Genomic DNA, 228557 nt, shown 5'->3' on the forward strand with positions numbered 1-228557 from the left:
GATATTAATTCGATCTTTTTTAGCAGGACGATGAAAATCTACAAATCATTAAAAAGTAAAAGATTTTCCTTACGTATTACAGTTAAAATATCTTTTTAATCGTTAAGATTTCATTAATTCTGGTATCTATTTTATCATAATAAGACCAAACGTATAAGTTATCGTAAAAGGTGAGCTCAGTTAAACTACTGTGTGGGGTAAGGAATCCAGTATTGTCAACGCATCCTATAAATACCACCTACTATTACTATTCGACTATTAACAGCTGTCAGCAATGATTAAAATAAATAGTGGCTATTTAAATCAAACTTCTTCCTTAAACGTTTGAAAGCATTGTAGATTACATCAAAAATAACAAACCAAACAATAAGAAATGTTTACTGCATCAGGTTTATTAAAACAGCTATTCTTGTACAATGCATAAAAGTTAAAATAAGTCTATAACCTGAAGTAAATAATAAACTGGATTTAAATTATTTAAAAACGTATTTAAACATGATATTAAATAACTTCATTATCTAGTAACAATTGTAACAGTAGCAGCAGTTTTGTTTAAATGACTAATTTGAACGCATTTAAACGCTTCAGTTATTTTTAAACAAGGTGCAAAATGCGTTTTCGTTTATCAATAAAATGTGACCATAAAAGTCTTTAAATTAATTTTAACTACTATTCATGCAGCAATCTAATTTTAAACTATTATTAGGCTAGAAACACTTTACTCACCAACATGCTGAATTTTAAGAAGTAGTATAAGATAGAAAAGTAGTTTGTAGTGTCCTGCCGGTATTGCGGTATCCTAACTCAATGATTAGGATACCTTCCCGACAATCGCAGAGTTCTCTAAAGCCTCAATTAAAATTTTTAACTACTGTTATTTGATATTTATAGCCACCAATCAGAACATAAAAATTAAGCTCCCTGCACACTGAGACATTAGTGGCTTATCCCTCCACTGTCCTCGTGTGTGGGGTACTTACTCTTCAACGTCCAGTTAGCTACTGGTGGCCACCAAACTCAAGCAGGTTTGAGTTTAGTGGTCGCCAGCGGGCCAGTAACAAGATCACGTGACCTAGTGGCGGCCATTATTGAACGTGTCTTAAAAGGTACAGGCCGCCAGTAGAGCGCTAGACTCTGTTGAGAGTGAGGCACTACTTTTGGGTTTTACTTTACTTTTTCGTATTTTGTGATTTACTAATTACTTTCGTTGTGAAATGTGTTCAAAATCTGAAGAAGCGAAGACAAAACCAACTGCTAGTGTAGATTGTAATGAGGACAATATCGGTACATTTTTAGAAACTTACATAAACTATGAAGTACTATGGAATGTTTGTCATTCTGATTATGCCAACAAAGCGAAGAGGGAGGGTTCAATGATAAAGTTAAAGGGTGAATTAATAGGACTATGGGTTGCAGTTCCCGACTTGAGTTTTTTGAGAGCCCCTATAAAAGCTATAAAGGCCACAAACAAAGGTGAACTCCTGAAAGTGAGTGAATAAAAAAACAAGCAAAGATGCTTGTTGCACTTGAGGCAAAACGCATGAGGCACTGACGACATCTATGTACTGAAACTACTATGGTTCACTTTCTTGAGAGAGAGAGACAGTCATCACGAGGAAGTCAACATTGAATTTGATAAGTTTGGTTTTTAATCCTTGAGTATGTTAGGTCGAAACTGTGTTCCAACGTAAGTAGGTATTCAATTACCTTTCTAGAGGTAAGGTCTTATAACTTTTTTTAGATGCCAAAATAGAAACAGAATTAGAAGTTGCACTTAACATATTTATAAACATAAGGAGAAAAGGGATAATAACTACTTCAAAAGAAAACACTCACCTGAATACCTGATTTAATAAGATACTAGACTATATCAAAAGACAACGAACCCATTGTGTTTTAAAACATTTTGCAGTCTTGTTGGTGTTATCAACTATTAACATTTTAAATTAATTTTGTGATTCACTGAACAATAACACTACTAAGATTTTAAGAACATTTTATTTTTAAGGAGTTCGTCAATAATAAGGTGGTGGTTAAGTACATTTGCTGTCCCACTGATTACATGCCATTAGCCTTCATCTGCCAAGACACTCACCCTTCTCCGCTAAAGTACTCAACCAGTTACTTCCTTGTTTCTGAAGTGCTTTTCAAATATGTTTTTGTCGACCAAGCCCCTCTCAATGAGAGTAGTTCTTTCCCAGTGAACGCCACTGGCCAAAGTGAAAAACTGCTGTGTCAGTGTCTTCATGGTCTACATCCTCTTTCAAAGTGCCTTGCTGGTGATGTTGTTCACAACCAGTTGCGGAGAACACATGTACATTGTACAGTCAGATCTACAATTTCTAAATCAACTTCAATTTCTTTTCCAAAGATTCTAAATTTTGCTGCCATTACACCAAACCACCACCACCCACTCTGCATGCACACAATAAACAATAGTTGAATATACGTTCCAATAATGTCAAAGGGCTTCAGTAAGTTTGGTGACAAAGGAAGCACATTCTCACCCAAAATAAAGTAATAATTAGGAAAATTTAGCTTACTATTGTTTAAGGCTGATTTATGCAAGGCCAACCGGAATACACTTGCGTCATTGGCTCTTCCATGAGTTCCCACATCTGTATAAAGAAATTTATATTCAGCATCTACTAATGACAAGAGTACAACTCTATAACCTCCTTAGTAGTTGTAAAACTCAGAGCAACTCTCAGGCAAATGTTTTATGGTGACATGTTTTCCGTCAATTGCATCACAACATAAAGGAAAATTCCATTTTGTTTCAAAATTTTTTTTGTATTTCCACCCATTCCTCTGATGTTTGCGAAACCTAAAAAAGAAATTTAGTTACAAAATAAAATTTGCAAGTGCGTACAAACTCTTTTACACAAACGTGGAGAGTTGTGAGTTTGTTAAATTATTGGTGTTCTTTTAATTTCAGGTTACGTCAGCCACCAATGCTAAATATAATGGGATGGATGAAGAAATTGACGAATCTAAAATTCAAACTGTTGAAAATGAACAGAATGTCAACAAGTGGATTGAAGAGGACTTATTACAACCCCTAGTTGTGCCTACTTTTCAAACACCTAATAAAAAAAAAAATGGTGTGTAAGCAAGTTATCGAAAGTTGAGGGTGTGACTGAAAAATTACAAAAATAACTGAGAGTCACCCGTCAATTTCAAACAAAGTCCAGCCCAATGAGGTTGACATATTTGGAAAATATATTGCAGCTCAGTTGAAGGATCTTCCCATGAGGAACCGACTTACTTGCCAGGACAAAATTCAATCTATGTTAACAAAAGAGAGATCGAAATTGTTGGAATCTCCACGACTTACACCTTCTCTGATGTTACCTAGAAACTCATCCTATACCGGTGATTCTGATGATGACGCTAGTATTCAAAATGAATTTATAGCTGAAGGAGATTTAGTTTACAGAAATTTACATTCAAATAACATTACATGACAAACGAATTTTGTTTTGTATAATTATAATTAATATTACAGTTAATAATAAATTGTATTAAAGAAAATTGTAATTTTTTGTTCATCACCTCTTTTATGGTTAGCATAGTTATTGGGAGTGACAATCCCTAAAAAAAATGCACATTTCTGCACTTATTTACTTTTAACTCACCAGTATTACCAAGAAATTGCTACTCTTTTTATAAATGTTTATTAAATGATACAAAAGACAGGTCTTGATTTTTCTACAACCCTACATTATAAATTAACAAGTTATTAGGCAATAAATTGTGAGATCTTACCTTCATATATTCTTGTAAAGCTGTAGTTATCACTGTAGGTACTTTTGGTATAAAACTAGAAATGGTGTTGTCTGGTATTTGAAACATCACTGCTAGAGTTTGGCAACCTCTAGTTTCAGACAGGCAAGAGATTTGTTTCTCATTAGCGTATCTGTTTTTGATATTTTATGTTCAATTAAATTAAACAGTTCGTTAAATTGCCCCACACTCATTCTCATAATTCTCTTATATTCCAAAGGATCTTACTCAGCAAGTTCCCAAAGAATTATAGATGAAGCTCCCAGCTGATATCTATGACACACCCAGTCTTTAATCCAGCATGACCTATTTTCGGTTAATATTTCTTGAAGCTCTTCACTTAAACAATTTACATTACCACTTACAGCCTCATCAACAGCTTCCTTGTACTCTTCATCAACCTCCTCCATGTTCTTGTACATCTTCTAACAATGTTGCACTCACCACATCCACACAAACTGGCTACTGACTGCCACTAGAACATTTAAAATGGAAGCCATTACTGTCCTCGTGTAATCCTACTGTTCGGTCATTTCACTGGCTGCCACTACTGTTTGTAGGGGGCTTCAGAAAAGAGAAGTAAAACAGCACATTTCTACTATGTTTTTTTGTTTAGAAGAAGTTTTAACAATGTAAATGTTTTCAAAAATACTTTAATGGAATTAATTCTCAATACATTAAATTATCATCTGTAAAATTATTCTGCAGGCAATATTACTCAATTGCAGTAATGATCAATTAGCTTCATAAATTATTATGTTAGATATGGAGCACAACATTAAAACTCTTATTACATTAAAGTTTTACATTTTTTATATTGTAAATTAGGCAAATAAGAAAATGTAACAAGTATCAGTTGTTTATAATAAAGTTAGAAGTAACCACTACTGTCCTCTGGCCGAAAATCAATGTCACCTTCCAACAACCATTTTTATCACATATCCCAGATTAGTTTCTGAAAATTATCAGTCAAATGTTGAAATCATTATTGAAAGATTCATAATGACCTGAATTTATTTAGATTCTTGACCTAAATGATTAATTTCACCGCGAGAATATGACAAGCTTCTATCCTACTGGAAAAACGCGAGGAAATAATCATTCATTTGTCAATTTATCATTTTCCCCATGAATGCTTGTAGGAAAGAAAATTTAAATTATCTAAACGAGTCTGATCATCTATTCTTAGGATTTTATTTTTGTCAATAATCCACTGTTTGCATCTTATTTTTTGTTACTGCATCAGTAGGAAGAAACACGGAGCAAGTCACATTAAAACCATTCCTCGTAAGAAGTTAGAGTTAACCATGCAACTTTGCGACGACTAGTCTTACTATTACGACTCTACTTAAAATGTAATTAGCGGGCGTGTAAATTTATACAAAAATTGTAGTTAAATCTGTTATTAAATAACCAAAAATTACCGTTATTACCAAACTTCTGAAGAAAGCATATCTCGGACGAAATATTTTTGACTCGAATAAGTTTACTTTATTATATTTTGAGTAAAAATATTCCATATTTCATCAAAACTAGATGTAAGTGTAATTATCAAACTCTAAAATATGCTATTTAGTTTTATTAAGTAATTCTCTGAAACGAATTTTTGTAACACGAGTCGATTTTTTGTAGTTTTAAGATGATTTATAATCAAGATAGCGACTCACTTTTCTGTCAGTTATCTTGTCTCTACTGCTGTCACTTCACTTTTATTGTGCGCCAGATATGTAATAAAATGTAATAATGTACAGTATATTATAAAAATGCTAATTAATTTCCTTTTTGAGTTAGGCGGATTTTCGATGCATCCATCTTTTTCAGAGCTAAATTAACGAAACAATACTTATATCATCTTTTTTTAACACATTTTAAGTTTGTGTGGAAATTAATTACCTTAAAAATTGAACATGGAAATTGGATTTTTTATCTTCTGATAATTTGGCAGTTCTTCGTCAGTAGCGCACATCTTTAAGTAGTTGGAATATTGTTTAACATATTAACTTGATCATATTATGTTTTTGTAAACTTTAGTATTTTGTAACTTTTTACATTAAAGAGTATTTTGTAATTTTACGTGCTCTATGTAAAATCTGTATGTTCTAGTCACATTATCTTTGAATAAAAGTTGCGTTTTTAAAAATTATTTTTATTAAAAAAAATTAAAAAATCTCATTTCAGTTTTTCAATTATGTATTTTGTTGCAATAAAACAAAAATCAAAGCTCAGAGTTCAAAGCTAATTCTGATCAAGATTTCACACGGTTTTCCTTCATTGTTTAAAATAAATGCTTGTTCAGTTGTTTAGTCGTACGTGCAATATCATCGCTATGATTTCCTTTGTAGTCGAAAATGATGAATTGATGTAAATAAAATGTTTCTTTAAGTTTCAATTATTTTATTTATTTTGTTAAGGCAGAACAGTTAAAAGTGAAAAACGCCTCGAGTTCAAAGAGTTAAACGTTTACGTAGCACACGTGGACTAAGAACTATAAATGAATTGCAGTGTGGTATAGTAGAGAAAGTTTGAGTTCTCACAAGACTCTCTGAAAACGTTTGAGGTTAGGAAACATTGTTTCAGAAACGTGGAAGTATTAATCGATCGTAAAGAGTATAATTTATATAAAAATGGATTCGTTTAGTTCTTATAAACGAAAGTCCGATATTTTAAGTGACAATGACGATGACGGAGACAATTATAACTCCCCTGTTAAAAGTCCTGAATCTGATGATAGTTATCATTGTAGTAAAAGAAGAAAGGTTGATTTAAATAGTTTATTATTCGAGGAAGGTTATGAAGGAACAAAAGAAGATTTAGAAAAATTACCAAAAAGACAAAAAAAGAGACTCCTACGAAAATTAGTATGGCAAAGAAAAAAACCAATAAGAAGGTTGGTTATGATGTAGTCTTACTTTTTTCATTTATGTAACTGTACTAGTGTGTATTTAATTTATTAGAATGTTAAGAAATAAATAAAATCTTTACATAGAGTATATTTAAATTGAAGTGTAACTTTGTTTTTAAATTTTAATGCCAATGTTTGGGTCCAAATTTTCATTGTGCAAATTTTTCCTGTGTGTATCATAGTAGTAGATTAAGAATCAAGATAGCAACTTGCTTTTCTCAGCGAGTTATCCTGTTCCTACTGTTGTTACTTCACTTTTATTGTAGGCTGTAAATGTAATAAAACATACTGGTGTACAGTATAAAGCATCAGTATAATATAAAAACAATTGCTTACATTTAAAAACCTTTTATTGCTTACATGCATTTATGTTTCTTATATACCACCTACCACATTATCTTTAACAGCTAGTTTATAATGAAACCTTACATTTAAAAAATTTCCTTGACCTCTTATCAAAATAATTATCTTAATCTGATTTTGAATGTCATTTTTACTGACTATATTAAACACCATTTACTGGTTCTACAGTGGTAAATAATCATATTAAATAAAGTTTTCACTGGTTTTTGAGAATTGTGTAACTTTCAATTAAGAAATATCCATATATATCTTAAAATTCACTCGGATTGTAGGTAAAAGATTTTGTTAATACATTTATTTGTATTTTTTATTTTAATTACATAGAAAAATATAAAAAAGCAAGTTTTTCATTGGATATAAAATAGTTTATATAAATTACCAATTAAAAGAAATATTAAAATTTTATCATATTATTTTAGAATTAATTATTTAAAAATTTTAATTAGACATTCTGCAAGATATTTCTTATTCAAGTAAAGTGGATTTCTTAGTCTGTTTTTGATTTGTAAATTTTATGTAGTTTATTGTAGTTGTCTTATGCAGCTTATTAAAAATTCTACATCTATAGTAAACTGGATTTACTTGTATCCATTCATCTCATTATCCATTAGTATCATTAAAGTTGGTATTAATTTCAACCAGCTTCACTTGTATTTTGGTAAGGAAGATTATTTTTTTTTAATGCTTACCATATTTTTAGTTAAATACAAATTTGTGTAACGTATATTTTATATTGTAAACCATCAATCATTTTAAATTTCTTGAAAGAAATCCTTTGCCCCCTGTTAAAAATAATTTATATTACTTTTTTTTTGAAATAGTATTGAATATTTTATTAATCAGGTGGTTTGACCTAATTTACACTAAATCTAGATAATACCAATTTGTTCTGACATAAAATGGATAGAAAACATCTTAATGTAGTAGGTTTTTAAATGTCTAAAGAATGAAAAAATAAGTATAATCTTTCACATACTTTTGCAATGTCGGTTTAGTTATTATAGTGTGCTTATTTTTTAGCAAAGATAATTTTCTACGTATTTTTCTCAATAAACTATTTGTTCAAATCATTCTTTTGGCTAACCCCAAAACTAATATTATAAAATATTTAAACATTTTTTTTAAATATTACATTTTATATTGTTTTACTCTAAAAATGAATGTTTATGCATATCATAATTATATCCACATCTAGTATTTTTATATCGTTTTGCAAAGTAATTGCAATTTATGGCAAAAATAACAAATATCACTTTTTGATTTGTGGAAACTAAATAAAGTATCTGGTATGATTGAATATTTTGTTGTTAAACTTTGACTAGTTTTTTCTAAAACATATTTTTTGAATAACTGAATAAAGTGTTTATGTCAGTCAGGATTATCAAAATAGAACATTTTAGATTTATTTAAAGAATAATGACTGTTACTGTGAGGCAATGATTCTTCTAAATGTTGTTTAAAAAGATTCTAAATATTTTCTTCAATTTTATGGGAGCCTGTTTGTGTGTTTTCCTCTAGAATCTGTTAAAACTCTTATCTTTCTTTATTTTGTTTCTCTGATGACTCTTAGCTTGCTTTGAAAGAGATATGAAAAAACACAACAAACAGTATAAGACTGTTTATCATTGGATCATATTTCCAATTAAATTGTTATACTCATTGTTTACTGTTCGGTAATCTTCCTTTTGGTATGCATGATTTTAAGCAACCGACTATAAAATTATCTTGCACATTCTTGTCTCCAAATTACCAGAATACATTAAAAATATGTTTGTCACACACATTTATACAATCTTTTACAATTATTTTTACAGGATTTATTAACTTAATTTTTTTATATGGGTTGTGTTTGCCTGTAACCCAAATAAATAATTTATCGTGATCTTTTTTTATTTTAGTATCCTTTCGTTTCCATAAATTTTGTAACCTCGCTTTCCTAGAACATTTGTTATTTCTTGTAATTACCATGCTGTTATAAACTTAGTCTGTTTGGGAGAATTTGATATTTCATAATCATGTTTATTAATATTTTCCATTTTGTATATACACATACACAATAAAATAACAATATAAACATTTTTTAATCAAAAACTTCACGTTCACTAATCTACAATAATTATTTCCAACGAGTTTATACACTTAAGTCACACTGCACTGCTTTATGAAAGAAGGGCAATATTACATCTCATTACAAACAGGTATAACTTTGGAACGGAGAGAGATTTTTAAATGATCTTTTTTTCACCAGTAGCAGCAGTTAGATCTGTAGTTTAAAAACTTTTAATGAGAAAGGGCAATTTTACCATTTTTCAATTAACTTGAAGTTTATTAAACTTACAAAAGTGTAATGCGAGTAGGTTAAAAATTCCATTTTTAATTTAAAAGAAAAAATGCAGAATCAATAATGTAGTGTTTCTAGTTTAATATCCAATAGGGAAAAGAAAAGTTGTCTATGAAATATACTATTTAAAAACACTTTAATTTGTTTTAGAAATATTGAAAAAGAGAAAAAAAAATTAAAGGACCTTATTAACAGAATGAACGGGATACAAATTATTAGTAGGAAACAGAAAAAGAATAATTCAATGGCAAACAGTAATTGCAAGGTAACCCTAGTCATTGATTTATCTTTTGATGACTTGATGAGCGATAAGGTAAGTTAATTTTCTTTATAATGCAATTCTCATTTTTATTAGTTACTCTATTTTAGTCTGCTTATAGAATATACAAAGTGCTATCCAGTAATTCCTGAAATTGAAATGCGTTACTAAAAAAAAAATCGTACAGAATTGTGCCGCTTGAAGTCTCTTAGACTATAGTGTCTATTCCTGTCAGAAGCTGGTACACGTACATTTACAGAAGTCGGCAGAGGCATTCAGTTAATATACAATCAACATATGATGATTTATAGTGTACCACAATTTTTTTTTTTTACTATTTATTTTATTTATAATATACATATATGTATATATTTTTCTTTTTACAAAAAAAAGAAAATTTGTACTTGCTCATTTAATATTAAAATTGGCACTCAATGTTTTATTAGAGACATTTACTGAAATAATTCACAACAACCAAATAAAATAATTAAAAAAAAAAAATTTTGGCCAATAAAAGTGCCAGATGCAAACTGTAAAAAACTTCTTTCTGGTACAAATATAATCAGAAATTAGATGAACCTGTAATTTCCCTTTTCTTCATTTATGATAATTCCCAGATAAATAATTTTTGTTTCTAACATGTTTTTACTACTAAAACAGTTTGGTAAACATACAAAGAAAATTATCATAAATAATTATATGGTTGCAAAAGAGCATAGAAAAATTGCATATCACAATGATAGATTGACATATTCAGTCTAAGAAAGAACTTAATTTTAGATTTTGAGTAGAAGATTGCTATGAGATCAGTGACATGTGTTTTTTGAAACCTATAAGCCAGCTACCAAAATCTGATCCCGACTGCTACCTTTTTACTGTACACTGGTATCTCATCTGTTGTTACTCTTGAGAAACCGGTTTAAGTTTATCATTAATTATTATGAAAAGCTGCATTTGTCAACATTAAGCATTTTTATGAATTAATAATGTTTGTGGTGTTGTGCGACTGCAAAACATATGTATTTATATATGGTACCAAAATAATAGTTTCATTATTTACCAGTAGATTTTGATACAAGCAGTATAATTAATCTTATTTCAGTGATCAAGATAATAAAAGCTGATTCTTGAACTTAAAGATCTAATGATGTATTCTGTTGATTACTATATTAAGAAAAAAAGAAGAAAATCAAGCATGATTTCACCAATCCCAAAAATCAGAAACATCCTTCCAAAATCTAATAAAAATAAAGAAAAGAAACCACTCAAACCTGAAGGAGGATAAAAAGAAACACTGAAGTAAATAGAAAAAGAATTCAGTGAAACTTTTTAGGAAACGCACCCATAGGAATAAAGACAATGCAGAAATCGTAACCAAATATTTTAAAAAATTCCTAAATTGTAATGAACTGACAGAACTCATAAACTTCAATACCAATACCACCAGAAAACATCAATCCTCCCACAATAAAAGAAGTTTACCAAGCACTAAGTGAGATAAAGAATTAGCGAGAGATTAGACTTTTGTAGAGATATAGAAATATGCAGAAGATCAGCAAAAATTGCCCTTCATCAACAGTTTGTCAACATCTGGATCAAACAGATCATGAGTCTTAAGCTAATAATAGATAACAGAAAAAGAAACAGAGTCATTGTGATAATATTTGTAGATTTAAGAAATCCTATGACTGCATTCACAGAGAATCGCTACTAAAAATTCTAAGACACCTCGGACTACATTCCAAATTAAAAAAAACATGATAAGCTGACACTCACAAACACAAAGTCAAAGGTAAAATTCAGAGGTGATCTCTCTGAGCCATTTGAGATCAAAACAGGACTGCGCCGATGCGATATTATTCAACTGCGTTCTAGAAATGGTAATAAGAGAACGGCTCAAAAAATTACAGAATGCAGACGGATCAGAGAAATAAGAAAGGATAATTTTCAATAGAAAGGTCATGAAGATTGGAACATATGAAAAGGTACTGGGAGGACCATAAGGCTTAATCAGTCAAAAATACTTGGATAATGACTAACTAAAGTGATCCTGTATGGTCATCAAAGATAATAATAAAAAAATTGAAGAGAAACCTGTTGTGAAAGTACTCAACAGCTAGAAAAGCAAAGGAAAAAAACCTTTAAGGTTGCAATTTTTAAAAGTGTTGAATTAAAAATTAATATTATTATACGTGCCACATATTCAGGTTATTATCGTTCAGCGAGATCGCAGTTTATTTTTGTCAATGAAACTCTGTTGCAAGGTAAGTTGTTAACCCCATTCATTAGTTTTTCATTGATTTCAAAGGATGTGACTGAATGATAAGTGTAGTTTATAATTTTTTTATTTTTATTGACTGTTTACTGAAATGGAATATTTTAAGATTACACCGATAATCATTTTCTGCTTTATTGTAAAGTCTTGTTTCTTCATTTCCCTTTTGCGTATAATCCATGAATTCACAATAAGGTTCAGATCGGGTGAGTTTCCTGGCAAGTCTAACAAATGGATATTATTGTCACTTGAACATTTTCCCTCTTTTCAAGAATGTATTTTCGCTTTCTAAAAGAGACAGAACTCTGTTTTTAAAAAATCATATATTTTTCTGTATTTCATCATCATTTAAGTAAGAACATTACCGTTATTGGATGTTTCTCTGAATGAATGATATGTCTGTGAGAAACAGATTCTTCATGTGACTTTTGAACAAATTATGAACCTTTTAATTTTCCTAATGTAATGCGGTTTCAGAAAAAATCATATTCACCCGATCTTCAAAAGTATAATTTATATATGTCTTATTAGATGATGATTGTCTTTTTCTTCGTATTTTCTCTGTGGAGCTGCTTTTTCAGTGGAAATTTTGCTTTCCAACCGCATTCAAGTAACCATCGCCTAGTTAAATCATGAATTTCAACACTGAAGCCAGTTATTTCGTAAAGATTCCTAAAGATCATGATTTGAGTTCTGCGGGTTGACTTTATATAACTTAGCCGGCGAGAAATAATCTCTTAGTAGTCTTTCTTTTTTGCCCTACTCTTCCTTTCTTTGTCATTAAACAAAATAAATTTTTAGGAGGATGATAGAATCTACAGCTTTTAAATGCACCCCGCATAATGTTGCAATCTTATGTTGTGATATTAAAACATGTTAATGGAAAGTTAGGATTTAATTCTTTTTTTTGTGACATTTATCAAAAAAAATAAAATAAAATAATCGCAATAAAAATTACAGACTAAAAAAATTAAATAAATACAATTGTGATGTTTTTAAAACTTTATCAAATAATAGTTTTGTTTTTCTCCAGGATATGAATAAGTGTATGAAACAAATAAACCGATGTTATTGCGCCAATAGAAGTGTTAACAATCCTTTACAGTTCCACGTTACAAATTTAGATGGTGTTGCTAAAAAAGTTATTTCTAAAAATGATGGTTACAAAAATTGGGATGTAAGTAAATATATTACTAGTAATAACCTGTATTGTTGGTTTTAAAAAATATTTAAACTTTTTTACCGACCAAATTTGACACAGTCTTGCATTCACTGGTCAATTTAAAATCACAAACGCATCGGAATTCACATTTATGTGGAATTTAAACACAGTTTATCAGAAGGTAATGTTTTTTTGGTCGTTTAATAACTTGTTTTGAAAGTTAGATTCATAATTTTGAACTGGAATCCCAGTGTTGGAAAATCCCTGAGTTCACCCATCAGGAAAAAATTCAAAACCTATTCATTATTTGGTGAAGTGATGTTAACACTATTTTAGTAGTATAAGCCCAATTTATTGTGATTATTTGGAAGAAAAATATATAATAAACAGTGATTACTGTTGTGAAGTGCAAGAAAATAAAGTGAAACCTGCAATAAGCATGAAATGTGTTGGTTCTTTCTCAACAGGTACACTTCTGCACGATAACATCTTTCCCCATAGTGCTCAAAAAATATAGAAAGCTATTCAAAAGTCAGTTCATGAGATGTCAGTCAATCCTGTACCATCAGTTTTTTTTGTTGGTTCTCAGAGTTTTTACATGGTACCAATTTTGGCACCATGATGAGCGGTTCAAGAATACGATATAAGAATGGCTTAGATTCCAAGATAAAATCTCTTCTAGAATTCATAGAAAAATAAGTTCCTAATAATAGCCGGGGATTCTGTTGAAACATAGCATTTGTTTTATTGTCATTTAATAAATAATTTTTGTGTTAATGTCTTTTTAATTATTGAATGACTACAAATAACAAATAAAAAAATGAATTCTTCTTTTTCTTATTTTTTTTATGCCCTTTATGCTGGAAAATTCCCGTGTAAATTTTTAATTAATAATTTTAGTTATTCATCGCATTTAAAGTTTGCTAATGATTAGTTTTTTTTAACATTTTTAAAATGCTTAACTTGACCGGATTTTGAATTCATTCTTTCACTTAAAAGTCAGAGGCTACTACCCTTCCTCAGGTTGGTTTAATGTAAAATCTAAAACAAATTACATAAAAATTAAGTCTGTGAAAGTCTGAAATGCTACTGAAAATGTTAAAAAGAAAGTTGTAAGCAAGTTAGTAAAAAGTAAGTTGTTAACAACATTTTATAATAAAATTTGGTTCAGTTTGTCGTTAATGTTTATATTCTTAATTGAAAAATGTTAATGGTACAAAATTGTGTAGTCTTTTTCACTTTGGGTTACTTATGCTGTGATCTGAGAACTCTTATAAATACAAGAAGTATCCAAAAATAAACAGAATTTGTATCCGGTGTGCAGTCTAGATGTAGTTATGAATTCTGCCACTAGATGTAGCAAGCTTATAGTATTCTGAGAGTCTGCCTTTTGGCATCGACATGTTGTTTGTTATACATTCCAAGTTTGCTTTTCTTGTTGCTTGTTAAGGTGTTCTGTGATTTTTACGATGGACGATCATAAAGATCAGAGAGTCTGCTTTAAATTTTCCTCTTCCAGGAGGAAGTGACTGCTGAAACATTGGTGATACTTCAAAATGTTTTTAAAGAGAAAGCTTTTGTATAAAACATAGGCCTATAAGTGGTTTATGCCATTTGATGAAATATGCCATTTGAAGACTGACCAAGATCTGGGCGACCTTGAACAATTAGAAATTATAATAATTTTGAAAAAGTTTGTAATGCAATTTACGAAGATTATCATTGGACTGTTGAAGAGATTCTATTGTATATTTGGAGCTCTTGCCGATGGATTTTAACATAAAACACATTGCTGCAAAATTTGTGTCCTGGCTGTTCAGTGAAGATCAGAAAACCAGTTGTGTTGATTTGAAGGACTAACCTTGAAGTAATTCATACTATCTTTCTAAAGTTGTGGCAGGTCTTGTCAACTTTTAGCACCAACTGTGTCAGCATAAGTTGGTACTACGGTTACAACTGGGAAATAAAAGAGCAATCAGTTCAATTGTAAATGAATAGTTAATTGAAAAAAAAATAGTCTTCATAGTTTACTCAGACTATTCCACTAAAAAATTAAACTTTTTCTGTAAAAATTCAAAACCATAAAATAAAAGAAGTTCAGTATATAAGATACCTTGGAATAACTATAGATTTGCATTTAAAATAGAATGAATGTATAGAAAACTTAACCGAGAAGACATATTCATTTTTGCAATACTCGGACACTGCTTTTCTTGTAGTACAGACTATTTAATTGTGTAGCAAGGTATGGTGTAATAGCTTGCGGAGCCGGTGTATGATAATGCATTAGACTTGCTATCTAAATTTTCCTAACAAAATTTTGAAAAAATAACAAATAATGGAAGGAATACTATTGAAGAATCTGTTTCAATAAAGCAAACCTATACTGAAAATGCGCGTTAATATTTCACTGTGAAAAACTAAAAAATAAATTTCTGACATCAAATAGTACCAGTAAAAAACAAATCTCTGAACTTGCTTAATATTAGATTGAAGATTGGGGAAAAAATCATGTAGTGTTGTTACACTAAATTTTAATAGACAAATTACATTACATTACTTACACAGTATTTTCAGTCAAATCTGCATTACTGAAGAATAAGATAAAAAATTGGATTAATTGTAATAAATCAATAACGATACATTTTAAGTAAATAATGAAAAAACAAAGTACTTAGTAATTAGAAAATACGATTTTTATTTCATTTGCTTGTATGGCCTCATTGGACCACCTTAGTCAATCTTTGTTTGGTCATTTTTTTGAAGAGCTCACTGTTTTGCTCTTTAGAATTTCCCATTCATTCTCATCTTTCAGAGTTATATCCAGTTCCTCCATATCCTCTTATTTCTTTAATCCACCCCACCCTTTGCTTCTGATTCCAAAGTCTGAAATTCTTCTTGTTAATCTGGTTTTTGTTGTTCTCATGAAAGTCTTAACTCACAGAAGAACTGACTGCTTCTATTTATAGAGGCATTAAAGTTACATTTGAGTACCTGAATAAATTGAAAATCAAGCTGATAGTAATCACAGAGTTCACTAAAAAAGCACAAGTTCGATCAAATGTGAAGACAGCATTGAAATGCTTTTTTGATATGAACAGGATTATTCTTGGAGAATTTTGTTTTTCTGGATAAGTGGTGAATCAGCATTTTTACCTTGACATGCTGCAAAAATTACATGGAGTGTGCAACAAATGCCCAGCAATATGAAACCTAGAGAGAGGCTAGGTTTCTGTACTGTGACAATGCAATGCTGCCCTCTATGTCAAAACAGTTTTTTATTGAAAAATAAAATCGCCATTGTCATTCACAATCCCTACTAGCCCAATCTTGCTCTGTGTGGTCTTTTTCTTGTTCCCATTTATAAAAAAAGAACTCAAAGGAAAGTTTCTAGCGATGGGAAAACCATCGGAACAAGTGCATTCACTCATACGTTCATGAGTGTAAATTACACCATCTCTATCAGATTGAGAAGTTTCTGAACTATCCTTGTACTCTGAAATATTAATTTTTTTTTTAGTAATGATAAAATTGGTTTAATATTATTTTTGAAAATTAATTTTCAGGTAAATTTTCATGAAGATAGTTATTTAAATGTGTTTAATAAAGAAGACTTAGTATATTTAACAAGCGATTCTGATAATGTTATTGGAGAATTAGACGCGACAAAAGTGTATATTATTGGTGGAATAGTTGATCATAATTCTCATAAGGTTTGTATAACTTTATTGTCCTACAAAATTTGATTAGAGCGTAATTAATACCTTTTCTTTTAACTTTTTTAAATTATTGAAAGGGTTAGTATCACCAAAATTAAAAAAAAATGAATGTTCCAAAACAGTTTTATCTGAAATAGATATTTATTTTTTTTTGATAAATACAGAGTCATAAATGGCTATTAATTATGTAAAATTTTACAAATGACAGCAATAACAAAGAAAAGAAATATCAGTAATGACTGTAAAGGGACGTTAATGTAATAGTAAAGAATCATTCAGAATATAAAATTATAATCAAAAACTTACAAAATTAAAAAAAAATATATAAAACAATAAAAAATGTATTAAAATTTTTTTTTAAAAACCACTTTTAAATTAAATGTACTAAAAAGTAGAAAATAATTAGGACAGTATCTCAAAATGGATTTGACAACAAGCTTTGATGGTGAGATGTAAGATTATGTGAAATTCATAACTTCAAATTAAAAATTTGGGGTCATAACACCCCACTATTTAGTCCATTTATCACGCGTATGAAAAAATTGTCAAAAACATAATAAAAAAACATGGTATTTAAGGTACCAAATGATTTAAAGATGAAAAATTTAACGGGTCGAATTTCTATCTGCAAATCATTTCTAAAATAGAACAAAATCATATCATTTTCTAAAATGACTCATTACAGGCAGTGAAAAATGGATCGCTAGACAATGTACAAAAAGATTGTGACCGAAACGATGGCAAAGCCAGGATTGACCCCAAGAAAGTGATGTGTGCCAGTGGCGGGAACAGAAAGGAATTGTTCACTACGAGTTGCTGCTGCCCGATTAAATTATTGATTTTTATTGTTCGATATAAACCGACCAGAATCGATCTTTAGGAAAGATATCTTTCTTCATGACAGTGACAGACCTCACACATTTTTGATGATCCATCAAAAATTAAGAGGGCAAAGCCAAGAAGTTTTGATTCATCCACCATGTAACCTTGACCTTGCACCATCAGTCCATCATGACGTCTCTCAAGTGTTGAAACCCTCATGCAGTCTGTGAGACCATGAGGTCTCACAGACTGGGTATCATAGGGTACCCATATTGATAAGTGTATGATATTCTCACATGGGTATCATAGGCCTAAAGAGGTTCATGAAAATGGGTCGAATGTGGTCGCTACCGTCATGAGGTCCTCTTGATGTTGATTTCAAAAGAGGTCTGTGAAAATAACTTATCACAGTTTTTGTCCAGAAAACACAAAGTTCTACAGCGACAGGATTTTTGATTTTATCTCAAAAATGGTAAAAAAGTAGTTAATCATTCAGAGCAGCTTACATTTGGTTTAATAAACCATTTAAAATATTAAAAAAATTTATTTTATTTTTGCATTAAAATACAAAGAAAATTCCTCTGCAACCCTTTACTTTATTAAGCGTTAATGAAATAAGTGAATATTATTATAATTTTTTTGTTTACATTATTTTTCATGTTTTCCTTTTCTAAATAAAACTTACATTATTGAATATCGAAGTAGAAATTTCATTATCGAACAACTTTAGGATTAAGGTTTAAAATTTTAAAATCATTTTTGTTTTCTAACATAAGAATATTAGATGATTATCTCATCCCTGAAATTTAGTTTGCGGAAGGGGTTTAAGGTTCATGTTATGTTTATCTTTCTTGAGGTAAATTTTTATCTTATCCTCGATATAAAGGAGATATGCAACCTGACTTGGAGGTTTTAATGATTTAGATGTTAAGCTAAATTTAATCGATTACCAAAAAGTGATTTTAATATACTATATTAGTCCTTAGGATCTACTGATGATAGTTGTTTAAAAGTCGAAATAACTTTATAGTTTCAGATTGTATAAACGTTTTGAAAGTAGTTTTTGAATTGTTTTAATTTTTTTTTTTTAAATATAATTCATGAATATCTTAGATTAATTATTATAGTGCATGTAAAATCTAAAAACAGGTCCTCTCTACAAGCTGTCTCTACTTGCCTCCTCTATCTTACCCTTATAACATGTCATGCGGAACCTTGCTACTGGTTGCTACAACAGTAAGACCTTCAAATGATATCGCTTTTGTTTGTTATTATTTTTATTTATTTTTTTCTTGTTTATTCTACCTTATTAATTTATTTTTGCTGTTTAATTATTATTTATGTCATGTGTTATTTATTTATTCTATTGTATTAATTTATCTATTTGAGCTACTGTATAATTACTTTGTATGAAATAATTTTATGTTTTACATTTATAAAATATAGTATGAATTAATGTTTTAATTACATTAATTTTACATTTATTATAGTGTGACTGTAATATCTTCTTAGTATTCATAGTTTTTTATTTATAATAAATTTAATAATGATATTACTTTTACTCGCATTTCTTTAAGTTTTTTTTGTACAATTTAATGTTTTTATTTTGTAATTTTGTAGCCTTACAAAGCTCAAAAGAATATTAGTTATCTGTGCGTACGTGCCGTTTAGAAATAATTTTTGTAAATAACTACGCCAAATCAAAGAAAATCATAGCATTATAGCCTATAATAAATAAAAATCGTTTCATGTACTTTTGTATTAAGTCATTGTTTCCATTTATTTATAGCAAAACCTTACTTTAACATAATTGAAAAAAAAAACATACTGTCAAGAAATAAATAAATTACTTCATATACATTTTGAACAAAATATTAGGCGTAAATAATTTTATTTGTAATAACAAATTGCCAGAACACATTTCGTTACCATAATAGTAATGTCATAATCTGATACGGTGCAAGTTATTGCAAATTAATCGATCTGACTTTTGGAATACACTTAGTTTGGCTGCTGGTGTAATGTTAGTCGCTGAGTAATGTTAAGAGCAGTAGAGGGGATGCCACAATACACTACTGATCCGCCTTCACATATTACATACACTGTAATAACATTATTATTATATTCTCTTGCTTTACCTTAATATATTTTTATAAGACATTTAACAAAAAAAAAAAAAAAAATAGTGAAAATGCTTTAAACTTTATATAAAATTTAGAGGCGATTCATTGATTTTTACTTCCTTGTACAAAGTTGATGAAGTACTGTGATCACAAAAAATTTTGGTTTTCAGATTTCAACGAAAATATCCATTGTGACCGTCCCTGAATCCTGTTGACTAGTTTCACCGTGATGTCTGTACTTACGTACATATGTACGTACTCGCACAACTCAAAAACGATTAGCTGTAGGATGTTGAAATTTTGGATTTAGGTCTGTTGTAATATCTTGTTGTTGGTGATAAACCGTTTGAATTGTATCATATCACGGATCATACAGAAAAGTCGAACATTCATATCTAGTTTTGATCTGCTTCTATGATTTCAAAATATTTAGGATCTTTGGTTGTAAACAATCACTGTGTGATAAGTAATAAAAGAATATTAGAATTTGGAAGATTAATCACAAATTAGTAGTCAAACTGTTGTAAATTATATGTTTTAAAAACAATTTTGTTATATAAATATGTTAAAAGTTTTTATTCTATTGTTTTTTCTATTTCAAATAAATAAATATTCTTTATTCGTTGCAGAATCTTTGTTACCGAATTGCTTGTGATCAAGGTATAGCACATGGTCGTTTACCATTAGAAAAATATCTTGAAATGAAAACAAGGCGTGTTCTTGCTATAAATCATGGTATGTATTAATAATGGTTATTTAATTAATAATTTACTATTTTTATCCCGATAAACTACTGTCCATATTCCACGAGGTATATCAGAATTATAAAATTAAAAAAATATTTATTTTCTACAAAATTATTTCAAATTTACTCGATTTCTTCTAATTACCAGAAATCTTATTATACTAAAATCATCTAAAGTATGTTAATCACAAAAACATATTTTACTTTAAGATGAGGAAAGGTATTCGTATTTGAAATTCAGTGAATTATATAAAAGGCTTCTTTGTTTCTCCCTTTAGCCTCCACAACCACTGTAAGAATACATTAATCTTATCCGAGGGAAGGTTTTAAGGTGTAGGTCAAGGCCCTAGCCCCTCCCTTGGAGGGTATCGAGCTTCTATGTCAAGAACGAGGAAAACGTTGGAGGAAACAGAGCTTTTTACATTTTAATTGTTATTTATCAGCCTTGCAACCATGAGGATAAAAAACAGCAGGATCCAGGAAGCGCAGCTGCTCTACTGGATGCAAATCATAACAGATTTTGATGAAACTCGGAAGGGTGATGTGAATAGAGCCTATTGTGAATAGATTTTCAAGGTAATCTGTTCCCTGCAACCAGATTTACAGCTAAAAGATGGGGTTTTTGAGTACATATTCAGCTTTTTTCATTCTACCGATTGCAGTCTTTTTCCGATTTTGATGAAACTTGGTAGGATGATTTAAAGTAGAAATACCTAGTAGAAATACCACCCTTTTGATTTTCACAGTTCAAAGGAACTAGAGGCAAAAAACTGGATTTTTGGGTACGTTTTCAAGGTTAACTAAAACAGAAATCCACCCTTTTGACGCATTTACTGTGTCAGAATTTTTTTCTTTTGTAAAGTATCCAAAGTAATAAATAAAAGATTTATTTTTTATCTAGAAAGAGGGGAACGTAAATTGGAAATTGTTTCAAGCGAAGTAATAGCCGAGTATCGTGCTAATAATCAGTCATGTAAATTATTATATTATTTATCTAGGTATATTCATTCAAGTTTTGTGAAAACAGATTAAATCTTACTAAAACAGAAAAGGATTATAAAGATAATTAATAGAAATCAAATGCAAGTTAACAAAGTTCTTTTGGTTCACAAAGTTTTCTATTCTATACAACAATATCAATCTTAACTGATTGTAACCGAAATTAAATGGCAACATGACCTGTATTCACAAGTCTGCATACAAATTTTTATGAAAATCAGTAAATCCATTCTAAAAATCAAAAGATTAGATTTATTAACCCCCATACTTGAATGAAATCTGCCTGATACATAATCAAAGTGACATACTGATGAAGTGGAATCATTTAATTAGTACAAGAACATGTCTGAATCCATAAGTGATAAAAAATAATTTTTTCTCCCCACTCCTGTATTGGGGGTATGAATAAGATCAAACATCATCAGAATGTATTGGAGCATTAAGCAGGATTAAGTACCAAGGAGGATTAAATTATATGAAAAAATTTACATACTCTAAGTAAAATGTTAAGATATGAGACAGACTAAAAGAATCGAATTCCCTTTTTGACCTATATCTTGTCAAATTTCATCCAAACCGGTCAATACAGTTTATAGATATCAACCAAAAAACAGGCAAACATATTTACATAAATCCTTGTGGAAAATTTTAGTTGTAAAATATATATTTTGGTTAGAGAGATCATGAAACTTTGAGATTTGTAAATAGTATACTGCATATCCATACAGTATAATCATATAGCTGGAAAGTAAATAATCAATTAACGATCTATTTTTTGTTTTATTTAAATATATAATTTTTTATTAAATTTAATAATCTTTTTTATCAATTGTGTGTTTTCTTTTCTTTTTTTTCTTTTTTTTTCAGTGTTTGAAATAATGTTATTTGTGGCTGGAGGTATGTCATGGAAAGAGGCATTTTTAAAAGTTATACCTCTACGAAAAGGTGCTTTACCAAAACCATGTGATATTAATTCAGACGATAAAAAAGAACAAAAAAAAAAATAACTTTTTTATTGTAAATACGTATAAATTAAAAGTTTAATTGTATTCTTGGAGTAATTGTTAATAAAATTGTATCTATTAAAAACGTATTGTATCTTTTCCTTTTATTTTTTAAGAATTGTTTACAGTCAGTCTAATTTAAATGTGCATAATAATTGCCATAATAGAATTATAGCAACAATTATTTATTATTAAAGAAGTATCGATTTAAACATGAGGAAATATTGTAAAATATCTGCTTTGGAAAGACATATACTAATACATTTAGGTCAGGGAAAAAGTTTCTTCGTGTTCTCCCAGTAGATGACTTTTAGAATCTCATAACAGCGGTAATATTAATCAAATATCTATTGACGCTTGCTTGCTTTTGAAAGTTGACATCATCATCGAGTATTTTTAGAAAGGTTATATTTATTTATTATAGAATAAATATGTATTACATTATCTCAGAAACAGTATAACAGAAGACCAGGGTAAGGAATTACTTCCAATTAAAACTAAAAGGAATACTTTTCTTAGACTACAGGTCCTTTTAATGGTCTGTTATTTTTAGTACAGACAATGGCACCTCCAATAGCTGTTGGTTTGACAAGAAGGGTTGCTGGAATTTGCCGTTGAAATATTTCAACGGTTAAGGAATGAATTGAATACAATAAATTGTATTTAAAAGAAATTTTTTAGTTTGTTAGTCCCTCAGTATCCTGATCAAGCCACAAAATACATAAGAAAATACATGTGAAAATTCATAAAAAATTTGATACATATTGAAATTTTATTAATTAGAGTTGAGCTGCTAAAGGTTTTGTGATGATTATGGACATTACGCGGTATCAGTGCTTGTGGCATAAAGTTGATTCAAGAGTTTTCAATCTGGATCGTGATTGACATCGTGGAAAAAATTGAACAAGTTGTCGCATTAGCAACTGTGATATAACTGAACATCAACCGCAAAATAGTTTTAAACCGTTTAAAGAAGGCTAGATTAAAAAAATTATTTGGGTGTGATGCAGCAGCTTAACAAACACAGGTACTGTTACTGTATGTGCGATGTGACTGGCTGCACCTGCCTACAGTTATTTGACTGAAAAACATAAAATAGAAGATGAGAACCCAAATAGTACGGCCACCTTATAGTGGTGTTTATCGAGTAACATTAAGAACCAGGCTAAATACATTTTTATCAGTGCAAAGGTCAGGTAAGCAGCTATAACTACTATTTTCAAGATAGAGGCCAACTATTTTGAAACTCACATTCTTCAGATCGCTAAAAGTATCAGGTCCTGGGCTGACCAAACAGCTGTTCTGAGAAATTACGATACATTGATAGTTTTTATAAATTGTACAGACTTTAATATTTTTTTGTCATTATTATTCTCATAAGCTTGAGTTCAATGAACATGTGGGGGCCGAGGCTAGATAGGAAGAATGAACGAAGCGAGCCCTGCCCGACTTATAAATGTATATGGAATGTATCACAAAGTTCTTCAGGGACTTTCATAGCCTATTTTATTTGTAGAAATAATGGTAAAACTTCATATAAACATATTCCTAAAAGGCTTCGTTTGCAAGTTATGGCTAGTGAAAGTGCTCGAATTTCAGCTACTCGGCTAGCTTACTAAAATGAGGTTGTACTGAAATTTTTAGTAAGTTAAGTTTCAAAATTAGTATAAGTATCTTATGGTTTTTGACTGCAAAAACTGAATAAAATAGGTCCAAGAATTTTATCTGCTGTGGTTTCTGAGAAATGCGGGGTAAAAATCTTGTTTTTATGTTTGATGTACAGTAACTTTTGTTAAATTGGTAATAAATACTTCAAAAACATTTTAAAAAACTACTAGAAAATTTAATTCTGAATAAAATAGTGCGAGATAAGTTGAGTAAAACAAAGAAAAGTTAGAAAAATTTGAATTTTACTTAGAAACATACATTACTGTATTTGTCAGAAAAGTACTTATTTAATGTAAACAAAAACTAAATTTATTTTTGGTGATGTGAAAAATTTGTAAAAACAAAATTTATTGTTAAAAATTACTGTTAAAAATCTGGAAATTACACTACTGTAAAAGAAAAATAAGTAAATAAAAATTATTTAGATAATAATTTTTTTTATTAATGACGGAGATATAATAAATTATTTTAAAAATTATTATTTCTAAATTGGCAATAAAATAACAGCTGATCAACAAGCGCAATACTGCATTAGTATTTAAATCTGTCTGTAAGGTTCATATATCAAGTACTGTGAACTGTGCCATCGTTATCGAAGGTTTGCTGTGAGTTTTAGTTTGAACATATCAGTTTGCAATTGAAGTAATTTCTTTCCTGGGCGCTCAATGAATCGTTATCATCGCCAGACACAATATTTTTATTTTACATAAATATTAAAAATTAACATCGGTATAAACAGCTGAAACATTCTACAGAAAATTCATATGATTAAATATAGACAGCCCTAAGAAATCGTAAAACATAAGATAACATCATTACATTATTCCCTAGCATATTTCACATGTTTGCCCCTATATTAAACTTAAAGGCCATATAAAAACATTTGACGGTCAACATGTTCCCTCAACCGGGAAAAGCAGATGCACTTTGTTTATTTCTGGGGAAAACGTGAATCCAGTCGATTTACACCACGATTATAAACGAGTTGTGTTTTGGAGCAGCCTCTCACCAGTAACTAACATTCTACATGATATGTAAATAGAAAAATCGTCTACAAATAAAGAACACATAACGGGTTTTCGCATGCAGCTTGTTATACTATTTATGGCTACGGCAAAGTAACACTTAGGACACTCCCATGTGTTACAAGTTTTCTAGTGTGAAAATATCGTCATTCCAATTCAATATCGAAAGAATTGAGTACCGAGGAAACCCCTGATAAACGCAAAGAGATTTCCTTGTATACCCCATACATGAAGTGTATTAAGGATTTCTATCCACGCTGTCATACGCATTTTGCAAATCAAAAAATACAGCAACCAGGCGTTGGCGAAATAAAAAGGCGTTTTGAATAACAGTTTCCAGAGTAACTAGGTGATCAATACACGATCTACCTTAGTGAAAACCGCATTGTTGTGGGGCAATTAGAGCGTTTAACATACCACTCTAGATGACAGTTTACCATTCGTTCTATAACCTTGCACAGGGTACTACTAGTCAAGGAGATAGGATGATAACTTGTACGGCATGATTTATCTATACCAGGTTTCAGTATGGGAATCGCCAGTGCTTCTGATCCAAGAATCTGGAAACACGTGATCAGAGAATATTCTGTTGTAGATACACAAAAGATGTCTTAGTACAGTATCTTGGATTGAGCCTGATATCATTTCCAAAGGAAGTGTCACAAAAATTATTCAAGGCATACCTTAGATCATTATAAGAAAAGAGTATGTTTAATTCATCCTGTGAGTCTTCAATCACAAATGGAATATTTTCTACCGGCAACTTAAATCTCATAAACTCAGGACAATACGATGATGTAAGTGAAACTGCCCTACAGGACCTTCCAAATGTGTTTGCCACATCAATGGCAATGGTAACAATAATTCCGCCGCTTTATCCAATCGGTTGCGGCGACTACCAACCCGCACGTGGCCCGAATTCTTCATACAACAGATGATGGTGATGTGTGAGAAATGGATTCGACATAATTCAGCCACGATTTTCGTTTAGCACATCCCAACCCCATAGAGGATGATACCCATCTTGTGACATTACCGGTCGCCACACCACCCGTTCCGATCCGAGCCCTGGGGGGGCTTTACCGGAGGTCGTCTTTAGACCATCTAACTGATTACATCTCACGGTCATCAGCTAGGTCTCGGTTGGGATGCCACCGATGTGAATGCCTCAGCGGACATTTACATCAGTAAAATACAAATCAAATTTTGTCTTCACGTAAGCCTCAAACAGACATCTTCACATCCAACCTAACATAATTCTCTCAAACTAACTAACCCAGACCGCGGACCTCGCGCCTAATCTAAATTTGACAACACCATTAGTGACTGTGAATGCTTCAGAAAACGAACTGGTTGTAAGTCAAATGAGTGCTACACTCATACCGATCAAAATTATGTTTTACGCAACATAGAAATTCAGACCTAAACCCAATAAGTCGACCAAATTAGGTCACTTAACAAGAGGAATATAACCTCAATCCGGTCCGCGCAGGAGCCGGGGACAAACCCCGCACTCCAACCCGGTTCCATCATAGAGTCTCGCGCGGTATTACAAAGTCACAATCAGGGACCGCTACCGGCGGGACGAAGCCACGCCCCCGGTCGCACGAGCTTCCATACCTCAGCAGCGCGGCCACTTCCACCAGTGGGAGCTCCAAATCGAATCAAACGATAGTAACGTAACCGTGGCGATGCGACTACCAAATCCAATGCCTAGGCCTGAACCCTAGTCACCCGGGTTTGTACAATGATCAAATACCTCGATTAAACGCCCTCTGCAGACCTACACACCGCAAGGGCGCGAAGGAAACGAGCCACTGTAGACTACTTCTCGCGGATCATCCAGTTAATTCGGAGATACAGAAAGGAATGTATTCTTTCAAGTTCTGTAACAGCTCGTGAACGTTCGACCTCGTATCGGGGACAGACGTAGAGGACGTGATTCACTGTATCATCTGTCTCACAATCCGGGCATCGACTCTAATCCACCAAACAAAATCTAGCCAAACTCGCCCGAAAGGCACCATGCCCGGAGAGAAACTGTGTGATATACCGATCGGGGGAGACCCATCTAATCGCACCTAAATCAGACACTATAAGAAATATACCATGCGTGTAGCGACCTGTGGGGGATTTGTCCCACCTGACGCAAGGCCCCGGTCTTCAATCCCTTGCTTTCGTTCTGACGTCAACAGATTGTTTGCCTTGGAAATATAGCGTTCCCTAGGATCAGTAGTCAAGATATCTATCGGTTTGACTCCAGCTATAGCACAGACTGCCATCCACAAGACTATTCTATAACCGCCTATCACAGCCAGCAAGAGGTCACTGGGCTAGCAGCAAAGTCCGCGTAATACCTAAGAGCCAAGGGTGAGCCCAGACTGGTGCAGCATAATAGCCTCACTGACCCCTTTGTAAAAGATATGCATAGTACGGCAATTCAACTCCAATCGGGATGAATGACTCTACCGGTTCCATAAAAAGCATCAGGGGCCTTTTTTGCTACATATTGTAATGTTCCTTGAACCGAAATTTCTCACCAAGGATAACACCCAGCTACTTTTGAGCCGTAACGTACCAAACGGGGAGACCGCCATCCGAACCCGAATTCGTCGGGAAGCAGACAATCGGCCCTTAAGCGACATGATTGTGGTTTTCTCTGGGCTATTTTCGTTTAGCACACAGAAACACTCGACGGCAAACGGCCCTCGCGTCGCGGAAGGCGCAGAGCAATTCAGTCGCAGGTCTTCGATTGAAATTACGTTAAGTCCTGCGCCGATCCTTTAGTGCACGCCTACAGTCTTCATCCCACCAAGGAACAGCAGGCTGCCTTGGCTTTCCAGATGTTAAAGGGATTGTTTGCATGGCATTTCTCCCGCCACCACCCCATTCGGTCTCCCTAAAGCATAAGACCGAATGTCTGTCCCACAAACGACTACTGAGCCTCGAAACATTAAGCGACCAGTCCTAACTAGCTCCTGGAGCTAACCTAATTGCGTAAGCGAACTAAGCGTGTTGCCACACACCACTCGCTTTGTGTCCCACCGCTCACTTGTCATATATTACTAAAAAAAAAAAAAAAATGGGTAGGGAACCCCGTCAACTAATAAAATATATATGACACTCAATAAATTAATTTACATCGTCAAGACAGCAATTCGCTGCTACGCCTAGGTTACTGAATGCCAGCAAGTACCTGTCTACCATATTAACGCGCTTGGAGCTTTATTGGCTGGTGGTCAGCTATCACTTTCGGGTAGCTTCCCTCAGCAGCACGGTAGGAGTCATTTTTCCCCGAAAAACTACTGCCGATTGAGCAACGTAACGGCATCAAGGAACACCCACACGGTCCGACAATGAGGCTCCCGCCACATTGACTCGCCGCTTGTGAGCGGCCAAGTTTCCCCTTGACCTCCAAGTTTCAGGGTGGTCGTGGAGTACCGTTCTTACTGACATGCATCCATCGCGAGGCTGTAAAGCCTCCTATGCAGCCGGGAGATAGGCAACTGTTCGAAATTTAGAACCGGTGCATACAGATCACCACTCCGCCCCGGTACAGGCCCAGCCTCATTGTCTCCCAAATGCCTCGGCCTCCTGCTTTTTCGCAACTTCCACATTGCTGCCTGAACTTTCACCATTAAATCGATTGGGACAGCCTTCCCCGATACAATGGTAGCCTTGTAGAAGGTTGTTTTAAAAACACCAGTGTACACAATTAAGGCTCTCTGCTGGGCACTCCTTAAATTTTGAACAAGTGTCCTATTCATATTCAACCTTGCGCCCCATCGGGCGCCTTGTAAAGGGTCATGCTTTCAGAGACACCTCGGTACACAATTTACATTTGACGGCCTGACAACCCACAGTCTTTCCAAGAAATCCTCCTAAGTTTGTGCATCACTGAGACGGCGTCCACTACTACTTGCTTAATGTGGTTGCTAAACGGCAACTATGTTAATAGTTGAGTAGTAATGAATTCAATCCTTTTCATTTAGGGATTCATTCATCCCTTTCAAGGGATGAATTCATTCGTGCTATCTAGAATTTGGTGCGTAAACAAGGCAAGTTGGTGCATCGCGATATTGCTCTTCTCGTAATGGCCAAAGGCCAATCCTTTTATCCCTGAATCATTGTACCCGATCCAGTTTGCTTTCTGAACCAATCATCCGCTTGGCTAACTCTGAGGCAAATCATTATTACCGACTGAAATTACAACCACTCTACGATCACTTTCAAAGAAGTTTTTGGAAATGCACTGGGTAAAAGGTGAAAATAAGAATGTTGAACATAAAGATACATCGCCGCATGAAAATGTACCTGATGAAGATACATCAATGTGAAGATATAAACGTCTACGATCCATTGTTCAATAAACAGAGATCTAGGTTCTGCCTCAGCTGATGTTGAGCCCCATGAATAGCGATAGATATTGAAATCACCAGTTATTTGGCAGGGTAATGGAATCTGTGAAAACAGACTGAATAGATCGTATTCATTCTTGATTTCAGAATTTAGAGTTAGGTATAAGCTGCAGATATTTATTTTGAATGGCGCCAATATCTTAACTGAGACTGCAGGGTTGTTTAGTCGCTAGCAGAATATGGGTGGTTACTACATTTTCCTTCATGAAAAACATTACACCTTCACACTCTGTCCCCTCAGTTTGATGGTGCATCTTCCACAGATATATCCACAAAAGGACATATTATCATGAGGATGGGAGGCTAATCTCCTGCAGAAGCAGTATTAAAGGATTTTCTCCTTTATTAGAATTTCTATATCCTCACAGGGTGAACAAGGATCACAAACATTCCACTGAATATTTTTAGCCATAAAAAATACTTTTTCCTGTTACACATAACTATAAATGCAGTTTACTTATGAAATGCTTACCGGTTTTTCTCTTGAATTTTATGACTTTTACGAACTGCTCTGCTTCTTCAGGCACTTCATCAGCCACCACATCCTCATAGAAACATTGAGATGGTGGAGGGGATGTGGAAGCCTGGGAGGACGGAGATACTGTTTCAGGCAATGATGTTTTAATACATCCCTGCACTTGGTTGTTTGCTGCTTTATTGGTGGAGCAGGAACTTTACGTGTTGGTGTGGATTTAGATAATCCACAATCAGGTTTTCCGGTAGAAGTTACCTTCTTGCCAGTACTCAATGCTGTAATAGAGCCTAGAGCCATGAGGGACTTGACTTGTGTTGTAGAGTATATTATGTTTTGGTTGCATGTGTGCTTGTGGTGGGGATTGAGCAGTGTGGGTCACTCGGCTTCAAGTCGAGCTGCCGAGGAGATGTGTATGTCCAGTGTTCAGTTGACATTATAATTCATACAGTATAATACCGTGTTATTCATGTCATTTTTACACAATAAAAATAAAGCATTATTTAATGGATTCAATTGAACTGTATTTGGGAGCAGTTCATTCCCTAACAACTTGTTCTGACAAAGCTTCTTCCAATTTACTCAGTTCTTTACACGATGCGCATTCTTTCTCTCTTCATACAGTGTTTGAGATAGACTGTACAAAACTAACACCAGGTTGCACAAGTGTCCACCTGGTTAGGGATTTCTGTATTCCCAAAGAGCCACTGGGAAAGACACTTTCTGCTCGGTACAGATCTTCAATTTAGCATTTTCTTCCTTGTAAAGGGAGCATTCCCGAGAATGCCAAATGTGCACCTTTGCAGTTTACACATTTTGCTTCTTTAATGCATGTCCTGTATGACTTTTTTTTATATTTTTATTTCACATCCCGTACGGCTGCACCATGCACAAACTTGTTCCTTTTGGCAACCAATTTTGGTGTGAACAAAACCCTGACACGAGTTTGGTATATGCGGTTGGAAAGAAAGGTCACCAACCTTTATTCGATGAGGAACCGTAGGAGCAGAAAAGGTTAGAATGTTAGAAATCTTACATTCAAGCGCCATTTTGCTTTCTATGAAAGTAATGAGTCTTTGGTGCTTGAATGTATGGTCACGTTTTCACTGGCGTTTCGATACATTAAATGATTTCTCAAAAAAGAATGTTTCTCAAAAATGGTGTGTCCTAGGCCAAATCTGATGTGATTTTGAAAGGTTTAACCATAAAGGTACTTTGTGACCTCCCGAAAAGATAGTTCCATCACCATACGTCTAGGTGCCACTGTTCTCAAAATACGCCCTTTTTTCAGAAAATTTTCATTTTTCATAGGGAACCAGTGTTTTCTTAGTGAAGCCACTCTTTCATCATGAAATTTAACTGAAAAACACCATGATTAATTGTAAATTTATTTTTTTTTCATCAATCAATCATCATTACTAGCTTCCTCCGAACTTAATTGAATCTCATCATTTGATAACTCCTTCCTTCCATCGCAATCTTCAACATACATTCTCTTTTCGACCAGTGTCCTAGCAGATTCATTTTTTCTTCACAAATAACAACACAATAAGTGTAACTGATATCCCTATCGAGTCAAAAGGACCTCCTTTATTCCTTATGATATAAAAATATCCTAGAAAAAAAAACTGGTTAATTTAATTTTATATTAATTATTACAAAATATACTATATACACTACCACCACAATAAGAAAAAAATTAACAAATGAATTTACAAAATTTCGACAGAATCTAAAAGAAATTATTAAAATATAATTCAATTTTTAATTATTTTTATTTACCAAATTTCACAAAAACATTACAGAAACAAAACTTAAATTAACTTAATATTTATAATTATTATTACTTCATATCTACCCCATTTTACATACATATATAAACCTACAAAAAATAAATTTATATAGAATATAATACAAATAATTTATAATACAAAAACAAATGAGAAAATACTAATTATTTAATTAAAAAGAAAAAGATATAGTTAAATATTTAAAAAAAAAAGTTTTATAATTAAGTTTCAACCAAAATATGTAGATCAGTTCTAGATATTAATAAATTTTACAAATCAATAAAATAATTTGATTGGATTATTTTAATTAAAAGAAAAAAATAATATATATATATATATATATATATATATATATATATATATATTAAAACTGATTTACAGCTAACATACAATACCAGTTTCATAAATAAAATTAGAATTTTTTCTAAAATTTTAAAGTTTTTTGTAAAATTAATGGTGGGCGTTAAGTTGATGGAGCATCCAGATATATAATAATAATAATAATAATAATAATAATAATAACAATAATCTTTAAAAATGAAGTAATCTATCTGTCCCAGTGATGATGAAGTGAAAGCATAGAGTTGCACTAGTTCCTAAGTGATAGTGAATTGTATCATAGATTCTTCCTTTTTAACAGGATTAGTACTAATAAGTCTAGAGGTAGATTTCATGAAATTGGTCCTCTAGTTTGTGTTGAAAATTTGGCCAACAATCTTCCTAGTAAAATACACAAATGATGGAAAACGAAGGAATGAAGACTGGAAGTGAGGGACTAAAACTAGGATATCCTTAAAAAAATGAAATTAGGATTTAGTTTATGAACACAAGCAAACTAGCAATATTTGGAAGATGTGAAAATCTGTCAAGATACTACAGAAATATAAAATAGATATAGTGGTACCATAAAAAACAATGATTAAATATCAGAATAAACTTTGCTTTTTTTAAGTATCTAAATATCTTTGCAAGGACAATATTTTAATTGTTTAACTTGTACTTAAAATGAAATATTAAAGAAATGAAAATCAAAATATGTCACAAAATAAAGATAAATTAAGATTATTTATATAATCTTTAATCTCCTGGTGACCAAACTGTAGCATCTGATAAATATATAATGAGGATTTATATATAATGAGAAAACTAATGGAGACTTATAGGAAATGGGATCTGACTTAAAAAATGTAATAAGTATTTACCGATAAGGCATGAAATTTATGAATAGAGAAAAACAAAGAATGCGACAAAAGAATATTAAATAAGCAAGGTGATATCCAAAGAAAAATCAGGAATATGATTATACAAGGAAGAAAAGTTATCCTCAGACATTAAATTCTACTTTGTAGTCTAAGGAGATTTGAAACGAGACTAAAAAGATTAGAAATTACATTCAGAATAGCGGGTCATGCATGGTGCAGCAAGACAGAAGCTTTTATTTTTAGAAATAAATAAAACATAATCTTAGCTACCTGAGTAAATTTCTTGACAATCAGTCCGATCTCTAACTCGCAGAAGAGAGCTTGAATTGAAGGAGATATAAAGAGGGAAAGGAGAGCGCAAGACTTTGGAAAGTCAAGGCTTAGAGGGTGGACTCATGTGAAAAAGAACCTCAATTATTTGGGACCAGAAAAACAAAAAGGGATGAACAAGGCTCTTTTATAACATCAAAAATGACTTGGATTTACACGGTGCAGCAGTTAAACGGTAGATATATATCAAAATTTAACTTTACAATAAATAGTTCTTAAAATGTAATCTAACTGAATAAAAAAAACATTAAGCTAGTTGTTCAAGAATGCTGCATAACTGATTGTGAACAACGAAGTACTTTTCTCAAGAATAAGTATGCAATGAAGAAGCTAAAAAAAAATTAATTAAAATGGAATAGTTCAAATAGTAACTTGAATTTATCCAAATAAACTTTTCAAACTAGAAAAAATAATTTTTATAAAAATATATGCAGATTGTAAATCTCTTTTTAGTAGAAGCCAAGCGGCTAAGGATAAACTAAGTATGTTATGAGTCATGAAACATTAAATGTTTATCGCAAGTAAAATCAAATCGGAAGTTTTTGCAGTAATTTGTTTTTTTATTGGAGAAAGGTTAATTCTATTGAACTCATTAACAGTCATGAATTGTATGATGACATTGGATTTTTATATTATGTTATTGGAAAATAATGTCTGTTATTTGAGAACGAATAGACAAAATACAACAAAAATTGTCACCAAGAGGAAAGCCATCAACACTCTTGATGATTGGGTACAATATTATCTCTATAAATAACAAGACCCTCTAAGCATCATGAGACCTTGCCGATGGTGAGGGCTCAGTGATATACAGTAGCTGAACCAAAGGTGCAACCATGTCAGTGACATATCTGTTGAGAATCAAAATAAAGAATGATTCCTGAAAGAGGGCAGCAGCTCTTTCAGTAGTAAACTGAAAAACTTAAACAGCCACATCAACATCACTCAATCTTCTGAGTACTGCACAGCTGAAAGCAAGAATTGGAGAAGGCAAGTTAGGAAATATTTTGGGTGAATATGGGATGGGTAAAACGGATAAAAGAATAATGAAGGAAAGAACAGATAGAATAATTTTGTTATTCAGGAAGTAGAATTAATAATGATGGACGAAGCAGTAGCGATATAAAATGCAGAATAGCACAGGCGAAATGAGCTTTTAGTCAGAAATATAACTTGCTTACATCAAAAATTAAATTAAATGTTAGGAAAAAATTTTTGAAAGTATATGTTAGGAGGCAGCTTTATATGGAAGTGAAACTTGATCGAAGTACCTGAGAAGAAAAGATAAGAAGCTTTTGAAATGCGATGCTATAGGAGAATGTTAAAAATCAGATGGGTAGATAAAGTGACAAATTAAGAGGTGTTGCGGTAAATTGATGAGAAAGAAGCATTTGCTAAAATATAGTTAAAAGAATTGACAAACTTATAGGTGACATTTTAAGACGTCCTTGAATAGTCACTTTGATATTAGGGGAACAGGTAGATGGGAAAAAATGTGCAGGCAGGCAACATTTGGAATATGTAAAATAGATTGTTAGGGATGTAAAATGTAGGGAGTATAGAGAAATGAAACGACTAGCGCTAGATAGGGAATTTTGGAGAGCTGCATCAAACCAGTCAAATGACTGAAGACAAAAAAAAATAACATTGAGTTATGAAAATAAATAATTTCTATGGATATAATTAACAGAAATTGAATTTCATATGGAAGTGCTTCCTACAATATCTGTGGTCGCCAAAAAATGCGCATTCATCATATCCCTATTTATTGCTAAATCAATTTTGAAATATCTTCTTGTTTTTATATTACTATCACAGAGGACAGTACTATGAACAGTCATCACACTTAGAAATGTATACTGCATTTTTATAGGACCAGATGATGCTTACAAGAGATGGAATGGAAAATATCAAAGTTCGCCTAAACTGTTGTTTCTCAGAAAAAAATGAACCGCAGTTTCATTTCGATACTAACTGTTTTTTTTTCACTCAATAGTAATAATACTGCATAGCAAATAGCAAACACATTGAATTACCAAACAGAGCTATCAACTCACTCTAATGAACATTAATAAAAACAGATTTAAGTGAATAAACTGTTTGGCATTTTGTGAGAACAGGTCATTTGCCCAGAAAATTGTTATTTTATGAATATTTAATGTCATAAGGTAACACTGCTAAAGCTGAACAGTTAAAAAACCAAATAAAACTGTCAAATATTGTGATAAAATGATGGTATTCAACGGTATCAATTGAAATATCCTGAAGTCTGCAGCCAATGCGTTGAGAAAAATATTAAAGTGAAACTGTAGTTCTGAAACACAAAATCAAAGCAGTAATGAAAAAATGAGTCATGAACATTAACAGATTAAAACTTCCTTCAAATTTTACCTAAATAACTTGGATTTTTATGAAATTACACGTAAAACTTTACTGTGATAACGCCCACCGTAGAATTTAACTGATCATTTATAATTTCAGAAGAGCGACTTAAAAATAATGATTATTTTTAATTTAAATTAGAAACATCATAATACAATAAACTACAATAAAATTAAAACAAAAAACAAGATGAATATAATAAAAAATATTGTTAAAAATTAGGTTTTTAAACCATTTACATTAATTAAATTATTCCTATTATTCATTAATCCTATCATTGGTTTTACTTGTAACTACAATAATGCACAAAGGATTTAATTAATTATAAAGGAAATTGATTAAATCGATTGTAAAGGATCAAAATCAATAATTAGCACCGATATATATTAAAATATTAAAAATAATAATCTACATAATAATAATCTGTTGTAAAATAATATAAATAGAGAAGAAAGAATTTTTTTTATACATATAATTGAGTCACAACAAGGTTTTAAGAAAAAAATAAGGAATTTAAAGAACTAAAAACTGTAATAAAATGGAAGTATATAAAATGGAGTAGTAATACGAAAGATTAAATGGTTTTTTCTTCTTATAAATAATCTTATTATTTAGAATGGATTGGAAGTTTTAAAAATAATTTTTTGTTGTTATATTAACTTTTTTGTTAGTTATGCATCATAGCCACTCAAAGTAACCTGTATCCTGCAAAAGTTGTTTCAAAGCCAACGTGCAGTTATGAGTTATCACTAATATAAATCTTTCATTTTTATATAAACAACTTAACAGAAAAAGATTTTACATATTTTGCAAAACATTGTTTATATATTATGCATTATTTCCCACGTAAAGTAGCACATCAGTTAATTTGTTTCTTTACGTTACATTGTTAGCAAAAAGTTTAACGATTTAAACCAACAGCATTCTAAAAATATGTTATCAGTACATAAAAAAGAAACTTTTCTAATACTGGGTGTTTGTTTTAAAACGCAACCGGGCAAAATACTTTTTAGAAGAGTTAAGATAATAATTTGAGTGAAGAAGTTGCAGTACTACTTACTGTTTTATAATCAGTTGATGTAATTTTCAATTTCTTTTTTGTGAACAGTTAATTGTTTTTGGTTACCTGTGTTTTTTGTTAAGAAGAAATGGTTTTGAACAACAAGGAAAGGATTTTTATTGTGGAAAATTATCTAACTAAATCTTTTGTTTTGAACCAAGAAGCTTTTCAATTGCAGTTCCTGAGTAAGAATGTACCAAATAAATTTTCAATTCATCGTTTGATGAAGATATATAGTGAGACCGGTTCTGTTTGTAATCAGAAACATAGCCGGAAATGTTCAGTACTTAATGATGAAAAATCGGAAGATATTAGGATAAGCTTTTTAAACTTGACTTTAAAGCTATACGAAATTCATGTATCACATGAATTACACCCGGTTGATTATGCTGCTAAGGTCTACTACTGTCAACGGTTTAATCAGTTTGTTTGAGAGACCGTTGGATAATATATTTTTAACAGGTGAGGTTTGTTTTTATATGAGTGGGTACGTAGTCAGAATGATCGCTACTGGAGCTTCAACAATCCTTACATCGATCGTTCACCAACCACAAAACCCACAGAAAATTGACATGTGATGTGCAATTTCCTTTCTTTCCCCTGCAGATTGCAGGAGAATTTGTAGTTGTAAATTTCCTTTACATCTAACGTTTCATAATAGTTATCAACTGGATGAAAAATTGGAAATAGATATACACGTGATATGTACATAAATACAATTAAATTATTTTTAATTTCTCTTAAGCAGTAGTACCTTGACCAGCAAGGAAAAAACTGCTATTAAGAAAAAGATTTTTATTTTAACACGCATTTACCTTTAATAAGCAACATCGTAAGCGATAAATTATATTAATTTATACCAAATATCTGTTTGCTATACACCGGTATATAAACCACAAACAACTTTAAGAAAGTCCATTTTTATCGACATCTTTCTTAACTTTTGAAGGTAACATACATTTAAAGCAACAATTTATATATATACATATGCACGGATTGATAATATACAGCGAGTGAAAAATTACACAAGCCTGATTTCATTAATTCACTAAAGTGGGAAATTTGCTTAATGGTTGGCACTAAAATGAATCGGTTGCTAATACTTGACCTTATATATTAGCAATAATTTAAACAAAAAAATCAAGTATTTCTCCCTATTTCGTCTGTCAATGATAGGAATCCTATAAAATGACGCTCATGCGTTTTACATTATCTCAACATGCAAGATATTGTAAATTGCAATAATTTTTAAAGTATCAGGAAAACTGTACTGTATATTTTTTCTTGATCAAACATATCAGATAAGTCAACAATTTTACACACAATCACTTGTTTTAGAAAAACCGGAAGCGCATAGAAACAAAAACAATCCAGCTGGCCAACAGTTTTAAATGATGAATTTTTAGAATTTGTTCATACATCCTTTGAATAATCAGCTTGAAGGTCAGTAAGAAGGCTATTTCAGCAGATCGGACTGTCACAAAGCCAGAAAGAAATTAAAATTACATTTGTCCTGTATTCATGTCACGTAGGTATCACAAGAACTTGACCGAGGGAAATTATTGGAAACGATTTGTGCATTTTGTTTGCAATAATTAATCTTTTATAACATTCTCTTTAGCAAAGAGGCGTGGTTTATCTAAGTGGCTTTATAAACAACCAGAACCACTGATATTGGAGTGCAGAGAACCCTCATGTTTGCTAAAAGATTACATTACATTTGGAAAAAATCCGAATTTGGTGCATAATTTCTCCCAAGAGAATAGTGTTCAATATTTTTTTATGGAATTGGTAACATCTGAATTCTATTAGCAGATTATAACCAATTTCATAGTATTGTTAGAAGAACGCAATTGCCGATTGCAGCGAGATAAGCAAAACAACCCACATGGTGAATGACAGCTGCTACATGAGCTCTTAGGAATAAAGTCATTTTCTGTGGTTTAAGACCACCTAGGTCTTCAGATTTATCCGATTAAAATTTACCAGTTTTATTTTTGAGAGGGATATTATTTTTAAAAAAAGTCTTAAAAAATAATCAACCGATCGACTTAAATGGAACATTAAAGTTGAATTATCCTGTATCAACATGCAACCGTTAAAAAAGTGGCCGATAACTTGAAGAAATGGGTTGATGCCTATGTAACTGCACAGAGTTAATTTTGTTGAATATTTATTAAAACACAACTGTAAATTATGAAATTATTTAATTTTTTTTTGATAAAATTTAACAATATTTTTTTCATATATTTGGTTCCGCATACATTTTTTCCCACACAGTTTATTAAACTTTTCGCTCACCTTGTATTTAACAGTTTTCATAAAAACGGCAACTAAATGTCGCTACTGCCATTATGAGTTAGTGACCGCTGATCGGCTGTAACTGCCTTATGGTAACATTTTCTTTGTAGTCTTACAATTCATTAATTTTTATTTAAATATACATCATACGTAAAATTAATTTAAAGATAAATGATTGTATTTTATACTTTTATTTATTTTTTTAAACACAACTATACTTCAGATAGCAAAATTATACGATAATTTTATCACAGTTTAATAAATACCACATCGAGTACATTTTATACTAATTATACAATAATGAGGTTTTATGTTAGAACAATGCTTTAAATAATTTAATTTATTGGCTTTTATTTTCATATCACCAGATAAAATACAAATGTGTACATCATATATGCACACACACGCATATAAAATACATATCTACTTGAGAAAAAATCAAGGAAGAAAAATATTTTAAAAATATAGATAAATATAATTCTGAATTGAAATGTTAACTCCGTTAACAAGGGGAAATTAATAAATTTGTAACTATAAGCTGTCACTTTATTCCTAAATAATATTCCATTACACGTAAAAATGTGAAATGGAATTTTTTTTTATTTTTCAATGGCCTCAAACAAAATTCAACACCATGATAAAAATAAAATCACTGTTTTTGCACTTTTTAAGCCAATTTAAATTTTATTGAAATAACGGTTATATTTAATTTCAAATCTCTCTCGAAGGATGGGGTTATGCCTCTATAACTGTTACTTTAAATCAAAAGAATATACTTAACATAGAGGCAAGCCATAAAACTATTAAAACAAGGGAATTAATACTGAAAATTTGTCAAAGCAAGATATTCTGTTTCGTTCTAATAACTTATTACTTGTTAAAAAAGTTTGATATATTTTGTTATTAAAATATTTGAACAATCTGAAATACATGAAAACTGTTCAGCATTCATACATAACTTGCAGAAAGATGTACACGATTAATAAATCTAATAATAATTATAGAAATCGGTTAAGAGATTATTTAATGAAATACACAGCTTTCTACTTTCTTTTCACTATAAACAAATATTTAACTACGCTTTAAGAGTTTGGTTAACTGAACATATTTTAAAATAAATTATGAACAGTTTGCACAAAATTGAAATTCCATGAGTGCAACACGTAGCTTTTCAGCAATTTTTTTGTTCTTATCTTAATTTTATCTCAAAGACATCATAGATATAACCAAAGTGCTTGATACATGTGTATGTATATGCGTGCGTGTGTGTTCTTATGCACGCATGAGAGTTTTATTTTACTCTAGCTATGTTCTACATCTACTAGTGACCGATTCCAAGAAAGAAAGATAACTCATTAATTAAAAATTGATTAATTCACGACTTTGCTTTTTATTATTTAATCTTTTGTTCAGTTAATTCTTCTTTTGTCGACTTAATGTTTTTGTAAATTCTTGGGAAATGTAATTATTAAAATTATTCTGCCGTTAAGACCCCAATCTGGCAAAATTACAAATTGTAAAAATGAAACAAATAAAAATAGCACACTGAATCCTAGATAAGGCAGTAAACATACTTTATTATAAAACATAAAATTAAATTCTTTTTTCATATAAATATAGATCACAATGTACATGAATGATAAAACACCAAACCTAGAAGTAACATCAGCACTAGTAAATATCATTCACATTTAAAACAAATATCACCCATTTTTTTTTTTTACACTATTATGCATAGTGATATTATTTATACCGGGTGGGCCATATAAAACCGGTTTCAGCCATCTGACACATACCACCAGTCACAAGATGGTTATGGATACTTCCAACAAGACAAAGCGACTTGCCGCACTTCTGATCGGTCGGTCTATTGTTCGAATCCAGCGAGATTTCACGAAGGATAGAACAATCAGTAAGGACTTTGGGCACCCTGATCTCCAAATATCGCTATGCGATATTTTACCTTTGGGTCTATCTGAAAGGGATATCTACAAAAAGAACCCACGGGCATTGGAAGGGTTGAAAGACAACATACAACAAGAGATTGCCAAGATTTCAATCGGAGAATTGCAGAAAGTTTTTCTGAACATGATTCACTGCATTTTGAACAGGCAGCTGGTGGAGAGGATTTTGATCAGAGACTTTAAACTTAGATCGCACAGATTTCTTTTTTCAAAAGCACTGAAATTGAGAATCAATAAAGTTAAGTAATTTAATATTACTTTTTCCTTTTTATCATTAAATTTTTATATCCTGGGGCCGGTTTTATTTGGCCCATCCTGTAAATATAAAGAACAAACACTAAAATAAGAAAAAAATAAATAAATAATTAGAAAACAAATTCTAAAATAGAATAAAATACAAGGAAAGTTAAATACAGAAAAACAAAAGATAAAAATCATGTAATAATGAAATAAAAGAGAAAAGTGAATCAAAAAAAGTAATAAAATAAAAAGAATTGGGTACATAATGGAGAAATTAACAAACTTATATAATTCGTAAAATAATAATTTCCAGATAATAATTTTCTAATCGAGAAAAAAAATTTCAAAAAAATATTGAATTAAGATATAAATAATTATAATAAAAAGGGTGAATACAGAAAAATTTCACAAATAGCTTGTTGAAATAGTAATAGACAATAAACTGACTTCTTAATTGACCGATATTGCATTTAATTTCTCTCATTTTATATGATTTCATGTAATCACTCCTTCTTAAAAAGAAATCAATTTTAGAGTCATTTCCAGATAATTTTTTTGTAAATAATCTGAAAATAACAATGTATTAAAAAAAAATCAAATATGATTACAAACACCCTTGAAAATAAAATGAACCGGCATTTATGACAGTCTTAAAAATGATTCCACACAGACTGAAACAAAATACAGAAAAAATTAAAAAGTTAAAGCATTTTTAATATTGGGATAAAATAGTTGAATATAATAATAATAATAATGAAAAATTATACTTGTACAGTAAAAAAAAAAAGTATTAGCTTAAACATTTTACCGTAAGTTGTACTCTGCCTTCAAAAAAATTGTTAAAATTAAAGCGCAACAAAGTAATTTTACGTAAGAAAAGTTTGTACCTATCAGAATCCCTAACTTATATTAAAGAAACTGAAACTAAACATTTGAAAACTTAATGAAAAGTTCTCTAAAAAAATTTTAATGGAAAATATTAAAAAATTTTAATGAAAATTAAATCCGACAAAGGACTATTGAAATTTTGGAAACGTTTTACGCTTACCTAATTGGAAATTAAATCGGAATGAATTCTAAAAAGATTAATAATAATGATTTTTGAAAGATAACTTAAATAAAAGAAAAAAAACTGGAAACAATAGATTAAAGTTAAAAAAAATATATAACTGAATCAATACTGAAAAAATTTTGAAGATAGATATCAAATAGAAAAATTATTAAAGAGGTTTCAAGAGAAAAAAACAATTCTCCAAAAAAATAAGAAATTGACAAGGAAAACAATAAAGAGGCAGAGAACAGAAGAATAATGGGCAAACAGAAAAGTTAAAACCCAGAAAAAAGTTAATAATCATTCTTAGATGATGTCCATATGAGAAAAAAAAATTAAAAATATTTGTTTACACCGATCAATTTGTTTTTCCTTTCCTATTACCATCCCTGAAACGAATATATAAGTAAACATCTAATAATAAGTGAGGTAGCACCTTTGGTTCCTTAACCGTGTAATACGACTACAAACACCGTTATCCCCAAGGCAAACTTGAAGATCTTACCTCATGACTGTACAAAAAACCAAACTATTTTCTAGACTCCCTGATTGGGTAAAGTTAGTGGCTTCTATTCCTTATAAAATCAATTGATATGGACCGCATAAAAATTAAAATATTAAAATGTTTTTTCTTTCAGGAAATTTTAAATCAATAATTTAATGGATAACTTATCAACTTCCACATCGGAATAAACCTTTCATCCAAACGTCCTGGGTTCAAATCCAAATTTTTCAAAGTACACTACAAAATGTTTGTTTTATATTCCCACGAACAAGCAGTAATAAGTGATTTATCGACTTAATTAGTTTAAATACTAACACTAGTTTTAAGATTAATGAATCAAGAATCGATATGAATCTAAATTCAAAATTAGGTAACTGGTTTTACATATACAGTCTGTAAAAAAGTTTCCAGGAGAGAGGCTATAAATATGAATTAGTGGCAGAATCTCACAGGCACTTGTTGAGAGAAATCTTGTGAACATAACCCAAGTTTACTTGCCGGGTTAGTGGGTTCATGTTACATATCCGTTTTTGAGAAGATTGTTTTGAGCCTATTGTCAGATTTTAAAAAAATGTAATAATGTTAATAAACTTTTGTTCTTTGCTTAGAAAAAGTGCTACAGGAAAGTTTGAAATGATAAAATAAGCACACGGCAATGAAGCTATGTCTTGTAAACATGTGTTCAAGCAGTTTGCTCATTTTCGTGGTGGTCAGATGTCATTAGAAGACAATTTTAAACAGGGGATAGCCAGTACCTAGTATAGATGAAGGCACGTGCATGAATCATTGAATGCAGTCTAGAATGCTTGAATTACTTAAGCTCTCGATCAAAATTTCCTGAAACATTCACTGGACCAAATTCGTCGCTTATTACTTCAGTTTTATAAAATCAAGATTCCCGCCTCATGATGATGTGGCAGCTCACACATCCATCTTTGTATGGATTTTGCCTAAACAACATGTGTCAGTGCCATACTTGCCAGATTATTTTCTATTTCCTAACACTAAGATATCTATTAAGGGGGAGCGGTACACGAAGATATATACCATAAAAGAAAGCACGTTACAAGCATTCTAAAAGTGATTCCAGAAGATTTTTGATGACGCTTGTAACCGATCTAAATATTGTATCGTGTTGAAAGAACACTATGTAGAAGCTTATATTTAAAAAAATTTCTTTCTGATTTTTTTTTGAGATTGTTTTCACAGCTTGTTTTGGAATTTTTTGTGCAGGGTATTAATATGTGTAAAAAAGAAAACATGAAATACAGGCAATTGAAATAAAATTTTAAAGATGCGTGTGGTAGGACAAACAGAACAGATCAAGTTAAAACGAAAAAGAGGCGACAAACTAAGAGGAAATTTGGCGTTTTGATTATACAGACTACAAAACATTGAATTTCAAAGCAATTTAAGATGATTGATGATTTACTAAGGATGAACATTTGTAATTGTATTATATTTAGTTAAACTTCATAATTAATAAGATAATTTTATTTTGAGAACCCAACAGCCAAGTTCCGGAACTATTAATACATTGTAGGTACTTTTCTATTAATTGTCCCCTACCTTAAAAAATTCTACATGAGACTCTTTTTGATAAATTAATTTATCTATATTTTTGTGTTAGTGTTATTATAAAAAATTTGAATAATTTAAATATATAATACCACTGTAATATATAATTATTTAGGGGATTGATAAAAAACACGCCTTTCATATAGTGAATATAATGTGTTTATAAAATAACAATGTTATCAGTTTAATCGGAAAAAAATGAGAAAACCTTCTTTATATAATGGCATATGTAATTATAAATGGTTTTACAGTTAATCAACTGAAAATTTTGACGATCCGATAACTAATTAATATATACTAACACTTTCAAGATTGTGGAGGTCTATCAAATCTTAAATAAATATAAAAACACCACAACAAATACTGGCTATTTCTATTGCAACATCCCTTTCTTCTGAAGGCAACAATTTGAACAAATTTTATATGATATTAGCAATTACTGACCTTATTAAAATGGAAGTTTGTAACTTTTAATCATTAGAAAGTGTTACAATTTAAATATGAAACGATTCCACAGTGGCAAAAGAAGTATTACGCTAAAAGGTACTGAATTTTAACCTAAATTAAATCCAAGAAGCTGATGTTGAATTCACTATCTTTTATAAATCTTTTTTGTTTTAAAACGATAATCACCATAAAAGAATAAACACCATGATTGAAATTAAAAACTGGATATACAGATAAAAACCAAGAGATTGATTGATAAATTAATGTACACAAATAAAAACTTTTATAAAAATAATCAAACAGAAAGGTTGTTAACAAAACAAAAATATAATAAAATAAGAGAACTGCAATTAACCGATCAAAAGATAATAAAAATTAATTACGGTTTCGTAATAAAATACCTTGACTATTAAATCAAAACTAACAAACGTGAAAATTATAACTGGAAATTATTATGATTTAAAAACAATAATTATAATTTTAAACCATTATAAATAATACCATAAAATTAATATAATACAATATTTTATAATAATAATAATACCAAAACAAAAATACTTACAAATGTATATAAATAAAATGAGAATTATATTTTAACAAATAATTCCTCTATCGTGTACAATTTCTACAACGGGAGAATTAGCAACGCTATTTCGTCGACTGTGCTGTTGACAACAACATTGTGATCCGCATTGTGAACACGATAAACACGTAACAACTTGATATGATCGTCTCGCTGACTGTTGCGATTCATGATTACAACAATGATTTTCATCGTTTTCACTATTATCACCATTTTCTATATCGTTATTTAATACTGTTGTAGACTGCGTAAGTTCAAGTATCGGTTTAACTGGTGATAATGATAACCATGAATGCGATAAACATTCACGTACCGAAAGACGTGATCTAAAAAAAACAAACAAAAAACACATGATCAAAAATATTGAGACAAAAACTAAAATTAAGTTTTTTAAATGCGGCACAGCTGGTGTATAATATTATTTACATATAAATAAATTAAATTCAACCTTACCGACTTAACAACTGCAACTTTCTTACATAACAGATATGACTAACTTTACTTTACACTATGACGACCAGTTGCTATGATTTTAACATTTTATAAATTTACATTCTACGTAATTTAATTTTAACGATCTGAAATTGAAGAATAACTTTTCCTGAGTATGATCGAATGACAGAAAGTGCTAGAAAAGAGAACGCAGATAAATTGTTGGTTAGGCTGAATTTCAGTTATTGATATATAAATTTTAAAAAAATTATGATTTATTCATTAAATCTTTATTAATACTAATCAATCACCTTATGATAACTTAAAAAAAAAATAACAAATTTTTTTTTCACTGGTGCTTATAAATATTTTGACAAGTGTGGTTAGAATCATTAAACCAAATTATATCTTATTCAGTTAGGTTACAGAGTTCAAGTAAATAAACTGCGCGTACAAGGGTTCAGCCAGCTGATTCGCAAGCATCTCTTGTAAATCTTGATGCATATAAAAACAACTTCACGATGTTAATATTCAGAAACCATGCGCTATTATATCTTAAATTTAAATAAATTAAGACATTTTAGTTGAGTTTTTTAAGAATTATGAAACTGTGAATTGTCCACAAACAGTAAAATTTCACTAATATCTTTAATTAAATTTCTATGATAATAAACAAATAATAAATTCAATTCAGTTTTCGTCATCTGATTGTGAAAAATCTGTAGTGCTGTCAGTATTAAGAGGTACAATTCTGTTTTCTACTATATTATCCAATTCCCAATAATTTGGTTCAATAGTATCCATTAAATGTTTTATACGGTTTTTCCATTCCTGATGGCCTATTTTATCTATGGCTTTTAAGCAAAAATTTGTAACATCAGATATTTTAAAAGCAGCATTTTCTGACGCTACGTTACTTTTGATTTGTACCCAAATTAACTCAACAGGGTTAAGCACACAATGATAGGGAGAGGTAATCAAAGCACAGTTTTGCCAATGGATCTTGTTAACTCATCGATTTTATACGCATTAAATTTACTTTTAATACGTGAAACCGTTTGCAATAATTGGACTTTAAGTTCATCCTCTTCAAAAATCACTCTTTTTGAACTAAGTCATATTTTGACATCATTCTTTTATCAAGACAGGGCTGGAATTATTTTATTTTTACACAGATGATATGGGGTGTTGTCTAAGACAATAACCAAATTATATTCCAGAGTAAGTAACACATCATAAAACATTTCTCAATAAACAAAATTCTTGTATTTTTTATGAATCGTGTTTTTATCAAAATCATCAACTTTTTCTTAATTCATCCACAGGGGTTTAGTTTTTTTGGGAAACTATAATTCATTAATAGATTCATACTCGCATCACATTGTACATGGAAGCAGCACAACTTTAACGTGGCTTATGTTAGTGGCTTATTAACGACATACAAAATCAACGCTATTGGATTACTCTGTAATTTGCTTTTGTAAGCGTTTAAAATGATTTGGTTTTCTGCGTGACTTATGGGCTTTTTTTGAAGGGGATATCAGTAATCATGCACTAATATCAGTTGAATCAGTATCAGACATGGTGGCAAACTAATGGTATAACTCAAGATGTACAGAGACAAATCTAGGAATACACTACACTCATGTTCCAGTAAACTTAAAAAAACTGCATTATTTTATCTTTAAATAACAAGAGTAAATAAGTAACAGAAACACAAAAATTGAATACAAGAACAAAAGAGTGATCATATGAAAAGATTTTAATAGAACTGAGAAGACATAATATTATATAAACTTTTGATTACGTCGACTAATATATGACAAATTAATTATAAGATGATTATATATGTATGAGTAATGATTATAATGTATTTAGATTTGGCCACATTCTGAATCGGTACTGATGCAAGGGACATGACTCAGCAGAATCATGATGAAATCACTCACACAAAGATAACGTCTGTTTATTCTTCGCTTTATAAGCAAACTGAATACAAGTATAGGAAGGTACTGTTTGGTGCCTTCAACTATTATTGCTATGAGTGCCTTTCATGAACAGAGTTAAAATTGCAAGAATTAAAGAATTACAAGTGAAATTACAGAATTTTTTTACAAACTATAAAATTTTTACCAAAACACAGAAACTGATTCAAGACACTTACAAGGATTCTTTGAGCTGCACAAAATGTTATACGTGGTTCAGGCATTTTGAAAGCGGTTAAGAATCTTCTGAAGGTAATGCTCACGTCCAAAAATGCCATCAACATTAATGAGCATGTTTCACGTAGGCCAAGTGAATGATTTTATGAGACAAAATTATTTAACAGAGTATGATTTAGGAGAGTATCCAATGGATACATGTCACAAAATATAAGCAGAAAAATTAGGAATGCATCGTGTTAACATCAAGTTCATTTTGAAACTCTTGACACAAGAGCAGGAAGACAATCGTATAGCGATTTGATAGGAACATTTGAATCATCTAAATGATGACGATAAAACATTTTTGTCAAGGATAACTAGTGACATGAACGATCGGGTACGCTTTTTTTTTTTTTTTTTTTTTTTTTTGTCTTCAGTCACTTGACTGGTTTGATGCAGCTCTCCAAGATTCCCTATCTAGTGCTAGTCGTTTCATTTCAGTATACCCTCTACATCCTACATCCCTAACAATTTGTTTTACATATTCCAAACGTGGCCTGCCTACACAATTTTTCCCTTCTACCTGTCCTTCCAAAATTAAAGCGACTATTCCAGGATGCGTTAGTATGTGGCCTATAAGTCTGTCTCTTCTTTTAACTATATTTTTCCAAATGCTTCTTTCTTCATCTATTTGCCGCAATACCTCCTCATTTGTCACTTTATCCACCCATCTGATTTTTAACATTCTCCTATAGCACCACATTTCAAAAGCTTCTAACCTTTTCTTCTCAGATACTCCGATTGTCCAAGTTTCACTTCCATATAAAGCGACACTCCAAACATACACTTTCAAAAATCTTTTCCTGACATTTAAATTAATTTTTGATGTAAACAACTTATATTTCTTACTGAAGGCTCGTTTAGCTTGTGCTATTCGGCATTTTATATCGCTCCTGCTTCGTCCATCTTTAGTAATTCTACTTCCCAAATAACAAAATTCTTCTACCTCCATAATCTTTTCTCCTCCTATTTTCACATTCAGTGGTCCATCTTTGTTATTTCTACTACATTTCATTACTTTTGTTTTGTTCTTGTTTATTTTCATGCGATAGTTCTTGCGTAGGACTTCATCTATGCCGTTCATTGTTTCTTCTAAATCCTTTTTATTCTCGGCTAGAATTACTATATCATCAGCAAATCGTAGCATCTTTATCTTTTCACCTTGTACTGTTACTCCGAATCTAAATTGTTCATTAACATCATTAACTGCTAGTTCCATGTAAAGATTAAAAAGTAACGGAGATAGAGAACATCCTTGTCGGACTCCCTTTCTTATTATGGCTTCTTTCTTATGTTCTTCAATTGCTACTGTTGCTGTTTGGTTCCTGTACATGTTAGCAATTGTTCTTCTATCTCTGTATTTGAACCCTAATTTTTTTAAAATGCTGAACATTTTATTCCAGTCTACGTTATCGAATGCCTTTTCTAGGTCTATAAACGCCAAGTATGTTGGTTTGTTTTTCTTTAATCTTCCTTCTACTATTAATCTGAGGCCTAAAATTGCTTCCCGTGTCCCTATACTTTTCCTGAAACCAAATTGGTCTTCTCCTAACACTTCCTCCACTGTCCTCTCAATTCTTCTGTATAGAATTCTAGTTAAGATTTTTGATGCATGACTAGTTAAACTAATTGTTCTGTATTCTTCACATTTATCTGCTCCTGATTTCTTTGGTATCATTACTATAACACTTTTTTTGAAATCTGACGGAAATTCCCCTTTTTCATAAATATTACACACCAGTTTGTATAATCTATCAATCGCCTCCTCCCCTGCACTGCACAGTAATTCTACAGGTATTCCGTCTATTCCAGGAGCCTTCCTGCCATTTAAATCTTTTAATGCTCTCTTAAATTCAGATCTCAGTATTGTTTCTCCCATTTCATCCTCCTCAACTTCCTCTTCTTCCTCTATAAAACCATTTTCTAATTCATTTCCTCCGTATAACTCTTCAATATATTCCACCCATCTATCGACTTTACCTTTCGTATTATATATAGGTGTACCATCTTTGTTTAACACATTATTAGATTTTAATTTATGTACCCCAAAATTTTCCTTAACTTTCCTGTATGCTCCGTCTATTTTACCAATGTTCATTTCTCTTTCCACTTCTGAACACTTTTCTTTAATCCACTCTTCTTTCGCCAGTTTGCACTTCCTGTTTATAGCATTTCTTAATTGCCGATAGTTCCTTTTACTTTCTTCATCACTAGCATTCTTATATTTTCTACGTTCATCCATCAGCTGCAATATATCGTCTGAAACCCAAGGTTTTCTACCAGTTCTCTTTATTCCGCCTAAGTTCGCTTCTGCTGATTTAAGAATTTCCTTTTTAACATTCTCCCATTCTTCTTCTACATTTTCTATCTTATCTTTTTTACTCAGACCTCTAGCGATGTCCTCCTCAAAAATCTTCTTTACCTCCTCTTCCTCAAGCTTCTCTAAATTCCACCGATTCATCTGACACCTTTTCTTCAGGTTTTTAAACCCCAATCTACATTTCATTATCACCAAATTATGGTCGCTATCAATGTCTGCTCCAGGGTAAGTTTTGCAGTCAACGAGTTGATTTCTAAATCTTTGCTTAACCATGATATAATCTATCTGATACCTTCCAGTATCGCCTGGCTTTTTCCAAGTGTATATTCTTCTATTATGATTTTTAAATTGGGTGTTGGCAATTACTAAATTATATTTCGTGCAAAACTCTATAAGTCGGTCCCCTCTTTCATTCCTTTTGCCCAGCCCGTATTCACCCACTATATTTCCTTCCTTGCCTTTTCCAATGCTTGCATTCCAATCTCCAACTATTATTAAATTTTCATCTCCTTTTACGTGTTTAATTGCTTCATCAATCTCTTCGTATACACATTCTACCTCATCATCATCATGGGCGCTTGTAGGCATATAGACGTTAACAATCGTTGTCGGTTTAGGTTTTGAATTTATCCTTATTACAATGACTCTATCGCTATGCGTCTTGAAATACTCCACTCTCCTCCCTATTTTCTTGTTCATCACGAAACCTACTCCTGCCTGCCCATTATTTGACGCTGAGTTAATTACTCTAAAGTCACCCGACCAAAAGTCGCCTTCCTCTTCCCACCGAACCTCACTATTGTTGTTCCGCACATTTGTTGACAATTAAAAAATAACAATATTTTCAAAATTGCATCCCCACCCCAAAAAGCGCTGCTGTAGTCATCTGCTGTGTTGTGATGTCAAAGGTGGGCAGTGGAATTAAATAAATGATAAAAAAATAAGTGTAAAGAAGTAATTAGATTTGGCTGGGTCTCTAACTAAATCGTCCGATCGAATATAATAAATGAAAAAATTTAGCCGCATGAAGGGAAAGTCCAACTGTGTCATCAGTTTTTTTTTTTACTCCTTTCAACACCTTTATAGAAGTTACTTCATTCTAGTTATAAGCAATACTAAATAAAACTTACTATAAAAAATAATAAAAAGAAAAATCTAGTAAACTGGCTAAGCAATTTGAATTTGAATTTTATTCTGAAAACATAAATTTGTCTAATAACTTACAAAAACAGAAATCTATCCTATTTCTTGCGGAAATAAAATGAAAAAATGTGGATGCTGAAAGGATAAGCATAGAGGAAAACAATATAACAAAACATAAATTTAAAAATTTAATAAAAAAAACACCAAATAAAGATAATTACCCAGGATCTGTGCGTAATGTAGACTGAATAAAATGTTTGGCAGTGTCGGAAACATCATTAAATAGTTCATCAGGAAATGATAAATTACACTGTGATATATTACAAAATGTCTCTTGTTTATTATCACCAGCAAACGGTGAATAACCGCTGAGTAATACATAAGCTAATACGCCAACCGACCATATATCGGTCGCTAATGAAATCGGTTCATAACTTAGAATCTCTGGAGCTGTAACAAAAATACACAGAAAAATATTAAAGATGTAAATAGGAAAAAAATTTAAGAATAAAATAAAATAAAAAACTAATTTCTATGAAAACTTAAATAAAGATATAAAACAGATACAAATGAACTCTATTTTCATTCTCAAATTAAGATAAAAAATGTTATGAGGCCATTTCTGTTAGAAATAAAGGAAAGTGTATCATTTTAAAATAAAAATAGAAACTGATGCAGTTAATATTTTCTCTGAAAAAATATTTCTACTCCATTTCACCAAGATTTTGCAGTTTTTATAAAAAATTAAATTTCATTAAAAATTTATCTCATTTATACAAGCGATTAACTTTTAATGACAAAAGTCCTTTTTTACTTTCCCATAGCGCTAGAAAGGAAAGTATTGTAATCGGTTCAATTTGAGCATTTGCGGTTTTCACCAGAACTTTATGTTTTGACACCTAAGGAACCCAAAAACCAGATGGAAATTTTCTGGATGTTCATATGTAGGTGTGTGTTCGGTGTCGACACTAAATCACTTTGAGCACTGATGCCGTTAAATTTTCAACTTAAAAGGTCAAGGGGATGAGGCTGTAGAGCAAGGTCACCCTCAGTATCTTGAGATTTTGTCTAATTAATAATGTCTTACTTTTTCTTAGGTACATAAGTTAACAATTAAAACAATAATAATATTTGCAAATTTTTTTTTTAAATTGCCCTCCTATCCCAAAAAATGCTCTAAATAAACTAGTGGTTAAGCAGATATACTGCATCATTAGTATCCTTTTCACCACAAGGAGCGCTAGTGTAGCACTGACATACAGCTGACCAGTACAATTAAACAAATGAATAATATTTAAAGTGTAAAAAAGTATTTAAAGTGGCCGCTAATACCGCCACACTCGCACGAATGAAATACAGTGCGCACGTGTGCTTTAGTTAGAATCAATGAAATAAATAAACAAAAAATATTAATAAATTATATATTTAAATAAAATTATAAATATTTTAAATTGTGTGTGTAAGTCAAACATTAGAAAAAAGCCGCAAGATGGGAAAGTCCTACAATGTGTGTTGTCGGGTTTTTTTTTTAATCAAAATTATAAGCAAAAATGTATTTTAGTGATCGGGGAAGAAAAATATTAATCTATTACAAATTAGCTGTGATAAATAAAACCGCAGTAAATACCAAGAAGCAAAATAGATATCAATTCAAAATGATTTTGGTAAAAAATACAGAATTAAGAGAAAAATACTCCTCTAGCTCTAAAATTAAAAAAAAAAAAAAAAACTAATGCAATCGTTTCTAATGCAAACGGTTATTTTTTGCTTTTTTAGTCAAAATAAACGTCACTCCAGATAACTAGTAATTTGAGGCCCAAACATAGCTGTGTCACACTTATTTGTGAAATGAAGATAGCTTGTTACATTCATGCCAAGATAAGTTATATTATAAATTGAATTAAAATCAAACAACAAAATTGTGGATGAACAGTATCAAGCGATCATTAATATAAAAATTTAACAAGTTTGACTAGGCCTTGTTCTATCAACCTCAAACAGTAACTCCCACACACTACATACTGCATCACTCCAACACATATATGTTGTGATATAAAATTACAAGAAAGTATGTTAAAATGGTTGAAGAAGGAAACATTAATTAATAATGGTAAAGAAAACTGCAAAATGAAACACCGATAAAATATGAAATTAAGTAAAGATCAGTCATTCAAGACATAGCAAACAGCACAATTCACTTTGCAAACTATTGTAGTGAATGTGTATTGTCTCTGCTTTTCATTTGGAATTTTTATAGGTATGATTTTTATATGTATATATATATATATATATATATATATATATATATATATATATATACACACAGACACGAGGTGCGACAATAAAGTAATGAGACTGATTTTTCTTTGCAAGATGTGGCAACCCTGCAGCTTGCATAGGCACACCATCTTTGACCTTGGTCTATAAGCTACTTCTAGTCCAAGCAGCACATTGATGCAACTGCTCAGTCATGAGTTGTGCTGTAATAAGTGAACAGGTGCTTGTGTCTCTCATCACAGAAATGAAACCGCAAAATATTGCGCAACGGTATGCCATTTATTTTTGCGTTAAATTGGGTGAAAATGCGACGACAACTTACGGTAAGCTTCAGAAGGCTTTTGGAGAGGAGGTTATGTCAAGAGCTCAAGTTTTTCGGTGGCATAAAATTTTTAGTGAAGGCAGAACGAATGTTGAAGATGAAGACCGCAGTGGACGACCATCAACCTCACGGACAGATGTCAACTTGACCAGGGTGCGTGAAATCGTACGATCTGATCGAAGATTATCCGTGAAAATGATTGCAGAAGAACTCAACATCGATCGAGAAACAGTTCGTCTAATATTATCTGAAGATCTTGGTATGAGAAAGATTTGTGCAAAAATGGTTCCCAAAAATCTCACACAACAACAGCGAGAAACACGGAAAAATGTGGCAGCTGATCTGTTAGAGCAAACGGAAATCAATCCAGATTTGTTGAGCCGTGTTATCACTGGTGATGAAGGTTGGTTTTTTCAATACGATCCAGAGACAAAACGCCAAAGTTAGCAATGGTGCTCAAAGGGATCACCCAGACCAAAAAAAGCTTGCATGCTTGCAAGTCAAAAGTGAAATGCACGCTTTGTGCTTCTTCGATTCCAAGGGAACTGTTCATAAAGAGTGGGTGCCTCCTGGACAAACAGTTAACCGATATTTCTACAAAGAAATTTTAGAAAGACTTCGTAAATGAGTTCTTTGTGTCCATGCCAACATTGCTGATAATTGGATTCTGCATCACGATAATGCACCATCCCATACTGCTCTGTCAGTACAGCAATTTTTAACCTGAAAACAAATTTCAGTACTACCACAGCCACCTTATTCACCAGATATCGCTCTGTGCGACTTTCTTCTATTTCCAAGAGTCAAAATGGCGGTCAAGGGACACCACTTTCAAACAACACAAGATGTCCAAAAAGCTGTGACTAGGGTCTTGGAGGATATTACAGAAGATGAGTTCCAGAAATGTTACCATCAATGGCAGAAGCGCTGGAATAAGTGTGTGCAATCAGAGGGAACTACTTTGAAGGAGACAACACTAAACATGACTAAAACAGTAAGCAACATTTTTTTTCATATCAGTCTCATTACTTTATTGTCGCACCTCGTATATATTATTATTATTAACAAATACACATTTAAATCCACCAGATACAGTTCAATAAAAGAGAAGAACACTAAACTACCTGTCTGTAGCACTTTCAGACCATTAATTCCATAATCAGCAGACCAATTTTTATAAAATAAACATAATTATAAATAGAATCTGAGGCTAAAATATAATATAATCATTTTTTTAAAACACATAGTTAAAATTTTTAAATCATTAGAATGTATACCATTGTCATGTTTTGTGTTTCCTACATCCACCTTGTTAGATAATGAAAAGTATTCAATCGCTAAGAGTACAAAATTATTCAACTGTTATATCAGATCTATCAATTTACCAAATGCTTTTAAAGAAAACTAGGGGCAGTGACCCTGGCTGCTTTGGAGCTAGCATTTGAGCATTTTTCTCAAAATCAGTGAACCAATATTCGCTCGTATCTTGAGGAAAACCTTTGGATGAGACCTCATTTGGTGGGAGTGTTTTAAGCTATTGCCAGTTCCACTATATCAATTACGTGTTCAGTTATTGCAATTTTCATGTTTTCAGCCTTTTCTTACCATTTTATAATATAAGGAGAAAAAAACTATAATTTTAATTGTATATTTTATCTATAATTACGTGTATTTTATAAAAATTGGTCTGCTGATGATGGAGTTAAAGCTCTGAAAGTGCTATAAACCAAGAGGTTTGTTCATAAATTTAGAATATTTAACTCTTTTGGCAAGAGACAATTAACGTAAATACAGCCAATAAAAAGTAAATAAAAACTTTTAAAAATATTTTTTCATTAAAGCAAAACATACGAAAAATAGACAGAAAATTATATTATTCTTTCTGTACCAAATAAAAATTCTTTTTAAAACCAAAACGCTAATTACTGAAAATAAAAAAACTAGTTTCTAACATAGATTTTACATTGTTTGTAGTGTAGCATTATTTATGATAAAATTCTGAGACAGTTTTTTTCAATGAAAACCTTACAGTAGACGCATATGTTCTTCCCTTGAAAAATAATTTTTCGGCTCTTTTGGAGGATGTACCTTTACAAAATAGATCGCAAATGATTTTCCAGCATGATGGTGCAATGTCACATTTTTCTTTAGTAGCTAGAAATCATTTTAATGCTAATTTCTTAAACTGGATTGGACATGGTGAACCGATCGATCGGCCTCCACGACCACCTGACTTAACGCCACTACATTAATTAATTTTATCAGAATTAAATTCTTTACAAATTTTTGTAACTAAATCTTCCGCATTTATTAGTCATTTAACAATGCTACTGTACTACAAACCTAAAAAAAAACTTGTTTTTTGACACTGAATTTTGTGTTTTACATCAGATACCTTAAAAACTAATTCGGTTACATTTCTGGGACCTGTTTTATCCTATTTCCCAGCTCAAATCAAATAAGAAACCGCCAAACTGATTGCTTAATTTGGGTCCCAAAAATGTACAATAGGGCTTCTTTTTATTAGAAGAGCTGAAATCTGGGATAAATCTTTCGCTAACCGTAAGTAGAAAACAAAGCATTTCCAATTGTTTATATGAACTTTTTTAATTATTTTCACAACTAGAACATACTCTGAAAGTTTCTCCATTTTTTTGTGGGACACCTGTATACAGATTGTTTCTAAAATAGTGGGCTGTTTATACTTTTTCGGATTCTTCTAGTAAAACTAAACAAAAAATATCCTTAGGAAAAATGGCTATATCTCCTTTGTTCTTCCCCTGTTCGCCATTTTATGATTTTTATATAAAAATTTATATCTCAAGTTCAGATAGAAGAATCACATTAATATTTCATAAGCGTCTTTGTAATAAAGTTTTAAAATTAGCAAAAAATCACGACTTAAATGACATTTTATATTTTTAAATCGGTTAAAAAATAGCCAGGTATGGAAGAAAATTGGTGTTGTAATTTTGTGTGTTTTCATGTCCTCCACTTTATGTTCAATTCGATTAAATATTAATTGTTTTTATTTATTTTTAATTATAATATTGTAAATTAGTATTAAATTAAATAATACTTTTCTCACAATGAAATTTAACATTACATAATAATAAAATTGATATTAATTTTTACTTTTGAATAATTCTACACAGCAACTATTACTGCTGATCATGTTAACAATGTAAAAATGAAGCTTCTTTCAACAGGAATGGTGTTGAAAATTATCACAACCAGCGTTTCTGGAGCGACAAGAATCCTCATGGTAACTTCCAAAGTAGCCAACAAAGATTTTTCCTGAACATACGGGCAGGTATTAATGACTGTTTTTTGGGATTTGTCATTCTACCAAATCATTTAAATGGAGAAAATTATCGTGCTCATTTGCCGAAAATCTTCCACATTCTTGTGTAATCTCTAATGGTGGATACTTTGAACATCTCTTACAACTTTTAACAAATGTTAACTGTTTATTTTAAAAAAAATATATACCTAATGTTCTACAACAATTAACATAAGATTTCACAGGTAGTTTAATCTTTTTAATTATTAGGTCTATTATTGCGAAAAATTATTACTTAATTTGATACTAATTCACAATATTAGAATTAACAATAAATAAAATCAATTAATATTTAATCGAATTCAATGTAAAGTGGAGGACATGAAAGCAGATACAAAATTACAATATCAATTTTCTGCCATAACTCGGCTATTTTTTAACCGATTTAAAAAAATAAAATGTCATTTTTTTCAAAATAAAAGGTTTAATATTTTAGAAAAACAAACATTTTGATAAAACTTATATTTATGGAAATATAACAGATTAAAAAATAAACATGACTGCTATTTTGTAATCTAAGGTATTTTAGTCCTGATTTTTTGCTAATTTGAAAACTTTATTACAAAGTTGCTAACAAAATATTAATGTGATGCCTCTATCCAAACTTGAGATATAAATTTTTATATAAAAATAACAAAATGGTGGGTAGGGGAAGAACGAAGGAGAAATAGCAATTTTTTTTTTTTTTTTTTTGTTTAGTTTTACAAGTAGAAACTGAATAAGTATAGCCAGCCCACCATTTTAGAAACACTATGTACATATATATATATACATATATACACACGCACACACACCAGTCATTTGGGAAGTTCTCAGCCTGATAAAGAAAACACAAGATTTTCCAGAAATTATTTAAAAACTATTTATATAGTCATCTTACATTTAGACCTAATGACTTTCTGACTTTTTCCCCTCTGGCTACTGAGGGATTCATTCTCAAAAGAGTACTACTTCAGAAGTTAAATTCAGTGGAACATTGAAGTAAGTGAATATGTAAATAAAGAATTATGTAATTTCTGAGAAAAATTTTAAGATGAAGAACCCAACCCATAGTGTCCATTTACAGTATCTGATCGCAGGATACGATAGGACACTTTCTCATCACAGGTGAATCGATTATGAGGATGTTCACTGCATGTATAACAATAATAATGTTTACCAAGAAACATAAAAAAACATGACTAATATAAAAAAAATCCCTTTCGGCATGCCGGAAAGTGAAGGTAGATTTCACTGGTGCTAAGTAGGGGATAAAAAAGATTTCCACCTTAAAGTTAAGAAAAAACTTCAAATTTACTCAATACGACAATGGTAGCATGTGAAAAAAAGTTTCACATGTTTAGCATACGATAAGCCTCATCTTCTTATAATTCCAGGAACATTTTGGTCATCCCTTGCTGTAAGGGTTGCTCATATCAAAAACTGTTTCAGACAAAAGTTTTATGTAATGTTTAGAGGACTAACTACCATTTTAAACCGATTCAATACTGTGCCTATTAAGGCACGTATGATTTTTTTTGACTTCAAAACCCCATTTTTTCCACTCCAATGGCCAATGGTTGGTCATATCAAAAATCTTAACTTAGATAAGTTTTAGATCCTTATCCAAAGAATAGTAGGAACATTTAAACAAATTTGATATTTTACTTAATAAGAAAGTTATAGCGATGTTTTGTTTTTCGAAAAAGTCCCCCCATTTCCACCCCCATCGTTCGATTTTGCCCATTAACAAACTCGACTGAGATTTTGGGTCGTTATATTTTATGTACCAATTTGAAATTGATTGGTGTAATATTACGGCAATTATCGTGTCCACAAGAAAGTGAAATATATATATATATAAACTTTGAACTGACTGTGGTTTTGGGGTCTGGAGGATGTGAAACATGAAGATATGTCAAAATCTACTGGAAGTCGAATCATGGTACCCATTACACAATAGGTAGCTTTCTTATCAAATCTACCTAATTATGTATTGTACTGTAGTTTACTCCAAATGATGACACAGTTTTTGTTTAAGAAAAAAGGTGCAACATAATTACATATATTTGAAAAAGAAAATGATAAAAACAATTTCCATTGTAACTCATAACCGGTTCAGTTAATTAACATTAATACTTTCATAAAAGAAAAAAATCTGTGAGTAAAAACCAATTAATTGTAGACTTACCAACATAATCAGGTGTACCCAAAATTTCCCTGACTTCAACACCATCCTGTATAACTCTAGATATACCAAAATCACATAATGTTATATCCATGACAGGATATTCTGTAGTAAGTAATAAATTCTGAGGCTGTAAAAAAAAACAAAAAAAATATATAAAAGATTGAGAAATATTTAATTTTTATTAAATAAAAGTTAAATAACAGATGTATCATACGAATTTAAGATTTTTTATTTGATCTATACATGGAATAATGAGGGGAAAACAATAAAAGCAACTATCAATTTACCGTCTGTGGACATGAAGAACTGGTTGGAGAAAAATTATAATAATAACAGAGTAAATTATTACAGGTGTTTTAGTAGTCATATATGAAAGGTTATCGCTAAAGTAAAGACAGTTTCATTATAAAAAAAATTATTCTGTAAACCTTATAAATACTTTTCAATTCTCTTAAACTACATATACCTTGTACTACTTCTCTATATAATCGCCACATGAATTAAGACATTTATTATAGCAATACACCAGCTTGAATATACCCTCGTCCTATTCTTCTGTCGCTAATCCATTTAGTCACTGATTAACAGCATTTTTTTAAGTTCATCGTCACCTGCGAATCGCTTACCACTCTAAAATTTTTTTAATTTCCTAAACAAATGGTAATCAGAAAGAGCTAAGTCCAAATATATGGCGGGTGATCGTAAATTTCCCATCCAAATGTTCTCAGTAATTCACGTGTTGGATCTGCATTATTGTGCAGAAGGATGATGCCATTGGTCAGCCGCCCACATTGCCAATTTTGAATGGTGCACTGTAACTTACGTAGAGTTTTGCAGTAGGCTTCTGCATTTATAGTTGTTCCACATGTTAATCCACCAGGTTGTTCTAGTGGTGAACGCGTCTTCCCAAATCAGCTGATTTGGAATTCGAGAGTTCCAGCATTCAAGTCCTAGTAGTCAGTTATTTTTTCACAGATTTGAATACTAGATCATGGATACCGGTGTTCATTGGTGGTTGGGTTTCAATTAACCACACATTTCAGGAACGGTCAAACTGAGACCGCACAAAACTACACTTCATTTACACTCATTACATATCATCCTCATTCATCCTCTGAAGTATTATCTGAACGGTAATTACCGGTGGCTAAACAGGAAAAAAAGAAAGTTGTTCCACGTGGCACGAAATTGATCTGCAGTATGCCAAACCGATCCCAAAGGACTGTGGCCATCAATTTGTGTTCAAATGGCTGCGGCTTGACCTGTGTCAGTCTGGTTGGTGATTGAGGATGGTGCCATTCACTTGACTGGCATCTTCTCTGTGGTGTGTAATTCAAAATCCATGTTTCATGGCCGGAAACAATCATATTGAGGAACTCATCATCTTTTTCTGTGTAGCGCATCAAAAATTCCAAAGCAGATCCCGCTCAGATTTTTTTGTAACGTTCCATTAAGACCTGCAAGACCTTTCTGAAGCCTAAACGGTCATGAAAAATGCAATCAACAACAGCTCCTGAAACATCAGGAAAAAGAAGTGGCAGGTCAGAAATCGTTGAGCGACGATCTTTTCTCATTTCATCATTGACGCGTTTCAACAAGTCCTCTGTGATTATCGAAGATCCTCCCCAAAGATTTTCATTGTACACATTAATTCTGTTATTTCCAAACCTTTATAACCAATTTTGGACATTTCTTTCATTCATTACATTATCACCATACACAGCAACCAACTGCCTATGAATTTCAGCCATCTTAATGTTTTGATGGTTTAAAAAAACATATGACTCCACTTATTTCACAGTCGGCAGCAATATCAATTTTCCTATTCATTTTATAATGCAATAACTCACAGGTAATCAATAATACTAAAGGTGACAACTTACAGTGTGTGCATTACTTGCATGGTCATGAACGACACAAGTTTGTCAACCTTAAGGAGAGAAATTTCCCAGCGATAGAGATATTCCTAGTACAATTTTAAATGAAAATAAAACTGAAAAAAGCAGAATTCAATTTTCCTTTAATTTTTTAAATTGGTGCCAATTAAAACAGGAGATAACAAATCATATCTGTTCTGCACATTGAATGCCTGATTGGCTTTCATAAAAAATTAAAAAATTTATGTCATTTTGAAATTAAAATAATTAAAAAAAAAAAATAAATAAATAAATTTATACCATTAATTAAATTTACTACACAACTTGTTCTAATTTCTAATCAAATAACATTTATATCAGATCACGTTATTTTAATATTTGTAAACAAATTCTTTCTAATATGCGTGATATTAATATTAACGCATCTAAGTAAGAAAAGATAATAAAAAATTAACAGAGTTTAAATTCAAATAAAGAAGAAAAATAAACACCTACTTATGTGTGTATACAAGACACTACTACTCCAGTCTCTGCCTTTTGTCAGAAAGGTTCTGGGTTCCAATAATGGTCGGGTTCAACACTTTTCAAATGCTACAATTAATCTCATAAAAAAAAAGTTAACTCTAATTGTATGTAAGCCTGTAATCATTACTATAAACACGTGCATTTGTATATAAAAATACACGGTATAAATAAATCCAAAACTTTTACAAAACATATGGGAATCGTGAACTCTATATTTTAAAAAAGAAAAACAGAATACATAATGTAAATGCCATTGTAAAGCAAAAATAAGTATAACAATTATACTGTATTAAAGTTATACATTATGTTTCCATATGGAGGGGAGATTAATAGGTAAGGAGGAATTCCTTTTTTTAATGATTTCGTTAAAATTATTGACTTATTTTTTTTTATTCAACTTCATAGATTGGTGTTTCAGCCGTAAGACTTTTTCTTCAGCTATTAGAAAGTGCAGGTCAATCCTAAGTCGGTCAAAAGACCTCTACCGGTTACCAAGGATGCACTTCAGGTCTCGGCATTCTAGTATGATGAACCTAACGGGTTAAAAATCGTCCCACAGAGTCGATAATTGATAAGACAAGATCAAACACAAGAAAACGGGGCGACATAGACTTAGCAATGATGAATAAAAATAATAAATTGTCATAAAATAAACAGTGTTTTTATTTTAAAAAAATTGCACTGAATCTCAGTATGTAAGCTTTTCTTTATAATCAATAATAAGGCAAAAAAACAATAAATGACACTGGACCTAACCTTACAAGTAGCTCTCAAATCGTGAGTCACTCGCTTAGGCCTGATTCCACAATTATCAGCCTACCAATGAATGCGATTATTCACATTTCTCGTTACCATACCTGATGTGTATAGAACATTACAGCTCGCTTTGGTAAATCACAAGTTATTTTTTTACCGCCTAAATATCACTGTCAGCCATTTCACCTAATGACATTTCCAGCTGTCCACAGCCAGAGGACATACAAATCATTTCTTCTTATTTCTCAACGGGCTCCATCAACAGCAACACATTTTTATAGGGAGGGGGGTAAACCTGGTCTGTGACCTGTTGTAGACTTTGAGCATGACCGGATCTGTAAACAATTTTGTCTCCGACCGACTCACCATCTGAGTCAGACTTGTACACAGTTAACCACAAAGACTTGACAAAGCTTTGAACATACTTTACACACAATGTAGGGGCACTGATGTGGTCTTTAGAAGCAAATGACAAAGATTCGAAAAGTTGGGATGAAATAAATCAAATAAGTTGGAATAAAGCTGATTCTAACTCCTAAAGTGTAATCTTCTAGCCTGCTTTAAAAAAAAGGTTCACTACTACTCAAGAGTTCAAACCTCAATTAGTTGATACAATGTTTGTTTTTGATGCGATCTTAACATTTCGAGGGGACTAACCATTATCCATGGTACGCGACATAATTTTGTAAATAAAGGTGGTCATACAGCCAAAATGTTATTCCTGAATTTAATCCCTCACAAAAGATGGGCTCAATGTGGGTCAAAGAACCGTATTTCAATATATCCAACATATTTAAGTTATCGTTTTGCACTCGACTGGCTCCAAACATCTCAAGGACAATTTTTTCAAGCAGATAATTTATACGGCAATAAAATATGAATTACATTAAAGTAATAAAAACATATATTAATTATGTTTTATAAAATGAAAAGTATAATTAACATCGTAAATAAAATTAAGTTCAGAAGAAAAAAAACATTCAAACATGACTTTGCAAAATGTCGTAAATAAACAATTAAAAAAATAATCTTAATGAATGAATAATAAATCAGTATACCATAAATTGAAATAAAATTTGATAACATTTTACTGTATTGTATAAAGCAAATCAACAGAAAGTTTTCACAGCATAACAATGTACCAAAAATAAAAATTAAAAAAATCGAAGGGTATTTATAAAATATAAATTGAAACTAAAATTAGTAAATTTTATTTAGGTAAAATTATGGATTTAAAAAACACATTTTCAAAGATATAAATGTCACTTAAACATATGTAACCTTATTTAAATCATATTAATTATGAGGTTGGAGAAAATGTTTCTTCATATTAAACTAATAGATGGCTTTAGGATCACATAACTGAAAAAAAAAAGAATCACGTAACTGGTAATATTAATCACAACTGGCAAAACGCTTGCATGCTTTTGAAAGATGATATATCACACAGTACGTTTAGAAAGATTACAATATGTTAGCACATTTATTTAAATATATTATGTCTTGAAAACGAGTGAAAAAAAATTAAAAATTTTATACGTTTTGAAATTTTATTATAAGTATGTGGCGACTCAGGCTGCTACAAAAATTGCTGAGATTTATGGAGTAATGCAATATCAGTAAGCGTAGCACAAACTGGTTTGAGCATTTTCAATCTGAAAATGTTGATCTCAACGATGGTTTGCACTTCCGTGGTCTCGGTTAGTTAGTTTGAGTGAATCCAGTTAAGTTGGATGTGAAGATCGGAAGGCAAAATTTGATTTGTATTTTATTGATGCAAATGTCTACCGAGGTATTTACATTGGTGGCATCCTGACTGAGGCCTGCCTGATGACTATGAGATGTAATCAGTTAAGAGGGTCTCAAGACGACCTCCGGTAAACCCTCTCAGGGCTTGGAACGGAGGGGGTGGGGTGGCGACCAGTAACATCACAAGGTGGATGTCTTCTTCCTACGGGGTTGGGATGATGTCAATCATGCACCTCACTCTGATCGGGAAATGACTGAATAATTTGATAAAATCATGGAAAAAAATACAGCAAGACTGGAACAATAGTAGTAATGATATCAGTAATGAACTAAATATTGACAATAAAACAGTTTTAAACAGTTTGAAGAAGACCAGATATAAAAAAAGACGGTTGGTTTCATGTAACAATGAAAAATTTAATGTATTGAATTTCCATCTGCAAATTGATGCTAAAATGGAATGAAATCGAACAATTTTGGAAACGGCTCGTTATGGATGATGTAAAATGGATCTTGTACGGCAATAATATATAGAAAAAATCATGGTCATAGCAAGGTGTGAAGTTCTGCAAAATGGTGGGAAAACTAGGTTTAATGCATAGAAAAATGGTGCTATCTGTATGCGGTAAGATCAGAAAGTAATTCTACATTACGTGGTGCTGTCGCTCAATCAAACAATTCTAACCTCTATTGTCAACAATTGGGAGCGGTATGCTTAGCAAATGGGATATAGAGACCAGAATTGATCAATAGGAAAGGTATGTTCTTCCAGCATGACACCAGACCCCATATCTCCTCTGGTGATCTATAGAAAATTACGAGAGCTTGGTCTGGAAGTTTGAATGCATCCACTCCATAGCCCTGTTTCAGTTTCTACACAACTCTCCTAATGGTATAAAGTAGGTCTTCAAATAACCTATGAAAATTACAGTTTTTCCCCCAGAAAAACACAGAAGTTCTACGATCACAGAATTATGATTTTACCTACGAAGTAGCAAAAGGTGGTTGATCAAAACGGCAGATATTTGATTTAATAAACTTCTTTGAAATATAAAAAAATCTTATTTTACTTTTGCATTAAAATATGAAGAAGACTCTTCCTCAACCAATTATAATATGAAAAAGAATTAATGTTAAATGAACAGGTTGATTTTTTGGATGAACTATGGAGTACTACTGTTGCTATGTACAATAAATATAATTTTTAATTATAAGACAGTATAATAACTATAATAATAATAATAATAATAATGCGCATTATGCAGACTCCATGGAGGTGGAGTGGTAGTATCTCTACCTTTCACCTAGAAGATTCTATTTTGAATCCCGGTTAGGCTTGGAATTTTTCTTTACACTACAAAATCCATTTTTCAACTATAATTTGGCATAAGACTGTTGTTGCTTTAAAAATAAATGTTTTATGCTGCGTCATTTAATGTTAATTAGTTTAAATTCATGTTCAATAAAGTTATGGTTCCAAATGCAAATAGTATTAAATTTTAAATATTCAACAGGTAGCAACAGGGTTCTGTGCAAGATGATTACCTACCTAAATCTATTCTAATCATATGTAGTGTTTCGCCAGATTTATCATCCTCTTCTATCTTTTCATAGTTTTTCTTAACCTTTATTCCTCCTTCTGCTACTAGAAGTAGCAGATAGTTTTACTTTAAACCTTCTAGTAGCTGACAGATCAACCGTTTTTTTATCAGTGCTCAATAGAAAAGAAACCCTTTCTGCTAATGTAACCACCTAACAACTCTTGTTTCCCAATCTGGGGTTTAACAAAAAGTTAAACTAATGCCTGAGAGAGTTGCCTACTGGGTAAAAGGTAGGTCTCTGACCGCAACATAAAGTTAGTACAATTACACTCTAGTACAAATTATAAAGAATAAGGTAAATAATTACCTTAACATCAAGATGTGCAATATTTAAATCGTGTAAAAATAATAAACCCTCCAATATTTGTCTCATAACTGATACTACTTCTTGTTCAACTAAACCATCATGTATATCAACGATTCTTTGTAATTCTCCACCAGCAGCACTAAAACAAAATACAAAAAACAAAATTAATATAATTAAAAAACCATATTCTATTATAAAAAAAAATAAATAAATAAATACAAGGGTACGATAAAAGAAAAAAAACAAAATTTTTTTAAAATTCTAAGCGCTGTCTTTTCAACTGAATTCATCTTCTCACAGGATGACAGCACCAGCTATAATGTATATCAATATTTTAAACCATATAAAATGCACAGTTAAAATTTGACAGTCAAATAATTATGTTGTGTTTTATTACAAGAACCGATTTATTTTACATTTTGCGTTAAAAATGGAATAAAGTGCAATGAAATGGAGATGTTAGAGAAATTTTTTGGTGAAGATGTTATGTCGACACCAAGCGTTTATGAATGGTACAAATGATTTCAAGAAGGCTGTGAAGATATGTATAAGTTTGTTCTAATACATCAACAATCGATTAAAATATTGACAAAATAAAAGACATTGCGATCAATAATCATTGAATTATAAAGATGCTGAAGAGATAGCTCATGCGAAACAATTATTTTAACAGACCTTTCGGGTATGATACACCAGTAGCAGCAAAATCTCTTTTAAAACTGTTGAATTTTCAACAAAAGCAACAACGCAGAACAATTGTTAGGTAACATTACTGATGATTAAGAATATTCAAACATGTCATAACAAGTGACAAAATATAGGGACGGTGATATCAAAAAAAAAAGGTCCCGTCATACTGACAAAAGCTTCCTGAAGAACCAGACCTGAAAACAGTTCACTCAATCGAACGTTAATGTTTACTGTTTCTTTGCAATTACAATGACATCGTTCATTACGAATTCTTACCGTAAGGCTGTACCGGTCAAGAATCAGTGTTATTTAGCAATTTTATGCTGTTGCAATCTGAAGAAGACAACCCACAAATGTAGACGCAAGCAATTCTTGGATCTTGTGCCATAATAATCCTCCGCCTCATATTTCACTAGTAATTCATGATTATTTAGCCAAAAATAACACCATACTGTAGCCTCTGTATTCTCCAGATAAAGCATGCTACAAGTTATTCTTGATCCTGCTGATTAATTAAAAGGATATTGATTTGAAATAAATTTAAGGCTGTACCAAAAAAATGCTTCAAATGAATATTATGAGAATCGGAAGAAATGCATAAGTGTTTGTATCTCTGTGGGACTATTTTGAAGGGTACTATACCAGCACGGAAGAATAAATTCTTTTTGATAAAAATTAAAATTCTTACTAATTTTGATCACACCTCTAATGATAATTAGAAATAACAGTAGTACATCTTCAATTATAACTAAAGATGTTAATTATAATCCAATAAAAAATTGAATTGAAATATATACGTATTACTCGTAAATATAACAGCTAAATCTTTCATATGGTGAGTAGTCTCAATTGATTTATTTATGATTGATAATCTATTCTCTATTCTCAATTCACAATTTTTTTTGTGAAAAAAAATATTAAGTATAATTTTATTTGTGATTTAAGTAAACAACTAAGGTATAAGGAGCATCAATCGCTAATACTTTCACTGAAGAGAAAAAGAATTGCTTTCAGTACGGCATAAAGCTTATATAAGAAGTACTCCAAAATAAACTGATATTTTAAATGTGCCGCCATTTTTTTCACGGTAAAGCCAGAGTAAAGATTTTTATATGCTGCTACCAGTAAACACTGCGGTTGAATTACGGAAAAGTACACAGTTGAACGCATAAAAATGTTAACAATTAACAACATGAGTTTTCAAAGAAAATTATCTTTAGCGATGAGGCGCATTTTCTTCCTTAACGCTTTGTCAATAAACAAAATTGTCAAATTTGGAGATCAGAAATCCAAGAAAGATTGAAAAACTTCCTACGTATCATCAACAGATCACAGTTTGGTGCAAATTTTGGGCCGGGGGGTTAATTGAACCTTACTTCTTCGAAAATGAAAACGTAGATGCGGTTAACATCAACGGATGAATCAATCGATTTCATGAAATTGATTTCAAAATTTTTATGGCCTAAAATTAATGATACAGATGTAGAAGACATGCAGTTTCATTAAAACAATACAACACGCCACACTGTTAATGAAACTATGCATTTATTGCAAGAAAAATTTGACGGTTGTGTTATCTCGCAGCAAAGCGATGAGAACCGGCTACCAAGATCATGTGACTTGATACCGTTGGACTTTTTTCATTGGGATTATCCTAAAGATAAAGTGTACGTCAATAAACTACAAAAAACTGAGGACCTCAAAGAAGAAGAAATTTGACAACATTGCCGACAGTTCCCGGCAATTACCTCAACATGTTTTGGAAAATCTTGTCAAAACATTGAACACATCCAACCAAGGTCGGGGCCCTCGTTTGTCAGATGTTTTGTATCACACGTAACTTCCACATCGCTACTTTCTAATAAAGAAACAGCTATTATCAATTATCAAATAAAAAATGTATTTTATTAAAAAATTAAAACATCAGCTCACTTTGACACACCTATATTTAACATAGTTTTGACAAGCAGCTATACAAAAAAGATTTAGATATGAAGAAGCTAATACAAAAAAATTCTACTAACTACTTTTCCTATTAATCTGACACGAGATGATTGATTTTTGTGATTAAATTTTAGATTGGTCATCAATTTACACAACTCACAGACATATTTAACATTTTTTAATGTACAGTGGAACTGCAAATTACCCAAAATTACAATCTTAATTTTGGGTAATTAAAATAAAAATATAATCTTTTTTTAAATTGAGTATTTCAGTTCAATATTGGTGAAATAATGACTGTTAAATTAATAGATCAGTCTTTTTTTTGGGGGGAGGTGAGGGAAGGGAGAATGAATGCGTGTCACAGGAGGTGGCCATTTAATAGACAGGAAATTAGATCAGTCTTATGGAAGACTATTATCACTTATAGTATACCACCAACTTCCCACAAAGGGTTAGTTAATGTTCTCATGTAGAAAGAATGGGCAGAACCAGTTTAATAGTTTTTAATCATCTTTATTGTATAAACTAGAAAACAAGATCTAACTCGATAACGTTTTTTTAGAAAAATGTTACTTGGAATTTAAAACTTGATGGTCATTTCTATTGTTCATCTTCAGTAGACACTGAGGAAAATGTATACATAAGAAAATAAATAAACCTATTAAATAAATAAATAAATGAAAAAACAAGAAAAATGAAAAAGAATTTTCTTTGATACTATATCCTAACTGGAGGTTGCAATAATTGTCTGATACCTCCCCCTATTCTGAACTAGCAAACACTAAACCACCACTGAAGATCTTTAAGTCACGAGAACCTTTTCCAAGAATCTTTTGCCTTTTTTAACCTTTCCCTTCAATTATCAAAGAGAAAAATTTGACCAAAATATGCTGCCGTTCTCTTTTTCATATTAATTAATACTTCTTATGTCTTGTTCATTCTTCGAAGAACCACTGTATTTGGTACTCTTATCTACTTCAAAATACGCTTGTAGGGTTGCGATTGAAAGGAATCTAATCTTGTCATTTTTTTAGCTTTTAACATTCACGCTTTAATTAAGAGACATAACAGTTAAGAGTTCTTAAAGAAAGTTCTCGATGGCATACGACTGCGGGCTGAAACGATACACAGTTGCTCATAACTTGCAGGTGAAAAGAAGTATAAAAGTACATTTTATTTGCTGTAAAAACTTGCTTTTATTTTTCAACACAGTCACCATTTACGGCTACACATTTCTCCCTACAGCGAACCGGTTTTCTCATTCTGTCAATGAAAAATGCTAGTGTTATTTGAACGATTCATAACCTCATCGTGTCCTTCAGTTCACCATTCACGATGAAACAAATACCCTTTAATAACCCTCTTTAATTACATAAAGAACGGAAAAAAGCAAGGCGCCAAATCCGGCGAGAATGGAGGGGTAGAACAGGGTCAAATTTCAAATTCACAAGTCTTGGAAATTGCAAAATAACTTAGCTGAGAATTATCGTGCTGCAGAAATATTGGCTCTACGGACTGCTAACACGACACACATATTTCCTTTTTCTTTTAATGACTATCGCATAGAATTTACAGTTGACCCGGTTTGTAGGTAATAAGTCATCACACGCGTGTATTTGGAATCGCAGAACAATATAAATTGAATCTTTTTTACAGAGAATTTTTGACGCACAAAATTCTATCGTCTACCTACTCACAGCGCATCGATCAACAGTTTCATCGGTATAAAATGGCTTTTATATGATGATGAATGCTGCTAGTTTTCACTTTTTTCTGTTAAATCACTGCACGAGTATAACAAAGCAGATATACTCAACTCCATAAATTGGTGACCTACAGAAAATGAGAGCGCATGGATCATCGAGTTTAGGAATGTTGGTAACAGAAGAATGAAACTACAAGGTGGTAGCGCCTGTCACTTTGTATGACATTTTGTTCTACTATTACGTTCCAATGTGCAGAAAACCACTAACGACATCTTTGAATATCTTCCGTGCAGCTAGTTCTTTAGGATCAGTTTGCCGTCAAATATATTTTCACAAATTAATTTTCAAAATTAATAAATTAAATAATTGCCAGATGAATATTCCCTCTTTTAATACGGCTTCACTTAATCGTGAAAAAACGTCGGCTAAATATATAAAGCCATCTCCATTTTTATCTAATGCTTTTACAAAATTCTTCATCGGGCATAGTCTTATGCGTAGAGGCGGTAAAATAATACAATCTGTTTCGACAAGGAGACTATCGACATTTTCCTTTTCCGGGGTAAACCGATTTCTTTTTGGCCGGTCTTTAATAGCGTAGCATTTATTTGTAGCCTGACTATCCTGCAAACACAAGAAACACATATATTTTGTAAAGCCGCTCTGGAAACCGAGAAGCCCTATCGCTTTCAGGTCGGCGATGAATCGTCATGAGGGTTCATCGTACTTACTAGCTTTTAAATTTTTTGGCATACTTTCATTACTACAGCGTGTGCCACAGGTATAGAAGAAAACTTATTCGAGTTATGCAACAACACTGCCTTTAAGCTTCTTTTTGATCGGTCTATAAACACCGATCGTGAAAAACATATTCAATACCCGGTTCAGACATCGCCCCTAACATCACATCAGGAACAAATTAAACAATATTTTCTAAAGTATTTCAGAAAAATTTTCATTTCCATTTCTACGAGAGGTTATGTCCTAACTAAAGACCGTTTCATTATAAAAAGATTTATTCTGAAAACTTTATAAATATTTTTTTTTATTTATCTTACACTACTTCTATATATAATCGTCACACGAATTAAGACATTTATCGTAGCGATACACCAGCTTCACTATACCCTCGTCATATTCTTGTGCCGCCAAAAAAAAAAAAAAATGAACGGGGGCCGCTATATCGGAAAAATGAAATTTTCAAACGAGACAATAGGATATTTTTTACGCATTCCAAAACCTAAAAAAAATTTCTATTTAAAGTTCTTTATAGCGTTTCCAGTTAATAAATATACCGACGGTGGATATTTATTAAGAATTCGGTACAGTAAAGCATTTTATTCTGCGATTTCAGTTATAAAAGAAAACGTACAAAAATAAAACGGTAAAGGATAAAGAATTGATCGGCGGCGAAACAGCATAGAATAAAAAAAATTGAGAAGAGCATCGAATCAGTCAAACGAGCAAAAATAGTTGTTCACAGAGACAATTAATTTACATATCTGTCCCGATCTTTATTTTAGGCGAAGCGCAAGTAAAGTAACCGTACGGTAAAAAACAGGAATTTCTTTTTGTCTCTGAGAGTAATGATGTTTCCTACAAACATCCTTACAACCGTCTCTAATGTGAACGGTAAAAGGATTTGTTTGAAAACACGAATACCGTTTTGAATTTCAATCCGTCTGGGGTACCGATACGTATAGAATACTCCCCTTAATAAAGAGAGCAAAGGAAATCCACATATTACTCGTTTGTTTAGTCAGCTTCGTGTGGTTTATCGAATATTCTTAATAATGATTATTTCATTTTCATGAAATAATGAAAATTATACCTAACGCACGCGCTCGCGCGCGCACACACACACACAAAGGCAGCATTTCTACTTACTTCCAGAAGGTTTGAGAATCCCAACCAGGTTTGGCATTTCTTAACACGGTAAAAATCCATTTTCATTATAAGAAAGAGAGAATCTCTCTCTCAATGTAAATATATATATATTGTGTGTGTGTGTGTGTGTGTGTGTGCGCGCGCGTGTGTATGTGTGTGGTAGTTTTTATGTTTCCTTACAGTAATAATCACATTTAAAAAAAAAATATTATCAATTTATTAGCTACATAAATAGAGAAAATTCATAAAACTAAAAAAAACCCAACATTAGTTATTTAATTATGTAAACATCATAAATAATAATAATATTAATTACAAGAATTTACAGTTTAAGAATTTACACGTTTTAATATCATATAAAAATATACATATGTTTTATATAAACTACAGTAAATACCAATATAAAATAAAATTTTCTGTACAATACAGACATTAACAATTAATTATGTATTACTTGTTAAAATGTAAAAATCATAAACACAGATGTGTTGTTCTGTCTGGGGCGTCCGATATAATATAGGCACTGCTAATAGTACAACAGAGGGGACAGTGTACCGAAACCAGATGTCGTACGTAGCAAGAAGCCGGTCACCGAACTTTCAATTCATCCACACCGTTCGCATCGACTGAATTTTCTAAACTTTGACGAGTAATACTAGAAATAGTCGAAATAAAACTCGTATAATTACAATTAAACGTAACTTCCTATATTAATTAATCGGTTTTTTAATCTTAATTTTTTTTTACACTAACAATCAGATTGTTCTTCTACGTTACCAAATTTACTGAAATTTTTATGTCGCATTACCGTTAGACGAAATTTGAAATATTTATCAAATTAAAACTTCTGCATCCATAAATCACATTTTACCCCGATTATTAATACCAGAGTCGATTGAAATTAATGTATTAAATATTTACGGAAGGAATTGTTTTCTGACATTTGTTGCGCAAATATTTTTTATAAAAAAAAAGAATAAAAATAAAAACCCTCGGGGTAGCGCAAACCCTCGTGAATCTTTGGAGCGCGTTCACGATAGCCCTAAAGGTAAACGGTTTTGTGTCCTAAGCAAACGAAGATTTTACGGGCCGTTCTTTCGGGAGGCGACCGTTAACGGTGGACGTTTCAAAATTTTCCGATTCCTCGGTCAAACGATGATGACCAGGACGACCACCTCGCTATTGCCTAGAAGTCCGAGATCTTCTAAATACTCGATCGGGTTTACGTACCGGTTTTGCCCGCCGATCTCGTCGACCTAAGACTTGGAATTAACATCGCAGCCGCAGAGGTACCGCCCGACTTTCCGGCTAGTCTGCGATGAAATCGACTTCAGACGGGATGTACGTCGCGTAACAAACGGAAGCCGTATCTAATCGAAGTGAATGTCGGGTAACAAATTTGATGCGTTTTTCTATGAGAGGAGACTTCAATCGAACGTGTAAATTATCGCAATAGATTTTTTAATACGTTTTTAAAATTATAAACTCCTTTTTGAATCGCTCGGTATAACGGTCTAGAAAGTATTCAATTTATAATATCTTAAGATGCAAAAGAAAGTGTTCTAACTGTTGCATTATATATATATATATATATATATATAGCTGCAGGGCGTCCCTACGGCACGCTTCTGCAGCTAGGCCCTGCGGGCGGCGTCTCGGAATGGGATTATTAGATGTCCAAAATTGATTACCTCTTGTGTAAAAATTGTTCTTTTCAATGATGAAAATTGATATAACGAAAGTTAAATAAGAAATTTAACTCTATAAAATGATACTAACGAATCGGGATTTTCCGCTAGCGATCGGTACATTCCGGTGCCTAAATTTTTGGTTGTAGTTCATTATCTTATGAAGAAACACATAAATAAATAAAAAATATGTAAAAAAAAATTTAAAACACCATTAAATTAAAGGCACTAAAATGTAAAAGATTATTTTAGGACGGATCTCAGAAGGGATTTGAGAACAAGCTTTGATGGTGATATGCACGAGTAAGATTATGTGAAAGTCAAAGCTTCAAATTAAGAGATACCGTTCTAAAATGATCTTTTACCTTTTAGTGCGTTTAATTATAAAGTGTGGTTTTGAACTTTTTTTACCTATTTGTTATTTTCTACGTAGGTGCATTTAATAAAAAAAAGGTAGGTTTTAAAAAAATATTATGTATTTTCTATTTTGTACTTTTTAGTTTTCATAAGTTTTATACTTTACAGCTGCGCTAGCGCACAGGTTTGAGCGAATTTAGCGAAAGATCGATTCGATATGTTTTACGGTGGGTGAGTGCAATCAAAACGTAAGGCTAAACGATTTAATTTCCGGATAACCAAGATCCGGTCGATGAAGAGTGTACCCGATGCGTTAAACAGTTAGCGCTCGACCTGCTGATACATACGCCGTTTGAATTGTTAAAATCGGACGAGCGGTTGCCGGGATATTATCGTGGCACCCCATCATACTCCTTCCCAATTTCCAAACGGCGCCACGGGGGTACTTGAAAATATTATCATCCGACCAGTACCGCTGGGATAGGATGCGGTTATCAATCAATTATGGGGGTCGAAAAAACTTTTCAGAGCGCTAGGACCGACCGTTTTCGAGATATTTGCGATTTTCGTGTGAAAATTCGTATCCGGTTAAAAAGTACTAAGTTTTCCAAAACTTCGATAGATATATAATGATATAACAAGTATACACCTGATATGTACTAACGAATCGCGATTTTCCGCTAGCGATCAATACATTCCGGTGCTAAGGTAAGGGGGACACATACAAATGCCGTTTAGTAGGGGTAGGATATATATATATATATATATATATATATATATATATATATATTACAGCTAATAATCTTGCCTATACAACAAAACATATACTTACAGTTCTAATACTATAGCCATTTCAGTCGGCGTTTCATAAACTTCATGTAATCTAACAATTTTAGGACACTGGCTAACCGATGCCAAATGTAAAACAGCAATTTCATGTAATATATCTTGTCGTTGATCCATAGACCTTCTCCGTTTACGAATAAATTTCGCCGCATACGACACACCGGTCACTTTATGTCTACATCTACGAACGGCTGCAAATTTACCCCTGCAAAAAAACAAAACAAATTTGTACATCATCGATACACTTTCTTCAAATTTCATGAAAACTTTTTAAAATATTTTAAATGTCGCTAAAAATGTTTAACGTAAGAGTAATTATTTTTCATCATTTTTAATATAAAAACGGGAGAATATCTCAAACTTTCGAAAGAAAGTTTGAAATATTTAAAGACTATGGAATCAATGAATGGAGATATTGAGTTCTGTTGGAAGGTGCGCAGCAGTCAAACTGAACAAAAAAATAGATTCGCAACTCAAATTGTGTGTTTGAGTCAAAGATCTCATCGTATTAAATCTTACATCTAAAACTATATAAATATCACACAACATCTCAAGCGGGAGGAAGTGTTGGCGCTAAGCTTTTTTTTCACCGATGGGTTGGGGGGGGGGGGGGACTGACTACTCAAATACTTACATATGATAACGTAGGCAATCCAGAATAGTAAAAATAAATGTACCGTCAAAAAATTTGTTACGTATTCTATGAAACCAAATTGTTATATGGCTTCTGGAACATTCTAGGAAACATTCCTTATATTTTTCATAGATATCTGGTTAGGAAATTTTTCCAGCAAAAATTCGAACGACGTTCCAAGAAAAAGGTACGATATAATTTTTAATGAAATCGCATGAAGTAACAATCTATTTATCTAATCTCAAAGCGACTAGAAGTTTAAGTGCAATTTGTAGCGCATGAAAAATGCTAAATTTGGCCGGGATCAAACCCAAAAACTTCCGGATGAACGGTACGGACGCTACCGCGCCACCACGGAGGTCGGTGTAGCGGTAATAATCGCAACCACCAAAAAAAAAATTTCATTGTAAAAGTGTTAGCGAATCGAATCTCTTCGTGACAAAAACATTATGAATTCAAACAAATGGCGAATAGTACAAACCCCCAAAAAAAATTTACAGTGTAAAGGTATTCCTAAAAAACCAATTGTCTGTCCCAAAAACAAAAATATTGATATTTAAATTACCAAGGTACACCTCATCACGGGATGTTTCAATTACAAAATAATGTTACTCTAAATAGATGTTGCTATTAACGACTGAGTAACTAGTTTGTTTTTTTCATGTTTTTTCAAAACCGGTTGTGCGTTATATATTGAGACAGCTTTGTTATATATATATATATATATAAAAGTCTTATAGTCATGACAGCAAAGAAACCAGGAGCAGATACATGTGAAGAATACAGAACAATTAGCTTAACTAGTCGTGCATCAAAAATCTAACTAGAATTCTGTACAGAAGAATCGAGAGGAGAGTGGAAGAAATGTTAGGAGAAGACCGATTTGGTTTCAGGAAAAGTATAGGGACAAGGGAACCAATTTTAGAGCTCACATTAATAGTAGAAGGAAGATTAAAGAAAAACAAACCGACGTACTTGGCATTTATAAACCTAGAAAAGGCATTCGATAACGTACACTGGAATAAAATGTACAGCATTTTAAAAAAATTAGGGTTCAAATACAGAGACAGAAGAACAATTGTTAACATTTACAGGAACCAAACAGCAAAAGTAATAATTGAAGAACGTAAGAAAAAAGCCGTGATAAAAAGGGAGTCCGACAAGGATATTCCCTATCCCCGTTACTTTTTAATCTTTACATACAACTAGCAATTACTGATGTTAAAGAACAATTTAGATCAGGAGTAACCATACAAGGTGAAAAGATAAAGATGCTACGATTTTGTGATGTATAGCAATTCTAGCCGTGAGTAAATAAGATTTAGAAGAAACAATGAACGGCACGGATGATGTCCTACGCAAGAACTACCGCATGAAATAAACAAGAACAAAACGAAAGTAATGAAATTTAGTAGAAATAACGAAGATGGACCGCTGAATGTAATAACAGGAAGAGAAAAGATTATGGAGGTAGAAGAATTTTGTTATTTGGGAAGTAGAATTACTAAAGATGGACGAAGAACGAGCGAAATGAAATGCCGAATAGCACAGGCGAAACGAGCCTTCATTCAGAAATATAATTTGTTTACAACAAAAATTAATTTAAACAACAGGAAAAGATTTTTGAAAGTATATGTTTGGAGCGTACCTTTATATGAAAGTAAAACTTGGACGATCGGAATTAGAAACTTTTGAAAATGCGGTGCTACAGTAGAATGTTAAAAATCGGACTGTTGGATAAAGTGACAAATGAAGAGGTGTTGCGACAAATCGACGAAGGAAGAAGGATTTGGAAAAACATAGTTAAAAGAAGAGACAGACTTATAGGCCACATATTAAGGCATCCTGGAATAGTCGCTTTAATATTAGAGGGACAGGTAGAAGAAAAAAATTGGGCAGGCAGGCAACGTTTGTAATATGTAAAACAAACTGATAGGGATGTAGGATGTATGGGGTATAGCGAAATGAAACGACTAGCACTAGGTAGGGAATCTTGGAGAGCTGCATCAAACCAGTCAAATGACTGAAGAAAAAAAAAAAATATATATATATATATTTAGATAGAGTGGAGGGGCGAGAGGGTGAGAGGGCGAGGGGGAGAGAGAGAATTTTTAAAAAATAATTGTATGTAACGTAACAATTTATAAGTGATGAAGCCATGAAAATTTGACTATATCTAGTCATGCAGGGAAAAATCGAGGGCAGAAAGTCACGCGGAAAATCGCCAAAAAGATAGCTGAACCAAATTGAAGAAGCGGGTGGAGTAAAGCCAACGTTGATTCAAATGGCAGAGGACCTACCTGTCATTTGAATCGGGTCACCGGCTCTCAAACATGAGAGGAAGAATCACTAATGATGAAACACGAAAAAAAAGCAGGAAGGAAACTTTTTTAACAGCGGTGTTACAACGGAAGTTTGAAAATTAGAAGGTGCAATTAAAACTTAAAATAAAGGGACAAAGAGGAACAGGAATATAAAAATAAATTAGCTCGACCGACCACATATTATTACTAAGTAATTCGATAACAGAGGGAAGAAATAACGAAAACTGCAGAGGAAAACAACCGTCGAAATACATACAGTAGATAACAAAGAATGCATTTGATATAATAGAATTCTTGATATTACAAAGGAAATGCTAGTAAAGTAACGAAAAGTAATAAAATTACTGTTGACTTTAAAATCTAACGTGGACACCACATGACTTCCTTGTACAACTATTAAATTACACACACGTTTAAAAAAATGAAAAGTACATAAAATTTTATTTCATTAATAACTTATTGAATTTTAATTTATCATAAAACATTTTTTACAATCAGAGGTTAATAATTATTAAAAAATCAAACAAGGACTTCATATTTACAATTAACATTATTACAATTGGTATACATTAACAGTAAATAATTAACTTTTAACATCGATTTGCGTATATGTTAACGATGAATTACGAGGTGTGTGAGAAAAGTAATGAGATTGACTTTTTACGTACAACGTTTTTATCTTTTTCAAATAATTATATTATCCCCTTCAAAGTAATTCCCTTGGGTAGCTATACGCCGGCGGAGTCGTCCTTCCCACTTCTGGTAGCAGCGCTGGAAGGCTCCAAACGGTAGTGCTTTAAACCGGTCGCTCACAATCTTTTGAATGTTCTCCAGAGTTCCAAAATTACGTCCTTTTAAGAGAAGTTTCAATTTCGGGAAAAGGAAAAAGTCACAAGGATTCAAATCGGGTGAATAGGGGGGTTGAAGAACCGTAGGAATGCGTTTTGAGGTCAAAAATTCCCTGATGGAAATGGCCGTGTGACACGGGGCATTGTCACGATGAAGCAACCGGTTGTCTGCAACGTCTGGTCTCACGCGAATCAGTATTTTCCTGAGCCTTTCAAGGACACCTTTGTAAAACACTTGGTTGACAGTTTGTCCTGGAGGAACAAATTCTTTGTACACGATACTTCTACTGTCAAAAAAGCAACACGTCTCTTCGATTGTCCTTTTGTTCCGTTGTGAAGTTTTTCGGCACCGATTTCGCATGTCTAAATCGTCTGTCAAAATTTGATGTACGGTGAAAGCGTTTAAATTTAACCGTTCACTCGTCATCCTTATTGTTAAACGACGGTCTGATCTCTCAAGAACCCTCACACGCTCAACGTTTTTGTCAGATTTTGAAGTCAAAGGTCTCCCTGAGCGAGGTTGATCGACGCGTTCTCGGCCTTCTAAAAATGATTTGTGCCGGCGAAAACTTGCGCTCTTGATAAGCAATGTTCCCCGTAGGCCTGTTTCAACTCGCGGATTGCCCAAGTTTAACATAAAACTTGATCGCACAACGTCGCTCTAAATTCCGATGCTCCATTTTCGTAACGCACAACAAAAACACAACTTCACTGATGGCGCTGTCAAAAATAACCTGTTGGCTGAACGGAGTTGAAACTCGTACTGAGCATGTGGAAGGGATGAACAAACCGGTCTAGCACAGACCGGTAGATACAGCGTTGCCAGGTCGCTCGCATTTACCGATCTCATTACTTTTCTTACACGCCTCGTATATAGGACGATGGAGAGCGACGAAATAGAACTTTACTCGACGAGAGAAGAAGACCAAGGAAAGAATAAAAAGATTAAGGGAGGCTGATGAATATAAAGAGAGAAAATTTGAGAACTAGATAACGTATACACAGATTAAGATGAGAAGAATTATATCAAACCAAAGAGCGATTAAATTACAGCAATATCGGAGAAGTGATGAAGTAAAAGATACATTTTTTTGCAATTAATTAAAGTCGGGTATGCATGCCTCTCGGTGTAAATCTTGTTCTTGCGAGGATATATTTTTCAGTTACTCTGTAGTTAACTTTAATGTAGATAAAATTAAAAAGATAAATAATAACCGGTAATTTAATAATTAAAGGTACAAACAGTCGGTAAGAGGTCATATGATACTGTCAGAACATTACGTCGGTAATTCTGTGATGACTTTTGATTAAAATTGTTTTTACAACCTCAAAATCTCATTTTACGATGGCGAGTCCTCTTGAAGTTTAAAATTAGTGGAACAGAACAGGCGTGCAGCGATATGTATTTTACTTTTCGAAGGTAAAAGACCGGTCAATATTTATTCTCATACGATCAAATATTACAAACAAAGCTTTACGACTCGCAGAAATTTTTATAAGCGGTTAGAAAAATGGCCTGGACGACCGATTGAAGTTTCAACTCCAGCGCTTGAAACTCGCGCAGATTCGATTTTTCTAAAAGATGACAATTAATAAACAGTAAATACTATTGCGATATTCTTATCGAAAAAGTGAAACTAGCGGTGTTGAACTTCACTCCATCGGATTTTCCACTTTTCCCGTCCACTCAAGGAGGGGTTACTTAGTCAAACGTTTGACGATGTCAAAGTAAAATGCGGTAAACTGACTCGGACATCTCGATAAAGATTTCTTTGCAGCAGCATAAATACGTCGATTCAGATATGGAATAAACGTATTAATGTTGCTGTTGATTGTATTGAAAAAAAAAAAACAAAAAAAAAACGTTCGCACAGACGAAATACACCGTTTCAGCCGCAGAGCGTTTTGTATCTCTGCCGACCTCCGCGGCCGAGTGGATAGAGTTTCGGCATTTCGTGCGAAGGTCTCGGTTTCGAATCCGGGTCAGGCACGGCATCTTTTTATACGCTACCGATCTCCACCGTAGCTGTTGATGTCCGCTCTTTCATAATAAAATCTTTTAATGAAATAAATACAACGCATTTAATTTTAAGCGAAAAATACAACAGATCAATAGTAAGTATATTACGTTACAAAGAAACCTTAAAACGTTCTCTTATATAAAATACCGACGTTATTACGCCTACACACCTTCGCGTCTTAAAGGACTTACATAGTTGTAAACAATAAGGTTCACGGTCGATACATAAAGAATTTGTAAAGCGGCTTAAATTTTAAATACCATTAATATGAGATATTTTACCTTCGTTTATTTTTTTAAGTCCGAAGAACGAATAAACGGATGTTAATTTAAAATTACACGATGAAGATATAAATACACGCAGTGTAATTTCACAGTAACGCAAAGTATTCTTTTTACTATTGCGATCGCGAAAAATTTCGGTATTTGGATTTCAACGGAAATATCCGCTTTGATTAGTTTCAGCGTGACGTCTGTACGTACGTATGTATAACTCAAAAACGATTGCCCGTAGCGCGTTGACGTTTTGGATTTAGAGCTGTTGTAACGTGCAGTTCTGCCTTTTTGATTACAATCGACGTGACCGAAAATGTAGAAAAATTCCCGATTTTGGATTTTTTCTTAAGCGCAATAATAAGCCAATAATAAGAAAAAAAAGAAAATACCTGAGTTTGAACCGTAGCGATTTTTTAATAAACTAATAATTCTGTAAACAACAGATCTCGTTTATTAATTTGCAACGAAACAAAAATGAAAACACGATGTGAACACCGCAAATTTTTAAAAATTGTAACCGACTGTGGTAGGACTTTAAATAACGGTTTACAAGATATAAAACAAAATTAGAAATAGAGATGTAAAAGAAAAGAATTAAAGAAAGATAAACTAGGTCGGTGGGCCAGATTGAAGGTAAAAACTGCAGAGGAAGACAAAGATTGGAATATATAATACCAGATAATTAAGGATGAACCATGTACTTAAAATCTCTCTCTCTCTGTGTGCGCGCGCGCGTAGCAATTGGAAATAAACACACATTTTTTTAACGTTAATTATGAAGCGATTTATTAAAATTTTAACTTATCGTAAAAGAAATTAGATCAGAAGATAAAATCATTATTTTTTTTTTTGTTCGGTAACGTAAATTATTTACATAGTACTCGGATCATTTTATACAATGTATTCAATTCACGTACAGAAATTTATTACAGCCGATTAAAATAATAAAAGTCTAAAAGAAAAAATATTACAATATTAAGTGCGGTAATAATATATATTTTTTTAAACGATGCGCATGAAAAAGAAATATTTCAATAGCACGGTGTGCGTACGTGTGTCTATATGTAAGCGGACTAGATTGTGCAAAGCTTTGCTAAATTATTCAAGGTCAAGAAGGCGGTGACAATTCTATTATAATAATAATATGCATATATAGTATATACATACTTATAGATACGTTTTACATTATAAAGAAGCATAATAAATAAACCACAACACGTTGTGTGTGTGTGTGTATGTGTGCGCGCGCGCGACAGCAATACAATAACAATCATCAAAATAATATCATATCGCATACCGATCTCTTCAACTCTATTAACAAACTAAACTGTACGTTACCATCGCTTGATATTCATTTTGAACAAACCGAAAAAAACAAAAATTTTAATCTAAAAAAGATAAAAACCGCTCATAAACAATTTTCTTCTGGTCTTACTAACTCTAGCGATATTGTAATAATACCGAGGATATTAACTTGCGGAAAATTAGGTAGCTAGAACGAAAAAAAAGTTTTTCCCCGATTTTAAAGGGGCTACTCGGTTTAAAAAAATCTCGTGAGGCTCTGACGGGGCGCACGACAATTTCGAAGTCGAGAGTTCTAAGGTTTAAGTCCTAGTAAAGGCGGTTACTTTTATACGGATTTGAATACTAGAACGTGGATGCCGGTGTTCTTTGGTACTTAGGTTTCAATTAACCGCACATCTTAGAAACGGTCGATCCGAGATTGTACAAGAATACGTTTCACTTAGGCTCGTACATATCATCCTCTGAAAGAATACCTAACGGTATTTCCGGAGGCTAAACAGGAAAAAAAGACCTTTTCGTTACTCTATAAATTTCAGTTCTGGTACTCGTAAATTTCCGTGTGTTTTTAAAGACGTTTCGCGTCAAAAATGACCCGCATCTTAATCGGAAAACTAAATTTGCAAACGGTTAAAATCGGATCGGCGGGCTCTTAATTTACAACGTAAAGCGATAGAATAAATATTAAGAAAATAAAACTGACGTTTAAAAATTAAAATTACGAATTTTTTTAAACGTCAGATTTAACATTTAAAAACCCTGCGGATGCAAATTGGATGTTTAAAATTTAAAAGGCGCCGTCGCGTGTCGTTTATACTTGTCTAACTCTCCAAGTATTTTACGCATCGCTTGGCTTGCGATACGAGTTCCTACTTCTTTGTTTTGTGTTGTAACTAAAGACAGTACGGTTGTTTTAAAATTAAATCCGATGGTATGTGCTAAATGTAGTACAGGACACAGGCACTACTACTGTCGCATAAAATATTAAAATAAACCTACATGAAACATATGGAGACGTTACGCTAAATATACTCGATATCTCCGGGTTTATACGATTTTTATTTACTTATTATAACTTACAATATATATATATATATATATATGTATGTGTGTGCGTGTGCGCGCGCGCGCTTTAAAATTAGAAATTTAAAAACGCACAAGATTTAAACAAAAATTGAACGGAAGACCGAATAATTTAAATCGTTGAATTTTCTGAACAGAAAATAACAGTTAAATAATTTTTAACAACGCCGATTAATTATCAATAATTTTTTTACTCTGATATATTCTGGTCGCAGGTGGTACTAGAGTTCAATTACCAGCGCTGTTTGATGACATGTAAACGTGAAATATTTCCTTTCTATATCTCATGTGTTGCGATGCGGTGTATATACCGGGCGATTCAAAAAGGGCCTTAAAAATTAAAACGCGTATAAAAATTTATTTAGATAACTTACAGATTCGGTTGAGGTTTCATTTCATAACAAAACACACAGTTTTGAGTCGCGTAGTTCATCAGTACCGAATTCGGCCACCGGTGTTGTTAAAAACGGATACATTTACCGGTGCGGAATACGCTCGCTGTGTGTTTTGGTTTAAAGATTTGCGATCGGCAACTTCCAGTTCAATTTAATTTTCGTAGAGAGTACGGTAGAGAGCCTCCTAGTTGGCGTAAAATTTACTCTTGGCACAAAATCTTTGTCGAGACAGGTTTCCGTAAACATAAAAAAATCACCAACGCGTTCCTGAAACCGATTTGGAATAACAGAGTAAGTTCTGCGCGTAGTCCAAAGAAATTAACTCGTCGAGCGTCCCGTGAAACATTCACAAACCGGTATCCCACGAACGACTGTTTGGCGCGGATCCCGTGAACGATTGCACTTGCAGCCGTACAAACTAACCGTAGTTCAACGCATTACAAATGACCACAAAGTTGCTCGGCTGCAGTTTTCTGTAGAAACGACGGTATAAATTCAGACTATACAATTTTAAACGAAGTGTAATTTTTAGCGATCAGTCGACGTTTCACATCAGCGGCAAGGCGAACACCCAAAATACGGGGTAGCGAAAACCCTCGTGAAACTAAAAGGTAAATGTTTTTTGCGACAAGCAAACAAAGACTACGACCTGTCCTTCTTCCGGGAGGCAAACCTTTATCCGGGCATTGTTTTCAAATTTTCTAATTCCTCACTTAGACGACGACGACCAAGATGGACGCATTACTATCAGCAAGCCGGGACACCTCCTCACTACAGACTGTAAGTCCGAGATTTTTTTGATACTCGATTCGCAGGTCGGGGAATCGGCTGTGAAGGACCGATCGATCGCATCGCCATCTCGCTCTCCAGATTTGACCCTGCTAGATTTTTCATTAAAATACGACGATGCCGTACGAAGGCGAAATACACCGATGGAAATGTCTGCCGAGGCGTTTGCATCGGTAAACCGACGACTGTGTCGCGAAGTTGGTGCCGGAACGTAAGGGGGTGATGCGGCGATCGGGATCGTCACAAAGCGGGGCGGGTGTCTTCCCCTATGGAGAGTCAGGATGAGATAAAATTAAGAAAGACTTACACAAAAAAGGGTTAAAATTCCCACTGCGAAATCGGGAATTTATCAAGAATATATTAAAAAGACGACTCAAGAAAGAGGGTTTTATACCAAGAAGAAGCTTCAGTAAAAAAGAAAGTGTAATAACAGAAGAGTTCGCAAAAAAAGGCACGCGAGAGACTTAATAAGTACCGCCAGTAAATAAAGAAGAGGGACACTAAAAAATGCTTTTAGAAGCGGTCTATAGTTGGCTGAAATGAAAAAAAAAAAAAATATATATATATATAAACTACACTAAAAACCGATAAAGTTAAACTGGACGAACGTAGAATAACAACCATTGCTCGTTATACATGTGTATGTGTGTGCTAGTGTTAGTACGTGTATAACATTCCTTGAAGTTCACGTTGCTTAATTCTTTATCTACAATTAGCCTTAAGGCTTTAAGGTTAGACACAACTTAACGAAGTAACTGTTTTTAACTTAATTAAGTCATTCTTAGATCGGCGATGTGTTCCTCTTCTCTTCTCCGTTCTTTTTATAATTAGAATTTTGTTAAAGGTATTTGTCATTTGACATTCACGCCTCTTTTGATTCTATTTTAACAGTTTTAAATTAAGATTACTTTACAAATATACACACCAATATATATATATATATAGTAACAAAAATTTAATTTTAGTGGATTGCTGAACCTTTTAAATGTTTCTTTGTTGTAGATTGAAGAATAATACAAAAAGGGTGTTAAAAACACCTAAAAAAGATTATCTAAAAAACTTTTAATACGTTATTTTTTTGTAAAAAAAAAAAAAAAAAAATCAATCAAACGGAATATTTGAATTTAAATTTTAATTTTCCCGTCTACACATCGCTGGAGCAGAGCTACAGCTCTACAAGAAAAAGGTCCGATTTGGGCATACGCGGTTTTCACCGGATCTTGACGTTTTCACATCTAAGAAACCCAAAACATCGAATGGAAATTTTCCGGATGTTAATGTTCATATTTAACGTCGACCTCTAAATCACCTCATATTTTCCGGATCGATTTTTACAAAACTCACGTCAAATTACTTCTATGTATGGAGCATTGTCGCCGTTAAATTTTCAACTTAAAAAGGTCAAAGGGGTGGGAGGCTGTAGAGCAAGGTTTCTACCTCAGTTTCCCGAGATTTCACCTAATAAAGGTCATATTTTTGTTTGTTAACAATTAAAAAATAACAGAATTTGCACCAAAAAAAACTTTTGCAAAATCGCATCCCCATCCTAAAAATGCTGTTGTAGCGGTAGCGGACGTCACAGATGAGCGGTAGAAATAAATAAATGTATAATATTTAGCGTGAGAAAATTAACTCGATCTCGATGGTCCGATCGACTCGTATAACCTAGTGCGTTAAGCCTCGTGGCCACATCGGTCTGCCTACCGCATTAGCGAAATTTGTTCCGCGCATGTTGTGAAATTACATTAGTTTAGTTAGTACCGCCGCATTCGCGCACGCTTTAGTTAGAATCATTGAATAAATAAACGACAAATATTTTTAATTAAATCGTGTATGTTAGCCGTGCATCAGAAATAACCCACGGTTTCCAACGCGTCGGAAAGTCGTACGACTGTGTTGTCGGCTTATTACTTCCTCGTACGAAAATAAAAGTGCGATCGCGAAAAATTTCGATCTTCAGATTTCAATGGAAATATCCATTTTGACCGTCCCCAATCAATTTTGACTATTTTCGGCGTGATGTCTGTGCGTACGTACGTATGTATCTCGCATAATTCAAAAACAATTAGCCGTAGGATGTTGAAATTTTGGATTTAGGATTGTTGTAACATTTAGTTGTGCACCTACATCTTTGATTCCGATCGACTGGATCGGAAAAGTGTCCAAAAAAGCCAAAAATCAAAAGAAAATTTGGATTTTAGACTTTTTCTTAACTGCAGTAATAAGCCCTCATCGAGAGGTTTTCAACGATATATCATAAGCGGTACTTATTTTGGTTCCAAATTACAGCCGAATAAAATTTTAATTAATGAAATATTTGGATCTTATAAGGGGAAGGGACATCGGTTCGAATCTGATTTCATCTCCTTTTATTTTTTAATTTACTATATCGATTTATTAAGAACTATTAACCTCCGATCGTAAAAAAAGGTTTACGATAAATAATTCAATAAAAATAATAAAAAAAAAAAAAAAATGAAAAAATATCAGAAGTTACTAGCGAAATAAAATGTTGTCTTTTTATTTAAAAAAAAAATGCGTATATGTAATTTAATAGGCGTACAAGGAAGTCATATGGTGTCCACCTAAAATTTTTCATTAGCAATCTACAAATAAAAGCCAAAAAAATAATAGTATTTTACTCAAAACCTTTTATTTGCCTGAGTAATTAATTCCGCACGCAAGCCAGAGGCTTGTCCACGGGAATGCGATAACGAAATTTTGTAGCGTATAAAAAATGCCGTGCCTGACCGGGATACGAACCCGGGACCTCCGGATGAAAAGCCGAGACGCTACCAGTCGCGCCACGGAGATCGGAGATTTGGTTACCTGAAACTGAAATAAATCAGATTTTACCATTTTATTTTCTAAGCGTGTGTAGCAGTTAGCTGTAAAGTATACTATTAAGGGAAAGTACAAACTTTTGCACATCGGGGGTTTTTTTTTATAGATTTCGACGTTTTACAAATACACAATTTTTAATAATAAAAAAAATCCCGGGCATTTATTTTTATTTTTTAAATAATAAAAATAAAAATATATATGTGTCATCTTGTGCCTTAAAATTATCCTGCAACTCAAATATGCTAAATGTTAACACCTTTCGTGCGATACATAATTTTGAAGGCCTCTTTAAGACGAGAAAAACGGTTTAAATAAAACGTCGTTATGAAGTCTGCAACCAAAGTGGCGGCGAATTAAAGTGTCGATTTGGAAAAACTTAATTTAATAATTTAAGGAACCGTATCGCAAATAAATAAATTTATGAAAATTCGATTAAACGGATTTCATGGAATACATTTATTTGAAAAAGAAATGTATTTGTCATAAAGTTTGCTTATCGAATTACATTTAATTTTAATAAACGATCGAAATGTTCCCTTTCTGTTGTTTGATAATAAAAAGACTATACCGCATTATTCAATAATTCCATAGCGATATTTTGTGCCGATACTCGAATTCTGTTTAGCAAACTACTAGCTGTAGGGCGTGCCGTAAGCACGCCATCGCAGCTAGGCCTTCCGGACGGGTTCCTTGGCGGGCGGCGTCTAGAAACGGGATTATTAGGTGTTAAAATATTTTCTTTTCGAAGATGATAATTGATATAGCCAAAGTTAAATTAGAAATTTAACTCTAGAAATTGATACTGACGAATCGGGATTTTCCGCTACTGATCGGTAAATTTCGGCGCCTACCTTTTGATTATAGTTCATTATTTTATAAAGAAAGTCGGTTTCAAATTAGCCGAAAAAATTTGCCAATTTTTTCGTACGCGTAACGAACGGTCTAAACAGTGGAGTGTCTGTGACTTTCACATAACCTTACGTAACACAATCAAATTTTGTTGTCAAATCCATTCTGAGTGCGTTTGATTTAATAGTGTTAAAAAAAAATTTTACAAAATTTTTATTTTCTACTTTTAGTACATTTAATATAAGAGCGATTTTTAAAATGTTTTTTTTTTATATATCTTTTATTTTCCTACTTTTTAGTCTTCATAAGTTAATACTTTACAGCTGCGCTAGCGCACAGGTTTGAGGAGATTTAGCGAAATATAGATCGGTACGTTTTACGGTAGATGAGTGCAGTCAAAACGTAGGGGTGGTAAACGATTTAATTTCCGGATGACCAAGATCCGGTCGATCGAGAAATTACCCGATGCGTTAAACAGTTAGCGCTCGACCTGCTGATACATAAGCCGTATCGGCCGGCTTATGTATCAAGTCTTTGATCGTAGTTGTTTTCATTAAGTTCTTGCCCCGGACGAATTTTGAATTTTCACATTTTCGACACGCTGAAATTTAGCTAACGCTGTTCTACTCGAGGAATGAGGATTCTTGCATAATCTCTAACGATTTGTTAGTATTTGTTGCAGATTTAGGCCTCCAGAGTTTTATCTTTCTTCCCTGTTTCTTTAAATCGTTTGATAGTTTTAGACGCTGTAGCTTTTGAAATAGGTTTACGATTATTAAATGTCGCATCAAACCGTTCACAGACTTAGCTCTGTCCCGAAAGTTAAAAGTAACCTCTCCTGTTGATTAAGTGACATGTTGGTAGCGCAGAAAAAGTAAATTACAATACACAGTAAAAAACAATAAAAACAGAGTCGGCAGCACAGTAAAAAATAATTACAAAAAAATCAGATGCGGACACCACTTACTTGAATTTAAATTTTATCGACCTTTCTCTTTATCTTTATCATTATCGTTATACTCGTTTAACTTCCTTAAATACTTTTATTTCAAATATTTTAAAAATAAAATAATTAAGTAAATTTTAATATAAATATTGTAATGCAAATATTATCAAAAATTTCTTTTAACTGCAAGTCTAAAGTTTATATTTGATATTAGCGGATTTCTATTCCGTTTATAAAATCTTAATTTGTCGGTTAACCCAAAACTTTCTTTTAATTTCAAAGTCTGAAGTTTATATTTGACGCTAACAGATTTCTTTTGTATTTATAAAATCTTAATTTGTTGTAAACATAATATTACCGTCTGTTTCCTGCGGCTGAATTTGGGATTTTAACCTAGTAGAAATTTTTAAAAGAACGTTATTGCATTTTTGTTAAAATTCTACAGTAATTTAAAGGTTGATGTTTCAGAGGGCATATCGGCAAATCGATCGATTTATTTTGGTAATAATTTTGGTTTTTTAAATTTTTTTGTAGCGGTTGGCTTCATCCCCGGGTGTGTTCGTACAAAGCGATTTTTGTTATTCGGAAATGTTAAGGGTTTGCGAAGAAAATGTTCTTTTAAGCGAGTAAAAAACACTAGAAAAAAATCTTTAGAACAATTCTTTGTTAACTATATTAGCGTTTTTTCCAAGGCTGTATTAACACGTTTTAAGTACGCGGTCGGGACCTGCATCGTAATGAGGGTCTTTATGATATCGCTGTTTCGCCTGTCAAAAGCCTAATCTTTTCGACTATCGATCTATCAGAAGCGGGGATTGTTTAACGTAACGCGAAAAATTTCGGTTTTCAGATTTCAACGGAAACATACATTTTGACTAGTTTCGGTGTGACGTCTGTACGTATTTCGCATAACTCAAAAAACGATTAGCTATAGGATGACGTTTTGGATTTAGGATTTTTTAACATCTACTTGCGCACACCCCCTTTTGATTGCAATCGACTGGACCAAAAGCGTCTAAAAAAGCCCAAAATCCTAAAAAATAGGATTTTGACTTTTTTTTAACCGCGGTAATAAACGTTATTGAAAGCTTTCCAACGATATGTCGTAAGCGGTACTTATTTTCATTGTTTTCAAAGTTATAGCCAAATAATATTTTAATAAATGAAATATTCCTATCTTGCAAGGGGAAGGCGCATCGGTTCGAATCGGACTTCATCTCCTTTTTATTTTTTAATTTTTAAAAAATGTAAATGTATTGATTTATTAATAATTTATTAACCTCCGATTGAAAGAATATATGAAAAAAATCAAAAGCTATTAATGAAATAGAATTTTATGTACTTTTCATTTTAATTAAAAAATTATTACAGAGGTTAATAATTGTTAATAAATCAAAATATTTAAATTTAAAAAATATATATATGTATATGAAGTCGGATTCGAACCGATGTGTGCACGGTTACGAATGCGTCACGTTCTCACTTACACAACATAACTGCTTGAGCGACGTGAAACAAAATTAATACATAAAATCACGATACGGACACCACAAAAAAAAACGCGATTCAATGCGGTGTCCGCCACAATGCGATCGTGTAACTGCCCACTTTATTAAAGAATCGTAGGATCGTATTTCACTTTCAAATGAAATAAGTTTCAATGAAGTGCAGCATTAAATGTGTACATGTAATTTAATAAGCGTACAACGAAGTCGTGTAGTGTCCGCATCAGATTTTTTATTTTGATTAAACCGATTTATTTATCGTAATTTTTTTTTTACAATCGGAGGTTTATCATATACGATACGGTTAATTATTAATATATCAATATATTATTTAAGTTAAAAAAATAAAAAAGGAGATGAAGTCCGATTCGAACCGATGCGCCTTCCCCTTGCAAGATCGGAATATTTCATTTATTAAAATATTATTTGGCTATAACTTTGAAAACAATGAAAATAAGTACCGCTTACGACATATCGTTGGAAAGCTCTCGACGAGGGCTTATACTGCAGTTAAAAAAGTACAAAACCCAAATCGGACGCTTTTGGCCAAGTCGATCGGAATTAAAAGGCGAGGTACACAACTAGATGTTAAAACTGTCGTAAATCCAAAATTTCAACAACATACGGCTAATTGTTTTTGAGTTATGCGAGTTACATACGTAAGTACATATGTCACGCCGAAACTAGTCAAAATGGATTCAAGGATGGTCAAATTTATATTTCCGTTGAAATCTGAAGAACGAAATTTTTCGCGATTATATTTTCCCTTTTAACTTACTTGTACGAAGTAAAATACAAAGTAAAGGTAATAAGCATATAAGTAAAAAATTCTCTATTCATAAGTGGGGCAAAACGGCAAGATTCTTTCAAATATATATATATATATATAACGGTTTATTCACGAAGGATTTCACAAGTTTAAAAGCGTATAAAAATTTATTGAGATAACTTACAGATTCGGATGAGTTCTCATTTCTTAGTGAAGCACATAAAGTGTGTCACCCGATACGGGTTCAATTTGTAATGCGACATACATCCCACCTAAAGTCGATTTCACTCCAAATCGTAGTCAGCGAGTCGCGCGTTACTTCTGCAGCCGCGGCGTTAATTCAAAGGGTCAGGTGAACAAGATCGGCAGGCATAGGCGGTACACTAACCTGATATTTAATCAAACCTCACAAGAGAAAATCTAGCGGGCTGAAATTTGGAGAGCGAAGTGACGGTACGATTGGTCCTTAACCACCGATCCGCCGACCTAGGAAGCCGAGTATCAAGAAAATCTCGGAATTCAAGGCGGTAATGAGGTAGCGCTTCGTCTTGCCGATAAGTTTTGGTCATCGTCTAACCGAGAAATAGGATAATTTTGAAGCGCGTTTACGGTCGTTTCCTGAAAGAAGAACGAGCCGTAGTCTTTGCTTAGGGTACAAAAAACATCGACCTTAGATCTATAGCGAATGCGATGCAAAGTCTCTTGTGAGTTTTCGCTTCCCCATATTCGGCAGTTACGGGTGTGCACCTGGTCGCTGATGCGAAAGGTTGACTCAAAACGTATCGTAGTCTGCGATTCTATCCGTCTTTTCCGCACAAAACTGCAGCCGACAAACTTCGTCGCCGTCTGTAACGCGTGCGATTAATTTGTACGGCTTCAAGCGCATTCGTTTACGTAATACGCGCCAAACTTTCGTTTGTGGAATGCCTAATCTCTCGTGAAGCACGTCGTGTCGATATCTCCCGACTACGCGCAAAGCTTTCTACGAGTCGTTCAACAGCAGCTTTCAGAAAAGCGCGGGTGCCTCTGATGATTTTATACGTTTAACAGAACAATCCGTATAACGGTTTGGTGCCGGAGTAAATTGTACGTCTATTCTCGGGTTGGCTTCATACTCTCTACGAAAATTACGTTGAACTGCAATCGTCGACTGCAAATCGTGAAACTAAAACACGCGGCGAGTACGTTCCGCACCGGTAAATGTATCCATTTTTAACAACACTGTCGACAGCGCCGGTGGCCGAATTCGGTACTAATGAGCTACGAGAGCAAAACTTGATGTGCATTTATGAAATGAGACCTCAACCGAATCTATACGTTATCTAAATAAATTTTTATACGCATATATATATATATATATATATATATATATATATATATATATATACACGTGCGTATATTAACGCGTCATTCTATTTCCTCAATTAACTTTAAAACTTCATTGATCAATAATAGCGTAAAGTTCTTTTAATGAATTAAATCTCTTTTTAACAACAAATATGATGATTTTTTTATTACAAATTTATTTATTTTTTCTTTCTCTCGCTCAAACAATTGTAAATTAGGTCACATATTTTGATATGACCTGTCAAATATACATTAATAAACATACATTAAAATATATCTAAGCTTCTCCTTCCTTAATCGTTCATCCTTTGTTTTATATATACACATATATTTATTTTTTATTGCTATTAAATTTGCTACTTAATTCTTTAAACCTAGTATTCGTTTCATTACGCAATATATATATATATATATATATATATATATATATATATATATATATATCAAATAAATCACTATAATTTTAAGACAACGGAATTTGAATTAAAAGTATTAATTCAATCTTAAATAACATTATACAATTTTTCGTCATTAGTTAAATTTTTTTAAAAAAAAGGGGTGAAGAACTGAGTAACTCAGAGACGGAGAGGGAGAGAGAGAGAGAGAGAGAGAGACAGAGAGAAGCTCCTTATATATAACTTTTTAACCTACTAAACTCGATTTAAAGCACGTATAAATGAAAAAACCCTAACAACATTTTTCATTATTTTATCCGAATTTTATTTTTTTTAATTACAATTTTTTCAGTGTAAAACTCAAAATATGTTAGTAATTAAAAATACATTATTACGGTAAGTAGTACTTAAATTAAAAAAATAAACGTCGTATTAAATAAATACGACTCGACCCTAAAGAATAACAAACGCATCTGACTTACTGACCGAAGCGTTTACAGGGCCTTTCTTTAATAGCGATGACAAAATTATCGTTTAAAAATACGTAACGCATCATGTTACAAAGTGTTTTTAAGGCGAGGAAAAAATGTAAAACTGCGCGACAATATAGAAGCGAAAATACTTATACAGTGTTGAAACACTCAGGTTAGTAATTATTAATAAATCGATATATATAAATTAAAAAAAATGGACATGAAGTCCGATTCGAACCGATCTGCCTTCCCCTATGATCCAGATATTTCATTAATTAAATCTTTATTTGGCTATTAGTCTGGAACCGACGAAAATAGGTACCGGTTACGAAATATCGTTGAAAAGATCTCGACGAGGGCTTATTATCGCAGTTAAGAAAAGTCCAAAATCCAAATTTTTGGTTTTTGGGCTTTTTTGACATCGGTTCAGTTGACTGCAATCGAAAGGGGAGGTGCACAACTAGATGTTACAATAGTTCTAAATCCAAAATTTCAACGTTCTACGGCTAATCATTTTTGACTTGTGTAAGATACATACGTACGTAGAGACGTCATACCGAAACTATTCTGGATTCAGAGATGGTCAAAATGGATATTTCTGTTAAAATCTGAAAATCGAAATTTTTCGCAATCACAATTCTTCGTAAAAGGTAGTAAAAAGTTTCGCAATTTAAAATTTTTAATGCTGAAAACGTACTTTCTTAAAAAAAAAAATACTTTTTGGGCATACCCCTGAAGGGGTGACTCCCAAATTAAAAAAAAAAAAAAATTTAATTTTTAATTTTTGGTTTTCATTTTTTTAAATTAATTTTATAACGAATATTTTAATCGTTAAAAAGTCCCGTGACGCTAAGCCCCCAAAATTTCAAAAAAAGTCTAAAACATATTTTTCGAAATTTTGTTACTAATATTAAAAATGTTGGTTATCGTTTTATTTATTGAACATTTTGGCTTCAAAAGTTTTAATTAAACATTTTAAATTTTATATTTACAAAAAGGAGAGATAAATATTAAAAGTTAAAGAACACAACTGCCAAGAAAATAATTCCTGACAAACATTGCTGTTTAATAAAGTATAATTACCGATACAGGATAATTAAACAGCGTGCGGGTGACAATTTTCTATATAGTATAATGTTTTGAACAAAAGATCTCAATGAGGGTTTATTACTGCGGTTAAAAAAACTTCAAACTCCAAATTTTTTGGGTTTTGGGCTTTTTTGAACGCTTTTGGTTCAGTCGATTGCAATGAAAAGGAGAGGTACACATTTAGACGTTACAACAGTAATAAATAAAAAATTTCAACATCCTACGGCTAATCGTTTTTGAGATACGAGAGATACACGCGTACGTACAGACGTCAACCCGAAACTAGTCAAAAGGTATATTTCTTTTAAGATCTGAAAACCGAAATTTTTCGCGATCACAATACTAACTTTATTTCGTACAAGGAAATAAAAACAGTAGAAATTCCTACAAATGGGGGTATTAAATTTTTAACAAATTTTAAAAAAGGGGAGCGGGATATTTTCTCCGGTTTTTAATTTTTGAATTTTGATATAGGGGTCGTAGAAAGTAAGCTTTAATATGATTACATTATTTAAAATTTCAAAGCTTTAAGTCGCCCGGATTTTAGGAATGAAGATATTCAACATTATTTGTAAACAGTTTTTGTTTCGTATCTCGAAAATTCGTTAACGAAAACAATTTAAATTTAACGAAAATTTTATCTGTAAATAATCCAGCATAGGGCAGATTTTCGACCTATAATAATATAAATATTGTATATTTATATAAATATTAAACGTTTTCAATTCCTTATCGAATTCAATACGTATGTGAACACTATTTGTTTCAGATTTTGATTTCGGATGTTGTTTAAACATCGTTAGAGCATTACAAAAATACACGAATCGCCGCGATCCATCGTCGGGTCGCATCAAAAATGGCTGCCAAAATTGAAATTTTAACGATGAATGCTATCGCAGTCGGTTAAAACACACTAATATAAGGTTTAATAAAACGAATAAAATATATCAATTTTTTGAATCGAGTACAAAATTACAAAACGGTGGGAAAACTAACTTTTTGGTAAATTAAAAAAAATGCCATAAAATCTCCAAAACACCGGATATATAATTTATATTAACTTACACGGTTTCATAGTTCATTAACGGTTTTATTTTCATTAATTTTAGTTTACTCTGCGTGTTTATGCCGATCGGGTTTTAACGACGAGCGATTCTGTCGTGAAACATAAACCGAGGAAACCCTTAAGTAACGCGTAAAGAAAAAAATGAGCGACGAATTTATAACCTTGAAAATGTAATCGGAAACATCGGGTAACGCGATAGAGGTTAGCGAAATCGTCGTTTTTAATATCAAAGAAACAGAAAATTGACGGTAAACAACTTAGTCCTAACTTGAAACGTCGAACGATTTTTCTAAAATCGCTATCGAAAAAAATTCGTTTTATTTCAATAACGAGTTTCCTAGCTTAAATAAAATATTAAATGTCGTGAATACCGATTCTGAACCGCCCGAATTTTTTTTGAAGAATCTTATATAGCGTTTAAAATCGACGAATCTTAATTTGTCCAGAAAAAATACGAGGGTCGGTCGATAATTAAACAGAAAAACATTTTTAGCGAAGTTAACACGCTTAACTCAGGCGGTTGAAAAAAGTGTTAGTCGGCTGTTCGATTAATATAACGTAAACATAACCTCTTAAGTCTTAGTTACGATGGCGTATCCGCTCGAAGAAATTACTTTTGTAGAACGACGTTTTGCGATCAGATTTTTCGGAAAGTGTACGACAGTCAGAAATATTCTTTCGGATTAATAAACAACACGACAGTAGTCGCATGAACGGTGCGAAGTTTTACGCGCGGGTGGAAAACTTTAAAAGCAGGACTGACGAGCAACGCTCGTCCTTCCGGTAACAGCGTCGACATCGGTGTTAAGATTCTCGTATCGATTCGCTTATCCAAGAAGACCGATGACGGTTAAAAAATGTCGATTAAGTGTTGACACATCCCAACCCCGTAGGGGAAGACGCCCCACGCCCGCCTTGTGATGCTTTCGGTCAACACTCCCCCGCCCCCTCACCACCTCCGTTCCTAAAAAGTATTGGCACAACTCATTCCATCATTCGAAACAAACTGAACTACCGTAAGACTTGTGCAAGGTGGGTTCCCGGAAAGTTTACCGTTTATAACAAAGCCGACAGATTTCGCATTTCCGTACCGAACTCGTAAATCATTTCAACAACGAAGGTGACGCATTTTCGGACAGGATTTTAACCCGCGATGAAACTTGGATATATCATTTTGACCCGGAGTCCAAGCGTCAAAGCGTGAAGTGAAAACGACCGAATCGACGGACCACCGTATTAGATTCAAGACGCAACCGTCGATAGGTAACGTCATGTTAACCGTTTTTTGAAGGGCCCGTATTCCGATTTTCTGTGTTTATTTGGAGGAGGCGCTATCAACAGCATATACTACTCGGCCGTGATCGACGACAAAGTCAAGCGCTTTGAAGAGGAAATGTCCGGGACGGCAGAAGAAAGGCGTCCTTCTTCTTCGCCCGACCTCATACGGCACAACCGACGTTGGAAAAAATCGGCAAAGCGGGCTGGAAATTCCTATCTCATCGTCCTTACAGCCCTGCCTTGCACCTTCGGATTTTTATCTGTTTGGTCCGACGAAATAAGCTTTGCGCGACAACAAACGGGTAAAGAAAAAAATACAAAACCTGCCTCGAGATCAAGGTAAAGAATTTGTAAGCGAGGGAATAAGAAGACTCGTAAAAAGATGGGAAAAGTGCAGAAACATCGGCGGGTATTACGTGGAAAAGCAAACAAAAAAAATTATATTTCTTTAATAAACCGTTTTTGCCGTACAGCTATTTGTCTGTTTAATTATTAAACGACCCTCGTAATTCTTTATCGATCGAACGCGTAGGTATTATTTCACGGCGTAGGGAATGTTTAAGAGAAATTAAGCGATTTCGTGAACAGGGTAAGACGATTTATTATCTAGATGAAAGTCGGGTTAATGAGAGACCCGGACGGGAAAAGGTACGGGTGAATAACGAAAAACGATTTGCGTAAACGGTAAGCCGTTTATATAGTAACGCGCGTAGGAAGTGAAAATGGGGCTTTTAACGGCGGTGTATGGTTATTCGAATCCAGATCTTCCCGAGAGTATAACGATAAAATATGAACGGTGGCAATTTTATTTAGCGGTTTAAAAAATCGTCAACATTATTGCCGAAGGCTGTTTCATAGTAATCGATATAATACGCCGTACCGTTTCCTAAAGCTGAAAAAATGACAAACGCTTAGACCCGAATATCGGAAACCGCCGAACGATTAAAATCTGCGTACACCGAAGACATAAAATTAGAAAAATCACTTAAAGAGAAAATATATTCGTTATAAAGTACACTAAATAGAAAAATTGTTTCGTGTTGCGTCTTCCTCCGTACCGTTGCGATTTTAATCCGACAGAATGAATCGATATTCGCATTAAGTCCAGGGCTACACCGGAAGTAATAACAAAAATTCAAGTTAAATAAAGAAAAAAATCTATCGACAGAAGCTGTTAAAAGAGTAGATGCAAATATCTGGAAAAATTGTACTCTACTACTCTACTATTAGAAAAGAAAAAAAAGCTAACGACACAGTCGTTTCTGATGCACGGCTTACACGCACGTACACGACAACTTAATTTAAAATATTTATCGTTTTATTTAAATATAAATTTTGTTCGTTTATTTCTTCAACGATTCCGACTAAAGCGCGCGCGCATACCGTATTTAATTCGCGCGGGTGCGGCAGAAGTCGCGGCAGCGGTCGGAACTAACTAAACTAATGTAATTTTACAATTTACATAAAACAAATTTGGCTTGTACGGTCGGCAGAACGGTGTAGCCGCAAGGCTTAACGCACCAGATCCGAGGAGCGGGCGACCGAGTTAATTTTTTACACTTAAAATATTATTAATTTATTTAATTCTGCCGCTCACCTGTGACGTCACAATATAGCGGCAGTTAAGAGTATTTTTTGCGGCGGGGGTGCGATTTTGCAAAAATGTTTTTTGCAGATATTATTTTTTAAACGTTAATAAATGCGCCTAACAAAAATACGATCTTAATTAGACGAAATCTCGAGATACTGAGGGTGACCTGGCTCTACAGCCTCACCCCCTTGATTTTTTAAGTTCAAAAATTTAACGGCATCAACGCCCCATTTAAAGAAGTAATCTGAACGAGTTTGATCAAAATCGGTCCGGTAGTTCTGGAGATATAAGGCGATTTAGAGGGCGACACCGAACACGCACATCCACATACCGGCATTAACATCCGGAAAATTTTCATCCGGTTTTTTTGGGTTCGTTAGGTGTGAAAACGTAAAGATCCGGTTAAAACCGCGTACGTCCAAATCGGTTCGATTACAATTTTCCCTTTCAGAGCTACAGCTCTATCTAGAAGGGGAAGTAAAAGCACAGAAAGCGGATAGCGTGTGAAAATATTATTTAAGGTATTGCGATCGATTTGGGAAACGACGATAACAATTCAACAGACAGCAACTTATCGGATATTGAAGAAATGTATTTTTCTGTTATACTTGAAATTTCAATATAGCGGTAACGTACTTTCATTAAAAAAATTTTTTTTTAAGATTGTATATTACTTCATCACAATTTTCTAATTTTTTTTATTACAAGTTACTTTTATCTCATTTTTATATTAGAAGTAAAGACAAGTGTTTTTCTCTCGGATGGATTGCGCTAAATTAAATGGAATTAGAATCGTCATACTTTTACGTTTTAGTTTGCTGCAACAAATTAAAGTTTCATTCCTGAATTTTTTCATAAAAGAGAAAACGCCGCTTTTTTATTAAAACTGCCCACTTATGAAATTAAACACACTAAACCGCGTTACAATTTTGAAAATACTAGTTTAATTATACAAAATTAACATATATAACAAACAAAACATAAATTCAATAAATCTATAAGGAAAAAAATTAATAATAATAATAATAATAAAGCGGTGCGACATATTTCAAAAATTATTATAAAGATTACAACACATTAACTTATTTTATACCGAGTATTTACATAACGTAATTAGATTTTTTATTGCAAGTAAAATAAATTTAAATTTACGCACAGTGATATATATATATATATATATATATATATATTCTTCACGACCACAAGGTCGCACAATAACTTTATTAAAATTGCGTGTGTTACACACATACACAAAACATAACAAAATCCTGTCTTCCCACATTGAATATAAAAATCAGTAGACAAGAGCGCGCGTTTACACAAACACACACACAAAACGACATGAGTCATACAATATATAATGTAATAGTTATATTTCAAATAAAAACACAAAATAAAGTCGACAAACAAGTTTTTTTTTATTCTATTAATCTAACTAAATAGCCTAAGAAGGAGAGGATACGTTCTCCTTCCCCTCCCATTCGAATACTCTCTTCTGTTAAAAAGGAATTTATAATTTTAAAAATATATATATATACTCATATTATTATGACAACATAAATTTAAGACAAGTTGTTTCGTTAACACTAAAAATAAAATTACCCCGAACCACCGTATATGTAATAATTTTATAAATAGTATAAGTTAAGGAAACGATTCATAAATATCAGGAAATCCCTTACAGTAGTCAGAATTATCGTATTATAATAATAACATAGACAAATCTCTGTTCTCTACATTATTCTAGATTTAAAACGTATATATCGTATAACAATTTCGCTCTAAAGAGATTTTTTAACGTTTAACATTTTTGTCGTATATGTGATACAGAAAAATGAATGGCAATTTTCTCCCGGGACTTTCATAACCTATTCTACTCCTAAAAATAATGAAAAAAGTTTAGTATCATCAAATACGCGACACGGTTTTCTTAGACGGACGAGTAGCTATCGATGAAGCGGCGCATCGTCTGCAAATTAGTCACGGTTCTGCTTACGAAATCGTCCGCAACAGACTTTGGTTTCGTAAAGTCTGTACAAGACGGGTCCCGAAACGAATCGCACAGTCGCATGAACAAACGCGCTTGGACATCTGCCAAAAACGTTTGGATCGCTACGGCAACGAACGGGACATCTTCTTACACAGAATCGTCACCGGTGACGAAATAGAGATCCACGATTACGAGCCGGAGAGTATAGAATGGAAACAACCAAATTCGCCCTGCAAAAAATAGTTCAAGACCCGACCGTCCGCAGGACAACTGACGCTTACGGTTTTTCGGGACTCACAAGGCCCGGTACTGGAATATTATGAGGAAAGGGGCACGACAATAAACGGTGCGCGTTACAGCGAGATGCTTCCTGCCGAGCTGAAGTCTGCGATTCGAAGCAAACGCCGAGGACTGCTGTCGAAAGGAGTTGTGTTGTCGCACGACAACACCCGTCCACATACTGCTGCCCGCGCTGCTGAAACGCTCCAGAAACTCGACTTTGAAGTACCGGCTCGTCCTCCGTATAGTCCTGATCTTGCCCCTTCTCATTACCGCTTGTTTGGCCCACTCAAAGAGGCATTAAGGGGCCGTCGATTTACCTCGGACGAAACGGGGAAAGAAGCGGTGCATTCCTTGCTCGCGGCTCGACCGAAAACCTTCTTTTACGAGGGCATCAGGAAGCTTGTGCGACGATGGACCGAGCGCGTTGAAATGCAAGCGGACTATGTTGAAAAATGATGTACATATAAGTTCGCTATTTGTTTTGCGATAAAATTTAAAACTACACTGCGGATAACAATCGACTTACCCTCGTACATTTGTCAGAAAAATACTTATTTAACGTAAACAAATACATTTTTGGTGATGTGAAAAATTTACAAAATTTAAATTTACTGTTAAAAAATTAAACAAAACTGGAAATTACACGAGGTAAAATAAATAAAAATTACTTACATATTTCATTTATTAATGACAGAAATACAACAAATTTGAAAAATTATTATTTCGAAGTCGGGAATAAAATAATAACTGATCAACAACGCGCTATACTATATTAGTGTTAAAATTATTCTGCATGATATATTACGTACATCAGGTATGTGAACTGTGCTGTCGTTAGCGAAGATTTTTTTATGATATTAGTTAAATTTAATCGGTTTGCCAGTGAAATAATCGGTTTACCATTACACGCATACATTTTGGTGCGTGTGTGTGTGTGTAATGGTAATGCTATAGCTGCTGCAGCAGAATATTAAATATGTTTTTCGAATCGCACGTTTCCCAATCCGAAAAACAATTAGCGAGAATTTTCGCAATCGTCGGGAAACAGGTTTACTACCTAGTATTCGTACAGGTACGAACGATCTGTTACTGATGAAATTATTATCGATGTCCAGGCGTCAGTACACGACGTCTTTCTAAGCGGATCAGTTTTACATTCGATTGCTAGCACGACATTAAACAAAAAAAGTTTTATACGTATCATAAACAACCGGTTCAACGTCTACATCCACGAAAAAAGTTTGTTCAAAACTAAATTTTATGCCAGTTTTTTTTAAAAGTTTTATGAATTTACTAGCAGACCCAGCAATGCTTCGATATTGCTAGATTTGATATATATATATATATATATATATATATATATATATATTGTATATATAAACAAACCAACATACTTGGCATTTATAGACCTAGAAAAGGCATTCGATAACGTAGACTGGAATAAAATGTTCAGCGTTTAAAAAAAAATAGGGTTCAAATACAGAGATAAAAGAACGATTGCTGACATGTACAGGAACCCAACAGCAACAGTAATAATTGAAGAACAAAAGAAAGAAGCCGTAATAAAAAGGGAGTCCGCCACGTATATTCCCTATCCCCGTTACTTTTTAATCTTTACATAGAACTAGCGGTTAATGATGCTAAAGAACAATTTACATCCGGAATAACAGTACATGGTGAAAAGATAAAGGTGCTACGATTTGCTGATGATATAGTAATTCTAGCCGAGGGTAAAAAGGATTTAGAAGAAACAATGAACGGCATAGATGAAGTCCTAAACAAGAACTACCGCGTGAAAATAAAGAACAATAAAACCAAAGTAATGAAATGTAGCAGAAATAACGAAGATGAACCACTGAATGTAATAATAGAAAGAGAAAAGATTACGGAGGTAGAAGAATTTTGTTATTTGGCAACTAGAATTACTAAAGGTGGACGAAGGAGGAGCGATATAAAATGCCTAATAGCACAGGCGAAACGAGCCTTCATTCAGAAATATAATTTGTTTACATCGCAAATTAATTTAAACGTCAGGAAAAGATTTTTGAAAGTATATGTTTGGAGCGTAGCTATATATGGAAGTGATACTCGAACGATCGGAGTTCCCGAGAAGAAAAGATTAGAAGCTTTTGAAAATGCGGTGCTACAGTAGAATGTTAAAAATCGGACTGTTGGATAAAGTGACAAATGAAGAGGTATTGTGGCAAATTTATGAAGAAAGAAGCGTTTGGAAAAATATAGTTAAAAGAAGAGACAGACTTATAGGCCACATACTAAGGCATCCTAGAATAGTCGCTTTAATATTGGAGGGAAAAGAAGGAAAAAATTGTGCAGGCAGGCGATGTTTGGAATAAGTAAAACAAATTGTTAGAGATAAGATATGGGGGGTATACCGAAATGAAACGACTGGCACCGGATAGGGAATCTTGGAGAGCTGCATCAAACCAGTCAAATGACTGAAGACAAAAAAAAAATACATACGGTCCAAAAGTCGAAGTACAGCATATTATTTCAGAAATTGTAGAGAAAATGAGACAATCGGATACATCGTATGAGGCCCCACCTTTGAAGCACAACACAACAATGGCCGCCATTTTGAATCGCCGTCTATTTATTTAAACGGGAAGAGGATCATGTGACATATCAAAACAGATTGAAATTTTACCAGGAATTCATTTCTCCGGTCTCTCCATCGGTAGCCTCCACACGACATCGCGCAAGCGTTTAAAGATGTATCCGTACAGAATTCGTGTCGTTCACGAGTTGTTAACTGCAGACGCTGAAAAACGCGAAGCTTTATGCGAGCGGTTCACGTCATCTGTAACAGACGGGGAACTCCACGATCGGTTTCGGACTGACGAGTCACAGTTTCACCTTGACGGATACGTGGATGCATTCACCCATTTGGCGTACGGAAAATCTACACGGTGTATAATGTCACGTAGGCGAATATTCACGACGTTCATTCATTGGCGCAGTGAACAGCGAGCGCTACATACAGATGGTGCAACAATTTCTAAACACTATATCTGGAGACCGGCTAGGTACACGCGGTTTCAGCAGGACTAATAATAATATATTTAATATTATTATATTATTTCAAAACAAATACAAGTTCAGTCTCTGGATGAAGGAACTAGACCGATTTATTCTAGAGCGGAGCCGGCTTTTAAAGCGTGGAAGGAACCGAGTGCAGCTGTCCGAAGAACTTTTTAAAAATTAAGGTTCTTCTTTATATAAAATTTTAATTCCTCGTTTAAATACCCTGTCTGTTAACATTCCCTTACCCGCTTCACCGTTTACAGTAGCAAAATTAAACGACATCGATGATCCGTAATCAAACGTCCCGGTAGGCTTCAACAAAATTTCATAAAAATAAAGATTTTTCGACGCGGATTTGTTGTTCGTTTTGTACTTAGTGACGAGTCGACGTTTCATCTTAGCGGAAAAGTTACCGCACATAAAATCCGTATCTGAAGATCTGAAAATCACCAAAAACTCTTATAGTCAAAAGGGACTTTAAAAATTTTTTTTTTTCAATACCCGACCGTAAGATTACGAACCGTCCTTTTTCATTCAAGCGAGCGTAACAGTGGTTGCTTATTCGGGCACGACTCTTCCGTCGACTGTAGAGAGGAGTAAATAATTTTATTCAACAAGCTGGTGCGCGTCATAACCGGCGTAACCCTATAGGGGATCGGTCGGCACGGACCTGATGACAGAACTTGTTTGCGGAAGACTCAAAGGTCCCTCGATTTTACCCCGTGTGATTTTTGGTTTTAGATTTGTCCGGGCAGGATCGAAGCGGCTGTCGTTTCCATTACACCAGACGTGCCGGGTAAATACGGAACGAAGTATTCTATCGGGCGAACGTGCGCCACGTGACAAAAGGTGCTCGTATTGAATACTTGTACGGAAAACCTGTAAGAATTACTCGGAAGTTAAATTACCTTTAACGACTGCGACGTTCATTTTTGTACGATCAATATATTATATTTCCATTCAAAAAAATTAGGTCATTACAATGCGAAGGTGTAGACCTATAAAAAAAGTACTATACGGCAGCAAAAGATTTCCGATGTTCAGTAATGTACTTTAGGCAGGTCCCTTGCACCGCATCACCCTTTATTCTCAAAGAAATAGTCAGATTCTAATAGTTCCTGTTCCCTTTTAAGTAATCTATAACGTACGATATGTACATTTTCATCGATTTTCTTTGAATTAAATTCTCTACGAGTTTTGATAATAAAATTAACGGATTTATTAGCAATTTAACAAAATTATTGTACTTTCGTCACCCATTTTTTTTTTTACGGTCGATTATCAAGAAAACTACGAGAGATATAGTTCTGAGACCAGTTTTATTCCATTTTTCGATTCAAAAAACATAAACGATCAGATTTACCCGTTACATAATGCCTCATTTCACCTGGAAACCTGAAATCCGAGCGAAAGTTTTCGCTAGCCGTAACTCAATAATAACGCGTTTTCGGAGATATAAACTTTTTTCCTTATTTGAAGCTCTAGAATCGATTTTAAAGTTATTTCCCTTTCCTCCTGAATCACTGTGTGTACATTTCCTTAAAAAAAATAAAATAAAAATAATTACCGCAAAGTTATTTAAAGATCCATTCGGCTATTTAAAATTTAAAGTACCAAGTAAGATATATTAAAAACACATGACAAATTAGTCGAGAAAGACCTTGCATTCCTTCCTTAATAAATTAAAATATAATAGTATAAGTATAAAAAGATCTTGTAAAAATTATATATATATATATGTAGAAATTTAAAAAGAATTGCCAGTAGAATAAATATAAACACATGGGCATGCATAAAAGATGTGTCACAAAGTTACTGGGAACTTAAATTAGGGCCACTCTAATCAACAAAAACAGGTGTGTAACTGCTCACCATCCTCGCACGCGCGCGAACACGCACACACACTCTCTCACTCTCTCTCTCTTACATTATATAATAATAATGTAACCGAGTACAATTATAGACGCTTCCTATTTCAGGAATCAAACTGAAAATGGTAAAGAGTTAAAACCGTATACCGAGAATACACACGACCAGAAGACTTATTATTAAATAAAAGAGAAAAAAGCCGCCTTCCCGCTCTTACGTCTTCCCCTCTCTGTAAAAACCCCTTCGCCCCAACTATCGCCGTCAACCTATCCGATTCGGCCGCAGTATTATTACTTAACGCAAGAGCATCTAAAGAATTCGCCAGTGTCGCGGTCATATATCGCACGAGACACGGTCGGCGCCGTGTACCTCTAAAGGAATGCCGCGCTACCTCGATCTTGTACTCTTAACTCGACCCTTCTCTTTCTCTTGTCAAATTACTCTCTCTTGCGACTCGACGAGAATAACCTACACTTCCACCCGAATCGTTTACAGACCGTACAACATACGCACGCACGCGTATATTATTTTTTAATGAATGAAAAATTTTAACGATCGTCGAGGCGTAACTTGAAAATAATTAAAACGTACTCCCGATTAACCGGAAAATTAATTTAAATGATTTTTAATTTATACGGAAAGGGGCCGATGCGTGTACAGTAACAAGAATTTTTAACGCGACTGAAAATATACGTAACGATCCTAATACAACGGCGACCGAGAGATTTTAAATCGAACGGATATTTTTTAATATTTAAATGAGTATTGTTTCGATTTAAAATTAAAATGCGTTATTTTTCTGCCGCGTTTCGGTCTGTCATATATTTTTAAAGTGAAATTTCTTACGTTCAGTCGATGGAATTTATACAGAATAAAATTCATTACAGAATTACAGAAATTTTTTTTCTACCGGCAATCTAGTTATTGTAGAGCAAACCTAAAAAAAATGTGTTCTACGACACTAATTTTTGGTGCTTTAAGATAATTTTCTTAAAAATTACGAGACACTCGTACAAATCGGAGACCAATCTATTATATCTTTCACGTCAAAAACCGTAAGAATCCATCAAATTTACCGGTTAATTTAAATTTCAATAATTTCAGTACCGCTTTATTTTACAGGCGGAACAATCACGGCGAAAAAAACGTATTTAATAAAAAAAATTAAAAGAATCGTAGCGACAAAAAAACAAATATGTTTTTAAAAAACGGGGAATAAATTTTAAGAAAAGATTTTTAAAAATACTAATATATAATTAAAGCTTAACAAAACTTTCCTGTAAATCTAACACCCCCTTCGATAAACGCTTAAAATAAGAAAAACAAAAATTCCAAAAAACCTTTCTCCATTTTACATCCGGGGTTAATAATTTTTTAAAACTATAGACATTTCTTACGTGCAGTAAAAACTTTCAAAAAATATTTAAACCGAAGGGCGATAGAGCCAAACAACTCAAAATATATATTTCTAGTTTAAGAGGTGGAGGTTGATTTAAATAAAATGGATTACTTATACGCGCATCGTAAATAAAAAAATTACTTTAATCAAGTCTTCTCTTAAATGCGCCTGAAGGAGATCAAAAACCGGTTTTTCCCCCAACCCCTTTAACAGAATTAAAAAAAAATCATTTAATATAATCAATTACCCCCCCCTAATTTTAGTAATTTTGAGTCAAGTTTGAAGAAAATCGGTTCAGTTTATTTTGAAATATACGGCCAAAAGCATACGTACGCAAATACGTGTTTTTTTTGTCTATATGAACCAGTTAGACCCCAAAACGGAAAGATTTGCAAAAACCCGATAACCCAATTTCCCCTTTAATACGAGTATATCTATTCTAGCTATATTAGCTCGGGAAGTAAGAGAAAAGAAAGGTTTTTGTTTCCACCTTTATAGGGTGGGGAAGGGTTTCAATACGGTTACACACTACGATAAATTAAACTAGTTACCTAAGTAGCAACCCACCGGTCGGTCTAGCGGTGAACGCGTCTTCCCAAATCGGCCGATTTGGAAGTCGAGAGTTCCGGCGTTCGAGTCCTAGTAAAGTCGGTTATTTTTATAAGGATTTGAATACTAGATCGTGGATACCGGTGTTCTTTGGCGGTCGGGTTTCAATTAACCACACATCTCATTAACGGTCGAATTGAGGCTGTACAAGATTACACTTCATTTTTACATTCATACGTATTATCCTCTGAAGTATTATCTGATATTTCCGAAGAAAAAGTGAAAACCGCAATTTTTCGCGATCGCAATACCATTCCCTAGAGAAATTGACCCCGCAATTTTAACAACGAATTGTCTCATATGCACGAGTCTGTAGAAAGTTTTATTGAAATCGGCTGATCCAATCAGAAGTTATTAAGCTTCAAACACTTAAACACACGTAAAACTAATCCTTTTTTTTTGGTTCCTGCATCATGAAACATCGAGAAATTAAAAAAAGTAAACCATATCTATTTTTTTACACGAGTGCCCAAAAAGAAGTGTAATGTATTTAAGGTATATGTATGTAAGTTCCACGTAGCTGCCGAACGGCTGAACCGATTTACATGTATGATCCCACGTTGGAATCCTTACGTTACCGGGAGTGTCGCAGGATAAGTTAGTTATAGGATTTATTATATATATATATACATACTAACTGCAGGACGTGCCTATGGAACACCTCCGCAGCTAGGCCCTACGGGCGGATTACTCTGGCGGAAGGCGTCTCTGAATGAAATTATTAGGTGCCCAAAACCAATTACCTCTTGTGATGAAAACTGATATAACGAAAGTTAAATTAGAAAACTAATGTAGATATTGATAACAACGAATCGTGATTCTCCGCTAGCGATCGTACATTCCGGCGCTTACTTTTTGGTTATAGTTCATTATTTTACGAAGAAAAACAATCATATAAATACGTAAAAAATATTTTTAATCGTTACTCTTAAATCAAACGCATTAAGAGGTACAAATTATTTTTAGGACTATCTCAGAATGAATTTGACAACAACCTTTCAGTGGTACGTAAGATTACGTGAAAGTCATAGCTTCAAATTAAAAATTTGTCGTTTCTGCTAATTTTTCATATGAAAAAATTACATATCACCATCAAAGTTTGTTGTCAAATACATTCTGAGACACCGTCCTAAAATTATTATTTACATTTTAGTGCGTTTAAAAAAAGAGCGGTTTTAAAAAAAAATTTTATATATTTTTTATTTTCTACTGTTTAGTCTTCGTAAGTTTATACTTTACAGCTGCGTTAGCGCACATATTTCAGCGTGTTTAGCGAAAGATCGAATCGGTACGTTTTACGGCGGGCGAGTGCAATCAAAACGTAGGACTAAACGATCTAATTTTCAGATAACCAAGATCCGGTCGATCGAGAGTGTGCCCGATGCGTTAAACACTTAACGCTCGACCTGCTGATACATACGCCGTTTGAATTTTGAAAATCGGACGAGCGGTCGCCGGGATATTACGGTGCCACCCCGTCGCACCCGTCCCCAATTTCCGACCGGCGCCCGAAGGCGCTTGAAAATATTATCAATCGACGGAAGCGGATGCGATATCAACCAGGGGGGTCAAAAAATTTCAGAGCGCTATGACGGAACGTTTTCGAGATATTTGCGATTTTCGTCCGAAAATCCGGATCCGGTTAAAAAGTACTTAATTTTCCCAAATCTTCGATAGATATGTAATAATATAACAAGTATACGCCTGATATGTGCTAACGAATCGCGATTTTCCGCAAGCGATCGGTACATTCCGGTGCTAAGGGGGACGCATTAGGGTAGGATATATATGTTTAAATAAAACATTATACGCGTACTATATAGAATATTGTAAACGGTACGCTCTTTAAATATCCTATATTAAAGAGCAAAGTGTTTTTTGGGCAGTCGTGTAATTTTTAATATTTATCACTTGTTGACACATTAACATCCTTTCCTTCTTGCAGTATAGCTGCAGGAAAGTAAAACGGTAAACCGTTTCTGGACAAAAGTTCGTAGAAAAGTTTTGCTTCAAATGATTTTATTTACACTAAGAATGCGCAACGTGATACAGGAAAAATTTCCCAAATTACTCTACGTTTAATAAATAATGTTCTGTTAGAAAGTGAAATTGTTTATTTGAAAAAAAAAGAAGAAATACACACTCATATATAGGAATTATTTATAAAATATAACTTTAATTTGTTTGAATATGTGTGTGTGTGTGTGTGTGTGTGTGCACGCGAGTGTGGGAGAACGACCGTACGATGCGTAAGAGAGAAAGCTTTATATATATATATATATATATAATACGATTCTGTTTTGATATTAGGTGCTGATTAGTGAAAAGGAAAACTCGACTAGCGATGTGAATTGTGTGAAAGCGAAAACAAAATTTTCTTTTTCTTCTTCTCTCTATAAACGATGTAATGATGACAAAGATGACATTAAGGATGTATAATTGTGTCCCAACATATCATGTCATTATCACCTACCTACTACAATGTCTCACAATAATGAATACAAAAAATATATACTCATATATATATATATACTTTCCAAATCTAATAAAGCCAATTATATTTTATATTACAGTCTAATTTTTCCTTTATTTCCTTTGGTAAATAATATTATTCTTTTTTTATTTATAAACTTCTAACATAGAGGACGATTTATTTATAAATCAAACTAAAAATAAACAAAGTACATTTACTACGTATATATATATATATATATATATATATATATATATATATATATATATATATATACACGTTACGGTAAAGCCCCGAATACCGGTAAATCTTAGGTTTTACCGATAAATTGTAATATTTGCCAAGTCCTTGGTAAAAGTCCGAAAAAATCTTGAAAACACATTTAATTCGGACTTTTACCAAATCGTTTTGGTCGTTGTTGACGTTTACCGTAGACTGTTGGTAAAAGTTGACAATTCTGTAATGAAATCGCTCAAAAGAAACTCGACTTTGAAGCACTCGGTATAGTCCTGATCTTGCCCCTTCGGACTACCGCTTGTTTGGTCCTCACAAAGAGGCATTTGGTCCTCACGAAACGGCGAAAGAAGCGGTGCATTCCTTGCTCGCAGCTCGACCGAAAACCTTCTTTTACGAGGGCATAGGATGCTTGCGCGACGATGGACCGAGCGCGTTGAAATTCAAAGGGACTATGTTGAAAAACGATGTACGTCTAAGTTTCCTATTTGTATTAGGATAAAATTTATAACTACATTGCGGTTAATAACCGACTTACCCTCGTATATTAAAAACCTACATACCGTATTAAAATTTGATTTTTTTAATATATTTGGTTAAAAAAATATATTTTGTAATAAACAGATCTTCGTTTACGCGATAATGGTTTTTTTTTAGTAATATCAAATTTCAAAAAGAAAATATATTAATTCGTAAATTATTATAAACAAAATACTCGTACACGATACAAAGATTTAAAAAGCAAGTGAAAAAAAAATAGCCGCAATCAAAAAATAAATAAATAAAAACATATTATACACATAAATGGAAGTTGTTATTAAACAGATAAAAAAAATAAATAATAATAGTAATAACAATATAAAACAAATGTAGGATGTACTCGAACGGCGTCGCCAAACGAAATTAGTGAATCTGACTTTCCATATCGTAGAACCCTCCTCCGTCGCTCCTCCAATCTTAAAACATATTTTCTTTTATTATACGTGAAATAAAATATACGGTAAAATTATTTAAAACGGGTGGATTTTTTTCTTTTTATTATTTCCGGTAATTTATTTATTATTATTTTTCTTTCTTTTATTAATTCTCTTTCCTGCGGTTTCTACTGACATTTGAATATTAATGAAATAAATATATAAAAATGTAATAACAATAAAGGAAACGAGTTTATTTCGACTGCATTTTTTATTTTTTACATGTTATCTATTAAACTTTATGGACCCTCTTACAAAACAAAAAATAAATATAAATTATACGTTATATTAAATCCGTTAAATAAAATGTTATATATAAATATAGAGCGAGTTAAATGTAAGGAGACCCCTTAACAACTTGTAAAACCGTTCCAGATATAATACACAACTTACAGGATAAGATGTCGGTGAAATACTTTACCTTCTGACGAGAAATAACATTTCACCTTTCGGACCTTCTTGGTCCAGCTACCTCCCCGTCTTGGGAGGTGGCCCGGGGATGGTAACTGAAATGTTTTAGATGATAATCTACTTTTGTGTGATAAATCATTAAAAAAAAAATTATTAATAAAATGTTGGTACGATGTCTGTATTCAAAATAGCGCGGCATAAAGTTTGGATATTGAAAATTACCAACTTTAGTAAATTCAAATAGTAAAATAAAATTAAAATGAATTAAACTGAATTAAATTAAAATCTATTTTTAAAAAAATATATTTTTAACACAAAAAATTGATTTTGTTCCAATTTAATGAACGAATAAATAAATAAATAAAAATATTGTCATCTAATCGTGTTCATCAGTCGACCGTTGACGGTCTCTTACCGTCGTTGCAAAAATCAACCCCCAAGATATGGATGATTTACAAAATAGATTTCTAGAATCGGCACAAAATATAGCTAGGGAATCGTCGAATAATGCGGCGTCGTCCTTTTACGACAGATCTACAAAGCAGGAGGACGTTTCAAACATTTATCAAAATTAAACGTAAATAAACAAACATTACGCTTGATAAACAACTTTTCTAAAAATAAATTTATTTGCCGTAACAGTTCATTAAATTATAAATATAATTTTTTTCAAAATCCAAAATTTATCCCGCCGCCATTTTGTATACAGATATCGTACCAACGCTTTATTATTTTTTTTAATTAAAGATACCTTTAAAATGACGTATTACACAAAGAGCGTTACCGTTTAAAATATTTTTGTTACAACCCGTGGGCCGATAAGAGGTTGAAATTTTATTTCGCGTCAAAAAGTAATCGGCCGATTACTTATCCTGAAAGTTACAGTATTCTATTTGGAACGGTTTTAAAGTTGTCGAGGGGTTTCCGTACTTTTGACTCGCTCTGTATATAGGTACATATGCGTTACATATCCTACCCTAATAAACGGCATTTGTATGCGTGTCTCCCTTAGCTCAACACCGGAATGTACCGATCAGCGAAAACTCCCGATTCGTTAGTACATGTCTCGTGGTGGTCAGGTGTATACTTGTTATATTACTATATATCGATGTACCGTATATACAGCATCTTTCATGTTTAAGGACGCCTTAGAAAAATTGTTTATGTCAGTTTGTCTTTAAACTTATGAACCGCATACAAATCTTATATGTCTGTGAGAAACGGCTTTAAAAAATACACCTTTCGGTGAAAACCGCAAGCTTCTAAGTTAGATGCTTGCGGATTTTTACGGAGTCATTTAAATATTTTTAACGAGCTAAAATTAGCCCGTTTTTTTTAATAAAGAAATGACTATTTCTCGTAAAATATGTAGCCTGGGCTAACGAGTGTGATATCATTTTAAAGCTGTGTTTTAGAGTTTTTCAATAGAGTAATAAGAAACATTTATTTGTCGAGTTAAAAGGGCTCAAGCGATTTTAAAATTTCATGTAATTTTTGTTTTTAAGAGAGTAATGTTCAAAAATGTACAAATCACTTTAAAGCGTCAGGTACACCGACTTAGAGTGTCAGGCGTATCAACGGTAATTAAAAATGTCAAGTTGGCACTATTATCAGCTGTTTCCCACCAAAACGGTCATGAAATAGCATTTGTTTCTTTCAGGTTAGGTTTTTATTAACAACGGGTAAGAAAAGCGTTAGCGTAGAAGTAAAACGGCACCTCTGAAGAATTATCTAAACGGTAGTTACCGGAGGCTAAACAGGAAAAAGAAAGAAAGAGAAGTAAAACGGCAAGTAATCGGTCTCTGGAAAGCAAATAAAACATTTTGGAACTTTTGGACCGGCCTGCTCGTAGTCTTGACCTAAATCCGACTGAGAATTTATGGAATCGGACGGCACTGCAACATGCTAAAAGAAAACCTAAAAATAAGGCCGAGTTACGACTTCAAATCGCAAGTCTGTGGCAACAGGTGACGAAATAAAAAGTCTGGAATCGATGCCCGATAGAGTAGCAGCATGCCTAAAATCGTATGGAGGACGTTCAAAAAACGATGTAGCATTATCTTTGTTATTTTTATTTTTAATTTTTACTTGTATAAAATAAAGATTTTGTCGTAAAATACTGATTTTTCGGTTATTTTTAACTTGTCCTTAAACTTATGAAAGATACCGTATATACATATGTTTCAGAAAATTTGCTACTTTAATCGGATCCGAATTTTCGGACGAAATTCGCAAATATCTCGAAAACGGTCAGTCCTACCGCTCTGAAAAAAATCTTTCACCCCCGCTGGTCGACACTGCAGTTGCTGCCAGTGGTACCCGTCGAACTATAATATTTTCAAACGCCCTCGGAGCGCCGTTCGGAAATTGTGGAGGGGGTGCGATGAGGACCACCGTAATATCTCGTATTTTCACGATTCAAACGGCGTACGTATCAGAAAGTACCTTCTGATACATACGCTCTTCATACACGGGTACGCTGTTGATCGACCGGATCTGGGTTATCCGAAAATTAAGTGGTTTAACCCTATGTTTTGATTGCCCTCACCCACCGTAAAACGTACCGATCCGATGTTTCGCTAAATACGCTCAAACCTGTGCGCTAGCGCAGCCGTAAAGTATAAACTTACGAAGACTAAAAAGTAGAAAATAAAATATTTAAAAAAATTTTTTATAAAGCACCATTCTTAAATTAAAGGCGCTAAAAGGTAAAAAATAATTTTAGGATGGTATCTCAAAATGAATTTGACAACAAGCTTCGATGGTGATATCTAAGATTATGTGAAAGTCATAGCTACAAATTAAAAATATGATGTTTTTGCTAATCTTTTAATACGCGCGATGAACGGCCCAAAAAGTAAGGTACCGCGGCACCCCACTCTTTAGTCCGTAGCGGTTCGGTTTTAAGTTGCACACCTGTAATTAAAGTTTTGAGATTACAAGATAGAACAGAGAACGGCACAAAACCAGTCAAATGAACGACGACTCAAGATTTTTTATACGTATATACGTTACAGAACAAAGAACGATTATGCGGCAATAATAATTGACGAAGAAGGAAATATATATATATAAGAAGATTAAGTAAGATAATTGCAAAATCGCTTGCAATGCAACATTATAAATAGTACTAGTAACAATAATAAAGGTTGGTAGGTAGTGTACCAGTTTGAATCATGTTTTTCATTAATATAAATAATAATAAGTAATAAATTTAAAACACTGTAAATTTCACTTGGTGACATTTCCTTAGTTTTCATTTCTATACTCCATTATGAATTTATAATATAACGTACAATGTATAAGGAATACACTTTTTAATGGATATTTATAATTTTTTTTTTTTTTTTTTTTTTTAAATAAATAAAAAGTACAAAAGTAAAATAATAATCAACCATTATTATAATAAAAAACAAAAGAATCTAAACTTTTTGTTAAAAAGTATTTAATATAAAATTTAAAAAAAAATATATATATATATATAAAATTATATATAAAAAAGTGAATGAAAATAAAAGTTTAATTCTTCGATAAATCTTTAATAATTAAATGTCCGTAGTCTACTGAGGTAATAATATTCTTGTTGGTTTTTAATCTTTAAATGGACTCTGGACATTTAAAATTTAAAGACCAGTAAGAATATTATTACCTCAATATCCACACAGTGTTATTTAAAAATTAAATGACCATCTAGAAAAGAGTTTCTCGCTACGTTGATTATTTAACAAATCTCTTTTATTATATTTCGTTAAATATAAATAACCTTTTTTAAGTTTGATTTTTTTTTTTTTTTAAATTACCTTAAATAAATTTAATTTACTTTCTTAATTTAAAACTGAATTCAAAAATAAGAGATTACAAAAAATGAAAGGGCCGTTTTTGTTAGAAAACGATGATCGACTGTAAAACAAAAATAAATTTTTCCTTTTAAAAAATTATTTGTACCGTTAAACATATAATCACCAGGACGCCCACGCGTCCCTGAAGCTGCTGCGAAACAACTAAGAGTTAACGCGCGATCCGAAAAATCAACTCGACGCGCCTCACGCGAGACCGGCATTCCACAGACAACTGTTGGTGCGTATTAAACGATTGCGCCTGAAGTCGCACAAACTAGCCGCGGTTCAACGCGTTACACATGACGACAAAATCGCTCGGCTGCAGTTTTGTGTGGAAACGACGGATAAAATTGCAAACGAAGATACATTTTTAGCGACGAGTAAAAATTTCACACGGCGGCAAGGTGAACGCCCTTCACTGTCGAACGTGGAGTAGCCAAAACCCTCATGAAACCAAAAAAACAGCGACCGCGTTTCGCACCAGAAAATGTATCCGTTTTTAACAACACTAGTGGCCGAATTCAGTTCAGTACTAATGAACTACCCGAGTCAAAACTTATGTTTTTTTTTTTATAAAACGGGATCTCAACAGAATCTATAAGTTATCTAAATAAATTTTTATACAATTACAAAGTAGTCAAGTGCTTCTTGAATCGTCCGGTTTCAACAAACAATATGAATTTTCGATTAATTTCATCGATCGATCGATCGTTCAACTGAAATGCAAACCGAGCAATATGAAATAATTAAATCCGATACCGTTTACGCACGGGAATGTTTAAATAGAAATCGGTAAGAAGAAATTAAACTTAAAAATCTGATGCGGACACCACATGACTGGCGCCTATTAAAATTACACATACGCATTTTTCAAAGTACATAAATTTTATTCCGCTTCTGATTTAACTTCTGATTTTTTTTATTATTACTGAATTATTATTTATCGTAAAACGTTTTTACAATCAGAGGATAATAATTATTAATAAATCAATATATTTTAATTGAAAAAAAAGGAGATGAAGTCTGTTTCGAACCGATGTGTTTTCCCCTTGTAAGATCCAAATATTTCATTAATTAAAATTTCATTCGGCTATAACTCTGGAACAGATGAAAGTAACTATCGCTTATAATATATCGTTGAAAAGGTGAGAGCTCGTTACTGCAGTTAAGGAAAAGTCCAAAATCCAAAAATTTGGATTTCGGGCTGTTTTTAGATACTTTTGGTCGTCTATTGCGATCAAAAAGGGAGGCGCATAACTAAATGTTACAACAGTCCTAAATCCAAAATTTCAACATCGTAAGGCTAATCGTCTTTGAGTTATGCGAGATACATACGTAAGTACAGATGTCACGCCGAATCAAAACGGATTCAGAGACGGTCAAATTTGATACTTCCGTTGAAATCTGAAAACCGAAATTTTTCACCATCACAATACTTCGTAAAAGGAAGTAAACGACGAAATAATAACTTCATCGAGCAGCAAAACGTTTCAAAAGTTTCCAACGTACAAATATTCATCGGATGTACAAAGCAAAATATTCAAGAGATCAAAAAAGATTTTTTTCGTACCTACGAAAACAAAATCTTTGAAGTGGAAATCCAATGGAAAGTTTTAGAAAAAAACAATTTATTAAACAAAAAAGCTGTAAAAAAACAAAGAATTGAAAGCTTATCGTCGGAAGAAAAAAGGAAACGGAGAGTGAAGTGACGAATATTAGAAAAAGATAAAACAACAGAAAAAACGAAATAATGGTATTTTAATGCTTAATGCGGTATATAGTGGAATAGTGGAAAAAAAAAATTGTTTCTTACTCAACATCAATAACACAGACGGACGCCACCTTATAACACAGCTACCGATGGATAATAATGACATTTGCAACGTGAAAAAAAAAAACCATGTATCTGTCCAGCACTCGAACCTGGAACTTCTTAAATGAAAAGTAAAAATTATAAAACTCCGTCACAAAGATTAGCTATTAATAATAATAAAGGATTTTTATTATAATTCTTTCACATTAAAAAACAAAACAATTTTTAATTAATTAATTAATTAACTTATACATTATAATAAAGAAAAAGAAATTACATATATATACAAAATTAAGACATGAATAAGCTTTCGGTCAAGGATGTATTATTGTGTCTTTATTTAGTGAAACGAATCTGAACATTACGATCTAATACACGAGTAAAACAATAAAATTGTTATACACGCTCTCCATTACATATTCACACACACACACACACACACACACACACACACACACACACACACACACAGAGAGAGAGAGAGGGGGGGGGGAGGGAGAAATTAAAAAATATATATATAAAAGAAACACAGCAACAAACGACCAGAAGAAAAAGCTTTTATTACCTAACGTGTTTCCCTTTAAAATTTAAAACCACGTCCTCTTCAATCCCTCCCCTCTCGCTGTATCTCTTATTACCCCACAAACGTTCTCAATCTAATTACTTAAGCGGTGAAAGGAGTCGCAACATGACTTAAGAGCTGTATGTAAATAATAATACAGCAGAACCTGGACTAATGTACTTCAGGCGCAATAATCGGCAATTAGTACAGTCGGGTTCTCACAGTACTAGTATTATCGTTATAAAAAATGCCGATATATTTCGGTCGACGTATTATTTTTATTTTTTTCTTAATACGTTATACCGTGGGAAATAATAACAAATAAATACTATAAAAAATAACTTCCGAACTTTGGTCTTTACCGATTTAAAAAATTTAACTGCGCAAATGTAATATTATCGATATAAACAAATGTCGTTAAACGTTTTGACAACTGTATATCGCTTTCATTTAACAACACGCCGTAAATGAGCGGATAAACACGTACAGATTCCACGAATAAAACCGTTGGGCATGTCCCGTAATATTTTTATATCGATTAATTAGAAACTTAAGCGACGCTAATATTTTTATAAATCTCGATCGTTTTACGATTAAAAATAATCCCGTCTCCTTAAGACAATAACAGCGTGACAAATTTCCTTTCATACAAAACGCGTTTTGCTTTCCAGGAAAGCCGTAACGTCAGCAACTTCAGCTACCAAAGGAAATTATATACAGAGCGTCTCCCATTTAAAACGCAACCCGCCGATAATCCTTCTGCAGTATTAGAAGCGATGTCAAACTCTCTTATTTTTTACTAAAATGGACTTGTCCATCGCACCGACGCAGTAGACTGCTATTAATAGACGTAAGAAAGCGATCTTAACGCTAGGCACATCGTTAGAGACCACATGGTGTTTTCACAAGACGTACTTCAGCACGCGATCGGTGGTTGCGCTGCAAGAATCTTTTTGCCGAAAGTACCTTGATAAATCAGCGCTAACAAGATATCGGTTTTGAAGTCAGCGGCTAAATTTAGAGAGACAGGCTCTTTTAATAACAAACAACGTAAAAACTATTTCAGCATTCAGGGTTACTTAGATGAGGTGATTTAATTTTTAAATTAAGGTCGGCATCCCTACAAAATTTTATCCTTTTTTTGTTACTCTTATTAAATGAATTTTTCTAACGCTCTACTGTTCGTCACTTTAGTATCAGCCATCAGGAACTCAACATGTATTTAACAGTCGCGTGTAATTCTTCTTTTACCCGTTTAGCCTCCGGTAATTACCGTTCATATAATACTTCAGAGGACGATAGATGTATGAGGGTAAATGAAATGAACTGTATTCTTGTACAGTCTCGGTTCGACCTTTCCTGAGATGTGTGGTTATTTGAAACCCGACCGCCAAAGAACACCGGTATCCACGATCTACTATTCAAATCGGTGTAAAAATAACCGACTTTACTAGGACTTCAACGCTGGAACTGTCGACTTGCACGAAGTAAAGGAACTATTGTGATCAGGAAAAATTAGGGTTTTCAGATTTCAACGGAAATATAAATTTGACTATCCTGAATCCATTTTGACTAATTTCGGTGCGACGTCTGTACGTACGTATGTATCTCGCATAACTCCAAAACGGTTAGCCGTAGATTGTTGAAATTTTGGATTTAGAACTGTTTTAACATCTAGGTGTGCACCTCCACTTTTGATTGCAATCGAACGGACCAAAAGGGTCCAAAAAGAAGACTAAAATCAAAACAAATTGGATTTTGGATTTTTACTTAACTGCAATAATAAACCCTCATCGACAGGTTTTCAACGATATTCATAAGTAGTACTTAGCTTCATCGATTCCACAGTTATAGCCAAATAAAATTTTAAGTAATGAAATATTTGGATGTTTCAAAGGGAAGGCAGATCGGTTCGAATGAAACTTTATCTCCTTTCCTTTTTTTTACTTTAAATACGAGGGGTGTGAGAAAAGTAATGAGATTGGTAACACTGCGAGCGATCTGGAAACGCTGTGTCTACCGGTCTGCGCTAGACCGGTTTGTTCATCCCTTCCGCATGGTCAGTAAGAACTTAAACTCCGTTCAGCCAACACATTATTTTTGACAGCGCCATCAGTGAAGTTGTGTGTTAAGAAAATGGAGCATCGGAATTTACAGCGACGTTCTGCTATCAAGTATTGCGTTAAACATGGGTAATCCGCGAGTGTGACCTTTGAAAAGTTGAAACAGGCCTACGGGGAACATCGCTTATCAAGAGCAGAACTTTTCCGCCGGCACAAATAATTTTTGGAAGGCCGAGAACAAGCTGAAAATCATCCTCGCTCAGGGAAACCTTCGACTTCAAAATCTGACGATAACGTTGAGCGTCTGAGGGTTCTGTGAGATCAGACCGTCGTTTACCGATAAGGATGATGAGTGAACGGTTAAATTTAAACGGTTTCGCCGTACATAAACTTTTGACAGACGATTTGGACATGCGAAAGGTTTGTGCGAAATCGGTGCCGAAAAACCTTACATCGGAACAGAAGGACGATCGAAAAAACGTGCGCGTTGATCTTCTTGAGAGGATCGACAACGATCAAGAATTCTTCAATCGTGTGATCGCAGGTGATGAATCCTGGATATTTGAATACGATCCTGAAACAAAGCGACAAAGCGAAGAGCGGTACATTCCGTCATCTCCTCGGCCGCAAAAAATGTCGAATGAGCAAATAAAAGATCAAAACCTTGCCGATTTGCTTTTTTGACGGTAGGGGTATCGTGCGTAAAGAATTTGTTCCTCCAGGACAAACTGTCGACCAAGTGTTTTACAAAGGTGTCCTTGAAAGGCTCAAGAAAAGAGTGATTCGCGTGAGACCACACATTGCAGAGAAGCGGATGTTTCATCATGACGATGACCCGTGTTACACGACCCTTTCTGTCACGGAAATTTTGACCTCAAAACGCATTCCTACGGTTCTTCAACCACCCTATTCACCTGATTTGAGTCCTTCTGACTTTTCCCTTTTCCCGAAATTGAAACGCGTCTTAAAAGGACGTCATTTTGGAACTCTGGAGAACATTCAAAAGCCCTACTAGTTGAAGTCTTCCAGCGCTGCTACCAGTAGTGGGAACAACGACTCCTCCGGTGTATAACTGCCCAAGGGAATTACTTTGAAGGAAATAAATATTGTTGTTCGCGCTTCCGCGAATCTGGTAATTCGTTAGCTGAGAAGCTAAGTTACCGAAGGTGGTCGTGGTTGGAAGAGGCCGTAGGAAGGCGAAGTAGGTTGTGCGAATACGCTGATGGAAATGTCTGCCGAAGCATTTGCATCGGTGGCATCCTGACTGACGCCAAACCGACGATTATGATATGTTATCGGGTTTAGGGAGTGTAAAAGACGACCTCCGGTAAAGCCCATTATGGCCACGAACGGAAACGGTGTGAATCGTCGCAAGGCGGAGTGTCAGGATCGTGAACAAAATAACATCTCATTTATTGAAATCGATCGATAAACTTATTAATGCCGAACGAAAAAATTATGCGTGAAAAGGCACAAAATTGTCAAAGTGTAAAATTTCCAGTTCGCACGGCTATCGACAATCGGCTAAGGCGATACTCGATTTTACATTTTATTCGTTTTACAGATTTTTTTATTGAAGGGTAAAATTTGATTAAAATGTCTCGTTATAAGCGAATGCAAAGGCTTATTAGTTTTTTGGATTTTTTATAATTGTTCTGGTTTTTGAACGACTTGTCGAGCAAGTGATCGATCGGAACACAAATGTTTTTACTAAATTTTGAATTTTTTAAAATAATTTTACTCAAACATTTTCGTAAATAAAGCAATAATATTTAAAACAGCATTTCGTTTTTGAAATAAACATCTGTCAAGATTCAAGCCGGAAAAATTTATTCCGGCTTTTTTGATAACCGATAAAATTTACGTATTACAAAATTGATTGTTACTTTTTTCAGTGGCGGCTCGCGTATAGGCACTGTGGAACTACAGCACCCCTATTTCAATTTGATATTATCGATAACATTTAATATAACGTTTCCTTTTTACTGTAATTCTTTCTTTATACTTGTACAACGTATAATCCTTAAGCTTAATGTCAGTAGACATCCTCCGGTTTATGAGATATACAAAATTCTTTGTACAGAATTGTGCGCTTCAAGTTACTTGTTCGTTCCCTTTTTTAGTTTAGTCGGCGGTAGGAATATGAAAACGGTTTGTTTGTTTTTTCAGTAGCGATCAGAAGATGGGGAAAAGCAAGAGCTCTTCGATCGTCAAATCTGTTCAAAAACACACTGGAAGGGTGAAAGTGAAGATAATTAGTAAAAACTAATTACGTATTTGTTTCTGTGTACATAGAAATTTAAATTAAGCGCCGTTGGACTATAGTGTTTTTAAGCGGACATTTTATTAAGTTATTATCTAATAATACTAAAAAATATTATCTGCATTGACATTTTATTATTTATTCGGTTAAACCGAATACGGTTTTTAAGCGCAACGCGGTTAAAAACCGTGTACCGTATTCTTGAATGCGATAAAGTGTAGAATTAGATTATTATCTTGCTTCCGGCTATTCTCTATTTGATTCACTTTATGTCGGTTCTTTTATTTTACAGAAAACTTTAACCGTGGCCTTGAGAAAAAAAGATTTTCTGGAGTAGCAACCTCACTAATTTTAGCTACCAGTCGCCACTGAAGATGGTGTAACCTATAACGCTTAAAAAAATAATTAAGAAATATTGTTTTTGAACTGAAATTCTACTTTAATAAAAAAAAGCCGGCAGTTTCGTAACTTCTACGGCTTCGCTGGAAAATTTATATATTTACCTGGAAAGTTTGGCGATTCAATCTAAAGACCTTGAGATTTAGCTTTAACCTTAAAAAAAAGAATTTTTTAATACGCTAGAAACAATTTTGAATATTTATAAGATTACTTTACTTTTTACAAGAGTAAAGCGACAAATAATTGTAATAACAACACTAACGTAATCGACGCTGTTGTATTTTTATATCGAGATATTATGCGCATGTGTACACCAGTGCGTATATCAATAAACGCATAAAAAAAATTGCATAATATCACCGGAACAAGATAACAGTTTTGTTACGAGGGCAAGCTTTCCTCTGACAACAATAAATCGCCTTATTCATTTAAATATGCCAGATAACATTAATATAGGTCATTTACTTTAGCTATTAACTTGACCTTGAGCGGTATATAAATAATTTTATATAAAATAAATATTATTATAATATCGGTTAAAATATTTTTAGTATATAATGTAAATTAGTAAATCTACTTATTTTACAATTATCGATCGCCTTTGAAATATTCATAATTATTTAACCTATCGAATACAACCGGTCGGATTAATTCTTATATCGAACGATCTTTAAAATGTAATACGTATTGCAAAAAGGATGTAATGTTTTCGTTCGTATAAAAAAAATACATAACTTCCACCGATTATAAAATAATTTTCTGTGCGTCTGGGTGCGCGCACAAGTTTGTGTTATAGGTCATAATATACCAAGCATGATTCCTGTATGCTGTAATACATAACTGCATTCTTCCATAACATTATTTAAAAATAACATATATGTACGATGACATTAAACGTTAATCGAGTTGATATACTAATAATAATTTCGTAATCTATATAATAATGTTATATCGATTATTTCTTCACGTCGATATAAAAACATTTATTAAAAAAAATATTGTACGTAATTATTTTTATACGGATAATTATATTTAATCATCCATATTTAAGATATACATATACATATATATATACGTTTATTATATTTACATATAATACACTTTCACTAATATTACAAATTTAATATCGATCGATTTAAAAAAAAAAGAATTATTTCAAACTGAAATCGTACGGATGGAATGTACGATTTTAACATTTAAAGTCTCAAAATTAAAAAAGTAGTTGTTAAATAAAAAAATAAAATTCAATCATTTAACAGACAAGTTTACTTTACGATGAGTTTTTCATAAATTTAAAACATTTAAAAATTAATAAGATGAAAACAGACATGGAAAAAACAACTATAATATTAATTTTCAGTTTGTGTTCTCTTTTTATAGATTGTTTATTAAAATCATGATACACCCGCTAACATACAGAAAAAAATTAAAGAATTTTGTGTGTCGTTAAACAAAACAAAAAATCAATTATTCTTTAAATTTTTACTTATCTGAATCAGTAAATTAAAAAAAAAAACAAAAAACCGCACGATCTATTGCACCACCCTACTGACAGTTTCGCTCCGAAACTTTACTACCTAGCAAGAAAATTAAACGAAACAAACAAGTAAATAACGAAGTAAACAATTACGTAAAAAAAACTATTTTACAGTCTTAATAAAATTTTCAGGTAGACCCCGTTGGCCCTCGATTTCTTACTCTCTTGATCAATAATAAAAATAAAATAGCATCAATATTAAAACAAGTATACGACTGTCTGTCTTTGCCCAAAAAAGGGGGGAATTATAAACGATCTAAATAGTACGTTCTACATTTTGAACCCGTCAAACCTTCGACGGCATAAAATCGGAGAGGATGCGATTCAAAATTTGATAACTACTGAACCGATCGATCCTATGTTTGAAATACAAATTAAAAGTACGACCGATTCTTGATTTCTTAATATTCAACCGCAAAATCCTCTAGGCTAAAAAATTACTGGGCCGATCGATTTAATATCGCGTATAAAATACGTTCAGATAAATAAATTTCCATTATTAAATTTATCGTAATTAAGATGCGAAATATTTTTAAAAAGGTACGGTAAAGAATAAATACGAATTAAAATAAGCAACTACAGTTTTCACGCCGATTACGTGTTAAATAAACAAAAAAATCTCACGTGGACACCACATGACTTCCTTGTACGCCTATTTAATTGCATATACAATTTTGTTTACAATCGGAGGTTAATAATTATTAATAAATCAATTATTTAATCGATATTTAATTAAAAAAAAAAAAAAAATTAAAAAAAAGGAGATGCAGTTTGATTAGAATAGATGTTCCTTCCCCTTGTAAGATCCAAATATTTCATAAATTACAATTTTATTTGGCTATTATTCCGGAACCGATGAAAATAAGTACCGTTTATGATAAATCGTTGAAAACCTCTCGACGAGAGCTTATTACTGCGGAAGTCCAAAATCCATTTTTTTTGGATTTTGGGCTTTTTTGGTTCATTCGATTTTAATCAAAAGGGGAGGTGAACAACTAGATGTTACAACAGTCCTAAATCCAAAATTTCAACAATGTACGGCTGATCGTTTTTGAGTTATACGAGATACATACGTACGTACTTACAGAGGTCACGCTGAAACCGGTAAAAATGGATATTTCCGTTGAAATTTGAAAAGTGAAATCTCTCGCGATCGCAATACTTCCTTTACTTCGTACAAGAAAGAAAAAAATAACATTTTCTTCATTTGAAGAAAATGCCACACGAAACGATTTCAAAACTTTGTCACGGACAATAAAGACGATTGCTTCGCGGGGAAGAATTAACACGACCGGTGGGATCATAATCGATTTTTAGGCCGTACCGGTATGACGGTCGTAAAGGTTTTTATGTTGTTCTACCGCGACGGAAACCGGTAACGAGAAGTTTAACATATTAATTCAACTGTACGACTTGAAACGGTTGGAAATGGAATTAAAAATCGTCTATTATCATAATAAATCGCTACGCGAACAAGTGTAAAGTAAAAAAAAAAAGTACTGCTAGGCGGTATATTTATTTTTAGCGGGTAAATGTTTTACTGTTACATATAATCTTATATGTATCAAAACGGTCGCTAGAACTTACCGCGTGCGGTAGCCGCAAGCAACAGATACTTTTACAAATTATAATTTTCAGGGTATTTAAATACTTAAATACAGGCGGGATGTTCCAAGTCGATCCAGGGCTTCTTATTATAGGTAGTTTATAAACTGTTCGTACATCCATTTTTATATTACGTGCGATATCCATAAAAGATTACAAAAATACGACCGGTTCCTTAAGATAAACCTTTTTTTAATTTTCCGATTATCCGGATTCGGACTAGCAAAGTTCTATCCGGATAATCGACGTTTCACTGTATAGGTTTACTCATAATAATAAGGAATGCGGCTACCTTGAGGTGAGAGGAGGGGAGAAATAAAATTGAATCGTACAACCAGTCGATCGATTAACGGCTAATTAATACGGAGATCATAAAAATTAGGAATTACTACAAATACATAATAAAAGCACGACCTTGAATTATACATACGTGCGTTAACCAAACAACTTGAAAATAAAATTTAAAAAACTAACAGAGAGAGAGAGAGAAAGAAAGAGAGAAAACACCGTCAAAATTAAACAAAAATAAATAAATCGATCTATCAATTTCTGTAAAATTAGCCTAAGTTAAAATAATAATAATATACATATATATATATAAAACGCCTTCATACCACAATACAATACAAATAACACGATTTAATTTTATTAAATGCACAAATGCGTTCGTATTATAACCTCCAAAACAAACCGTAAACAGGTCTTTTATGACGTGTACATAAAACAACAGGTGAATTTATTTAACAATCTAATTCATTATTTCTATTATATAAACGCGTATATATTAAACAAACGGCAAACAATGCGTTCCTTACTACTGAGAAAAATAAATTGTCGCACGAAAAACAACTAAAACAAAAAATCGTTAAGATAAAAACTCAAAAATATTTTACGAGATAATTCGAAATTATTATTACTATTACAATAGCGTTTATCACGAAGTTCTCCCTGGACTTTTGCAACCGATTCTGCTCGTCAAAACAATTAAAAAAGTTAATATAAACGTAAACATAAAACGCTTCGTTTACGAGTTAATTAAGGAGCAGAATTTTGCGATTTTGTTATGTATTTTAACCTGACAAATCGGATAAAATAGGTCGTTTTATTTTTTATGTTTGACGTAAAATAATATTGTTAAACGAGTAATAAACACGTAAAACTTTAAAAAAAAAGCCTATAATATAATATTCTATTATATATTATATTTAATATCGCCGTTTAAGCGTTTACATATGTAAAGCATCCGAGGTACTAATCGGTTACTTTCTCTGAACGTAATGGTGTTCACTACACGGCCAAAAGAAGTTTGTTCGATTAGAGTTTCAATACGCTTGACGTACAAATACGGATATGCAAACCCCATCACGGAATGAGTATATATTCATATACATCGCATTTTATAATTAGCATTTATTATTATTATTATTTTTTTATTATATTTTATAAATACGAATAGTAATAAATAAATAAACCACCTGTTTAAGGATAATAAAAATTGAATTCCGTTTTTATTTTTAAACAAGAACTGTTCAATTCTAGTTTCTATCACAACCGGAACGCAAAATATAACGGAACTACAAACGTAAAAACTCACCCTAAATCTAGTTTAACCCTTCTTTTTTTTTTTAGAGATAGTTTTTAGAAGAAAGAAAGAAAACCGGAGAGAGCTGTGTTTCAAAACAGGAATTTTAAGTTTTCGTTAAAAAAAAAAACAAACGCATTCAGGAAATAAAAAGAAGTTTAGAAAATACAAATTTAGTCGAATTTACTCCTTTTACGAACGTTACAAAAGAAATCGTCGAATCTTAAAATAGATTTTTAACACTTTAAATTGGCCTATTTGTAATTGTTTTTCTAGGCAAAGTAAAAAAAAAAAACAAAATATTATTTCTTTCTAGTACTCACACAAATACATACTACAATCAATCTAGTATGATTTAATTGTTATTAAAACCTTGGTGGATTTACACTTAATTTTATAAGGTCAAAATCATCAAAATTATTATTTTACGTGCGGGTTTATATTCAAAAATATAAAGGAAATAATTTTATTATTAAAGATAGGAATAAATTTTTTTTATTTTAAATAACAAGGATTTAAATATCCCAGAGAAATAATTCAAATTAATAAAACTTTTGATTATCAATTCGCTTTGATAGAGATCAGAGAGTAGGAACAAAACACGAATTCAGGGGGGGAAATTTTCCTGTCGATCAGACCGGATGGAAAAATTCCCCCTAAGCGTGCCTCGGTTAACATATACTACAAGTCGAGAGGAGCCTACTTCGATACCGTTCCGATATTTCTTTATAAACCAAAATTTATCTTTTTTTCATTATCTTGGCTGTAAATCGTTAAATACTGACTAATTTTACAAAAAAAAATTCATTCCTCAGCGGAAAATTCTCAGAAAAAAATTCATTCATCTACACAAATAAGTGTATGGAAACACTCCGATCAATTAAAAAATAAAAAGTAGCGCTCTACGTACTGCATATGCGGTAGCCGGTGGCACCGTTTCGATACGCGCGCGCGTTAAACAAATGTAACTTCTGATCTACGATAGAAAATGCAAAAAATCAAAATTGCATCGATAAATTATACCTAAAGGAATAACTTCTGGTAAATTTAAAAGAATTTTCTGCATTTAGGAATAACATATTATAGTACAATACAGTCAGATTGAAGTATTTTCAAATTTATTTATCAAAGCCCTGCAAATAAAAACCGAATTCAAAAAATCCCCCAAAAAACTACGCGAATACATTCTTAAGGTGATTATTCGCAAAATATTATTTTTTAAATACTAACAAATAAATAAAAAGACTAACAAGTAAAACAGAAGAGAAAACAAAAAATCGAAAGAATGAATAATTATTGGAAGACCGGTAAAGAGATCGCCCAGAAGAAAAGAAAAATGTATACTAAATGTTAGTTTGTGTCGTTAGTCAGCCAAGTCATAAAAAAGAAGATATTTCCAAAAATAAGTCGATCTAACCCAGTTTTTCCCTTGCGTATTACGAATGTATTATTTAAGAAACAATTTGAAATAAAAATCTATTGAAATTTAAACAAAAATAAATCCCTGTAAAATTTATTTAAAAAAACGGAAGTTTTAATAAAATCTGATAACCCGTAAACAACTTTTTAACGGTTCAACTTCCAAGAGGGCGCATAAATAGAAAAAGTAAATTGTCACAAGTCATTTCAAAGGGCATTAAAAAAACAAACATTTTGACGTAAAAAAACTTCAGGCTACGACAAGTTTCACCAAAAAAATTACGGGCATCTGGTGTTTGACTTGGCTTCCGCGACGGGTCGAGGGGGTACCGGTCTCGTGCCGAAAAACAGATCGTTTTAAAGTACGAGCGACCGATAAATTTAATTTTTCTAGAATTTGAATTCGAATAATCGACTCTGAAGGAGAGAAAGCCCAAAAGCAACATTAACTCGATCGCGTATTGTTTACGGCATCGACGGAGGATAAAGAATGAATTTTTGTAGCGTATGCAAAACGCCATATGCCTGACCGGGGTTCGAACCCTGGATCTCCGTATGAAAGGCGGAGAGGCTACCGCTCCGCCGCGGAGATTGGCGATAACCAAGTACAACCTCCGTAGCGGAGTGGTAGCGTCTCGGCCTATCATCCGGCGGTCCCGGGTTCGAATCCCGATAAGGCATTTTTCATACGCTAAAAATCTCCACTCGTAGAATAAAATGATCAACGCAGTCGATGCTTGTCGTCTCAAAAATAAATTTTTTTTTTCATATTTCCCGCCAAATTTGAAAGTTTTTAAAGTAATCGATCAACAAATAATAATGAACGTTTATCAAAATCACAGCGGTTTAAAAATTATTTAAAAAAACCGAATCCAATTAAAAATAGGAAAAAGGTTTATATAAACATAGGCCCGAAAACAGTTCGTCAACGACTCACGGCTAGCGAAAAATTTCGCCCGGATTTCGGTCCCCCCGGGAAAATGTTTTCGCTTCTTAATTAACGTCGTAAAAATTTCGGTTAGATCTTATTTCACAGGGGTAGCTGAAATCCGAGCGAAATCTTTCGCCAGCCGTAACTCGCAAACGAAGCATTTTAGAACGTAAGTTTACGTGAAATTTTTCCATTATTTTCACGAGCGTATAACGTTATGAAAATCCCGGAGGACTTCGAGATACGCCTGTAAAAAGAAACCGTTGTGAGAAATTTTAAATCGAATCGGTCCCTGCAAGCTAAATTTGGAGACAAGAAAGCGAAAAAAAACAGACCGACAAACAGCGTACGTACACTTTTCTGAAAATGTTCGGCGGTAAAACCGAGTTGATGCTGTAACGATAAACCCCGGAAATTAAAAACAGCGCTAAATAAATTATTTGGGTTTCAATTAACAGAAATGTACGAAGACAAGTATAAGACAAAGATAAGACTAAATGATAATAAAGAATACGCACAATATTCTCCAGTATATATAAAGTAATTACAAAATATAATAATAAATATTAAAACAAACACGTAAATAACAGATAATTAAACACGATTAATTATTTATTTAAGCTGTTAAATAATAAATATAAAACGTAAAAGAAAAAAATATCGAAGCGAGTAATAACAGCAGAGGATACATCAAAAACAGGAAGGTTGTTTGAGCGAGTCGATAATGAAAAAAGAAATAATAAAATAAATTAAAAATTAAACGGGTGACTGGGATGGAAGGCGAGATAAATTTAAAAGAACAGTTAAGTAAGAAGCCTATACTATAGGGTTTTTAATTTTTAAATAACCGATCACCGTCGGTGTGAAGTTTTTTAACATACGCAGAAGAATATTTAAATTTATATATCTCACCGGATCAAAATTAATTACGAATATGTATTTGAAAATAATATTAAAAACAATCTCGTAAATTTATTTTTACTTTTTTTTTTAATTTTAATTTTAAACTATTAAATCAGACGACACATCTAAATATAACAAATTAATAAAATTTACATATTAATTAATAAAAAAATTAATTTAATTCGTAAATTAAATGAAATATAAAGCGGGCGTCTCATGAAGAAATACCAAGATTTATTACTTCTAAAAATGAAAATAAAGAAAAACGTTTATATAATACCGGTCCGGAAACTCTTCGTTTTGAGTTATAGCTCGCGAAATATATCGTCCGGATTTCTACTTCGAAGGGTAAAACGAAGCCGAACTAAAATAAACCTGTACTTCATCTTTAATAATTTTTCGATCGCTTACGTTTGAAAATCGCTTTACGGAAGCTCATATCGCCTTACCGAATACCACGGCGGAGCGGTAGCGTCTCGGCCTTTCATCTAGAGGTATCGGGTTCGAATCGCGATCGCACAAAAAAACCCGTTTAAAATAATTTCCGTTTTGATATTCCCACGCGCACGCTGTCGGTTTGTGTGGTGAATTAGTTCATCGACCGAAAACAAAGTATTCTTAATAAATTTCTTTAAAAAAAATTCGCCGCTTCTTAGAAGACGATTCAAGAAATAATAACTGGACGACAAAATGTTTTTAAATATTTTTCCCGAGCGAAAAACGCTTTCGCGATCATCGCCCGGGACGATATATTTGTTGTGAATAAATAAATGTTAAAAACTTGACGATTAAAAATTAATCCTACCCTACCGAACGGCATTTGTGCGTGTCAGTGCATCAGTCCCCCTTATCTTTTAGCAACGGAATGTACCGATCGCTAGCGGAAAATCCCGATTCGTTAATACAGGCGTATATACCGGTTATATTATTATACATATCGAATTTTTGGGTAAATTTAGTAGTTTTTATTCGAATTTGAATTTTCGGACGAAAATCGCAAATATCTCGAAAACGGTCGGTCCTAGCGCTCTGAAAACATTTTTCGACCCCCATCCGCTCCCAGTCCGTACCCGACGGATGATAATATTATCAAGCGCCCCCGGGGCGCCGTTCGGAAATTGGGGAAAGGGTGCGATGGGTGCCGCCGTAACATCTCGGCAACCGTTGCGCCGATTTTCACGATTCAAACGGCGTATGTATCGGCAGATCGAGCGGTAACTGTTTAACGCATCGAGTACACTCTTGATCGACCGGATTTTGGTTATCCGGAAATTAAATCGTTGTCCTATGATTTGACTGCACTCGCCCACCGTAAAACGTACCGATCCGATCATTCGCTAAATACGCTCAAACCTGCGTAGCGGTAAAGTATAAACTTACGATTACTAAAAAGCAAAAAATAAAAAATATGTGAAAAAATGTTTTAAAACACCGCTCTTTAATTAAACGCAATAAATTGTAAAAAAATAATTTTACTACGGCATCTCAGAATGGATTTGACGGTGATATGTAAGATTATGTGAAACTCATAGCTTCAAATTAAAAATTAAATGTTTTTGCCACTTTTTTTCATATGTGTGATGAATGGCCTAAAGAGGGGGTACTGCAGCTCCCCACTCTTTGGCCCATTCTCTTTTTGTGATTTCCAATAATTTTTTTTAATAAATGACTAGTGATAGTTATTCTGGGGTTTTTTACTGATTTTCCGCAGGTTTTATGGGTTTCTTTTTTCCTTTTTTTATAAACTTTTTTTATGTAAAAACCGACACACATAACCGATGTAAAAACCCGACACACATAAAAATTTTTGACCGACCTACAGACGCAACAGAATATATATTAAAAAAATTGGGCTAATTACTTATTTCCAGTTCGTCCACATATTCTACCGGACAAATCGGGCTGTTTTTTTTTTTTTTTTCCAGCTCAAAACCATCCACACACATATGTCATCAAGCGTCACCGGACCCCTAATCTTGAGTCTCTCCTCAGAAATCCTTATTTATTCCTTAATCGAGGAATCTCTGAAGTTATATTGCTCGGAGGAAAAACACTTTGAAAGTCTGTTAATGCTTGATGCCTTATATACTAGCCGTTACGAGCAGAATAATAAAAAAAAAATCAGCCAGATCTGACCGGTAGAACATCTGGACGGACTGGAAATAAATTTTACGAGTACGCATTTTACCTGAGGTAGGAAAAAGAATAAAACAAGAGAATCGGTGGGTGGGAGGTGTTGAAAATGGAATAGTGTTTAACAATTTAAAAAAAAAACAATTTTATAATAATAACGCTGTGGATCAGCAAGGGACCACTACTAAAAAGTACTTTCTTTTATAAAGGCACACCGTTGTTAATTTGTGTAATCTCAGGACGATGTCACGCCGGTTACAAAATTAATTATTAATATGTTGAAAACATAACAGATTTTCTTCTTCCGACGGAATTTATCACAATACCAATTGTTATCGTATAACATAAAACTCAGAACGTAGCTGACGTAAAAGTACAACCGTTTTTATATTTATGACGCAATTTAAACTGCTGTTATTTGACGCAGTTACTACTAAACACATTTTTAATTTTTTTTTTGTACATTTTTCGAAGAAAATTACGGTATTACTTTCGATCGCACGGGTTGATCGGGGGTTGAAATTCAATTTTCTTTGAGTTTTGGGGTATGAGAAGTACGAAAATACCGTTCATTTAAAATGTAATTTCCTTATAAACAGTGTCCCACAAAGAAACTTTCAGTACATGTTCTGCTGGTGGAAATAATGAAAAAGGTTCGTATAAACATATATCCGGAAACGCTTTTTTTCGAGTTACGGCTAGCGAAAGATTTCGCCCGAATTTCAGAGTAACGGTTGTGGTTTCTTAAGTAATTTTGGGTGGGAAATACGATAAAATAAGTCTCACAACTGTAACTCCAGTAGTTTTTAAGATATCCGACGTAAAAATACAGAATTCGGTGTCGAAACACAAGTCTTTTTAGGTTTGTATACAATAGCTGTGTTAAATTGTGTGTTAAATGCGAAAGATTTACTGATGAAACTTGTAGCGAATTTAATTCTGAGAAGATTAATGTCAATAAAGCAGATAAAAGTAAATAAATAGTATTATTCTTTCTTTATTAATAAACATTATTTTTAATACGACAAAATAAAATACACGAAGCGATAAACGGTAACAGAATAACGAACCTTTTATAGTAATCGTTCGAAATTTCCTCTTTCACAATGCACACAGCACGAGTTCATAATACGAACTAACTTCTCTTACGCGTAAAAACTACATTTAAATACTTCCTTTCTAAGTAGCTGCCTTCGACTTAAAAAAAATTTTCACGTTTCACTAAAATCATAATTTCCTTTTCAAAAAATTCCGCCGCCGTCGACTTAAACCGGACAGAAACGCCATTTTTCAATCCATCGGAAAACCTTTGTGATGAAAATCACTGCTTAAGCTGAAGAAAGAAAAAAATAATCGCTGGGAGTTAAGTTTGGGCTACAGGATGGACGACTGAAGATTTTCCAACGAAATTTTTTCCGATCGCCTCGCCTCACTTCTTGATTTGTCATGAGCGGCCGGGCATCGTCGTACAAAAAAAAAAAATACCATTCTACGTCGTTTGTTTTCTGTAACCGTTTAAGATTTTTTAATGTTCCGCAATACGTATCGGCATTTAAAATTGTTCTACGATCGCTAAATTTGACAAGCAAGACACTTTTTTCGTCCGAAAAAAACAGTAGCCGTATCGATAAGATTTACAGAAAAAGTTCGTAGTCGGTATTCCAATTTCCCCCTCCCGATTCGAATTTTACGACGGTTAACCTAAACTTTCGCCGTGACCCTGAACATTTTTTCAAAATATAACGTTTGAAAATTTTCAAAATCAATTTTATCCTATTTCGACTTTTCGAATCGCATACGGGCGAGTTAATACGACCGGAAACCGGCGATAACTGCGAAGTTTTAGACCCGAGGACTGTTTTAAATAGCTTTTTAATTTGACCTTGAGCGCTAAAATAATTTCAATACCGGCACATGCGTTGGAACTGCACTGCATCCTCCGACAACTAGAGTTCTCAAGAAGCGTATTACCGGCGGGCCGGAAGGCTTTAGCACCGAAAGGATTTCAAGGGAAGGACTGAAGGGGAATCTCGCCGGGACAATGAAGTACACGCTCGGCTTGTCTTCCGAGGTCAACCCCGGTGAATAGTCAACCTTTCTTTTTCCTGTTTATCCTCCGGTAACTCTACCTTTCAGATAATACTTCTGAGGATGATATGCACGAGTGTATATGAAGTGTAGTCTTGTACATTCTCAGTTCGACCGTTCCTGAGACGTGCGGTTAATTGAAACCCGACCGCCAAAGAACATCGATATCCACGATCTAGTATTCAAATCCGTGTAAAAATAACCGCCTTTACTAGGACTTGAACGTTGGAACTCTCGACTTCCAAATCGGCTGATTGGAAAGACGCTTTCACCGCTAGACCGACCCGGTGGGTTACGATTTAGTATTCAAATCCGAATAAAAGTAACCGGGTTTACTAGGATTTGAGCCTTAGAACTCTCGACTTCGAAATAGACTGATTTGCGACGGCGAATTTACCAGTAGACCGACTCGATGCGTTGGTAAATACTCAACCGGTCAAAAGGATCGGAACGCAATAATTAATTCCGTAGGTAAATAACACAAAATAATTATACGCCCGATAAAAAGAGACATAGCAGCAAGTGACTTTTGTCCAAGTCCTGCGATTAGTAGGCAAATACATAAATCTCCCTCTATACTTGTAGTTACAAAGTGTAGAACACTAGACACGGCAGTTGGCGAGGGGCAAAGTTCCAGCTCACGTATTGTACGCAAGTGTCATTCGCTCACGTCGCGTCGCTTATAAAGGCGGCAAATACAAAAAGGACCTTACATAAAAAACACGGCTATTATGTTTTTTTTTTTATTACAAGGGATCACGAAACGTTAAATCTGCAAAACCCCGAATGTAAAATATTACCAGATTAGTTTACTTTGCCTAATGTATATTGTACTGTGTAACTACACAGTATAACTAAGGTACAATTAATATTAAACAGGAAGCGTTATACGGAGTCTTGGCATTTAGTATTTCCTTAAGTGACCCCATATCAATGTAAACACCTGTACAACACACACACACACACACACACACACACACACACACGAGTAAAAAAATAACTGAACACACGTTAAACGGTGTACTCTGCTATGTTATTAAAAATAATATCTAAAACAGGTATAATACCGCCTAAAGGAAAAAAAGAAAAAATCTAGGTTACTAAACTTCTCTTAAGCTATCATTTAGGACTACCTAACCTAACTTAATCTAATCTCCACTAACATTCTACTACTGCTTGTACAAGTAACTCTACAAGAATGTTGTTTTTACATAATAACAATTACTTTTCTACATTTATTATTAATTATTTATCTTAATTAAATTCTGCTTATTTTGCCGCGGTTAAATTATAACTTTTTATAAATAAGAATATAAAAAATAAAAACAGATTTTAATATGGAGTATTCGTGAAATAAAATATAGCCTTTTCGGGCCAAATTTGTACAAACGTTTGTTCGCAAGCTCCTCTAAAACTACTAGAACAAATATTTTGAAATTTTCCAAGCGGCTCATGTTTGGAAAATTCTATATCTAAGAGGTCTTTAAGTAAAGTAATAAGACCGGTTCAGAAAAATATTTATTTACAATCCAATTATACATCGATTCTATCGCCTTCGAAATAGTTTCCTCGGGAAGCCACGCAACGCTTCAAACGGGTTTTCCGCTCTTCATAGCAGTGTTGAAAATAAGAAACCGGAATAAACTTCATTGTCGGTTACATTTTTTTAAAAATGTTTTCTACTGTTCCAAAATGATGTCCTTTGAGGTAACCGTTTTAAAGTCGGGAACAGGAAAAAGTCGCAGGGATTCAACTCGGATGAATAAGACGGTTGAGGAAAAAAAAACTCAGTAACTGAGAGTGCAGTGTGACAAGGTGCACTGTCATGATATAGCATCCACCTTTAACGTCCGGTCTCACGCGGGCAACTCCTTTCCGCAGTCTTTCAAGAATTTCTCGGTAAACATAGATTTACAGTCTGTCCTGTAGGAAAAAACTCCTTATGGACAATGCCGTTACTATCGAAGGAACAAATTAGCGTGGTTTTGATTTGCTCATTTTTGGGACGTGGTGAGTTTGAAGCGTGCCACTCCTTGCTCTGACGTTTTGTTTCTGGGTCGCACTCAAACATCCAAGATTCATCACCAGTAACAAATTTTTTTTAAAAAATCTGTTTCAATTCGCCCTAGAATATCGCGGCTCGGTACACTTCCGCCATGTTGTTTTTCTGTTCAACAGTAAAATTTTTCGGGACCAATTTTGCACAAACAATTTTCATGTCCGATTCGTTTATCAAAATTTGATGGTCTGCGGTACGGTAAAAATCAATCGCTCTGTAATCATTCTGACAGTTGATCGCCGGTCATACCGCATCGAGTCTTTGATTCGGTCAACATTGTCGTCGCTATTTGACGTTACCGGTCTTCCAGAGCGTGGATCGTCCGTAACAGATTCCCGGCCTTCTGAAAACGCTTTAAACCACCTAAAACCTTGGGCTCGTGACAGAGCGTTATCGACATACGCCCTTTTCAATTTTGGAAAAGTTTCAGTAGGATTCTCACCGGCTTTAACACAAAACCTGATCGCACAACGTCGCTCATAATTAGTATCCCTCAATTTGTAACGCACAACAAAGACTCGTTTCACGAAAAGTTTATTTACGTTTCACGCGGCAACAATAGATTAAAAATATTAATACCTAATATAAATCGGCTTTTCATATAACCGTAGGTTTAGTAGTAACTATAGCGTTGCCACTTTGGCGCCAAAAAAAAAAACTAGTCTCATTACTTTATTTACAGACCTTGTATGCTCTTCAGAGGATGCGTAATTCAATTGTAGTATTTTTTAAGTAAAATGTTTTTTACCTGGTTTCATCCTGTGCAAGCATAACCTCTATTTCTTGGAAATCCGGTAGATGTCGCCTATCTTTGTATTCCCTTCTGATTCCGCAACATACCAGTTATTGTTGAGCTATGACCGACCGTGGGCGTTTAATTTACAGTGCGCTAAAGTTGCGCTTCTTTTTTACAGAATCAAAAAGCGTTAGCGACTCTGCAACAATTTTAACCGGCTCATTTTAACACTCGATGGACTCCCACCAGAAACAACGTTCTCCGTTTATACGGTAAATTTGAGAAAGAAGGCAATATAAAAGAAACCCACCGGGTTGGTGAAGTGGTGAACGCGTCTTCCCAAATCAGTTGATTTGGAAGTCGAGAGTCCAGCGTTCAAGTCCTAGGAAAATCAGTTATTTTTACACGGATATGAATACTAGATCGTGAATACCGGTATTCTTTGGCGGTCGGGTTTCAATTAACCACAAATCACAGGAACGGTCGAACCGAGACCGTACAAGACTACACTTCATTTACACTCGTACATATCATCCTGTGAAATATTAGCTGAAAAGTAATTACCGGAGGCTAAACAGGAAAAAAGTATAAAATAAGAGAAACGACTTAAAACACCTCCCGCTTGTTCTCCGGAAAATATCAAAGCACTTTGAGTTGCCACGCAACATAATTCGGGAAAGTCTACACGGCGAGCTTCACGATAAACGAGAGAATATCTCGTTGTACAAAGAATATTAAACAGAAATCTTTAACCGTTTCCATACAAATTGACTGTCCTGCGTAAGTAAACACAACCGGATAAGCAAAAATATTGGAGTTTGTACAGCGGTGGGAAAAGAAAGATGATATTCTTTTGCTTGATTTTCGGACGACTGACGGGACTGTTAACAAACAAATGTCCACTTTTGTAAGATTGCAGCACCACAAATCGCGCATGAAAAACAACAACACAGGTCTAAAGTAGCCTTTTGGGCAATTTTATCCAGTCAAAGATCTGTCAACGACACAGTAAATTCTTAACGCTATCTGGATATGTTTACGAATGTTTTGTAATGTCGTGTTGGATTTCTTAAAATCAGTTTTAATTAATCGCTACCCGGGCCGCCACAATGGAGGTTTCTTTTCAGCCCGGATTTGAATCCATGTGTTTTTTTTACAGGGGATATTTAAAAAAGAAACCGTTTCCCTTTAATACTTGCAAATCTTATATAAATCCGTGCGGGGATAGTTCAGTTGCGTGAGGACATTCAAGAGGATTTTTTTCGTTGCAAAATCATTAGAAACCTACACATTCGCCTAGAAGAAGTTGTTAGGCGCAACGGCGGCCATATTGAACATGTCATGCAGTCAAAAGAACTTTCCATAAATACTGTATTCGGTATGTACAGTTGTAATAGTATTAAATTTAATAATAAATACGTAATCCAAAATTCAAACGCGTCAACTTACTGCGGGCCGCATTTATACCGGCTCCAAAGTTATGAAATTTTTTTGAAATAGTCGATTTAAATCGATTATTTTTTTCCATTCAAATACATTCGAAAATAACTTCCCGTGGCACAGCTATTATCGGAACCCCGATTTTACTATCCGGACTGATTATATCCGCACAAGGAAATTAAAAAAAAAAATAATTTGCTAATCAAAGTCAAACCCTCTTACAACATGAAATGTATTTTTATCGATCTTTGTTTATATGGAGGTTTTTTTTTAATAGACTTTATTCCGATTCGTACAACACAAATATATGTAAATTTAAGTCTGGGTTAAAACTCCGACAAAATTGATGTAAACGCATCAATTGATGGAGCTTCAATTATGACGTAATAATGACTTGCATCCAGGACCGTCGAACGAAACCGACCGGGTCGGTCTAGCGGGGAACGCGTGTCTTCCAAAATCAGCAGATTTAGAAGTCGAGAGTTCCAGCGTTCAAGTTCTAGTAAAGGTAGTTACTTTTATACGGATTTGAATACTAGATCGTGGATACCGGTGTTCTTTGCCGGAAGGGTTTCGATTAAGCACACACCTCAGGAAAGGATAAACTAAGACTGTACAAGACTACACTTCACTTAAACTCATACATATCATCCTTATTCATCCTCTGAAGTAATACCCGAACGGTAATTACCGGAGAATAAACAGGAAAGAGAGAGAGAGAGAGAGTGTGTGTGTAGAGAGAGGACCGTCGAACGAAAAAGCTAATGAATGTTTATCTATCGCTATAGATTAGTTGGAGCGATAAAAATAAATCGATTGTACTCAGATTCTTAGCTTAAACGATCGCCTGATATTGCTGCTCATAAAAGAAGATTTAAAGTCGGTACAGGTAACACAGTCTTTTTTTGAGAAGGAATAACATTTTTAAAAATACGTTTAAGTTTTATTCTATTATTCTATAACTTCTTTGATTAAGTAACTAAACTTAATTTTTCTTCGGTATGTTTTTGTAAGTTTTCTCGGATACATTTTTAAATTAACTGAAATTTTTTATGAAATATCGGATCAATAAATTCCGATTCTTTTCATCAGTCAATTTGTACTCGGATTTTTTGCAACGTATTACCGTATCCATTTTTATATAAAATCGTACCTATGTACAGAGTATCTTTTTAATTTTACAAAAATACATTTTTCTCTGTCTTTACATTAAGCGTGATGTAAAAAGTTACATTCAGTACGTACGATAAACCTATTTTAATTATCCGGAACGATCCTTGCAACGTTCAGTCTGGATAATCGACGTTTTACTGTACACGGTTTTTTTTGAGATTGTCGATTAGGAATTTTTTTTAATGAAATTTCAGATACATATTGGGCGGGTCCACGCTGCGTTCGTTATCCTCACGGTAGTGAGAATAATATTGATAAATAACAATTAAAGTATTCAGGCTTTACAGAAACCTCAAAAACAAACTAAATTACAAAAGAAAGAACAGTATTAACTACGGAAACTAAAAAACGTAGACTTTTGATGAGGAAAAATTTACGGCTTTTTACTCCCGAAAGGGCTAGGACCTCGATCTACGGCTTAAAACCTTCCCCGCGCTAATACGAATGTATACCGAAAATTTTAAATCAATCGGTCGGTCGGTTCTCGTGCGATGCTATTACAAACGGGCAGACAAAACCCGCCACAAATCTTTACCGTTTTTACGTATATGTATGGAATAATTCCTGTATAATAGCGATACGCACGAGGAAATATACGTTAAAAATAAAACGAGTTAAAAGTGTATTTTAAAGAAACGATAAAAATATTTCAGAAACTATTACAATTTGCGTTCTAGATTAAAACTGTGAATAATTACGTAAATGAGTAAGCCTAGCGCACGAAAAGTAGTGGCAGTACATACTATAAGTTTTTTAACAGTAGATTAACGACGAACGAGACGGCAACGACAAAAAATTAGGGATATAAGAAAGAGTACAAAACTTCAGCAATCATTGGACATCACGAGATTTAAATATTTTCATAACCTATAAAAAAAGTATATACATGTGAAACAAATTTAAAAATAATTTTTTATATATATATATATACACATACGTACATTAAAAAATTATAAACCAAGATTCGAACAAGGGCTACTGAGAATAATAATATATTACGTAAACCACTTTCACAAAATATAAGATTTTATTGCTCCGGTCAAAGGTGAATGAACATTTTACGGTTTCTTAAACAACTAGAAGTACGTCGTATTGAGGGATAATATAACTATGCAAATTAAATTGTACAAATTAGAATAAATTAATTATTAAATTTAAAAAAATCGGTTCAACCGTTATTTTTTTTTACTTCCCTGTACGAAGTAAAGGAAGTAGTGGGATCGCGAAAAATTTCGGTTTTCATATTTCAACGGAAATATCCATTTTCACATCCCTGAATCAATTTTGACTATTTTCGGCGTTACGTCTGTACGTATGTATTTATGTACACGCTTTAACTCAAAAACGAAAAGCCGTAGTATGTTAAAATTTTGGATTTAGAACTGTGTAACATCTAGTTGTGTACCTCCTCTGCTGATTGCAATCGACTGAACCAAGAGTCCAAAAAAAACCAAAATAAAAATAAAATTGGAATTTGGACTTTTTCTTAACCGCAGTAATAAGCCCTCATCGAGAGCTTTTCAACGATATATCATAAGCGGTACTTATTTTCATCGGTTCCAAAGTTATACCCAAATAAAATTTTAATTAATGAAATGTTTGAATCTTACAACGGAAGGAAGGCATATATCGCTGCGAATCTCTGCATCTCCTTTATTTTTAACTTTTTTTTTTTTAATTTAAATATATTGATTTATTAATAATTATTCACCCGTGATTATAAAAAAAAGTTTACGATAAATAATAAGTCGATAACGATAAAAAAAATATATGAAAAAAAATCGGAAGTTAGTGAAATAAAATTTTATATACTTTTAAAAACGCGTGTATGTAATTTAATAGGCATTATTGCACATGCGTATTTGTAATAGAGTCGATTAAACATCTGATTATTTAATATTAATTGAACATTATAATTAGAATTATTTCTGGATTTTCTAGTTTAATTTTATCAGAGCGACTGAAACATTGATCCTCACAAGAACATATACACCGAGGTGTCATATACACAAACACATGGCCGATCTTTCAAAAAAGTTCTTATCTTTTAGTTCATTACTCCTATGATATTTGTCGGATATTCTCCCTAAGTCGGAGTTGGCCATTTCGTTTATTTGTTTTCTGTTGCCGATCGTTCTGATATAATTCTTGCGATCGTAATTTGTATACAAGTTCTATAGTTTTCAAATTTTCGTTCTCTATAGATTCATCTTTTTTATCATCGCTTGTTCTTAAAATTTTCTTCCTCTTCATATTCAACTTCTTGTCGTTTTTTTAGCTATATTTCTTCATATTATCTTTCTTTTCTTGTACGATTGTGTCTTTTTCATTTTTGATTATTCACCAAATAGTCCGATAATAAAAACCGAATATTTTACACGGTCAGGTCGAAATTAACATTTGTATCCGGTATACGGGAGTTACTAAACGGAATAGTTTAATTATTATTAGCTTTTATTTGTACGACGCATCAGAAATCTGAAACTTTTGTTAATCAGCAACTCACGAAGATATTAATAATGCCGATCTAGTAATACGAAATAAAGAGACTTTACTCTATCCTAATATTTCATGAAATAATAACGGTATAAATAGTTCATATCAATAAAAACTAATATTTCAGCAAACCTTCACGACCGACTTGCCGGCTACAGTCTGAAAAAAAATTCGACTTCAAGGGGGATGTACGTCGCATTACCGTTACAAACGGGAGTCGTATCGAACAAAGTGAATGTCCGGTGACAAACTTGATGTGTTTTACTACGAAATGAGACCTCGATCGAATCTGCAAGTTATCTCAATCTGTGAAGTCTTTTTTGAATCGCCCATTATTATGTAATTATTACCTTCTGCAAAAAACGCTTACTTGTTAAAGTTTCGTACCGATTTAATTCTTAAATCGGCAGAAGCGAACTTAGGCGGAACAAAGAGAATCGGTAGAAACCTTGGATTTCAGACGATATATCGCATCTGATGGATGAACGTAGTAAATATAAGAACGCTAGCGATGAAGAAAGTTAAAGGAACCATCGACGATTAAGAAATGCTATAAACAGGAAGCGCAAATTAGCGAAAGAAGAGTGGATAAAAGAAAATTGTTCAGAAATGGAAAGAGAAATGAAAATCGGTAAACAGACGAAGCGTACAGGAAAGTTAACGAAAATTTTGTTAACCGTTTCAATCTCTATTCTCTTCTATTCCCAGTTAAAATTTAAATTCTTGATAGCTTTCGTTTCCTTTTAGTTCTCTCTTTATCCGTCCCTCTTTTTGTGCGTCTTCTGCTTTTTTTTGCAACGTTTTAATCAAACTTTCTGTCATATGTTCCGACCGTTTAGTTTTACTATTCTACACTGCAATATTTAAGTTCCTATTCTTGTAAACTTTCCTTCTTACTTCTTCATTTACTTTGTTCGCTTGAGAAATCATCTCTTATCGTCTCCACTCGTCACTGTTTGTCCAATAATTTTGTAAAATTATCTTTAAATTTTTAGTTTTAGAAAACCGAGCCAAAAAAATCAACGATTTACTAATCCTTAATCGGATGAAAATTAAAAGTAAAAGAATTAAAAGATAAATTATCAGTTAACATTTTTAAAGTTTGTTATTTAAAATTTAAATACCTAACCGTAAGACGAAGAAAAAACCCCGCTTACAATAAACTGAAAGGCGAGAAACGCACGAATTATAACAATTCTTTAGAATATTAGCAGAAAATATTTTGTAATATTGTTTTTTTTTCTAGAATTTTCCAGTGAAATACATCGATTGTTATAATTAGTCGCGGTATAATTTATTACGCTATAATTATCCATTACTAAGTAACGATGACAAACAAATAAATTTAAATCGTTTAAAAGACAACGTTATTTTTCTGCTTTTAAATATTTTTCGCGCTTGTTGCCTACAAAAAAGAAGAAAACTTAGAATTAAATCATCAGACGATTCATCGTAAACAATAACAAAAGTTAAATTATATCCTTGGTAAATTTAAACGGTCTATTTATATGGGAAAGTTAATAAATAGGGGAAAAAAGTTGTTGGAATAAATTCAAAGATAAAATTTGCCGTCACGAAAAGAAAGATAATGATTGGGGAAATTGATTTTTTAAATCATCCGATAAAGCCGTACGTGATTTGTCCTTTTAATTATTAAAAAGCTTTATCTTGCTCTTTTTGCTGCCGACTAAATTTCCATTTTTTTCACTTATTATATACATAATTATTTTTTTAATGCCATTAATGTTATTTTGCAGAACATTTCACGTGTTTTTTTTTTTTTTGTTTAAATGTGAAATAAGTATTATCAATGTTTAAATCGATAAATATTCCTAGAATTTAATATTGAAAATTTTTATATTATTCATTTTGCGATTTAATTCTTTTACATAATTATAGGGAAACAAAATATATTTTTTCTGGTTGTTTAAGTTACGAAAATAAAACCTACATACAAAGCGTATCTTTAAATAAAACAAAAACATCATACAGCTCACCGCAGTAATTATTTATATGACATCATTAATCTAAGTGAAAGCAATTATAGATAGATTTACTTCGTACTTTAGAAGCTCGTAGATAAAAAACTGGAATCTATAAGAGCGTAAAACAAATTACCGCCTTTTAATACGGTACACATAAAATTACATACGACAGTAAGTCAATTATTATCCGCGATTTAGTACTGTAGTACTGTAGTCGGTAGTACTGTCGTGTCGCGTCTAAAAATATTTGTTTTAAATACTCGCCTCTACTCGATTCTAAAATATTCAACTCGACAATTCTCAATCGACACCCGTAATATACGTATATATTTCCGGCGTGAATATTTATTTATTCATCGTGCTAATTGTTAGATACGTATTTGTAATTCGCAGTTCTGTTTAAAAAAAAATCCATCGAATCCAAACGATTTCATTTAAACGGGATACGGCTAGACCTTTATCTAATTTGAATAACATTCGGCCGTATTTAATCGGTTGCCCGTTGAACAAACTTGTTGAATCCGGCCGAATGTTATCGAAAAATCACCGAATATAATCCGAATTCGTGCGCAAAACTAGATCTAAAATATAAACTTTAGTATTGCACATTTCAAACTCGAATCGAATATATCATTTACGAAAATAGTTTCTACGAATTTTTTTTGCGTTTTTTCCGATGACTGACGCCTCTTCAACGAGGAATATTCATTAGTCATTAGCAATTTTTCTGTTCAAATAAATTTTTCAAGTTTTCCCTGACATTTATAATTTTCAAAACATTCTCTCTGATTTATTGTGATTTTTCAAAACTTTCCCAAATATATCGAAATTCCCTGATTATCAGGGCCTGGTGAAACCCTGTAATCGTTTCATTTGAGAATTATGAGCGACTGTCTTTCATATTTAAGCCACTCGTCCTGTTCATGTACCCCGCCCAACTAAACGGCATTTTTTGTGTGTCTGTGCGTCCTCCTTAGCTTATCGCCGAAATGTACCGATCGCTAGCGGAAAATCCCCATTCGTCAGTACATTTCAGGCGTATACTTGTTATATTATTATATATCGAGATATCGTATATATATATATATGCGAAATGTATATCGATGTTTTAGGAAGATTTAGTACTTTTTAACCGGGTCTTAATTTAAAGACGCAAATCTCAAATATCTCGAAAGCGGTCGGTCCTAGCGCTCTGAAAAATTTTTTCGACCCCCTGCACGACATCCCATCCGCTCCCAGTAATATCCCTCGGACGATAATATTTTCAAGCGCCCCCGCGTCGCCGTTCGGAAATCGGAAAAGGAGTGGAACGGCGTGCTACCGTTTATAAAAAATTAAATCGTTTAGCTCTGTTTTGATTGGACTCGCTCACCGTAAAACGTACCGATCCGATCTTTCGCTAAACACGTTCAAACCTGTGCGCTAGCGCAGCTGTAAAATATAAACTTATGAAGACTAAAATATAGAAAATAAAAAATATATTAAAAAAAACTTTTTAAAAACCACTCTTAAAGTAAACGCACTAAAATATAAAAAATAATTTTAGGACCGTATCTCAGAACGGATCTGTGTTAAAAATTAAAACATTTAAACGTTTAATTTGTAGCTACGACTTTCACGTAATCTTACATATCAGCATCAAAGCTTGTTAAAATCCATTCTGAGATGCCGTCATAAAATTATTTTTTACATTTTAGTGCGTTTAACTTTTATTTATTTACGCGATTATTTTTGTTCATATAATAGTGAACTTTAACCAAAAAGTAGGCACCGAAATGTACCGATCACAAGCGGAAAATCCCGATTTGTTGGTATCAATTTTTACAGTTAAATTTCTAATTTAACTTTCGTTATATAAATTTTCATCATTCAAAAAAAAAATTGACACAAGAGGTAATCAATTTTGGAGCGCTAATAATCCCATTCCTAAACGCCGCCCGCCAAGAGAACTAGCTGCGGAGGCGTGGCCTACGGTACGCCTCCGCCACGCCCTGGTAACTAAGCAAATCTATCGAAGATATCACATCGATTTCTAAAATAAAGGATAAAAATATATTATTTCCGGTCTCGTAATAACTTTTATTTGTTTTATTATTAGTTTTTTTCTGAAATATTAATTATGCAAGAAGAAGAATTTTTAACTACAACAGGAAGCTGGATAAGATGTTATAATAACAATAAATAATCTCGTGCTGCTGCAGATGAAATAATCAGGTAGGTATGTATATATATATATATAAACGTTTTTTAGTAGAAATAGAAATAAAAATATACGGGTCACGAGATATTAGAGCGAGATAGAAAATCAGGAAATGTTTAAAGAACGTAGATTATATATATATATATATATATATATATATATATATATATATAAAATTACGTACATAGTAATGGAAAAGAGGAGTTTGTTTTCAAGAAACTTAATGATACCAGAGGGAGAACACGGTGTGGTAATATACAAAAATAAAGAAAGGAATGAATTTTAAAATTTAAAATACAACGCACACCGTAACCCCCACCCAATTATATTACCACTCATTGATGTAAAGTTTTTTTGGCGATTTAAAAAAAATAAAAAATACATTAAATACCTTTATGTTTTAATAGAACTTATATTTTTTACCGTAATTTTAACTTCCGAATAATTATAAATACTGTATATTTCCTATTAACCGATCTCTCATAAACCGAACCGCAGTTTTAATCGATGCAATGTTGCAACGTACTTAAATATTTAACACTATTTACACGGTTACGTCGATAAAATAAAAAATAAAATCTGTTACATATTTTTGACGAGAAATTATACTAATACGGTTTATATTTTCCGTTATTCCCTTATAATTGTTTTAAGCGGGGATATATCTCTCGCTACAGAAAATTATTGTATTACGTGATTTTTTTCGACTACTTTTCTTATAATTACGCTTTATTGCTTTCCAGTAACACATAAAAATTCTCTATGGAGAAATATTTAATAATGTTTTTTATATTTAAGGATCTTTCGTTAATTAAATATCTATTTTGCGCATTATTACGTCGTGTTATTCTTTACTTTGCACGAATTTATAACTGTGCACTATATCGGCCGTTTATTATTTTCACGTCTGTGATGTGAATAGAGCACGGGAGTAGGCGGTAATTATTACAAATAAATATATATAGTGATTTCAATCGATAAGAAAGTGGAGGGTGGATTTCAAACATCGAATCAAGTCAACCGCCCTCAACAAAAATACCCGCACGCGCACACACACTATGTTTCTTTCACAAAAACGTAAAGAATTTAAGGGCATGTTCTATAAGTAAAACATAAAAAAAATAAGACCGGAAAAACTTTGTTTTCGTTTTATACAGCCCACGAAAAATTTCAACCCGATTTCTGTTCCAATGGTAAAATGAAATCTACTAAATTTCTTGGAACTAAATGATAAATTTGATGGATTCATACGTTTTTTGACCGGAAAACGAATAAAACAGGTCGCACGACTGTACCTTTATTAATTTTTGCAAAACCGCATATTTTTAAACATCGATTTGAAGTTCAAATTCTAATTAATATCGATGCCGCATTAAGGATGTTCCGAGCAGATTCTGCTAAACTTCACAGTATTTCTCTAATTAAAGTAACGAGAAAAAAATTCATATTAACATGGATCCGACAATTCTTCGTTAGGGAGTTACGACTGGTTAAAGATATCGCCCCGATTTCTGCATCTCCGCTGAAATGAAGCGCTACTGAAATTCTGGAAAGGTAAATTAAGGGGCGAATTTAGCGGCTTCTTATAGTTTTTGACCCAAAAAAGTTTTTTTAAATGGAACTTTACTGCCGTTATTTTCAACGAAATTGGGCGCAATAAACAAAATAATCGTGTAGAAAAAACATAACTTTTTAGCTTTGGCGTAAAATAATTTTGCTAAATTATAAATAAACAAATATAAAACTTAACGGTTAAATCGATAGAGAATTTAATTATGAGAGAATTAATGTAAATTATCTACAAACAGCGATTGTACTTTCACGAGAAAAAATAACAGAGAAATTACGCTAATACGTATTTGTCTGCCTACAGTATTACGATGTTATTTCTTAATTATTAGCGCATTAATTCCCCGCTAGGGCGCTGTAATGCCGTACAATATTAGCGGTCTGTGTTTAATCTCCCACGCTCTACAAACAAAATTTTCATACGTCGTTGCGGTTTGCTGTATTTCTTATCGAGAAGATGGCTAATTTCAGGATAAAATATTATTCGATTTTGAAATGCGCATTTGTGATTTACGTTTATATTTAAGTAGTTCGATTGCACCGACTTGAAAAGCCGTTGATAATAATTAATGAGCGAAGTAAAAGAGAAATCAGGAATACGTCGACATTCATTTCATCTACGGTTTCCTTAACGGCGATGGTAAACGAACCGTTGAAGAATATCGTCGGCGAATTCCTAACCGGGAAGTGTTTGCAGGTACTCGCCGGTACCTAAGGGAAAACGGGACATTAAATGTTCCGTGAACGGGAAACAAATGCGATCGAGCGGATCGCAGTGCAACTACCAGTACTCGTAGATAACTGCACGTTTGCGGATTCCACTTACGCGATAAAGGTCATCCTCGACCGGTTCAGGCGAGAAGAAGGCGATTAAAATCTGCGGCTGAATTATTGCCAACGGTTATTAAAAAACGACGGGCTTCCATCGCCCGTCGTTATATTTTTACAGACGAAGCAACACTTACGCGAGATGTGGTAAACGGTACGCGAAACGAACATTTTTGGAAACACGATAATCCTCGTGAAACCATCGAAACTAATTTCCAGCGCCGTTTTTAATTAAATTTCTGGTACGGGATAATAGATAACGTTCTTATCGGACCTCGCACTCTCGACGGTAGACTCCACAGGTAACGGTTACGTGAACTTTTCTCAAAATGAATTGTCAAAACTTTTAGAAAAGGTTCTTAGTACAAGGATACGTCTTTCCAACCCGAGACGCAGCAGTCTATCTGAATGAAACGTTTCTTAATCGCTGGATCGATCGAAGATGACCTAACTACGGTCGGCCGGATCACCCGATACGAATCGGTCGATTTCTTTTTGCGGGGATATATTAAAGCGTTAATGTACGCACAAAAATAAGAAAACGCAAATGAACTTTTCCTAACGATCACGTGAGCCGAAGCAAAAATCAAAAACGACCCGACAAAGCTAGAAAATATTATCTCATCTGTAACTCGCCGCTCTGAAATGTATTTTCAGGTCGACGGCGGACATTTTGAACGGTCGATGTAATGTAAGAATAACTTATGCCGTTTTATTTGGTTTTAGAAGATTCGTTTGTTTTTCCAATTTATCCAGTAAAATAATGCCGTTCGTTTTATTCTAAAACCGGCTGCAAGGCGTACCGCGGGTACGCCTCCGCAGCTGGGCCCTCCGGGCGGGCGGCGTCTCGGAACGGGATAATTTGGTGTCCAAAATTCTCTTGCTAAAAAATATACTTTTTTTCAACGATGAAAATCGACGTAACGAAAGTTAAATTAGAAATTTAACTCTAGAAATTGATACGAATCGGGATTTTCCGCTGTCGATCGATACATTCCGGTGCTAAGATAAGAAGGACGCACATACGTACAAATGCCGTTTAGTAAGATAAGGAAAGTAATTCGTTTTTTTCCATATCGGTACGTATCGTTCTGCATTAAAGAATACATTATTTTCTTGCGCTATTATTTATTTTTATCGACTTTATTTTAAATTTTCTCGTAATTAAACTCTCTATGGATTTAACCGATCGGTTTTATTCGTTAGCGACAATTTAACGTAGTTATTTTACGCCGAACCGAAAAAAGGGTGATTTTCAAATTAATATTTTTGTTTACGAACGTTAGAGTACTACTATTTGGTACCCGTTTTTAAAAATATTCCGGTCAAAACCATAAAAAACCGCTAAATTCGCCCCTTAATTTACCTTCCAAAAATGTCAATAGGGCTTCGTTTCAACGGTGGCGAAATCTTTCGCTAATCGTAACCGGCTAACGAAGGGTTTCAGACCGAAGTTTACAACGAATGTTTTTCATTATTTTGTTTACCGAGAGGTACACCTACGATGTTTAGCAGAATCCTCCCGGGCCATTTTGTATACAAAAATATTCGAGTCGAATTTCATATTTTTGAGTTCAGGCAGTACGGAGATATTATTTATAAAGATAGAGACCTACATACGTTTACAGGTATATGTTAAAAAAAAAACAACATAAAAAGCGCAGTAAAGGGCGAATGAAGGAAGTATCAGATTATAATTTTACGATCCAATCTTTAACAATTTCTTAAAAACATTATTTTATCGGGGACAAAACACAAAATTATGGAGAATGGGAAAACGGAATCGGATAGGGCATTCGTCCACAAAAAACGATTTTTTTTATTTTGATATCCTATATAGGTTTTTTAAGTTTGGCCAATACCTTCCGGGACACCTTGTATAGCTATTACCGGAAGGGGAAAATAGGGGAATCGTAATGCTCCTTGTCGACAAAAACACGCACTTTTACAGATTTAGCGATAAATTTATTCTGTTAAATTGCTGATAACCAAACAAAATTACAATTGAAGTACGAAAAAATTAAGTAATAATAATGAAAACGAAATAAAATTTTCAACGATTCATTTTTGTTGCAAAGTAAAGAAAGAAAATCTTGAAAAAAGTTTTCTATTTTCATGTAAAATTAGTAGAAAATATTGACTTGAATTATGTAACAGTTGGCCTCTCGCTTTCGGCAAAAAAAAAAAATAGACAAAAAAGTTATTTGACGTTTACAGTAAAATCTGGACGAAACCCTTTCGCTTGCTGTAACTCGAAACAAAATGTTTCCAAATTTATTACGATTTAACTTTATTCATTACTTTGATGAGAGGAATACGCCTATAAATCACGATAAATTTTTTTTAAACGCATCTACACACACACACACCGACAGAGATAGATAGATAGATAGATAGAGATAGAGAGAGAGAGAGCGAGAGAGAGAGAGAGCGAGAGAGAGAGAGAGCGAGAGAGAGAGAATGAATCTGTTAAAATTTAAAATTCTATAAGGGGTTCATGTAAATAGCAACCATCGATAAAAATTATTTACCCGACATTTAAAATAAAGACCGAATTTCATTTTAAAAAAATTACACCTAAAACAAAATAATACTTAAGATGTCGTCATAGATCAAATGAACACAACACAGAGTACGACATGAATTATTTATAACGAAAAGAAATCTAAACAAGTATTACAAAAGAAAAGATTCGTGTATATACATAAATGTATAGACTTAAAAAATATATATATATTATGAACAAATAAACCTCGATTGAGCCTCAACCGACACATATCGTGGTAACTTAAAGAGAAAGAATAAGAGGGAGGAGTGTGCAAGAGAAGGAGAGAGTAGCTCATGTTAATCCGTATAGCGACGAAGAGGTGGCGGGAATCGGGCTTTGAACATCTTAATATAACAAATCAGATGGACACTTGAACGAAAACGCCCGTTGAATTAGCCCCCTCTACTAACCTCCAAATCCAAACCGCTCTCTTTCTGAACCGTATATACAGATGGCGCGTAGAAACGGGACAATTTTAAATAATTATAAAAAATAAAATAAAGTTACTAACGTTTATCTGATGTTGAAAAGATTTTCTACAAGAGCGGAAATATTATTTTCTAAAAATTACTTAAGCCCTGTCGTTTTTTTCGTACACATTCGGCGTCGATTCTGAAAATTTTGCATAGCCCGCCGCAATGTGTTCTGTGGAATGTCGGCGATTTATTCTTCAATTTGTGTTTTAGCCGAGCAAGATTTATAGAACTAACCTGGTGTACGACGTTCTTTAGATGTCCCCGTAAAAAGAAATAGCAGACTGAAAGGTCTGGAGACCGGGTTGGCCGTGCGATTTTAGCGGTCCTTGAAATTATGCGATCCCAAAAGGCAAACGTCACGCTGCTGCCGTAGATTGTCGAGCAGTGTCCGCGGTGACTCCGTCCCGTTGAAACACCGGGTTTGCTGACGGTCAAGATTTGGAAGAGAACGGAGCCTAGGAGCAAAAAATGTCTCTTACCATGTCGACATAACGTTGAGACGTTATAGTGACGGCAGAGTTCCTTTCATCTTCAAAAAAAGAAGGGGCCTATCGCCCTACGACACGAAACGGTACACCGTACACAGTAAGTTTAGCGCTATGCAACGGAAGCTGAGCACGGTTTGTTTGCGCCCGGTAACGGAACTTCTGCTTAATTAAAACGGGTTTCATCTGACATCCAAATATTTTCGATAAAGTTAGCATTTTTATTGATTTTAGAAACAGTTTTTCACAAAATCGCACCCGTAATACAGAATCGTTAGGTTTCAGTTCTCGGTAGATTTGAATTTTGTAAGGATGAAATTTAATGTTATGGAGTATTCTTAGCGCGCTCCAACGACTAGGCGATTTTCCGCACCGAACCTCGAGGAATCCTTACCGCTACAGCTTTCACGGCATCAATGTTTACAAGGTTTACGAGGTGTGTTCTCGCACAACTCGTACGTTGAAGAAATTTACAATCGCACAGCGAACTAAAATAACCGCATTCTATTTTGAAAAACACCGATCGATAATCGAGACCGACATGCATACCGTCGTAATTTCAAAGTAAGAAAATACGTTTCGGAAACAAAGATTCGTCATCTCGTCCAAAGTTTTCGACGACTGATCTTCCAGATACTGGTAGACCGCGTTCTCCCAGGACAAATGCAAAACCCACCGGGTCGGTCTAGAGGTGAACGCGTCTTCCCAAATCAACTGATTTGAAAGTCGACGGTTCCAGCGTTCAAGTCCTAGTAAAGGCGGTTACTTTTATACGGATTTGAATACTAGATCGTGGATACCGGTGTTCTTTGGCGATTTAGTTTCAATTAAACGCATATTGGTCGAACTGAAACCGTACTCTACACTTCATTACACTCATATATATCATCCTCGTTCAGCCTCTGAAGTAATACCTGAACGATAATTCCTGGAGGATAAACAGGAAAAAGAGATAGGATAATTGCAAACATCGAACGCGAGCAACAAAGTATGGAGGAGGCACCGACAACGTCGACTCGAAGACGATCAGCTCGACTCCTACTACTACTACTACTATTAATCAGTAAGATTAGCGAGCGAAGCCATCCGTAGGTTGTTTGTTTTATTTATAAAATAAATAAATATAAATGGTTATATCTAGTTATCGGGTTATTTCTCCATCCGGGTAATTGTTAATATCAATATTTTACTATATTAATTTATCTCAAGGTGAAAAACTTGCAAACTTTGGGGTCGGAAGAAACGAAAAACTACCAATTTTTATTTTTTTATTTTGAAAAATGCATATTGCCATAAAATTCTTGTTGGGTATTAAAAATAAATCGATTTTTGGCAAATTGGTAGAAAATTAAGTGTTTTTTGGGGGGAGGGGAGGGAATCCCCAAAAAGATCCAATGATACACTCTTTTGTGGAAAATAAGCCTGAAATTTGGTTGCAGTTGTAAGCGAGTGTGCATATTTCAGTAAACCCTCGTGTAAATCAACAGAGTGATTTAGCAAGAAAGAGAAATAATTTGGAAATGGATTCTATAGCTTGAAGTAAGGAAAACGTTCATACAAACACGTCAGAGAAAGCTCATCCAGTTATGAAAAGCAAAAAATTTGCCCGATTTCAGTTCCCTCTGAGAAATTAAGTAATACTGACCATTTTTAAGGGCGTTATATAAGTGGGGTAAACGAACGGTTTCTTATATTTTTTGACCTGAAAAATCAAATAAAACAGGTCTCAAAACAGTATATCTCTCATAGTTTTCATGACATCCAACGCAAAGCAGAAAAATTCAAGGACAAAAAAACAGATTTTTTTTTTTTTAGTTTTGAAGCACAATAACTTTGTTAAGCGACTAATAAATCCGTTAATTATTAAAACTTGTAGAGAATTTAATTGTAAGAAAACTGATAAAAATATCGATCAGGAACGTCGACCGTTTCTGAGATGTGTGGTTAATTGAAATCCGACCTCGAAAAGACACCGGTATCCACGACGTAGTATTCAAATCCGAATAAAAGTAACTGCCTTTACTAGGACTTGAACGCTGGAACTGTCGAACTTCCAAGTCGGCCGATTTGGGAAGACGAGTTCACCGCTAGACCGACGCGGTAGGCTATCTTCCAGGATACCTACGTCCTACGTCGGTATTCTTCCGCCGTAGCTGGAGCACTTCCATCGCAAAATCCGTTCAAAATAATCGCATCGGCATATTGTGCACGAGTACTGGGTTAGACGCGGCATTTTTCAAAACTAAGAATTGAAAACGGAATTTCACTTTTTTAAATTAAGATTCGATCGGAAAAATGTAGGTACAACTTAGCCTACAACAAACACAAAACACCGCTTAAGTTGATTTTCAAAAATAATTAAAAACAATCAAAATCATGTGCAAAACAACTAAACCCGCCTAACTCTTATTATTAACTCGTGAACACAATTTTATGACAACAGCTGTTTTTAATTTTTACAAATACTAACATCTTTATGTTAAATTTGGTTTTTAATAATAAAAGTTGAGTTTTTTGTTTTTCATAGACATCAATTTTCTTACAAATAAATTCTCTACAAGTTTTGACAATAAAATTTACGCATTTATTACTCGTTTAAAAAGTTATTGTACTTTAAACCTAAAAAAACTTGAAAATTCATCACCGAATTCTTCCGTTTTACGTTGGATATCCAGAAAAATACGGGCGATACAGAAATGGGACCTGTTTTATTCCGTATTTCAGATCAAAACACATACCAAACCGTGAAGTTTTTATCTCTTATATAACGCCTTAAAAATTTCAGTACGACTTCATTTCTTGAAATCCGAGCGAAATTTTTCGCTAGCAATAACTCGATAATTGTACGGATTTTTCTAGATTCGGTTCTCAAATTATTTCCCTTCCTTCTGAATCACGTGCGTGTGTTTATATACTCGTATATGTTGTAACACTAATAAGAGATCGGGTTTATTTTAATATATTAGTTGCTCCACGATCAGTTTATTTTTTTTTTATTTTTGAGATGCCCGTCATCTCAAAAAATTTTGATCTACGAGAATAGTAAATTGTAGCGTATGAAAAATGCCGTGCATGACCGGAATTAGAACCTAGGATCTCCGGATCAAGGCTGAAACGCTACCGCTCCGCTACGGAGACGGACACGAGTTTATTATTTGGCCGTAGAATTTATCTGAAAACAATAAGAATTACGTTCTCGTAAATTATAAATTAACAGAAAATATCTTCAAAGAAGTAAACAGATTCATCGACTCAAAAATTAAAAAATAAATAAATATTTATCGGTCATTTTTTGACCGATAACAAAAAAAAATATTGTATTTTTAACAATTTACAATATAAAGAAAGATTATAATATTTATAAAAAAACAATTTCGTAAATTTAAATGTAAATATTTGTTAAATTTAACGCGTTAGGTAATTTAAGGTTCGGGCATATTTTACCGCGACTACCGGAAATACGTATTACCGATAATCAGTAACGTCAACCGCAACATACTTACTGATAAACAGATATCGATTACCGGTTACGAACAAAACTTTCCGTAGAGTTTTAAATATAGTATACCCGACTTTAAACCGATAATATTTATTTAAATATTACTATTAGACCGTTAACTGTTAGAAACTTAAGTTACTATAACCGAATAAGATTCTTCTAAGATACTAATCGTAAAATACAACAAATCAATTATTAATTAAATAACCTTGTGAAAACTTTTCACGAATCAAAATTACTTTATATATGATGCAAGAATAGAAAGGGTAAACAACGGGTTGACATTTAAACAGCGTAATGTCAGAAGTATTTTTATAATACACCGCCCCAGCGGGCCGGTCTAGTGGAAAACTCGTCGTCGCAAACGAGCCGTTAAATATCCGATTCTCAAAGTACGAGGTTCAAGTCCTAATAAAGATTAGTCGGTTTTATACAAATTTAAATACTAGGCGGTGGATACAGGTGAACCTTGGGTTTTTTCTTTTTTTTCCTACCCTTGCATCGGACCTACAGCTAAGCATCGCTCGATACAGAGGGTGTCCTTTAACTACCACCCTTCCCACCTATCGGCTGTAAGTCCGGCGTGGCAGGTCGGGTCGCCGGACGGATCTTTTATTTTTCCTTGCCCACTCTATCGGGAATACACCGTTTCTGACTTCCCCGCACCGGTTTCGGGTCTTTTCAAGACTTTCCCGTAGATCACAGGGGCCATCACAGCTTAAGGGATTCGGAGTCCCCTTACTTCCTCTACGCCGTCCATCCAAGCGAGCCCGAACGAACGGCGACTCCGTAAGAGGCTGTTTTTCACCCCCACGTCCCTCACCTATGCACTGGATCGCTACAGTAACGTATTTAAAAACTACCTCAAATTTCTTCGCTCCAGAAAGCGTGCGTGGAATTAAATTCTCCACACTTATACGGCCCGTTATGTTCACATCTTTTCCTTTCGCCCGTCCGTCTCAGACGTGAAAATATTACATGTTCTGGAGTAAAATTTTCTCTTTTTTTATTGTTATTATTGAATTATTATTTATTGTAAAAATGTTTTACAATCAGAGGTTAATAATTATTAATAAATCAATAATTTATATTAAAAAAAAAGTAAAAGAAAAAAGAAATGCAGTCGGATTCGAACCCTTGTCCCTTCTCTTGTAAGATCCAAATATTTCATTAATTGAAATATCATTTGGCTATAACTATGGAACCGATGAAAATATTTATCGCTTATGATATGTCGTTGAAAATATCTCGATGAGGGCTTATTAATGCGGTTAATAAAAAGTCCAAAATCCAAATTTTGCGGGTTTTTGGTCTTTTTTGGTCCAAATTGCAGTCAAAACGGATGGCGCACAACTAGATGCTACAACAGTCCTAATTCCAAAATTTCAACATCCTACAGTTAAACGTTTTTGAGTTACGCGAGATACATACGTACGTACATATGTCACGTCGAAACTAGTCAAAAAGGATATTTCCGATAAAATCTGAAAACCGAAATTTTTCGCGATCACAATACTTCCTTTACTTAGTATAAGGAAGTAAAGATAAATGGCATCAGCGATTGCTATCTTAATCGAACGGCTGACTGCTACCACCAAAATTGACTTTTGACTACACTAAAAAATTCTTTTTCCCTTTTCAATCTATTCATTTCCTTAAAAAAAAGAAGTCATTGCCATAAATATTATGCAATTACAATAATAAAAAAAAGGTAGACATACAAATGGGCCTCGAAGCACTTTAGCGAATGATACAGAAATTGGTGCAAAAAAAAATCACAGAATGAAACGTAAATTGCGGCTGGGTCCTATAATTACAAAACACTGTTTCGTTTACAAGGATGAAATATGGAAAAATCTGTTTCATTCAACTGAAATAATGAAATCGCAGAATTTTAAATTTGGGACTATTAGGGAATATAAGAGGTAAAATTCGAGCGAAATCTTTCGCTAGCCGTAACTCCGTAAAAACGTGTTCCCAGAGCTATGTTACGAGGTGTGTGAGAAAAGGAATGAGATTGGTAACACTGCGAGCGATCTGGCAACGCTGTGTCTACCGGCCTGTGCTAGACCGGTTTGTTCATCCCTTCCGCATGTTCGGTACGAGTTTCAACTCCTTTCAGCCAACGCATTATTTTTGACAGCGCCATCAGTGAAGTTGTGTGTTGTTACAAGAATGGAGCATCAGAATTTAGAGCGACGTTGTGCGATAAAGTTTTGCGTTAAACCTGGGGAATCCGCGACTGTGAACTTTGAAAAGTCGAAACAGGCCTACGGGGAACATCGCTTATCAAGCGCGCAAGTTTTCTGTCGGCACAAATCATTTTTGGAAGGCCGAGAACAAGTTGAAGATCAACCTTCCTCAGGGAGACCTTCTACTTCAAAATCTGACGAAAACGTTGACCGTGCGAGGGTTCTAGTGAGATGAGATCGTCGTTTAACAATAAGGACGATGAGTGAACGGTTAAATTTTAACACTTTCACCGTAATGAAATTTTGACATACGATTTGTCATTTTTGGACACGCGAAAGGTTTGTGCGAAATCGGTGCCGAAAAACCTCACGACGACGAAAAACAGAAGGACGATCGAAGAAACATGCGCGTTGATTTTCTTGAGAGGATCGACAACGACCAAGAATTCTTCAATCCTGTGATCGCAGGTGATGAATCCTGGATATTCGAGTGCGATCCTGAAACAAAGGGGCAAAGCGAAGAATAGCACACTCCGTCATCTCCTCGACCGAAAAAAATGTCGAATGAGCAAATCGAAGATCAAAACCGTGCCGATTTGCTTTTTTGACGGTAGGGAGATCGTGTATAAAGAATTTGTTCCTCCAGGACAAACCGTCGACTAACTGTTTTACAAAGAAGGACACCTTTGTAAAACAGTTAGTCGACGGTTTGTCCAGGCTCAGGAAAATAGCGATTCGCATGAGACCAGACACTGCAGAAAAGCGGATGCTTCATCGTGACAATGACCCGTGTCGCACGGCCGTTTCCATCAGGGGAATTTTGACCTCAAAACGCATTCCTACGGTTTCTCAACTCCCTTGTTCACCTGATTTGGGTCGTTCTGACTTTTTCCTTTTCCCGAAATTGAAACGTGTTTTAAAAGAACGTCATTTTGGAACTCTGGAGAACATTCAAAAGACTGTGACCGACCGGTTAAAAGCCCTATCAATTGAAGCCTTCCAGCGTTGGTACCAGGAGCGGGAACAACGACTCCGCCGGTATATAGCTGCCCAAGGGAAGTACTTTGAAGGGGATAATATTGTTGTCTGAAAAAAATAAAAACTTTGGTAAGTAAAAAGTCAGTCTCATTACTTTTCTCGCGCACCTCGTATATGAATGTATTTCATTATTTTCACCAGCAAAACATGTGCTGAAAGTTTCTCCATTTCTTCGCGGGACAACCCTTATATTGCGCAATTTTTTTTTTTTTTTTTTACTATCGGTTTACTTAAAAACCGATGTACAATCTTTCATCTGACAGATTACTTTCACTTTTAATATAACCGTTTATTAAATCCCGACGATATTAATATACCGAACCGAAGTTACTATTTATAATATAAATTTCAGTGAAAAAAAATTATACGTTTTTTAACACGATTAAACTGCTGTTATTTAAACAAAAATCAGCTGATAAGCAATTTGTTAAGGAATTAAAATGTATATTTACGTACATGTGTGTAAAGAGATGCATATATTTATTATAAAACAATATGTAATAACGATATAACTTAATAAACAAAACAAAATTCCTCAGGTGACAGACGGTATATAATACGATCGCACGCAGGTGTAATAGCGATACTAAAACGCAATTTATGAGATAACATATTTTCTCGGTTGTAAAACAAACCGATGGAATCTTTTGTTGCGAATATCTATCTACAGTATTTATAATGTTAATAAAATAAAAAACAACATATAACGCTGAGATACGCGGTTTATTATATTTACAGATATCATTAAAAGATTACGATTAAAAAAAATTAAAACAAAAGGAAAAACAAATTATTTATCACAATATCGTAAACTAAAATAAAATTTTCTATCTCATTCTTCAGATTTATCGAATAAATTATAAGACATCACGGTTTCGGGAGAACGTTTTTCGTTTTCTCCAGATAAATATAATATTACACCGATCTGTCAAAACTTCCACCCTTTCAGATGGGGTATTATGAAGCTAAACAGAAGTCAAACATTCATCTTTCTTTTAATTTTGTCCAAAATATAACGCCTCCAATACCCTATATTTTACTAAAAATATAGGGTATTGGTAATTTTACCCTAAAATTTTTTTACCCATTTTCAGAGAATTTATGTCGACCCAGAATTTATTTACCCATTTATAACAAATTCCTGCCGATTAAGAAGAAAGTAGTAGATAATATAATAATGGAAAGAATCCCGAAACGGGCTAAAAGAATTTTTTTAGTAAACTAAAGGTCTGTTTAACAATCGTCCTTTGTAATACTGCCCGCTGATACACATAAGCAGATGCTGTTCTGTGAGAAGAGTTATTGGACCCGGGTTAGGAATCTGATGGGAAAATTGAGGGTGGATGATCATTCTCACACTTTTTCCGCGAGTTCAACGAAGGAGCGAATTTCTAGTTTAGGTTGGACGCAATTACGGTGACGTTACAAGTAAATCCAGTACACAGAAACAAACCCACCGGGTTGGTCTAGTGGAGAACGCGTCTTCCCAAATCAGCTGATTTGGAAGTCAAGAGTTCCAGCGTTCAAGTCCTAGTAAAGTCAAATATTTTTACACGGATTTGAATACTAGATCGTGGATACCGGTGTTCTTTGGTGGTGGTTGGGTTTCAATTAACCACACATCTCAGAAATGGTCGAACTGAGAATGTACAGGACTACACTTCATTCACACTCATACATATCATCCTCTGAAGTAATACCTGAACGGTGATTGCCGGAGGCTAAGCAGGAAAAAGAAAGAAAGTACACAAAAAAAGGAACGGTTCGGTTCGGTTCGGTGAGTTACTGTACACTATAACTAAAAGAGATAATGTACTGAAATATTTCATTTGTAAATTGTTAGGGTAGTTTTATTTGTGAAAGACTTTGTATTTGTATTATCCATTATACTACTGCGGTTAATAAAATACTACTAGTTAAAAGCGTTAACACTAGCGGTTATGCTAATGTCTTTTGTCAATGGAATTGAATTCTGCTTTTCATTATTTATCTCCTGACGATTACTTTAAATTCTGTTTTGTATGTAACCACTGTTTATTATTATTTTTGTTAATGACATTTATTATTATTATTGCTATTACTATTGTTGTTGTTGTTGTGATTACTACGATCATTATTTGTTTATTTATTATTGCCATTATTCTAATTATTATTGTGAGGTTTTACTATTGTCGTTTATTATTATTATTATTAATATTATTATTACTATTGTCATTATTATTGATTTGTCTTGTTTTACTTGTGTTTTTAAACCAATAAATTGTAATTATATAAACATTTTCAATTGTCAATCTCTCAATATCCTGTTCAAGTCGCAAACCGCAAACACGCGACAATATATATCTTCCAGAAATTCCTTCAGTTTTTTTAAGTTGTTTTGGGCTCATGGAGTCGCGAAACGTTCGCAAAAACAAAAACCCGAGATCAAAATTTTGGACCGATCTTTCCCTTTACAGCTGCAGCTGTTGTACAGCGTCGATGTAGCTTCAGCCGGGAAAGTAAATATTATCTTAGGTGACGAGACCCATTTCTAACCGAACGACCGCATTTAGGGCTTCGAAAACGCTAGAATAACTATCAACCGATGTGTGTATCACGTCACTGCCAAAATTTCCACGACCTGTGAACATTTGAGCCTTGTACCAGTCAAGGTCACCGTGTTTTCTCAAACACCACGACCGCAGGTCCGGTATTAAGACTTTCGTCCGGCCAGCCACCGATCTTACCGGGATGTTAAAAGTGGAGTCCCGTAACAATACAGCCGATATCTCGGCGGCGTGCCTGTCCGTCCGTTCCTTTACCAAGGATGTACTTCTCAACCTAACCTAACCGAACGTAACCTACGCTCCTAACCCCGTCTAATAGACGTTAAATAAACATATAAGCTATTTCGTTAATTAGACGAGGTGAGCGAGCAAAGCGAGCGTTGGTCATGTTCGGTTAGGCTAATATACGTACGATTCGTCGTTTAAACCGTTTTATAATTTTTTATTTAAAAATAAACTTTTTCACCTTAAACAAACTATTTGTTATTCATTTTCACATGAAGTTTGAAAAAGTCGCATGAAAAAAGGGGCAGTGATATAACAAACAAGTAACTTTATTTCAATCGGGATGATTCTACGAACGACCAAACTTTTACATAATTGCGTGCAAAATTCCAGTTTGGATTATTTCTCGAAACGGAGACATCAATCGGCCAACTATATCGTTGCGATCTAAACTCTTGACTTTTTCTTCAGGATTTTTCGAAGGAATAATCCACGCGGACAACTGAAGGATTTTATAAAGAGAATAATATTCAACTTGTTCGTTTAATAACGCCGTAATTATATGAAAACGTAGGGAAAAATTTCCTTTACAGAAATATCATTTGTAAAAAAAAAAAAAAAAAAATGGGAAATGTTCATTTTTTTATATATCTTGTTCCAAATTTAATTTTTTCTTTTGTATTTTATATTAAAATAAAGATAACAATTTTTTCTAAATAATACACTTTCATTATAAATTTAATTGTCACTTCTTAATGCAAAACAATGTAATATATACATTGTAATATACGTACACACTGACACAGGAAGCGAAATATTTTTAATTTACAATATAAGACTCGATTTTTTTTTTTGGAACGAAAACAAAAAAGAAAGTAAAACCGCCATATCGATTCTCCAGAGGATATTTTATAATTTGGCAACGTTCCAGAATGATACAACTAATGTAAAAAGACTGCACAAACATTATGTTATATATATATATATATATAAACATAAAACCTCAGACTTCCATAATGAAAATGCGTTTACTATTATTATTCCGTAAATAGACTACTGCAGTAGATATATAAATGATTACAATACATGAATAAAAAACTAATAATAAATAATGTAAATATATATGAACCTTATGGAATAGCAAATATATATAGATATATATAATAAAAAGGGGAAGAAGAATAAAAAAAAGAGCTTTAATAGAGGAGATAAAATTTTACTACTAATTCGGATTAATTATTACTGGAAATCTATTCTTTTATTATTTTAGTTTGATTAGCAAAAAAAATCTTAACTAGAATTCTGTACAGAAGAATTGAAAGGAGGGTGGAAATGTTAGCAGAAGACCAATTTGGTTTCAGGAAAAGTATAGGTACTAGGGAAGCAATTTTAGCTTTCAGATTAATAGTAGAAGGAAGATTAAAGAAAAACAAACCGACATACTTGGCATTTATAGACCTGGAAAAGGCATTCGATAACGTAGACTGGAATAAAATTTTCAGCATCTAAAAAAAAATTAGGGTTCAAGTACAGAGATAGAAGAACAATTGTTAACATTTACAAGAACTAAACTGCCACAGTAATAATCGAAGAACATAAGAAAGAAGCCGTAATAAAAAAGGGAGCCCGACAAGGATGTTACTTTTTAAGTAACATCCTTCTTATTTTTTATTAGTTAGCATTACTTTTTAATCCCTTTTACTTTTTAATCTTTACATAGAACTAGCAGTTAATGATGTTAAAAAACAATTTAGATCCTGAGTAACAGTGCAAGGTGAAAAGATAAAGATGCTGATGATATGGTAATTTTAGCAAAGAGTAAAAAAGATTTAGAAGAAAAAATGACGGCACGGATGAAGTCCTACGCAAGAACTACCGCGTAAAAATAAATAAGAACAAAACAAAAGTAATGAAATGTAGTAGAAATAACAAAGATGGACCGCTGAATGTGAAAATAGGAAGAGAAAAGATTACGGAGGTAGAAGAATTTTGTTGTTTGGGAACTAGAATTACTAAAGGTGGACGAAGCAGGAGCGATATAAAACGCCGAATAGCACAGGCGAAACGAGCCTTCATTCAGAAATATAATTTGTTTACAACAAAAATTAATTTAAACAACAGGAAAAGATTTTTGAAAGTATATGTTTGGAGCGTACCTTTATATGAAAGTAAAACTTGGACGATCGGAATTAGAAACTTTTGAAAATGCGGTGCTACAGTAGAATGTTAAAAATCAGACGGGTGGATGAATGTGACAAATGAAGAGGTGTTGCGACAAATCGACGAAGGAAGAAGGATTTGGAAAAACATAGTTAAAAGAAGAGACAGACTTATAGGCCAAATATTAAGGCATCCTGGAATAGTCGCTTTAATATTAGAGGGACAGGTAGAAGAAAAAAATTGGGCAGGCAGGCAACGTTTGTAATATGTAAAACAAACTGATAAGGATGTAGGATGTATGGGGTATAGCGAAATGAAACGACTAGCACTAGATAGGGAATCTTGGAGAGCTGCATCAAACCAGTCAAATGACTGAAGAAAAAAAATATATATATATATATATATTTAGATAGAGTGGAGGGGCGAGAGGGTGAGAGGGCGAGGGGGAGAGAGAGAATTTTTTAAAAATAATTGTATGTAACGTAACAATTTATAAGTGATGAAGCCATGAAAATTTGACTATATCTAGTCATGCAGGGAAAAATCGAGGGCAGAAAGTCAAAATATAATTGTTTACATCAAAAATTAATTTAAACATCGGGAAAACATTTTTGAAAGATATGTTTAGAGCGTCGCTTTATATGGAAGTGAAACTTGGAAGTTCGGAGTACCCGAGTAGAAAAGATTAGAAGCTTTTGAAATGCGGTGCTATAGGAGAATGTTAAATATCGGACTGTTGGATAAAGTGACAAACGAACAGGTATTGCGGCAAATCGATGAAGAAAGAAGCGTTTGGAAAAACTTAATTAAAAGAAGAGACAGCCCCTTATAGGCCACGTATTAAGCATCCTGGAATTGTCGCTTTAATATTGGAGGAACAGGTAGAAGGGAAAAATTGTGCAGGCAGGCAACGTTTGGAATATGTAAAACAAATTGTTAGGGATGTAGGATGTACGGAGTATACCGAAATGAAACGACTGACATTAGATAGTGAAACTTGGAGAGCTGCATCACACCAGTGAAATGACTGAAAACAAAAAAAATTTACTTTGCAATTATATACAATTATGGACTCGCCTGTGATTTTGATGAAATTTGTAATATACATTATCGAAGACCTAAGTTATTCGTTACGATTGAAATTATTCTCGTCGGAAACGCCTTTGACCCCGATTACGTCTCTCGCACAGTACCCGTTACAAAAGATTTCGTAATTCAGTATTGTATAATTGAAATTTACATTATTTTATACAATTATCGACTCGGTCTAACAATCGGCCGTTTTAATATTTAAGGTTACCTTGACGAGATTAGCGACCGTTAGGTTACGTTGATATCGTACGAAGTATACGGAATCGTCAGTTACCTCACCTAACCACTCTTTCTCTATTTAGCCTCCGGAACCACCGTAAGGTATTACTTCAAAGTACGATATGTATGAATGTAAATGAACTTTAGTGTCGTACTCGGGTAGACCGTCCTGAGATATGCGGTTAATTGAACATCGGTATCCGCAATCTAGTATTCAAATCCGTATAAAAGTAACTACCTTTACTGGGATTTGAATCTCGGAACTCTTCGACTTGGAAATCGGTTGATTTGCGATGACGAGTTTACCACTAGACCGACCAGATGGGTATATAACCACCACTTTTAGTTTCTTTTACAACCGACCGACTTTATTTAATTTTATATTCTTTGTAAACGATATAAAAACAGCAAGTAATTTAAAAAAGACTAAGCGAAGTCGTTCTGAAATCGCTGTATTACGCTTTTGTAGAGTCGAGATTAAAGTTCGGGGTGATATGAAGGCGGGTTGGGGGGGGGGGGGGTGGAGCCTACCGCAATGTTTTTAGATCTGTTTATATCGCTCAGAAGCACGCAGACGTATAATATCTGGTAAAAGTAGACGACATGAATCCTTCCCGTTATTCAAAGGTCTTAAAAAATCTTACCACCGCGTTATATATATTTCTATAGAATACTAATGACGTATTATGAATGCTGCAAACAGAATAGGATCCTTGATACTTTGGTTACAAGGCCTTTGCGGCAAGCGGACAGAGTAGTCCCTCCTAGGCCAAGAATCGAGTAATTTAAACGTTTTTATTCGTACTCGGATCAAGAAACATTTAATCGCTTACCGAGGGAATTTAAATTCATAGAAGAGTAAAAGGCTTCCGCTATTAATTTACGATGGTTGTTACCGATTGCAGATGTGGAGCGTTTGTATAATTAATTGGCCTTTGATTCTGGGTGTTATCGGCGATTCTGAAAATTTCATATTTTTTATTACCGTTATTTTTCCTTCAATTTGATCACTGTATTCATGTATTGTATTTACGGTTCCGAGTTAATCTGTGTGCGTATATATAAACCGATCACTAGCTGTGAGTTTTTAATGCCGCAAGGCTTGTATCGCGTAATTAATTTTGTAATCCAATTGGAAATACACACTTTACCGTTTTTCAATAAACGATTGATTATTTTACTCGTTGAAAAATAATCGGATGGTAATCTCCAATAGAATCATTACTATACACATCGGTCCACAAGATTATATAATAAATGTTTAGTTATATTATTTTACTTCTATTTTATATAACCGTTTGGTTATATTTCTATTAAGCTTATGTTGTTAACCGTAAATAATCTTATTTCCACTTGTAATCTGTTTATATTTTGTGGAATAAAGATTATTATTATTATAATAATACAGCGACAGAAGGCACAAGGCGGCTAAATTTATTTTTAGAAATTTTGCAGGATATTATGATTTTTTTTTTATCTTCAGAATTATTAGTATAATTTATAACCGAATTGTTTTTCTTATAAATAACAAATTTACCTATTTTTTTTTTATTTTTAAAAGAATAAAATTTCAAATATCTTCTTTTTTTTATATTTTCTAATATAAATAAGATAAAATTTAAGACATTATACGGGTTGGTAGTCGTATAACAACAAGATCCACAATTTATGGTGCTGAAATGTGGATGAATGCAGGGAAAAAATAAGCAATAGAAGTTTTTGAAATATCGTGTAACAAAAGTACGTAAAATTCAACGGGTCGATAAAGGATAAGATGAAGAAATCTTTAAATAAATAATACGAAATTTGCGGAAAAGTAAAATATGATAGTAAACAAGTATTAACAGAGCCAGGTATAAATAAATAAAAATAAAAAACCGAAATGGGAATGGCGAAAAAATATGATCGCCAAGACAACGAAACGTGGGACCGTTTATTGCTGAGGGCGTCGAGGAAGTCGGAGCGTTCGATGAAGAATTAAGGATCCCAAGGTATGCGGAGAGGGTGCGCTAGACAAAGGGTACGCGTGGGGTGCATACCCGGACCCTGGATAGAAGTAAGACAGGGAAGGGTAGCCCTCTTGGGGGGGGGGGGCTTTCGGGCCTACCAGAAGCGGAAGGTCAAGATGTCCCGGGGACCTGTAAGGGCTCCAAGCAAGGGCGGGTTTTTAGTCACCGCCGCGACTCATAGGTGCGGCTCAGGTAACGGTTTCCGTGTGAATTTAAAAAATGGTCCGAAAAAGGTATAATTAATTAGAATAAAGGGTCGGTCTAGTGTAAACTCGTCATCACAAATCGGCTGATTATGAAGTCCAAAGTTCTAAGCTTCAAGTCCTAGTAAAGTCAGTTATTTTTATACGGATTTGAATACTAGATCGTGGATACCGGTGTTCTTTGGTGATTGGGTTTTAGTTAACCACACATCATAGGGACGGTCAACCTAAGACTGTAAAACACTAAATTTCATTTCCGCTCGTACATATCATCCTCATTCATCCTCCGAAGTAATATCTGAACGGTAATTACCGGAAGTTAAACAGAAAGAGAGAAGAAGAATTAATTTAGAAACAAAGGTGTATGTAAAAGACGAAAACAATGCGTAACACAAAAAATTATAATATATAAAACAAATAGTGAAAGTAGTAATAAAAAATAGGATGTTACAAATATGTTTAAAAGGTAAGCAAAGAGTACAAAGAAATAGAGAACTGTATCAAAACTAACCGAATTAAAAGGGATTTCAAAAAAAAAAGTAAAAGTTTTTTACATAAGTTCTATCTTAGGAAAAAGAATAAAAAATAGAAATTAGCAAGTAAAGGATATTAATAATAAAACTTGGACCGAGGAAAACAAATGAAGGTTGAAAAACGTGGAAGAATAATCAAGTCTACTTCAAATGTCGTACAGAAAAACGACTAATTTTTAACAGATATTTAACGTGAATAAGCTCTAATAAAGAAACCAAACCAAAAGGATTTTTGTCACGGCTTAAAAATGAAGAAAAATTGGCAGAATAGAATACAGGCCTGAGATGGTCCTACAGTGACTGGTGACGAGAAAAAAAAAATTATTCAGAAATAAATTAAGATCCTGAAGGGCAGAGCAGAAAAAAAAGAACTATACATTCCTATGGAAAAAAAGGGGTGACATAACAAACATTAGATCACTTCCCAAATATTTAGAATCAAAATTTGGAAAAATCAAGAAATAAAGAAATTCATTGAAGCACCTACGCGACCGGATTACATAGATGCAAAAAAGGAAACATTATCAAAATTCAGAAAGCCTTGGCAAAATTTACGCAACAAAAAACAAATATCTAGAATTAGGTGCTACAACACAATAATTTGACCTAAAAATCCTGTACGGTGAGAATGCATAACGCCAAATCAGGAAAAATACAAATTAACAAAAAAAAGCAAACTAAGAAAAGATTATTGGACCAAAGGAAACAGATTAGGGTTGGAAAATGCAGAACAATGACTTCTATCTCAAATCATATAAGCTCAAACAACGCCATACGAAATCCTTTTACGGGCATTTAACAACAACGAGCAGTAACAGAAAAACAAAAAGTACTTATACAAATGTAATAGGAGACAAAACTAATATCACGTAGTTCAAACATCTCAGAATTGCAGGTATAAAACATACAGACAAAGAGATGAGAAAAATACTCAGAAAGAAGGTACTAGACCGTGACAATATCCAAAAAGAAAACAGAGAATAAAATTAAAAGCTCCTCGCAAGAGAAAAAGAAACAACACAGCTCCGTTTGAATAAGAGAAGATCGACAATAAATTAACTTTCTTTTTCTGTTTAGTCTCCGGAACCGCCATAAGGTATTACTTAAGAGGATATGTATGAAATGTAGTCTTGTACAGTCTCGGGTCGATCGTTCCTGAAATGTAGGTTTAACTGATATCCAACCGCAAAAGAACACCGGTATCCATAATCTAGTATTCAAGTCGATATAAAAGTAACTGCCTTTACTAGGATTTGAATGTTAGAACTCTCGACTTCAAAATTAGCTGAAAAACAATAAATTAACTATTAAACATAATCTTATAGCGAAGGGTGATGATTAAAAAAAAACGTTCTTTCCTAATAGCGGAGAGATTTCACATCATAGCCGGCTTTTTTCCTAGCATGTAATAGAATAAGTAAGAAAAATAAAAGAAAGAAAAATAATGAATAGAAAAAAATTAATTAAGTGGCTTTTTAAAAACCTAACACGTTCAATTGACAAATACTGCATGTTTAATACGGATTATGAATATGCATAGCGTACATGTATATTCTACACACCTGCTTTATGCACGGTAACATTTAAATTTAATGCACAATGTAGATAGTTAAAAACAACAGAGATAATTATATAGCATTATGTTTTATCACAACATACTTGAGATAAACAAATTATCATTAGCGAGTTAAAAAAAAAAAAAAAAAAAAAGTAATATTTTAATTTATTTTATACACACTCAAGAATATAAGATAATTTTGCAGCATATTTAAAACATAACAAATAAATAAATATTTAAACAAGAAGAGTAATCGACAAGTAATAAAATTATTTTATTACTGTTAATTAAAATCTTTTAAAAAATGAAATATATAAAATGTTAGACAATAGATTGTGTAAATATTTCACTCACTCAAGTATGCAATGTATTTTAACATGTATTAACAAATTTATATTATTATTTATTAAAAAGAAAATAAAACATTTCGATGTACATGCATTCTACTACGTATAAAGAAAACAACTAGAATTTAAAAAAAATAAAGAAAATTCTCTTCATAAAAATAGATTTAACAATACTTTGATTATAATTACGTTAAAAGATTATTTAAAGAAATTTTTGAATTTTAATATTTATGATGCAACTTGTGTTACACTGAAGGTCCAAAATTCACTTCATTATTTTGATTGAATATATTCAATTCTTTATTACCGGCTAAAGTCTGGGATACAAATCATTTTTATCAAAACATTTACTAAAAACCTTAGTTGCTTCACTGAAATGAAACAATTTTGGGTACTCTTGCTCTTTGGGCAAAATTTTGAGGTACAGAACCCATTGTGATCACACCTCTGTAACCCTTAACCCTTTGACCGATTGTAACCGAAATTAGATACCAACAACCCGTACTCAGAAGTCGTAAAAAATTTCATAAAAATCTATAATTCAGCCTCAAGATACCAACCAAATAGATAACCGATGAGAAATGGCAAAAAAATTAGGATCCCCATACCTTAAATCAACTGCCCAAATAATTAAACAAATTCATACACTAAAGTAATGAAATCATCTAACTGTGCAAAGATACGGTGGACCATATCTTGCCACCCTCTTCATCATTTGTAATCAAAATTAAACAGCATCAATCCTGACCCCCATGGGTGTATTCTTCTCGATCTTTGATGAACCTTTCTGAGTATTCTTCGTTATTTTGTTGTAGTTTATTAATTAACAGTTTCTTGTTAAAGGCCAGATATTCAACCATTTCTGGGCAAACGACTAGTGTCTTAGTTTAGTGTTCAATGATAATGATTTCTTATTGTAGGTGTTCACAGGCTAAGAAGTACACCACAGTCATATTTTTTCACATTTTATTTCTTATTTTGTTCTTTCAATTGATAAGAAATATTGGGCGTTCTTAAGCAATCTGTCATCACACATTCTTTTCAGATGCTCCACTCAAAATTTTTCACTACTAGAAGCAGAAAATTTTTCATAAATAAAGATGTCCCTTCAGACTTCATTTCCAATTCTGTCTTGCCAAGTTACACCATTACACTTTGGAAGAAAGACATCTCTGCTCATCTGTAAAATACCTTAAACCTTTAGATCTCAAAATCCAGTATTAGCAGCCATCTTGTATATTTTTAGGCAAATGATTTTATTCTGTAGGTTCAGCCAAATAATATCAAAAGTTCCTCTGAAGGCATTTGTTTGTACTTTGATGTCTTCACCTAATTACACAATTAAAAGAGGTCATCCAAGAAAATTCTAGCAAGACAGAACAGCTCTACGATCTAAATTGTAAAGGAATTGATTTTTATGTTCTCTGCTTACATTATGCTTGCTTGCGTCTATTATTTTTTTCATCTACTTTTTATAAAATAATTAATTATATCTGTTATCTGATTTGTGTTGCCATAAATCTTCAAGACGCAGTATAAATAAAAAAAAATCAATCATTTGAACCGATTTTTAATACTCTAGTATAACATTACATTTCATAAGTCTCTGTTTTTTATATTTCTTGTTTTTCCTATCGTCCTTTATTCCCTGCAATAACTAATATACCTGACATAAAAGCAACAAGCTTGTATAGATCTACTTTTATCTATAATAAAATAAGGATTGTATCTCTACTTAGTTGCAAAAATGTCAAAAGATAATTTTTAAAAGCGTATATGGAGTTACCAATTTTTAAACATAATTTTTTCCTAACGGTTGTGAAACTTATTTGTACGTTTACATTTATGAATTTGTAATCGTTGCAAAAACATATTGTAACTTATTCCTGAAAAGTAACAATATATGCCTTTACCAAACAGACAATGTCCTGACCACCATGAGGAAAGACACCGTCCGTGTAAAGATTCCAGTCACCATACCATCCGTTCTGTTCCTATCCCTGATAGGCTTTACTGGAGGTCGTCTTTTAGACCCTCTAAACTTGATAACACTAAATAGTCATCGGTCTAATGCTGCTCTGATAGGTATTTTAACATGGTTTCCCTTGATCCAGCCATGCGATGTTTGAACAATTTATTTTTATCTGCATTGTACCATATTTACTGTTCGTGACTTAATCTATATATTATTATGTATTGAACAAAATGTGTGCTTATTGATAAGGAATACCTCCAACCCAGATTATCAGTATATATCAATGAAATTACCAGACAGGTTGCAAAAATATTCCAATTCTGTTATAAAATGCTCTCGATTTCATTAAAGGATTACTAAGGATTCATATGGTTGTTTTTTTCTTTAACTTACTTTAAAGAACTTGCACGGTTTTTCAGTCAAGTTATAACTTTTTAAAAATCCAATTTTATAACATCAAAAATTAGTTTAAATGTCAGGAAAAGATTTTTGAAAGTATATGTTTGGAGTGTCGCTTTATATGGAAGTGAAACTTGGACGATCGGAGTATCTGAGAAGAAAAGATTAGAAGCTTTTGAAATGCGGTGGTATAGGAGAATGTTAAAAATCAGACGGGTGGATAAAGTGACAAATGAAGAGGTATTGCGGCAAATAGATGAAGAAAGAAGCGTTTGGAAAAATATAGTTAAAAGAAGAGACAGACTTATAGGCCACATACTAAGGCATCCTGGAATAGTCGCTTTAATATTGGAAGGACAGGTAGAAGGAAAAAATTGTGTAGGCAGGCCACGTTTGGAATATGTAAAACAAATTGCTAGGGATGTAGGATGTAGAGGGTATACTGAAATGAAACGACTAGCACTAGATAGGGAATCTTGGAGAGCTGCATCAAACCAGTCAAATGACTGAAGACAAAAAAAAAAAAAAAATCAAAGATTATGAAGTCAAATGTGCAGTGTTTTTAAAATAACTATATTATGAGTCGATGTTTGGATATTTAAAAATCAAATAATTTAATATAAAAGATTTAAGATTTGTAGAAAACATAATAGAGAAGTAAAATGAACTATCAATAATATATAACTACAATTTTACATAAAAAAAAAAAAACAATTTTTAATTAAAAAGAAAAATCCAGCTTACATTTGGTACAATATATTAAATAAAATGGCAAATTAAAAAAAAAATGTTGAAATCTAAACATTTTTTAGTTAGAGAATTAACTTTTTTAAACCCACATTTTTATTTTATTTTTTTAATTTAAAAAAATTTGTTCCAAAGACAATATTTTCGATGAAAATTAAGGCGTTAAAATAAAAACAATTCACAATATAAAAAATAAACTAATTTAAGACAAAATAAACAAGATATAATAGCGTAGCAGCTATATAAAATAAGGATCAAAAAGTGAAAGTACAAATACTACTCTCTGTTATTACAATATAAACATAAGTATGAATTCGGTCGAATATCTAGATAAAAATACAAACAGCAGGAGAAATTCGACAAACGTAAAAATACATTAAACTAGTAATAGCGAAATAAGAGAAAGGGCAATAAAAACGATCAAATTTCTAACGAAAAACGTTATTACTTAATAAAAATATAGCAAACAACTTTAATAATATAAAAAATATACTGGTATACTTAAAAAATAAATAAAAAGTAAAACAGAACCGGTCTAGAAAAATATTCAAATCGCTTAACAAACTAATGATAAAGTCTAATTGATCTAATAAAAACTAATATAAAAATCCTATCGATAAAATACAATAAAAAATAATGAGTTAATTACCTTGCGAACGGTGTATGTTCCACATCATATAAATTTGCAATCGGTTCGCTTCTTATAATCGAGTTAATTAAATCGTTATTTATGTTTAAAAGTCCTTTTTGTGCACCGTTTAACGTAATGCCATCGCAAAATTCCATTCCACTCATATTGTTTTAAAGAATATTAAATAAAAAAATCGTAAAAATTAAGTTTAATATAAGCTGAAATGTAACTTTCAGGTTAGGGCCGACGTAAATCCTTGTTTTAACACGTTACATATTTATTATTTTATAATAATACTAAAGTACTAGAAAAACAAAATAATATAAAGATAAAATTATAAAAATAACGTCGCCAGTTTCAAATAAATATCCCACGATAAAACTGCGAACAACTTTCTTTAAGGCACCAGTATCATTATAAATCACACGTAACCAAACCGAACGGGATACACATTACAAAAGTTTTTATTCCACCTGTTAGCGACCGTTAAAAATTACATTTAAACTTAAACAAACGTTTATAACGCATTAAGAACTTAAAGGCGATTAATAAATATATCGACTATCGTGCACTCTTGCAAAACACGTAACGTATAAAATAATAGATAAATGAAACGGTTACAAAGAGATTAAAGTTACAATAATAACAACACTAACAGCACCCACTAAAGTATGCTGACATTTGTTGACTGTTGCATTAGAAAACACGACTTGTCTCGTAAGATAATTCTGATTGGTCCATTTCTAGTACACAGAGTCGCTTCGTACAGCGACGTAACCGCTATCTACTGTCCCGATAATACGAACTATGTTCTTTCTTTCCGGTTTGAAAATTAAATAAAGTACGTTGTATACAATTTACGTTTTTTATTTTCATCGCGTAACTTACATTTTAAAACTTAATTTACGTAGTTTTGTTTTAATTTAATAACAGTGTTCAGCTGATTAATATTAACTTTTAGGTATGGTTATTGTATAGTCGTTTTATATTATAAAAGACATAAATAGACTATGTATATAAAATAATACATATTTAATCTGATCGGAACATAATAATATATTATATAGATAATCATTATAAGGTAAATTATAAATATAAAAACGTAACCTATACGATAAAAAAAATAAACGTAATTAAATGTTTAAATGCTAACACGTGAAGTATGTTAACGAATTTTCATTAAGTACTGTATTTTCTTAAATAAATCGATAGGAAGATTTTTCAAATTATTCTCCAAATTTATTAAAAATAGGGACAAAATCATAATTAATCTAAACCGTAGTATTGTGTTAATTTATACAAAAACAGTTCGGTTATCTGGTTCGGTAAAAGTGGATAATGTTTTTTTTTTTTAAATTAATGACGATTCTTTTTAGCAAAGATTGCACGTTCATAAATATAAAAACAAGGATAAGTTGACGTAATTAACTTTCTAAATATAGGTCGACACGATTTATATTTGGAACGGAACGCAAAGATAGCGGCAGTTTATTATCTCCCTACAAATCGCAGAGCCTGGACGAATGTCCCCGGTTGCTGTGTCTTTCGTTTATCGGGCGGGTCGTTGTTTATTTAGTCGCGGTTATAGATTTTTGTGTTTTATTTACGGACGGAGTTGTTATTTGCGTTCCGGTACTTTAGACCGGTGAGAAATAATTGACCGGGGCCGATCGTGGGAGACTAGGCGCATATGAGCTTCGTACTGCTGACGTGATTCCCCTTCAGACCATCTCCTGAAGTATTTTCAGCGCTAGCGCCTTCCGACCTAACAGGAATACGTCTTCCAGAAACCGTAGTGTTTGGAGGAAGCAATGAGTTTCTCTTTCCGGGGTACGTACGGAGTATTTCCGGTACGTACAGAAGTTCTACTGGACGGTTCGGGCTGATTTTTCTTTTTATTCTTCTCAGAATGGCCCAACATTGTCATCAAACATCGACAGACCTTCAAAGTTATTTTCTTGCGAGTAATAACCTCGGAAATTTCCTCGATTAAGTCGCAAATGAAAGTTTTTAAAGGATTTCTGAGAGGAGACTCAAATTTTGTGTCCGATGAAGCTTGATGACATCTGTGGATCATTTCGAACAGAATAAATAAAAGATCAGCCCGATCCATTCAGTAGAACGCCCAGACGGACTGAAAAAAGATTTTCAACCCAATTTTTTAAAATATATAACACGACAAGCTTAGCGTTTAATTAGGCGTTTTAGAGAATGCCAGTTCGGCTTGATTTTAATACAAACGAAATCAAAATTTGATCGTACCACGAGAATTTGTCACCTAATAAAACAACCTGCAATTTCGTTTGCGGGAAACTGAAATCTTCATTTTCATTAATGGGAATTCTACCCGCGCGATAAATAACATTTCGTCTACCTGAGAAATACAACGAAACGGTTGTAACAATTTTTAAAGTTACACGGCTACATTCCGACCGGGAGAATAATTTTTTGAGTTGCTATAATACAATTTTCAATTTCTTTTAAATAATTATCTTCAGATACAGTCGTTTCGTCTCCGAAAAGGGTTATACGATGAACGGTTGAAAAATCTGAGCTTGGTCATTAAGAAACAATAAAAAACACGGGACCGAGAATACTTCTCTGTGGCGCTCCGCGTTCTGAAATGAAGACCTAAATTTTACAACATATTTTTATTAAAATATGAAATTTCAGTTACTTATTTAAAAAGGTACGATTTTTAATTGTAAACAGCTCTACTCTGATCCCATAGCTACTAGGTTTTTTCATCGGTATAAGTAAAAATCTAATTCTTTATCGATATCGAAAAAAATTGATAATCGAATTTTTTTGTTATCTACACAATTAAAAATATTTTTCAAAAACTGAGAAGTAGCTGTCGGTAGACATTTTTTTTCCGTAAAACATGAGTAATGTAGATAAAGTTTTAATATTCCTTATAATCAGCTAACTTAAACGGTGATCAATAGCCTTATTTCCAGTGACGAATTGGAAAAAAAATAATAAAATTAGTTCTTGATGTTTTTCAAAAGGCCTTCTTACCAGCTTTAAAAAAAAGCGTTTGTAAAATTTACCGATACGCTAAGAAATTTCCGCGAAATATCTAAATATAATTTATCCGATAACTTAACAGAATTATTTAAAGAATTACAAACGAATTTATATTAAATTTGTTGGTACCGTTAAAAGATAAATTAATATCACAAGTAAACAGTAAATCTAAAACTACGCGGGCAGTTATCAAAAGTGAAAGCGGATTTTAAGATGAAACAGTCGGGATAACTTCACCAAAGATACGTAAGCTTTTCGTTACCTCAATTTAATTTATTAAATTCTTTATCATTATTTAAAATCCAAAAAAAAAAATACAATTAAATTGTAAACCGTACGGTAAGAGTCTGGGAAATATCACTTCTTCGCCGATGAGTAAAAGGGGACTTCAAGGGATTTGTAAGGGGGTTAAAATGAAAAGACCAGAGTCCCGGACGGAGGGTCCTCTAGGGGGTCCTCCACTTAGAGGCAAGGCATAAAGGAAGACCAGAGTTCCGGGTGTAGGTGCCCCTAAGGGGACTTCAGCTTAGAGGCAAGGCATTAGAAAAGACCCGGTCCAGGCCGACCGGTGGTACCCCGTGCTGGTAACTGCATAGCCGGGTCCAGCACGGTCACTCGGGAGGTTAGAGACAAAGGCATGGGATTGAGTCGTGCTTCGCCGGTCTATTTTTGTTGTTGATAGTCATATCATTTGCTTCATACCGTATTTTTCCTTTTTTAATAAACTAGTATAATGATCCCCACGAATCGAAAATCTGTGATGTAATATCGCACAAGACTTTGTTTAAGTGTAACCCACGATTTTTATCGTATCCGTGGACTCACTTTTTTATTATTATTAAATGAACTTTTCTTTATTTCTCCATCAGTTAGTTCAAATATTTCTAATTGTAGAATCAAAATTTTACCGATCGAATTTATTTCTATTTTACGCAACAAATCTTAGTTACCACTTTCGTACTGTTCGTGTTTTTTTGTGGTTTATTAGCGGCTATAATCTCTTGTAAACTAATAAATTTATATTATTTAATCAAGTGATGTATGAAACAATGGAATTCTCAGTTGTCTTAAGACTTCCTTTTTATTCAACTCCTTAAAAAAGGTACAGAACTTAATTTACAAAATTCTAGGTCGTTTCATTGATACGGCCTCCGTTGCGCGATGGTAGCGTCTCGGCCTTTTAACCGGAGGTCCCGGGTTCGAATTCCGGTCAGGCATGGCATTTTCACACGGCGTATTAATTTCCATTTCATCTCATCCGCTGATGAAATACTTAACGGTGATTTAGATCGATTTCATTGTTCTCCGTATTTTCTAAAGTACTCGTATCTAAAAAAGTTATAAAAAAAAAGTAATAAAACTTAAACTTTTTTGAAAATTTTTGAGCATCGACAAACTTTTAGCACAATTTTAAGAAAAAGTTATTTACGTCATAAACATTTCCCATTTTTGAAAATATTTTTAAAAATGAGAGGTAACAAAAAGAGACCGTTTTCAGTTTTTTAGTACCTCAAAAAAACTTGGAATTTGTTCTGCATTTTTTACTAAAAAAAAAACAAAAAAAAAATTTGTAACTGTGCTTTCTTAGTAAGTAATCTGTCAAACTTTATTAATGACCTACCTTAAAACTGTGAGCCGTACATATGTGCTCCAGCCAGGCAGCTGGAAATCTCAGGAGAAAACATCCCCTTTGGGAAAACAGTCAAGTACCCGGGAGTAATCCTGAATAAACGGCTTACCTCAGGAGAACATGTTAAATGCGACCCAAAGGGCAAAATCCGTCAGAGCCTCACTATACCCACTACTGAACGGTACCAGCCCGTATCCACCGGCGACTAAACTGCTCATTTTTCGGCTATACGTCCTGCCGATTCTAACATACGGTTACCCGGCACGGGGAGCTTTGTTGAACTCCACGCTTCAAAAGAAATTAGAAGCCGTACAAAACAAAGCGTTGCGGACGATATTTGGAGCACCGTGGTTTGTCAGAAACGCCACTCTTCGCCACGATGCGGGACTACAAACCGTATCCGAGGTGGGGGTGGCGCAGGCGCGCAGACTGTTCGGGAGGGCGGCTGTGTCCGAATACGGGCATCTCCGGGACATCTGCCAAGAGGACCGTACTCCACAGGGTATAAGAAAACGGCCTCAGGCCGTATTAAACGAACCGCCGTGAAGAGGCGGTACGAGAGTCAAAAAATGACAAACCAGGCTTAGGAGCCTCTATATCGCGTAACCTATAAATGGAGACCGCGCAAAATTCCGGCCGCGAAAGTGGCCGTTATCGCAATTAAATTTTGTTAAAACTATAAAAACCTGGACAACACCCCACACCGTCCCACGAAGAGACCACAATCTCATTTAGTCAGCATATACGACTACGTCCGGAGAACGGGGCGCATTTCTCCCTCCAAATAACTAGGACTCCGGTAGGCGCATTCCTGCTAGCCCGTAGATGCTAGTACCGAAAGGACTTCAGCGGATGGACTGAAGGGGAATCACGCCGGGATTACTAGGCTCAAAAGCTTAGTCTCCCACGGTCAGAACCGGTAAATATATTTTACGTTTAGTCCGTACGGATAGGAACGCAAATTACCAAATCCGTCAATAATTAAAACTTAAAATTTATAACCGCCACTAAATAACCGATGAAACCCGCTCGATAATAGTAAGATACAGCAGCAAGGGACATTGTCCAGGCTCTGCGATCTGTAGGGAGAAATATTGAAACTCCCGCCGTTCTTGCGTTCCGTTCCGTTCCGAGCCGTACACCTGTATCTATATCTGAAATTATATAAAAGGAACTGAAAATTCTACGTCATTACTTTAAAACATTATTCATCGTATGCATTTAAACGATCTAACTGTTACATTGTCCTTCCCAGGTACATATAATATTGTTTGAATAGAATTCCCAATAATGATAATGGTAGTATATCTGTTGCTCGTAAAGCAAAGAGTTCTCGATCTGAAACAGAGATGGCCAAGTACGATCAAATGACATAGAATTTCTCAACTATTTTCCTTTAGATGACACGCCCGAAGTTTCAGACGCGTGCGTTTAGTTGCCTGTTTGTGGTGATCGAATAAAGCAAACACATTCTGACAGCTTTTGAAGAAAAAATGGATAGAATTGGGGTTCGAACTGTTACTTTGTTTTAAAAGGATTAATCCCGAATTATATACAAAAGGAGTTACATTCCGCTTTTAAAGACTCTTTCCCTCGGTTTTAGACGGTAAAGTGTGGCCTACTGAATTTAAACAATTTAAACGTAGTCGTAGATCCATTGAAGAAGATGAACGCTCAGGTTCACCCGAGAAGGCTACGACAGACGAAATCGTCACAAAAATTCACAAGGCCGTATTAAAAGATCTTCAACTGAAGGTGAACTTGCTGAGATAGCAAACATCTAGATGGACCGTGTCGATTACATTTCACACGATGTTATTTGCCTATGAAAAAACTTTCCGCTCGAGGGTGCCGCGTTGAGTTAACAGTCGACAGTTTGTTAGCACCTGAGTCGAGTGGAAGCTTGTGTTGCGGTCGGACGTATTGTTGTGCGCTCTGTCTTATACTGTTTTTTTTTCGGATTAACGGTTTTATATCTGATTTTTGGAATTGGGAATCGACGGTGGAAAATTTTCGGAAGTGTTTTAATATAATTTGGTGATTTTTGGTTTCGGACTGACCTTTTTATTGAATTTTTTTATCTGAGTAGCCTTATTGCTATTGGCAATAAGGTTCATAGTTGACTGCTGGTAGCAGTGGTTAGTGTGTGTTAGTAGTGGTGTACCTTGAGTTGTTTTCAATTCGGGTGTAGCTTATCTGTAGTGGATGGCATAGACAATTGTAACTGGCATCGACTGATAATATTGTTTATTATTATTCAAGTGATAAACTTTTGATATTGGAATTAATTTAATTAATTTCGGTTGTTGTTATCTATTGATAAGATATACTGCTGTAGCTTAGTTTATCAAGCTATCATTTATATATATATATATATTTTTTTTTCTTTTTTTTTTTTAGTATCAACAGATGCGGAATTGTCCCCTAAGTACAATTTCGAGACATGCGACGTCGTAGCTCCCTCCCATCTGAGGATACAACAGCCTCACAAGGGGCTGGACCCTCGAAGGGAGCAACTGGAAGGAGAGAGAGAGTGGCACAGTGGACACTGAAGGTATGGATACTACGGTGAGCACCCAGGAAAAGTATAAATGGAGGGAAACCGAGGGCAGAGTAGGCAAAAGACCTAGAGCGGGTTCTTCGGAGGAGGAAGAAACCCCTCCTACTCTTGAGGAAATTACCTACAAATTAGGTAATGCAATCACACAACTGAGACGCATGACTGGCAAGGGGAGTCAAACTGCAATCAAAGCCCATGAAAGGGAACTTAAAGAAATATATGAAAGACTGTGTGAAGAGAGAAGAACTTACAAAGACTGTGTGAAGAGAAAGCAGAGACATGTAATCAGACCACTCAGACTGAAGGTCATTATAACAGCGAGATGTCGGATATTTTGGATGTTGATCTATCAGACGAGCAATTGATAGAGAGACTGCCCTCCAGATGGTCAAGGTGGGTGATGAACAGGATCACTCAGGTTAACGCAGCAAAACCTGGAGAGGGTAGTTGTCACTTTGTAGACTTGAATGGCATAAGACCAAACAGCATATATGCAGGAGCAACGCCTGGTGCAATGTTTCTTCAGGAATCAACGATACTCGAAGACAGTAAGGTCACAACTAATGGTACAAGATACACAGTCATCTATGACTCCAGTTGCGGGGATAAGGAAATGGCGTCACACGTACTTAAGGCACTAAGAAGAGTAGTGGGTAACTCTGAGTCTTCAGTTTTCGTGATACCAAATGGCCCTCCAGGCATTTTGATTACGAAAATAGTAATATATATTTTAAGGAAGGGGAAGACCTTACCAAGGATGGTCCTCCCCAATCCAAGTGACAATGCGAGACCAAGATACAGATCGGCGTCTGTAAGGCGAGGAACCCCACCGGTCGCCGAGAGTAAAACCATTGTTGTACAAGGACAAGGGAAAACATACGCTGATCTATTAAAAACTATGAAAGAGAAAGTTAAAGTAGAGGAGGCTGGAGAAATTCTTTCTATAAGAAAGGGTAGAGATGAACAGCTAGAAGTTAGGGTAAGTGGAGTAGAGAACGCAGGGGAGTTTTCTGCAATGCTGAAGGATAGAGCAGGGGATCTTCAGGTCGATATACGTAACAAGGGAGACCGTAGAACAGTTGTACACATTAAGGACAAGCTTGGAGATACTACGGAAGGTGAGCTAAAAGAGGCAATTGAGAAGGTCCTAGGAACGGGTGAGAGATTTCAAATAACATCTATGAGAGACGCATACGGTAGTACCAAAAATGCTACAGTAATTACTACTCAACGCAGCGCAACAAAGTTAATAACAGCAAGACTGAGAGTAGGCTGGATTTGCTGTAGGGCATATATCCGCATCGAAAACGAAAAATGTTACCGGTGCTGGAGCATGGGGCACGGTAGAAGAGAATGCAGGGGCCCTGACCGCACCAACTTATGTTTCAACTGTGGTAATACGGGGCATTTCATCAAAGACTGTAGGCAAGCAATGAAGTGTCTCGATTGCAGAAAGAACACAGAACCGGGAGTGTGAGCTGCAATAAACATAATGATTAAAATATTATTAAGTAATAATAATAGAAGCCTACTATCAGGAGACCTGACGCTGGAAATAGCCACAAGATACAATGTCGACTTTCTGGTGTCTACGGAGCCTAATGTGTATTCGGCTGCCAGAGGTCAATGGATACCCGACAGGAATGGGGCTGTGGCCATCAGAACAATACTCGATAGAGTAGATTATAACTTGTACAGCAGAGAAGACGGAATAATAGCTATTGAATTAAGTGACACGATTATTGTGGGTACATACATCAGCCCCAATTGCACTATAGAGTTTTATCAAAACCAGATATTTAACCTACAGCAGATCATGACCAGATCGCGGAAAAGAGTGGTAGTGCTTGGAGATTTTAATTGTAAAACTACTGTAGCGGGTGCCAATTCTACAAATGCTAGAGGTAGAATTCTCGAGGACTTGTTGGAGGTTACGGGTGCGTGCTGTATAAATGATGGCGCTCCTACATACAGCGCAAGAGGTCACCAATCAACAATAGACCTGGTAATTGTGGATAGTAGGTTTAGAGCAGATACCGTCGAGTTTGCTGTCCTTACCGAAGAAACCGGTAATGATCACAAGGCCGTATTGGTTAACATCAGAGATTGTCCAAGGCGGGTTAGGCAGGATAATATTATCTCTAGATTAACGGATTTCCAGATACACCGGGTGTCAAATAATGCGGCAAACAGGATTAGGAACTGTGAAAACATAGAACCGGAGAAATTTCAAGAAATAATCAAAGAGGAAATTGCTAACATACCGCAGTCCGGTAATAGATATCATCCGGTGTACTGGTGGAACAGAGAAATCGAAGACCAAAGGAAAATCATGCAGCGTCACAAAAGAACTGCTCAGAGGTCGCGAGCAAGGAATAGTAACGATGAAGAAAGTCGACGTGCTGCCCAAGACTATAGACAAGCCAGGAAAAAGCTTAACTTTCTCATTAAGCAATCTAAGAGGAATAAATGGCAAGAGCTCTGTAACGAACTCGACACTGACCCTTGGGGGAAAGCTTTTAAGATAATTACCAAAAGGCTAGGTAGACAGGTGCCAACGTTGAGTAAGGAGGAAGCGGAACGACAAGTTAGGATTCTTTTCCCTAGACCTGAAAATCTGAATAGGGAAACAATTGTTTGTGAAGGTGGCAGATTCACAGAACAAGAGGTAATGGAGGCCATTAAAAAGTTGAAAAACCGGAAAAGTCCAGGGCCGGATGGCATACCTGCGGCCATCATCAAGACTATAGCAGGAATAATACCCTGGAGGAGCGGTACCTGGAGGACCAGGAAAATCCCCCTAGTGATAATGCTGGACATTAGGAACGCGTTCGGATCAGTACCCTGGTCATCTATAATTGATGCATTGCATGAGATGCGAATAAGCGAATATCTAATAAATCAAGTTAATCGCTATCTACATCAAAGGTTTCTTGAGATCAAAACTTTGGAAGGTAAGGCAGTTTTCCAGATGTTTGGTGGCGTTCCTCAAGGTTCTGTGCTGGGCCCAACCTTGTGGAACATTTTTTATGACGCAGTCTTCAGACTGAATTATCCTGAAGGAGTTACTGCAATCGGCTATGCTGATGACATAGCAATCCTCGTTGAGGATAGGGATGTAGATAACTTAGAACGCAAAGCCAATCTGGCATTAGGAATTATAGATGAATGGTTACAAAGAAGCCGACTACAGATAGCCCCAGGGAAGTCCAGTTGTATTGCCCTTTCCGGCAGAAGACCTATTAGAGGTATAAATTTGAATATCAGAGGAGAGCCAATTATGCAAGTCAATGAGGCAAAATATCTGGGAGTCATACTCGATAAAAATTCGAGATTTAGCAGACACATCGATATGATATGTAGTAGGGTCACTCCAATGGTCAAAGCTCTGAGAGGACTCTTCCAGAACCGTGGAACACCAAAAACAGAAACTAGGAAATTAATAACTGCTGCAACAACATCAATGATATTATACGCGGCCCCGGTTTGGGGACATACAATTAGTATTAAACGGAATAAAGGAAAATTGAGAAGCGCGCGGATAGACTTACACTGTTGAGGGTGGCCGCTAGTTACAGAACGGTGTCCTATGACGCGCTTTGCGTAATAACAGGGGTTCTACCAATAGACCTGCAGATTAAAAGCAGGATGCTTAGATATGAGGGACTACCACAAGACGAGATAGCGGCTCAATTGGAGCAAGAATGGCAGTTGGAATGGTCACGCTCAAGAGTCGGGGATTGGACTAGAAGACTAATCCCTGATATAGGTAGGTGGTATGGAAGTAGACGCGGAAACGTCGACTTCTTTATGACACAGTTATTATCGGGGCATGGATCTTTCGGGCAGTACCTAGCCAGAATTGGAAAAAGGGACACACCATAATGTGTTTACTGTGAGGAAACAAATAATGCGGAGCACACTATATTTGTATGTCCTAGATGGGCTGAAAACAGGAGGGTAATTATAACAAATCGATTAACACCGGATAATCTAATTAATTGGATGGTACAAAATCAAGAGAACCGGGACTGGTTCAGAAGGTTTGCTGGAGAGATCCTGAGAACTAAGGAAGAAGAGGGCGGTAGACTTCGATTAAGTTAAGTAGGGAAGGGTGGACAGTCTCTCTGTGGAGGGCCCGTATGCCCTGGTATGCGGGTTCCTGCGAAGGGGGAGAATTCCAGGGGAGATGGGAATAAAAGAAAAGACCGAGTCCCGGCCGGCGGTGTTTCTCCCTGCGGGCGTCTAGGCGCTTTGTGGGGTGGGTACCGTCGGTTAGAGGCATAGGCGTAAAGACCGAGACCCGGTTCCCTGCGGAGGGGCTGGGGGACGGCATCGCCGGACCTTGCGGGGAATTAGAGGCAGGCAAAGATAAAACAAAAGATCCAAGACCGGGGGGCCAACCTGCCGTGCCGGATGTAAAGCCGGTGGGTGGGGGACGCCCCCTTTGAGTAGAAGGACACTCTCCCCGACTGAGTATACTTAAATGGATATCCGGTCGGGGAGAGTAGGGAAACAAAAAAAAAAATAAATAAAAAATAAAAAAAAAAAAAAATAAAAGTTTGTTAGCACCTCATCTCAACCCCACCGGGTCAGTCTAGCGGTGAACGCGTCTTCCCAAATCAGCTGATTTAGAAGTCGAGAGTTCCAGCGTTCAAATTCCAGTAAATGCAGTTATATACGGATCTGAATAGTAGATCGTGGATACCGGTGTTCTTTGCCGGTCGGGTTTCAATTAACCGCACATCTCAGGAACGATCAAACTGAGACTGTACAAGACTACGCTTCATTTACACTCATATATATCATCCTCATTCATCCTCTGAAGTATTATTACCGGAGGCTAAACAGGAAAAAGAAGGAAGAAAGTTTGTTAGCATCTCAGGAACGGTTAACCTGAGACTGTACAAGAGTACACTTCATTTACATTCATACATATCGTTCTCTGAGTTTCTCAGCCGTTTTAAAAAGCAGATGTAACACGTATTCACCATTATACATCCGAGATCAAACGGCGAGTGGGAACACGCGAAACGCTCCAAAAAAGCGAAGAAACGGTCCCATCTGCAGAAAAAGTCACGGCTAAGGTTTTTGGGATGCGATATGTTCATAGAGTACCTAGAAAAAGGCAGAACTCACAAAACCGGGACAAATTAAGATCCATTGCTGGACCGATTAACGATGATATTCAGGTCAAAAGATCACATCAAGCCAAAAAAGAAAGCGCTCTTTTACTACAATAATGCGCCAGCACACATGTCTCGGGTTGGCATCGCAAAACTTTTACGACCTACGCATCGAGGCGCTTCCACGTGGACTTTTGCCAGAATTGGTTCCCCCCTGATTTTTTTCCTCAAATGGCTTGCCGGATCAAGATTCATTTCAAATGTTGTCGTCAAAGCTGATAACCGCTTATTTTTAAGAGTTGGAAAATCGAATTATACAATCGATATCAAAATTGAAAAAAATCGATAATCGAATTATTAGGATATTAAAAAGTTAGAAAATCGTGGTCTAACTACTTATGTACCGGATTGCAAGATCGTTATATTGAAAAATAAAAATAAAAGTTTTCTGAAAAATCTTGTTTCTTCTTTGTCAAGGCGAAAATTTTTCGAATAACTTACAACATGTTTCACGTATTACAATGCTAGCTGCAGGGCATGCCTTCGCTGGACGGATTGCCCCGGCAAATATTAGGAGTACAAAATTGATTACCTCTAATATAAAAATGCATTTTTTTTTTTTTTTAATAATGAAAATTGATCAAGGGAAAACGTTTGGGTTCGTCATCGTTCAGTTAAGTACCCTTCCTAATTAAATAATAAGTTAATCTAATCTCGGCCTTTCATCCGAAGGTCTCGGATTCGAATCCCGGTCAGGCATGGCGTTTTCAAACCCGTTACAAATCATTCACCTCATCCTCTGAAGCAATACCTAACGGTGGACGCGGAGGTTAAAGAAAAAAGAAAAAAAGAAGTTAATCTAAATGGATAATCGATAGTATTTTCAGTATCGATTTATTTGTATCGAAAATAGTTGTTTTAAGATCTGCTATGATATTTAATGAATGAATTACGGTAGTAAAATTTATTAATTTATTTTATAATTATTATTACCGTTGTTATTTATCGTTTATAAACATTTAAGAAAAGATGTTATGATTTTTTTGACGGGCGGTATGTTCGATCATGTAAGCATGTTCTCAGCTAAGGGGGGACGCACACGCAGACCGACTGGTTGTGTCGGTCTGTGTGTGCCCTTTAGTAGTACAAATGCCCTTTAGTAGGGTAGGATGCGAAGGACTAAAAGATTTTAAGTTCGTATTTTTAACTAATTTTTTGCATTAAAATTTCGTATCGATAAAAAGAAAATATTTTAGTATTTTTCTCTTCGATTTATACTTCAATCGGAATTCCTAATTCTTGGAAAATTATTTATTAGTAGGTTACCGTTAAGGTTTCAAAAAATTCATTTTTTAAACGGTAATTACAGATGATTTTATAAAAAAGAAAGGGCTTCTGTAAAATTGGCAAAATAACCTGCCTTCCCCTTAAACCGTTCGGATAATTTAAATGAAAAAAAATAGGCTTTGATAGGAAATTGCTTTCAGAATATTTGTAACGCGGTTAGTTGTTATACTGAGCATTACCAAGGTAACAAAAAGTAACACGTACGGTTATAATTGTTTTATTGACTTTTTTAAAATATAAATATTTCATTTATTTGTATGTGTTGTAGAATAATGAAAATTAATTTCAGGTGTAAGATAGAATTTAATATAATAGAATGTATTATTTACAAACAACTGTGACTCGTTCGACAAATTTACCTATTAATATTTGCTTCTCTTATTCAGGTGTGTGTGTGTGTGTGTGTGTGTGTTTTAGGTATATAATTCATCTGAAATACTGAAAACTTGACCTTGAGAAATTTTTATTTGTATAAATATCTAATCAAAATAGGAAAATAAACCAATGACAACATTACACGCGCCAACTTAGCGTCTCATGAAGAAATACATGTATTTAAGAAATATGTTCTACAGTTAAAATAAAGAAAAAAATGTCAAATAAAGATAGTTCTTAAAGCAGTTAGGATATTTGTGTTTGGTTCAAAACGTTCCGGGTAAATTTTTTACCATAATCTAATGCTCCTTAGGTAGCTAATACACTTTCTGATGACGTTTGATCTTATTCAAACCTCTATAAAAGGGTGCGGGTAAAAAACATTAAACGTTTTTGTTATTTCTAGACTCTTAACATTATTTTGCTAATTACATGATCCGTTACATTAGGTTTTAAGTTCGATTTATATGCGGGCAACTTCATTCACCTTCGATTGATTGTTTTTCATCGGTTATTATTTTATTTGATATTTTCAATCCGGGTTAACTAATTTTTATAGAATTCTGTTTGTCCACTTCTAAATATAGATCGTTGATGCCGACCTCGCCAGGAAATTCACGCAACTCTTTGGCGACTTTAAAGGCACATATCGCACCTTCCCAACCGTCCTTCCTGTTTATATTTTTCTGTTTAGCCTCCAGAACCACCGTAAGGTATTACTTCAGAGGATGATATGAATGAAAGTAAGTGAAATATAGTCTGTACAGTCTCAGGTCGACCGTTCCTGAGATGTGTGGTCGATTGAAACCCGACCGGCAAAGAACAACGGTATCCACGATCTAGTATTCAAATCCACATAAAAGTAACTTTTATATGGATTTTATATGGCCTTTACTAGAACTTGAACCTTAGAACTCTCGACTTCGAAATCGGCCGATTTGTGATGACCAGTTCACCACTAGACCGACCCGGTGGGTTTTCCCAATTATCCAGCCGGTTATTAGTTACGGAAGAAATCCAGTAGATATGAGAGTCCCAAGACTTGTTCTGATCTTTTATTTTATACCCAAAATAGAATTCGTATGATATTTTAACCGAAGGTGTAATATTTCTTCTTTGAGATTTAAAAATGAATTCGTCAAACACACACAGGTAAATTGTGTTTGGATGATTTATGTAACTACGAGGTATTTTTGTAAAAATCACAAATATTATCCAAAAAATAATACGCGTGAAGCATAATAAAAACAGTATGCGTCTGTAATAGAAACATTGGACAAATTTGCGATGGTATTGTATAAAAGCCAGAATGAAATTGATTCTCTGGTTTGGGTTATACCGCAGTAAAAATAGTGATTTAAATGACTCTATGATGTCATTAATAAGGATATTAATGACATCATTAATATAAGGTTATTAAAGGATATTAATTAAATCATATTAAAAGCGATAAATTATTTTTCCTAGAGGGAATGAAGTATACACAGTAAACAGGTAGTATTGATGTCGTTCTTTGACATACCACATATTAATCGGTTACATCGGTTTTATTATATTTTTAAAAACACTGATCATTCAAGATTATTTTACTCTGAACCTTCGGTTCATTTATTCTCAGATACTCATATTTCATTATATTTAATACAAACATTTACTCTGAACAAATATTTATGAGTTTTTAGTCTTTATCTATGCTATTATATAAAGAGGAACAGGGTTTTCGTTTGTTCTGGATAAACTAAAAAACTACTCGATCAATCGCAACCAAATTTTTACTCGTATTTCTTGGCATAACCGAGAAGGTTTTTAGATATATTTCGAACAAAATATATATAAAAAGCGGTGGAAACGCGTGCGTTTTAAATCGCTAATACTCAGCTGCGAATGGGGGTTTTGATCTTCCGCGACCTCTGGCGGACAGCTCAGACTACCCGGTTTCAGTCGCTATGGGGCGTAGAATATCGTGTGTTTCCTGTCGAACAATTTTTTGAAACGACGATTCAGCGATCACGATTCATCGTCTTTTCCGTCGAAATTTTAATGTCGAACGTCGAGGTTCAGTTCCAGATCGAAACATCATACTCCGATGGGTTGAGGCGTTTAGAAGTACTACATCTGTGATAAAGAAAAAACCACCTGGCCTTCCCCGTTCGATGCGAACTCCGGAAAACGTAGACAGAGTGAGAAGGACAGTTCTTGCTAGTCCGAAACGATCCGCTAGGCGAAAGTCTGTAGAGCCGGGTATGTCACGTCGTACCTCAAATTTCACCCGTACACAATAATGACCGTCCAGCAGCTAACCGAAAGGGATTTTGTGCAACGCAAAGAATTTTGTGGCATAATGAACGCCATTCTTACGGAAGATGCAAACGCCCTAATAATGATGGTTGACGAAGCCCATTTCTATCAGGATTTCCCCCCGGAATATTTATATTCCTATTTTGGACCAGACCCCGGTTGAGCGTGGGAACGATCGGCAGAGCCCTTTCGTTCTCATGCGTTCCTAACTTGGGTCCGGTAACTCTTCTCACGGAACAACATCTGTTTAGCGTGTCAACGGGCAATATTACAAAAAACGATTGTTAAACGGACCTGTTAGCTTTACTAAAAGGGTTTCTTCTAGCCCCTTTCTGCATTCTTTCCATTTTTATATTTTCTACTATTTTCTTCTTAATTGTTGGAATCCTTTACTCGGGTCCGTTATATCGGTCTTGTTAAATAATTCCTGTTATCCCAGGGAAGGTTTTAAGCCGTCGACGGACGCCCTAGCTTCCTTGAAGGTTAATTTTTTTTTGTCTTCAGTCGTTTGACCGGTTTGATGCAGCTCTCCAAGATTCCCTATCTAGTGCTAGTCGTTTCATTTCGCTGTACCCCCTACATCCGACATCCCTAACAATTTGTTTTATATATTCCAAAAATTGCCTGCCTACACAATTTTATCCTTCTAACTGACCCTCTAATATAAAAGCGACTATTCCAGGATGCTTTAATATGTGGCCTATAAGTCTGTCTTTTCTTTTAATTATATTTTTCTAAATGCTTCTTTCTTCATCTATTTGCCGCAACACGTCTTTTGTCACTTTATCTACCCGTTTGACCATCTGGTTTTTAACATTTTCTTGTAGCACCGTATTTCAAAAGCTTCTACTCTTTTCTTTTCAGGTACTCCGATCCTCCAAGTTTTACTTTCATATAAAGGTACGCTCCAAACATATACTTTCAAAAATCTTTTCCTGACGTTTAAATTAATTTTTGATGTAAACAAATTATATTTCTGACTGAAGGCTCGTTTCGCCCGTGCTATTTGGCATTTTATGTCCCTCCTGCTTCGTCCATCTTTAGTAATTCTACTTCCCAAATAACAAAATTCTTCTATCTCCGTAATCTTTTCTCTTCATTTTCACATTCAGTGATCCATGTTCATTATTTCTAATAAATTTCATTACTTCCGTTTTGTTCTTGGTTATTTTCATGCGGTATTTCCTGCGTAGGACTTCATCCGTGCCGTTCATTGTTTCTTCTAAATCCTTTTTACTGTCGGCTAGAATTACTATATCATCAGTAAATCGTAGCGTCTTTATTTTTTCACCTTGTACTGTTACTCTGGATCTAAATTGTTCTTTAACATCATTAATCTTTACATTCCATGTAAAGATTAAAAAGTAACGGGAATAGGGAACATCCTTTTCAGACTCCCTTTCTTATTACGGCTTCTTTTTTATGTTCTTCCATTATTACTGTTGCTGTTTGGTTCCTGTAAATGTTAGCAATCGTTCTTCTATCTCTGTATTTGAACCCTAATTTTTTAAAACGCTGAATATTTTATTCCAGTCTACGTTATCGAATGCCTTTTCTAGGTCTATAAATGCCAAATATGTCGGTCTGTTTTTCTTTAATCTTCCTTCTAATATTAATCTGAGCCCTAAAATTGCTTCCCTTGTCCCTATACTATTTCTGAAACCAAATCGGTCTTCTCCTAACACTTTTCCAGCGTCCTCTCAATTCTTTTGTATAGAATTCTAGTTAAGATTTTTGGTGCGTGGCTAGTTAAGCTAATCGTTCTCTATTCTTCACATTTATTTGCTCCTGCTTTCTTTGGTATCATGACTATAACACTCTTTTTGAAGTCTGACGGAACTTCCCCTTGTGAAGGTTAATATATTAAAAATATTTATTATTTTTTCCCTCCAAGGGAGGTGAAGTGGTTAGTTAAAGATATTCATTAGAGAAAAAAAATAGATTAATGCTTTTACTTCATTATTATATTTTTGCCACCACGACAAAGAAATAAGTTACGAGTCTTTCGTCGTTAAAGGTGTGTGTGCTTTAGTTAATATAGATACTATTATTCTATCTTTTGTAGTTTCTTTTTCGGGTTTCTATAAAGCCTGAATACTATAATCATTATTTATCAGGAATAACGTACGATGCGGGGTCCAGGGAGTGGAGCTCTCTGCGTAGATGAAAACGGCGTTCGAAGCAATTTCTGCGAGCGTCTAGGTCGGCGTTCCGCTTAGTAAATTGGGAACGACAATCGAAACGTGCTCTGCGGCCACGAGATAGGTTCGTTTGGCTCCGAGGAGCCCCTGACTTGGCTCAGGGATTCTCCCGGGCTCGCCTGAGCCCCGACGGTCCAGGTTTTGGCTAGACGGGGCGGCCAGTAAATAAAATAAATTGTTTTAACGATTTCCATTTTTTTATAAGTTAACGAGAATTACAAAAAAATTCAATCCTTAGTACAGAAAATTTTAGGGTTATATTTGGGTTAGAGGGTCGTATTTGAATTCGGTATGAAAAAATAATAAGATTGTAGACCGGGGTAATTGTAAGTAATTTTGAATATTTTAAAAACAAAAAAAACAATCGTTAAATGTTTTATAAGTCCTTACATTATCAACAGTATAGATTATAAAGTGAAAATTGAACAAATAGTTTGTAACAGTATGTCGCTATATTAAATATTAACGCGGTACTAAATAGTGTTATTTTTATTACTAAATTTCTTTTCGTTACCAAAATATCTTACTTTTATTACGTTTAATGAACACATGTCGCTATTCTAATTTAATTATTTAAGAATCATTAAAAAGTCAATATTTTACGTATTAATGATGTTAGGATGCGAAAGTATATATATATAAATGCACCGTTACTGGTTTCATTGAAATCATTTTTTATCTGTTACTCTTTTGGTCTATATTGTTTTAAATTTTTATACTTGGGGATTCGGAACTCCTTCTCCTGGGGTAGATCGATTTATTTTCTATTTAACTTTAGTACATCGGCTATTATAAAGGTACAAATCCATAACGTAATTTTGTTGTACAAAATTAGATCGTTCATCCGGTCGTATTTGGAACGATTTGATAACAAAATATTTTGAATATGCTCGTAAAACATTTAATTTTTAGTTAATACCGTGTTTTGAAACGGAAAGCGTATTTATGACGTTTTCTATAAATCACGGTAGTCAATCTCCCAACGTAAATAATTTAACCCGCTGTGTTTGTCTAGTGGTGAACGCGTCTTCCCAAATCAGCCGATTTGGAAGTCAAGAACTCCAGCGTTCAAGTCCTAGAAAAGGCAATTACTTTTATACGTATTTGAATACTAGATCGTAGATACCGGTGATCGGTTAACCGCACATATCAGAAACGGTCGAACCGACACCGTACAAGACTACACTTCATTTACACACGCATATCATCCTCTAAAGTATTATCTGAACGGTAATTACCGGAAGCTAAAACAGGAAAAAGAAATAAAAAATAACCTAAATAATTTAACCGTGCGTTCAATAAACTGCGAAACGCCGACTTTTATTCCAGGTCTGTGTTCCGTACTAGAAAAAGGAAATAAAATAAAATATCTTGGCGTCCGGATAGACACACACCTTAAACAGGATGCGCACATTAATAATACGCGGAAAAGAATTAAACGCTTGTCCTTAAATTCTACCGAATGTAATACCAAAAAAATAACAGTATCGCTACACTTGTATATTTTGCATCCGCTTGATCGATATTGCAGTTAGGAATATGTTCACGGGGGGAGGCGAGAAACGTGCATTTTAATAAAGCGTAAGCGCTTTAAAATACTTTAATAAAAGCAGACTTTACCCTACGCCGACCTATTCCGGGAATTTAAAGTGTTAATGATGAGGCGGCTATACGTCAAAAGCATTGTTTTATATATTAAGAAACATATAAACGTCTTTGTTGCCAGCGGATTCATTCGTCTATTGTCGCCTTTATAGTACCCCGAAATGACCTATCGGTCTGCAGAAGTCATGTCACGTATATTTCTGCTAAACTAATATATCTTATTACCGCTAAATTTATGTATAGTAGAACGAACAAAAACCCGCTTAAAGAAATAGATGAGAGTGGAAGATGACAAATAATGTGAACGAATCGCTATTCTAATCATGTTTTTGCCATCCTGTCTAAATTATATACAATAACTTAATCTCCAGATCCAGTCTCAATAACGATTTTTTAAAAAATAAAATCCTATAACGGAGCTAATCAAAACTAAGGAAGGCAAAATTATTATTTTTTTGTCTTAAGTCATTTGACCGGTTTGATGCAGCTCTCCAAGATTCCCTATCTACTGCTAGTCGTTTCATTTCGGTTTACCCCCTACATCCTACATCCCAAAAAATTTGTTTTACATATTCCAAACGTTGCCTGCCTGCACGATTTTTTCCTTCTACCCGACCCTCTAATATTAAAGCGACTATTCCAGGATGCCTTAATATGTGGCCTATAAGTCTGTCTCTTCTTTTAACTACGAGTAAAAATTATAAAGACTAAATTTATAATTATAATATTCTTTTGTATTATTTTATATCCTTACAAAATAGTGTTAACAACATAAGCGGTATAACGATATTTATTTTACTCGACTTTATACTAAGCATAAAAGCGTACAACAATACAAATATTATCTACATTATCTTCATATTGTTGTATCTTCTTCGTATTAATAAATGTAGAATATTGAATTTTGATGTAGGGAGCGTATGTACGTAGGTATCTCCCATAACTCGAAAACGATTAGCGGTAGGATGTTGTAACATCTAGTTGTGCACCTTCCCTTTTCATTGCAATCTACTAGACCAAAAGGGTCCAAAAAAACTCAAAATCAAAACAATTTGGATTTTTGGACTTCTTTTTAACTGCAATAATAAGCCCTCATCGAGAACTTTTCAACGATTATCATAACCGTTACTTATTTTCATCGATACCACAGTTATATCCAAATAAAATTTTATTTAATGAAATATTTGGATCTTACAAGGGAGGGCACATCGGTTCGAATCAGACTTCATCTCATTTTTTAAATTTATTTTTTACTTTTTTTTAATTTAAATATATTGATTTATTAATTATTATTAAACCACTTTCACAAAATATAAGATTTTATTGCTCCGGTGGAAGGTGAATGAACATTTTTCGGTTTCTTAAATTAGAAGTACCTCGTATTGCGAGACAACATATCTATGCGACCGTTAAATTGTACAAATTAGGATAAATTAATTAATAAATATAAAAAAATAGGTTCAACAGTTCTTTTTTACTTCCCTGTACGAAGTAAAGGAAGTACTGGGATGGCGAAAAATTTCGGTTTTCAGATTTCAACGGTAATATCCATTTTCACCATCCCCAATCCATTTTGACTATTCTCGGCGTGACGTCTGTACGTAAGTATGTATGTATCTTGCATAACTCCAAAACGAATAGCCGTAGTATGTTGAAATTTTGGATTTAGGACTGTATAATATCTAGTTGTGTACTTCCACTACTGACTGTAATCGGCTGAACCAAGTGTCCAAAAAACCCAAAATCAAAAAAATAAATATTGGATTTTAGAGTTTTTCTTAACTGCAATAATAAGGCCTCATTGAGAGCTTTTCAACGATATATGATAAGCGGTACTTATTTTCATCGGTTCCCGAGTTATAACAAAATAAAATTTTAATTAATGAAATATTTGGAAAGGCCAATCGGTTCGAATCGGACTTCATCTCTTTCTTTTAATTTAAATATATCGATTTATTAATAATTATTAACTTGTAATTGTAAAAAGCGTTTTACGAAAATAATTTTTCAATAATAACAATAAAAAAATATATATATGAAAAAACAGAAGTTATTAGTGAAATAAAATTTGTATGTACTTTTAAAAATGTGTATATGTAATTTAATAGGCGTACAAGGAAGTCATGTGATATCCACATCAATTTTTTTTCTTTATTATTAATTTTACGGATTATTGGTGATTTCGCCTTCAAAGTACTTTTTCTGTTTAGCCTCCGGGAATTACCGTTCAGATAATACTTTAGAGGATGATATGTACGAGTGTAAATGAAGTGTTGTCTCGTACAGTCTCGGTTCGACCGTTGCTAAGCTGTGCGGTTAATTGAACACCGGTATCCACGATCTAGTATTGAAATCCGTGTAAAAATAACTGCCTTTGAACGTTGGAACTGTCGACTACCAAATCAGCTGATTTGGGAAGACGCGTTTACCGCTAGACCGACCCGGTGGGTTTGCCTCCAAAGTACTAAGCTTCTCTATTCACACAGCTTTCCCAGCGGTGTTTCCGCTTCGCGATGCAGTCCTGGATACCTTCATCTGAAATGGCCTTAAGGTCCGTGATGAATTTGCTTTATGTCATCAATAGTCTCAAAGCGGTGTCCTTTCATCGCCGATTTTAATTTTTCGGAAATAAGAAAAAATCGCAAGGAGCAAGGTCTGGTGAGCAGGGAAGCTGAGGGATGAGAGTCATCTGATTTTTGGCACAAAACGTTCGGATTAAAAACTTCGGATATTTTCTGAATAGACTTCGTATTTAGTGTACATATCAGTATTTTTTAATGTATTCTATTTTATAAATGATTTTCTGTATTTTACAAATCACACTTATCGGGATCTCATTAGATGAGTCACACTTGTACCGTCGAGCTGAGCTAAAAAATTTCTGAAGTAACAATAAAAAAAAAACATATCTTTCTGATCTGTACTTTTCAATGCAATTTACTATTTTTTTTTTTTTTTTACAGCAAAAGATTAAAAACGTATAATATGCTTGCAAAGTGTGACTTAAAGTATAGACCAAAAAAACCGCTGAATTATTCGTAATTAACAATAGTTGTTTGTTAACATATAATTGCGTTAATTTTGGTTAGAAAAGTTTATTTTAAATAAGAACTTCAGAACTTACGAGGTGTGTGAAAAAAGTAATGAGATTGGTAACACTGCGAACGATCTGGCAATGCTGTGTCTACCGGTCTGTGCTAGACCGGTTTGTTCATCTCTTTCACATGCTCGGTACGAGTTTCAACTCCGTTCAGCCAACACATTAATTTTGACAGCGCCATCGGTGAAGTTGTGTTATTGTTGTGCGTTACGAAAATGGAGCATCGGAATTTAGAACGACGTTGTGCGATCAAGTTTTGTGTTAAACTTCGGAAATCCACGAGTGTGACCTTTGAAAAGTTGAAACAGGCCTACGGGGAACATCGCTTATCTAGAGCACGAGTTATCCGCCGGCAAAAATCATTTTTGGAAGGCGAGGAACACGTTGAAAATCAACCTCGCTCAGGGAGACCTTCGACTTCAAAATCTGACAAAAACGTTGAGCGTCTGAGGGTTCTGTGAGATCAGAACGTCGTTTAACGATAAGAATGACGAGTGAACGGTTAAATTTAAACGCTTTCACCTTTCAAATTTTGACAGACGATTTTGACAAGCGAAAGGTTTGTGCGAAATCGGTGCCGAAAAACCTCACAGCAGAACAGAAGGACGATCGAAGAAACCCGTGCGTTGACCTTCTTGAGAGGATCGACAACGACCAAGAATTCTTCAATCCTGTGATCACAGGTGATGAATCCTGGATATTCGAGTACGATCATGAAACAAAGTAGCAAAGCGAAGAGTGGCACACTCCGTCATCTCCTCGACCGAAAAAATGTCGAATGAGCACATCAAAGATCAAAACCGTGCCGATTTGCTTTTTTGCTTTTTTTTCGACAAACCGTCGACTAACTGTTTTACAAAGGTGTCCTTGAAAGGCTCAGGAAAATAGTGATTCGCGTGAGACCAGACACTGCAGACAAGCGGATGCTTCATCGTGACAATGGCCCGTGTCTCACGGCCGTTTCCATCAGGGAATATTTGACCTCAAAACGTATTCTTACGGTTTCTCAACCCCCCTGTTCACCTGATTTGAGTCCTTGTGACTTTTCCTTTTCCCGAAATTGAAACGCGTCTTAAAAGGACGTCATTTTAGAACTCTGGAGAACATTCAAAAGACTGTGACCGACCGGTTAAAAGCCCGTACCGGTTGAAGCCTTCTTGCCCTGCTACCAGGAGCGGGAACAACGACTCCGCTGGTGTATAGCTGCCCAAGGGAACTACTTTGAAGGGGATAATATTGTTGTTTGGAAAAAATAAAAACTTTAGTTAGTAAAAAGTCAATCTCATTACTTTTCTCACACACCTCGTATATCAAAATAAAGAGAATTACCGTTTACTAACAGAAGTCGGATCGGCAACTTATCGTTGTATCTGAAGAAGAAAAAAAACAGTTTTTAAGGATTTATCATATAAGTACAGAAGTAATTTTAAAATATTTTCAAATGAATTAATTTTTCATAATTTCTTAGGTCGTACCGAATCTTTTTTACTTTTTGATAAGTAATAAATTGATTTTCAAAAAAAATCTTTAAAAAGCAACAAAAAATAAATAAAATGAATGATAATAACGAAAAAGAAAATGTAATCGGATATAAATACATATCGTTAATGGTAACGAATATAATGTATACCACCGGTTTGTGGAAAAATTCAAAATGTCGTAAACATAACAAAATAAGAGGTACAATAATATTTACTATATTAATAACCGTTTGCATAACGTTAACGACAAGTTTATACAATGAAAAGGTATTATCACGCGGAGTAGAAACGACATTTTTTTTATCGTTAGCTTTTCTCGACATAACGACATATATATCGTTAATAAAAAAACGACATATAATCGAAAATTTTATTGATATTATAAACCGTAACGATACGGTAAATATGATATATAACATAAACGATCGACGCCTGAAAAAATATTGTAAAAATGCTGATACGTTAGCGATATTTGTATTAATAATTAATATTGTAATTTTAAATTTAATATTATTTTTTTACACGTTAAATACTGAATTTTATTCGTTTAATAAAAACGACAGGAAATTTTTTTATTCCATGAATATACCACCGATATTTGATATTAAAAATAATTACGTTTACGGAACAGCATTAGCGATACAATTAACCGGTGGATTAATAGAAATAACTTTACGGTCGGTGACGTCGTGCTTATTCGCGTCGATTATACTTTTTTTAAAAACCGAATTCAAAATATTATGCGACGCATTTCAAGATTTATTTAACGATTTAGAAAATACGAGTAGTTTTGAAAAGAATAATAAAAATAATATCTATTCGGTTGACGATCGATTAAAACAACTTGTCGATCATCATAATTCATTACTACAGTAAGTGCACGCTTAGTTTTTCATTTTATTTTTACCCGTTCACTTTTTTTTTTACGTAATATTAAGTCAATTTTTTTTTAAATAAATGTATTCTGATAATTAATGTTGTTTATCTCTACTTATTTAATAAGATTATATTCTAATTTTTGAAAAAAGAAGGGTTTTTTGATGCGATTCACAGGTAGGAAAAAAGAACTATTGAACTATTTGGTCGACCCCAACTACTGACAGGACATGGTGTGTTCAGGACGTAACTATACGGAAGAAGAAGGGCAGAAAATGACCTCTGCCTTTACTGTGCAAAAACAGACACCCCTGAACGTGTTATGTTCGACTGTCAACAGCGGGAAGACAAGCGTCATCGGTGCGCTCAAAAAACCGGATCTTTCCCGGCCGAAACTTTAATTGAAACCGTGCTGAACAACGAGAAGAATTTTAAAGTCGTTGCAGGGCTTACTACATAAATCCTGCAGCAGAAGGACATCGAGGACGAAATGTCAACGGGTGAGGGGTGAGGGATAGCTCTACAGACAATAACACACAGTGTAGAAGAAGGGCGACTCCCAAATCCCCTTGCGGGAAAGAAAAGACCCAGACCCGCCACTACGCTCTCTTGGGAGCGTACGTGGTAGAGGTATGAGGCATAAAGACCGAGACCCGGCCTTTCGAGTAAGGCCCAGGAACAACACAGTCGGGCTCGGCCGCCTCATTTGAAAGGTTAGACAGGCAAAATTAAAAGATCCAAACAGGCGTCCGTTTGCCAAACGCCCGACGTCCTGCCGGCGGACGGGAAGGTCCGTTTGAGTTAAAAGGACAACCTTCTGAGCTGTGCTAAGCTTAATCCTGCGGTATCCAGCTCGGGAAGTAGGGGGAAAAAATGTAGGAAGAAAAATAGTTCACAATCGATAATTATTACCGATAGTTATTTTAATGATTTTGATAATTCAAATCAAACCAGTCAATCCGTTAAATCGAATTAAATTTGTTAAAATAAGTTATGTCCATAATTCGCAGAAGTCTTTTGTTTTATTTCATTCTGTTTCAGCAGACTTTGTAAAGATGCAGAAGATTTACTAAACGTTTTCATACTTATAATTGTTGTATTTTGTCAGTTACTATTATGCCTGCAGTATTTTCGATTGTATAAGGTAAGTTCAAATTTTTATTTTAGTAAATAAAATCGTAGAAACTTAAACCGATCGTATAAAAGAAAAAATGTCGTTCGCTTCTATCAAACTATCTATAATTATGAGATTATTACTGTACCGATATCAAAATGAGAAAATGAAATTTGTCTTTCGATAGTCAAATTAAAAAAATTCATTAGTTGGAAATTTTCTTTCCCGAAGAGGTGTTTCGGAAAAGTAAACGTGGATTATGTCAATTATTACATCCTTATCTCCTAAGGAGGCTTCCTTAAGGTGTTTCGATTATTTTTTTAAGGGATTAAACCTGCTATAAAGGGATTTCTTCTGCTCAGCCTGAAGAGAATTAAAAGAGGTTAAAATGTATATAACGATAAGAGAATATAAAACGATTTACTCGTGATTAATTATTTCCTGAATAGTTTGTTAGATTCAGATTTATATCTCTCCTTTTTTATTTTGTTGTACGAATAAAGGAAGTAATTGAATAACAACAAAAAAAATAAATAAAATAAAAAAGCATCAGAAGTTACTAGTGAAATAGAATTTTATGAACTTTTCATTTAAAAAAAAATGTATATATAATTTAATAGGCGTACAAGGAAGTCCTCATCAGATTTTTTCTGGTTAGCCTCTGAAACCACCGTAAGGATGATATGTATGAATGTAAATGAAGTGTACTCTTGCACGGTCTCAGGTCGATCGTTCCTGAGATGTGTGGTTAATTTAAACTCGACCACCGAAGAACATCGGTATCCACGCTCTACTATTAAAAAAAAGTAACCGCTTTTATTAGGATTTGAACGTTCGAATTCTCGACTTTGAAATCATCTGATTTGTGAAGAGGCGTTCACCACTAGAGCAACCCGATGGTATGCTTCTACTAGAACTGTTTTCGTGTAACTCAACATATAATTCTTTGGCTTACGAAAGGTCCTGTATCCTTCTGTCGCCGTTTTTCTTTCCTGTCTACACAGCGCTATAGCTCTAGAAGGGAAAGTATTGTAATCGGTCCGATTTGGGCGTACGAGGTTTTCACCGGACCTTGAGTTTTCACATTTAAGAAACCCAAAGAACTTGATGGAAATTTTCCGGATGTATGTACGCGTGTGTGTTCGGTGTTAGCCTATAAATCAATTTATACCTCCAGAACTACTGGACCGACTTGGACCAAACTCGGTCGTTATTACTTCTATAACGGGACACCGATGCCGTTAAATTTTCATCTTAAAAGTTCAAGGGGGTCAGGCGATTCTCTGTATCACGAGATTTGAAACTTTGTTGCGGTCGCTATGACGGTTGTTTTTCATTGCGGTTTATTCTATTGTCGTTCAATTACGATTATAAATCAGCGTTTATCTAATCGGGAACCCCAAACCCCACAGAGCGGCCAAAAGTGATGCGTTTTTTAATATTTTTTGTTTCTCTTTTTTATTTAATCTAGATCGCTTTAAGAGAAGATGTTTTACAAAATTGAACGTTTACTCCCGCTTTGGGGTTCGCGCAAAAAGTAAGAAACATGGTCGCGTGAGGTATCAAAATATATTTTCAACGGCGCTGAAAACGATTTTAATATTTAAAGTTGTTGAAATAGAAACGTTTTTTTTAGTAATACCAGATTTGAAATTTGCGGTATTATTATCCTCAACCGATATTATTATCTGGTAATTATAACGTGGGATTTTTACAATATTAATTATATTTTATTTTAAATAGCCGCGCGACGGGGAAGTCCTACAAATGCGTTGCCGGCTTTTTCAATAAATTATTGAACCGTTTAAAAAATCTTGCCGTCAATTTATTTAAAAAACGGTTAAGATTTTCTTTTACAAAACAATATTACTCTGTCATTTAATTTTTAAATAATATTAATGAACAAATTAAAACAATAATTCTGAATTTTTACCTCTGTTTAATACGTACATGGAGAGAAAATCCCTTTCGGCACCCCGGAAGGCGGGGGTAGATTTCACCGGTGCCAAGTAAGGGATAAAAAAGATTTCCACCTTAAAGTTAAGAAAAACTTCAAATTTACTCGATACGACAACGGTTGCATGTGAAAAAAGTTTCACGCGTTTAACATACGACAAGCCCCGTCTTCTTACAATTCCGGCAACATTTTGGTCGCGTCGTAAATTTAAATTGCCCAGGAACATTCGTAAAATCCTGAGCGATGATAAAGTAATCTTAGACCGGGCGCTTCTATTTCTTAGAAGTATTAACACGTTACGCGCTTTTTAAGTGTTATGTGTTTAAATTCTATTTTCTATTGTTATCCGAGAAGGAGCGTTTTGCACTTCTCTCGGAGTTCGTTATATTTATTTCGATTTATTATTTTTTTTTTACGTATACAAAGTTTATTTTATGTAGTTTTTAGTTTTTAACTGTGATAGTAGTTTAACTTATTTTTTAGTAATATTAGTTTTAAGTTTTTTAGTGATATTTTATATTATTGTTAGGTTTTAGCTTCTTAATGTTTTAGTTTTTTATCTGAATTTTCTAGTCTTTCCCTTATCCGAGTAGGGACTCTTTACAACCCTCTTGAATTTTTTTTAAACTTTATTTTTATTAAATTTTTCAGTTGTGATATTAGTCGTAAGTGTTTAATGTTTTAGTTTATAAGGCAGTATTTTTTTTTTTTACTATTTGTTTTTTTTTAAACATTTTATTCCGAACGATGATAACGCCAAAGCGTTCTTCGCCCATCAACACAAAAAAAAAAAAAAACATTTTTTTTTTTTGTAACGCTGTAAGAGTTGGTCATATCAAAAATTGTTACAGATAAAAGTTATAGTTAATGTTTAAAGGACTAACGACCACTTTAAACCGATTCGATGCTGCGCCTATTAAGGGAGGTATGAGTTTTTTTGTCTTCAAAACCCCATTTTTTCCACCCCCTGGGCTAATGGCTGGTGATATCAAGAAACTATACTTAGATACGTTTTAGGCCCTTATCAAAAGAATAATAGGGACTTTAAACGAGTTCGATATTTTACTTAATAAGAAAGTTATAAATATTTTGTTTTTTCGAAAAAGACACCCCATTTCCACCCCTATACTTCGATTTTTCCCATTAATGAATTCGAATGACATCTTGGGTCGTTATATTTTACGTACCGATTTGAAAGTGATTGGCGCGAAATTACGGCGGTTATCGTGTCCACAAGAAAGTGAAATATATATAAAATATATAAATGTATATATTATATACAGAGTGGTCCAAGGCCTATTATTTCAGAAGTTGTAAAGAAAATGAAACGGCTGGATACATCAACGTAAATTAGGTACGATGGCCCACCTTTGAGGCATAACACAACAATGGCCGCCATTTTGAATCGCCGTCCATTTATTTAAATGGAAAGGGCGATCAAATGTTACGTATCAAAACAGACTGAAATTTTACCAGGAATTAGTTTCAAAGGTTTATATATATACATCCCCCACACCTCAAAACAACCGTTTTGAGGTGTGGGGGATGTGAAACGCGAATATAAGTCGACATTTTCCGGAAGTCGAATCACGGTACCCATTATAACAGGTACATTTCATAAGAAAGAGGAAACAATTTTTATTAATGACTTGTAAATTGTGTAATCCTTTTTTAAATTCAATAACTTCACGTATCTACTTTGATATTATTTAGGTTCGATGCCGTACATTTGAGCGTCCATATCGATCAGAATGTTTTGCTAGATTTTGACGTTTTAAAAGCGACGTAATAATCTTCTCTCCCGAAAAATTTTATATCGTAGTTCAGCGGTTCCTAAACTTTTCCGAGTCGCGGCGCCTTTTTTCAATTCCACGGCGCTCTACCCTAAGTAAAAGTACGACTACTCGTAAGTAAGTGTATCTTCATTACTTTTTTACTTTATCGGCATGAAATTAATAATTATAAATGTCTCGGTTCAATTAATTATGAAGCTTTTACAATATTTTCGCGGCTCCCCGGGGCGCCGCGGCGCGAACGTTGGAAATCACTGATATAGTCGGTTATAAACTCTTTTTATAAGCAAATAGAGCAATGAAGATTTCAAAACAAAATTTAATACGCTCTGTCGTGTACTTTTCAGCGCAGTGAAAGAAAGAAACAAATAATTATACTATAAATAAAAAAACGTTATTTAATATTTAAAACGGTACATAACTTTTGCGTTGCACTTTAGTATAAATATTTTAATACTTTACTAAAGGATTTATTTGAAAAACGTATTAATAAATAATAAAAAAATTGCAGGACTTTGATGAACTATCAGCTATTGAAATCGGAAACAGTATATCCCTTATTATAGAAATACAAGGAAGTATATTTGTGTTTTTCTTAACTGCTCACCATTTAACTCATCAGGTTTGTAAAATTTATTTTTATAAGCGATATTCATTCGATAATAAATAAATTTACTATATTTGTTTTCTGAAAGTAGTATTTAGCGAAGGGATATTATTTTTTATTTACAAAATAATAAACGATTATAATTTATGAGATAGTATTTTGATTTATAAATTTATTCAACCCCACACGCGACACCTTCGCTTTATTCATCACAGAAATTAGTTCAGTAGTAAATTATAATTATTCCCAGCACGGCCTTCTTCTTTTTCCTGTTTAGCTTCCGGGAATTACCGTTCAGGTATTACTTCAGAGGATGATATGAACGAGTGTAAATGAAGTGTACTGTTGTACAGTCTCAGGTCGACCGTTCCTGAGATATGAGGTTAATTGAAACCCGACCGCCAAAGAACAACAGTATCCACGATATAGTATTCAAAACAGGATAAAATAACTGCCTTTACTAGGATTTGGACGTTAGAACTTTCGACTTCCAAATCGGCTGATTTAGGAAGACGCGTTCACCACTAGACCAACCCGGTGGTAAAAGCGGGTTCTCAGCAGGGCCGGCCGTACTGTTTTTGCCGCCGTAGTCAAACTCAAAAACTTCCGTCCCCCCAAGCTTCAAAAAGTTTTTGTAAGTATGTTTTCAATCATTTATTATCTTTACGGTAAATATAGGCCTAAACCTAAATACGTTTTCTTAAATAAAAAAAAACTAAAAAAGATTCTGAATGAAAAAATAGTAAGATCGACTGCAGTTTAAACGTAAAATCTTCGGAATCAAAATCGTTTATGTTATTCAACATCACCGGGGAGGTCTTTCTATAATTTTGAATTTGAGTTAGTTTCAGTATTTTCTAAAAGTATGAATTTATCATATCGATCTAAAAACTAAAGTTTTTTGTTCCTAAATTGAAAAATACGAACCAAATTATTTTTTTAAATTATTAATATATATGTATATATTTATTATTAATATTAATGAATTTAAGAATTCCATTACTGTATAATAAAAATTAAAAATAGATACTAAAATATGAAAATTGCGTATTAATTTACACGAGTGCTGCTGTCTGTTGGCAGTTTTTATAAGACCGTTTCCTTTAAACACAGTCTGATTTTATTAAATTGTAATTTTGTTTGTATTTATACGCGAAATATTTTTCTAATATATTTATTTTTATATCGTCTTTATTGATTTCTAATATTTCTAAATTTCTGCTATTATTAGAAATTGAATGTTTATAGTTCGTTACATTGTCTGCCGTATTAGATAAACCTAATTTATTATTTTCATAATTTCTATAACTTCGAGAAGTTTAGTAGACAAAAAATCTAATCGTATTTTCTTACGTAACTAGCATCACAATCGTTAACATTTAATTTTATAAATTCCAATCAGACTGTTTATTTTATTGTTTTTTGTTTTTAATATTTTATTATATGCGGTTATTAGGTTTGCACTGGTTTTAATGTTTCTTTATTTTAAATTTTAGTCGTGTTTTCAATGATATTATTAGTTTAAAAATACTTAACGTATATTTTTTTCACACTTTTGTGTCTTATTATGTATCGGTTGTAAGGTAGTTATTTTGTTATGGTGTTTTGATATTTTATTTTTACAATTATTATTAATGTAGTATCCCATCCATTTTTAACCGCTATAATTTTTACGACGTATATTTCATTATTTAAGTTTTCTTTATTACGTGTCTATTTGGTCGAGCGTCTCTATTAATCATATTTGTTTAAGTGTTGATCGTGCGAGGCAAAGCCGGTCTCCGTGGCGCAAGCGGTAGGGTCTCGACCTTGCATCCCGAAGTTTCGGGTTCGAATCCCGGTCAGGCATAGCAATTTTACACGCTACTTGTCATCCGTCTCGTACTCTGAAACAATACCTAACGGTGGTCACGGGGGTAAAATAAAAAGGGCCATTTGGTTTACGGTTACTGATGTTTCGATTTTGTTGTCTTCGTTCATTTCAGTATTTTTATTTTTAAATTTTTATATTGCAAATCCAAATTATTTCAGTTAAGACTGAGGATGCGGGATCCTGTCAAAGTACTTTTACGATTAATTAAGTTATGTCTTATTTAAATATTCTATATTAAGTGATTTATTTAATAGAATTTAAATACAATTTAACAGTACAGAGGAATAATATGAATCTTAAGAAGATTAATTTCAGTAAAGTAATATATATATATTTAACTGTTGAAAATTTATCTAAAAGAATTGTAATAATATAACCTAAAATAACTTTTCAACAGTTAGGTTAAAAAAACCTAATTAAGCAAATGTTCTTATCCCAAAAAGGTCAATTTTTTGGTATGAGAAAACCATATCCCAAGATGACCAGGAACGCGATCTAAAAATTTGAAATGGAAAGGTAGAAATATAATAAATCATTTCGAAGAAAATGAAAAACAAACATCTTGACGTAATAAACATTAGGGTTCAACAACCCTAACAAAATGGTGAGCGGCCAGTTAATATTCTTCACCGGTAAATTCAAAAGTACAAACAAACCGTAACGGTTTTACGCCAGAATAATAGATTATTTATGGTAGAAACATTTATTAATTTTTTTTTTAAATGTGTTACCGTTAAGAAGTTATTTAAGAGGTATTGTAGACCGCTTTAGGGCCTAGGAATTGCCGTAGAAAATATTAAATGGCTGCCGTTTTCATTAGGAGTGTGACAGTCCTAAGTTTTTGTAATTCTGATTTTTTCACATCGTCCTTTAAAGTGCTGTGTCGCAACGTTACATATTCCATTTAAAATTTCTGAGTTGCTTTCCCATAGGAACGCTCCTTGGTAGCTTTGAATATGGTGGTCTCATGCCAAAAAATATAGATCACTTGCTAAATTTAATTTTTCCTGCGATTACCGGGTGAAAAGTTAATACTTGTGTGTGTGTGTGTGTGTGTGTGTGGGTGGGTGCACGCACGTGTGGTTATATATGTTTTTATTGTTTAAAAGTATTATTTCTACATTATTATTTATTTGTTTGTTTTTAGACCGAAGAACTCCATAGATCAGTGTATAATAGTAAATGGTATTTGGCAAACAATAAAAATCGCAACTCGCTTATCGTTATCTTAACTCGCACTTCCAGACCTACTATACTAAAATGCGCAAAAATAATTCCTGTAACATTACAATCATTTATAACGGTTTGTATAGTTATATTATTATTATTATTACGATATAAAGTGAAGTAGTAGTGCGAACGGTTAACAGCTGTTCTTCCACGTTCGAGGTAGACGGTTCAAGGCCAAGCTGGACCGTTTAACATATTACAATTATTGATACCATCTCTTTGTAACCGTTATTTTGTAATTAATATCGCATCCTGGCTTTGATAATTCAGGAATATAAAAAACTAAATGTACATTCTACGTATAAACAGAAGATGAATACGCCTACAGAATATGAAAGTTACGCTAAATATCAGGGAAATTTTTTTAATATAATATGAATCGATAAATATATATCTACATTTGATTTACATCTTACGACAAGTAAGTTTACGTTTAGACCAAACGTGTAAAATTAAAAATAATAAGACAAATTAGCGAAAATTATTTGCGCGTTCGTCGTTTTTTAATTTACTTTTGAATAAGGTTCGATCGATAAATACAGCTGAATTCTGGCGGGCTCTGGCTATCGACAAACGATAATATATTTGGCTCGATGAAGAAACCAGCAGGAAATCGATTCGCTCTTCCTTATAAACCCGGAACAGCATGCTTATTATTCTTAAGGATAGTTAAGTAATTTCTGTGCTGGATCCGGGTATCTATAACCTAAGATGCAGGCACGATGGTATTTGACAAACGTACATCGCTAATGATCGATACGATTCTCGAGATAAAATTGTATACAAAAAAATTAATATTTCTCTGTGTACAAAGTGTTAATAAATTATGGAAATCTTTAAATAACTTTAAAGGGGTGAGACTAGCTCATCCCCTAAATTTCAGTGTGCGTGCAATTCAAGAATTTTAAATGAAAAGGGTAGAGTTAGGATATATCATCACAAAGGGCATCGAAAAACAAAAATCTTGATGTAAAAAACTAACGTCTATAACAACGCCACCTGAAATGGCAGCTATTTAATATTTTTTTTTACAGTTAATTTCAAAATTAGTCTACGGTACACCCTAAGTAGTGGTCTCGTGAAAAATAAATCATTTTCAAACAAGAATATTTGCCAAGTCTTATTTTTTTTAGCGTTTCATTGTCGAGCGGTTTACGAGTCCACTCTGGTTTTAAAATTTTTGAAATCCAAAGTTTCATAATAAAAATTGTTTTTCTTCGATCCAATTTAAAACAAATCTGTCTTTTCCATTTCAAAAGTCTTGGGCGACTGTCCCCTACATCGGCCTTCGGGAGTTGCGGCCTCGTACTGAAAAATAGATGTTTTGAGGTAAAACCGTACGGTAAATTTTATTTTTTTTCGTTCGACGGTTGAAAAGTTATTAACGGATTCCCAAATTTTATTAACATCGCACACTTACTAGCGATCATCAATTATCTGTGAAAATCGCTTTAAATTTAAAATAATATATATTTTAATGCTCCTTACTATTCCATTTTTCTAGGATTCAAAGTGTAGCGTTACAGGAGGAAACTGAAGATTACGGAGGTTCTTAAAATGCAAAACGAAGAAGAATAAAATATCTATCCCAGAATATTGTAAAGAGACGAACTAATTTGGTAGGAGATAAACTGAATCGTTCAAATTTAGTTAAATTTGTTAATAGAGAGGCTAAAAACAGTAGATTAAAAGATTTACAAAGATGAGAAAGGAACAGAGAGTAGAAATTAATCGAATGACTGATACGCAAAAAAAATTCTAAATTAATTAATTTTCCTTTTTTTAATTTCAGGTTTTTCAAGCGACTTTCACCTATTTCAATCTTTTTCGTGCTGTTATAAACGCTTAAAATATCATTAATTATTTATTAGAGGATAAGATCGCTTTTCATAAAAGTAATAAGAACTGAATATGCGTTATAAACCTAGCACTGTTTTCGAATTACGTAAAAAAAAGAACTATGGAATTCAGCGCCGCACCACACCCTTATAACTCACCTCGCATGTTCCTTACTGTATTTTAACACTCGTTTCTAAATCTCAATGTTCACATTTGTGTTGTAACTTTGCATCTTTAATGTAACTAATCGCGTTTGAAAAAATTATTGAAATTTATCGATCGAGAACTTGACGGAAAAAGTTTTATTTATGAAATAACTAAGAAGACTAGAGTTACAATTCTTTACTTACTCTTTATGATCGTATATAAATTTTTTCACGAATAAAAACAGCCAAGGCCGATCGGGATTCAAACCCAGAACCTTCCTTCCGATTGGAATTATTGATGTCATTACTCTGTCGTAACAAGTTTTCAGATGATTTCAACAAGAGTTACCGAATCAAACAGAATATGTTTTATTTTACTTATTTTGTAATCAAAACAAATTGAAAAAAAGGAAATTTTCTTATTACTGTTTATATACGAACAAATTTTGGATTTAGGACTGTTGTAACATCTAGTTGTGCATCTCCCCTTTTGATTGCAATCGATTGGACCAAAAGTGTTCAAAAAAGCTCAAAATCAAAAACAAATTTGAATTTTGAACTTATAACTGCAGTAATAAGCAGTCATTAAGAGCTTTTCAACGTTATATAAAAAACGGTACTGATTTTCATCGGTTCCAGACTTATAGACAAATAAAACGTTAATTAATGAAATATTTGGATCTTACAAAGGGGAAAGCACATCGGTTCGAATCAGACTTCATCTCCTTTTTATCTTTTTAACTTTTCTTTTTTTTTTAAATTTAAATATATTTATTTATTAATAATTATTAACCTACGACTGTAAAAACTTTTACGATAAATAACAATTCAATAATTTAAAAAAAAAAAATGAAAAGATATCAGAAATTATTAGCGAAATAAAATATTACGTACTTTTAAAAATGCGTATGTGTAATTTAATAGGCGTACAAGGAAGTCATATGGTGTCCACATCAAATTTTTTGTTCTAGTGTAGTAGGTATTTAAGTTTAGTTTGAAATATCACAAATCCGTAATTTTTGCCTTTTTTCCTTCCTAGACCGCCTGAATACCCTCAATAATCTGTGGGCCTTCTACCGCCCCTGAAGGCATCCAGCGCCCACAAGGGGGCGTTATCGCCCACTCTGAGAACGAATGATCTACATAATTCATACTTGGGCGCCAGATAAATATCTGACGGCTCGATTTTGTATTTAAAAGTTTGTTCTGACTTTTTGAAGGAGCATCAAGAGACGACATTATACGTAATACGACAACTTGTGTAGACCGGTGACGACAAACTAAGCGTTTTGTATAGGCGATTCGAAGCAAAAGAGTACGGCTTGATTTTGTCCCGAATGAAATCGATTTTATCATCCCGCAAAAAACTTGTCGTCTAATAAACGCTCAAAAATTTCACTTTATTTACAAGAGAAACAATATCGTTATCGTTAATGGGAATTCTATCGATGCGCTGATATCAAATGTAAATAAATAAGTCGAATAGTGTAATCAAGATAACAACTAATTCCGCATTGCAGTTTACTTATCGGTAGACTTCTAACGTAAAGTTCGTGCGACATCGCGGAACAAACGTTTACATTTTACGCGAGGAAAGCGATAAAAATTATTAAAGAACAAACCAAAAAACAAATTTATTTTCAAACGATAATATCGGAATATAAATTATATATATTTCCTGTTTACAATACAAACACGTTAACAAAACTATACGCACAGGAATTTTATAATAAAAATATATTTATTAATAATTACTTAATATTGCGTGAAACACCAAGAATAAAGAGGTGATATGGCAAACGATATGAAAATACAGCTTAAATTCTACTTACAAATCACGGTAATGTTGTTATTAAAATAACTTTTTAATTTTTAACCTAAATCCGATCGAGCAAAACAATTTACTGTTTTGAAGCGATGATTATAGATCATTAATAGATTAGTATATTATAAATATCACCCGGAAGCTTTTTATTTAAAAATTCCATATTCTAAACAAAAAACTTTTATAATCGTTATCGGTGTTGAAGGATTCATTTCAAAACTGATTTTCAATTTTTATTAATAATCATTAACCGAAAAACTTTCTTCAAGTTGAATTTTACGCTTTCAATCTCAAGAGAATATAAAATATCCGTAAATAAATTTGTAATTTGCACGATTAATCGAGGGACGTAGAAGAGTTGGAAGGAGAGGAACCGCCTGGTTGGACAATATAAGGATCGGGCCGGTATTCGAGGCGCAGAAACGCTTTTTCATAGCGCTCACAACAGAAAAGAATACCTCAAATTGATAGGTAACGTCGAGGGGAAACTTTAAAAAGGAGAAATTGATACGGTTAAAACATTTTGTCATCGACGTGAAATGTTTCCTTTTTTTTAAATAATAAGTGGAAATTTCAACTCTTTATCAAGTTTTTCTCTCTAAGTTGTCTTTTTTAAAGAAACATCGTGAAATATATGTTGCGTAATTTTAAGAATTTTTAATAAAAAATTTCCAATTTGAAATACCCGTAATCGTTGCATAACAGCATTACCGTGAATCGCTAATATAACGCATATAATATATTATAACACACAAATTCTTAAAACTTTAAAATACTACTTCTGAGGTAACGCGAACGATTATTATTATTTAAGTTAAACGATATGAGCGATCTGTTCAAAAAATATATGACCTTAACAAACATTTTCCGTTAAAAACACAAACGATGATCGTTGTGATTTAAAAAAACTCGGCCGATAAAAAAGATAAAATGTTTGTAGCGACATCAGAAAACAGATAATAGGGGAGAATATTAAAAACGAGGAATAATATCGACGGAAACGATTCGCGTAAATTTCAGACGATCAAAGACGCTATAAAAACAAGGTCCGGAACAAACAATCGGCTTTATTAAGGAAACAAAAATAAAAAGTCACATGTTACAGAAAAAGTAGTAGTTTTTCGATTTATGCGATCCAAAGATTAGAATAATAATAACGTATAAATAAAGAATTAGAAGAAATAATAACGTTGAAAACAACAATTTTTAGGCGAGAAAAGGGTAAAAAAAAAAAATTACCTACGCTGGCTAACCTCAAATAATTAACAGTAATGTTTTGATTATTTAAATAATTACTGAATTTATAATTTAAATACTCAACACATTACTATGTTAATTAGTTAACGTTAGAGAGCGAAGCGAGCCTAGGTTAAATTTGGTTAAATTACATTTATAAAATAAATAAATATAAACGAGTTCCTAACAAGTTCACAACTTTATATTTACAAAAAAAAAAATGAGTTTAATTATTAAAAAGAAACTTTTTTTAATTTTTTAATTTAAAAATTATTTTTATGTTCAAAATCAAGGAAATATAATGATTGTTAAGGGGGCAGAGCCCTCCCGATTGTTAAAATATACGGTCATAAATTTAAAATTATAATTTTATACTTTCCTATAATTTAAAAAAAAATCGAAAAAAAAAGTTTTGATAAAAACCAATTTTTTCAAAAATTGAAAAAATTAGTTTTTTTTACCTTTTTTCTCTCCCCTAAAAATTGTTTTTTTCAACATAATTATTTTTAAGTTGACTTGGGTCGCATAAAACGAAAAAGTACTGAAAAATGATATAAGAAACAAACGACAGAAAAAATACAACTACAGGAAAAATGAAAAAAGTAAGAGGCTTGCAGAAAATTTAATAACGAATTGAGATCGGTAATGCAAAAAGCTAAGGAAAAAATAGCATTCCGATAAATACTTAAAGAAAATTAAAGGATAATATGAATTTACGTATTAAAAAAGTACCGCGAGATAAATGGACAAATATGGAGACGCAAAAATCACCAGTACAAAAAACAAAGAAAAAAAGTTAATTAATTGCGAAAGGAATAAACGGATTAACTGCCACAGTCTGTCGCAAACTAAAACGATCTTCCTGCAGATCAGTACGAAACGGAAGAAGATAAAGTAGGAGCTAACATTAAACTAATATTCTAAGATAAGATAAAGGAACTGGAAAATATGCGGCAGATAGATGAGCTGTAATTTCTTGATGAAAAAATGTTCAAGAAATGGTGAAATCTACAATAACGGGACGTTGCCAAAATATTTTCTTAAAACACAAATACTGCGCTTATTGCTAAACACAATACGTGTTTTTTAACGGCGAAACATAAAATCAATCTGTTTTTTAATGCCGAAAACAAATATAAACCCAGAATTTTTCAGTCGCCCTATGTTTTTGAAAAACTCCACAATTTTACATTTTGAAAATCACCGATACATGCGTGGATTATACACGTTCAGTTTTTAATTTTATACGATTACTTTAAATTTATACACTCAGTATATATTTTTATCTTCAATAATCGGTTGTAAACGTGAAACAATACCTTATCATAACACAAACATCATATATCATGTCATTGTACTTCTCTTTTTTTGATTCTTTATCATCAAAGAAGAGAAAATAAAATTGAAAATTTTGTACCCAAAATCTTGTTTGTGTACATAGAAATGTACACAAACAAGATTTATCATGTCTGAACAATTCAAAGCAATACAAAGCTTGTCGGCTTTGTTAGCCTACTGCTTTTAATAATATATCTCTTCAGTCAGTATGACAACTGTATTAAGCGAGCGATCAGTGAAGTCTCATAATTCCCGTGTAAGTGTGTAAATAATTGGACAATTTTTCTACACGTGTGGTGAGTTCACTATAAAATCACATAAGAAAAAATTACACCTTTTAAAAAGCTTATAAATTGTAGTTTGACTGTAAAAGCGGTGATCGCGAAAAGATACGAAATCCTCATATAACATGCTAAAAAGCACGAAAGTCCTTACCGTTCAGTCTGTCTATGGACAAGCAAAAATTAAAGAAGGGATTTTTGTAGGCTCACAAATAAGGGAATCGGTCAGAGATAAAATGTTTAATTCTGTGTTGATCAAAGTAGAACTTGCTGCTCGGACAGTGTTTAAGGACGCTCGCAAATGTTTGTCATAAAAGTTCATTTCCCTGCATTCACTTCTGGATTTATTACCGCCAAACCTTGAGAAAGGAGAGCACCTGCTAAGACAATTTAATGTAACTCTTTGACATCCTGTAACATTAGTTATATTAACTCTTATAGACCTTAAAGGTGGCATTTCTATTAAACTGAGGGAAATAGAAAGGTTCTTTTTACAGACCTGAAATCTACACGAAAAAAGTAGAGAAAAATGTCCGCTTAGAGAAATATAAAAAATGTTTTATTTTTTGTATACTAATGTTATAGCTCAAATGTTTCCTATGAGAATGGTTAATAAGAGGTGTACAGGAAGAGAAAATGGAATAACTAACATTTTATAGATACAGAAAAAGCAATCGATCATATCGAACGGGATAAAATAATAAAAACATAAAGAGACGGTCGATTGTGCAACAACAGAATAATAAAACCTGAATATTTATATAGCTTAAACAATGATGCAAACAAATAAATAAAAATATAAAAAATCCTTTCAAAAGGAAGAAAATATTAGGTCCAAGGTAAAAAGGATAACAAATATATATTGAGGTTAAATGAAAAAAAAAACTATACCAGAAATTAAAAAAAAAATTACAGACTTTATATGAAAAAAGAGATTATGATTTTTTGCAGTTCTTTAGACAAAATTTTCTTGCAAAATATTTCTGGTTTTGCAGAGAAATTTTTGCTATTCAAACATTAAGGATCTGATTTTGATTTTTATAATAAAATAATTTCATCTTTTTACAAAGCAGTAACAAAAAGAAAAATACAAAAAAAATTAATAATAAAAATTAAGAGTTTGAGCCAAAAAACAAAAAAAAAATATATTTTATAGAGGTAGGGAAAAAATTTTAAGAAATATTTTCTAAAAACATTCGTTTATAGGTTAACCTTAAGAAATTTAAGTAAATTTTTCCCTAAATCTAACCCTCCCTTAAATAAAGGATAAAATAAACAAAAAGGCAATTATCAAAAAAGATTTTCCACGATTTAAGTCCAAGGTTTATAATTTAATAAAACTGTAGGCAATTTTGATAGCTCTATACATGAAGTATAAACTTTAAAAATTTAAACAGAAGGAAGATAGATAGGACAAAAAAAAAACAAAAAACACCTCAGTTTTAAGTGATGGGGGTTGATTTTTTGAAATTTTTTTGCCTTATTCATTTATGTATTTTTGCCGATATCTCCTACCCCTTTAATGAATTTTGAAAAAACTTAATATGATCAATGCCCTGTATATAGAAATATTTGAACCAAATTTGTAGAAAATCAGTTCGGTCGGTTCTGAAATATAAGGCCATAAGCAGTGCGACATACATACATACAAACATATGCAAATACGTACATATCTTTTTTTGGTTTAGATGAACTAATTGGACCCTAAAACTTGAAGATTTACAAAAAATTTAATACCCCATTTTTGATATGATCGCTGTTACTTTCCCTTGTAATATAGCTATTTTCTCTACATTACCCGAGAAAGTAAAAGAATGAGTGAAATCATGGTGATCAAATTTGTTTAATTTAACTACTTTTAAAACCAAATAGAAAAATCTAATCGGTTTAAAGAAATGTAAGAAAAACTAAAAGAACCGGCCATAAAGGAAGAGAGATTATATTTTAGAGAAACATTTAGAAACAAAATAAAAAATTTACTGAGTTTCCAGGAAAACAAAGAGGAAACATAAAACAGAAGAATAAAATTACACAAAAAGAAAGAATTAAAAATATATTGGCATATATCAGTAAAAAGAAAAAAAACATGCCAAGTGAGGTGTTTTATTCTGGTCGATATTAAAAATTCAAACGAGAGAGAAAAATCCTAAATATAATAAACGCTCAGGATTTATTATATGAAATCGTATCATTTTTTCACCTTCAATCATTTTTATGAAAGTTCATTAAACAGTATATAAATTATGAGTAAATGGAGTTCGCCAAAGGCATCTGATATAATTATAACTAGTGGACAAGTTAAAAATGAACCGCTTCAGGCTATAGCAACACGTACAATTTATAAATGAAACGAAAACATAAATTACATTAAATTCTTTATGTTAGCATAAGTTTGTATATTTACCATATTTTTATAAAAGATGGTTTGAAGCAAGAGTCCTCTGTGAGCACAAAAGTGATGTACTTTTGTGCTCGCATGATCGTATAAGTAAGTTTTCGTGCTCAAGCTGCCTAATGCAGAACATTGTTATCAATGAGGTCAATTTCTGGTTCAATGTTCGCCTACAGTTCATTGATAGTCTGCGGATTCAATTCTTAAATTCTATTCTTCAAACATCCTCAAAGGAAGAAATTGTAATGAGAAAATTTGGGATACATGGAAGCTCTGTGTTAATAGTTCATTCTTTTATAAAAGTCACAAGAATACATGTCAGTGACATGTTGCTCCGTCTTTTTGAAGAAGTTATATTGTTTTCATGATCTCTTAACATGTAAAATTCTTCAAAAGTTGTACATTACACTTCTATATTGACAGTGCAGTTGAAAAATATTGTCCCCGGTATATGATTATTCATGTACACTGATTATTCATTGTGAAGCAGATTTTCAAACATTTGGTGAAAATTTTTGGTCATCTAATACCTGGTGTTGTGCGATTTAACATATCCAGATAAGTGAAAACTTTACCACCGGGTTGGTCTAGCGGTGAACACATCTTCCCAAATCAGCTATTTTGGAAGTCGAGAGTTCCAGCATTCAAGTCCTAGTAAAATCAGTTATTTTTACACGGATTTGAATACCAGATCGTGGATACCGGTGTTCTTTGGTGATTGGGTTTCAATATACCTCACATCTCAGAAATGGTCGAACTGAGACTGTACATGACTGCACTTCAATTACACTCATACATATCATCCTCTGAAGTAATACCTGAACGGTAATTCCCGGAGGCTAAACAGGAAAAAAAAGATAAATGCAATAATTAAAATATTTTGGTTTGTCTGTTCTGCTAAGTTGTTGCACATTATGATTTCAAATTTAAATCATGAAGAATGTTATGGCAAGATGTGTATTTACACTGTTTTGTTGTGATAGGTTATGTATAGCTTTTTTGACGTACTGGAAGGTATTCTTCTTTAAATATCGGCTATACCTCTGGAGGCCTAACATAAGGTCACCTATTTCGTTTAGCATTTAAAATGAACACCTTTTTTAATCGAATTCTTTGCTGGGATTCTGGCACTTCAAAATTTTACATGCTTTTTGAAAGGATCTGTAACATCATAAACTTCCATTAATAGCAATTCTTTTCTCAACCGAATAAGGCATTCTACAAAAAAACAACTGCAAATAATGAGACTATACTGCACTGAAGCATAACAGTATACAAATAAACTGGTGATAATACTTTATAAATAAACTAGGTGAACTGAGGTGACACTCAAATAACTGCAGTTCAAGCTCACTCAGCTTGTTTTTTTTTTGTTTAGGGGCTAAAAACACCTGTGCGTTATCATCGCCTGGAATTTTCTTTAATAAAAAGGTAAAATAACACTAAAATAATAAAATTAAATCAGGTTTAAAGCTAATATTAATTATATAATAAAAAATTTTAAACAAAGTTAAAACAAAAGATAAAAAAGTGAAATAAAACTCAAAACTAATATCGCAGATGGAGGCTTTAAAATATAAAAGCTAAAATAACAGAAAAAGGAAACTATATAAAATTTAACTAATTCCAATAGGGTGTGCAAAAGGCTCGCTACTCATACAATAAAATTAAAGACATAGAACCAAAAAATCAAAATTTAAAGTAAGGGAAAGAAAATTATCAAAAACTCTTCTAGCATAAAAAAATATATATGACAATATTAAATTTTTTGCAGTAACCTAGTACTACGCAAAAACAGAAACACCCGGTTTAAAATTTCATTATCGTTGTACATGATACAAGATGTTTCTGTATGAATTAAATTTACGATGCAACGCCGCATAACATATGCAGTCTATGAGAATGTGGTGCACAGTCATGCGGCAGTTGCATCGTGTGCATAGGCGTGTCCTCCTGACAACAGGTACTTGTGTGTGATCCTCGTATGTCCTATCCGCAATCGACAGAGGACTACTTCTTCACGTCGGGTTTTTCTGCAAGAGGAGTCCCATGGCAACACAGAATCTTTAATCCGTCGGAGTTTATTATCGACGGTAGTCGTTAATGTTTTAGTCAGCTTGGTTTTAAGTTGTTCGTTCGGTATATATGAAAGACTTTAGAGCAGTGATTAACTTTACCAAAACTAGTAAAAAAAAAACACAGGCAAAAGCATTAAGATTAATTGTTAAGCCCTAAAGCTGTTTTCCAAGAAAACAAAAAAAAGTAAAGGTTTTATATTTTTTGAACAGATCTTATAATAATTTAGTAATGTTTAAAATTAATTATTAATTAAAATTTTTTTAAATCATAGCGGCATTATAAACCTGTTATGAATCCTGAAACCGTTTTGGCTTCAGGATATTTAAAAATATAAATATTCTCAGTTAAACTTCAGAACCTTATTTCTTTCATATTTGGTACATTTTTTTAAATTTTATGTAATACACATAATAGAATGAACTAATTTTTCTTTTCAAATTGAAAAATATAAATTTTTAGTATTTATTAATTAGAAAACTGAAGACTGTGGATTATATCGCCATAAGTTAAATGTGTATGTATGTTTGTAAATGGACATATTATAACCAAAATCTGTCATTTTAAGAAAAGGAGTAACATGACTAATTTTAAGCTTGTAGGTCTGATTTCCTCAAAATTAATCTTTTTTTAATTAAAGTTTCAATGTATTATTTATCTAATTATATAATTATTTCAAATAATAATTATATAATTATTGTGATTATATAATTAGTGATTTCATTATGCTACATAACATTTATTGATTACAGAAACATGTCCGATCTTGTCTTATCTAGATTAACAGGTTTATATTGTATTCATAAATTACACTATGATAAATTATTTATATAAATAAATTATATATACATTTTATATTACATACAAAGTGCCTCTCGAAAAAACACAAAGAATTTTTGTAAACAAGTGAAAATAAAGAAAAAAGTTCACAAAAACATAGGTCCAGAAATTCTTCATTTTTGAATAAGTTTGCAAAAAATCTCACCGATTATCAGTCGAAGGGTAAAATGAACCTATACTTAAATTAAGTAGTAAATTATATTAAATGCTATCGTATAGCACACATCTCAGGAACGGTCAACCTGAGACTGTACAAGACTACATTTCATTTATGTTCGTACTTAACATCCTCTGAAGTTAATACCATACGGTGGTTCTGAAGGCTAAACAGAAAAAAGAAAGAAGTTATTAATCAGGAGGGTGTTTTTAATGTATTAAGACTGTTTCATTTAATTTCAATCGAATTAAAAGTTCTTGTAACTAATTTTTTTGTTTACTGGCATTTTAAAGAAATTATATGTCAAATCTAAAAAATTATATTTTATGGATACCAATTTTTTGTATTTCATACAATAAACATCTAAAAATTTACTAAAAATACAGTTTTGAGATTTTTTAATTTAATTTTTTGAGTCAAGAACCACATAAAACCATCAAATTTACCCCTAATTTAAATAGGACCTCGCTTTATCCTTCAGGTTAGAATTAATTGGAAGTTTTAAACTGAAAATGAAGCATTTCCAATCCCATGTTTATGTGAAATATTTTTCTTTATCTTCACTTGTGGATTTGTCCTTAAATTCTTTGTTTCTTATTCAAACACTATGTATATTTTACTTACAGAATTATTATTAATGATTTTTATAAAAATATACAAGTACAGTCTATAATTTATTTTTAAATATAAAAAAGAATTCCTTTTAATGAAAATATATTTTATATTCTATAAAATAATAATTAAACTGGAAAATAATGCGACTAAAAAAAAAATATATAAGGTTGCTCTAACCATCATTGTTAGTGGATAATTATTTTTAAAGTGCTATGAACAGAAAAATATACAACTATTCTGAATATAAGTAAAAGTCTCCAAGTAGACACTGAGGTGCTTTTGGAGTAATTTTTCTATTTTTTTTGATAATACATGTATAATAGCACAAAACTGTGATGTTGCAAATAAATAAATACAACTGTTGTGATTTGCTATTATTTACTACAGTAAAATTTTTATTATTTCACGTTGTATAATAAATATTATCCACAAAAAACCTCATGCAAAGTTTATAATAAAAAAAACATCTATGATAAACTGGATAAGTAATTTACGCGTTAGCTTACAAATGTTATAATACTTTATAATAATCTGTAATGTCTTCCACGTAAAACAGTAAGATGTCTGCCTTTCTTCCAAGATTGTATTTGTAGAAAGAATGTTCTGATATTCTTTATACAAATCTTTATCAGATATGACGTTTTTAACAGAATAGTTTATTTGTGTTTTCATTTCTGTGAAAATTATTTATCTCCGTAATAATTTAAAACGACAAACTGAACATAATTTACTGACTAATACTACTACTACTGTTCAGCTGACATCATTACTACTGTTTTTTTTTTTGAGGTTAGGAAGACAAATATTTTGAAGTAATTAAAGTGTGTTGGAATACTTTATAAAAAAAAGTTCCATAACAAACATTTTACACGACCTGATGATGTTCATTTATTACCAGCATTAATAAATAAATATTTTATTCTGATCGGTACAAATAATAATTAATTCTTTATATAGATCACATCAGGAATAGTTAGATATGTTACACCGCAGATAAAAACAAGGAACAGGCCCAATATTCATCTGGATGGAATACGGGATACCATATTAAAACATTGATTGTAGCATCATCATAAAATGCCCAATAAATTTATAAAATGAAAAACAAAGCAATAGTTAAAAAAAAGAAAAATAATAATAATAATAATAAAAAGTTTAAATAAATATGTTAAACGTATAAAATAACTAAAGAATAGATCATAATTCAGAAGGCAGTAATGAAGATTATTTAAACACATATTTATGTAAATGTTAAATGAAATGCAGAAAATTCAATTTTGTTTCAAATTAATATTATTTAAAAACTTATTGATAAAGCGATATTGTTCCAAAAAAATAAATTATTAAGTAATTTCACAGGACGATTTTTAAAAATACTTTGGTAATTTATTAAACACGGCAATGGAATCTTAAAGGCGTTTACTTATAAACAGTAGTATTATGTTGAGTTACATTAAAACAAGTTTTTTGCCAGGTTTGGGAGCTGCTGGTACAGCTATTCTTTAGAATAAAAACTATTATTTTCAGCAAAGGTTGCACATTCGTAAATATAAACGTTTTCAATTTATTAAATATCAGTTTACACGATTAATTTTTACAGGTGCCAAACAGAAATAATATGATAGCTTATTTTTGACTTATATTAAACTTATTTTGACTTTTTATCTATTCAAAATAATTTTATAATAAATAGGACGCTCATGTTTACTGATAATGAAAACGCTCACAAAATAAATATACTGGTACACAGTTATGTCAATAATACCACTGCATACCTATGTACCTTTGTGAAACACAATGCGAACAACTATTAACATATTACACTCTTAATGGAAGAGCTATCATACATCAGAAAATTACATTTTACAGTTCTTTTGAGTATTAGCAATCATTCTTCAATATGTATATTTAAAAGTATCACGTATCTACAGTTACTTAAATTCATTAAGAAATAAAAGTACAAAATTATTTTTCTTATCTTAATTAGTAAACTAGCTATACAGAGCTTAAGTTACAATAAAAACTCAATTTTGCATTAGAGATGCAATATCTATCATCACAAATGAAAATTTACAATTGAATATTATCAAAACAAAGATACATTTTCTTGACTTCCCCATTATAAAAGCAACAATGATTATTCATTCGCAACATCTTATACAACCCAATTTCATTATTGCATATTGCTATTCTAAAAATAGTAATATAAAATAAATTACTACGTACAAGAAAATTGTCTTGTTTTTTAATTTCTGTAATATTACACTACTCCTGCAGAGTAAACTCACGGCATGGGTGAGGAGTTACTCATATATTACATTAGCATATACCAAAATTGTTATATTTTTTTATGGTCTCTACATGGTATAATTTTAAGCTTTATCATGTGCAACATAACTATATCTCTGTTTGTTTTAACGGTATTATGTAAATTCCTGGTATTTTAATTAAACTAAGTACAGATTTACCATTTTTTATCTAACTGCACAGTATAAAAACTAAATAATAGGAAAACTTGAAAAATGCTTAGTGAAATATTAAATGTTTGTTAATTTTACATAAAACTGATAAAAATGCTAAATTTTAGTAAAAAAAATTATATATTCAAGAAAGAAAAAATTAAATTAGATGAGAATGACTTAAAACTTAAAAGTTTATGTATTATATTAAATATTCATTTATTTTTTAAAAAAAATACTGTGCAATTCATAAATAAAATACTGAGCATTTAGTGTTTTTTACTAAGCTATAAGGTATTAAAATAATGAAAATTTAAATGCCTCCTCTGTTTAATTATGTGAGGTTAAATATATTTATCTTATCTGGAAAATAAGTAACTGTTAAGTAAAATTCAATCTCTTTAGCAATGTGGCCGTAGTCTTTATTCTATCAGACCGTATGTTAAAGAGTTTCGGTCCCAAACATTCAAAGTTTCACTGTCCAAGTGTTTAATCTTATTTTGTTACAATCAAATTCAAAACGTTAAATCTAGTATTGATAACAATGTAAGTAGATAGAATCAGTTCATTTTTTTAATATAGATACTTAAAGTGTAGATCTATTTTAATCTAAAGACGGCGATCGAGTTAAATGCCTATGTGGTAAAAAAGTTTATTTTTGCGCTCAAGTATTAATTTTGGAGTAATCTGCAAATCTTTTTGTTAAAAAGTTGAATATCTCTGATTGGACTTTAAAAACAATCATAATAATTAATTGCCGCTTTAAAAATAAAAGTGAATTATCTTAAAACGATCTTAAATTTTGTCATTTTAAAAATAAAATTGTTGAATTATCTTAGGTAATTATTTTTTTACTTTATCTTAAAAAAATTATTATATACTTTAAAACTAATTAAAGAAATAGTATTAACACGATAACGATAAATAAAAATAATTAATAGTAAATCAATTATTAGCATAATAAATCAAGTACTTGATTTAACAGAGGAGATGAGGTCCAGCAGAAAACTGTCATACATTTTTCTGTTGTAACCTGGTTATTTGTCAACCCATTTTCAAAATTAAGTTGTCAGTCTCTTCATAATAAAATATTTAATATTTTTGCAAATAAAACTTTATAAAAGTGTTACGGAGATGTAAAGGATTGTAAAAGTATGGCTGCCATTTTGAAATTTGTGAACATGTAATACACTAATCTTTTATTTATTAGAAAAGTGTAGCCGAGTAAGCAGCATCTCAGCATTTCGTGCAGAAGTCCCGGGTTTGAATCCCAGACAAGCATTTTTTCATACGCTACCAATTTCAACCAGGTTAATGACCGTTGATTAAACGGTTATTTATGACCACGCTAATGATTGTTGATGTCAATAAGTCTCATAAAAAAAATCGGTATAAATGCATGTACCAAATATTACTGTGATTCCTAAATCCGATTTTGAGGTATAAAATTTTCATTAATAAATATAAAACGGACAAAAGGAAAACAAAGGAGAAATCAACATTTTTTTCATAGGAAGTTTTTGTTCATTTTGACATGTAGTCCAAAACTGTGTAGCTTTTTTTTAATGTAAAAATAAACCTGTGTTAGGGTATTTCATTAATAACCGAAGGAAAAATAATATTTTGTAGTATATACTTAACCGGTTAAGATAATTATCGGCCAGTAATGTGTTACTTCCATGTTGAATTTTGTATTTTATATTTCAAATAAAGAATTACAGAATCAGTTTCTCTAATATTAAACACTGCATTTATAAGGGCACAATATAAGAAAACAATAATGATCAGGAATTTTTTGTCATTAAATAATGAAATTGGACATTGTCTGAAGATGTACTGTGTTAGGAATCGATTCAATTGGGGAAAAAAAGCAGGGCTGTTTAATGTAAACAAGTACAAATTGAAGAACCCCAAAGCGGTAAAAGAGTATATTGAGATGGAAAGAAACAAGAGTAACAATAAAGGTAAATTTTCATTCAATATTATCCTTTATATCAGTCACATTGAGCATTCATATATATAACAATGGTTAGGGAATATTTAAACATTAAATAAAATTTATCGATCGATTCCACAATAGATTAAGGCAGTGGTTTCCACACTTTTCTGAGTCACGGTACCCTTTTTCAATTAAAATTTTTCCATGTGGCCCTGTCCAAGTAAAAGTATGACTATTCGTAAATAAGAGATAAAAATAAATACAATTCATGCATCTTCATTATTTTTTTACTTTATTAACACTAAATTAATAATTATAAATGTCTCGGTTCAATTAATTATGAAACTTTTACAATATTTCGCAGCTCTGCTGTGAAGAGGCCATGGCTCCCTGGGGCGCCGTGGCACACAGTTTGGAAATCACTCGGTTAAGGTACCTTTTACATTTCCCTATAGTAAAAATTGTATAATAAAATAGGTTACCTATTGATCGATGTGTTATTAGTTCAGGACATCGGGCTTTAAAAAACTGAAAATAAATATTTATGTTATATTGTTTCTTTAATATGGGATGATTATTTTAATCATCATTATGATAGAATATTGTTGGGCAATAGATTTAAATCATATTAACTATTCAGTTTATCTTTGTAGTTTATAAAAAAGCCATACAAATACTCGGTAATACAATCAATTGTTAATTATAAGTGCTTTCACTGGACAATTTTTTAAACTGGAAGCAGATTCAAATAAAGATAGAATGAACGCTTAAGAAACCTCAAAAATTGACATTACTGATCATTTTGTACATAAAATTTATCATATTGGCAAAGCTCCTATATTCTACACACAAAAAAAATCTCAGTGTACTTGAACATTATGAAATACATAAATATGACTTGTTATACAGGTTACCAGATAACATGAGAAGAATCATTGGAAGGGTAAATAGTTAACTTGTTCTTTGAGATACAATCCTGATATTTGTATGGTGTCTATGATAACATCATAATTTAATTTTGTTATGTGCACACGAGAATGTTTTAGTGTATATATATATATATATATATATATGTTTGTATATATTATTAGTTATTCTTTTACTTGGTTGTAATATTATGGTTTTTCGCAGTATATGAACAAGATTTCTTAAAAGGTTTTACATTTGTCATGCATTATTAATAAAACCATTTTTAATTATCATATGGAAATAGTATTTTAGAATTATCTTGTTCATTTTATACACTGTAAATAGATTAATTAATAACAAAGAATTTTATGACCTGACCTTTGTCTTTGTACATAATTTTTTTTAAAGTAAATAAATAAACATGTAATTGAAAACTGAGAGTTTAGACCATTTAGACGTGCTACATTTTCCCAAAAGTTTATCAAACTGAACATGAAAGTAATGTTGCTGTAATGTTTCAACAAGATGGTGTCACCCGTACTTTAGCCTAGGTGTTTGACACGCTCTCAATGAAAGTTCACTAATTGTTGCATCTACCAAATCCAACAACATGTAGAATCAGCACTTGACCTCCTTTGACTCCCTTGCCCTCTTTTTTTGGGCTGGTCCCGTGCTTTGGCCCCCGAGAAGCCCAGATTTGATATCCCTAGACTTTTTTCTACAGGGATATCTTAAAAACATAGTGTATAGTGAAAAAATCAGGAATGTACATCATTTAAGACAACGGATCACTGCTGCTATTGCCACAATTACGCCTGCGATGATCGAGCAACCCTGGGCAGAAGTTGATTATCGGCTGGATGTTAGCAGAGCAACCAATGGAACTCATATTGAAACATGCTAAGGTATGTAAAAAAATTTTTGGTGTGTATTTTTAAAAAAATATTAGTTTAATTATCTCTAGTAGTTTCTGACATCAATTTTTTTAAATTTCTGCAACCTTTTTTGATAACTCTGTACAAAAAATA

General features: G+C 33.2%; 2 protein-coding genes across 3 annotated transcripts; one reads left to right on the forward strand and one right to left on the reverse strand.

Annotated features, from left to right (window-relative positions):
- Positions 1 to 6035: 6035 nt before the first annotated feature.
- Positions 6036 to 22587, forward strand: LOC142333733 (tRNA methyltransferase 10 homolog A). 2 transcript variants are annotated; one of them, XM_075381181.1, is made up of 6 exons: positions 6040 to 6673; positions 9543 to 9705; positions 12960 to 13103; positions 16655 to 16801; positions 20382 to 20487; positions 22364 to 22587. In XM_075381181.1, exons 1-6 carry the CDS (start codon positions 6411 to 6413, stop codon positions 22501 to 22503), a joined length of 963 nt encoding a protein of 320 aa, XP_075237296.1. In that variant the 5' UTR covers positions 6040 to 6410; the 3' UTR covers positions 22504 to 22587. The 2 variants fall into 2 exon arrangements, with proteins under 2 accessions (XP_075237298.1, XP_075237296.1); XM_075381183.1 differs by lacking the exon at positions 16655 to 16801 and having other exon boundaries at positions 6036 to 6673.
- A 9662-nt stretch (positions 22588 to 32249) lies between these two features.
- Positions 32250 to 175954, reverse strand: LOC142334091 (serine/threonine-protein kinase 17A-like). The gene is made up of 7 exons (XM_075381776.1): positions 175293 to 175954; positions 75650 to 75868; positions 66543 to 66681; positions 59728 to 59854; positions 51837 to 52065; positions 45496 to 45842; positions 32250 to 35719 (listed from the first exon to the last, which is right to left on the reverse strand). The coding sequence occupies exons 1-6, from the start codon at positions 175436 to 175438 to the stop codon at positions 45527 to 45529; spliced, it is 1176 nt and encodes a 391-aa protein (XP_075237891.1). The 5' UTR covers positions 175439 to 175954; the 3' UTR covers positions 32250 to 35719; positions 45496 to 45526.
- Between the last annotated feature and the right edge of the window lie 52603 nt (positions 175955 to 228557).

This window comes from Lycorma delicatula, chromosome 13 (assembly GCF_047948215.1).
Source record: "Lycorma delicatula isolate Av1 chromosome 13, ASM4794821v1, whole genome shotgun sequence".
Taxonomy (NCBI): Eukaryota; Metazoa; Arthropoda; class Insecta; order Hemiptera; family Fulgoridae; genus Lycorma; species Lycorma delicatula.

What these genes read in the sequence shown, in the direction of transcription:
- LOC142333733 (XM_075381181.1), top strand. Translation starts at nt 6,411, where the DNA reads ATGGATTCGTTTAGTTCTTATAAACGAAAGTCCGATATTTTAAGTGAC. An exon ending in ATGGTTACAAAAATTGGGAT is followed by an intron (nt 13,104 to 16,654) that starts GTAAGTAAATAT and finishes ATTAATTTTCAG; the next exon opens with GTAAATTTTCATGAAGATAG. An exon ending in TGTTCTTGCTATAAATCATG is followed by an intron (nt 20,488 to 22,363) that starts GTATGTATTAAT and finishes TTTTTTTTTCAG; the next exon opens with TGTTTGAAATAATGTTATTT.
- LOC142334091 (XM_075381776.1), bottom strand. Translation starts at nt 175,438, where the DNA reads ATGAGTGGAATGGAATTTTGCGATGGCATTACGTTAAACGGTGCACAA. An exon ending in ATGGCTATAGTATTAGAACT is followed by an intron (nt 66,682 to 75,649) that starts GTAAGTATATGT and finishes ATTTTGTTTTAG; the next exon opens with TGCTGCTGGTGGAGAATTAC. An exon ending in ACATTACGCACAGATCCTGG is followed by an intron (nt 45,843 to 51,836) that starts GTAATTATCTTT and finishes TGTTTTTTTTAG; the next exon opens with ATCACGTCTTTCGGTACGTG.